General features: G+C 40.7%; 7 protein-coding genes and 2 long non-coding RNA genes across 30 annotated transcripts; 4 read left to right on the forward strand and 5 right to left on the reverse strand.

Moving 5' to 3' along the window:
* Nucleotides 1-2216: 2216 nt before the first annotated feature.
* Nucleotides 2217-8961, forward strand: LOC311436156. The gene is made up of 2 exons (XR_014692624.1): nucleotides 2217-2345; nucleotides 3293-8961. It is a non-coding gene; the product is annotated as an uncharacterized lncRNA (long non-coding RNA).
* Nucleotides 8596-43434, reverse strand: CDC123 (cell division cycle 123; the record flags this gene model as incomplete). Of its 4 annotated transcripts, XM_084517841.1 has the most annotated exons (14): nucleotides 8596-9206; nucleotides 9272-9809; nucleotides 10515-10652; nucleotides 12491-12619; nucleotides 17968-17996; nucleotides 21703-21825; nucleotides 24810-24885; nucleotides 26908-26956; nucleotides 34669-34775; nucleotides 35459-35554; nucleotides 39040-39072; nucleotides 39885-39939; nucleotides 42034-42105; nucleotides 43205-43434. In XM_084517841.1, the coding sequence occupies 13 exons, from the start codon at nucleotides 43432-43434 to the stop codon at nucleotides 9783-9785; spliced, it is 1164 nt and encodes a 387-aa protein (XP_084373967.1). In that variant the 3' UTR covers nucleotides 8596-9206; nucleotides 9272-9782. The 4 variants fall into 4 exon arrangements, with proteins under 4 accessions (XP_084373967.1, XP_084373966.1, XP_084373969.1 ...); XM_084517840.1 differs by lacking the exon at nucleotides 17968-17996 and having other exon boundaries at nucleotides 12491-12651; XM_084517843.1 differs by lacking the exon at nucleotides 39040-39072 and having other exon boundaries at nucleotides 35459-35547; nucleotides 39857-39939.
* NUDT5 (nudix hydrolase 5) lies at nucleotides 43396-56098 on the forward strand. Of its 12 annotated transcripts, none has more exons than XM_084517906.1 (11): nucleotides 43407-43499; nucleotides 44507-44600; nucleotides 45313-45385; nucleotides 47419-47527; nucleotides 50840-50907; nucleotides 52057-52109; nucleotides 52782-52889; nucleotides 53418-53513; nucleotides 53922-54023; nucleotides 55137-55190; nucleotides 55751-56098. In XM_084517906.1, the coding sequence occupies exons 4-11, from the start codon at nucleotides 47465-47467 to the stop codon at nucleotides 55858-55860; spliced, it is 654 nt and encodes a 217-aa protein (XP_084374032.1). In that variant the 5' UTR covers nucleotides 43407-43499; nucleotides 44507-44600; nucleotides 45313-45385; nucleotides 47419-47464; the 3' UTR covers nucleotides 55861-56098. The 12 variants fall into 12 exon arrangements, with proteins under 12 accessions (XP_084374035.1, XP_084374032.1, XP_084374028.1 ...); XM_084517902.1 differs by lacking the exon at nucleotides 44507-44600 and adding an exon at nucleotides 54421-54464 and having other exon boundaries at nucleotides 43418-43499; nucleotides 47438-47527; XM_084517900.1 differs by having other exon boundaries at nucleotides 43438-43499; nucleotides 47422-47527.
* Nucleotides 56099-57100: 1002 nt separating this feature from the next.
* On the reverse strand, nucleotides 57101-72536 carry SEC61A2 (SEC61 translocon subunit alpha 2). 2 transcript variants are annotated; one of them, XM_084513745.1, is made up of 12 exons: nucleotides 72420-72536; nucleotides 71275-71342; nucleotides 67343-67408; nucleotides 65579-65657; nucleotides 62893-63024; nucleotides 62637-62746; nucleotides 61881-62034; nucleotides 60790-60950; nucleotides 59541-59738; nucleotides 59127-59318; nucleotides 58896-58972; nucleotides 57101-58206 (listed from the first exon to the last, which is right to left on the reverse strand). In XM_084513745.1, exons 1-12 carry the CDS (start codon nucleotides 72424-72426, stop codon nucleotides 58020-58022), a joined length of 1431 nt encoding a protein of 476 aa, XP_084369871.1. In that variant the 5' UTR covers nucleotides 72427-72536; the 3' UTR covers nucleotides 57101-58019. The 2 variants fall into 2 exon arrangements, with proteins under 2 accessions (XP_084369871.1, XP_084369872.1); XM_084513746.1 differs by lacking the exon at nucleotides 72420-72536 and adding an exon at nucleotides 72066-72084.
* Nucleotides 72537-78377: 5841 nt separating this feature from the next.
* Nucleotides 78378-96251, reverse strand: DHTKD1 (dehydrogenase E1 and transketolase domain containing 1). The gene is made up of 17 exons (XM_084537801.1): nucleotides 96062-96251; nucleotides 94012-94167; nucleotides 93045-93256; nucleotides 91035-91229; nucleotides 90437-90706; nucleotides 89610-89781; nucleotides 87865-88063; nucleotides 86694-87006; nucleotides 85600-85684; nucleotides 84833-84972; nucleotides 84243-84393; nucleotides 82930-83036; nucleotides 81684-81848; nucleotides 81248-81330; nucleotides 80022-80191; nucleotides 79421-79506; nucleotides 78378-78920 (listed from the first exon to the last, which is right to left on the reverse strand). The coding sequence occupies exons 1-17, from the start codon at nucleotides 96225-96227 to the stop codon at nucleotides 78819-78821; spliced, it is 2772 nt and encodes a 923-aa protein (XP_084393927.1). The 5' UTR covers nucleotides 96228-96251; the 3' UTR covers nucleotides 78378-78818.
* A 4832-nt stretch (nucleotides 96252-101083) lies between these two features.
* On the forward strand, nucleotides 101084-163213 carry UPF2 (UPF2 regulator of nonsense mediated mRNA decay; the record flags this gene model as incomplete). Of its 4 annotated transcripts, none has more annotated exons than XM_084517704.1 (23): nucleotides 101084-101365; nucleotides 106463-106842; nucleotides 107863-108642; nucleotides 113382-113542; nucleotides 114518-114715; nucleotides 116560-116709; nucleotides 118657-118719; nucleotides 121254-121357; nucleotides 121935-122020; nucleotides 127388-127496; nucleotides 128751-128864; nucleotides 129995-130111; nucleotides 135093-135278; nucleotides 135803-136006; nucleotides 136555-136830; nucleotides 137971-138154; nucleotides 142003-142142; nucleotides 143491-143595; nucleotides 144904-145002; nucleotides 145709-145876; nucleotides 150534-150675; nucleotides 154303-154423; nucleotides 161910-163213. In XM_084517704.1, the coding sequence occupies exons 2-23, from the start codon at nucleotides 106481-106483 to the stop codon at nucleotides 161917-161919; spliced, it is 3879 nt and encodes a 1292-aa protein (XP_084373830.1). In that variant the 5' UTR covers nucleotides 101084-101365; nucleotides 106463-106480. The 4 variants fall into 4 exon arrangements, with proteins under 4 accessions (XP_084373830.1, XP_084373833.1, XP_084373832.1 ...); XM_084517705.1 differs by lacking the exon at nucleotides 101084-101365 and adding an exon at nucleotides 102616-102636; XM_084517706.1 differs by lacking the exon at nucleotides 118657-118719 and having other exon boundaries at nucleotides 101086-101365.
* Nucleotides 162484-194209, reverse strand: PROSER2 (proline and serine rich 2). 2 transcript variants are annotated; one of them, XM_084517774.1, is made up of 5 exons: nucleotides 193955-194209; nucleotides 189165-189315; nucleotides 184102-184318; nucleotides 173237-173489; nucleotides 162484-172395 (listed from the first exon to the last, which is right to left on the reverse strand). In XM_084517774.1, exons 3-5 carry the CDS (start codon nucleotides 184234-184236, stop codon nucleotides 171410-171412), a joined length of 1374 nt encoding a protein of 457 aa, XP_084373900.1. In that variant the 5' UTR covers nucleotides 184237-184318; nucleotides 189165-189315; nucleotides 193955-194209; the 3' UTR covers nucleotides 162484-171409. The 2 variants fall into 2 exon arrangements, with proteins under 2 accessions (XP_084373900.1, XP_084373899.1); XM_084517773.1 differs by lacking the exon at nucleotides 189165-189315 and having other exon boundaries at nucleotides 193955-194208.
* A 5299-nt stretch (nucleotides 194210-199508) lies between these two features.
* LOC311436152 lies at nucleotides 199509-211208 on the forward strand. 3 transcript variants are annotated; one of them, XR_014692619.1, is made up of 10 exons: nucleotides 199509-199659; nucleotides 200354-200485; nucleotides 201184-201295; nucleotides 201654-201758; nucleotides 203289-203408; nucleotides 203487-203632; nucleotides 206059-206128; nucleotides 206933-206996; nucleotides 207491-207559; nucleotides 210042-211208. It is a non-coding gene; the product is annotated as an uncharacterized lncRNA (long non-coding RNA). The 3 variants fall into 3 exon arrangements; XR_014692620.1 differs by lacking the exons at nucleotides 199509-199659; nucleotides 200354-200485 and having other exon boundaries at nucleotides 201034-201295; nucleotides 207088-207559; XR_014692621.1 differs by lacking the exons at nucleotides 199509-199659; nucleotides 200354-200485; nucleotides 207491-207559 and having other exon boundaries at nucleotides 201034-201295.
* A 1954-nt stretch (nucleotides 211209-213162) lies between these two features.
* Nucleotides 213163-219958, reverse strand: ECHDC3 (enoyl-CoA hydratase domain containing 3). The gene is made up of 5 exons (XM_084517877.1): nucleotides 219690-219958; nucleotides 219311-219432; nucleotides 216978-217075; nucleotides 215394-215594; nucleotides 213163-213856 (listed from the first exon to the last, which is right to left on the reverse strand). The coding sequence occupies exons 1-5, from the start codon at nucleotides 219818-219820 to the stop codon at nucleotides 213527-213529; spliced, it is 882 nt and encodes a 293-aa protein (XP_084374003.1). The 5' UTR covers nucleotides 219821-219958; the 3' UTR covers nucleotides 213163-213526.
* Between the last annotated feature and the right edge of the window lie 20077 nt (nucleotides 219959-240035).

Below are 240035 nucleotides of genomic sequence, written 5' to 3' on the forward strand. Positions count from 1 at the left end.
TGTTCCGCCCTCCCTTTTTACCTAATATTCCCTGATAATTATTTTCTGCCCCCTATTTCTCACGTGCTCTCCCTTCGAGACTAATAAATAACATCTGAAATTCAAACAAATAAAAGTTTACTGAAGTCAGAGCTTGGACAAAATTCAGCATTAGGTCACCAAGAATCCAAAATCACCGTCTTAATTTTCCCTAAAAGAATTATATTTATTTTTGCCCAAAGACGCTATTAGGTTAATGTTTACCAACAAAATGAAAATTGTTTTTTAATAGGCCTGAATGATACAAGAAAAATCATCAAACAGGAAGAAAAAAAAATTATAGGCTGGGAGCCAAATCTTACAAATTGTACTTTAGAGCGAGAAAACAGCTTTCTCTCTGAAGTTATCATGTGTTAGTATCTCATGTTAACAGTCTTTTGTGTTTCTTATTAGTTTAACATGAAGATGCCCTTCACTTTATTGATGACTAAATTGCTATCTGAATCAGGAGCGTTGCCATTAATGAGGAGAAGTACGTGCTGAATCTATGAATGGAAACGTTTGTAGGAAGCATGCAGCCAGGATCATCTGGTTTAACAAGCTGTTGGAGGCTCATGGAAAACTTGGTGGAATAGTAGGGGCTGAGCTCAGCCTCCATGCACCCAAATCTGAAGGCAGCACAATGGATGTGATTCCAGAGGAAGCTGGGGTAGAAAAAAGTCGCATCCAGATGTTGGGATGCAAGATTTTCTTAAGGTGTGAGGTTTGTGTCATTGCTCTGTCCCCATAAACAGTGGCTAGGCTAGTACCAACCTTGACAGCTAAAAATCAAAGACGTGAAGAAGCTGCATGTTCTAGGAAGAACACTGGTTGGGCAGAGGAAAAGGAGAGCCTGAAATTAGTGCTTTCCCTACTAAGCTGCAACACAAAAGCAACATTAATCCATTGTCCTGATAGCCCACAAGCTGCTGAGCCCAGGGACAACTCCAAATTAGCCCCAGGAGGCTGTGCCTTACCTTGACCATGGCTGAGGACCAGAAGAGGCTGAGGAAGAAGAGGACACATGGGAGCCTGTGTAGACTGAACAAACTGAATGCAGCAGAAAACCAGTGGGTTTTGTTTCATGGCAGCCTCTTGAAGCCTGGAGACCTGAATCTCAGCATAACACCCATGCAGCCATCCTCCTCTTCCAGCCTCAAGATGGACGAAGCTCATGGTGCTGGATGACACAGTGGGCACAGAGCACAAGGGAGAGCCTCCTGCCCAGGGAGGACCTTTTAAAGTCAGAGTCCTTGCTGAAGAGACCTCAGAAGAAAAATCTTCACCCATGCACACCACCATTCATGGGCTTCAGCTGGTTAATGCTGTCCTACCCAGAAACCTGTTTCTCTTGCTATAAATGTCAGCCACAAGACTGATGGTTACACATGGTGGTTGCAGGTGTCTGGAATGACTCCAGTTAATTTATTTCAGGGTTGGGTACTATTTTTCACCTCCTTTAATTTTAAAGAGGGTTCTGCAACCATGAAGTCACCGCAGCCCCCCATCTCCTGACGTATGAAAGCTGTAGGCCGACTAACTTATTAGCACCCTAGATAATGAAAAACACGTCAAAATTTAAGGCTAATGCAGATTCCCTTACTGAAAATATGTGTATATAATGTGTAAACAGCATCTGAGCCATGTGCTTAAGGTAATAATTAAGGAGAATTATCTTTAGGATATGTATTAAAACAGCATAATTGAAGTTTAAATATTATACGTCCATATTAAAGAGAAGCAGATAATCTTTTGCGTAGGAAAACAACATTAAATGGAGCAACTGCTTCCATGCCCAGAAGAAGCCAGGCTGGATTGCCACCACATGGGCTTGCGTTTATGTTCCAAGATAAACATAACCCAGACATCCCAATGTTACGTTCAAAAACATGTTTACGTTAATATATCAGTCACCATCCCTGGAGGTCTTTAAAAGACGTTGAGATGTAGAGCTTAGTCATGTGGTTTAGTGGAGGACTGGTTCGTGTTAGGTCAGAGGTTGGATTAGGTGACCTTGGAGGTCTCTTCCACCCTAGATGATTCTGTGATGAAGATGTTGGGGAGCAACCTGGGCAAACTGCTAGGCAGGATTTGGGGAGGGAGAGGGAAGAGGAGGCTCATTTACAGATTGCTGAGGTATTTGAGATGTCAGACAGTCAGAAATCCACAACTCTTTCCCAATGGCTAATTCCATAAATAAACCTTGCATGCTCTGAGACTGAAGGAGGAGTCATCAATCACTTCTTAGAGCCAGGTGGGCCTGAGTGGTGCAAAAGCAACAATTAACGCTCATTATCACTTGGTTTCAGGTCTTCTTAGGGGAAAAGGTTATCACAGAATCACAGAATTTTTCTAGGTTGGAAGAGACCTCAAGGTCATCGAGTCCAACCTCTGACCTAACGCTAACAGTCCCCACTAAACCATTTCCCTAAGCTCTACATCTAAACGTCTTTTGAAGACTTCCAGGGATGGTGACTCCACCACTTCCCTGGGCAGCCTGTTCCAGTGCCTCACAACCCTTTCAGTGAAGAAGTTCTTCCTAACATCTAACCTAAAACTCCCCTGGCTCAACTTAAGCCCATTCCCCCTCGTCCTGTCACCAGGCACGTGGGAGAACAGGCCAACCCCCACCTCGCTACAGCCTCCCTTGAGGTACCTATAGAGAGCGATAAGGTCACCCCTGAGCCTCCTCTTCTCCAGGCTGAACAAGCCCAGCTCCCTCAGCCGCTCCTCGTAGGACTTGTTCTCCAGGCCCCTCACCAGCTTCGTCACCCTTCTCTGCACCCGCTCAAGCACCTCGATGTCCTTCTTGTAGCGAGGGGCCCAAAACTGAACACAGTACTCGAGGTGCGGCCTCATCAGAGCTGAGTACAGGGGGACGATCACCTCCCTAGCCCTGCTGGTCACACCGTTCCTGATACAAGCCAGGATGCCGTTGGCCTTCTTGGCCACCTGAGCACACTGCTGGCTCATATTCAGCCGACTATCCACCATCACTCCCAGGTCCTTCTCTGCCTGGCAGTTCTCCAACCATTCCTCTCCCAGCCTGTAGCTCTGCTTGGGGTTATTGCGCCCCAGGTGCAGGACCCGGCACTTGGCCTTGTTGAACTTCATGCAGTTGACCTCAGCCCATCAGTGCAGCCTATCCAGATCCTCCTGCAGAGCCTTCCTACCCTCAAGCAGATCGACACACGCACCTAACTTGGTGTCATCTGCGAACTTACTGAGGGTGCACTCGATGCCCTCGTCCAGATCATCGATGAAGATATTAAAGAGGACCAGCAGCACATCAAAAGCGTCCAGATTAACCAAAGTTCTTTGAGTCAAGTATTTCTGACAAACCTCAAGGTCATTGAAAGAGGTTCAAGAAACACAACAAACACAGAGCATCATCACAGAGGATTTTCTGTAATTAAAAATTACCAGCAAATTATACTAATGCCTTCTTCTTTTGTTCCTTACTGGGGATATTTATGCTTCAAAGAACACCAAATGCTGCAAGGCGATTAGCAAACCCTTTGAGACAGAGGCCTTCCAACATGGCACCGTCTTCCTTTTTGCTCACCTGCTCCCGATCTGCAGCTCCCCTCCAAATGAGCCTCTCCCCCTTTCCCAGGTGTATGCGAGAACAAAAGATACCAGATGAGTTTTCTTCCCCTTGCTGTGAGGTTAAAGAGAAAACCTATCTGCAGGCAATCCCAATCCATCAGCAAGCCCACCAGGTTGTTTCGCAGCTCACTGATGCCAATCAAATGGTTTCTATGAGAGAATAACTGCTGTTCCCTGACACTGCTGCACTGCTTGGTGTCGATCGTTGCCTCCTAGAGAGGGAGAAAACCCAAATCCAACCCCAGTGCTGGAGCTGAACTCACCCTCCTCTTCACCCCCGTGCTCTGAGCAGGGCTGGACCACTGTGTCTCCAAAGGAGATGGTGGTGGCCACGAGCAGATGAAGAACACCGAGAACATCCAGATGAAATAAAGCACGGGTACAACTGGGAAAGGACACGTGGCAGCCACAGAGGGGATGTGAAGTCCCAGGGAGGGTTGTCTCACTGGGTAAGGCTGAAATTTGCACCAAGTTTTGAAAAAGCATGGCGAGGATGGGTCTCAAGTAAAATCAAGCATAAGGCAATACGATTCCTGCAGGGTTCACCAAATTCAACATGTAGCTTACTTTAGGGCTGGGAATAAGATATTTTTTCTGAGGTCTCTCCCTGCTCGTCTTTGCCACACACAGCCAGTTTCTTTTAGAAGCAACATGGAGCTCAGCACTACTTTCCTTATTGAAGGATCCAGATTTTGTCTTTCCTACCAAGCCGCGTTTCCTCGTGATAATGATCTTCCCTCCCTCTGGCCACTCTCCAATGATCGACATATTTCTCGAAATATCACTCCTAAAATTGGACGCTGCAGCACACCAGCGCCAAACCAAGCAACATAACCGCATTTCTTACGTGTCCTTCTGCTAACCCACAATGACACCTGCCTTCTTCCTCCCCCAACAGCTTATTATCGCCTTGCGTTTAATGGTCTCTCCTGTAACTCACCCACTCCCCCCGTCCTGCTGCTCGCGCAATTTCCACATTTCGTATCCAAACGCCTGCTATCTCCTTCAAAGGACAGCACTTTGCACTCACCTTTAATTTCTTCCTAGTGATTTCAGGACATTTTTTTTCCTGGGTATTATGGCCATTTCCAAGTCTGATAAAACCACCTGAATTCCTGCATGTATTCTCAAGTTGCTGACAACCGCAGATTTTTATATGGGCTACTTACTTCACCACTCAAGTCACTAATGAAGATACAGAAAGATGCAGACCGTACTAGAAGAATACTCTGACTACATACCAATAACTATTCCAAGTGTATTTTTTCTTCCTACCACATTGTGATAATTTAGTCTATTCCCTCCTTTTGATTGTAAAAAGAAAGCGAGGCAAAGAAAACATTGCTTGCATCAGTTTTCTCCAAATCATTCAGTTTTTTCTCCATCCCCTCATCATTCCACACTTAATCATGTGCCTTTCCTTCCCATTTCTGTTGTTTCATTTTGATTGATCCTTAGAAGTCCTTGCTATGCATTTTTTTTCTTCACATTAGGAGACTGCGAAGAAAATAGGAGATTCCTCTTTCTGCTTCTTTTCCTCCTTTCCCAAAAGCATTCAACACTGACTCTGCAGACACTTCCCCTTGAATTACCTCTGACTTCAAGATCACTTCTAATAAGCCCGAATGCAATCCAAAACAGCTGACCCTAGTACAACACCCTCCATCTTCTGAGATGCAAGTTCTGTTCTCTTAGAAAAATAATAATAATAAATCCATTAACTCTTTGTCTTTCCGGGTCTTCCCATGTTACTTTCCCAACAGATACAGGAATGGCAAATACCTCCCATTTCCTTCAGACTTCATTTGTCAACCCGATGTCTAAAGTCCCCATTTGACTTCTTTTTTTTTCTTTAGTTAGTCTATCCTAATAACAAGGGCACGGCTTCTGCTTTTCCTGTTGTGGGAACATCTACCTCCCCAAGCTTTGTACACATGGACACCCTTGCTCTTCAGCATCATGGCTTGGTATCAATCCTTCCTGAACGAACCACATCTCTCTATTCCAGTTCTCTGGTTTGTCTCCCAAAGTCTCTGCTATATGCCCATCAACCAGAGTTTTGAGGTATACCCACACTGAGTTCCTCTTGTGCATTATCCATGCAGGTGTAAAGACATTTTAGCCAAACATGTTGCTTCATTCTCTCTCCTGAAAAGAGCCTCAGGCCAATGAAGTATTTATTTACATCAATGAAGTGCAACAATCTGAAATTGAGTTTCATGCCAGAACCAGAGTCAAGAGCTAGAAGTCATCACCTGGAGACAATAACCCACACTCAGAGATCCTGGGTCACACAAGACAGACACCAAAATGTTAAGCCCTACTCTAGTATCTGAATGTGAGCCCTGAAGACTAGAAATAAAAGGTACTGCTTGTTTTTTTCTCTTGGCAGAAATGCTATTTTAAAGAATCAGAAGTCTCTCGTGAATGTTAGTTGTAGCTCCCACGGAGAAATGGTGACTTCTCACAACCTTTTTGACAAACCAACCTTTCCCCACAACCTGCCAAAATACAGTGCTGGAAAAGCCTCACCAGTTACTGAGAGGGCCCTAGAGCAGTCAAAACACTCTCAGGACCCAGGTAGCACATTGCTACAATAGGCAGGACATTGGAATAAAGCAAGTCTTAAAAAAATAAAATAAATAAAATTAAATTAAAAAAGGAAACTTAGTGCAGTGCTAATCTATTATTACAAAAATCTATGATCACACATTACTGCTTAAGGACTCTGTACCTTTACAAAAGCTGCAGGTCTGCATAAAATAAGCCAGTTATGGCTGCAAATCTTATTTTAATTTATACAATTTCAGGATGGCTGCAAGTTCAAGGAGACTTTATCTTTACAATATCTTAATTTGAATGTGATGATCTCTATAAATTCCACATCCTGGTAAACCTCTGTTATTAAGACTTAAACCTCCAAACAGCAGCATTACCAAGAATTTGTCATGAATCAAATGTTCTATGGTCTGTCTCTGTATTATACTTTTAAGGCCCATCTTCTCTAGACCAAAGATATGATTTTTAACACAACCTTATTGGCTGAAGTCCCAGATTTGCTGTCCAAACACAAACTGAATAGCGTAACTCCAACCTCTGAGGTTAAAGTTATTACTAGATACCAGGCTGATTTGTGTATCAGTATTCCCCGGCAGGTAGCCTGTGTTCTTCTCCAGCTGGCCAACACTTCAGAATCCAGATGGTTTTAAGAGCTAAGCTAACTCCAGTGTGCACAAAGGTACCAGGAAATCTTTTTATGCCATTTGTGTCCCACCATTACCCATCTCCATGCTACCATCGATCTACTTTGGAACCCCTTCCTCTGGCAATGGTCTCTTGAACATCTTTAGTCTCGTAGTCTACACTGCTTAAATGGACACCTGAACTGTGTCTGACGTGGTGCCTTTCCTCTAGCCAGCATGGCACCCTGGACATCAGCTACTTGCAAGCATGTAAGAATGAGATTTATGAAATTTCTAGGTAAGACTGTCGGATGCAGTTATGAGGGTTAACAAACCACACAGTCTGACCAGAATCTAAGAAGTGCTATTCATTTTACTGAAGCTCAGAGCTGGGGAACAAATTACACCCCTATTTTTAGGATTCTTTGCTGATCTTATAGACCACCACTCAAAGTTAAATCAGATCGTCTAAGAGTAAGGAAACAAGTGGACACAGTTTTTTAATTTCAGGTCAGTATTATCCATGCTGCTGCTTATTCTAATCTTAACTTTCACCCAAATATTGCATTGGTAGGTCAGGAAGATGAGGACAAAATTGGAAAAGAAGAGCCAAAGGAGCACAAATAAAATGGACAGTCCACAGCCCAGAAGTACATGAGCATTACGCCAAATCCTGAACTAAGCCAGTACATGCTAATAACTACTGCTTAGGGGGTCACTGGAATCCTGATCCCCATTATCCATCTGAGAGATCGAACATTGCAACCACTGGCCATGAGATAATGAAGACATCTTTGATATTCGTGGCAGAGCTGCAATCCAAGAACAGACTCACTGCAGTTGAGCCACTAGACATAGCCAGACCTTTTTTTTTTTTTTTTTTTTTTTTTTTTTTTAAGAGGATGGCATTTGGCAAGCATCCAATATGTACACAGAGATCACATGCTACCTCCCTCTAAAGCTCTCTGTTTGCCATCTAGGTTAGATTACAAATATCTTTATATAATGTTTTAGGCATATGACTAAAAATGGACAGTATTTAGTTAGCCCTTACTCAGCGAATGGTGATCATATCACTGAATCACAGAAACAACGGTTTGTTCAACTGCAGTTTTGTATTTTGATATTTCTGTATGATGGCTAGAGGCAAAAATTGACTTTATTATGACCTGAAATAGAATTAAAAGTTTCACATATTTTCCATTTAAAACTGATATAACACATTATTAATGTAGCAATGTTGGCTTCCTCATCTCCCCAAGAGGAACACATTTAATTATTTTCACAGACCAAAAGGTCATACGGGATGAGAATTCTCGTAGAAGAGCAATCTTTGATCTAGCAGACAACAACAAAACTGGTAACCAGAAGACAAAGAAAGAAGCAAAGTAAATATTGAGTATATGTTTAAATTATGAAGATATCATATTTTGGGAAACCCAGTTATGCAGAACAGATATTTTTACAGTTAGGGACTTTCTGTAACAGGACCTAAAGAGGTTATGGACAGGAAGGAGTAACTTCAAAGCAAAGAGTAAAGCTTTTTATTATTATTATTATTAAGTTTCTGCCTGATTTAGAAACAATCTGACAAGGGTTTCGAAACCTTCTGGCAAGGGTGGAAAAAAAAAAAAAAAATCATCCAAAGTCCCACGGTATGACAGGATTATGTATAGCCCAGCCCTGAGTTAATGTCCATTTAATTTATGTACAAAAAGCTACGGAGGAGATTCCACTGCTTCAGAAGGAAAGGGAAAGGCAGATTCTGTACTCAAGACTCCAGAAGTTGTAACCTGTGATATTTAATAATTGTATTTGGTAGAACTGGATCCTTAATCTGCATAATCTTTAAGTAAAGTTCATTGAAAACTGAAGCTAGAGACAGTAAGAAATGATTTAACATCTAAGTGCAGATTTAGCATCTAAGAACAGATTGTAACTGAGTGCCACATCAATTTGCCAGCAAAAATGAGGCAAAGAAAAACTTTATACACACACAAAGCATCACATAACTGGTTCAAAATAGGAACCAATTTCCAGGGGCTGCGAGCACCTCTAAATTTCCTTTCATTTCAGTTGGGCACACGTAAATTACCGATGCCACGCAAACACCTATATCCAGAAGTCAATTGATTCTTAGTCCGAAACTGAACGCCCCTCCAAAAAAAATTACAGAAAATCAGTAACAAGAGCTTCTGTTTCCCCAGACTTAGTCAAACTTCCTTTTATACAAAGAACATGAAGTACCAAATAAATACAGAATTTAAGAGCTAAGAGAGTAATCGTATTCTTCAGAAACTCAGAGACTTAATACAAAAGAAAGAAAACTGAGTCCACATATAAAAATCATGGGTTGATGATATGCTTAAGTATTTATATTAAAGCCAAAGCTGATGTCTGATATGTAATCATATATGTTAAACATATATGATATGTTAAAAACATATGATATATATAATAACATATATATGATATGTTAAAAACAAGTTCCAAGAAAGCTTTAGTATGAAAACAAAATTAAATTTGATGAAGTTTAACAAATTTCATAGCTTTAGCTGCAGTGTGAAAACATTACTTTACTTGAAATCTGGAGAATTCTTGATGTTTTAACTGCACAAGAATTAAATATTGTCATATTTATCAGAGTCCGACAGCATACTTGAGTGGCATCAGTTTTCACATTAGGAGATGAGAAGGCATTCAGTCATGCTCAGATTGTTGCTTGCTTGCATCATCATATAATCGCATTAAACGTGGATTCCAAGGAAAACTCACCCTAAACCCCCAGGTTTCCATGAAAAAGCCTTTCTACACTGTTAAATAACCCAACAAACACAAAGAATGAACAGCTCTTCAGTTCTTTCAGTGACTATAAAAAGAAGATTTTCTTTAAATTGATAGCTTAATAGTTATGCTAAATATAACTTTTGCCCCATTTCTTCTTTGTAATTCATTGTAATGCTTCTTGATACCTCAGTCATCATCTTGCTGATTTCGTTTCTGTCAAGAGAACAGAAGAGCTCATAATGTTAGGACACATTTATATGAAACAGGAGTGCTAGTAAACCACAAGTGTTTCCAGATTCATTGGATATCAGACAATGACCGTGTTTCTAAGCCATTTTTGAATGGCAAGAGGTAATGTTTCCAGCAAATACATCAACCCTTTCCCTCATCCTAAACTACTGGATTGCATTTACAGTAAAGAACAAGATTTGTCCCACACATTAACCAACAGAAGCCAGTAATCAAGATGAAGGCAACTTGCCCTCACTTCCCCAGCTTAAAAAGATGTCAAGTTTTCATGTCACTGTTATCGAAGGAGCAAAGAAATAGAAGATATTAGAAAAGCACTAACTTTTCAATGTTTCTAAGAACTTTTTAATTTCAGCTCTTCAAAAAATACATTCCCATTTAGACTAATTTGTATTTACATTGCTTCCCTGAAGATAAAATTAAATGAAGTAAGATCAAAATGAGAGAGTGCTCTTAATCACTAAAGAAATATGTATATATGTATAAAATATACACATAAATATATATAAACAAACAAACAGAAACAACAGTACTTTGTATCATGGCTTCATATATGTTACAGGTACGTATGTAATCTATGCTAATTACAAAAGCACAATTCCAGGCACCTAGTTATATGTTGCCATTTCACAGAGATGAAAGGTGAGAATTTTTTTCAGTACTTCTTACCAGTTTAAGAAAGTCAATTAATTTGTGAACATCCTCTCCTGTAGAAAGGTCCACGAAATCTTTTGGCAGTCGGTAACTCAGGTATGGACTAGGCTGGACAGTTACTTGACTGTTCGTACAGCGGAAAACTGGATAGTCCTTTGGAAAAGATAATGGATACCATAAAAACAGTGCCTGAGAGTATAACCAGTAAAATCATTTGAACTCCTCCCATTGTCTGAATCACCTTGCCAAAGAGCTTGTTTAGCTCTCATTCAGCTAAACCTGCACTTTCTAACAACTGGTTATTTTTTCATGAAAAACTCTGCCCACTTAAGAACAATAATTTAAAAGTTATCAACAGTCAAATAAACGCATTCATTTCCTCACTTCAAAATGTCTACAGAGTACTGATTGTTAATGTGTTTAATACATATACACATTTACAATGCCTCCATAGTAATGGAGCTATCAGGGAATTTAGGCACTACAATCTGTGTGAGATACGTGGATAAATATTTACAATAACATCCCTAAGCCCGTCTTCACAGGTTCCTTCTCTAAACCCGTATTTGCAAATATAGCCTTATCAGAATTATGATTTAAGCTTTCTGACATATTTTTGCCTTTTGTGAATATATTGCTCTACAGAATACCCAGACATATCTCTCAATTCTCACACCAGGCTTTAGGTAACTTGAGATAATTTTCTCTTCAACATATTGCACATTAAATATGCTCTAGACATGCAACCTAATTGGCAATTACACGTCGATAAGTAACTTCATTTTAAGAGACAGACGTTCGGTAACTTTACAACAGATCCTGTGATTCAATTTAGGCTGAAGGATGAAGGCAAGTCATTCTACTTGACGTACAGGCTTACACCAGAGAAATTATGTAAAGCACCTGGCACGCAGAAAAATAAATCCAAAATTCAGGTGTCCCGTGGACAAGTTGAGAATTGGGAATGTGCTTTTAACAAAGGAGGCAGGTTTTAGCAGAAAGGTTCAGTAAATGAATTTTCATACAGCAATAGCCAGACCATGACACTAAGAAAATAGCATGAAGAGTAACCTGCATAGCAGTTTATTTCCCTTTCAACGTATTATGAAAATGGTGATGGAATCACAGCAAAGCTCAAATGTTAAAAATAAGCTCTATATAGCATGATACTTCAGATACTCTTAATGCAGTTTAAGAGCTAGAAACTAAAGAAAAACCCTATTTGACTAGCCATCTCTCCTCAGACAAACAGCAAGTGCTTCACAAGATCAGGTAACACTACTTAACATCTCCTATCCAGACATCCAAGGACTTGTTAAGATGCAAGGACTCAGTCTCAGTCACACGAGGAGGAAAAAGTTGGAGTAGAAATAAATGAAGACTACGCCTCCCTCTCAGTATTAATGGGAAGTTGTTTTTAAAGAGGCAGCTTGGAACAGGGATAGAAAAGACCTGCTCTGCAAGTCGATGGAGTTCAATCAGAGGACAATGTTTCTTCCCTGAGGGCATTCAGTATGAGAGGCAGAAGTTAAGCTTCTTTTGCCTCCCACCAAACGCAAATCTGGAACTCAGGGAGAGTTTCTATGATGAGTATCAGAAACAAAGCAAAACTTTAAGTGGTCATAGAGAAAAGTAACAGATTTTAAGAAGAAACTGAGAAGAATGGGAAGAAATTTAAGATGCATCAAAGATGCATAAAAGCAGGTTTGGGGCATCATCTTCAATTGAAGTCAGAACTGCAATACGGGCTCGTATGTTTTGAACTACAAATTCCCTTGTAGGCATCTAAAACTAGCAGGTAATACTTGTTGAGATTATCTACCACCTAAAAAGATAGATCGATTCTTCTTACAGAGTTTACATTTCAAGAGTCAAGGACATCCATTTATTTCAATGGGATTTGCATCCCAATTTGATCATAAAAAAGAAGCAGCAGAGACCATAAAGCCTTTTGGATTCACTCGCCAGCCTTCCTCACAGCACAGCCGTACCTGTTCTGTTGCTTCCTCCTCACTCTGGTCGCCTTTCAGATTTCTCCCAGAGGTCAGTTCGTCCCACGTAAACAGCAACGAATCCGTTACTTCTCCAAATGGGTTAAAATCTATTAGCCAAATCTTTCCCTGCAATGAAACAACAGAAGAATTAAAACAAGCTGTAAAATTTTAAACAAAACCAGAACACACACACACACACACATTTCTTCTACTGTAGTATGCCTGATCTTTACAGACAAAAAAAAAAAGTGTCAAAATCAAAATCACCTGTTCTAACACAAAAAAGTATTCTAATGTACTTTACATTAGACCAATAGTTTTAAAACATAGAAAGCTTTGAATTAATATATATATTTATTATTATTACTGTTTTAGGCAGAAAATTAGTCAGAGCTCAAATAAACTGAATTCCCTTCTACACAAGATGCAGTTGTACACAAGGATGAGAGCACAGAAGATTTGCTATGGTCCTCCATGACTCACAGACAGCATGAATAAAGAAGGGAAAAAAAAAGAAATAGAAAAGAGGGATTTTGCATTCCATTAAGAGCTACCTCAGCACCTCTGTACTCTCAGAAGGGATTGTAAAACAACAGAGCACAGTCTGCAAAATGCTAGTGGAGATCGTGAAAGCTGCACGATAGATTTAAGAAATAAAATAGTAACTTAAATGCATTTTTAATATAGCTGTCACTAGTAGCCCAGACTTTCTCTTGCCTTGTCTTTAATATATTAATGTGCCAAACAATTTTAGTAGTATGCACTGAGAGCATGCCTATTTACAGCTGAAAAATGAAAGCAGGGAGACTAACACGACTTATTAAAGGTAACAGAAGTCTGCCAGGGGCAAGGAAGAGCTTGAATTCCTTGAGTCATCTCGAGATACAACCCCCAGCACACTGCCTTCTTTTCTTACCCAAGAAAGTGTCATCTATTCTAACAAAACAAATACTTTATGATCAATTATAATGAAATATGAATACAACTGGTAGTAAGAACTAGCAAAACAAGCATCACATCTGGAAGAAATCAGATCTATCAAATACAGAGAGAAAAAGTTTGTTGTAACATCTGGTACTGAAGGGTTTTATTGTGTTTAGTGAAGACCGATTGGAATTGGAAACCAAACCCGAAACTGTGTAGCTACTGAAAGATTATTTTGCTTTTTCTCTCCCTCGTTCCTAAAGGATCTTCCTTCTCTGAGCGGCTTCCTATTTTGATACAAACTGCACGTACCTTTAATGATTTACACTAGAGCCGTCTGTTTTCTAACTTACAAAGATCCCTTTGAAGCCTTCAGTCAGAGTAACATGGAGACTTCCTCTCCCACCCACACTGCCTCAACCACCCTCACAGGCACTGCAGAGTGGGAACCGAGTAGAAACCCACCCAACAGCAGAGAACAGAAATGCTAGAGGCTAAAAGCAGCCTGCCATCCTCTGCACAGTTACTAATGCAGGTGGGGGGAGTCCCGGGCAGACGAAAGCAGCGATGTTTCCTGTGGACAGGAACCGTGCCAGCACGGTGACCTGTGACCATGGGGTTTGCACGCAGACTGTCACAGGTCTCACTCCCTCCGGGAAGATCAATGGGGCACAGCTGTCCCAAAATGAGTTTCAGGAAGCAAATACACTGCAACGGTGCTACCCAAAGCAGACAGCTGCAAAAGAAACGGCAAACTGCAGGGACATGGACCTGCTTCTTATTTTTGGAGGGGTGAGGAAGCACAAATCTGCTAAACTGCAACACCTCTGAACCAAAATTGACACCGTCAGTGCAGACAGCAAACAGGGCCAAGCTCTGCTATCATTTTCCGTCTCTGTTCCTGCCTGAAACACAGTCACAAATTCTCATTATAAGCAATGTTTTACTTTTGCTAATGGGGACATCTTGTTAGCTCCAAGGCACTGGGAGGAGGAATCTGAAATTTAGATTCATGCTATCGTACTAGAAAAACAAGCTAATGAACCAATTTAATCACAGGCAGAGGCAACGGCTGGCAAAGTTCATTGTGCAGTTCAGAGAATCTTTCCTTGCATCAGAAATGTTTACACTTCATAAAGGACTTCCTTATGAAAGACTTTCACAGAGACTCTTCCTCACCCCAAATACATGAAATTGTTGGTGCTGTGTTTTTCTTTTTTAAATAGAAATTCAAGGTCGTTTCTCTAGGGAAGAGATGTACTGTAGAAAAAAAAAAAATGAAAATTGGTTTGAGACACTACTGAAAGCAACATCTGTTTTTTGTGAGCACCCGAGCAGTATTTCCCTCTCTGCAGACAGCAGCACTCCATCCACAACACCAATTGCCTCCTCAAGACTGTCTTAAATCTCTGCTGAGCTCCAGTAGTAGCAAACTGATGAAAAGTGGCAAACAAAATAAATACCTCATCTCAGGCCTTGTTAAAAGGGAATGTATACAACTCTGGGTTGGTAACCAAACCATCTTTTCTTCAGATTAAATACTCATTCAAGTCTTCTCTGCAATTCTGTTATTTAAATGTAGTTTAAGATGACATGCACTGTGTATCTGAAGAGCAGGAGTAAAGCTATTTATCTGCTGCCTTCTTACATTAGTAATCTTTGTCATGGGGACACAGAAATGCACAAGCCAGAGAAGCAAAGTTGTGCATACCTGGAGGGAGAAAAAAACATGTATTACGTGAGATTTTTTTCTCTCATCCTAAAACAGGAACCACTAGATTTACCATACCATGACACCTTCATGCTTTGTTTTACTGAAGCATTAAGCAGCACGCTGCTGAAAGGAAGTGCTTATGACAGAGACTGTTTAAAGGAAGTTAAAAGATAGATAAAACGCAAACCAAACTGTTACATTTCCCTAACTCCAGCTGCACCTTCATGCACGGTGACAATGCTCTAGAGCAGAGCTGCTAGCACTAGTTTGCATCTTAACAAGAAGAGTTGTGAACTAGGAGCGGTCTGGAGCCACTTATTTTGCTTTTCCTCGTCTTAATACGGTAACTTGTCTTGGACATGGTTACAAGGTGTAAGACTTGTAAGAGATAAGAAAAGGAGCAACAGCAGAGCTGAGTCTCAGGCTTCTCAGCTGTTGCACAACGATGCACGCTGCTAGCAGAAAAAAAGAAAGGTATCCAAATGAAGAGAGGCCACTGGTCTTGCATTATGACTTCTTCAGGGCTAGGTTTCCAGCTCACTGGGCTTTGAAGACTGCATGATGGTTTTTCTTCCTTGAAAGATGACTGGTCTGCGAAGCCAGGTGCTAGCTCAGACGTGCTTGGTGAAGAGAGTGTAACAGGAGAGGCAGCCAGAGAAAAAGTTGTTCTCAATAGGGCAACTATCCTATGCCATCCTCTGACACAATGAGCTGGCCTTGTGGCAGAGCACTCTGCAGCCTCTCGAGTAACTAAAGAAAGCATGTGGAGGGGTTTGCTCTCTTCCACAACTACAGCAAAGAACAAGCTTGTCCAAGCTGAATATTTAGGGTTGAAAGAATTTAAAATAAGCAGACATTGGACATTTCTCTGATTCTGTAGGTGAGGTTGCCATGCAACCAGCCCAAAGAAGAGCATGGGCTCTGGAAATTAATCAGACCCAGCAACACTCAATATTCTTTTGCTGCCTGTAACTCACACACAAAGGGAGCAATGAATAATACAGTTGCAAACCACAAAAGCATGTGTGAAAGGAGGAAGACTTGACACACGGGGCTATCTGGCAGTTTACAAGACCTGAGGGTAAAAGGCGCCAAGAGATAGCTACAAACAGATATATTTTATCCTGACACATGAAGAAACACTGTTCATTTGAGATCACACAGGCTGAAACCTTTTACTTGAATAATCTGTCTTCATGCTTCAGCTGTGAAGCAGAGTACCCAAAAGCAGAACTTGGTTAGATGCTAAAGCATTGATTCTCATTTTGGCTGACAGCATCCTAAAGTTTGATGATTTGAGTCCAGGCAGGTAGATTTCATTGCCACTCAGCATGGCTGTTTTCAGCCTGCAGCCTGATTTTAGGTACTTACATGAAAAGCTGTGCTGAGTAACAATACGGTAGTTACTTTTCACATGACGTATTCTTATTTTCTTTCTGTTTTGCAAACAATGGCATGACTTACTATTACACTATTAAAAAATACCCCAAGCAACATTCAAAGTCATAATCAGGACTTACTAAAAATACTCCTAACTGACCTCAAAGACTCTTCTCAATCCCTTACCTGTACATGAGGCAAACAATGAGACTTTAAAAAGTATATAGCATTTGCTGTCATCATTTTCTGCATTTCCAGATAAGGATTTGGAAATAAATTTCAGCTAAAACAAATATTTAATTCTCAGGTATTAATGTTAATCCCAAAATCAGGTACTGAAACTTAAGGCTATATAATGCATTTTTTGGTTGTGGTTGCTTTTAAGATATATATATATATATATATATATATATATATATATATATATATGTGTGTGTGTGTGTGTGTGTGTGTGTGTGTGTGTGTGTGTGTGTGTGTGCGTGTGCTTTAGAGCACAGTTCATATGACCTACTCCTCCATCGACATTAGGAAAGGTGCAGGTGATTAATGCAGCTATCAGCATGCAAAGTTAAGATGGGACTTTTCTCCCTGCTCTGTCACTATCCAGATGTTCAGGGTTCCAATTTGTTGAGCACTTGGAACCACGGCTGGAATAATTTGAGAAGAAAAAAAATTAGCTTCCATCTGCCTCAAACCAAGCGCACAACACTCATACTTTTATAGTGATCATCCCTTTGTAACCTAGAGGAAGAGTTATTTGCTAACCTCTGAAGGACAGTCTGAAGAAATGATTAGCTTGGATCAGTTCAGGTGCTATAGGGCTGACCACAGGACAAAACACTAAAGAAATCATTTTTGGAAGAAAAAGTGGTAAGAATCTCCTGCATTTTTTTAGTGAGCAAAACATCCTCCTTTTCCCCTAATTTTTGAAATATCCCAGTTATTCTGGCTGAGTGTTCAGATACATTTCTGACAAAAGCACCTACAGCAGGCACTACACAGAGGGAGCCTTAATAACAAGTACTGCTTCACTACAACTGTTTAGTGATATTGTACAATATTAAGTATCTATCTTAAAAGAAAACTCAATTGCCTTCAGTAGAAGGCAATTCAGACAGAATTGCAGCTGAAGCCAAAGGTATGTTCTTTAAAACAGATTACTTGTCTGGAAGAAGATATTTACTAAATAATTACATCACTGGCACAGACATACTTGCACCCCTAATCCTATCATTCTCTTACCGTTGACAGCAGAGAACATTGAAAAGGAACTGGGAAAGAGAACGATAAAACTAGGTAATGGGTTTTGACGTTTTTTGTTTTTACTTTTTTTTGCCAGGACCACTTCTAGGAAGATGAAGCTATTATTTGCTTCATCTCTGTAATGTTTCAGGTGCAGTTTCCACGGAATAAACAATTCAATACCAAGGACATACATAATCTGTTGTTCACTTACCCTGCTGTCTCTGTAGACATCAAAAACAACTGAAAAAGAGAAATACATATGTTAATCTTTAAAGATATACAATTCCACAGAAGATGTCTAAAATTAAACAGATACTTGTGTACACGGCACAATCTGCAAAGTCAATACATCCACAGAACTGCATGCCAGAATTAGGTTCATTTCCAAGAGGAAGTTGAAAAATTTCAAGAACTACTGTTAATGCACTGACAGCGCGTCTGCCAGGCTTTTCCATTTAATTCTGGTTTGTTCTGCTGATTTTTCCCCCAATGGAGAACATTTGATAAACTCTTAGCACCAAGAGAGGCTTATCTTCTGCATTACTGCTGTTTGTTTTGCAGCAGGACTGAGAAATTTCAAGGGAAGATCAAGACTCCATTGTGCCAGACGTGGCACAAACATGTAATAAGAGAAAGTTCCTGCTTCAGAGAGATTAGGAATTCAGCAGATAAGACAAACAGGTTGTAGGAAGGCAGAAGTCAGTGGGCACGCTGAAGATGAGGTGGCCCTGAAATGGCTATATTTAAAATAAAACAGAGCAGATACTGCAGATAGATACTGCACACCTACTGATTATCAACAGCTCTTTCAAAGAGACTCTGCTGCTCAGTGATTTAAGTCAAGCTGTCTTGCGTTGTTACATTGTTGTCCGTCCCATTGCTTAATTAAGCAGAAGTCTTTGTGGATGTATCTACCTATTAGCTTCTGTACTGTATGGTTAAACAAATCTTTGTCTTTCCATTCAGCTACAGAAAACAGAGAAGCATTCAGGCATGACCACTTGCAGAAATTGTACCAGTAGCAGGGAAAAAAAAAAAAAAAGCCAAATTTAGAAAAAACTCAGACAAAGCTATACTGTCACTTCCTTCGTTAATAAGGGAGGGAATAGTTCAGCTAACTAAGAGATTTCCCAATCCATGAGATATAAACTAAACTCAGGATATGACTGAAGAGCACTTGAGCCTCAGCAGCTCCTCAGGAAGCTGCTTGTCAATAGCAGACACGTTGATTGATCACATCCACACACGTAAAGCTACTCCGCAGCTTAACCTACTGTTTTGTGTGAAGTTGGCTGCGCTAAGGGCAAACCACAAGTCCAAGCTAAAGCCAATCACGTAACTGTTTTTTGGCCATATGGCCTAGAAATCCACACAGCTTTTTGCACAAGCTCGGTTATGTCAACTTGAAGTGATGCTGTAGGATTAATTGCTGTGATTTTCTCACTAAGACAAGCCCTCGGTGGCTAAGTCACCGATGCAAAGAAAAGCACAGCAACCCTAGATTTCTTCCCCAGCTGTTCAGCTGAACTTGTTGCTTTGCCACACACTCTCATTAGCCATATTTCACTAATGGAAAAACTCTCATTTCAGCTTTATGGCTGAACGACGGCTGTCAGCTTGGGGCGAGCCTATGGCAGCAGTGAACGTTAATCACCGAGGCTGACCACATTTAGTGGGATTTACATCCCCATTAAGACTGACTGCACGTTGGTGACTCATTCGGGACTTTCACAAACAGTAAACAGAGAGGAAAACTTGAACTGTGTCGCTGTTCTTTAAGGAACACTTCAGAACAGGCATGTTGTGTGCCAGTGAGACTGTACCTGCAGCTGCTCAAAACTGAGGGTAAGCTAAGGCTTGACCCTACAGCAAGCATTAATACGTCTGTAGGATTGGTTTTAGTGGGCTCTTATGAGAGGATTTTAAAGGGTTCTATCACCATTTAGAAGTATTTAAAAAGCACTCGCCCATCTGTTATCTTACTGCTCTGACTCCGCAGTGCTTCAGCTGCTCTGACTCAACTCTTCCATCTGGAGATGCTACCAGACCAACTGGAAAAAGCAGAGCAAACAGCTCTGAAAGCCTCAACGAAGCAAGAAGTCAGGGAAAGAGCTGTAATACCTTTCCTTTTAAAAGCAAACAAACAAGTAAACCCAGATTTTCATTGTTAACAACACATATGCTACCAGACAGTGGATCAAGGAAGATACCAGGGGATGAATGAAGGTATGGGGGATAAAAAGAGGGCAGAAAATGTGTTCTGCATGGCATTTCTCTGCAGAAGGACAGGTCACTCATTTAGTGCCCAAGACTAAAAGGTTAACAAACCTCCATCCCAGTAGGTGACCCTGAAACCTCTTTTCCCCAGAAGGTAATTCAGATGGCACAGTTTTACTTTGCACAGGACAACACTTCAGATCTTTCAGTTCACTAGGCAGCCATTTCAGAGCCTAAATCTAGGCGTCAATTTCTAAAAATAGTGCCCTGAATTCTTATCTATCAGTTGATTACATACGAGCTGAAATTATGTTGGAACACAGAGGAAAATTAAAACAGTAATCAGAACGTCAGATCTGTGTGATTGATTTTACTTCAAAATGTTAGGGCTAAAGATCTGTTAAATTAGTATACTAATTGTACGTATTATGTCCAAACTGAAATAAAGGAACTGTGCAGAGACAAATTTTTAAGAGTGTTTTAAGAATGTCAGTAAAACAGACTGGCATGAGAAGGTATCCTTTCTAAAAAAGTCCAAACAGATCTATTTGACTGTCCTGGTTACTCAGCAAAATAGTTTACCATGCTCAAAACTTACAGGTCGGGTGGTCAAAGCTTTATGAAAGACAATACAACTGACAGACAATTCTTATGTTTATGCATTTTATTAAACCGAGGCTTGGTTCATGCCAGACCAATTTAAATTCTTTCATCATATTTTTCACCAGTCCTGATCACACATCATGACAAAAACATTATCTTATTCTCACTAAACCATGTCAGGAAACTATTTCCAATAAAATTTGTAAAGGACTCTACATAAGAACTGAAACAATTTACTTTGGCTGCTCAGGTGTAGTAGAATCTCATCAAATACAATTCAAAAGTTTGAGCAGATAAAGTTCTGTACATCAATATTCTAGAAGTCTGTTTGATTTCTTGAAAAGAAACTTAAATCCTTTCCTTGGAAAATACAACAATAATAAAGCAGCAAACATCTTTAAAACATTTTTTCTTACTTTTCCTTCTTATTTAATGTCTTGTTAAGTATTTCTTACCCATTACTCAGACTTTGATTTTTTCTTATTTAAAAACAAGTATAAGGGGGAAATACCTTCAAAAACAAACAAAAAAGCCAACAAGCAAAAAGACAAATGAACAAAAAACACACTATGTCCTCTGACAGGGATCTTTCACTCCTTTTTTGTGTTTTTCTGAAAAGCTTGAACCTTTTCCTTCAGGGTTTTTTGTTCTCAGTTCTATGGTCAGGCAAGAACAACTCCACTCTGAATGTACGCTGTAGCCACTAGAGATATAATACTCTCCCAAGTCAAAAAGAACCAAGCCCTGTGAGATCAATAGCTATAATGAGAGAGATGCACATCCACAGACTTAAAATATTGGGGATATCATTTCTTATTGACATGTACCACTTTTTCCTTTGTTCTCCAGCAGTGAACTGAAGTTTAGCACACTGAGACTTGGTGCACCGTGGAGGAAACAAGCCTGGCTCAGCAGGGGGACAGGACAACAGGTCTCATTTCTATAGAGGTAGTCCTGCAAGCCCTTGCAATTACAAACCTCCCAGTATCCTGCAAAGTAACTTCAAAAAGGTAGACTCTTCATTTTTAAGTCTTTGTAACCACGAATGCAGTATCTTCTTAAAAACCTTTATAAATGCCCTTCTTCCCTGCCCATGTCCCCATAATTGAAGTGTTAAGATACTTACAGTCTTCATCCAAGAATTTATACTGTATGTGTTTCTTGAAAAACTCCTGTATTGATCGACAGATCTCCTCACACTGCGTAGAGATATGATCATAGTATTGCGTGTAGTCCCTCTGTGATATACCTGTCAAAAATTTTAGTAGATTATGAAGAGCTTTAGATGTGAAAACAAACTAACAAACAGAAAAAACCCACCCCACAAACAGTCAAAACACAATTGTCCCAAGTTTTAACCATTAACAGTGACTTGCTGTTTGGCTTTATTCTCCAGTACTTGAAACACTGTCATTGTGACCTTTCTCCTTGAACAGTTCTGCCCTACATTTTGTGAGTCTCATTTTATATGTACACGCTTTGACTATCTTAAGAGAATTTCAGGAGGAATCTTTGCCCGAGTTTAAGTTTCCAGTAGTTGTCCTGTCTTTTCAGTTTTATTCACCCTAGTTACTCTGGTCAAAAACCTTTTCTGTTCAGCACATCAATTGTAGAAACCAGAGTTTGGAACCATAAAATGAAAGGAGGAGAGGCCAGGTTTGCACATTACCAAAGATGATAGAACTGAGTGTACCATAAAGATTCTCATTTAAACTATTTATTAAGTGTGGAATAGAGTGTACCTGTTTGAAAAGACACAAGAGGTGAAGCCTTAAATCCTAGAATCAACAGACTGGCATACAGCTTAATATCTTTGCCCTCCCTCACTGAGGGCTTTCTTGCATCTGACATTAGGTAAACTATTCCAATTACATCACAAGTGTTTCATTTCAGACAGTCAGACATATGTTTGTCTACAACACAATAGTTCAAGTTGACATCAACAGGATTATACACTTGCATCTTAAATGACATAAGTTCTTGTACAGGATATGTCAACATAAGCCACTGCAATATCCTGCTGGACAAACGTCAGATCAAGACCTACACCATCACTGGAGAATGAGTAATGTATGCTATTCATGGAGGAAAAAAAGCCAGAAGTCCCCACGGAAGATGTATCAACGACAGCAGTTCACTATTTTAACCATACACAAAGCACAGAGATCAAGTTGTACTGTAGGACAACGCTGATTTCCTTCTGAGATCTGCCCTTTAAAGAAGTTTGTATACAGCAAAGTTTATGAAGTCAGTGGAACTTTGAATTATTAATATCACTGCAAAGCTTAACTCAGGCCTAAAAACAAACAAAAATCAAAAAAAAAAACAAGAGATGGTGGCATCTCAGGGGATGCAGATGTCTAACTGGAAAAGCATTCACTACACTCTGCAAGTATCACTCCTTTGCTTGACTGACAGGCTCATTAATTTTAAGAGCATGGGAACATATTGTGAAAAAAGCTTGGAAGGGTGCTCAGAAATGCAGCTGGAGTGCTAGCTGAAAAACCCATACTGGTAGATTCCCAAGGTTTCAAAACCTACTAATGAAATGTGCAGAGCTTTTAATTAGCCAGAGTACAAATGCGTTGGGGTATTTGAAAGTAAATATCACTCACTCTCTCTCTTGATTATGGATACATACACTCTATGATAAATCTAAAGTCAAATGTTTTAGAGGTTATTACAGCAACGTGTACCTCTGCCAGTTGTGTTCCAGCAGCAATAAACAAGACAAGATTCAGCTTTTTCCTACTTCTGAAAAGTTACATCAATACATTTAAGCAATAGTGGATTAATGGATAGTCTTCACTATTAGCGAGACAAAATCTGTTACAGAGAACTGCCACAAACCCTGCAATTGGCATGAATGGAGAGAGAACAGGAAGATGAGTGTGGAAGCACAGCCATATAAAAGGGTTTGAGAACTGTAAGTGCTGACAGCACCTAGATTAGCAGATCCCAAAACTGAAAATGAACCTGAAACTTCCTGTGAAGCTTCACAGAACAACCAGACCAAGCGACAAAGGACAAGAAGTAAATTCCTAATGGTGGGACAGGATGGAGACAAATGGCTGACAGCTCCTAACAGGTTCAAAACGGCACAGCCAGTACCAGCACGCAGTCACTGTGCTGAGAAGGTGCCCGGAGAAAGAATGAGGATTAAATACCTTACACCTCTTCACCTCTGTATCATCACATGGAATCCTGGACAGACCACGTACATGCATGTATCTTGGTGCTTGTGAATACGTAGGTATGAGACAAAAAGTGCAGAAATTTGTTCTTATTTTAAAGCAAAAGTCACCTTCCTTCCTATGAAGGATATTCCTTGGTTAGAGTTCAGGCAGAGTAGTTAGGGACAGGTGTGCATCAGTCCTGTGCTATTCAAATTTCCATTCATCTTTAAAGATTCCGTGGTAGACCACACCAAAAGGGAATTCAAATTGCAGAATGGTACTAAGGCTGAAATTAAACCCCTCAGTTTAAGCAGCTGTACGTGCAACTAGGTGTCTAAGCTCCAGTTACAGTCAGGAGAGGATAGTCAATACGTCTAGAGGAGCACAATTCAGCTAAATTCACCCGAAAGCTGCCTAACACACATGCTCTCATGCAATCTGCCTGTCCTCCAGTGTTCACAGGGCTTCTGATGCATCCTCCAGCTCTTTGCATGCTGTGGACACCCTAGTTGTTCAGTGCCATTTGAAACATTCTATATCTAGTTTGTTTTGTTGTTGGTTTGTTGTTTTTTTTCCAGAGTAATAGATCAATAGATTTTTTGCCTAAGCTATGCTCCATATAATGCAAATTCAGACACCTGTGGACACATTCTGACCTCCACAACTTTCAGCATATAATATCCAAATGTGGTCACATTTTATCAGCAAAATACCCAACTGTCTCTGTATTCATTCTGCAAGTTGGGTACGATTCAATAACCTCCTGGATATAAAGGAATCCCTTACTAAACAGCCTTCGGGTGAAGATTCTGAATTAGCAATTAGAATCAAGAATATTCCCGCTGTAATTTTGGACAGACTGTCATCAGGCCTTCAAATACCGTGAAGAGAGAAAATTGGCATGACACATTTTAAATTAGAGAAAGAAGAGAAACATTAATTCTCTGAAATGAGAGCAATAAGGAAGAAACGTCTTCAGATTTAGCACCAATCCAAGTAATCGGAGAAACTCGTTATGAACTTCATCTAATAATTTCATCGCTAAGACAATTCTCACCAATAAGCTTGTTTTCCTTGACAAAGCATCTGAATTCTGCACCAGGGATTAGTTCGCACCATTTGCGAAGAACGAGCTACAAAGGGAAACAAATGACAGAGTATTGTTTCAGAACGGTCATTTTTTGTCAACACGCATAGCTTGTAGATCTTCCAACAGTTTGGCTGTAAGACAACCTCTGACGTTAATTCAGATACAAGAAAACAGAACAATCTTAGCTCACAGTTCATATAGTTATCTTAGGAAATACTTCAAAGCAATTTGACTTAATACTAATTTATACATAATGAGAATGTACAAAAAGAAATTATCCTAATAGACTAATTTACCACTTAGAGCCCTCTTTTATGAAGCCCAACATATCTCAACACTGGTGGCCAGAAAAAAAAAAAAAAAAATCAATGTCTCCTCCTTCCACATTTGGAGCACTCGGTGTCAGTATACATTCAGAGTTCCATGTTTCAAGACCCTTGAATACATCTGCTGTGTTCATAAGCCCTCTGCCCCCAGCACTGACTCCCTAAGACGGTCACCACAACTTATCAAAAAGTGTCTTTTCATAGCTTTCTATGGCTACCCGAAGGAAGGAGGCAGACACTTTTTTCTAACTCATCTACCATTAAATTCTACCTCAGCCCAGATTTATATTATGTTAATTATTTATGCGTATTCTTCTCAAATTTTCTCTCTCTTTTGGCTGCAAGGCCAAGCAACACTACCAAGCCCTTGGCAGTAGGATGAGAAGTTGAAGTTGTAAGAAGAAAGGTTCAGACTGGTCACAGGAAGAAACCTTTTCACCATGAGGACAGGCCAGCATTGGAATAGCCCCCTCACAGAGGTGGCACAGCTTCCATCCACTGATGTTTTCAAGACCAGATTTGAGAAAACACCAAGCAACCCAAACTGATCTCAGTTTACCCAGCTTTGAGCATGAGAATGGATTGGAGAACTACAGAGGTCTCTTCTCACCTTAATTATCCTGTGCTTTTCCTCTTTGTCCAGTATTTAAATGAGAAATTATTTATGAAACAACTTCCAAGTTACATTAATGATACAGCACGGAAGACAAAAAGTCCTGCTGTACAGCACAACAAATCTGTCATGGAATTGGCAGAAGTGGCTCTCTAGTAAAAAGAGCTGATGAACAGAATTAAATTTAACCAACTCAACCTCTATTCTGGTACACACCCAAGCGCAATTCTGCAATGCCTTTGGAGGTACAAACTGGTTCAGATAAGGACGTGAGATAGAAATAGTAACCAAACTATTATTGCCAATAGGACAGAATGCCTGGTAATTAAAGCATCTCTCTGGCACTTCATCAAGTTTCTGCTTTTCCTAAGCTGAAGCATTCAGATGGATCCATTCTTTGGAGGGCTCAGTTACTGCTCACGGGTCCTGGAAACTCCCAACACCTATCAACTGCAGTAGAAAAACCTCAGTAATCAAAGGTGACATGAAACTGCTGCAAGTTTCAGAGGCCTGTCTTTAAAGCACATTAAGATAGCGCTTCAAAAACACAAAGTGCATTCGCTTTTCTAAAGCCTTTAAACCCACAGGATGATGAAAAATGTTATTTTTACATTAAAATTAGATATATGAGTAGATGCCATCATAGAACCGACAGCACCACAAGAAGAGTTTAAAGCATTATTAATCTCTAAGTCACTAACTTACCATTTTAATGCAGGAACAAGCTTATATAACAAGATCTGATAGACCATCTCAGTTCTTAGCAAACAGCTACAAGCCCCAGCCACTACAGCCAGCTTCTCTCTCAGCCGTGATGTCCACAAGAAGCACATTACAGAGAATATATGATTTTGAGCTACCGAGCTTGTCTTTCCTGGCAAAACCTGACAGACCCTACAGGGAACTGCAAGGAAGCTTCAAAAGTCTGCACTGAGCTCATCTCTGACCTGTAGCTAAATGAACTCCTTGTGACCTGTACTTCTTCACCAGACTTCCCCCACACTGCCCAAGCAACACAATTAAAACAAACAACAAAAAGTATTGTGGGCACACGCCCAAGTACAAGTGGCAGCCTGCCCGTGCGTAATTCACTTAAATTACCTAGAAGTCATACAAAGAGTCTTACCTCATAGTCTAAGGAAGGGTCAGGGGAATCATCAGTACAGTGAATAAATCTGGAAAATAAGTCACAGGCATCAAAATCTGCTTTTACATACAAGATTTTAGCGATAGAGAGGAAAATTAACCCCAAAACGTTGATTACAAAAGATACAGATAAATTACCTCTAAGATGTATAAAGCAGGTAATTTCCGTATGGCAGTAACAAACCTCCTTTCCACAATTACCATGAAAAAAAAAAAAAAACATCTTTTTTGATCTAGTGTAATTTGGAAGTGCTTAATGGACAGGGACTTGGCTAGTGTAAGTGCTTATTCACTGTTAAGTCCTTTGTTTGATTCAACAGCGCTGCTCCTTTTCTCTTTATTGTTATGTTGCCATCATCGTATTCTCCAAGAACCAGATAAACATTAAAAGTACAAAGGAAAACATGCTGCAATGAAACTTGATTAGGTTGTTGAAGTTCAACTTCCTAAACCAGACAACTGAGAGGCATCACTCTATCTTACAGCAGCTCAGGATTATTTTCATTTCTGTGAAAAAAAGATGCAAAACAGTGCCACTCAACACTTCTGATTCCACAGCATGGTATTCTTCTAAATTAAGAGCCTTAAGAAATGCTCTTAGAAATCTCCTGAGAGTGGGAATAAACAAAACTATTTCCATAACTGCAAGCAGATGCCAAGGTTTTGTTCCCTGCGAGTAGCTCACTCTCTGTGCCACCATTCAGCAACTACCAAGAATGGAGGCAGCTATATCCAAGACAACTTCTATGTACGTTTTTGTTGCTATACAGCAAATCTTGCAATAAATCCCATAACTGTCCAAGGGAATTATCGGAAGAACATGCACTTTCCTTCCAGGCAGACTCCCTGACCTTATTGGCAAACGACTTTGATGCGCAGAAGAACTGTGTAAAGGGTCAGTGCTGAGCACTAAGGATAAACACAGCCATTTAAGACATCTCCTTTTGGCACTCAGCTCAGTTAAGCAATCCAGAAGTCTCACATCTCTTCACATCTCTCCTACAAGCGCTGCATCGCAAGACACGGCTGCCCAACGTCTCTGCTCTTCATAAGAAATGCAATGCTTTGCTTAGGACACGGCTGCCCAGCCTTCAGTTTGAAGCAAAGAGCTATCATCACAGTTTTCTCAGCATGCTGCCAGAAGAAATAAGTTTTTAGATTAGGCTTTAATATCCACCACACAGAGAAGAGAAGGGTGATAGCAGGCATGCTTTCCAGAAGTACCGTAATCAAACCAATCGTATAAATCTGTAAGCCTATGTAAACAGATAACTTCCTTCAGCTACAGTTTATATCCCAGCAATTTAAGATCTGTCAAGGCAATAGAAACACTCCTAAGTGCCTGCAGTTTTGCTAGACTCAAAATTCCTCCATTACGATCGTATCTGCTTACCGTGCTCAAGAAAATATTCCCCACACACCAACATAATCATAAACTAGAGGTAAGAAGGCAGCTGAAGTCCAACACATGGTTCTGCAGCCCCTGCATTATCTTTTCAGGGTCTTCCATGTTTGAAATGGCGGTATCTATAATCTGCTCCATTCCTGTAGGATGCAGACTTTGCCATTTAGCAAAAAAAAAATCAAAGTTATCTCTTGTTCAACCCTCAAATATTTTAGGTGGGAGCTAAGTGGGGAAAGATATTCTCTCTTTCCTTGCCATTTTATATCTTTTACCAACTTATTCTAGCATTAACTGCTTGGACACGGCTGAATTCATCCGTAACTTACAGCATTCTGAACATCAGAGACAGAAAGCTAGCCAGGGTTTCTTTAACTTGCATCCTATTCAGGTTTTCAGGTAGCTGAAAGAGCATTCAGAGGGACTCAAGGACCACAAAACAGAAAGATCTCCCAGCTCCCTTTTCAAAAGCCTTTGACAATTAGAATTTTAAACACTAGGAGGGTGAAGGAATTAAACTTCATTGCTTGTGCTGTGGTCAACAGCTTGCCTACAGATTTGTACTTAGATGGCAACAAGAAAAGGATCAAGGTCTCTTACTTGTAGCAGATGTTAATCTCTAAATGCCTACGCGTGACAACAGGACACACCACGTGAAGCTGTTATGCAGTTCAGCTTGCACCACAGAGACAAGTGATTTGAGGTTTGTGAGATCTCTGGTACCTATCCTGCTATAAAAACCATCAACTCATTCGCCAATAGCTGAGATTATTATTCACAGAATGAGCTATTACAGGTATAATGAGACTTGTAAAAGTCATTTTGTACCAGACAGTTCCCCTGCTACTGTCTCATAGCTTATTTTCAAAGCTTAATAAAATAAAATACAAAAGTCCAGTTTCTAACAGCAAGAAATACTCAACTTTAAGGACCACAAGCAAATTGTTCAGGCACCACTTGAAAGAGGATTTTGAACTACACGCACTGTAAATTCCTAGGAAAAATGGGAGTGTATGTAAAAAGGCTTTATTTTCCACATGAGATAATGTGGAACTGTTTACCTTGAAATAGGCCATATTAAAGTCTAAACCAACAGCTACCATTTTTACAAAAAGTATCCTGATCGCCAAGTCACATCTTTATGAGCCAACACTGCCTCCTACGTTCTGTTAGGAGAACACAGTCTCAGAAAGAACTTTGTAACTTCCTATTAAAAAACAAAAAAGGATAGTTTAACTGAATCAAGTTTAGATGCAGGCAGAAACAGAGTAAATATTAAGCCTCGACTATTTTTCAGTCTCCTCTCAGAGAATGAAAATTGGAAAGAAAACAGAACAGACTGAGAATAAGAGGCAGAAGAAACACACCCAACCTGCACCTCCTGGATCGGGTTCCTCCAAGGAGATTTTGTCATATCTGACTCTTTGAGTCAGGCATTTCATCGCTCAAAAGCGAGCTTTCATGCCATGAGCGTTTGGGTAAAGCAGAGAACTTTGTGGTTCTACATCTTAAAGAGTTAAGTCTGATTTCAAAAATAAAGTCTTAGTGCTATCTTAAAGGAAAAAAAAAAACGTACTGCTTAATTTCAAAGCCTTGTTTCAGTGTCCTTATGAGCTAAACCTTACTTCACAACAGACTTTCTCAACTGCTCTGAGAAACAGGCACTCAGATGTAGGGCTTAAAAAGCCCTCCTATAAAATCCTGTATAGGAAAAGTGCATCCCCCCTCACGTTCCTTTGTGTCTTGCACATTAATGCATTTGGAAGCTTGGCTCGCTGGGAGCTGTTTCACCTGCTCCTTTAACCTAGTAGTCATTCCCTAACTACTAAAGGCCTTGCAGGTGATCCCTTCCCTCTATTTCACTTACAAAGTAGCATCCTAGGCCCAGGCAGGGTTCAGTGGCTACCCCTGGACTCTTCACCTCTCTAACAACCTTTCCAAAAAGGTTTTAGGAGTGAACATTTCTAAGCAACAGGTCCACGGGACAAGCTGGTCCAATAAAATACTGAAAACTTGTTTACAACAGTTTGAATGTGCTCAGCAGAAAACAGCACCTTCTGGCACCTAACTGCCCCTCCATGCCAGGGCAAAGGGCAGTCCCTGCAGGGAACATCTTTTGCATCAGGTTGCTTTTGGACAAGGTTGAATTTACAGGATTTCTTATTTCATCTCTACAGTAATGATTGATAAACAGCCAGAAAAATAGGAATGCTGTAGGCTTCAACATCCCAATAGTGACACCTGCAGATTTAAAATGCTCAGCACTGCAGAATAGGAACGATCTCCAAAATTCAACAAAAATTTCCAAAGTTTACATCATGCTTTTTAGCAACAACAAGCTTATCTTATAATTGAAAGGGCATTATCATATCACTAGAACTATTACTACTATCTTTAGCTGTCTGAAGGTGAGTATTCAAATCTTAACAAAACATAGCCAAACACTCTAATAATGAACAAGAAAGCTACTTACTAAAACAATACACTCAACAGGATTTCAAAGGAATTTTTGTTCAAAAGAGGAGTGTTAATCGTTTAACAGAAATCCCAATTAGAAAGGGGGTTCTTTTATCACATATCCACATTAAGTTTTTGAAATCCTAGATTAAGAAATGAAAAGTTAAGGGTCACACCACCACCAAGTATTCTGCAAACTCAGCTAAGTAAAATGCAATGCTTACTTGAAGCAGAAACCACATCAGCTACAGTAACAAGCACATTGCTCTGAAGTCTTTGCTAATTCATTCCTGTTCCAAGAGGAAAGGTAATTCATTATTCTGAGCTTGAAACCTAACAAGTGTCAACATCATGAGAAAATCCGAACGCTTAAATAGTTAAAGCTTATCTCGTCACATTCAGTGTATCTGCAGTTCAGGCCATATTTTCTGATGGTTTGTATTGAAGTATTGCGTAGCTGAAATTTTCTCAGAACTTGAGCCAGTTGAGAATTACAGCAAGGGCAGTTCTCTGACCTGACCAACGTATAGATCAGTATCAGATAAACAGACAGGAAACAGAAGAGGAAGAAAGAAGCATAAGAAGTGCTTTAAGTCCCACATCACTGGCAGAGTTGCATTAAGAAACGGATCTTCAAATTGCCAGTGTGAAGCTTTCATATTACAGCTTAGGAAATTGATTTTTAAATTAATACCATTGAACAAGAGAAAAAAATAAATAAATATATATATATATATATGTGTGTGTGTGTGTGTGCGTATACACATTTCAGCTGTTACTTATGCAGGACAAGAAACTTTTAGACCACACTGAATATTAATGAAAGAAGCAGAAATACATTGCTTTTATCCCTTCTCCTTCCTCTGACTAGCTCTGAGTTGGGTACGTTTCCAATTTTCATTTGTTCAGTACTTCAGGTTCTTATGCCAACTGCATTTCCAGTTTCTGCTTGCTAAGGACGAGGGAGCTGGCAGCTGATTAATAGAATAACTAAGACCACCTCTGTGATTCAGCAGTAATCATTTCTGTGTTCGGATGGGGACATTTTGTATGAATAACTTAGCAATTTAGAAATACCACGCATACACTTGTCCATAATATGTGCTATCTTCAGGTACAACACACTCATAAAATATAAGGTATGCAGAAACTGAAGTGTTTTTACACTTTATGTTCACCTTGTCACATACACAACTTGCATGCAGTATTCATGAATTTGAGTGGATGTGCAAGGCAGCATTGCCCATATTAACTCTACCGTAACAAAACATCAAAGGCTGTTCTGGAGAGAAAAACAAAACAAAAAAAAAACACTGATTTTGTACCAACATTACTTTAGACTTGATGGGAACGGAAATAAATACAATACTTCTCAAATGAAACTTCCCTTTAACTGTTAGGCTAGGTGATAATCCCACGCTCACGACACAAGGTTGGTTTATTTGCTACTCACATGTTGAGCTGCATTATCCAACTGCATCCATCTTAACCCTCAGGAAAGGAGCACAAATGGACTGAACTAGTGCAACTTCTAACCTCCTGCCTTTCTGCTGGAGGTTACTTCTCCCCCAGCAAATCAGTGGAGAGAACATACCTGCTACAGGCTGCTCAGCCACTACCGCTCTTTGTCTGGTGTGAATTTAAGGTGAAATTACTGATGGTTCAAGTTATCACCCATGCTGTGAAATTTCACAACAGAGGAACACATTCACTGCCTCCCCTCTAAGTCGGTGCTGTCTGCAGCGGGCAAGCTGAATAAGCTGAGGCATTAAACTTTCCCTGATATGAGATAAAACTCAAGAGAAACACACCAATTTAGATCTCAGTCATCAAACCGACTCATTCTACCATACAAACAGCATAACCTAAGAGCACAAGACCACGCACATATACATCCCCAGCTGCCACACCTTTTAATCAAACAGTGCTTGATAAATATTTGATTGTGTCCCAAACTCATTAGAATATGGCTATCCAAACAGGAATTCTCCATGGAGCTTGGGGTAGTTTTTTCTCAACTTCTTTATGCATGGGGACAGTAGAATACAAAGAAAAAGTATTCATATTCACAAAGGGCTTGATATAAAGCGTACAGATATTTTCAGACCCACACAACTTAGTCCTAAAAGCAGCTACAACAAAGGTCACATTAAATGTAAGTGTTCGACCCTTGTAGCCAACTGTCCTCAGGACACCTGGCTAAGTGGCCTGGCCCCCCATTAGCAGAAATCATGAAGAAGAGCTCCTTAGTAAGGCATCAAAGTTTCCTGAGAATCAATACAAACTGAACTCTGAATTGCAGACTGCAGACTTCTCATCTCCCGCAGCCCATTCATTCTCTACGGTCCCAGAACTTCAAATTCTCAGTCCTTAAAACTGTTTCCCTTCTCCAATATGCTTTTCAAACCATCATTACACTCCACCATCTCCTCCTTAATTTCTCACTCTCCTCCCCTTTACCTCATCATATTGTACATTAGATATACTGTAAAATCTATCATCAGAACGGGACTGACAACACTGTTAGCACTACATAAATGCAGAGATAAGGATGAAGATACTGTTACCTACTCATTTTTTTAAATGCACCAACAAACTGGGAACAAAAGTGCTATTAGAGTTGCAGGAATAAAAAGGAAGGCAGTTGCATGGCATTAATATAATTGGTTTCATGTTTTAGACGACACAATTCTTACTGGTTCATAAGCTACTTAAGACAGGACTGTTATGTTTGGTACGCCTCTACAAAGCACCTAGAACAAGGCCCCTGCCTTTGAGTCAGTCCCCTACATATTGTAGTAACATAAATAAGCATTGAATAACTACTGGAAAACAATCTCTCATGTTGAGGCATGGATTGCCCTCTCTCTTTGAAATTGTGTTGTTTTTCTTTCTTTTACATGAAAAATAATAGTAGTCATAAGAAGAACATTAAATTTCAACAATTGTGTTTTCTTCCAGAAAGCCAGTATTTTAGAAATTAGTTACACAAATCAGATCCAGTTACCACAGGAGGAAACTGTTCCTATACAATTGAATATTCCCTTTACGTATGCAGATATAATAAATACCAAGCACATTGCATTTATAAAACTTTAACTATTATCCTTAGTCACAGTTCCTGGAGTGCAGGAACTTCAGGAGCTTCAAGATCTTGGATTCTCAAGGAGCTCTATCAATACTTCAGAAGTCTCAGGTTCCTTCTAGGCAGCCACAAACTTTAATGTGTCCAAAATTGGAAGGGACATGGAAAAGTCATGCTGTATTACCATGAAAACTGGCAGTCACAAGCTAACTATCAAGAAGTGCAAAGAAAGGTGGGATGGAAAAGAAAAAAAAAAAAAAAAAGTAACATTAAAATACCATTTGCCTTGGAAATCAACTCAATAAAAATGGACTTAGTCTATAGTGTCATTTCACACGCAGCACTTCAATATGACATCTCTGTGTTTTGTTTTTCACTATGTATAAAAAAAAGAGATAATTAAGAATAAAATAAAGCTTGCTTCTCTATTGTTGATTGTAACTAGGTAAACAATTCTGCTTTACTAGAAAAATTCACTTACAGTTAAGTAACACTGAATATAATTTGCCTCACAATCCTCTGCACTAAGTTGAGCCTGGAATTTATTTCTGTGTGGTGCAAAGACAAAGATGAAGGAGAAAAGAGATGGGGTAAGTTTCAAAGAACTAACTTCCTACTGCTCTTGAAATCCGTTTGAATCACAAATTTTAGACATAAATAAGAATCTTTGTATCAGGTATTTGATGTTCGTCTGCAGTAAAGAGTGAGATCTTTCACAGGAACTGAAAAGTTACTCTTTGTGTTTTGTTCTTTTTTGACGGGGTAAGAATAAGATTCTCTGTTAGAAGTCTACTTACGGCTGAGTGAGGTCACGAGTAATGAAGTCTGAACTTTTGAAGAGGAGGAAGATGTCGCTAAGAGCTTTACATTTCAGTGAGCTATTCATTGCTATCCAGTAGGCATCCTAAAGAGGAAGAAATACATCCAAAAATTATCTTTTCTAGCAGGATCTAGTAAAGATAAAGCTACAAGATACAAGCTACAGATCTATCAGATCAAAATATTATGCAACATTGGATATACATGCAGAAAATGATTTTTGGATTTTGAGGCAAGCTTCATCTGCTGTTACAAGGATGTAGAATAGCTGTTCCTTTTCTTATGAATAGTATGCTGCAAAAATCCATTTGAAAACTAAGGTTTTGCTTCCAGGTATTTTCCTGGAATGCTTGAACACTAATTTTCCTTGTGACCATGATACAAAGTCATTTAAGGGTATCCATCCTTAAGATAGAGTCTTAACTCTATTTTAGACTCTATTTTTTCTCTTAATCCAAGGCAAAGTTTTCAACAAATACCCTAAATGAGGACAGTCTGACCACCAGACAGTTATCTATAACAATGACGTAGGGGGGTTGTATAACAGAGACAGAGCTGTTTTGCTTCAGGCTGACCAAGCAGCGTACCATTTAGCTCTAATCCACCAGAACAACTTGCTATATCAAACCTCACTGTCATCTATCACTCCTTTCTTTATCAGAACCCCTGGTCTCCTCTACTTTCCAATGCATTACGATAAACCAAAAATAAAAGTAAAAATCTGTGTGATAGCATCTGTAAAAAAATTTTAGGAGTCAGCATTCTTACCCTTGGAGCACTCCAGTTAAGCTTAGGAAAAACACTACCGCCCAAGGAACTTATTGCTTCTTCAACTTTAGCTGTAAACTCAGGAAACTCTGGTGCCTTAACAAAGAACAAGAAAAAAACAAAACAATGTCATTACATGTAATAGTAAATAAAGTGCATCTATCGTAAAAATTAAGATTAGCTTTTAAAATTCTTAAAAATTAGAAATGCATATCATAGAAAGAATAAACTTGTCCAAAAAAAATAGTAAACTTGTCCACTACAGACGTAATGCATTGGTAGAAACAAATCTCTTAAGAATCAATTATGACATTCTTTCCAAAGTATTTATTTCCAACGTATTTATGTATTATATATTAGTATTTTTATTTACAAAGTATTTCTAGTAATATTTTAAATAAGGACTTAAAGTGGCTCTTTAATAATATATGTTAACTTGCATCCTTGCATCAAAACACACTGGAAAGCCACACATTGCACCAGAAAACTTTGACTTGTGAAGGATATTGTAAATATTGTGAAGGGGGAAAAAAAACTCATCAAGAAGCTATAAATTCCACTCCTAATGTGGCACAAAGGTCAGCACTGACTGCTGACCTTTAAAAAAACTATGAAACTATTTCAGACATATGTCAAGGATTTACGGATTTATAGCGACCAGTATGTAAGAGCACCATTTCCACCTGTATTTATAAATGCAACCCATCTAGGCTAAAGCTAACCGATCTCTGAAACTAAGCCCTCATAGCCACACAAGTGGTCAAAAAAAAGTTTATTTTGTCATCTCCTTTTGGCAGCCCCTCACAAAACAGACTTAAAAAAAAAAAAGTGCAGTGTCCTAGACTGAACTTCAAACTTTCTGAATCCTTCCTTACTTTTTCAGGTGTAGTTTCCCATGGAGACCAGGTAATGTACCAAAAAGGCTCTTATTTTATTTTTAGAGCTTCAGTCAATTCTAGAAATCATTGCTGCAATAAGAGAAACTCTTCGTGCAGAGCATTCTGATCCCATCTCTTCTTTTGACAGGAGTGACACTACATATATAATACCAGTGCATACAAAACCTCCCTAGGGAAACGTTACCTTCATGTCATTTGATTAATACAGGTGAAGAAACATTACACAAGAAGATAGCTCTAAGGCAGCATAAATAAGCTGAATTCCAACTTTTACTGAATTATAAACATTTAACTTCGCAATCATCAATATTAACACATTTGTTTAAACACAATTTTCTATAATCCTATACTTTTCCAAATTTGTGAACAGCTTAAATTAAAAAAAAAGTCTGTTTCTAGATCCTATTTGTAGAATGGAGATGATACTTTCTACAACAAATATGTTAACAGAGTGTTCTGAAACAGAAACTTTCACGGAAATAGGATTCTCATTCCAGAGAAATATTTTATGTTTAAAAATAAATTAATGACAAAGTAAAATTTCTGTTGTCTCTTGACTCTCCCTTCACATCTGGATCAAAATAATCTTGTGAACTATGGATTTCCTTCCTTAAGACATGTCTCTTGACATATAATATTATTTTTCTGGGTTATTCTGTGGTTCTAGCTCTAATTTCTCTTCAGAATATAGAAGGGGCAAGTGAAACAAGTTCTACCTGATGACTCAGGCAGGTCATCAAATTGAAATAATCAGTCACAGCCCACCTTACTGCTCCCTGAACAAAGAAACCAGTGGAGAAACCAATTATAACCCAGGATTAATCGTTAGCAAGATAGGCTGGGGTTGAACACAGAGCTGCATTCTCCAGCCTCTCTGCTATTCTTTACACATTATGTTCCCTAGAGTGTTCCTGTCCAGCTTGCACATAGCTACTTGATCTGTTCCTACATTCTGCAGTAACTCCAGGTGCAGCTCCCCACCCTTCTGCTTTCTAGACAGGCTGTTTCTTCTTCTTCATCACTGCCAGAGTGGTAACAAGCAACACTTAAAAGCACAAGACTGTTCTCATTCTTTCCCTACCCTCAGAGCAGCCCCTTGTTTTCGGGTAGAGAAAATGTATTTGCCAAGGCACCTTTAGGGCTATCACCTTCCAAACTTATGAGGAGGTACAGAGCACATTGTGAAATCCCACTTCTGGGATCTTCGTATGACCAAATGTGGCCTTATTTTTGTTGTAAAGAGCCACAGTAAAGAGCCACAGGCTCAAACCATGTTCAAAATCAAACATTTTCAAAGTGCCAGGTTTGATGAATGACAAGGTCCAGCCAGTCTCTGAACAAAAGAAAAACAAAAAAACATGGAAGCCAAAACATCCCTCTTCTCCCTCTACCATTTCATTGCTGGGCATCACCTTATATGTATGGAATATCCCTGAGGACAATCTGGGTCAGCTGTCCTGGCTCTGTCCCCTCCCTTACTCTTGCCCACGCCTGGCCCTGCTGCTGGAGACAAGGGGCACAGTAACGTCTTGATACTATGTAAGGACTGCCCAGCAATAGCCAAAATGTTCACATTATGAGTACTGTTTTAGCCACAAATCCAAAACACAGCACCCAAGGGAGAGCTATGCAGAAAGGAAACTCCATCACAGCCAGTCCCAGTAAAACTGGAGTTGTAAAGCTGCACTGCACACACAGTTCACAATCCTTACCTAGGTAACCTGGAATCACCTGTACCTTTCCAGTGGCTATCATATCTTGATTAAGGATTTTTTTACTCTGTTGTACACTATGATAAAACCCAGTTCAAAAATCTGGGATTTCTTCTTTAGCAAGATAGAACAACGTGACATTTGCAAAAAAAATAAGATGAATACCGAAATCCTTGCTCTGAATTACAATCTAAGGCAGATATTTGAACTGAAGCTATTAAACCGTACAAAGTTGGCAATGTATTAGTCTTAAAATCTATGCTTTAAGTTCTACCATACATACAACTCAAAGAAAGTGATATGGCACCCAATCCAACGTGAGCAATTCAACACCACATTGAACACTGAGGAGCTACCAGGACTGAAGCAGTAGTATCAGTGGCAGACAAGAGGTGCAAGTATATTAACTCTGACAATGACAGGGCAATAGCAAGTTTTCAAAAAAATTAAAAAAAAAAAAAAGAAGGGAGCCTGAATCGTACGCATCATGGTCTCGATTCTAAACCGGGCATAGCACAAGGAGAGTATAAAGACAGGAAAAAGGGGAAAAAACAGTGATGGAAAAAAAGGTAACTAGGAGGAAATAATGGCAAAGGTGTAAGAGAAGAGCTGTGAAAACTGAGCTGCAGGGGCTTCATTTCTTCTGCATCCAGCCTGATTAAGTAATTGGGAGATATTCAAAGCGGTGAAAATGAAAGACAGCTATATTTAGAGCCATCCTTCAGTTCATTTCCTATAGTCTAACAAGTGTGTGATTGTTGGGGATGAAGAAAAGAAGCATTTTATTTTTAGTTAAATAAAATTAAGCCAGCAAAACAACATTTTTAAGGTTACAGGTATCTATACTGCCATCTGTCTAGAACAGTTTGAAAATGCTAACTACAATGGATATCTCTAACTGGTGAGAAGTTCCTGTCACAAGGTTTCAGGAAGAATACTGCTGACATAAACCCACGTGTTGGGACCTTACCTTAAGCGTCGTGGTATTCTCATCATCTGACCACTGTTAAACATAAGAACAAATCAAAGGTCACTGCTTTCCTGTGACATCCATTATGATTTTATTTATAATTATTATGAATTTATCTATAATACTGGAAACTATAGAGCTTCCTACAACATGTCATCATTGCCCTGATTTTTCTCCAGCATGATACCATTATCCTCTAATTATTATGGTTATAAATTAACACAGAAAAAAATGCATATATCCAGCCAAAGTACTACTGTAAAGTACGGATACAAGACAACACCTGTATATTTTAACTGTGATTTCTATTGCAGACTTGTACATTTCAGAACTCAATGGAGTCTTCCCAATCTAAACCTTGTTTGCACCTCCCTTACTTCCATCCTTAGACCCACAATCCACTAATGTTACTTATATTTCTCATCTTTTTTGCACCTTCTGTCACCTTGCATTTATAACATTTTTCAGTTTTTTATTTCTGGAATACCCCTCAGAGGCCTTACAGACTTTCATTGTTTCTTGAAGTAACTTCTCCTAATTTTTCGGGACATAAAACCATCTTAATTTCATTTCCAACATCCTTCAACATTCCTTGGTCGTTATTAGAAATATAATTATCAAGAAATTAAAAAAAAAAAAAAAAAAAGTTGTGTGTGAAAAAGCAAACATTTTACGCCTTCCTTGGCATCATGTTTGTGTTGTCAATCATGATGTTTGTCAATTTTTTTCAAGGCAAACAGTGTGTGATTATTATTTTGGTGAAGTACTAGCCTCACCTATAAAGCATGCAGAAATATTCGTGTTTTTCTCCAGACACTTGACATTAACTTGTGTTTTACACTGACCTGTATTTCCTCTGCATCGTCACTCCCTTCTTGAGCATGAATTGGCGGATCTTCTCTAAACCAAAAAAGTAATAGGAAAAAAAATTGAGCACCAGAGTTTGACTTGATCATATATATTACACTTCCACAGCATCTACCAGCTGTTGATCTCAAAATGTTTTCATAAGAAGATTAAGCCTCAAACCCCTGGCAGAGAAAATCAGAGCACACCAATATAGAATAACTGAAGACAAAACTCCCTGGCATTAGACTTGAGCCCTACCCAAAACACTTTGATTCTTTCCAATTAGCGGATCACGTCCTGCTCTGAAAAGACCATAATTTAAGCTTTTCAACACCTTATTAATCATTCTTTTAATTTGTGCTACTGGGTGAGTATTGTAAAGTTAGAAACTTTAAAAAAAAAAGAAAGATCAACTTAGATTATGCTTTGCCTCCACACTCTTTCCACGTAAAACTTTATAAAACTTGTTTGAAATGCTGACTTGTGTATTTCAGGTTCTGAAAATAAAACTTCCTCACACTCCACACACAGAAAAAGAGGATCCTACTGAAAGTGATTACATGGCCATTGACGTTTTCTTGGGAATCTCCTTTTTCTCCACGGATGAGATCTGCTCTTGCAAACATTAGCATACGTGGAGGAAAATACTTGGCTGCAAATATTCCCTTTACGTTTTACATTACTTTTCAAGTTATTTGGCCAATGTAACTGAGCGTGAAGATCTTTTAAGGTAGAAGACCCAGCTCTTGAAAAAGGCAAGTCAGCATAGCAAACAGGGTAAGCTCAAACGTACATCCTTACAACTAGGTACTGATAGCAAAAAGTCAATTCTTCAACAAGCTACATTTCTGCAGTTCCTTAATGCACCTCCACAGGGATCAAATTGTCGATTCAATTTTTGAGATATAGAGCTCAGATAGTGGCTCATTGAGGTTTAAAATTGATGTTGGCCTTGACTGTAGGAAGATCACATTGACTTCTAGCTAAGAAAGTTCAACTTAATAGAAAAACTGGGTTTTAAATTGGACTTTTAAATTAAAACTACCTTAATATAATTTAATTCAATTATAAAGCTGTCCGTTTTTCTACTGAAGACAGCAGAAATTGTTCATATGGAATAGCTGTGAACTCACGTCCTCAGTTTTAATTTTTCTGAAGTCTGATTACAAATTAAATGGCTGTTGTTAAATAGATTACCAAATTCTGCAGAAACAGGTGATAGTATTGCTTCTTAACCAAATTAGTTTAAAAAAAAAAAAAAAACACAAACATTTCTGACCTTTCATCTCTACAAGGTGTTTAAACAGCTTCAATTTTGTACAGATTGATTCCTGAGAAATTAGGCCTAGCTCCCTTATATCCACAGTCTAATTGGTTGCCCTGTGAGAGTCAAACTACCCATCAGGAAATGACGAAGTGTGGACTGTATTCTGAGCCTGATCATTAGCAAGATATATTTGTGCAATAATCATTTTACAAGGAAGACATATGGTGAGATTCTAAGGAGAAAGCAAAGAACAAAGCCTGGATTCACATCAACTGTTTTTCACTGGTACCTATCTCACTCTTCTACATCCAAAATCTTGGCATAGGTATACATACAGTACATTCAGCCTCTTCGTAGGCACTGACTGTATGTAAACAAATGATTATATAACCTCAATAATCAGTAAGATTTTTGTACTTGGTTTATATTATTGAAAATTAAACTCAAGTAATGACATTTCACCCCTGAATAAGGCTGCAGGCATGGAAATGTTGTGGCACTGTTCAAGCCACTTAACTGGAACTAACTGTACCAAGGCAACCAAATACAAATCATCAGGCTGTACACTAAATCCTGAGAGACTAGGAGACTCTGCAAGGAAATAAATAATAATAAACAACTTTTTATTTTGAAAATAAAAGAATCAATTGAGCACATTGCATGGATTTTAGGAGCTGTTTTAGGCACTAGCAAGTCAAGCTTTGCTGACAGCAACAGTCTGCCCACGCACATGTTCATACAGGATGAGGTTGACTGCAGCCAGACTGGTCAAACATACAAAACTCCTTATGCAAATTATAATACATATGAATACAAAATACTATTGTGATTATAAAATAGTATTAATACTTGCACGGTGGAAGGGAAACACACTTTACCTTCCAGAAACCACAAGCGTCCCATCATCCAGTAGGTATTCTTTCACATTATCTGGGAGGGGAAGTATAACACTGGAAAAAACAAGAGAATGAGTTCAGTAATTTATTATTAATATAACTTGCTAAAATAATAAAGAGTAGAATAAAAACAATGGTTTTTAAATGGAACAGACCTCAATATCAGTATGTTTTATTCTCTAATACTGTGAACAAAACAGGTTTCTCTTTCTCTCCTCCCATCCTTCCCAAAATGCAACTCTCTTTTTCCTTCCAGGGAAGTAAGGGAGAAAGAGACAACAATCTCAGACAAAATGCACAGAAATACTCCACTCCTTCAAACTTCCAAGAAATTCAAAGACTGCATGTGGCCAGTGAGAAGAGGGGTAATGTGTTGTTCAAAACAAACACTTCCCTTCTAAAATCCAAACCAAAATGTGCCTTTATCACTTGAATGTTCCAAAAAATGTATGACTACAGCTAAATTGACCAAGAACCTACACTGGCTAAACACTAAAATGTGTAAAGATTAAATGTTTTGGTTACCAAATGCCTGATGTCACAGCTTTCTGACCCACCAGGGCACCTTTCTCGAGTTTGACTGCCCTGAGCTGCTGGTGGGCCTCATAACCCCTGGGTAACCTGCAGCAGCACCTCAGCAACCACAGAAGCTGCTACTTTTTCCAAAAATAAAAATAAAAAACAGGAACTTGAAGTTAACCACTTGGCTTGAGGGCACTCAGCCTGGTTTTTTTGAGCAACCAAGCGGGCACAAGGTGGGACGCGGACAGCCTGGGGTCCCACCAGAGCACACCATGGAGATCACCAGCACTCAGCCTGCACCTCGGGCCTCCCAGAGCAGCTCCCTCGGGTGGATATCCAAGGCTCCAGCTCCTGGGGCAGCCCCTGGAGCCTCGATGGAGCCCCCTGTGCTTCCTCCCAGCCATCGCTGCCCCACGCAGGCCCTTATTTCTCACCCAGCCCGGCCCCAAACACCCTTCCCCGGGCCTAACCAAGCTCTCAACCTAACCCACAGGGCCACAGCCAGCCTCACAGAGGCTCCCCCAGCCTCCAAACCCACACTACCCCTCACATCGCCCCACATATCGCCCTACACACCGCCCCACACCCCCCTCCCACGCCGCCCCACAGGGGCTCCCCCGACCCCACGCACCTACGGATGGTGACGGTCCTGAACAGCGGGTACCACACGGAGAAACAGCAGTGCGCTACCTGCTCCTTCTTCATCCTCCCCTCAGTCCGGCAAGGCACTGCCCGACCCGTTTCGGCCCCTTTTCTCCCCAAAAAGCTCCCTTTCCGCCCGGAACCTCCCCTCCGTTCCCGGAGCCGCCCGGGCCGGCATCGGCGGCGCACCCGGCCCGGCCCCGCCTCAGCCGCCGCCATCTCGTCAGCGCCACCCGGCCGTGGCCCCGGTTCCCCGGCTCCCCTCCTGCCGCCGGGCACAGCTCGTACGTGGGGTTTTTCTGCGGGGTCACCCGCTGGGGACGGCGTCCAGACGCCCTTTCATCCCTTTCCTTAAGTATTTCGCCGGGAGCCGCGGAATTACCCACGGAAATGTGGGTGTTTTTTTTAAGCCCTCCGGTTCTGCTCTGCCTTCGAGCCCTTCCTCGGTCCCGCTCGGTGCTCTCCGTGCTCAGTTCCATGTTCCCCTATTTCCTCTGATCCTTATGATTTTAATTCACCCTCCTCTGCCCCTCAGGGGAGGCTGGCAGCAACACACGGGTGCTGCTAACCCTCTTCTGCTTGCACAAAGCTGTCCTTCTCTTCCCTTTTTTCTTTTCGTCTCTTCTACGTGGCAGGAACCAGTTACTTCTCCGTATTCTATTCACTTCTGAGTGAGTGGGTCGTCCATACTGCTGAAATAAGGACAAAAATGGAATGTTTTCCTTCCCTTTTCCCCTCCTCTTAACTTCTAATCAGTTGATTTTGGTGCACGATTCGTGTTGCTGAAATACAGACGAACTTCAGTGCAACCTGGTGACAAGCCGGTGAATAAAAGTCTTCCCAAACTTCAGCGATGTGTGCTTTGAGCACGTGTCTTAGCACTTTGCTGGATAAATTGTGCATAAAACACCCGCCAGTGCCCCTTTTGCACATTATGTGGAAGGGATCCTGTCTCTTGTTTGAGCTTAATCTTGCCTTGGGACACTGTTGCTGAGCTTCTTTTAAATCCGGTTGGAGTCATTTGGGATGTGTAGCTTGGATCAGATAATTCCCTCTGAAAAGAGGTTTAGAAAAGCTAATCCATCTATTGTGACTTGAAGAGGTTAACTTAACGCCTGGCTCTGTAAGCTCATTCACTGGCCCCACTTGGTTTTAGATCTTAACTTTCGGGAAGGATAATGTAGGAACTGATGTCAGAAGGTTGGATATTCCCTTCTAAGGAAACCACTCAATAAAAGAATAAGCAATGGCCATAAAGTTATACCTTTTATAGACTGTATGACTTTTTTAGGTTGCAATTTGAGCCATACATGAGACAAATGGAACGAGTAGCACAATTTGCCAGCAGTGTCCAGGGATACTAACCATGAAAGTCATCAGAGAAGGTAGAAGTGGGACAACCTTTTTTTTTTTTTTCTATAACGCGGAACCACGACAAATTTATAGTTCAAATAGTGTTGATTCACACTAAGAAGGCTAGTAAATGTGGACATTTTGATGTATTCTTAAAGTTCTACTAATAATTATTAAGTATTTAAATTCACGGACTTCATGTAAGTGGAAGTCACGTAATCAGGTTCCTGGCTACTGTGCCAGCAGCTTTATGTTTTTTGACTCAAATGATCCAGTGGTAGATGTATGAGAAAACCTTCCTGTCCAAGGGCTGTGAGGTTTCTGTTCTGAAACCTAACACAGAGCTTTACCTTGCAGCTGTAGATTTAATTGTCAGTTGCCACTAATGTTAGTGACATAGGAGCTGTGTTGCCTTTGTCTGAGCAGCTTTGACTAATGTGAGATACTAGACCTGAAGCCTTCAATTAGCCAAGTGGTATTTCAGCTTTGTAACTGCAGAAATTTTCGATTCTACACAGTCAGTTGAATTTGGAAAAAAAATATTTTTTTGGTAGAACTTTTTAAAATGTCGCTTATATATAGTGTTATTGCACCCACTAGTGGAGAAGATCTTCAGTACAGAACCCGAGATGGATGAGTCTCATTTTCACTTAGTGCACATATTCGTGCTATTTCAAACTGAAGCCATCTTCAATAATTCCTTGTAATTTTAGTCACAAATCATCCTTGAATCTGTCACTGCAGGAGAGAGCAAGTTCTGTTGAAAAGAGCTTCTGGCATGAGATGAGCTCCTAGGGTGTATTTGTAATTGATGTGGGTAAGTATTAATACTGTTATACAAAGCATTAATAAAGTTGTATATGACATTTTGAGAACAACTGTGGTAATCTGTTTGAGAGTGATACACAGATACAGTTAATGTAGAAGGGTTATGATGATCAATGGAATGGGACTAAAAGAGGAATCCAGTCCTAAAAAAAGTTTAAGATCAACACCGTTTGCTATCTCCTGTCTTTGATATGTATATATTGTCAATCAGAAAGCTTATAATTCTTTCCAAACATTGGAGGTGCATTTCTTGTAGATAAGTATGTAAGTTTTCTATATTTTTGAAGCTGGATATTTAGGGCATCACACAGAGCCTAGCTTGACTGTTTCTCATGGATGACCAGGAGCCTTTTCAAACCAGTATGCTGGGCTGTGATTCTTTTGCATGAGTTTGGTGGAAAGCTTAATATTGTATGTTAGACTCACAGCAAGATACTGTGACTGTTTGCCAGTCACATCTCTTAAATCCTAAGTGAGGAGGATTTGAGTTGGCTTCAGAACAAATGGGTAACACTAACTGAACTAATTTGGGATAAACGTAACATAAGCAAGTAAGGTCCTAGAACAGTTTTTCATAGTAGTGGTAATGTAGGCAATAAAACTACATAATTTTAAGATGAAGCATCATTGCCTTTAGAAAGGATAATATAATGTAATTTTAGGATTAAAATATATATATATATATGTATATAATGTATTTTTGAAATGACAGAACTGGATTTAGTAAGTGAGAGTTCCTTTGCAAGTTGACAAATTGAAGACAAAGACAAATTGAAACTTTGACAACCACTACAGTGTACTTCATCCAACAAGACTGTCTTAAGATTTAAGAAGGAGCCTGTCCTTTGTACTTCCTGAGGAAATGGATTTATGTACATTAGTTGTAATCCTTCTGATAACCAGACATAGCGTGTAATGTCTAGTTCTCTGAACTACCTCGTGAAATTAAATACAAATCTTATATGTTAGAAAGCTGATAGAGCTCCATGCTTGTGTATGTTTCACAAACGTGCTGTAGATTTTATCACAGAAGGATAAAGTAAGAATGAAAGTGCTAAAATTGGGTGTGACAGAGGTGAGCACTCACAGAAGATAGTGTTTGTTGCTAGAGAATCCTTATTAAACTATAGTTGGAGTCAAGGGAAAGGTTCCTGTTGACTTCATGGAAAGATTACAACCTTAAATGAACTCTTGAGAATAACAGAGATCTCCGAGATACTTTGTTTCTCCTGGCATCTAAACTGAGTTGCCTCTTGGTGCTCTTTTTACTTCAAAATAATTTTCAGGACTTCAGTACGGCAACATAATATCAAAGATGAGCTTCCCTGGAATAACAGTTTCTGTGCTGGAAGTGCCTGCACACCTCAGCAATGAGACAGGGCTGAGGCAGAGCCTTGCTTTGGGCACATCCCGCTGCCTTTTGCATGGTGTTGGCCACGCCGTTCCTAGTAAGGGAGACTGACGTGCTTGGATCACGCTAACTCCACGTGCCACCTCGACTTGCAACACATGGGTGACATTTTGACCTTGGAGGTTTTGGGGGAAGAATTGAGTCATTTATGTACGTATCTGTGATGTATGTAGGTTCTGGTTCTGATCCTTTCTCAACAATGTGCAACTTTTACTCCTGAAAGTCCTTCTGGTGTAAGTTTTTTTTCCACTTTGACAGTGGAGTGCTTAGACTTGTCGTGCCAATGCTGCCCTGACACTTCACTGAGCAGGATGAAACAATTCTGCTAAATGGATCAACTTTGCTTCTGTGTGTGCCTGACCTTTGAACGGGTAAGGAGGGTACCTTCAGCCAGCACAGCTACTCCACAGTTGATAGGACTGTTACCAACTACGTAAGTCTGGGATTTGACCCAGACTTCCTTCGAAACCATCCGGTAGAGCTGAAAATGTGAATTGCACTTGCCATCACATGCTGTTAACTTTCTCTGGCAAGCTTGATTTGTTAATTTTGAATGCAGCAATGAACCTTTTAACTTTACTCTGAAAGCAAATATTGACTTTGTTTCATAGTAGTCTGGACTTTGCACAGGAGGGGAAAAGCCTGACATTCCTGAAAATGGCAACTGAGACATCCACAGAAGTTCCGAAAACTGCTAGGCAATTCGTCCTTAAAGAAGAGGTATAGCATGTTTTGTTTTGACACATTTTATTGCTAAATAACAACTAGCTGAGACAGGTCAGAATGTTTGTGGGTGCAGAATAAGAAATATTACAGATGCTGTAGGTTTGTAAAATCTGTTCAGGCAGAGCACTTCTTCCTGATGGTCAAAGAGTTTAAAGAAGGTGACGTGGATGAGGAATATGTAATTCTTTTTGTGAAACAATCTTACAAATTAGCAAGGAGAGGGAGAGAAACCAGTGCTCAGTTTTTTTAAGCTTCTGCTTCTTTTCCTAATTTTATAGCTGTTTGTTGTACTGTCTGTTCAGGCTGTTTTTAATATTAAGAAATAACATGGATTTCTCTCAGAGACTTTAGAAATGGGTAGATTGTGAAAACGTCTGTTCCTTGAAGATGAACCTCTAAGAGTTGCCTTAACGTTTAGGATTTGACCTTCTCTGATGTTTTCTGGAGGGATTTGAATTTAGGTGATCACTGTTCTAAAGGTGCTAGTAAGGAGGCAGTAAGATTTGTCAAAAACACTGTAGTTGCATTTTATCTTTACAGAATCAGAAAATATCAGGTCTTCAGAATGGAATTCTGAGGCACTTCTGGATGCTTTTTAGGAGCATTTTCACCTTAATTGAAACTACGAGTTTTATTAGACCTTAGAACATGGTGTGCTTTTTTGTTGGTGGTGGTGGTGGTGTTTTTTTTTCCAGGTAATACTTGAATTTTATGTTCTTTTTCTTCGTCATACCTCTTAGGTTTTCTCCTTTGTAATATTGCGCTCTTCAGTGTCAGAAAATTTTAACTAGTTCTTGCATCTTCTGAGCAATTTAGCCTTTTCAGTCATTTTCTGGGCATAAATGAGGAGAATGTGTACCATGTGTCTGCCAGTCACCCTTACCTTGAAAGTGTTTTGGCCTTCAGCACCTGTGTGGCTTGATGTTGGAGAATCTTCTTCCATGAATGTAGCTGCTGATCTTACTTTCTTCTTCCTGCTTCTGGGAACCCCCAGTCAGGCTACTGTGAGCAAAAACATCTGGTATTTGCCCAGCAAAGTAATAGATCAAGTCATAAAAATTGCTTGTTCTAAAACTGAGTATGGTTAGTAGAACACACCCTGAAAAGTGCCATTGGGCCCTAAGTAAGATGTTCTGCAAGGCAAGAATTATGTTTCTAAGCCAACTTCCAAGAGATTTTAGTTGTGCACCTGACAAGGTGGGTGACAATAAAACTTTATTTTACTTTCAAGGAAACCTGGCAGCTTTCAGTTTTCTCACCCTGTAGGCAATTAGCAGCAAGGCTTTCACCTCACTTCCATTGTACATATTTAAGCTCCGTGGCCTAGAGTACTTTTTAATTACAGTAGAGGCCAAAAGCTGTACTTAAGGATACTGGATAAAAAACAAGACACTTTGGCACTGTTTTGTATGCCTAAAATCTATATTTTGTCCTTCTGTTGTCTTTTTGGAGTTTGTGTAGGTCAAATCTCTTACAGAGTAGTGAGTTCTTTTTCCTCTAGGACTCCTGGCACCTGATGTTTTCCTGTTTTTCATCCATTTTACCATTTCTGCTCAGCAAACAATAACTTGGCAACAGTGGTAGTGATCTGCCAGTTCTGTTGAACACTACAACAAACTACAACCAATAGCCTAGCCCTTTGTGTTCTCTGCAGCATTTTAAAAATTCATTAACACAAACATTTGGCTGTGCTTGTTTCTTCAACTGAAGCATGTAGGTTCTTCTCCTTGGACAACCAGTGGGACGTGATGTTCATCTCTTTTAGGTCTTCCTGTATTCTCATTCTGCAGTGACCTAGGACTGAATACAAAGCTATTTAAAATATATCTGAATGATACCAGGTGGAATTATTTCTTGTAGCAGATATCATAAACTTCCTGCTGGTTTCATGACCACGAATCCGTTAGAAAGCCCTTTTGAGAGTACATAGCTCTCCTCTTCAGTTCCTACTACCTGGAAATATGCTTTCCAAAACAAATGCCAAAACTCTCTCCATGTATGTATGGCCATATTTACAACCACAGAAGTGTTATTGATATGTCAATATCCAAATAATTGTTCTGAAGAACACAGATTAAGGACTATGTGAGTTTACTCAGCTCCATTATACTTTACTGGACACCTGTGTCACTTCCAGTTTCCATTCTGCATCCAGCCAAAACTATTTTGTGCTTCTGTACTCTGGTTTTAGCTGTGTCACATACTACAGTTCATTTCTACATATTTGTTGGTTTAGTTGGTCAATCTCTCAGCTTAAGTTCACAATTCACATGGCTACTCACGTCCTATTTGCTCTTTGTCCTGCACTGGAGGATTGTAACTTGCTTGTTCCATGAATAGCCTCTGGAACTTCATTCTTTGCTACAATTTCATGTTTTGGAATTTTTTCAGAGCCTCTTTTCCCCTTTCTTGTACAGCCCACATTGCACTCAGCAGTATGTCTCATTGGACAATAGAAAGCAATTTGTTCATCTTGCCGATTATTCACGATCTCTGTGGTCAGACCTACGGCCAACTTGTTACAAAATTCTGGAGGCAAGCTTTTTGTCTGCCTATACAATTAGTAAGGCTTAGAATACAAGATATGCTAAAAAAAATATAAGCAGAAAGCTTAACACACATTTTCCCCTTTTAAAGGAATTACATAAAAGATAAGAAAACATCACAGGGCAAAAAAAAATCATTTCACTCAGAACAGACAAGCTCTAATAATGCTGAGCACTCAATCAGTAGCTCTCAGAAATCCTAAAAGGTCAGGTATGCATGCATCTGAAAAGGGCTCTCAGTTACAGAAGACAACAGTGACTCGAGGCCATAATAAAGGCCAAAAAAAGTTTCAAAATAGTTTGGTTTTCAGTCTTACCTTAGCTATTTCATGTATAGCTGTTAGGGCATGCTTTCTGATAAATGGCCTCTCAAAGCTCCAGTATAGCTAAATTCTATGCAGACAAGATCCTCATTTTAAGCAGAAACTTGACCTTTGCAAAGTTCTTCTCAGAAGATGAAGGGGATGGGACTTTTCCCTAAATTAAATCCTAATGAATTCATTGCAGCTTGGTTATGAAAGTCAAGTTAAAGGAATTTACCAGGCTTATTTTCTATTCCAATCCAAGAACATGGCAGAAATGTTTTTTTCCCTACCAGCTACAGGAAGTCATTAAGTGTTCCTGTGTATATTCTGATAATGAGATTTTGTTTCAAAAGTATTTCAGATGAAGTTATATTGTCTCTCCCCCCAAACCCAAATATATTTGAGATTAATCTTATAATTTATTTAACAAAGAATCTTTTTTTTTTTTTTTTTAGGTAATTGTAGAAAGAAAATGGTTGAAGCTTGAGGAAACAACTTATACTGATCCCAATGGAAAAACCAGGTAATTGCTTTCCTGGAATCTTTTCGGATTCCTATCATGTTCCCAGTTATATGGATGAGCCACAGGCTAGAGAGAATAGGAGCACTACAAACCTATTACTCAACAAAAGACAATCTATTGTGCAATGTCTTTATAGTTTTGCACTGTTCAGAGAAAAAAATCCTTCTCTAGCTAGCATGTGGGATCAAATTTGGCTCCTAAATCTTTTGGGGTGCATTAGGCCTTGCTTTACCTTGCATTTCCACCTCCTCATAAAGATGCTAGGCAGAAGGAAGTTGTAGCAGTGCAGATAAGCTGTGATGATCAGTGAGTTCGTCCTTTGACTTTTCTGGTTCCTCACTAAGGGCTCCTTTTTCCCTGTTGGAGGTGCAGGACCTTCATACTACTGACAAGTTACCATCCTCTTGTATATTGTAACACCTGTCCAATTCTTTTGTATGTTTTAGTTTTGCCACATTTATCTAGATGTGACACAGCTTTATTCCTCCTCCTCCCCCTGTTCACGTATTAGATTCCATAAATTTTGCTTTCTCCCTGTTCACCAGCAAAGTATCCTTTTAAGAAACAGCAAAGATTGGAGCTTTTGTGAATGGATTATTATTGCTGATGGGTTTTTAGATTTTGTTCATTTCATTGCTTATATCAAGAGGGAAGTTTTGGTCTTCCTTGCCTACAGGCTTCTTTTGCTCAAGAAACAGAGCTGAGAGTTCACAATAACTTAAATTATTAATGGTATGCAAAAGCAAGATAAAAGATAGAATGCAGATAGTCTTTTTTCAAAGCTAACAAAATCTGGCAGGTTTAATGCATAAATTGCTTTATTTTTCTTTTTTCCATGATGACTTTTATATGACTTGTGTGTTCCGTGACAATCATTTATGCCTTTCCCTTGTTTTTAGTGACCCCAAGCAATCAGTAGGTACCTATTTGCTCTCTCCTTTAGGTAGGCAAAACAAAATTATACCTCAGACATCTTATGGAGCCAAAACAAGAGTGGGGGATGCCTAAGGCCAGCTGCTTTCCTACAGAGCCTCACTGAATGATGGCATATTTTGCTTCTAAATGAAAGCAATGGTAGGAGACAACCTAAAAGAAATGGATATTGTTCCTTTTAATGCATCAATTTGTTCTTTTCTCTGTGCTGAACAGAACTTGGGAAACCGTAAAGCGTGCTGGCAGGAAAAAGGGAGTTTCAGCCGATGGTAAGATGATGTAAGACTTTGATTGTTTGTAGCTTTTGTGAAATTTCTGATAAACTCACAGAGCAGACTGCGAGACAGTATGGTTCTGAATGCACAAATAGCTCTGCAGGGCTCCCAGGATACGCCAGACCACTGAGCAAGTGTGCTCTGGCGAGATCCCAGCTCGAGAGCTGAAGAATCAGGAACTGACTGGTAGCAGTGTTTTCCCAAGATAATTATATTCCCTTTGTAACAATGGGACAATTTCAGTGAGGGATGCCGTGATGCAGAGCAGCTCACAGGCTGATGAACTGGGTCTGCTGTTAGGGACTAGAGACACTCTTCAGGCAAAAGAGGGACACAGTTCAGCCACGAAAGGAGCGTAGGTTCCATACTTTGGCATCCAAACTGTCTGCAGGTGCTAGCACCCACCAAGCTACGGGTGGGCTGACGCTCAGTCTTGCTTGGAACATGTCTCTATCATTTGTTGGGGTGTTTTGGAGATCCCATTTGGGGCTTCTACCTCTCCTCATGCATAATATTAGGTAGTTCAGGATTGCAGGGCAGGCATCCAAATGTTTGTCATTTTAATGCAGTGTTACAGTCCGTAGGTTCTTTTTTGGATCCAGCACTAAATACTCACTTTGTTATGCTCAGATATTTTGTGCTTCTGTTTTCTGTTGCTGCCTGTAGGTGTAGCGGTGATAGCTGTACTACAGAGAACTCTCCACTACGATTGCATTGTCCTGGTGAAACAGTTCAGGCCTCCAATTAACGGCTACTGCTTAGAATTTCCTGCAGGTAAGTGGTTGAAACATTAAGACAGGTCACATAAAGCTGATAGTCAAGCGTGTCTAGATGTCCTTGGGGTTTCAGTTGTGATGAAATTGCTCTGAGAAATCCACGGTGGTCTCTGTAGCTCAGTGTGCTGCTAAAATAAGAATACTTGGTAACGAAGAATACAAAATGAACATTGTTCATTTTAGCAGATGAGAGACATTTTAAAAAAGGAGTCTGGTAGGACAATATTGCATTTCCCTCCACTCTTTAACAGCCACAACATTTGGCTTCTTTCCCTCCTGAGAATATTAACACCATCTTTTGGGAAGGTGGCATGATGCTGGAGAGAATCAGCTGGAGGTATGGGCAGCAGCAGCGTTAAATCCAGGAACTGGAACCCTTCCTAATGCCTTAGTTTCTTCCTCTGTAAAATGGGGTGATGAGGATGTTTCACCTCATTAGTAAAGCCGCATTAGATCTCAGAATGGATGTTGTGGGTACATGCGTGCTAATTTTGAAGTTGTTATTGTATAATTATTTATCTTGCAGGCCTCATTGAGGAAAACGAGACTGCAGAAAGTGCTGCATTGCGGGAGTTGGAGGAAGAAACGGGGTACAAGGGGGAAGTCGTTGAATGTACTCCAGGTCAGTGCTTTTTTCTTTTTCTTTCCCACCCAAAGCTAATTCTTTCTGATAAATACATGCTTTAAACCAAAGGGAAATACCTATCCAGAAAAATCTACACAGATTAGCAGAGTACATGGCTGTACCATTGAGACTTTGGTCCTTGGTGAGTCAGTTGCTGGACTCCTGTTAAACATACAGGACTAAAGTAAGGCTGACATCTATACGAGAAAACTTTGCTATTAAATAAGTGACTTCACACAAAATCTGTGACTTAGTGATGCAACTTATGTGTGGTTTCAAGTAAATGTTGGTATAATTAAAACTTGACTCTTGATTGGATATAACTGCATGCTGGGGAAGTTTTTGTGAAATGGCAAGGTGCCTGACCTCTGCTTTTGAAAAATGAACCTGTTTGCTTGTCTGCAGCTCTCTGCTTGGACCCAGGTTTGTCAAACAGCACAACGCACATTGTGAGCGTCACCATTAATGGAGATGAGGCTGAGAATACAAGACCTAAGCAGAAACTTGGTGAGTTTTCTACCATTTATATAGGAGTTCTTACACGATAACAAAACTTCATAGGAACTACACCTACCACTGTGTTCTTCTCTTCCCTCCCTGCTGGTTTAGACTGTAAATAAATCCTTCAAATCCCATGCTGTAGTCTAGAGGAGCAGAACCATGTTTGTTTGCTAAACTCATAGCTGTTAGGTGTCAGGTACTGGCATACCCAAAATGAGAAATTCAGGTGGTAAACTTCAGTGAGTGCCATAAGCACTTGTGAACTTCAATTTTCCTTAGCTGTGGCTTGATCTGGAAGTAAGTATGGTGTCATTCACAGTCAGGTATCATAACTGCTTTTTTAGTTGTGAACTTTAATATATTTCAAAACCCTTAACTTGCTTTTTTGTTTTGTTTCTTACAGATGATGGAGGTATGTTACATAATGTGCTCCCAGTGACATTTAAGGTCAAGTGTGATCTTTCTGTGTTTTACTTAGAAAGTGTCAGTTTATGTTTTTTGTTTGGACTTGGTTAATCTGCTGACCCTAATCAAACATACATGAGACTGACTCTGCCTAGACATGAAAATTCCGGTGGGCTGTTATCACATCAGTGGCATTCAAGCATTGCACTGGTATCTCAAGAAATACAAATTAGTGAATCCACAACAGCTATAATTAATTCAAGTACCCCCCAAATGCAACTAATTTAGACACGCTGGGCAGGTGTAGGCCAATACAAATTAACCACTAGCAAACCTTTATTCTTTAGGTAGCGTGCTCTTCAAATGCATCTAAAATCCCTTTCTGTACCAGTTAGGTCAGACAGGAGTCCACTTCAACAATATGATATTTTTCCCTTCTCAGAAGGGGGCAAGTCTCCTTTTGAGAGGTTCTCACCCTCCATAGCTACCACCTTTTTCCCACCTTTGTTTAGCCAAATCTGTTTTTAATGACCCCAGTCACTGCCTTCCCTTATATAATGAGCCTTTTTATGATACTCAAAGGTTCACAACTGCTAGGTGGTGATGAGCATTAAGCCAGTTTGTTTCCTCCTGTAGGCCTTAGGAAATAGAACACTGAGACAGACTTCCTCTACTGTCCATTGATTTAGAGGTGTTTAACATTTTCTCTTCTAGAATACGTGGAAGTTATTTCACTTCCGAAGAATGACTTACTGCAAAGAATTGATGGTAAGAGCTTTCTGACACATTAAAAGCACTAATATGAGCTTCAAGAAACCCGTAGTATCTCTTCTCATAACTCTCCCTGACATTTCTCATCCCACAGTTCTGTATCTTAAAAAAAAAAACTGCAGGAGACGTGGCCATATGACAGAATTACTGAGAGTCTTAGGCATTAGCCTGAAGAATTTAATTCTAGAATGCTGTAGTTAGAATCCCAGAATGGTTTGGGTCAGAAAGGACCTCAAAGCCCCCCCAGTGCCACCCCCTGCCATGGGCAGGGACACCTCCCAGCAGCCCAGGCTGCCCAAAGCCCCATCCAGCCTGGCCTTGGGCACTGCCAGGGATGGGGCAGCCACAGCTCCTCTGGACAGCCTGGGCCAGGGCCTCACCGCCCTCAGAGTGAAGAATTTCCTCCTTGTAGCTAACCTAAACCTCTCTTCTTTTAGTTTAAAGCCATCTCCCTTGTCCTATCATCTGCCTAAGCACATCTTCATTTTAGTAATTAACTTGGAGATTTATGGAGATGGAAAGTCTTAACGGCATCTCATTTTTTTCCCCTCTCCCAGAGCTAGTAGCAGAAGAGCACATTGCAGTGGATGCCAGGGTATATACTTATGCACTGGCCCTGAAGCGTGCAACAGAGAAACCGCTCCAAGTTCCTTTCATGAAGTTCTAAAATTCCACAACAACAAATGTAGTTGAAAATTGTCCAGTCTAGATGGCTTAGAACATACCTGTTCTTGTAATAAAGGCCCTTTACTTTATGTCCAGAATCGAAAAAAAAATGTTTGTTGGAATAATCCTGATATTTTTATCTGGAATTATGTAACTGACAAGAAGTATTTTTCCTAACTGCTTAATCGATCAAACCTTTAGAGAATAATCATAATAAAAACACTGTTTAATTTTCAAAATGTCTTGCTTCATTTCATAATATATCTCTGTATCTCAGGGGAAGGAAGATGCTTAACTATAGTTGGTGTGGTGGCAACACCCATTCGAAATGAGGAAGAGCGCATTGTGCTTTTGTCCACATGCACAGGCAGCACCATTTAAATAACCATAGGTGATTTTCTGCACTAGGAGCAGCAGCAGCTGCACAAGGACACACCGTGCACACTCCAATGACAGCGTTTGAAAGACAGTTTCAGGCACTTTTATGATTTAGACCTGAAGCCCAGATTCCTACTTCCAGCCCTAATCAAACTACGTGGAAAGAGAAAATTGGTTAATTTGATCCAGGCACTGTTTAATTAAGAAAATACAGACTCTGATGACAGTAACAAAATATCAGCTGGTGCAAACTAAAACAGTGTTTGGCCCCAATAAGTAGCGCTGCTTAATGTTTGGCTTCCATACACACCCTGAGATCTGCTAGGCTGTGCTTTCTCCAATTCCCTCATGCATCTGCATAAGGAGGTGACAGTTTATTTCAAGCTAATCACTTCTAGGTAAATCTGCCAAAAAACACCTCTTCAGTGCACAGTCACCTGCTTCTAATTATCTAAACAACCACCACAACTTAAAGGTTAGGGCCTAAAAGTCATCATAAGCCTATGATGATATCAGTCTTGCCTCTGAAACACATTTGGATGAGCATGCAGAAATAAGGAAGACTTTCCTAACTTAGAAATGAAGTAGAAACCTTCCTTAAGGTTCTACCTTCCAAAACAACTCCACAAAGTTACGTACAAGTGTGAAAGACAAAAGAAATCAAAATGGAAAATCAAAGGGGGAAAAAAAAAGTGATTAAGATTTTTTTTTCAGCATCCTTTATTATATTCTAGAGAAGAAAAAGGGTAAACAGGAAAAAAAAAAGGAGGCCTTACAGACCTACCTCCCTAACAAAGCCTGTTGGAAATTACTAAGAACTGCACATGAATTATGTATCTTGCACAGAAAAGAGACAGGAGAGAGCTTAATTAAATAAGTTTATTGTCTAACGTTTACACTTGTTACATTGCCGCTGCAAAGGGCGACAACATAAATAAATTTTCAGCAGGAACTCCACGTTCCCCCCCCCTTTCCCTTCTATGAACACTGCTTTAGGAACCAGGCCTTGCTCTTTAGACTCACGAAAGCAAAGTGGACATGAAGTTTCAGTGGCACAGTTTTCACAAGTACATGTTTCAAACAAAACTCTACCGGGCTGACTTGCCAGCGTGACAGCAGCTACCCCGCTGTCTCACGGGAAACCCAGGGCAAGAAACAGCAGTGCCCTGGTTCTCGTGATGCAGCAAATCCACCACCAAACCAGTGCACAGGTGAGATGAGTATCAGTCTCTGGTAAAAACATTTGCTCGCCCACCCTTAGAGCTAAAGGAAAGGTGCCTGGGTGGAGACACCACAAAGGAATAAGGAGTGCTGAGGTCAGTGATGGGGAAATGCAAGTTAAAAAAGTATAAAAATTAAGGTAAAATACAGGCTACAAACCAATTTCATTAAGAATACTGACACGTGGCAATCTGAATGGAGATCTTTTTTTTTCCTATTAAGGACTGGGAAATAAATTTAACATTTTAATACTGTGCAAAAATGTTTACCAACATCGAGCTGATACATTTTACCATCTCACTGTAGTGTTTCAACAGCAAGGTAGATGAATTGGTTTCCAGCATTACAGGCAACACTAGATATACTTAAACAAGATAATGTAAACTTTATTCTTAAGGCAGCTGGTACTGATGCTGCACACAGGCATGGCTCGATGCCCGTTACGGTAACGGGACAGGGAGCACTTTAAAACAAGTAAAAAGAAAAGAGCGTTATTGGACTAAGTGACGCATGTTGTCAAAATACTTTCCCTTTCACACAAACCATGAAATGTTTGGACATCTAGAAAAATAACGCGCCTACTCCCCCAACTTCAGCTTGTTCTTTTACAAATATTTCAAAGTACTGATAAATAATGGTGACTGCAAGCAGAATGCCAGTGCCCGACCCAATGGCTCCTAGGAAGTCAGCTAAAACCGAAAGTGCACCGATGCACAACCCACCAAACGCAGCTGCTGTCGGGATGTACCTGGAACAAAGGAAAGGATTTATCATGACATGTTTTCCTACAGGGGTTCTAGCAAAACATCTCCTACTAAAAAAAAAAACAAGAATATTTAGGGACGAGTTTAGCATTGCAATTGCAACTCTGCCATTACATCTTACGATCTTCTAAATCATATTTGCACAGCGTAGGAACTAAAATAAATATTCACTGACAGGAAAGCTGCGTAAGTAATTGACCACTGGCAAAGCTTTTTAGTTAACAGGGTAACTTTTTCTCATTATATGAATACTTTGTAACCTCCACAGGACTGAAACCAAGGACTTAAACATGCAGGGAGGAACCCGCCTTGCAATCCACACCTGCACGCTTCGCTTACTGCATCAAGTACCACTTCTGTAGCATCATCTTAGTTCAGAAATGGTAAATTAAACACCTGGGAAAATCAAGGTTTCTCCCTTTTAAAAAACATAGAAGAGATTCAACCCAAATTCCCTCCTTACTCTGCTTACACAAAAGACGCTACGGGTTAATCTCTCACCTACTGCTGTATACATCTTTTGCATTACTGGGACAGCTGACTGGGAAGGATCTTGACATTTGTACTGGAAACAATCCCGGATTTTTCCAAGCATATCTGCTCTAGCTGACACTTCCCCAGCACTTGTGCCCACCCAGCAGAGCAGCACAGCTGGAGGTCAGCATTTCCTCACCTGTTAAGCTCGTGAACCATTGAAGTGTCCCTGTGGCCTCTCATCACCATTTGCTGCTCTTTGAGTTGCTTGGCAACCTGCGGAAACATGGTTTTATGAACCTGCTGCAGCATTTCACAGTCATCTGGTGTTTAGTCAGAGCAATAACCGATCAGTTAGGAGCTGGTCGGTTCTAAATTAGAGGCAGTGTTTGAAAATACAATCATTAGGCACGTTTAGCAGAACACCTACGTCTTTTGCCGATGAACCAGACACCTCAATCCAAGTCTTGGAGAAGAATGCACAGGATCCCAACATAAAAATTATATAAACTATGACATGGACGGGATCCTCAAATATTGCACCCATGGATTCTGGAGGGGACAAGTAGTAGCACAGGCCACCAACGGGGTAAGAACGAGCAGGGCCACCGCCACTGACATCCTGTGAGAGGGGAAGAAAAGAAGCAATTAGTTCTCCCAGACCTCACCTTCCTATCCTGTGTTTACAGAGGAATTCCTCTTCTAAGTTTAAAACAGCTTTTCCCTACAAATGTTAGGAAATAAGCATTCCAGTTTTCTGCTGGTTAAATATCCAAATCTCACCATGAAGTAATATAGATATATATTTATATATAATAATTATTTTAAGTGATAAAATACTTACTGCCCACTGTCCTAATAAGTTCACCAAGAAGTTGCCACTAAAACGAACAGACAACATCTGGGAAATAACATAGAGGTTTGAAACTAAGGCAGACTGCAGAATGATGGGAATGTTGGAGGTATAAAAGAGCTTGATAGGGTAGCTGCTGTACTGCCCACGATACCGTGCAGACTTGATAGGTAAATCAACACGAAAGCCCTGCAAGAAAGAATACAAATGCATCGAGTTTATTTCTAAGATAAAAATTATTCCTAGTGTGCCTAAAAGCTATCCCTGAAGATATCTGCTAGATAAACAAGGAGTGCAAACTCGAGGACAGTAAAGCCCAAAGGCTTTCAGCTGCAGCCTGCGTTACAGATTTTAGGGATTTGTAAGTGTTACTGCTTGGTCGCGTTACATTCTTTTTATATAAACATTCTCTCTTCAATGCTAAGTAACATTCCTCTAAAACTCACTTACTTTATAAAATATGGTTTGATAAAACCCTTTAATGGCTTTTAACTTAATTGGTGAGTACCAGGAGACTTACATTTGCAAGCCCAGACCTCTCTTTTCTGGGGTGGGCTCCTATCTCAGTAGGCCCCAAAAAGCCACATTAATTTGAAAACCACAGAATTCAAGGTTTTTTTGCCAGCACTCACTCTCAACAGCTTGAAAAACATCACGTTTTGGACACACCACAAAACCAAACCAAACCAAAAAAACCCTATGGGTCTACTTTAGTATCCATTTTAGCAAATACTCATGTTTAAAAATAAACAGCTAAGTATTTCAAGAAAATCTTGGGGAAGTGGGAGTGCAGGGGAGAACACGACGCAATAAGCTATCTATTAATTACACAGTCATTTCCTGAACAAATCTGTATCATGCATGCCCCAAAGAAGCAAGGTTCTCTAGCTGTGGCCAAAAGCATTACTTTTTACCTCAACTATGAATATCATGTGCATTTCTTGTATGATACAAGCACTGCACAAGTACTCTAATAGGCTGTATGGCGTCCAACAGAATGTGAAATCACATCACTGCCTGCGTACAGGTATAAAATTTAACAGCTGCACTGTCACAGAGGCACGGTACAGTACTGAAGTATCACTATTCAAATAAAAAGAATTCCTTACTCAAAGCTAAGATAACTCAGTTATTGTCGTTTTGCTTTTTTTTTTTCCCCCCAGCGACTGCACTCTCTGGAGTCCAAGCACTTCAACCTATGCAGTTTCACAGAGCGACTATGAGAAATTTCTTATTTTACCTGAAAATATATGACAACAGCAAACACAAATACTGTAGCAATCAGATTCATGAGATTGGGCAAATTCTGTCTGTAAAAAGCCTCCCGCAAAGCACGGACTTTGTCAGTTCGCGTAGCCAGAAGGTGAAATAAAGCAATCACAGCACCCTCAAACTCCGTTCCTACAAAAAGCAAAAAAACAAAAGAAGTTTTGAACTGTACATTTAAAACAGATTTTAAAAAATCTTCACAGCTTTCCTCAGGGAATTTTAAAAGTGATATGTCTAAAATCAGATTCAATAGGACATAAATCCTGTTACAAGAAATGTATCACAATACAGTGTTCTAATTCACAGAAGGGAGAATAAGCAAGATTATTCTTGGTTTAAAAAAAAAAAAAAAGTATCACACAAAAGAATCTTTTTTTTCTTCTTTTTTCTTTCTTTCCTGGGGGTAGGATGGGTAGGATGAGGATTGGAAAGAAGAAATAATAAAAGAGGAGAAAAAAATAGCTTTAGAAAAGCAGTAATAAACCACGGCAGAGAGAAATATTGGAAGTCTGGTGAAAATGAGAGCTAACTAAAATCCTGGCTCAGAATTTCAGATAATTAACTAGATTTCATTAATCTAATTAACTTCCTGATGCAAACACAGGATGTATCCTGACTTGGTATTTCCAGAGTCTCTGGACAACCAGATATTGGCTGAGGAACAAACAGATGGCAGTCTCTGAAGACTCAAACAAGCTTTAAGTAATTTGGAGGCAATAACTGTAACAGTAACCTATAGCCACAAACAACAGTTGGATCAAAAACATCTGCCCTGAACATAAAGAATTTAATCTCTTGTCTATTTCTACAGACTAAATTACGCTAAAACAAGGTTATTGCAATTTGGAAATCTAAAATCTTCAGTCAAGGGGCTACAGCTCCCATCTTAACTAGTGGGATTCAAATCAGGAAAAGAAAACTTGCAGGTAATTAATCTTCTTGCAAGTCAGATAACATTCTTATCTTCAATGTTTGACTATTTTAGAAGCTACAGCTGATAAAGTATATATATAGTATAATGTGTTTCAGTGGATATATAGCTAGTTGTAATAGCACCCATACCTCTGCCAGTGTTGATGGTAGTGGGACTAAAAGCCTTCCAGACAATGGTTTCACAAATATTGGTAGCAATAAATAGGGAAATACCGGACCCCAACCCGTAGCCTTTCTGTAGCAACTCGTCTAACAGCAGCACAATCAAGCCAGCAACAAACAGCTGTGGGAAAAGAAACAAAACTGAGCAGAAACAAGAATAAATCAAGTTAGGAATTACATATTAATTACTTGCTTCTGTTATTTTCATCATGCTGGAAAGTGATCTTTAAGGGTTTTTTTTTAACCTAAATACCATTCATGCAGTATTTCTGCCCTCTCACGTACACACCTGCACATCTCACCTGGCAATAATCTCTGTGACTTTTCAACATTGACGCAAGCAAACAGACTACTCAGAAATTTTTTCTTCAATAAAGTATTTAAGTCTGAGAATCTACTGATTTGCTCTAAAGGATAGTGAAAGTTGAATCTTTACTCCTCTGTGGTACTGCACAGCAGCTGCTGCTTTCAAAGTCTACTAATTTCTACGTTTGGAATCAAGCAGCCACTCCTTATCTGAAACATTTATGATATTAATTATCCTGACTTTCTCCCCCTTGATGGAAGATAAAGGAACTTCTCATATACAGACAGCAGATATGAAGGATGATGCTTCCTGGTATTAAAAATAAATAAAAGGCAGACAGACATTGAAAGATTTTTTCTTCCAGCCATACTGCATCTAACCAGTTTAAGTTACACACAAAATAGCTCATTACAAACCTGAATTATTATAAGAAGACAAATCCCAGCACCCATTTCAGCAGGATCTCCATACATCCCCGTCATAACATAGACGATGGCTTGCCCAATGGTAATAATCATCCCAAATACTAGAACAGGAAAGAAAGCAAATCCTTTAAAAAAAATAAAAATATCTCCTAGATTCACTTATCGAAGTCTCACATCTAGTATCACTTATGCAGACTGCTTTACAAATAAAATGATGTTCATTAATTTTAATCAGAGCAGCACTCACATTTCTGAGCCCCATTGAACAAGGCTCTGTCCTTTGGCGTATCACCAACTTCAATGATCTTTGCTCCAGCTAACAGCTGCATGATCAAACCAGATGTCACGATTGGGGAGATACCCAACTCCATCAGCGTACCTGACCAGGAAGAAAACCCAATTATATTACTATTTAAACATCTCTCCTAAAGGATTTTTCACTTTTATATATCAGGCCTGTTGAAAGACTTCTGACCTATAGGGAACATTTGACTTCTGACCTATAGGGAATGTTTCTCATAATCCTTCAAATGTATATTCCAGTACAGACATAACCAAAACAAACACCGTCATCTTTCCACAGAAGAAGGGTGCTGTGTTAAAAATCTGCAAGTTTGAAGGCAGCATGACAAACCTATGCAGCTTTTCACCTTAAATATCTTTATGAAACCATGTGAATGCTGCAGGTCCACACTGAAGCTTAGCAGGTTACAGAGCTAGCTTTCTGGCATGTCATATCAAGGAACCTTTCACCAGAAACCATATTCTCCTTGGTTGTTTATTCAGTCACTGCTTCAAATGTCACTTTTTGCAGAAGTTTAATTGGGAAGACAACAAGAAAGATGATGCAGATCTGTACAGCCCGACAACAGCACTCTCAGATCTACTAACTCTAGTTAAGAGCACAGAAGTTTAGGACTAAACCAGTTCTTAAAAGAACAAACACATCATTACGATGTTCCACGCCGCCACCTCACCTACTGGTGCAAGGTATCAACGTTCAACTCCAGACAACTCAAACAGGAAAATACAACTTTGTAAAACACTAATTCTGCAACACATAGGTTTACGTTCCAGAAAATCTGCCTGTTTTCCCCCCAGCCACTTCATTTGGTGTAATAAAAACTGAGGCATCATAACATTGCTTACACCCTCAGTGCCACACACACAATAACTGACCTACCACCATGTACTTGAATTCAGATATATTCTCAGCAAGGTCTTGTTTAACTACTGATATCTGCTGGAATTATATTACTTTGTGCTATGGGAGCAGAACTGAAGATACTCAAAGCAATTAAACTCAGGAAAATAACCCACCTTTTGCCTGTAAAATGTACTCTCTTGCCTATTCAAGAAACATCTTCCATATCACCTTTTTAGAACAAGAGTATTACAAAGACACCATTTTTGAAATTTAATTTATCCTTCAGTTCATACCAGAAAATCTTCTCCAGTATGAAAATGCTGAAAGTTTATTAAAAAAAAAAAAATAGTAAAGCTGAAAACCTGGATGAAAATTAAGAAACAAACTACCAAGTGCTGAATCTTCCCACATTTCTCAAACTAGAACGTTAAATCTAAGGAGAAAAAAAGTTTGGATAAGGACAAACTTTACGAGTTTAATATTGAATTAAGCCAGACAAAATTACTTCTGAACTATATTTTACACGAACAGTGAAAGCATATAAATAAAGCATGTTTTTTCTGACATTGTCATAATATCCACCGGAGAGATTAAAAGGAGAATCAATCAGCTCACAGTTTTTCATAATTCTGTATATTTAAGTGCAATTCTGCTCTTGCTTGTAGCACGGTAGCGTTCCATCATAAAACTACCAGAAAATTATTAATGAAAAAAAGTGTTTAGCTACTAGAGACTTGCAAAGTCTCAATAAGAATCAGTGACAGGGGATGCATGGTCTGTAAGGTCAGGAGGAAGGTCAAAGGAAGTAGGAACAGTATATTCATAGCTGATCAGACTAGAAGCTCATCCATTCTCACATCCCACCTCTGAAAAGGGCCCTTTCTCTAGGGGATGTATCAAGCTCTATTTCTCTTTTCCCATGCATATATTAGGAATTTGCTCTGGCAACTTCTGCTACTAATTGTTGTAGCATGTTGCTTAAAAATACCACGGGCTGCCCCTTCTCTTTTACACTAAGAGAGAAAAGTGCCTCTCCACACCTTATCAACTTTTTTATTAGAGATCAAGATCTTAATAACGATTTGGGAAAATTAGGATGTCAAAGCCTTTAGCCTTTTACCTCGCATCCTCCAAAGACATCTAGTCAGTTGCCTTAAGTGAAAATTAACTTTCCCACTCCTGTTTTTGTTGCCTTCACAGTCTCTCTAGTCCTTTCTCAGCCAGTTATCATTCTGTTTGGGTAGCGACCTCATTTGTAGTCACACTTGCCAGGTCCTACATTTTAGATTTCTCACATTAGTTTAAATCTTTTATGTATTTGTTTGGGCTTAGTTTGTCTGTTCTACAATAAATTACTTTGGGTTTACTAAACTATAAGCCTAATCATCTCTGCCCTTAGCTTTCCAGCCTATCAAATCACCCATAATGATTTATAATCACCCAAGGCGTTACGAGGCAAAACTGATTTGCACGCATAAGGTCTTTTCTTTCTTACCTGCAGGGGGAAAGACTTGGTGTTCCATACTTTTATCAGGAAAAGGCTTTGAAACAGAATCATCCCAAAAGTTGGGAGTCAAAATGAATCTCATTTACACATCAGAGGGGACCCCATTCCAAAGATGTATGTCTCAGGTATCAGTCAGTTATTCTGCGTGAAGAACCTTACAAAGTGTTTCCACTCAACATCTGGGTTCTACGAAATTTAACATCCACCCATTTTCTTCCCCAGTCTGTTTATACCGACAAAAAAAAAAAAAAAAACAGAGAAAAGAAATAATCTACTAACCCCTGTTTGACGCAAGAATGACTCGCATCCAATAGAAAGGATCTGCAGAATCTGATGACATGATTCCAAACAACGGTATCTGTCAGAGCACACAGCAGCATTAAACACATACACAAAGAAAGCTTCCATTAACCCAAGAATCTGAACTTGTAATGACTCAACTCTTACACTCTTTAATATATTTCTTTTTTTTTTTTTTCTTCAATTAAACCAGAATGTACAATAACAGAGATCCTGAGACCATCTATTTTAATCCTCTAACTGGGGTATGACTCAGAGGACTATGCTATGGAACCGTCTAAGACCCCTTCTGCAGGAAAAAAAAACAGAACTCCCTAGAAAAAAAATGTCAGTGCACATAAGCTAGATTAGTAAAGGTGAAGATGCAAATGGCTGTCTTAGGCAGTTATGGAGTACTACAGCCCAGGTGGAGCAGGGAAAGGGGAAAAAAATAATAATAAGATAAATACGTTAGATACCATGAATGATTAACAAAATGGAGGGGAAAAAAAAACTACGTGATATTCCATTTCTTCTTTCAGCAAAACAATGGAACACACTGTAGCCAAACTTCTTTGAGAATACAGAAGAAAGGAAGGTCGTTGCTGTTTTTTGTTATTATTTTTTAAACAGCCCTAAACAAAATTTATTTTCAGTACAAATTAAAGATCAAGCGTAAATTACAACATAAATATCCTCCTCCATCAAGTTTAAATATTCAAATTCTACAGCTGGGAATATGTTTTTAAAATACCCTATATGAAACTGTCAAAGTTAGCCATGTTTATAGAAAAAAATCTTAATTACGTATCTATTTAGCAGCTAGGAAGCACAGATAAACTACATATTCTTCTATCTCCAGTATCCTTCCTGCCTAGTCCACCCAAAAAGTAGATAGGTATGAGAGCTGGGGTTTAGCCTTTCAACAGCCCTTCAGTGTTGTAAACATCCAAGTTATAAACTACTGCTACAGAGCCTGACCGGGATAGGCAAGTTCAAGATAATAAATAAATAAAGTATAACCTAAAAATTCTAGGCCTGAAGATATCTGGTTCATTCTAAATGATCTAAGAGGCCTAAAAGTTCTAAAAAATAAAATAAATCAAGTAATGCATGGATTTTCTGCAATATGTATTCTTTAACAAACAAAGCTATCTGTTCATAACCCTAGTGCAGGTTTCTAAGAACTCCTGCATTTATAAATATTAAGAATCATGTAAATGTTTACAAAGACCCTGGGGGAGGGAGGTTAGCTAACATCTTCAACAATATATTCAAAAACTCAAGTTCTAAATGTCAACTGAAACACCTCAGAAAAACATTTCCCTGCAATCTTTACAACTCATTAGTTTGTTCAAAAGGAATCAGGTAAAAACAGTCACTCCTGTTTCATTTTCAAACTTGTTACTGCTAAAATTTAAATTTAGCTATGAACAAACAGTAAAGGATTCATAAACTTGCTGCTTAGGTTACTCAATGAATAATTATCTCTGCTGTTTACCCTGTAGCCAGTATCAGTATTGCATAGGACATTTCACTTTTAAAAAGTATTTCAGATTAAATAGAAAGCATTAGCTTCATAGAAATGAATAATAAAGACTATTTCTGAAATAGTCTTATTCATTTAAATGAACTTTAAATACTTAACCACAAAAAGACAGAACTGAAACTGACAGGTCAACATGAACAGAGAACAGCTCACATTTTTAGCATTCTACACACAGAATATCTCCTTTCTGAAACGCAGAAAATATCAACACCTACCTGGCAGCATACTAAGAAAATGAAGAGTGTGATAGCTGTCCATAACACCTTCTCTCTGAACTGGATCTGCAGAACAGATTGGGGACAGAGATTATTGTGCTTGTTGTAGTCAGAATTTTCACTCCACCACCACATCAGTGCTGATCATCATTCAGAGTTAGATGTGAAGACGTTGAGCCAGATGGCGTCATTTCTCATCAGAAATTATTTTTAATATGATTTCAGAGTTTTTAGAGACAGTCACGGGCTTCTGTGTAGTCAAAGAAAGCTTATATGGGATCTGGCAGACAGTGTGCCTGGTATTTGGTGAGCAGAACATGTTTTATATATAGTATCCTAATACAGGGGGTATTTACAGAAAAGCAGCAGCTTGGCTAAAAACACGAACATACCAGAACAAACATGAAAGATTAATTAAAAAAAAAAAAAAAAAAAAAACTTATCCACAGTGATTTTATCTCTAGGTTTCAACAGATTGGAGGCACAGTTTTGTAAAGCTGAGAATTAAGTGATTAAAAACCAGAAGAACCATTAGTTTTGGACAGGAATTCAAACCATTCAGAAGGCAGCTCGTCAGAAGGTGTCACAGGAAGCTTAAATTAACCATTGCGATCACAGACACAGAGTACAACGCGACTTTAAAGGATCTTTTTCCCCTCTGAACTGTTTCTATCCATGCAGATTAGGTATAATTTTAAAAGATTGTCAGATTAATGATCATTGGTCACTAACATATTGAGGAGATTCTCATGGCCACAACTTTGAGGCAGAACACTGTAACTACTGCCAGGAGCAAGAAGAGAAGAATCACAAGGTTTCCATTTGAACCAGAGATTTTCTCAAAGCCTGAGAGAGAAAGAAAGCATTTGCAGAGACCAGGAGAGAGCTGAGATGCAGCGTTATGTTCAAATCCCCACCTCTCCTCCATGGACTGCAAACCCTGGGAGAAGTGTGTTCTCTGCAGACAAGAGCACAGCAGCTACTAAAACGAGACATGAACTAACATACGAGACAGACACAGCAGAAGTAAGAGATTTCTGCCTCCAACCACTGAATCTGCCTGTAGAGAAGTAACAAGAGAAAGGATTAGTGCCTAGTTTTATAGGCCCTGCGCACCCACAAACAAGAAGCTACAGACTGAGGCAGCCGTGCAGCTTCTCAAACAAAAACTCAGAAATAATCCGTATCTTTGTAAGTGAAGACATGCACTTACTTTGAAGCAAAATAATTCCAGTAATTTAATATATTTACTGATCCAGACTCATTGCTAAAAGAGGCCAGATGCTAAAAATACACACAGTACAAAGTTAAAAAAAGAAAAATAGTGACAGCAGCAAATAAATCCAGTGTCTTGTGTTAGATTTTATGCAGCGCTGACCCACTTTACTAAGTGCTGTTTGAATTTTATACTTTAGCTTTTAAGTACAGACTTTTAAAACAAGAAAAACGAGCAGCACTATCTCTGCAGCCCAAACTTAGCTTCTGGGGTATCAGTCTCTTAAGCTGTGTAACTGCCCGGGCTCTCACTTTAACTATGGTGAACATGAGCATTAGAGAAATTCTGCAAGATTCAAATCACAGTTCATTCACAAGGAACAGTCTCTGTGATTCAAAAAGAAAAAAAAAAAAAAAGAAAAAGAAGGCATCTGAATCTGCATGCCAAGAACAGCAAAATACCAACTGGTACCAAAATATTCCAGCCACAAATGATAACAAGCACAAAAAGAGTACATTTCATCATCTGATCAGATTCAACTGGACATTTTATTCCTTCGACATTTTTCTCACTTACAACCTGTGAAAATAAAGGGACTTGAGCATCATCATCTTGGTGTTCTGAACACTGTGTTCTACATCTTTGAAAAAAATCTGTGCATATCAGGGTAATACGAACAAATGCTACTAACTACAAAAAGCAGCACTTGCTTCTGGTAACCAGCTTGGCCTAACAACAAAAGCAACACTCCCCAGTGACAGCAACAGCCCACTTCCTGCCTCAAAAATAATGGAAAAATAGTTCAACGGGAGCACATCTGAATCAAAACTTCATCTTCACTGGACAATCAATACAAGCTAAGAGAAGAGGGTTTTTTTTTTTTTTTTTTTGAATCTTCATTTCTTGTCCTGGCCTTAACCAATCCACTAAAATCATTGCTAATTATGTTTGCCCGTAAGAGATAGCAAGCAAAAAATAAATAAAAAAGAATTAAGAGTTATACAGAGTGACCTAGGCCACTTAACAGACTAGACACGAGCAAGGAACATAATGTAAAATGCTCAAATGACTCTTCAGTCTAGGAACGACGTTCCCAAGTATATTTTTCACTTCAAATCTGTACAAAGCTGGCAACTGAGAATCATTGCCTAGACAGTGACCTAGATAGTGAAAGAGACAAAGTGACCCAAGCAGCAAGGACAGGAATTTCAGCACCTCCCTGGGCATCCTTCATCAGCTGATGGAGGACATGGACAAATAAAGTCTCTCTTCCTCTCTGGCACAGAGAAGGGTAGGAGAAAGCAGCCAAGAGAAAAATCACAACTGTTGCTGAGCTTTACAGAAACTGCAGTATCTGTAGATTTATCTTAGCTTCCTCTTCTCATCTACTTCGTTAGAAAAAATGGGACAGGCAGATATAACCAACCCATCAAAGATATGCCCTAAACCAGCACGAGAAGACTGCACAAAGGTTCACTGCTGCAGAAACAAAGCACTCATACTTTCTACGCAAAGCAGTTGCATCCTGATCTGAGCACAAGGTCTGGATCTGGAAACTCCTGCTCTAAAGATGCCTTTATCTGATTGATATCACTTGTTTGGAGGCCTGTCCTGAGAGGGAAAGATGTTGGGAATCAGCAAGGAATGACAGACAGGGTGAAGAGATGGAGTAAATCCCAATCTTCCTAAAAATCAGTCCCAAAGGGGGATAATTGGCAGTTTTTATCACATCATTTCCATCCAATCCAGCATATTCAGCTATGGTGATGGGAACCAACATCTCTTCATCCAGTCCTAAGCCTCAGGAATCTCTCATCAGTGTAAGAGGATTCTCCGTGATGGTATCATACTTGCAGCTATGTATTTTCTTTTAAAAATGAAAATCAACATTTAGCTTACCTAACATTCACTGGCATGAACATCCCATCAATTTGCTGCTCTAATTAGAACCTTTGTCACCTAGGCAATACCTGAGTGTTTGAGTATGAGAAGTAAAAAAAACATTTTTTTTTTTTGACGGGGCCGTTCTTTCTGATCCTTCTGATCTGCAGAAATTAATTTTGATCTAGAAAATAGGCAGAGAAGTGGGTTTTAGGGCTATGGGAATAGGTAGATGAGCTGTAATGGAACTCAGTTTATTAGTTTCAAAACAAAGAGAAGTGTCACATCCAGTAGGTGAACAGGGAGCAATTATGTGAACTTTATCACAGATCACTTTCCCACCTCATCAAAGGGAAATGGTTATTGGAGTAGGAAACATTTTGTTTTGTAGAAAAGGAAGTACTAAATACAAGGTTCCTGAATTCCAGCACAGGCCTTTTAAAAGTAATACCTTAGCCAACTCAAAGCCTAGAAGTGTCACCAGGACTTAAAGCCAATACCAACAGTGTTATCCACAGGAAAAAAAGCTTCAAAACTCTGGTTTGGTATATTAACGTAGATCCCATCATAGGGAGCTGAAAGTAATAAAGTTAGTCTAGAGATAAGACATGAAACAAAATGAGTTAATACAATTACCAAGTGGAACAACTTATCAGAAGGCAGTTAAGATTTTATCATTCTGTTAATCTTTCACCTTAACATGGATTTCCTCTCCTCCAAAGAACCTGTCCTACTTTAGGGCCCACTGTCTGTGTTAGTATTGTAGTGTGGACTCGAATGGCACAACAGTCTTATCTATGAACCAATACAAATAAAAACATGATGTGGCACTCACCTTTCTTTCCGGCTTCTGGATTTCAGGTAAAACCGCACAGAAGGGCTTAATAACTTCCAGGAATTTAACTGGTACAGAAAAACACACCGAAAAAAGAATAAGAGGGAAAGAAAAAAAAAAGAGTGAGAACAATTTATAAGGCAATTATTTCATCAACACGCACTCTAATTCGATGTCTGAAAAATAACTCCCTTTTCTTGAAGCTGTTGAAAAATGGGTATATATGTGGAAGAGAATCCTTTTTTAACACAGATTTGGCCCATCCTCTACTCCTCTAATCATCTGAGGGGAGAAGTAACACTGGATATAGCACAAGAAGTGAACTAAATTATATTCTATTTCAAAATAAATGGAATATATTCCATATATATATAAATGGAATATATGTATTGGTCTGTGCCTGTTAAACACAGCAGCAAAGGATGCTAAAGAGTCCCTACCCAGAGACCAGTACCTTGTGGTTTACATGTGCATGTAGGTGGGAGAAAAGAAAAAAAATCACTCAAATATTTTTAGAAATCGTAACTTAAATCACTGCAACACCTATTCTGACCAGAACTTTGTGGGATTTTCCTTTAACTTTTGGTCCATCTCTGCTCACAACTTCTCCTTTAAAAACACAGAAAAGCTCAACAGTTTGAGCTCTCCTTCTGGAAAAAGAAAATAAATAAAAAAATAAAAAATAAATCCAGAATGTACAAAGGTGGGCAATTTCCCTGCCAAAACCTGCAGGGTATCGCCAGCCCCCCCCCCCCCATACACACGCATTTTGGATCTCCACCAAAACCCACCAGCGGGCTCCCCTTCCACCAAACCGCACTCGTTACGCTGCGGAGCGAGGTTAGGCAGCTTTTTGGGTCGAAATCCCGTGATTTATGCTCACTTTCCCGGCTGGGCCACGCTTCTCCTTCACCCCCCTCACCGCTCATCCCACAGCCTGGCTTCACGCCCCACGGCGCGCCGGGGGGGGGGGGGGGGGGGGGGCATAAAAACCCACCCTAAAAAAATCTCCGACCACCCTCGCCCTGTCGGTAGGTGCTACCGACGCCCCCCTTCGTCCTGCCCTGACCCCCCCGGGCCATGTTCTCCCCTCAGGGGGGACAGCGAGGAGGATCCCCGCGGCCGCCCCCAGCCCCGCTACTCACTGCCCATGGCGGCGGCGGGGCCGGCGCTGCCTCAGCCGCTGTCACCGCCGCTCGCCCTCCCTCAGCCGCCGCCGTGACGTGAGGCCGGGCGCAGGGCTCCTCCCTGCTGGCATGGCGGCAGCCGCTCCTCCTCCTTCTCCTCCTTTTTCTCCTCCTCCTCTCTCAGGAGCCAGGGGAAGGGGAGCGAAGCCTCTTCAGGTCCCGCTGGCGGCCGGGCTGAGGCGGCGGCGCCTTACGGCTGCCCCTCGCCGCCCGCCCCTTGAGGCGAGGAAGCTCCGGCGCTCGTTAATTATTGCTAATTATCCTAAGTTTTGGGATTGCTTTCCTCAGTGGCATGTTTACTAGGTCAAAGCAGTGCCCAACTGGTAAACGCAGCGGTTTGTTTTCTGAAGTGAGAGGCTGCTGCTTGCAGCCCAGCCTGGCTGCATCTGTCTGCCGGGTTATTAAAAAGAAATAAAGATTAGCGGTGTGTGTTCCTTTCTGTGTCTTACTGGTGTCCCCAGTCAACCACATCCCAGTTTGATAAAATCATGGGTATGTCCCAGTTTAATAATATTACAGGTACATTGGTAAACTGACCCTGAAATATGAGAATATCTGGAGTGGGAATGGGTATCACAGAAACCAGTATCAAATCCTTCTAAGGAGCTTTCTGTTACAGCAGGTGATGGTCTATAAAATGATGTTTATTAGAATTTATTGCAGGATTTATGTGTGATTTAAAGCATAAGTATTCATCATTAATTGGCCTTGTGTCTTACTTGTAGATGTCTGGGTTAATAGCTGAGCTCCAGGTAGCTTCTTGCAGTTAACCTGTGTTCAGATTTTTAGCCATGCTGACGCAGTCCTTAAATTACAGGTCCTCACTCACAGCAAACCTCCATACCTGTAAGTTGCTGGTCCCTGTTTTGATGATTGATAAAAGATCCAGGAGGTTTCCCCAATCTGTACTAACACAGATACACCACTGCAAGTATGCTGAAGAAATATCACGGCATCATCAACAACGGGTTACCAGTGACTGAGGTTTAAAAAAAAATGCAAATTTGTTTTCTTTGCTTGTTCCAAATGAATACTTCTGGGGTGTTCAAAATTGTAAGCCTTCAAATTTCAGACTACATTTATTTCAAATCTAAAATAACATCACTTACTAAAATATTTATTGTATTTATTTTCCTGATGTTTCTTCTTCTGTAACTGAGTTACCGCTGTCTTTAATGAAATGCTCGACCTAACATCTCTTTCCTTTGATGTCTTTTCTTCCAGTCTTGCAATTCCACCTGACAATCCTGAGCATGTGTCCTTGACTTGCACATTTCATCTTGCATGCTACAAGGTGCAAGTGCTGTAATACTTCCTCTCTTTCTAGTCAGTTGTTTGTTTGTTTTTTACTATCTAACAGCACATGAAGATTCATTTCTACTTTTTAAATGACCCAAAAGTTCTCATGTGGGTCCTACTGGGTCGTACTCTGTTACCCACTCACCCAACTTTCATTGTGTTTCATCTGGCACTTTCCTGAGCACAAACAGAAAACTCACTCCCATTGTCAGTCAGCACCCCCATCTGGCGCTTTCACAATTTCTCTTTTCTGAAATACTTTCAAATTGGGTAAATTCACAAGTGTATCACCACAGAAGCAGTAAAGGTGATCTCCATCAGACGTAAGCCCAAACGCCTCCTTCTCTGCCCAGGATTTTGTATAGAACTGGGTACCCAGCCTGAACACAGGGGCACTGAGGGCCTCTAAAGGCAACGAGTCCCAGCCTTGCAAAAGCAAACCAGCATTCGTGCAGGGTGAGCCAAGTCTGCACGCAGAGGCACGTAGAAGGAAAACAGCTTTGTGTGCATCCAAAAGCAGTGGGGGAAACGGTGTTAACATCTAACTCAGCAAGGGCTTTGTCTTGCTCCTTGTAGCTGTTGGCCATCACAAGAGAGCAGCATTTTGCAGACAAATCTGCATCAGCGACACCAAGAGAGCAGTGCCAAAGCTCTCTCTTCCTTACCCCAGCATCCCTGGGTGGCTACATGGCACAGCAGCACTGGGCTTGGGGACTGAGCAGCACTACAGTAATAGCTGTGTCTGAGCACTCAAGTGTCCTTTATTTGGCTAGATAAACCTGCACAGCCTGTGTGTGAGTGGTGCATAACAAGGTCAGGTTCAGGAAATGGGACACTCAAAATGTTGGGTCTGTTCTTCCCTTTTGCGTGCTATCATAGTGAGAAAATGTGGCTTTATGTAACCATCAGTTTGGAGTCAAAGGTGATGTTTATGCTGTACAACTTTCTTAGCTACAGCTGCAGCCAAAGTAACCCTACTCTTCTGCCTCCTTTTGCTACTTACTGATACAGAGGTTCTTTGTGAGCAGAGTATGAGAGATAATTTGTACAAAAAGCACCAAGCATAACCACCGCCTGTTTGGACAAAGCCTCTGAAAAACTGAAGCACACACCCCAAGTATTCTGCTATATCCAAGCAAAATATAACCATATTTCTGTAAGAGTGCAGCTGCTGATATTACATATTTATGGTAAAAAACAGTAAGAAGTAAAGGACAGGCAGAGCTCCAGCTGTTCTCAGGAAATGGGATTTCTACATGGACGAGTACACCGCTCAGGGACCATGGAAAGAAATCCCTGGGCACTCAGAGCAGGAGTTTAAACCAGAATGTGTTTTGATTAGATAAAGCTATTCAGAATGCCTAAAAAGTTGTGAATTTTGCTACAGCAAAATGAAAGAAATATGACTTCATGTCACTGTGATGCGATAAAAAAGTTACATGAAACAGGCTACAGAACCGAGATTACAGAGGTTACTTCTGGGTCATATAGATGAATGAATGAATGAGTGAGTTAATTAGGGTACGATACCAAACTGTGCTTCAGAGCAGCTTTTGGGAGCTGTTCCCCCGGCCGTATTCTATTAGGTTAAACCCCACTTGCCTCTTCAAAAAGGTGTTTTGTGCACAGTGGCTTTGGTTTATACAGGCATGCTCCCCCAAACAACTTTGGGAGACATGGGGAGGTGCCAAACTCACACTGCCACTGAGACCATAAAAGACAAAATGCTGGGGAAAATACTGTGGTGATGGGAGCGCTGCCTTGGGACAGTCAACACTGAGGGCAGCTTTTGCCTCCTTTTGCCATTTGTCTTCATTATTCTCCTGCTTAAAGTCAACGTTGTGCTCATTTATCTCTTGCTTCCCAATACTGATTTCTTGCTTTTCCCCAGCTGGCAACTGTGCTGAAACCTTCCCTCAGGGAGTGCTAAGGCTTTCCAGCCAGGAACTGCTGGGGTAGCATTTGGCTACAGAAATATCTCACCAGGTGGGAGTAGAGAGCAGTTTGGCAACTAGCAGGCAAAGGGCATTTTTTTTTTTTTTTTTTTTTTTTTTTTTTAGCATTTCTTCGAAACACGTAAAGTTGAAAAAGTCACACAAGCAGAAGGAAAAGGGCAGTGGTGTAACAGAGCCTTTAAGCCCCTACGAATCCCTTGTGAAGCTCTGGCTGACACTGACACTAGTCCTCTGAATGCAGAGATCCCACACATTGTAGAGGAAAGGAGAATGGTTCTGGGTGGAGGGAGATGGGTTTCAAGAGAAGCAGTGAGAAGGGGAAGTCTTGTGGTTACTCCTTGTTTATGAGGGCTCAGCAGAACTTGTTTTAGCATTGCTGTCACTCTCCTCTCCTGCTCACCTTGTCTTGTTGCTGGAACAGGGCTTCTCCAAAGCCAAAAAGGCCACGCGCCTAGAGGAGCTCTGGCTTTTTAACTGTTTATTATTTATTTTAGTGCCATATGAAGAATACTGTAAATTCTGATGTTTCTGTGAAAAATAAAAGATTTGAAAAGGAACAAAGAAAAATCAAGACAGACAGTCTTTCTTTAGCTCAGCATGAGAAAATCCCTAGAAACCTGTGTGGTTCTTGGTTCTGTAGAAACACAAGTTTCTGTTGTGTTTAGTGCAAGTTGTGCATCTAAGCTTCTTTTCTGTCATTTAAGATTCTGAGTTAGAATTAGTTTTTCATTTGTACAGGTTTCCCTGTCATGCAAGAAAAACCTTGACCATTCCACTGAAAGATGATTCAAACATTACTGCTAACAAAATGTACACATCCACCTGCAGCCCTTCCAAGGTTCACACTGCTTCAGGTGTGGGGGCTTCAAGGTTGGATCAGATGATCTTAGAGTTCTTTTCCAACCTAAATGATTCTATGAATAGAGAGAGATTACAGCAGGAGTCCTACCTGACTACCTATTCTTCAAGTAGGAACCAAATCCTGACCATTTTCCCCCTGAAGAAGGTGCTACAAACAAACAAACAAAAAAAAAAAAACAAAAACAACAACAACAAAAAAACATTGCATGTTTGTTTTTCCTATGGCATATTTAAAGAAAAGAATATATGAAATTGTATATATTCAGCTTAACAGAATACAAAAAATGGCAAGCTGTTGACTGCTGCTCATGAGAAAAGCCATGCTTCTAGGAAGCTTATTACCAAGGATAAGAACATCTGCTTTAGAAAAAGAGGGGAAAAAGGCAACCATACTCAGGCGTAGTTTCCAAACCCACACACAAAAGGAGTCTGAAAAGAGTGGGCTTTAGATGCAAAGACTACGTTTTTTTCTCTTCATTGAATGGCAGGGATCCAGAGAGCTCCAATGCACAGTTTTTCTGTTGCAGCACTTCATAAATTAAAGTGAAATTCTGCCTGAGAAGTTATGGACATTATTTGTAAAGCACATTCGGGATCGCAAGTCATTTAAATGTTAAACTACTGGCTTGCCTCCAGCAAAGGTTGCTTTATTCCTTCATAGGGAAGGCTTCATATCAGCAAGTAGGAGACCATGATTTTAACACTTCATCGTAGTCTGGTTCTCTATTTCAGTTTCCTGAAAGTTTTTCAGTTAAAAAAAAAAAAAAAGGTAATAAACAGATTGAAAGTTAATAAACCATATTACCTCTAAAAACACACATCAATTTGGGGACCGATCAATATTCTCACAAAATTTTGAAGTGTGCCACAGCATTAAAAAGAGAAAACTTTTGTCTGCTGCCTGCGTTTTAGGAACTTCATGTGGCTTGAACATCAGTATCTGTTTGAACTCCTTCAGAAAACCCACTTCACTAACCTCCTGTTGCCATTTGCTGCTATCCAAGTCACTTATTTCTTCTTTAACATGTTTTCTTCTATAACCTGTTTTGATACCACAGCTTTTCACTGCAAAGAAAAGGTTTTGCTCAGGAGCCTCACAACATGCCTCCACATGGGAACTTTGCCCAAACTAAAAACCAAACCAAAATAAGCCATGAGATTTTTTTTTTTCACTACAGTTTTTTTTTTTTTTTTTTTTTTTTTGGTGAGAAGCCCGTTTGACCTTCTAATTCTGCCACCCCTCAACCTTCAAGCTTCTGGCGTACTCAGAACAGGCCTCGCTATTATAGCTTTCAACAAGGGTTGCTCAAACTCTTTTCAGCCTGCTTTATCTGTCTTGCCACAATTTTGAACTCTTTGTTGCTCTTGGTCACACTTTCAGCCTTCTTACAGCATAAGCAAGATTTTGTATAGGGACTAGGGAAGAAGAAACTGAACAGAGGCAAGCCCTCAAAAACAATTAAGAAAATAGACAGTGGACACTGAGAAGAATTTTCTGGGTAGGGAGAAGCATCACTGTTCAGGGTAGCCTCTTGGGTACGAAACTGGTAGCCAAACTCTTTGGGTAGCCAAACTGATTGGCTTCTACAAAACTTGGTTCTAAAATACAGTATGAGCCTCACTGCAGCATGCCTCCCACCCTGCAAGCTTGATGTGAAAGCACTGCTTCTCCTCCTGAGAAGAAACCAGTGCCTGAAGCCTTCAGGAGAGATCCTGCTAGATGCCCCCAGGAATCCTGCTTTAATTGCACAGATTTAATTGCAAGTCCACAGGAAAAGAAATGAGAAAATCCACAACACTCTGCTATAGAAATGGCTCATTCCCAGGCACGGGGAAGCATTTACTCAACCAAACAGCACTAACGCTTCTGTGGAAATGAGAAGCTGTTTCCACACATACACCACCCCAGAGAACTGACAAATGCAGATAAGTGATCGGATACAAGGTATTTTATACCTACCTCACTGATCTTCCCCCTGGACTGCAATTTTTAAAAACTTTTAAAAGATCTCTTGTAGAAAATGCTACAAAAGAAAAAAAAACCTATCTAGAGTAACAGGCATCAGCTTTCATCTTTAGGTATGTCCCCATATGAAAAAATTGCTTCACCAATACAGAACTTGTTCCATTCTTTTTCCCATTTTGGAAAATTAAGAGTCCTAAGGATCTGGCTTTTGTTCTTCTTCGCAGGAGGACGTCAACAAACATGACTGACTACACGAGTAGGCTGTCCGATGAAAATTTAGATGAACGTCTTGGTAAGAATGTCTTCCTGCTGCTGCTGGTGGAGGGTTCCAATGCCAACTGCTGGGGCTGGTAAAGGAGGTCTACTCACAAGAGCGAGCTGAAATTAGAGCCAGTAGGAAAAGATTAGTGAAGCACAAACATAGCGCCACATCTTGAGGTTCTCTGATGCCACAGTGATACCTATTGTCAGATACTGGGCAGATACTGTTCCAGTTGGAGGTGCTGCAGGAAGTTTTCCTTCATCTCCCTGCGACTACAGTTCCAAGACCATTACAGTGTTCAATCTGCCGCAGCAAACAGCAGCTTCAGATTCTCCTCCTGCTCGCTGTGGCACCTTAAGTATGTTGTTTCCTACCTGGGATCTTTCATCACCCTGCCTACTTAGACTAAACAGTAAAAGAAAGCTCCAGACCTGTTCATCACTAGTAAACAGTGCTATAAAAAGCCTAAGTAGCTAAAATTAGAACACACATTCAAGTTTAGGCACTAGGTTAGGATTTATGTGTTAGGTTTTACACGTAAGCATCACAGAATTTTGCATTCAAGAATAACTTTGAAGTTCATTTTAAAGACCAGAGCACCATGGGGACATCTTACCTTAACCCCCAGCTGCTTTTCAAACCGTGGTGACACGAAGGACCATGGACCCATGTTCTGTGGTTCTTCCTGACTCCAGGTGAAGACTAAAGGAAGGAAAATGGTACATTAGAAGCACATGTTTATCTTTTCAGTAGCTCAAGAAAGCTATGTTTTTCTGTTGTAGCACCTCTGACTTTTTTGCCTTGGTACTTTCTTTGAAATGAATTCTTATGAGACTGAATTCATTACAAGTCATCGCTTGCTGCAGTCAAACTAAAAGCATGTCCACCATTAGGGCACGCTGTGGGTATGCTCTTCTATTTTACCATCATTTTCAAATAATACTTAAAGGACTGGGTAGAAAAGATCAACGCAAAAATGTCCCACACGGTTCACTCTGATTTTCAGCAGTGGTTTAGAGAAGCTAACAATAGCAGAGACAAACTCTTTTAGCACACATGGCAAACACCTGTATTATCCCACTCCAGAAACACCAGATATATGGGGGGAAGAGCAAAGAGGAAAATACCACTACAGCTCTTCACCCTAAAAGGCAAGCAACGGATTTAGTTTAGAATTTCAAAGAGGCCAGAAAGAAAAAGGTAAAAATCTTGCTTACCTTTGGCACGGCTGTATTTGTTCAACTCTTGCTGTAGAGCTTCCAGGGGGAAAGGACAGAGTTCTTCCAGTCTCAAAATAGCTACGTTGTGCTGTTTGTCTCCTAGCGTCTCCCTTTGCTTCACCAAAGCGTAGTAATGTTTACCGGAACAGAGCACCACTTGGGTGACACTAAAGAAAAATAGGAGCGTTTCCAAGTTTAGTGTTTCACAGAAACTCTCTGCCTAACATTTTCACACCTTTCATAAAAGCAACCAGCCAAACTTTAAAGATGATGTACAAATTGAGTTGTACGAAGCTGAACTGCTACCCTAGACCATCTTTTCTTTTTTTGTCTTCCTTTCCATCCCACTCCCTGACAAACTAGCTGACAAACTAACCTGTGGGCACAGTAGGCCAGGGCCCAAATGTCCTGTTTCTTCAGCTTTAACTCAGCCTTTTAACTATCTAAAATTAAATTCTTCATCTAAGTTAGTTATCTGTGCTCTCTCTGTAGAGAATAGAACAGAGTGGGAGAGAAGTGCCTCCAGAGGACAATTCTCTCCCATGCCTAAGAGCAACTGCCTTCGGGAGATACGCAATTGTTTACAGTTATCAGAGAGGTCTTAGCTGTCTGAGCTTAATGGACAAAGGCAAAGAGAGAAACCTCACCCTTTGTGCCTCACTGCTCCTCTTAAAAAACAAAGATGCTAAGACACTTCCAGCCTTGTGATTACACAACTAGGAGAGGGAACAGATAACATTAGGAGGGAAAAATATAAATTGCCCTTTGTGAACGGGGTTCTCCAAATTCATATCTGAAAGGAGGGAAATAATGCACACACACAGATTTGTTATTGCCCTAACTTCACTTCATCAGCTCAAGCAGCCTGACAGCAGAACAAAAATTCTTCTTCTCTTCACAGAACAGCTGCTCCCAGTGACTGCTAGCTACCAGCCATGGTTCACAACAGCATCCATCAGATTAGTAACTCTGATCACAGCCTCTCACTGGAGGCAAGGGCTGAAATCCTCAACACTTTATTATTATGAAGAGAAGTATGATAACTACCAACAGGCAAGCAGAAGAAAGGGAGGGAAACAAGTAAAACCCTAAGTCACTCCCCATACAGATACTTCCCCCCTAAAAAAGTCACATCTTTCACATCACCTCAGACTTGAGCTATTAGGTAGAAGAAAGGGACAGGATTTCCTTTCTGAGCTTCCCTTGCAAGAAAATAGAGCTACCTTTTAGGATCTACTGAGGAGTCACCAATGACAGGTTTGAACGTTGTCCTTGGAGCCATTTCTTCAAAACTTGACACAGCAGCCTAAATGGGGGAGAGTCAGAAGTTACCAAATCTTGGTCCCTTTTCTCTCTGGCCCTGTCTGGGACAGGGTTTTGGTAAGTAAAAGATACATTCACTCTCCCCTCCCATTCCCACTCCCACAGGTGAAAGACAGAACGGTAAGATTCTGAAGAACACCACTGGACCCAGAATCACTCTTACTTCAGGCTCACCACCACCCAGCTTTAATTCTCAACCTACCCTGCCCCTAACAGGCAAAACCCCATTGATTTCATCCCAAAACTGAGAGAGGAGAACACAGAGGAAAAGCAAAGAGAAAGGGGAAGAGAACACAGAAGAGGACGAAAAAAGAAAAAGGAAGTTTTCTAGCTTACAGGGAGCCTGAGTAGCACTTTGGGAGAGGCAACAATGAGAGGTTTCCTGAAGTTCCGGACCATTTGCCGTCGGAGTAAATGGAAATACTGAGCTGGGGTGGTGGGATGCACGATCGACATGTTCACCTGGTCCCCATCAACTCCTTCTTCTGAGCTGTCACACATCTACAGGGGACATAGCAATAACTTGTCAAGAAGGAATTAGTGAGCCAAATGTACAGGAGTTTAAGCCATAAGACATGCTTACTGGTGTAACAATAGGAGAAAAGTATCTCAATTCAAATGCTGACAGCAATGGAAAAGCAATTTCAGAGAAATGGCTTTACCATTTACGTGGTAATACTGTATCTGAAGGCCTCCTTCAACTACATCATAACCAAGGCATGCCAGTTCTTCTAACACTGGACAGTCATGACAATTTCATCAGAATGGCAGCACCCCTAAAGATGCTCCAAGCTCTTCCCTAAGCCATTACTCAATCAAAAAGGCTTTCATTTACTTTTTCATTTACTTACTACAGTCACAATGACATAACAACAGATTTATTTTTTTTTTTTTGCAAAAATGTGCCACAAATTTACTTACTGCTATTTAATAGCACCCAGTGTTCTGCTTGTACGATCTGTGCACAGTGGGAACATCGTGAGTGGCTTGCACAGGCGGGTGGCTGCCCATTTACAATGCCAACCCCAAAACGCTTTCTCTAAGAAGTGCCCATTAAAGGTCTGCTATTTGCAATAGAGCAATTCTGTCTTGCTACTGGCCTCATTCTGCGGTACAGGACATTGCTGAAGAGTGGCAATCAGAAAAGTGACAGCAGGCAGTACTGAAACACACCCCACCAGGGACATTTGCAGAGGGCACAGGGCCTTTGCAAACACTGAAAATCTCATTACAAAATTTCATGTTACCACACACATGGTTGGGCAGGTGACAGAGATCTAAAAGAAACAAGAAGCATCTATTATTACAAAGTTCAACCAGAATCTTGCAGCAGAGCTGCTGTGGTAGTATTTAAACCAATGCTGCTTCCTCACCACTTGTAGACCTGCACGTCTGTCTCCTTTCTCCCTCTACTTTCAGCCCAGCCCATTCCTATGGTGAGATCCTGGTAAGTCTCCAGCTTCTGAAGTCACTTGCAGGTACATCAGGAACATGGCATTTTGTGGCAAGACTCCCAGAGCACTGTTTGCCAGTGCTGTGATGGGGAATACGTGAGTGTGAGAAGGGAGGTGAGGAGGGGTACCTGCAGGAAACGTTCCATCCGGCAGGATGAGTGCTCAGGGCCTGCACCATCGTAGCCATGGGGAAGAAGAATTACTATCCCACTCTGCAGGAGCCATTTGGCCTCCCCTAAAACAAACAATGAGAAAGAAGGAAAAATGATTTCAACAGAACATAAAGCCCCCAAACAGTCATTACTTTGCACAAACTACCGAGGAAGATAAGAGTATGGCTGATTTCCACATCATTAAGTACAAACCAGAAACATGCTGTTGTATTTAGCTGTGAGATTCACAGCTGTGAAACAGCATGCATAAGATGATCTGATGTTTCTGAAATTGTCATGAAACTTTGGGCTTTCAGGGCTCTTAAGGCTTCATGTTGAGCAGCGAAAGTTTTAGAACTTCCTCGGAAACATCACCACATTATGAGAAAATCCTCTTAATGGCACTGTCCTCCTTATTAACAGGCATCCACAAAATTCTTCTCCTCAATATGAAAGCTCCTAACCATAACTCATGGCATCTTTTCTGTATACCTTGTCATTTAGTCCTGTGCAGGTATGAAGCAGGCAGCAGCCTGTCAGCCAGTCCTGCCTAACACAGCAATGCCAGCCACAGGTGAGCTCCCCTGGGTTCTGTCAAAGCCCCTGCACTATTTAAGAGATTACAGTCAAATCCAGGAGGTAATTCATGAGGATGGGTGGGATAAGAGGGTCTCTGGCAATTACCAGATGTGGTTACAGAGTGAACATAGAAGCCTAACTGAAACTAGATGCCAATACTCTGGACTCTTACACGCGAGGAACCCCACTTCAGAAATCCATCTTAGCATTTCCTCAGCCTGTTCCAGCCCCGAAAGGTCTTTTTGCAACATCTGAGCATTCGGAAAATGTGCAAAAGTCAAACCGAGACGTTGGTTTTAGCACTTTTTTTTCTGTTTGTTTTTAAATCATCACTATTTTCTTTCTATATTGCTTCAGGAACTTTTCATATGCCTCATGAAGGAACAGTACATCCTAAGAAGCTATTAAAAATATATGCACACTGTAAAATAAATAGGGGGAGGCGGGAAGAAAGGTCATTAACATAATCAACTGTGCTTTCAGAATAACTTTTCTGTCAAGGATGAGGTCTCTCATTTTAGACAGACTGTCTTCAGAGAAAATCTGCACTGAAGTTGGGATCAAGTAGGCAAGCTCACAAGACTTATTGAGAAAACAATTCTTTTTCTCAACACATTGCCCTTTTACTTTAAAGCTAAAGGATTTTCTAAAACTATACTGGCTACAAATGATTTATTGCAAACATATGAATTAGCTCCTTGTACACTCACCTCCAGAGATGAAAGTGTCAAATATTATCTGGGCTCCATTAAAGAAGTCTCCAAATTGAGCTTCCCAAATTGGCAGTAACTTAGGGCTCTCAATACTCATTCCATATTCAAAACCAAGCACAGCTTCTTCAGACAAGGGACTGTTACTCACCTAACAGAAAGGAAATTGTTGGGAGGGGCAGGTGAGAGAGATGACAACCCAGGGTAAAGAACCTTTGGAACCAGGCACATCAGTGCTAGGCACACTGAGGACATGCACTCCTAAACGCAATTCACGGTCACCTCTCTTTTGCTTTTGAAGGAAGGCACTGAGGGAAGAAAAATAATAGGTGATCTCTCAAGGAAAGGCAGAACCCCTTGTTAAAGAGGGTAACTAACCATGCACAACTATCAACTTGCTACAGGAAAGCACAAATCAGTCATCTGCCTTTAGCTAGGCTCTCCTTAACCCACAATCAGGTGGGTTTTATGCCTCCGTATCTGGGCTTTGTCAGAATATACAGATTACGTACATGTGCCTCAGCAGTTTTAAAATCTGCACTCTTTCAGCACAACTTGAAGAAGATTGTCTTGTGGACTGCAGAACCTACCTCGAGGAAACCCTTCTGGTCTGGGGACATATGATTCAGAGGAATGTAGGTATCATCTGTTTCTTGGCAAACTAACATCGCGTGTCGCTGGCTAAAGGTTCCTCTGCCGACGTCCTGTCCACTTAGTCTGACATTAAACCCTGCCAAGCAATAAGCAGAACATTGGATTAGTTTATCATACAATAAAAGACATGCAGGACAGTAACTTCCTGGATTTCTCCTCATCAGCAAAATCAAATCTGAGTGGGAATTCTTAACCACCACCAGCTCCATCTCACAGAGATGCTCACACATCTCATTTCTCCTCTTCGCAGCCAAAAATTATTTTGGGTTAAGCGTTTGTAACTACACAGTTTGCTGAAGCAAACCGCAAAATATGTGCATCCTGTACCCCATGTAAACTGAAACACGAATTCAGACTAGAGAAGGAGGAAATTAATCACAGCATGAAACACTATAAAAGGTAAGCATGTGGGAGGCCCAACTGATGCCACATGCATTGCTCATGTGCACAGCACTGAGCACCAGCTTTTCGAGGGGATGGGAGGGAGCAACAATTCTTTGAAGAAATTTAGTAGCCAATCTACAAGTATTGGTGACATACAGGACTCACACTTATGTTCCCGTGCTACCATGCAAATACAAATTGTCAAATTTACTCAGCATATCAATCTTTGGGCTTAGAAACACCTAAAAAGCTTAATGTTATACTTTACAGACGTCAAAGCAAAAAATAATTCATTATTTGCTGTCTAGTTACCTCTTACCTTGGCACAGCAAGGAACCAAACGCTAAAGTTTCAGCTGTTGCCCAGTCCAGCTTTTTTCCTTCCTCCATTTTTTGAACTCTTGACTAAAAAAGTAAACAAGAAGGAAAGGTTACCATTTTGCCTTCTTCCATCTTAATGCATCGTTGTGGCACAGATCAGTATTAGAAGTTAGGAAAAAAAAATAATGCTGTAGAGAGAAATACTATTTTTCCAGCAGCCAATTTTGGTTGGTTTGATTTGGAATACATGCACAAACTGCAGAAGGCTGCCCCTGCAGACCACAAAACCATGTATAACCCATTTGTTCACTAACCAGTCAACAAACTTTAGATTGACAGATTAGATCTTAGTCTTGAAATACTAAAAAGTCTTAGCAGAGCAGAGAGCAGGCTATTGACAGACTTGGTGTAGTGCTGAAAGACACCAGGTGTAAGTATTTCAGTCTCCAGAATTCTCTATCTGCAGAATTGCAGATGAATGATAACACCCAGACTTCCCACTGGGGCTGGGAAGGCAAGAACCAGCCTTCTGAAATATTCAGCTCATGGCTTCTCTACAGCTGTCGACCAGACGCCAGCCCATGGTCATCATTCATCAAAGTGAAACATTCATAAACCCAAACCAATCCAGTTATTGCACAAAATCTTATGACTCAAACACAGTGACTTTCAAACTTGGCCAAATGTGTACACAAGTTTATATATAAACACATACATTACTGGCTTTACACACTGCATACACTGTTACCAATCTCCTGATTCATTTTTTTTTTTAAGTACTTATAATAATGAAGTTTAGATGATATTTGTAAGAACATTGTTAGAACAACAAACTGTATTTTTTACATGTTTCTTCTTCATTATATCAAAATATTGTTAAAATAACAAGTTAAACATATGGTCAGATATGAGGGAGAACGTATTTTTCTTCAAACATAAAAGAAGAATTGCGTAACAGCAGCCTTGAAAAAGAGAACAAGCTGTTTTTCCTAGAGAAGATTGTGCTGTTCTTTAACTGGCAGCCTTGTCAGTTAAAGAGTTTTTCCCTGGAACGGGTCATACCTTTAAACAACAGGACTAGAAACATCCTGACCTGTGCATAAGTCTTCAGGAGATGGCTGTGCATCTGGAGTTCTTCTGGCACCTCTACAGACTTGATTCCAATAAACTGCAGAAGTGGTATAGGCATTCCTGTGTCCCAGGTGGTGATTTTAGCAGAAGGCTCGACCAAACCTTTCCAGTGAGCCTGCAGGTTGGTAGGAGGTGGACTGTACAAAGTCATGTTGGCAAGATGATCGCTCAGTTTAGAATAGTAGGTCGTCTTTATCTCAGACACTTCAACCTCAGTCATGAGCCCAGCAGCTACTAGGTGTTCCGCATACGTGTCTGGGATACTCTTACGGGATCTGTGGGCGAGGGAATCAAACACCAGAGACATTAAGCCTGAAAAGTGTCACTGCAGAACAGGGAAATGCCACCATACTACTGTCAGGTACCAAGGAAAACTAAAATAAATGACCACCTCGTGTATTACACTAATCTGGGTCAAGTTTTCTTTCCTGGCAGTTCCAGAAGGGTAACAATTCTCCTGGATTCATACTTCACAGTCCTTTCTTTAAGAAAGTGCCTGCAGTTGGCAGCTGCAGGTAAAAGTAAGTCCAGAAAAAAAATCTCTCATTCAGGCTGGCTCTGTGCTATTATGTATTGTTCTTTAGGCAAACTGACAGTGGAATTTCACAATTAGCTGAGAATCAACGCACCTGATTCCATAAATGCTCCACATAAAATACCAGAATTCATTGGCCAGTATTTTTCTTTGGGGATCAAGATGGAATCTGACTGTATTTAAATGCTTGTAAAGATGAGGCTCCATGGAACCAGCAGGACCAGGCAAGGACACAACACACATTGTGTGTAGTTTCCTCCAAATTCTCCCACACAATCTACCTTTCCCTCTGGCACACAGTAAGCAACTTTGCCTTCTGATTAACAGCAGTCATGAACCTGAAATTCAAGGGCTATATGCAAGATTGGTCTCCAAGAGGCATCAAGATGCATATCAGAGAACCACGACTAGTGGTTATCTTTATTCTCGTGCCATTATCAGACAGGGGCTGCTAACAGTGTAGCTACACTTATATTAAGACTTGTCAGTATGGCAAAGGATCATCATTATACAAAGACTATTGCAGTAGTGAACAATACTGAGCTGATGTAGAAGAAAGCACGTTTGGGGTTCCCCCAGCAGGTGGTGGTACCCTTACCTGATGATTTTGTACATGCTGGGGTTGGTGAAGAACGGCTCATCAAGTTCATTGTGGCCCCACTGCCTGTAGCACAGCAAGTCCACTATCACATCCCTGCGGAACTGGCGCTGGTACTCGACTGCCAGCCGCGTGGCACGGACAACTTCTTCAGGATCATCCCCGTTTACGTGGATAACTGCACATCCAACGATTTTACCTGCCCAGGAATGCAAAACGTAGTCACAGCAATCACACCCAACCCCTTCCAGAGTAATGGAAACAGATATAATGCATGTGTACAGCACTTAACAAAAAGAAACCTATAAAACATGCTTTTTGTGATGACAGTTGGGATAAGGAGTCTTCCCAGAAGGTGCAATTGGCTCAACCTGTTGTATTTGTCCCAGTTTCAACACGAATTCTTTACCAGCACTAAACTCCCATTAGATTTTCTACACAAAGTCCTTAATTCTTCTTAATCTGAATGGAAGTATTCAGGAAATGGGAAAGTATTTGACTGCATTTTTCAAACAAAAACAGTTTTGTTTCCTTGTTATCCTAAGCTATAAACTACTACCACAGACCCATCCAGGTGACAAAATCTTTTTGCTAGTTAGTGGTCATTCAAACCATTGCCACCCCAGGCACAAAGAAAATTCTCACTAAAGGGAATGCTGCAGAATTCACACATCTTAACACCCTTCCCTGTATTTTGGATGCAAACACTCTCAGCAATGCTCCTCTTGTGTTTTCTCTGCGCAAATTCAAGTAAACTAAGATGCTTCTGTCACTCTACCACTTCTGACCAATATCCTATTTCCTCCTGAACCCCATATGGGTAACACACCCCTCAATAACCAGGTAAGAAGAAAGAAAAACTAAGGATGGAGAAAAAACAAACAGACAAAAACTCCCCACAAAATCATCCCACAGAAAAACTCCTAATATATGCTATATACCTTAACAGATTCATTGAAATCTAGCTGTTCATTTTGATGAAGCCATAAGAAAAACAGGTGATATTATACTTCATATATACATACACACACTAGGTTATTCTCAATTCTACGAGACTTACACAAAGGAAATAACTACTACGCCTGTGGTTTTGCTGATTGCAATATCTGTTTATCACCAAGAAAGATCAGCCCAAAGCAAAAGGCTTTCTAAGACTAAGCTTCGAAGTGGCATGAGCCTCTCAATTAAATGATTAATAACATTAATCATGGCCTTTCAATTAAAAGCTCAACAAGTTCACCTGACAATAAATAAACCAAGAAAATGAAGGAGTAGCTGAGTAATAAGTCTTACTCAGAGAAAAAAAAAAAAGGTGGGAATAGTTTTCATTATATTTAAAAAGATATATTGAAAATACATCTATTACACATTTCACCACAATACATTTTTAAAAGCTGCCAATTACATGGCAGAAATTTAAAGACTTCACCTAAATTTCGCAAATATTTTATAACATTCTGTAAAAGCATGACAGGATTTTCCCTTGACAATTAGCCTTTGCCCTGGAATAGATGGGGAAGGGCATATTTTTAGAACTTGAATTTCTGCTAGTAGGAGGCAATAATCAATAATAATTTGAATTTATACTCTATTATCAAAAGGGGCATAGATTATTATAATTCTCTAGGGTTGATAGCACTTGATACAAAAAGCCCATTGCAATAGCATGCCATGGGAACCCACTGGTGTTAAAAAGCCTTCCTTACACAAGAGGCAATTTTCTTTCTGATTCAACCTATACACACCAATATCACTACAGTAGAGTGATGATCTTCCTCGCTCTGGAGGAGTGGTATAACCCAGCTGGTTATTAACGATCAGGTGGATGCTCCCCCCAACTCTGAAATGCGGTAGATTAGAGAGGGTCAGCGTTTCAGGAACAATGCCTTGCCCAGAGAAAGCAGCATCACCATGAACCTACGATAGGGAAGAAGATGGAAAAGTCTCATTAGAGAACACAGGAGGAATAGAAAAATCAACAAACAGTAACTCTGGATTAGGATTTGCTACTCTCTTTGCTATATAGCAGTAAGCCAAGACTTATACCTACTCCTGCCATAACAAATAGAGACAAGAACAGATACTTTAGGAAAAAAGCGTGTAAGAAACTGCAAAAAAGAGAGTATGAAGTAATTCCAGTAGGCATAAAAAGACTTACTTCAACAGTACCACGATAAAATGACAAAATTCTAAACCTTCCTGTGCATTTTTCAACCTTGTTGATAGCTCTTCTCCAAACTCATTTAATTTAAAAGAAGGCTAGCAGTGGTAGTCTAAATGGTTTAAATGCAAAAGTGGTCTGTGAGGAAAGACACACGTGGCTCTCAATGCAGGGTATTAAAATAAGTACTTTGGAAATCTAGGAAGTGGAATTGTTTGAAGACCAATATTATCATGTATGTCACCTAAAAATCCTCCTTCCTTCTCCTCCTCTTTCTTCATAAAGCAGATCCTAATTCTTCATATTCTACATTAATTCAGTTTTGTTTGATATTTTTATATACACCATTTCTGTTCAAATGCTAGTCTAGGAAGTCTTATAAAGGTGAGTTAGAAGTTGTGAGCAAAATACCTGCAGGCAAATAACTTTGTCTCCAGGCTGTGCAGAGCTCTCTGGGGAGTAATCTCCGTCAAGCAGAGACTGCTGCCTTCCTCGTGTCTTGCCCACAGCCACCGGATTGATTGCTTCTAAATGCGAGGGGTTAGGGAGCAAGGTGACATGCACAGGCCTGTGTGAACCAAAGTCAAGATCCACAGAAGATGTCAGGTGGGAGAGCACATCCCCAGTGGCCGGTGAATTCTCTGGAAACTCACTCAAACCACGCATCTTACGGAACATGAGCTGCATGGAGAAAAGAAAAAAAAAAAAAAAAAAAAAAAACTTGGTTAAATCCCCTTTCCAATTCACAGACACAATAAAAGAAAAACATTTCCAAGATCATATGCTTTCCTACTCCTGAAACAGCACGTTTGCTTAAGATACTAGCACAAAAAAATAACTTTATTACAGTTCTTTTGCCAGTCTCTCAGGCAGACGTACTGACAGGAGCGGAATACCCTCTCACAAAGGTAACTTTGATTGCTCCAGCATTCACAACAAGACAAATTTTGGGGTTATTCATTCATTGCAAATAAACCAGGCATATAGCAACTGCCAATAAATCTCTTACTTCGGGTGGAAGCTGAAGTAAGCCCGTGAGCAGGTTAAGTCTCCCACGATGGGGCATGCCGAGGATGATGTCTGTCACACCACTGTACGCACACATCTTGAACAGCTCATGGAAGAAACCCATCATACTCTCTGCTCCTTCGCCACCATATCGCTTCACTGTGGCAAACTTCGTGGCTAAGAAGCGATCAAACTCCTGTTAAAAACAGGAGAACTTCAGTATTATGCTATTCTAAGCAGTATTCTGTTCATAAAATTGAATTATTTTTTTTTTTACATTTATTTTTGTACCTGGACAAACCTAAGCATACCACTTGAAAGTCCCAGCTCATTCTCCACCACCCCAAGCTAAGACCAGAAGCCATGATGCCTACATATGCTTTTCTCCTTTTAGGTAGAACAAATGTTGGATTGAGGGCTAAAGCTGCTCTAACACAGAAGGAGGTGGATACAAAACTACATGAGAGCAATTTACCAATTTCTTAACAGTTTACCTGGCTTAAGTGAAAATTAAGGAACGGTAATATAAGTAATTTTACAGTAAAACAATGGTAAAATAAGTAATTTTACAGCAGAAGTCTTAACTATCCTGAGATATCAAGTGCTAGAGAAGCAGTGTTTCACTGATTACGTTAGACACAATCTTTAGTACATAGGTACAAGAATTCTTGAAAGAAGGAAAATAAAGGAATCTATATTTCCTGTATTTTCCTTTCACTCCTCCCACTTCCCTATTCCTAGACAGCTCTCTTAAGTGACAAAGTTTTGGAAGCAATCGAAGTGTCTGCAGTGTTTTGCAACTGAAGACTGAAAATAAATGAAGACTGTAACTGAGAAGGGAAGACTGAGTCACAGCCAAAGATCCAAGCCAACTCCTGAACACCTTCTAGTTAAGCAACATTTAATTCTAAAGAACATATACAAAACTGATCACACACGGAAACATTTTTCCTGACAGTTAAAATTCTACACTCTAAGTACAGGTTATACTGAAGGTAATATGGGATTCCTCAGGGTCCTGATGTCACTTTTCACCCTCCTGTGTCATAACAAATTCTTTTAATTGCCCAAGAGGCAAAAAAAGTATGAGATGTGTCATATACTTCTGTTTAGTCATTTGTTTATATTACATTTAACACTCCATACACTTGTAAAACTGGCAACATGGACACCTTCAGAGATCCTGCTCTTCTACCTTTCCATCCCTCTAGATAACACAGGGAGAGGGAAGGAGAAAACTGAACTTTTGCACAGTAAAGAAATATTTGTCTCTGCACACTTTGCAAGTACACAAATCTTTTACTTCATTACAGAATGTACTGGATACATGTTCCTCTGCTGAAAAGCAGCAAACTTACCACAACTACATGGCTAAACCCTCAGTACAACTCTGTTTTGTTCTCCCAAACTCTTGACAAACACTGTGCTTTAAAGCTAGTAAAACAGATGGAGTAAAGCTATAGCTGAGGGTGAAAGGAGAACACAGAGCACAAAATTTCATGGAGTTGTGCCCAACCTTGTGTTCCAACCAGGAACTTTTAATATACGCTGTCAAATCACTAGTTGGAAAGAGTCCCACTTTCTAAGACTGATTACTCTCAGGTTTGTAGGGTCATTACTTGTGTCTCCAGATGTCAAGGAATATATATTGTCTGTGAGACACATTCATGTAATGTATGTTCTAATTAGTTCTAAGAGCCTTTGGAGTTTGGATCTCGTTGGAAATATTTTTCTCCAAATAATTTCCAAATAAATCAATGCAAATCAAAAAGCATTGCTCTATGTTTCAATAATGGCTGCAAAGTAAATTCAGCAATGACTCCCAGTGAAGATTCCTGCATTTATGCATTGCACTTTTTGGGGCAAAACCTTGTTCTTCTTCTTCTTGGACCCTGTCAAACCTTTTAGGGTAGTGATTCTTCTTTTCCTGAGCAGATAATGTCCAGAGCAGCAGGGGATCCAAAACAGACTCTGCAACTCTGTTATAATCAAATAATAGTTAACAAGGTACCTGGGACTCCAACATCAGTTTGCACAAGTGCTTTTTCTCTTCAGTTGTAAACGCTTCTTGTTTTAACTCTTCAAACCTTTTAGAAAACCATTTTCTCTCCTCCGAGGTTGGAAGCTGGCTTGTTTCTATGGAAATATGCCCGCAGTATATATGGTCAAGGTAAGCCAATACATCCTCCAGGGAGGCCTCTTCTTTTCCCATGTTCAGAAGCCCTGGTCAAAAATAAATGTTATTAAGTCACTTGTGGGGAGATGGGGGGAAGCACTAAGAAATAACCTGACATCTTGCAATTACATTAAGATTTTGAGAGTACAAATTCATGTCCTGATTTCCTTTCCTTCATTTAAATTAAAAACTCAAGAAAAAAATTATAAGCACACTTGAATGTTATTTACAGGGAGGGTCTCATGCTTATTTGCAAGGTGCTCAAAATGTCCTGAATGAGTTTAATGTGGATGACACCGAGTGACTGATTTTGAGACTGGTATAGCATTCATTTTGTTGCTCTGAGAGATGAATCCCAATCCTATGTGCATCGGAAGCAGTAAATGCCTATTTCGTAGATGGAGAAAATATAGCATGGAGAGAGACCCTCATTTTGTCAAGGCCACAGTAAGAGTCAAAGATCTGAGAAAAGACAAATCTTGACTTCTACCCAAGTGCCATGACAGCTTCACTACACAGTCAAAAATATGCTAAATTGTAAAATGCTACAGAAATTAATGTACAACCTCAGCAGTTTTAAGTACAATTAAAATTTTTCATGGTTACTGAAGATGCTAGGAGGTAACCATTCATTACACAATGATTTGTGCAAACATGTAAGTAGGTTGAAGTTAATAGCCTTTTGTCCAACAATACATTACTGATTGAACTGCTCTTCAGTATTTGGCTGGCCTGCAAAGTACGCAGCCTCTCAATAAACCACCCAGGAGAAAAACTTGCTGCAATAAGGCTGCAGACTTACCTGTGGTAATGAGAGGGCCTTGAAGAACTTCTGTCAACTCTCGGATTTCAGGTACCACGTTCATAACAGCTTGGCCAGCACACAGTGGGTTTATTTTGGCTGCTTTGTGGCCATGTTCAGAGTACGCAGTTATTAACCGAGCAAGAGCATGGTCAACTAAACACAAAAAGAAAGCAGAATGGTATAGCACATGCTCACATTTAATCCATTTACAGTACCAGCAGAGGAGCACTCTGTCCATCGATAACCATCAAGCTTTGAGCTGGAAAGGTTTTTCCTAAGCAGGTTTTTAACCGTATCACCCCACAAGAGCTCCTATCATCAAACTGCTGTATCTGCTTATTTATCAGATTTTCAAGCAAGTTTACATTTCCCTCATGGCTGCCCCTGTACACATAAGCAAAGCTACTTCATTTTGCTTCTAGTCTCTTTATGGTGATGGCTACATCCAACTTGAGAAAGGTAAGGTACCAGTGTGCAAAGTCCTATTTCCTGAGCTGACTTGATCATAACACTTATGCTACCCTGTTCCTTGCTGGGATGATGGGAAGATAGGGTCTTGATAATAATTCAGTTCCTAAAGCTTAAAAAGCCTGTGTCTGCAGGAGCCACTAGCCAACGGCATGTGCCCATGCTGAGTCAAACATACCAGACATTCAAATACGCGAACATACCTTTTATCAAATATATATTCAATAAAATACATAGCACACAGAATCAGCTACAAATGAATTATCTTATACTGGATTATAATTTTTTATAATGTGTTTCTAGCGTGGTCTGTTATCCCTGATAAAGACACAGTGCTGACAGTATCCAGGTGTGAAGTTTTTCGTTTTCCAAAACCATGTAATTTCAGAGCAAGAGTATTTCATAAAGTTGTTTCTTTGCTCTCTGTATTTCAGCTGCTGGCACTGGTTCAGCCGCTCCGCTCCTGTAGTCGGGGCCTTCAAACAGGTTGCTCCCTCAATGCTTACAGCAAGAAAGACATTTAGAAGCAATTTTAAAACATGGCATAAAAATATATTAACGCTTCCCTTCCTTCATGAGGAGACTTAATTCACATCAGTCTCCTTAGCAGTTAATGCAGGGACAATGCTTCTACGGCAGCTTTCTGCTCAAAATTATTTTTCTGTGCTATAAAAGTGGGCTAAAAGCATCACAATCACTGCTAGAGAAGAGAATTACATGTAGTTAGCTACTTTAAGCCCAATATATATTAATATAAAAGACTTAAGGCATATGACACTGGTACTTTTATGAGCAAGAAAATCTCTCCGGGAGCACATTTACTCGACTAAGGTGATTTTGGCAGTCCGTGCAGCCCAAGCACAATTATTTCTGCCCATGGAGTTTGGCAAGGTATCAGCATGCTTCATGGGGAACCAAAGAAAACGACTTTGTGATAAGGACTCGAGCTGCTCACAGACAGCCGTCGGCAGGGCAGGTAACAGAAAAACTGCCTCAGGACAAGGAAAAACAGCCCCAAGCCCCCTAAAGCTTTCAGAGAGATGTGTTGGCTCGGCAAGGCTGAGAAGAATGAAATGAAAAAAAAATAATAAAAAGAAATAAAATGAAATAAAATAATAAAATGAGATGAAAAATGATGAAGTGAAATGAAAAATAATGAAGTAAAAAAAAAAATTAAATGAAGTAAAAAATGAAAAAGTGAAATACAGTAAAGAATGAGATTAAAAATTAAATCGAGGTAAAATGATAAAGTGTGAAAAAAATGAGATAAAATGAGGTAAAATGAGGTAAAATAAAAATTAAAATAATAAAATGAATCAAAATTACATAAAAACGGTGAAATAAAATGAAATAACGTGAAATAAAATAAAAAACGAATAAAATTAAATAAAAATTAATAAAACGAATTGAAAAACAAAGAAACAAAATGAAATAAAATAAGAAATCATGGAACAAACAAAAACCAAACCAAGCCAAGCCCGCCTCAGCCGCGGTCCCCCCGCACCGCCTGCGCCCCCCGCCCGCCGCCCTCCCCTCAGCCCGGTGCCGCGGGAGGGCTGCGGGCTCCCCCTCCCCGGACCTGCTCCGCCGCTCTCCCCGGCTCTCCGGGGCTCCGCCGAGCTCTCCCCAGCCGCCTTTCGAGGCCTGTAGCCGTACACACCACGCTCCGTGCGGTACCAGCGCCGCAGCCCGGCCCGCCACGGCCAGCCCCACACGGCGCTGCCCGCCCGGCCCGCAGCCGCCATGGCCTCCGCTAACACCGGGCTGCCCGCAGCCAACCGGCCGCCTCGCCGCCGCCACCGCCCCCGGGCTCGGCGGGGAGGAGCCCGGAGCCGCCCGCCCCGAGCACTGAGGGAGCCCGGGGGCTGGGGGAGAGGCAGGGAGCGGAGCCTGGTGGTGTGCAGCCGGCGGAGGGGGGGAGGTTTTCTGCCCGTTTTCTGCCCTGTGGGTCGGGGGCAGGCACGCTGTGGTTGTAACTGAGTTCAGTGGTCACCAAAGAGGGGCTTGGAGTGGAAGGTTTGAGCTCCTCAGGGTGTTGCTGCAAGGGTTTTCAGGCGTGTTTGTGTCACAGAATCACAGAATTGCCTAGGTTGGAAGAGACCTCCAAGATCACTGAGTCCAACCTCTGACCTAACACTAACCAGTCCTCCACTAAACCATATCCCTAAGCTCTACATCTTAATGTCTTTTAAAGACCTCCAGGGAGGTGACTCCACTTCCCTGCAATGCCTAACAACCCTCTCAGTAAAGGAGTTCTTCCAAATAGCCAACCTAAACCTCCCCTGGTGCAACTTCAGCCTGTTCCCCCTCATCCTTCCAGTCAGTATCCCAGGACCGTTATCAATTTCCAGATGTTAACTATGGCACTTGAAAGACCATGTAAAGTGAAAAACGAGAAATAAAAGACCAAAATGGCCCATTACATATTTTAGGTACTGCAGGCAGCTTTTCTCCTTCGTGCATTCAATCTGATTCCTGAGGTGATCTCCCCTGTGTATTTTGTGATTCCTTAGGTCATCTCTGTGTGATCAGTCTGACTCCTCAGGTGATCTCTGTGTGTTCAGTTTAATTCTTTAGGTGATCTCCTCTGTATATTCAGTCTGATTCCACAGGTGATCTCTGTGTTCAGTCCGATTCCTTAGGTGTTCTCTGTGTGTTCAGTCTCTTTCTGCCCCCTTAGGTGACTTCAGAAACACATCCCAGTATCCTGGAATCCCCTGTTAAAATGCCACGGTGGGTTCAGTATCAAAGTTTAACCCCGTGCATTTGTTACGCTGGATTGTGATTAGACTGGCAAAAGACACATTAACATCACCGCCTCTGGAAAACCTACCAAAAAATACAAGAGCTGAGGAGAACTGAGGTTTGAACAAAACCTAAAAGCTTCGTGTAAGCTTTGTGTGAGTGCAGGCCAGAGGCAGGAGAGGCGCCGGCTTGGCTGTGCCTGTGGAAATAAGATAACCGAGCCTGCTTTTTAGATTGCCTGCGCAACAGGGAAATCAAATCGAAGAGAGCATTTCTTTCTTCAAATCAAACAGTGGCTACGTGCTGTTGGAACAGGTGGAACTGGATTTTGCAACCGAATGGGTTGTGACACCACAGCTGGCCAGGGATCTTACGCTATTTACAGTTCCTGGATGGGGGCCGCTTCGCTTCCTTGCAGGTGGGATGGTTGGTTTGGTGCAGGTTTGTAAAAGCCAGTCTGGGAGGGCAAAAAAAGGGAACGAGCTTCAAAGCTGCAAAGAAAACCAAAAGCTACTGCCATAGAAAGACAGATGACACCACAACAGAATAAAGGATATGGTTTTTAGTATCGATTTTTAGTGTACATTAGGATAAAGAAACCGTCATTTTGTAGAGAGGCAGAAAATTCCGATGTAGTTTAATAATTTTCTGCACTAGGGAAAACCCACAAATGTTGCAGACGGATGATGAAATACTTTTCCACAGTCCCTAAGCAAATAGCAGGTATCAGCGTGGTTTTGCGTCGAAGCAGATAAAGAGCTAGTTGAGTATTTCTCAATTAACACCGATACACATGGGGCTGAACATTAAAAATCTTCCAGAGCTATGAAAGACCAAATTCGGCGGTTCAGCCACACAGTCTGGATCCCAGAGGAGTAATAAAATATTTGCATATATAAGGGTTTACTTACTGCCTTAATCAAGTCTAAGTGTGAGTTTATGGAATATATATCTCATCAAGTCTATCTGTTGAGTTGTGTGTTGGTTTTGTTTATTTGTTTGTAATTAAAAATTAAAATTAAAGATGTAAAGTGCTTTACAGACTTTTGCCAGCATAACCGTCTTGTCTGAGACGTGATTACCTGTGGGAAAAGTCTTGCTGTAACTATATCTAGGGTAATAAAAGAGAGGCTCTGTTGACTTTGGCTCATGTCTTAAGTGTCAGAAGATGGTACCCGTGCCAGCAGAAACACCACTGCTAAGTCCATGTGCTCTGGCTCCTCAATGGGACTGTTCTGGCCTGATTCTGCCAGCAGAGGCAGAGAGGCTGCCTGAGAGAAGGCTCCTGTATGAGGCTGATTCAGTTCTACCTCATGTCTTGGTTAAGAAAATTAGAAATATTTCAAAAGCAATGTGCAAAATAGAGGTGACTACCTAGCAGACTAATCTTGCAACATTTTAAATAGAAAATCATCATCAGATGGGTGCTTTTTAAAGGAATGGCACTTTAGTATTTCTATCAACCCCAAAATTTCCCATAGAGTATACCCTGACAAGGTTTGTCAGCTGGAGTTAAATGGTGAAGAGAGGTTATCTTGGCTCCGAATGCTAAACTGGACTGGATGTAAGCAAATGTGATTTAACAGGATCAGACATATGTTTGTACACCTTGAAAAAGTATGCGTACCAAAATGTAGCTCCTTTCCAGGAAACAGTGACTATAAATAATTGCAAAAAATCACAGGAATAAAACAGATGGATCTGAAAAAGTTATGTGAATATCAGCTCACTTGGCAAAAAAAGATAATTTTCTGTATTTGGCTACAAGGCAAATACTGAACACACCTACAGATTCTACATAAGGCCAGTACTTGGCACGAGTGCAATTACTCTCTGAACGGTGTGCATGTTTGGTGCCAGTAATTGAAGAAACATACTGAAAAAGTCAGGAAGAGCTTCAAGAATTAAAAAACTGAAAGACACACTTTACATCTGAAATTTAGGTAATGAGATCCACATGGATTTATTTTTTATTTTTTTTAGGTAAATTAGTAGGAAAACCTGATCAGTATTTAAGCAGCCACAAATGAAACAGATACTTGATAAGAAAAAGCTTTCTGATCTATCAAAGGTAAAACAGTGTTTACGTGCAGTGCCTTTACCAAAGAGAGTTCCAACAAGTTGTAGCTGTGGCTGGTGTGATGTAAATACAGAAGGTACAACTGTTTCAAAATTTTAGTGATCATGCTTTTTATTCATGCTAGAAAAGGTGGCAATACCATTCTTCAAAATAAAAGAAGCCAACATTTCTTGATGTAAGGCCACTGAACCTGCAATTTAGCCCTAATATACTGCTGAGTCTACCTTTTTAAAACCATAACAGAAAAGCTGCATTCAGAGGCATCCACTCACAGGCTATGGTATTGGTGTTGTTCCAAAAACACCAATATGTTTGCAGATGTCCTCCCCTTTTAACCCATCTTTTCACCATTTAGCACATCACATGGATCTTCCCCATTCTAGCAAATCAGTCTAAGCAACCCAGTAACCATCTTGGGAGGCAAATGAAATCTCTGTGCCGCAAAAACACTTGAACGATCAATGTAAATAAGAAGCATGACTTCACCCCTTCAAATATTCATAAACTTTTCCAGATGGAGATTTTCAGATGTGTCTGCAAAATGAGGCATGAACAGCAGGAGGAGAGCTCTTTCCTGGAAAAAAACCTGTCCAGCCCCATACTGGCTGGCAGAGTACACCAAAAACTGAGTCGGTAAGCAGTCTTGTATTTGGGCTGCCTCTTCCCTGTGAATAAAGTGGGTTTAACAGATGAATAATCTCATTTTGGACTGCTTCTTTGCCTCTTCCTTGTGACTGAGAGTGGGTTTAACAGTGCAATAATCTCATTTTGTCCCTCAAGGCCTGGCTCACATGTTGCGACCAGGTGTTTGCGTGCTCACCCTAAGCCTGGAGGAGCACAAACACCTCACTGCACCTAAGTGATGGCTCACAGGAGCCAGAGTGCTTGGTCCCCTCAGTACCAGAAGGACATCGAGGCCCTGGAAGATGTCAGAAGGGCAATGAAGCTGGTGAAGGGCCTGGAGCACAAGTCCTGTGAGGAGCGGCTGAGGGCACTGGGGGTGTTTGGTCTGGAGGAGGCTCAGGGGAGACCTCATTGCTCTCTGCAACTGCCTGAAAGGAAAGGGTGGGGAGCTGGGGGTCAGCCTCTTCTCACAGGTAACCAGTGATAGGACCAGAGGGAATGGCCTCAAGTTGTGCCAGGGGAGGTTCAGGTTGGCAATGAGGAGCCATTTCTGTCAGAAAGAGCAGTCAGGCACTGGGACGGGTTGCCCAGGGAGGTGGTGGAGTCCCCGTCCCTGGGGGTGTTCAAGGAGAGGTTGGACGTGGTGCTTGGGGACATGGTTTGGTGGTGACATTGGTTGTAGGGGGGTGGTTGGACCAGGTGATCTTTTCCAACATTAATGACTTTGTGATTCTATGAAAATAAACACCTGAGTGCTTAAGAAACTGGATTTTAACCCCAAAATAAACACTTATTGAGGCTGGACCGTGCCAGGGGTTTCAGGCGGGGCTAATTCGGGGCCGCCTCACAGCCAGGGCTGTACGGGACACACGTTGTGAGGGAATTTGGGGTTTTCTTCCCCAAAATTTCCTGTGGCAGAGGGCAGGCGGTCCCATAGCCTCAAGAAACAGCAGAGTTTTCCGTCAGCCCGGGCAGCGTGACGCGATGTGAGGCCGCACGGGCGAAAACCGTCACGGTGGTGACGTCACGCGGCACCACACAGCGGTGACGTCACGCGGCACCACAGGACGCCCCCCCCCCCCTTCCCTCAGCCACTTCCGCCTCCGCACCCCGCCGGTAACCCGAGCACGGCCGCCCTCCTTCAGGCCCCCACCTGGGGCTGCCCCGCGCGCTGCCTGTCTCCCTGCCGCCACCAACCTCCCTCCGTCGAGCATCACGGAGCGGCCAAAAGGGCGAGCGCCGAGTCGCCGCCCTTCTCCTTTATTTATCAGCTGGGCGGCGAGAGGAGAGCAGCGGGGCTCGGCCCGGGAAGCTCCGCTTCGGCTCAGGCAGCGCGGAGGGCGGCCGCGGGCACGGAGAGCGGCGTGAGGGGAGAGGGGGCCTCGGGGAGCGGCGGCGGCGGCGGCGGCCGGGCGATGCCTGCACCGGGCCGAGGTGACGGGGGCGGGGGGGACGTGAGGGGAGCTCCGGGGCGGGGAGGGGACGGGGAGGAGAAGGGGAAGCCAGGGACAGCGGGGGGGGACCGGGGGTGAGGGGCGGGAACCGGGGGTGGCGGTTGAGGGAGTCTGGGGGCGGCTGAGGGGGGCGGCGGGGCCGTGAGGTGGCACCGGCGGGGGCAGAGGGGAAGGGGGGGGAGGGGGAAGCGAAGGGGTTGGGGACGGCCCGAGGAGGAGGAGGAGGAAGAAGAAGAAGAAGAGGTGGGGGTGTAACGCCACAGCTGTTTTGTTGTCCCACGCGCACCGATTTGTCTTCACCCCCCCCCTTTTCCCCCTCCTCTTCCCCAAGGGCAGGGCAGCTCCGGCAGCGCAGCGCTGCTGGGGGAGGCGTGGAAGCGAAAGTAAAAGCGGCCCGGTCCCTGGTGGCACCGCAGCGCCTCAAAACTCCCATTTCCCAGCGCTGGGGTTGCTAACGCTGCTCGGCTCCTTCGCTCTCGGGTGCTTTTCGCGATGTTAGAACTGGGACTTGTTGCCTGCGTTGTGTGCCCCCCCTACCTAACAGCGTACCTAACGGAGGAATGTTTGTGGTCAGTTTAAATCCCGCTAGCAGCATGAAAAGCGTCAGAAAAATCTATTTGTTCCTTCTTAGTTTAGTAAAGTTGTGTCTTCTTCCCTCTATACTTGAGTAAGATTTAGGGTTGTGATGCTGCGGTGTGTGACTACGGGTTTTCACCGACCTGAGAGGATTTAGGGCATCAGGTGAAGGCGTTGGTGTTGATCCTTTTATTCTGAATGGTGGCTGCATTAGTGGTGCTGAATATCTCTTGTGAATGTTGTGTTTCCTTGAGGATAAGCAATTACATGGGCAATGTTTATGGGAAAGCATAAATGGAAAACTTTTTTTTATTGGTGAACTTTTACTTGTTTAAGTTTCTGAGCCTGGAGTGTTGTGAGCTGCTCCCATCAGTTTCTCAAATACTGAGATTCTTGTGAAAACAGCTAAGTAGAAATTCAGCTACAATTAAAAAAAACAAAAACAAAAACACAACTCCTAAATAAAATTAAGATTAGAGTGAGTTAATGTAGATCAAATAGTGAAAAAGGAGGCTTAGTATTTTTCTCTGGGAAAATAGCATCTGTAAATGATGGAACCGAGAAGATAATTCCAAAAAATTTAAATGTGATTACAGGAATGCAGTGCTGAAAGCCCAGAAGAGTATGGAGGCCTTGTCTCCTGTCTGTGCTCTCCGTGCTTTCTAATTTTCAGATGTGAGTGCTGGTTCCTCCTATTTATTGGCTTTTGAAGTTTGTGTCATTATCTTGTCTTTTCAACAGTACGTTCACAGAAGCATTGGGTACTAAACAAAAGTTTTAATCATTAAGTTTCTCTCAGAGTTGTCTTACTATTCCTTTAATCTGGACCAAGCTATGTGCAGCCTGTGGTAATGAGGCCTGGGCGAGCCTGCTTCCTATTTCCATTTCTCTCTGCTCCCCCAAATTTTTGAACCTTTAAACCAGTTTCAGCCAAATTGGGAGCTCTGAAGGTATAACATCACTACAGATCTTGTTAGAGCCAGTGACTGAGAAAAATAATTCAGTCTAAATTAACATTCTTGCTGAGGGAAGGGCTGTAGCATGCGCTCTGTGGACACCTCTGTGCTGTGCGCTGACCAGTGAAGCGGTCTGTGTATAGCTTGGAGGCAGCCGTTGTGCTGCCTGCCTCCTGCAATTAATTATTGGTAGGCTTAAATGAGCTGTCAGTACGACCAGAAGGGTTTGCAAGATAAGGAGCTGTACCTAGCAGGTAGTGAGGAGGATTGCAATGTGTGTACTGTGTGTTAGAGGACAGGATCTATCATAAAACCAACTGTTTTTTTGTCACTGGTGTTTGCCAGTGGGGTTAAAAGTGCTTCCTATCGCCTACTGAAATCACAGTGCTCCGTCCCTTTTCTTTTCAGCCCAGCTTTTTGTCTTGCTTTTATATAAGCAAATAGGACACGTATTTTAAAACAGAATTCTGAGATCCTAAAAGTAATAAGAGGATAAGTTCTGTAACGATTTCAGTGAGTGGATGTGATGTCAAACTTACATGTGTGTCTAGCTGGATACTTGGGATCTCCTCCAAATTTTAATTACCCTACTACCAACAGGTGGGAGACAAAGAGTATTGAAATTATGGTGTGCCTCTCCAACGTTTCTGTAATCAAACAATCCTTTTGCTCTCATTTGAAACTTAGCTCCTAATTCATTATCTTTGTTTAAAAACATAGCACTTTAAAAAATGTGCTACTCTCTTTGTGTGTTGTTTTGTAGTCTTCCTGGAGAAAAAGTTGAACACAGTTATTGGAGAGTCTTCATGCAATGTAGTAACAGTTGTAATCTTGCTAATAGTATGTTACAGCAATGTTTAAATGCTGAGAACTTCCCGTTTTTTTGGTGGTGGGAGAGAGATTAACTGTTTTGAACTGTTGGGAACTTCCAGTGTGGATTCATAGTGAGACAACAGTAATGAACTCTTGCTTAATGTGAGGTGTGTAGAGGATTCTCATCTCCCAGGTCAATCTGTAAAGAACAGCTCCCATTTAACCGGCCTGCAGAGCTGGAAAATTAGTCCCAACCTTTAATATGAAGCCTTTGGTACTGCTTGTGTTTTTTTCTTATTTTTTTTGGTGGTGTTTTAAGTATTGATTTTATAACAACACTGTTTTAAGATGATGTTTTTTTTTTTGAAATCGGAGTGGTTCAGAGATGCTGAGCTGTGTAACCTATTCGCTGTAGACAAGCATTTGGGAGCCAAATGTGCTGGTACTTGTGTAAGCTGTGCTGATTTGATCGGCCCTGCTTCCATAAATCAACCTCAGAAACATCTCTCTGCTGCCGCTGCTGCCAATTGCTGTCAAAGCGGCCAAATCCTGAGCAGGTTCTCTATTGCTGCGGTGTCGCTGCCCGCGCGTGACTATAATGTGGTTTTGCAACCAGTTTTTTCTTCAGAAGACACATACAAACATCAGAGAAAATGTAACCCATGTTTCCATACGGGATGGTTAGTGTATGAACTTATGCTACTGCTTTGTGTGTGTGGGGAGGGAATACGGACTGCTTAGAAAGAGAGACTTCCTTCAGTCTGGTGTCTATTTTATGTTATTTTCAACTCTTTTGGAATATAGTTATTGGAAACACTCTTAGTTGGGTTGAAATGCACGGGTCTCATCCATTTTGTTAAGTAGATACGGGGAGTATGGGAATCCACCTTATTTTCTTCTCCCAACCTGACTGAAATATAGTGAAGTCAAAGCAGGGTTGATAACTGGGCATTGTCTCATCACTCCTGTCTGTGTGAGCATTTAACTTCGAGGCATGTGAATATGTAAAAATGACGAATACATATTTGCAGAGCTGGGACCCTAGTTCTGCTCATACACAGATACTTTACGGCTGGCCTCCCGGTGTTCCAGGACCCAAAATTATTTGAGGGTTTAGGATTTATCAACAGATTGAAATGAAAGAGCTTGGAGATGAACAAAATAAAGCTGATGATAGATTTCTTTTTGAAGACAGGAATTTAGTGTGAAGTAAATCAGGCTGGGGTGGTTCTGTATTTGGTACTTGGCCTTGGGTTTGGTACTTGCAGGACTGTACGTGGGCACCACGTCCAGCTGCGGGCTCTCTGTGCCACCAAAGGTGTTGACACGCTGCAGCCAGCCCCAAGGATCGGCAGGAGACCAGGGCATGCAGGGAGAGCTGGGTCTGTAAGAAGAGAAGGGGAGCTCTTGTTACTGTCTGCAGCTACCTGGTGGGACAGAATGGAGAAGATGGAGCCAGGTTCTTCTTAAAGCTGTGTGGGAATAGGATGAGAAGAAGGGGACATGAATTGGGGCATAGGAAATTCAAGGATGATATTAAGAAAAGCTTTTCCAGTGTGGATGTTCGGTACGGAAGCAGGGGCCTGGAGGGGCCGTTGGCATCTCCGTTCTTGGAGCTGCTCCAAACTTAATGAGACACGTCCCTGATCTTGACCCCTTTTGAGCAGGGAGTTGAACTCGGTGACCTCTGGAGTTTCCTTCCAGTCTAAATTATTCTCTGTACTTTCTTGTTCAATGTATGTCGGGTTTTGGATCCTTTGCCAAATGCATCTATGGCTTAAAGTGCAAGAAACCCTAAAGATGATAAAGCTTCTGCAGATCATTTAGGGGAAAAAAGTAACAAGTAGAAACACAAATTAGAGCCTTTGCTAACTCCTGATAACTGTAGCCTTTCCGTTTTCATTTCCGTATGCCCTGGTGGCAGGGGGGCTCAGTCAGCACAGCGCTCTCCCAGCTGCTACTTGTGCTGTGCAGAAACTTGCAATGAGTGGGGATATCTTGGGAGGAGTGATGAAGGAGGGTAATGCAGTGATGCCTTTTCACCATGAGGACAGCCAAGCACTGGAGCAGATTGTCCAGCACGGCCTCCTTCCTGTGTGGATTGTAGGGCTGTAGTGGATAGAGCGTAGAGCAGTCTTGTCTGACCTCAGAATTGACCCTGCTTTGAGCAGGATGTTGGACCTCTTCAGGTCTCATCTGACCTGTGCTATCCTGTGATCCTAAATAGAGGTTTGGGAAGAGAGAGTGGTTTTAGATGTGTGGAATGTGAGATGCAGGTGCATGCTGATGAATCAAGTATTTTTATTTATGAACTCAGGGTACTTTGCCTTCATTGGTTTTGGATTTTTTTTCAAATTTTTTTTTCTTGTTATACTCCAAGACAATATGTTTCTCAGGCTGTAGAAACTTCAAATGTTTTTACTTCATGGTTTGTACTGAACACAACTTCACAGTACATTCAGATAACGATTGTAATAATTTAGATTTGGAAAGTATTGTTGTGTTTTCCATCTTATCTTGAGCTAAGCTTTATAATTTGGAAGGCTGTAATAAAGTGCTTAGTTCTTACCTTCATACGTGCATTCCATAGTTCCAGAAAACTTAGGTTAAGTCTGTAATTTATTCTGGTGTATTTTATTCTCACCTTTGTAAGAATTAACAGGCATGGGCAGGCTGTGAAAGTTGCTTTACTTATCAACAGCAAGTTAAAAGTACTTATTTTCTTTGTGCAGGTTTGCCCGGGTAACACAATGCCAGCTGAGCGCAAAAAGTCAGCAAGCATGGATGAAAAAGAATCTTCGTTAAATAATAAAGAAAAAGAATTTGGTGAAAGGCGACCAGTGAGCACCAGGGAGAAGCCAAAAGAAGATGTCAAGGTTGGAGTGAAGAGAGAGACTTTAAAGGTTCCCGAAGATAAAAAGAAAAAATTGGAAGAGGATAAAAGAAAAAAAGAAGACAAGGAGCGGAAGAAGAAAGATGATGATAAAGTGAAGGCAGAAGAAGAGCAAAAGAAGAAAGAAGAGGAGGAAAAAAAGAAACTTGAAGAGGAAGAGAAAAAGAAGCAAGAGGAGGAAGTGAAACGTCAGCAAGAAGAAGCAGCTGCTCAGCTGAAGTAAGTTGTGTTTTAATGGCTTAACTGTGCCAGGTGCTGTAGTCCTGCTATGAGGACTGGGGACAGAACTACAAAAAAATAACTGTTTGAGTTATAGGAAGTTGTGTGTGGTGTTATAAATTGTATGTGCCTGGGTGAGCATGCTTTGATTTTTTTATGAAGTTTTGAGTTTTCACCTTCTAACCTTTGTTACTTTGGTCTTTCGTATTGGTTCTTGATGGCGTTCTCCATGCAATTTCGTTTGAAAGCACCTGTGTGATATAATAGAGATGGAGAGGTGTTACTGTCTAAAATTGGGAATACAGGTTTTAAGAGTCCAAAACTGTGAGGAGAGCAAATGTGCTGTGAGTGGTGGCTGCAGTTTTTTTTTTTTTTTTTTACTTTGTCATAGTTGATTGATATCTGGATGGCAAACACGGAATGTAACCTAGCACTTCAGCACGTGATCTTACCAAGATAATGTTTCTCAGGGTGATACCAAAATGTATTACAGTGTTGAAGGTAGCATCTTTAGAACAAAAATCCAAGTTTCTGGACATTCTTGTGTGTAAAGTGTATCACTTTCGATGACGGAGGACAGTGTCATAGCCAAACTCTAGTTGGGGCAGATGTATTTCACCTCCTTAAAATTCTCTGTGTAATTCCAATAGTCTAGGAAGAAAAGATTCCCCTTTAACAATAAGCTGTTAATAGTTTTCTGTCCTCCCCTGTAATAGCTTTACCTCGGTCTGGAGTAAACAGAGTTTTATGTTTATATTTTGCAAGTCTGGTGGGATTAATGTGTTCTGCGTAGAGCTATTTTGTTTTGTAACACGTGGGACTTGTTTCTCGGAGCAGTAAACTTAAGCAGTGGTTCATGAAGCAGATGCTTTAGCTTTATAGGATTAACTTGATAAATACCAAAACGTAGTCTTAAAAGAAACTGAGTTGAGCATTACTGAAAGATTTTGAACTGGATAACCTGAAAGAAAGGCTCTGTAACAAAAGTTACTCTTTTTTTTTTTTTTTTTTTTCTCATAGAGAAAAAGAGGAAGCACATCAGCTCCATCAGGAGGCTTGGGAGCGCCATCAGGCAAGAAAAGAGCTTCGCAGCAAAAACCAGAATGCACCAGACAATCGCCCTGAGGAAAACTTCTTCAGCAGACTAGACTCCAGTCTGAAGAAGAACACAGCTTTTGTTAAGAAGCTAAAAACCATTACAGAGCAACAAAGGGACTCCTTGTCCCATGATTTTAATAGCCTGAATTTAAGCAAATACATTGCAGAAGCAGTAGCTTCTATTGTGGAAGCCAAACTGAAAATCTCGGATGTGAACTGCGCTGTGCACTTGTGTTCCCTCTTCCACCAGCGCTATGCTGATTTTGCTCCCTCGTTACTTCAGGCTTGGAAAAAACATTTTGAAGCAAGGAAAGAAGAGAAGACTCCCAACATTACTAAGTTGAGAACCGATTTGCGTTTCATTGCAGAGTTGACAATAGTTGGGATTTTCACTGACAAGGAAGGTTTGTCTTTAATCTATGAGCAGCTTAAAAATATTATTAACGCTGACCGAGAGTCCCACACTCATGTTTCTGTGGTTATCAGCTTTTGTCGGCACTGTGGAGATGACATTGCTGGTTTGGTACCAAGGAAAGTAAAAACTGTTGCAGAGAAGTTTAACTTGAGCTTTCCTCCTAGTGAGATAATTAGCCCAGAGAAACAACAGCCCTTCCAGAATTTGTTGAAGGAATACTTTACGTCTTTGACCAAACACCTGAAAAGGGACCACAGGGAGCTACAAAATATTGAAAGACAAAACAGGTGACATTTACATGTTGCTTTTCATTTATGGAGGAAAATATATTTCATTTATGAAATGCCTAGGCTTGTTGCAGTATCTGTCACCAAACAAGAGGCTGTTAGTGGTGTGTGGAAGATAATGACATATAAATTGTTAATTGAAATGTTGAGTTGAATATAAATTATTATGCTGTATACCCTAAAGTCTGAATTTCCTCTGAACACTTAAATGATCAAGCAAAAAAAACCAGACTCTATAAATATATTTAAAGATCATTGATGTTGACCTTGAGCTTTAATTCTCCTAACTCTATCTTTTTGGTGATGCTTCCATAGCGGCTTGAGAGTAATGCTTATTTACCAGCTGGTACAGTCTTTTCCAGTTGGCACAATCTGATTCCTCCCTTTCCACCCACACGTGTTTAACGGAGCATATGCCACAAAGTCTTTGGCTTGTTTACTCTTTTTTTAGCGTACCAGTCTCGTCAATGGTAATGAGTATGGAGGAAGGATGAGGTTGGATTGACAAGGTGTCCCTTACGCTCCGTGTGCAAATATTCTATATTAAGATGTTGAGGGCATAGTCAATTTGATTCAAATCCTCCTAAATGTGCATATGAAATAAATATTAAATTATTAAAATACTTAAATATTATTACATTAAACTAGTAAACATCATTACAGTTTAATATTTATATTATTTAAATATTAAATATTGAATGGTGTGAGTATACATACCTTTAAGATCTGAATAATTTCTATTACAAGCATATATGTTTAAGATAATTACCTGCTTTATTTTCTTAAAAGCATCATGAAATGTCATTATTGGAGCCAGCCTAAAGCCAATTGCTGGTCTTTGAACCTGGTAGTAGCTACATCCTTCTGGGAGCATTCCAGGTAGAAAGAAATGAAACCTGTGCAGATTCAAGTTTCAGTTAAAATGCTGATCATCAGCACAGAGCCAAACGTACATTTAGAATATGCTCAAACATTCCCAAATCAGAGCATTAAACTTCGTCCCGCTGTGCTGATAGGTGTTGTGCTGCAGTCCTGTCCGGTAACAGCTCAGTGTTGTATTTCATGGGAGCATAAACTGACTTTTGAGCTAGCATTATTTCTCCAAGTTCCTTATTATAAAGATATTAATGACTCAGCTGTTGTTATTTTTAATATAATCAGTATGAACTTTTATACTTTCACAACTATAATTGGTTCAGGTCACGTTGGTTCTGGTTAGGGTGAATGAATGAGCATTGCAGAGGCTTTATGAAAGGAATTTAAGTAGGGGAAAAAATGTTGAAAGATGTTAAGAAATAAGAGAGGAGCCCTGAGCAGGCTGGTGTGATCTCCTCATTGATCCTGCCTTGAACAGGAGATTCAGCTGGTGGCTTCTTAGTGTGCCTTCCACTCTGAATTACCCTACAAACTTAGGTGCCAAACTTTGCTTTGGTGAAAGAATGCGAAGAAGTATTATTTAACACTGGGTGAAAATTATTTCTCTCTCCCTGAAGTTTTAAACGTTTATTTTAGCTGCTTGAAAAAAAAGTCGGGGAATAAGTTTTAAGAAATGAGACATGGAAAAAAGCTTTCCTGCTGAATTTTATTCCCTTATGTTGTGTATAACATGCACTTGGCAGTTGTGTGCTATGGATTTGTAAGGCTTGAGGTCAAAGACAGAAATTTGGCTGGTAAGAAGCCTGGAAATGCTATAGAGATCTTCATAAATTGGATTTTTGAAAAATGATTGTGCTTTTTAAAGAGGCAATATTATTTAAAGAGGTTTTTCCAATACTATTGGAAAAAACAGCCCTCTGTGTATTGGAAACCCGATCCACTTTGCTGCCAACAACAGCTTTTAACAACTGTTAACCCAGAGCTGGTGAAGTGAAACGGGAGCAAGCTGTTCCCTCTTGTGCCCAGCAGCCAGTTGTAGGTTTAGGTTATGCTGTGTTGTCGGGTAAGCATCTCCTGAATCCACCTATCAGGAGGGGAACTGCCACTGTGAAATAATTCAAGCTGTGCAACCTCGTTGAGTTAATTGGGAATTAATATTCTACCCTGTGTCTGATGCATCACTTAGTTAAAATTAATATTATATATTAATATATTAAAGCAATAATGCTTTAATATATAACCATAAAGGTTTCTGTGAATGGGTAGTTAGGAAAACTGCTTTGAAGTGTGCTTTGGTAGAGCCTGACAGTTGTCTGGTTTCAGAGCTAAGAGCACGGCAAAGTCCGTGCAGGCTGTATCTGTGAAGGAAGGAGCCGGCTTGATTTGCCCAGTTCTAGTGGGAGTTCTCACAAGTGGTTGTTAGGCACGGAAGAAACTTCTTAAAACATGCTTAACCTAGACAGAAGACTGATGAACGATCCTCATGGTACTTTGCAAAATTCTAAGGAGACATAGATAAAGTACCTTCTGCTGTAATACTGATTGGATGCAAAAATGAATTGTACTTTTTAAAGATCAATTGATAGGCTTTAGCTTGAATTTGTTAACATTTGAGTGGGAAACTAGACTGCAGTTTTACTGTTACAGTGCTATGCTGTTTTTATAATAGCACAGGGTTTCAGTGTTCATGTTTAGGAGGCTATTGTTTTTATATATATAAATATTTAATATATATAATATATATATTATATATAATGATATTTTTATATAAAAATACTTAAATTTAAAATATACCTAATAGATAGCCATCTCCATGGAAAGGTTACATATTGGCACTTAACACACTTTCTTAATCCAAACTGAACTGCTGCGCTTCAGAAATTGTCCGTGTTAATTTTAACTTGATATTTTTTTTTCCTGTTCTCCTTTACAGAAGCAGGTAATCTACATTATAGAGGTGTGCCTTTGTAGGAGGGACAAGAGATAGAACTACTTCTGCTGTTACTGCTTCTTGTTCTTTAGCAAGACATCTGTGTTAGGTTACAGTTCCAAGGGGCACAAGGGATTTTCTTGCTCACACTATGAATGTACTGTTAACTAAGATGACTTTTGTTTACTCTTAACCTGCTACTAAAAACCCCAGGATGGATATCCCTGAATTTGCATTGCTTAGACTGTTAGACAATTTTTATAGTATAAAATGTTTGGGTCTGTTGGTAAGAATGTTATTTATTGCTTAATAAAAGGCTGATGCTAATGTTGTCATCGGCCTTCTGGGGCAAGCTTTGTGCTAGCAGAGATTGCCTTGTTCTGTATTTTTGGTTCAAACTCTTGAAAGTTCTTAAGATTTCTTGCTTAAAATCTATGGTATTTGGAATTCCTAGCTTCTCTAGGGATGCTACTGTGTAAGAGGCTTGTTATTTGTATTTCTTCTTGAAATTGACTTTAGAAATTTGTAACTCCAGTAGCCTGTTACTCAGTGTGCTTTTTGGCTGTATTTAATAAATTACATAAAATGGGCAGTAACTTACTGATGCTTATCAAAATTGCTTTATAGTCCCTGAGTTTCCAAGGAACTTGAAGGAAAAATGTTTTAAGGACTTTTGTGTTAGAAATTAAATGAGAAAATACAAGAACTTACATGTGGAGAAAAGCTGTGCTACTCCATAAAAGTTGGTTAAATTGAATTCAGATTTTGGTGTTTTCCAACATAATAGATAAACTTAGGTTACTTCCATGTCCTCAGTTCAGCAGTTGAAGTGAAGCAGAGCAACCGAATGCAACAGGGAATAAAAAGGAATCCTTTTAAGTTGAGGCAAAGACTTGCCTTTTGTCAGGTGGATTCGGTGAATTTTGTAAGATGTTAAGATTGGCAAATGCCTTTTGGGTGGTGTTTGTAAGTCAAGTAATAAGGAATGTTTAATAATTGCGGCTTCCTTAATTGAAAACAAACAATTGTTAGTTTCAGAAAGCTGCAGATGACCTTTGAGACTGTCTTAAAGTATGGTTGCTGCACACTATTTGGAATTTTAGGAGAACTTGTTTTATTTTATGCGCTACCCACCTGCCGTAGAAAGAGGCAGACAAAAGAAAATGCTTGCACATAATGCTCTTTTATTAAAAAAAAAAAAAAAAAAAAGTTTTGAACCATACTCTCTACTCTTTAAAAACAAATGAGACCATTTTTAAAGCAGGCATAAAGTGTTGAGTAATAGTGCTTATGCTCTTTCTAACAGAAGTTGCTTTTGAAAACAGATTTCAATTTGAAATTTGAGAGTTTGAGATTAGTATGGGCACTTCTTAGGAAAGAAATCAAAGAAAAGTGATAAAGCAGATCTTAATTTGGACTGATAGCTTTGAAATAACTTGGCTTGTTGGAGAAACTTATGGGCTTGCTTTCATGTACAGCTGTTTTGAGCCTCTTCCTGATGATCCCCCACTTCCTTATTTGAACAGAAAGGAATCGTATTGTTACAGGTGTAAAGCAACATTTATCCAGCTTTTTTGTTAGTCAAATGCTTTACTTTCCAGCACTATGCGCTCGTGTAGTACTCTTACAGCACAATCATATTTAAAAAAAAATAAATAAATTTTTTCATCAGTATCCAAAGAAAAGGCTACCTGAAGGCAGAACTTCTGTGACTGTGCTATGCTCAATTATATTGAACTCAATAATTCAGTATAGTTTGGGGGGAAAAAACAGCGTTGACCAAATTTTTGCTACGGCAGTCAAATCTGGGCTATGCACAGTTCTCGCAGAAGGAAGGTTAGCTTTGTGTAGTAGAGAAATTGGTAGAGGTTCAGCATAGCTTGAGTAGATTTTAAGAAAAAAGGTTGTCTTACTGTAAGTTTGATCTTTGTAGGCGCATCCTGCACTCCAAAGGAGAACTGAGTGAAGATCGGCACAAGCAGTATGAGGAGTTTGCAATGTCATATCAGAAGCTGTTGGCCAATTCTCAGTCTCTAGCTGATATTCTGGATGAGAATATGCCTGACCTTCCTCAAGATAAACCAACTCCTGAGGGTAGGCCATCTTTTACAGCAAGTAAACAAGATGCTGGACCTGGCTTGGATGTGGTGGGAAAGCTAACAAAACCCTTTTACTGATGTGTTCTTCCCCTTCATTTATTTTAATTTAGGTTTTCCCCCTTATGGATAGAAAGAAAGAAAGACTGTTTTTTTATTAAAGTAACATGCAACTGTGACGACTATATATGCTGTATAGTCACAGTAACTTCTCTAGATTGTTTCAGGTAATACAGGAATAAATGGAAAATCAAAATTGTTCCACTTAATATACTTTTTAAAATATTTAAATTATGGTATATTAGTTTTATAATCCAATATTTTTCTAAAATGAATTTGGAGTATATTTTGTGCAATGATGTTATGAGCAGGAACATAGTGTTATGCCAGGTAAGTCACTAGGTGGCTCTGACCTGCTGAAAACAGTGTTTAATTTACAAAGTTATTCAACACCTTAATGAATTTCAAGTTTTAGATTAAGAGATGATGTTGATATCATGAGTGTAACGTTTGTTTGAGATCACTCAAAGTGATCTTGAGCTTTAAAAAGCTGTATTTCTTGAATGCCTTTAACTTTAAAAGCAAGCTTTTTAAACTTTGTTCTTCGAATACAGTTGGGTACAGTTCATCATGCTCAGAGCAATTATCTTCTTAATTTGCTTGAAGTCTATTAACTGTCCTTTCTGATACCACTTAATGTGTCTATTGTCTGTACTTCATTTAACTTTTACTCAGGTATTGCCTTTTGTTTTTTTCTGTCAATACCCAATTTAAGAATTGAAGATAGCTTATTGATATATTCAAATTGGGTTATTAAAAGCACCTTAAAGTACACATTGCTGTATTAAAGAGAAAATAATGGCAGTAACAGGTTCTCATGTTTCTAAAAGTATTTTTAATCTTTAAAGGTGTCTCCTGTGCTAAGGTGAGAAGATTGCATAAATAACATTATTATGGTTTCACGTTTCTGCAGAACATGGACCTGGTATTGACATTTTCACACCAGGAAAGCCTGGAGAATATGACCTGGAAGGGGGTATTTGGGAAGATGAAGATGCTAGAAACTTCTATGAGAACCTCATCGACTTGAAGGCTTTTGTGCCTGCAATCTTGTTTAAAGATAATGAAAAATGTTCCCAGAGCAAGGATTCCAGCAAGGACGAATCAAGAGGTAGAATACTTTACTACAGAATACGTTTTATCACATCTAACAGAGGAGCCAAATAGATGCAAGTAATTAGTCTGTAATGAAATTTGTGGTCATTGGGACATTCCACCAGTTTGGATGAATTTTTAGGGAAGTGGCTATGTGGGATAGGTATTATCCAAGTTGAATGTAAGGACAAAAAAGTAAATATAATTTAAAATTAATGGAATTACAGGTTTTAAAGAATTGGTGATTAACCAACGTGAGTAAATATTAACTCTGTGTGAAATCTGAACGTTTACCACCTTTGAAAAATGTTAGTGAAAGAACAAAGTGAACACTAAATTGTTAATGATGGCAGTCTCGTTATTAAGTTGTATTAAAAGGACTGGATGATTCTTCACTTCTGATGAGACCCTAAGGTCTCAACTAGGCATTGATGAACTTCATTTATAATGGGATAAAAGTGATATTTGTGATCACTGGCTCAAAGCATAATAGAAGATGCACGTTTAGATAAGAGCACTGCTTTGGCATTGAGGAAGTAAACAAAGACACAGGCTATGTAGTTTTCTGATACATGTATGGTAGGTAGGTCAGTGAGTAGGAGTGGAATTTCAGCTTTCCAGCTCACAAGTGTCTTTGGAATTTCTGCTTTCTAAAAGTTCCCTGTGAGGGTAAAGAGTTGGAGTGGGTTGCCCAGGAAGACAGGAATCTGTTTCAAGAGATTTTCAAAACACCTAGAAAAAAAATCCCTGAGCAATTGGTTGAACACAGTATTCAAACCAACTGTGAGTAGAGGATTGAACTAGAGACCTCCTGAGGCCTATTCAAAAGTGAATTAAGTCTGTGACTTGAAATAGGTTGCCTGCTTTGAGTCTGCTATTTTTGTATCACCTTTGTTATTTCACATCTGTCATGGTTTTGTTTGAAAAGATTTTCAAGGTAAATAACATTAAAAAAAAATACTTCTTATGAAGCGTGATCTGCAAGTGATGCCTGAAGGAGGCCTGAAAGGATTGCAAAATGTTGGAGACAGTAGTCTTTTGGAAAAAGATTGGTCTAGTTTATTGTCCAAGAAAAATAATAGCTATTCCTTCCTGAATCTTCTAGAGATTCACAGATTTCCCTCACCTTCCCCACTCTCCCCTGCAGGAATAATGATTGTAAGATTAGTTGATCTTCTACATAGCACATCCATTTTTCAGTATTTTCTTGCGGTTCTGATTTGTGTGTTCCTTTTTAGGTTACTTTTTGTTGAGAAGCATAAGGAGAGAAGCACTTTCTCTCTTACCTTACTTTGTCAATTTTGTTATCAGGTGTGGTATGAAGAATATGCAGTGCAAACTCTAAGTTAGTCTGTACCTGTCTCTTTTTGAATAATGTTTGCACTGTATCCTCTGAAAACCCAGTGAATGAATACCGTCTTTCTATCTGACCTTGCCAGCATGCAAGATTGTTTTGCTTGTATTTTCCATGTGATGGTTTCACCTTTTTCCAAATTTTTTTGATTTAGATGGCTACGTTTCTAAGTATCTTGCTGTGTTTGAATGCATGTGTGTTGTCAACATGCATTCAGGTATAGTTCAGAACATATAAAAGCAGTAAAACTGCTGGCAGTTCCTATTAGAGCCCACTCTGGATAAATAATTGCAGTTTTCAAGCATGCAGGTAAAGCCAGATGAAGGATGCCAAAGCACTGAGACCTAGCAGATGAGATGTCATAGGCTCAAGAATTTTGTAGTCTTTTTAAAAGGAAATGGGGTAAGGAAGGCAGCACTAAAGAAACGTAGATTTACCAACATGAGGCTAACTGTATTCTAACCATGTCTGCGTGTATCTAAACATTTATTTCTACTTCTAAACAGATTCCAAAGATGCCAAAGATAATAAGGATGCACCTGGGAGTGAGGATTTGGAATTGGAGCTGGAGAATTTGGATATTAATGATGATCCCCTGGAATTAGACTGTGGCGATGAGGCGGAAGATCTTACAAAAAAGCTTCTTGATGAACAAGGTAAAAAGAATTGGTTTAGGTATTTTGTTGTTTCCTGACTCGTCTATAAAGCCTCACAAGCTCAAAGAAATGAGATAAAGCAGCTCTAGAGCTGGACTGTTTCAAACTCCTTCTGAGAGAAGAATGGTCAGCGTAATTCTGTATAATACTTTCTTAGTGTTTTCCTAAGCCATATCCTCTTCTTTGGAATCAATTTCTCTTCTGTTCTGCTCCTCTGAGTAGTCACACGATCAGCTTATTAAACTGGTTAAGATACTAAGTTTGTAATAAGCTGCAGGGCTTTCACCTTTAGTGAGTTATGATCTGGTCAAGGATCTCAAAACAGTGAGGAGCCTTGGTTCCAGCTTTCTAACAGGAAATACACAGATGGTCTCTTGGAATCAGTTCAGTGTTCCTGGAAGCAGTTCGTTCAGGATTGGTTGTAGCCTGCTAGGTAGCTCAAAAATACTGAGTCAGTGGAGATACAAAGGAATGTGGATGTTTCCATCTTGTCATTTTTGAAGGAAGTCTTGACAGGAGGATAAAGACTACCTCAAATGTAAAGACAAAGCCAAGTATGCGAGAGCGAGATGCTAGAAGTGTGGGAAGAAAAGCAGGAAGTGGGGGCAGAAATAGAAGATGCAGTCTTTGAATAGTTCCCAGAGGGTGCGGTGCTGGTTTGGGTATGTACAGTGGCACTGAAGGGACTGATGATGCTGTTGATTGCAACAAGAAAGCTGACACGTTTTGTCACATTAGAAGTATTAACCGTCAGTACTAGTTCCTGTTTTTAAAGAAGCAGTTGATTGAGCATTAAGCATACTCTCATCTGAAAGGTTAATCTAAAATGTCTTAGAACGAAAGTTATTTTTATCATTAAACAGAAAGAAAGTCTTTTACTTTCTTCCATGTGAAAGTAAGGTCATTTGGCTCACAATGTAGGCTTTTTCTTAGTGGAGAACTGCTGCTTTGTGATTGTCTTTGCTCATTAGTTTTCTTTCATGAAACATGGAAAATAAGCTTCCTTGCAAATCCTGTACCTTTGTCAAATTTCAGTTACTGACAAGTGGCTTCAGAGGTTTATGATGGAAAGGAAAATGTGACCACTGAATCCTTTTTCTGCTAGAAAACTGGGCTGAAAAGTTAGCAGCATATATTGTTACTCAAAACATGTAAAGAAGCAGTGATTTTTTTTTTTTTTTGTGGCATTCTGATGCTCTTAGTAGGTAGCACCAGATATACAGAATTGAGAGAAATCTGAACTTAGATGTTTCAAGCTCTGATGTTTCTATTTAGTGAGTAAGTAGATTTTTTTTCCATCTCTCCTGAGTAACATTTACTGAAGTTTGACATTAAGGAAAACTAGGTGTCCTTCAGCTACAAAATATAGCTCTACGTTTTCATATTTTGTGCATCTGTGTTTGAGTAAGTTAGTAATATTTTGTGGAAAGCCAGCAAAGAATGAAACCATTCTATTATGACACTATTAAAAATAAGTGTTCTTGGCTGAAGTGATAATCTTTGATTGTGGGTTTCATTGCTAAAGGCAATAAGCTAAATTAGAGGGGAAAAAATGAAGGAAAATAGGTTAAATAAGGTAGACAGTCCAGTCAGTTGATACTGTGTGTCTTTTGTTACTTCTGCATTTCCTTCTGGTGGCTAGCTTCTCTTCAGTCTTTTCTTCCATGCCCAAATACGAGGGAGATGAGGGGTTTTTCCAAAGCGTGCATTTTCCAAGCAAATTTGTCCTGGTCTAGCATCCTTCACAGCATTTCTATGCTTATTTCTGCACTTCTTTCCTGAAGTTGGGGTCTATTGTCAGCTAAATTTAAGATAATGACATGTAAGAGGGAAGTTGATGTTGCTAGTTGAAGAGGATTGTTTACCAGGAACTCAGGTAATGAATTTTGTTTCTCTATTGTGTTAACTTTGAGTGAATCTTAATTTTCTTATTTTCAATATGCTCAGGCAAGAGAGAGGGAGCAGATAGCACCGGAGCTGACAGTAGTGACGGAAAACAAGCTGAAAGAAGTGAGTTTTGAGGTTGTTCTTAAAAGAGAAGAGAAAATGGGGAAAAAATGAAGATGTGTGAATGGAGACAAAGATGTTAAGTGAGGAATGGCCTGGGTGGAAACCATCAAGTGTATTGGGAGCAGGGGCACTCTGGTGTTAATACATACAATCTAGCCTCAGTTTTTGTAAGGTTAGTCAGCAACAGAGAGAACATGTAGAAAGGTGAGTGCTAATTCTCAACCCTGTTACTTGCTACGCTATTAAGAGAGCTGGGAAAACTCCTATTGGAAGAGCAGGAATTAAAGCAATGTATATACACACACTCATTAAAACACCTTGTGGAACTGGATGACTTGTGAGACTACATTCTATGCACAATCTTAAAATGTGGTAATGAGAGACCGGAACTCATAGGATCAAAGTGAGAAACGAGCAGAACTCATTTTTTCATTAATTGCATACTTAGAATAGTTGTTTGCCCTAAAGAAGGAAGCCCTGACCTTTTCCTATCGCTGTCAAATTCTTGATTAATATTATTTCAGTCTTAAGTCATATTTAAGGTACTACAAAAAATCCTTTCCACTTAGATTGTAAGCAGGTACTGCAATGAGAAAGAAATGCAGAAATATGATGGGAGAACATCTGTAGATTCTACAGTTGGGGGGGGAAGCTAGTGAAGGAATAGATATTTGAGAAATGTTGAAATTGAATGTGGTATTAGGGCCTTCTGAAATATTATCTTAAAATAAAATAGAAGTCCTCACCTATCCAAGTCACTTTTCAAGAGCACAGAGTCAGTTTGAACAGAAAAGTGAAACGAGGCAACAAACAGCAGTAGTGGGAGAAGGGTAAGATAGGACCATTCAAAGGAGACAGGAAGGTATAGCTGTAAATATCTAGAAGGAAAAACACCTATCTTCAAAAAAAAAAAAAAAAAAAAAAAAAAAATTGCTAGTAAAATCTGTCTGGATCAAGAGCTCTCCTGCATTCATCCTAGTGAACTCTGTCATGAGAGTCAGAGTTCCATTAAACATTAAAACTTCAGAGACCTCTTTTGTCTGAGCATCTGGAAAATCATTTTTTTCTTTTTTTCCCTCTTTTTTCCTCCTTTCTTAATGAGCCCTTCTCTTGTTCTTGCAACTTCTGATTCTCCATTGGAAGAGAAGAGACAATGGCAGCTGCTTTGATCTGTAGCATGTTTAAGACAGGGTAGCTGAAAATGTTCCTTGGAACAATTCTCATTTTTTTTTGTCTACCTAAGCTCAATTCCCATCCATTTCTAAAAACAAGTAAAACCATCTTACAACGCAGCATCTTAGTTTTCTTTGTCTTTCAGTACCTTGAAAAAGGAGCTTCAGTCTTTGCTAGTTTGTCTTTACAGACTACACAGTAAGATAAAGAACTTTTTATTGGGTATTTTGTAGGGTGTTTTTTGGATGCAATTTCTCCCCCCACCCATACCCTGCTTTTTGAAGTCTGTCTGTGTTTTCCTTTCAAGTACCTCCTGGGCACTCCTGTTTGTTGCTGTAAGTCCTTGAACTGAAAGGAAACAAATTGGCCTGTTCCCTTTCTCAGAAAGCGGAGTTCTTTTGCCCAAGGAAGGGTCTGTTCAAGAGTTTGTTCCAGCTCTGTTCTGGCTCATGTTGTGCTAAAGAGCAAGCTAGACTATTCTTTAGGACTTTAGTAAGAAATCAGGATTTTTTTATTTTTTTTTTTTGAAGCATACCACTTTTCTGCAATTAGGGGGTGTCTCTAGGGGATTCATCTGTTGAGATCTTTATAGTTGGTGTCACAAAATCTGAATTTCAGTGGTAGAGTTGTCCTGTGTTCTTCAACTTGACTTAGTTAGTAGATACAGATCACTGTCACTGCTTCCTGTTGCAAAACACACTGAGCCATTTGCTTGAAAAACAAGTTGTCGCTTGCCTTGCAACTGCTACAAGATCAAACCTCTATCTGTGTCACTTTGTGGTTCTGTATTCTCATTTCTGTACAGGTGAAGGAATAAAGTTGGCCTGCTCTAGCTTTTGCAGCCTCAAATGGCCTTAATGTTTGTTCCTTGCTCAACGACAACAAAAAAATAAATCAGTTTCTCATTCAGGGAAACATGCATAAAAAGTAGAATCCATGATTGCACTAAGTTTTTGCTGTGCTGTTTTGCCCCACATCCAGGCCTTCTTATGGTCTTCATTTTATTGCCCAAGAAAATTACCTAGTTTTCTAGGAATATGTACTTGTTGTTGCTCCCAGCAGTATAAATTAGGAGGTAGGGAACTCTTGATTTATTATGAATTCATCAATAGGAAGATAAGTTTTAAAGGTGATCTTTTGGACAGTTGTTGGCATAAACAATCAGTGTATCAGTCAATGGATTTATATTTTGGTCGTTAAAAATTAATTTTTGTGTTCATCTTTATCTCATTTTTTGGAATCGGTAGTTAAATATTTAACAATTGACCATTACAAATGTACTGTGCTTGGAGAATGTGATAGTAAATCGCTGTATTTTGTAGCTTAAAAATGTGTCCTGCTTGTTTATTTCACTCTGTTAGAACAAGAAGATGAAGAAGCCAGTACTGGATCTCACTTAAAACTTATAGTAGATGCTTTTCTTCAGCAGCTTCCAAACTGTGTCAACAGAGACCTCATAGACAAGGTATAGTCATAGTTTTCATTTTTTTCTTCTCTTAAAATCATATAATGATACATCAGATTGATCGGTAATAAAAACTGAAGCCTTGGAATCTAGCAGTAGTTGAATTCACTTTTAACCTGGTGGAAATATTTTTCTCCCATTTAGTAAACTGTTGCCTAAATATAAATTATAAATATAAATATAAAAATGGAGGTTTCATCTGCCCATTCTCTTATATTTGCTCCAAAAGAAGTAGACCTGTCTTGTTTTTCTCCTTCCTTTTACTCCCTGACAAATTATTCCTCTTCTGTCTAAAGCTCTTTCTTCGTGTTGATCTGAAGAATTGGTCTGTATTCCTGTAAATATACGTGTTTTCCAACTGTCTGTTCAAGACAAAAATGGAGATTTTTGTTTATCTTTGTTTTTAAAACAGTTGCAAGTAACAAGCATGGTTTTGTAAACAAAACAGCATGCTATGTTGTGTGATTATTTATATATATATATATATATATATATATATATATATTTATATAAATAAAAATAAAAGACCACCCCGTTATTTAAAGGTGAAGTATTATTTTGACTCTTCTCTTTACAGGCAGCCATGGATTTCTGCATGAATATGAATACAAAAGCCAACCGAAGAAAACTAGTGCGAGCCCTTTTCATAGTTCCTAGGCAAAGGTAAGAACTGGAGGAAAGAAATCTGGATCCACCCTTTAGTTACTTAACATATTTTTTTTTTTTAACTGTCTAAATTAATGAAGGCCATCGCACGTTCAAGTCACTTTTTGGCTGTGTTTACTCCTGATGTGCACTTCTGGAGTGATTTTTATGCTAGAGCACAAAAGAAATATTTATTATTAATAATCAAACAATTCACCAAAATATTTTGCCATAGCATTATAGAAATTTTTTAGATAGCTTCTCTTGTTTGGTGCTTGTGCATTTATAGTGGTTCTTCTCATGACTTTTTTTTTCTAACCATGCAAGTAACAGTGAAACTTACCAAAAGGAGGAGGATGTGTTGGAGAACTTGTGCTCTAATTATTGACAGGCTCTTATATAAAAATACACAAAGTAGTTTAGGAAGGAAGATTTCTTGTGATTTGTTAATTCTGGTATAATACATAACCATTATAGCCTTTTAACTTCTGGAACAGACCTGGTTTGAAGTCGGCCAGCTTAGAGGAACCACACAAAACAGTTTGTGAATGACCTTTTCCCTCCATGTAGATTTATCTATGAAGAATTTTGGCATTTTTTCTTGAATGTCTCTTTGGATAAGATAGGCACTTGCAGGAAGATCCTTACTTACAGAAATTACTGCAAACATTGAGATAAAATCGTTAAATTCATTAGAATAATATTTCTCTACTTTTAACTTCTACCTTAAATAGATGCAGCTTACATAAGTGCAATTATGGAAGAGTCACTTTTCTTGCTCCACCTTGTCCTGTTTCTCTACAGAGGTTGTTTTGATGCTGCCTTTAGTTCCAAATGTTTCATCATCATCTTGGATTTCCTGTTATATTTCACACTACTTTTATTCCATTCCCTTTTAACACCGTGGGGCAAAAACATACTGAGTGTTCATTCATTGTCTTACTAGTGGTTGCTCTGTTATCCCCCAAATTTATTTGGGCAGTAATTATTAAAAATAAAAAATAAAGAATTGTAGCAACTCAGTAGATTATTAAAGGTGGCATAGTTAGCTTAAGGAGCTGTTACGTTCTTGACAGTTTTGTTCTTAAATAGCTGGGACTAATACTGAAACAACTGGGTCAGATGATCTTCTTGCTGTTGTTCTTAAATTGTAAACTTTAATATTAATATTTTACATGAATTTCTTATCTTTTAATACCTCTTTCTGCTGCGTACTCCGAGAACCTCTGCAGGAATACCATGAATAAATAAATACTCCAGCCTCCCATTGTAAGATCAGGCCAGTTGTATGCATCTCCCTGTTCTTTTGCCTGCATTAGCGATGCCCATCTCTGGGCTACTAAACAGGAGGAACGGAGTGGTGACTGAGCTTTTTGTTTTGAACCACAAACAGTTGCTGTGAAAATACCAGCTGAACTGCCTCATAAATGCAGGCAATTTTAAAGGGCAATTGACCCTAATATTAGCTTTATTATTGTGCACAATAAAGGAACAGTTCTGCTTTCTATCCTGAAATCAATGTTTGTAATCCTTGTGAAAAAACTCTGGGTTTGTCTTAATAGCATACAGTACAGGTTACTGTGAAATGCTACAAATTGGTTTAGAAAAAATAAGTAATAATGCTTCAAAGGTTTGTATTAACAGTCTGGCTTTGTGTATCTCTTCACTGAACCGTGCTGACATCTCTTCTCTTGTTGCATAGTAGTTTTTACTAATTCCAGGAGTTTCTGTAACTTGCCTCCAGGATAACGTTGGAGCAGCAGTGTCAGAAAGCTTGCTGCAGTTAAATTCTTGATGATTTTTTAAAAAAGTTTCAGAGGAACAGTGTCCTTGTAGAATATGGATAAAGCAGTGTTTTTTCCAAATGTGTTTAGTCTACAAGCACATTAAATAATATAGTGTAAATCTGGCAATTATGTTGGCAGCCATAATAAGATATTTAAGAGTACAGTAACTTCTCTTTGTTCCCTTAAGAGATTGTAGTTTTAGGAAATATGCAGACATGATAATTGTATCAAGAAATTACAAAACTTTGGCGGGGGAATGTTTGAGGAGTAGTGCAGATACTTCTTGAAAGTTTAAGTATGTAGTTCTGCTAGGGAGCTTTCTTGCTCCTCATTGCTTGGGCAGGTTGGGATAAATGCAGGGTTCTTCAAGACAGTAAACTTAGTTTGGCAAAGAAAGGTAATTTTTCCTCAACTACCTGTAGATTAGTGTCAGAATACACCATCATTACACTGCTTTGTTGAATGCTTATGAATGGATCACACTTTAACTTTCAGCTGTAACTTGAGCCTCTTAAACCAACAGAACAAAAAGCCTTTTTTAGATTTTTTTTTTTCAATGCTAGTATAGAAGTGTCTATCGGATCAGTATTGAAGGATTGATTTTTCACTAAATATTAATATTGTAATTTAGGACTATATGGCTTGTACTAAAGTGACAGTATAATGATTTGACCATACTGTTTGCAGCTTTAGGGGATTTGTGTGTAGTTCTTTGCTATCCATCTGAATTCTTTTCCTAGACGGCCATACGTAATTGTTTGTATACTGCAGCTATTATACACTAGCTATTCTTAATTCAGAAGCTAACTGCTTCATGAGCATTTTAACTCAAATATGTAAACCTCCTTTATGTTTAACTTTGAATCTTCCTATCCTGAGAACCTTTGTTAACAAGGCCTCTTTTGTTCAACTGAACTTTGACTTTACAATCTTTCAGTGGCCTTTTTCATTTGAGGATAAAATTGAGAGATTTGCTTGAGATAAAGAATTTATGCCTAGGCTAAAAAACAAAATCAAAAAGTGCTCATTTGATAGCGTGAAAATACCTATAGCATCACATTCTTCCCACTGAGTAGTGCAGGAGGCAGTTTGTAGCTGTTCAAGACACACAAGTACATCTCATTTAGCTGTGTTATGATTGTGCTTATGAGGCAGGAGTTCTGCCATGCACTGTTGCTTCATTCTTTAAGCTTTGTAGTAGAATCTCAATTATCAATATGTACAAAATGTCGCTTTTACCCTTCTTAGTAAAGCTTTGGAGGCATCAGTTCTAGAGAGATTGCAATTACAGGCTTTAATTGAATGAAGTCTTTATTTTGTTCGTAAATTCACATTTGAAATTCTACAAAAAAGATGATGTCTTAGCTATTTCATTGATTTCATGTGGCCCAATGGGCCAGAGCTCGCTGTATTTCAGTCGAGATAAGAGTGAAAATGAAAACTGTCATAAGTAGCAGTTTCTCATGTTAGTTCATAGGGTGCAACTCGTTCCTGATGCTAGATCTCGCGTCGTAACGTGGAAGAACAAGAAGAGAAAGCGATACTGTTTGTGGGTTTTGTGGTCTTGGTGGTGGTTTTTGGTTTTGGTTGTTTTCTTGATGTTTCTTTGCCTCTTCCTCAAGAAAAAGAAATGCTTTTGCAGAAAACAGGTTACCTAAATACAGGTACCAGTAGGTGGTGCCACTGATATTGCAGTCTCTTGCTTCTGAACACTGACTTTTTTTTGTCTCCTGAATGAGCAAGTGAACAGATTTAATATCTGATAGCCAGTTTCGCTGTAGTTGACCCAAGGCTTTTCCTTATTATATTTCACCTATTTAGAAATACCCAGTCTCAGTATTCTTCATCATGAAGAAACCTTTTGTGTTGTGTGATGGAACAACAACAATGCACTGTAAGGCTTAATTTTCCCTCAGGTATGTTCAGTTTACAGAGGTGAAGTTATTAGCTCTCAGCAGGCAGGTATTTGCTCAGATGAAAGCAAAACTTTCTTCTACTCTTTTTTTTTTTTTTTTTTTTTTTTTTTAAGAGATGTCACAGAAATCCCCTCAGTCAAAATACACTCCCACAAATGAGCCAGAGTCCTCTTAATTTAGCTCGTACATGTCTATGAAGTAACAAGACTTTCACTTCTCTGTGAGTTAATGACTAAATGCTTAAAAGCAGTAGTAATTTGCTGTGGCTAGTCATCCTTGACTGTGTGTTCCAACAAGCTCGACAAATGTAAATACTGGTACAGTTATTGATTAACAGGGGCATAAAACTGTTAAATAGGTAACTGGGATACCTGTAATGTTTCACCAGGGGTTTTATGCATTGTCAGGAGGTCACTTAGAACGTGCTACTTGAAAAATGCAAAGATAATGCTTCTGTTCCACAACTTAGATATGTAATTATCCCTATTTCTGTTTGTGGATGTTAAACATCTGAGAAGTGTGCTCCAGTGGCATTGCTTTGCTTCTCCTTTGTGTATGGTTTGGCTTTGGGCTTTTGTCCTGATGCTATTCTGGAATCCAGTTCCACTTTGTTACAGGGCAAGCTCTACATATTGCTTGTGCTTTTAGATTTTCTTGGCAGTGTTTTTTCTTTTCCTAGCAATAAAGAAAACCTTAATGTGTCATAAAGTATAAACTCAAAATCCATTTTTTCTTTACAATTTCTCACTTTAAATATGCAAAGTTGTTTCCACTTATATAAAAGAAGGCATATTCTAGAGTTCATCTCCTATTTACAGTGTTAACTTATGCTCTGAAAATAAGGTGAAGAAAGTACAAGACTTGTGCATTTGGTTTCTCTGTGTGTAGCGGTGGTACCTACAGAGAGATGTGAAGCAGCTCTTATATTCTGACTATTGTTAGCAATGCCATGAACTAGGATCAAGGGCACATATCCCATCTTTGCAACCAGATTGTTTCTTCCCATCACAGACGAAATATGAACTTAGGAGAATATAAGTTGCATGCCAAAATTCCCTAAGGGGAAACATGTTATGAAGGAATATAATTAAGGAAAGGTTAAAGAAAATAAGTTCTTTAAATTCTGAAATATTGCTATCTGTGGGAATGCTAGCTGAGCATTTTAGAGAAGGGTTGCTACTTCATATCATCTACTGGGCTTTCTTCTATGTAATAACTGAACTACAGTCATTTACTAGTTAATACCTTATAAGTAGAGACATTCTTACTTGCCCTTTCACCCCCAAAAGGAATTTTGTAAGAATTTGTCACTTTGCATATTGAAAGGGATCTGAATATTCCTTGTATCTAGAATTTCTTAAGGGCAATATGTCAGATTCCACAGTTAAGATGGTGTTTGCCGTTTCACTTAAGGCAGTAATTTTGAAAGTGAATCAGCTCTGAGGTCTTCTGTTATGATGTGGTATTATACCCTTTTGTATTGTTGTTTTTAAATAATTCTGCAATCTGAAGCATGAGCCAGTAAAGTTGCTTGGATGCAATTCCATCAGTATATGCACATTCATCCTTCTCCACAAGTAAAATGGTAGCAGTACTTGTAGACAAACACTTTTTTCTCTATAACATAAATAAGCTTTGTCTATTTTATCGTCTCACTCTGTGTCTGTAACCTTTGTTTGCAGGTTGGATTTGCTACCATTCTATGCAAGGCTGGTTGCCACGTTGCATCCCTGTATGTCTGATGTAGCAGAGGATCTTTGTTCCATGCTGAAAGGGGATTTCAGATTTCATGTATGTTTTGTTGGTTTAGTTTTTTGCTTTCCAATTAATATGTTAATCATCATCCTTTGGGGAAAAAAATCTTAATACTATGTTGATGTTAATTCTGAAGTTCATTTGACTCAATTTAGAGTGGTTATCTGTCAGCTGAACAGATTTGCTCTTGAATGATAGATTTTCGTATATTCAAAATTTTTTTGGTCTTATCAAATGTCCGTACATATATGCATTGCTTGTAGTGTCATACTTAATTTCCAGTGTTAAATAATGATAAAAATGAGCTGTGTAACAATTAAACTGAAAAGATCTGGAGCTGTGCTCCAGCTGGAAGTTTTAGCTTACTCTAAATTAGTAACTTGGAGAATGGGAACTGACCAATTCTAACAAGCCCCCATTATGAGGTTATTATTGTAATATAGCACTTAATTCTAAAGCTTTAATTTTTGCAGTTTTTACCAACCATACATTTGTGAGGAATGAAAGGTATTTTTCATTGTTCCTTTAACTATGGTTGTTGTGGTTTTGTAGTAGAACTAGTTACAGTGCACAATGATGAATTTTTCACCATTTTCTGAGTTTTATGGCACAGATTGTAATATTTTCCTAACGTTGACATTAAAATATATGAATTATTCACTGAATTCTTAAATACTTGAAGCTAACTCTTTTTATTCTTAGGAAAAGTTACTTCTGTTGTACAGAAGTGTAATTTTGTATCTTGCTCAGTATGGTTATTTTTAGAACTAGGGATAAATTTGTGCTTTTCATTAAATTTTTGGATATCTAATTAAAAACAGCCAACGAAATGAAAAACAGGAACAAAGAAGTCTGTTCTTTGTTAAAACAGACTTGGAAAAGCTGTCAGTGTTCAGTATCTCCTTAGAGGTTTATACTAGTGGTCTTATTTGTATGGTGACTACTTTCTGAATCAAAAAGCAATAGAATCTAGAATACCTAACCACTACTTCACCATGCCCAGAGGAGATGGCATTGTTGTCTGTCTATAAATACTGGAATGTTAAAGAACTGTGTGGGTGTTGCAGGCAGGCAGGGTAAGAAATTTGAAACTTGCTGTAAAAGCATGTTGTAGAGGTAGAGAGGCTTTTAGGAAACCTGAGAGGCTAAGGATAGGTGAAGGTAGAGCATAAGAAACTGAACAAATATCAAACACTTCTGAATTCCCATGCTTATTGAGGATGCTTGTTTTATAACAAGCTGGTATTTTTGACAGCCTAAAATCAAATGCTTGTTTTTCTTTCTTTTTAGGTAAGAAAAAAGGACCAGATCAACATTGAAACAAAGAATAAAACTGTGAGATTCATTGGTGAGCTTACCAAGTTTAAGATGTTCTCCAAAAATGATACTCTCCACTGCTTAAAGGTTGGTTTTGGTAGTTGCATACTACTGTATATACTGATAACATATCCCTATCATATTTCACTTCAGATATCTACTGATGATGGTCTGCATTAATTCACTGCACAGGATGCTTTAAGCCTTGGTGTCTGTTGTTACTGTGTGTGAGGACACTTTTATAGCCATTCTAGAAATTGGAATAACCATTCTAATTTTGTCATGGTAGCGGGACTTTAAAATATACTTCCACATTTGAACAGAACCAAATTGCTAATAAACTTCTTTTGAAATTAATGATAGACATCGCTACTTCTATGTCTGTTCTGCTGTGAAGCTGGAAGTGAGCTTTTATTTTCATTAGGTTGATTTCAACTAATGTTTTTACAGAGAAAAGAGTAAGGGAGAAAAAGCAAACCTTTTGGTGGCAAGGCAGCAAACCTTTTGGAAACATTAATCTCTAGGCAATGTCATCTCAAATTGTACGCTAATAAATATTCCAAGTTACTTTTTAATGTCAAGTCCCAAATTAAAAGTAGGTTCTAGAAAAATTAAAAGACTTTTTTCAGAAGGTCATTGAAGGCTTACATTCCCGTGGAAATAGCTTCTATTCATAGTCCATTAGGTATTGAAGCTGAATTCTTAAAAGTTTTACTCACTCATAATTTTTTTCTACCATCTATAAAATACTGTAAAACGCAAATCTCCATTAATTTTTAGAAGTTGCTTAACTTAAACAGTGTATCAAAATTAGGCATTCTTTGATGGTATTGTGAGTCTATGCAACATTATTTGGTGACTTTCCAGTCTGGCAGCATAAACTTCAGAGTAAATATGGCAGCTGGAAGGGATAAAGAAGAGATGATAATGCTTGTTTTAATGTAGTCTTCTTTTTGTGCTAGGCTTAGGAAACATTTTATTTTTCAGATAAATTGAGCCTAAAATTTGGCTATTGACTGTTCTTATACTTTTTTAATGAGGTGATTTTTTTTTTTAGTTTTGTTGACATATGAACAGTGAAATTAATATGCATTGTTCTTTAACAATAAAAAAAGGAATGGGACACCACCATAGTCTAAAGTCTGGTAGTTAAGTTACTGTTTTCTGCAGCTGAAAAGCATGTTAAACATTTGTGGTTTTATATAAATGTATTCCAGATGCTTCTGTCAGACTTCTCTCATCACCACATTGAAATGGCATGTACTCTGTTGGAAACCTGTGGAAGATTCCTCTTCAGATCACCAGAATCTCACTTGAGAACCAGCGTTCTTTTGGTAAGAGAAAAACCTGTTGTCTTCTGGGCAGAAGGGCTGTCATGTACTGAATTAAACCAATTCTTTTTTTCTGGTGTTGTGTTGTGGTCTGACCTTAACAGTGAGTGCAAACAACCTTCATTGTGAGTTGCAGGGTTTGGGTACAAATAAGTGAAAAATGGAATTCACTTTTATCTTGACTGCTTGGGGCGGATAACTTCCTGAACTCTCTTAATAAAAACAGGGCTGAGTATGAGAGGAAAATAAATCAGTCTTTCTGAAATCTTGTATCCTTGTGGAATAGGATTGGGTTGGACTGGTGTAACATATATTCTAGTCTGCTTTGGTGGTATCAGCCTTTGTAAGTCCTGTGGGCTTGTATCTTTTGTTTTTTATAGCCTGTTCAGTGTTGTCTCAGCTCAGATTGCACCTCCTGTGAGAACAGCTTCCTGAGCGTGTTCTGAAGAACTCCGGTTGATCTGTAAATCCGTTCATGACTTAAAAGAAAATGTGAATAAAGGATTAAATTCCTGAAGGAAAAAGCTATTGTGCTTGAACTACAAATAACATGTTTTATAATATCTAAGGGAATAGTATTAACAAATAGAACAGGAGAAGATGCTTTAACTGGAGGTGAAGACAGTTGTGGAAACAGCTGGTTTCTGTGCCTCGAGTAACAATTGGGGGCTCTAAATTTGAAGGAAAAGTTTTTGAAGACTAGAGGAAGGGATTTTAGAAACAGAGTTTGATGGTAATTAAAGCAAAAATAGAAATGTTATCTTTGTCTAGGTAAGTACTAGCAAAGATTTAAAAAGAACGGGGATTAGCTTTGGGTATCTCAGTTGTATGAATTTGAGCCCTGAATAATACGTTTCCTGGCTTGAGAGATGATCTTAAAATGTTTTGTCCAAGATAAGATACTGAGGCAAATGTGGTTGAAATGCTTCAAAGGTAGGTATTAGTAATGGGAAATGGCATTCAATTAGAAGCAGCTTAAGCAGATGCAGGCCAACTACTAAACCACTTTTTTATTACAAGCGTGATCAGATGTTTTAATGTTCCCTTCTGACCTTCAAAGGGAGGTGATCCTGCCCTTCCACCCCAGTGAGGCCACACCTGGAGCATTGTGTCCAGTTCTGGGCTTCTTACTACAAGAGAGACCTTCAGCTCCTGGAGAGAGTCCTGCAGAGGGCTGTGAGGATGATCAGGGGCCTGGGAGCTTCTCTCTTAGGAGGAGAGGCTGTTTTACTGAAGAAGACAGAGGGAATCTTACCAATGTATATAAATATCTTAAGGCAAGGTGTCGAGATGACAGGGCAAGACTCCTTTCAGTGGTGCCCAGTGACAGTATGAGAGGCAACGGGCACAAACACAGGAAGTTCTATCTAAATATCAAGAAAAATCTTCATGGTGAGTGACAGAGCACTGGCGCAGGCTGCCCGGAGAGGCTGCAGAGTCTCCTCTGGAGAGATTCAAAACCCACCTGGACAAGATGCTGGGAAAGTGCTCCAGGTGACCCTGTTTGAGCAGGGGGTTGGAGTAGATGACCTCCAGGGGTCACTTCCAACCTCAGCCACTCTGTGATTCCATGAAGGGAATGGTTTAAGCATTCAGTATCTCATTCTAGAGCTATAGCTCTTAAAAGCTGTGAAGTATCCCTGTCTTCTGTACACACATCTTTCCTTACCAAAGCACAGGCTTACATGTGATAGGTCTCCATTGAATCTGCAGCCTCCCTTCCTGTTCTGTGGAGTTAATAGGGCAGCAATTGTTGTGTACCTGGGTATATTGCAATACAGTTTTCCATAAAAATGCTGTTTCTTTCTGAGCCTCTTTGAATGTCATACCATTTATTGCTGTGGTGCTGTCATAAGAGGAAAGAGGTGGACAAATTAACTGCAAGTCTTAGTTGTAAAGTGCTTTGTGTCTTGAAAGGAGGCTTGAGTGCTTCAATTTTCTAAAGATTTGCCAGCTGCTGTGTTTTATTGTTAAATATATTCCTTTCCATAACCAAGTATTTTTTCCACGAAAGCACTGTTATCTTCAAAAGACGCTTCAGTTTTTGCTGGCATTTTTTTTGTAGTTATTAATTCTTCCTAACTTCTAAAATTTTTATTATCTTTACCACAGCTTCTTTACCTAATTGACTTTTTAAAATTTCATGCACCATAAAAATGTGATTTGTCTTCACAATGAAGTCACATTTAGTATACATCCAGGGGTATAAGAACACAGCTAGCAATCAGCAATCACTGCTTCAGTAACAGAAGTATAAAGCCTCATAAGGTTTCCAGTAAATTTCTATCTCTAATGCATGAGGAACCAGGAAAAGACAGGATGGCAAAAATGTTTTGAATCCCTACTAATTGAGGTGTAAAAGGTGCTATAGAAACTACAGAAATTTTGACTTAAATACTGTTTTACAGTTTGGATCATGGGCTTATGGTGCTGGTAAGAGCTGAACACTTTCAGTGACTTGTAACAAGCAGAGAGGTTAAATGTCAGTCGTGCTGAAATACTTCTCTGAATTGGGCTTTTAGTGCTTGTTATGTTTTACTTGGTGCCTTCTTTTTCTGTGTTGCCCTGAAAAAGAATCTTTTTCATTATGTAAATGTTTAATCTTATTTTTATTTGGGGGTAGGAGTGAGACTATTAACCTGATTTTCAATGGATTTTCCTTTGGGAACGATTCTGCAACATGGAGGGATGTTTTGTGGCTGGCCTTGAAAATAAAAGCCCTGTTATTGTTTTACCTTGAGCATTTTAACATTGCTTCTGATCTGTCCCTTTTTATTAAAAGAAAAAGAGGGAAAAAAAATCTTCAAAAGTAGTGCTTTAGTTCTATAGCTAAAATTTCATTTTATCCTAATGAAATGAAAACCCAAAATTAATTAGCAAATACCTATAGTCTTAAGTGTTCAAGCTTCTTTCTTCTGAAGTGAGTCAAGGTTTTTGTTGCTGTAGGGAGAGTATTGTTACTGTTACACATGTCTATCTGACTTGACGTCATAAATGAAAACGGACAAACACAGTTCATTAAAATGGTGATGAATTTTAATAGAGAATAGGAGTAAGGCCACTCGCTTAAGAGTTTGAATTGGAATTGCTCAAAAAAAAATGATTTTTAAGATGTGGGCTAGTATGTATATATGGTGTCTCTTGTGGATAGACATTTTAATTAAAACCTTTATTTATAGTGTAACACAACTCTTTATAACACAAGAAAATACCCAAATGATTTATTTCTTTATTTAAAAAAAAAAACAACAACTTCCTTTCAAGCCCATCTGCTGTCTTCTCTTATGCTTTACTTAACCCCACTTCAGTGTTCAGCTTGTAGTACAATGTAGTTTTGCTGTCTTATAACATTTGCCATGTTTTCTCCTGATGCATCTAGAAAAGGCCAAAAAGATTTGCAAAATGATACTAGCATGATACAGTAAGGTTTTGGAACTTTCTGTTGTAACTGTTTTTTCCCTACTAAGTATAAACAGCACGTAAAACAATTTACGTAGTTGATAGTAGATGCGCAGCACTTTAGCAAAACATGGGTAAATTTGCTACTACTTGACAGGAATTTCCTATTTGGAAAGGAACACTCAGAGAATCAAAGGAGAGGCCATTTGTGTCATGGAAAAGGTTAAAAACGAAGTGCATTAGGGTTTGTGTCACATGGAGACCTCCCAGGCAACAGATGCAGGCAATCTAGGAAAATTGCCTTATGTGTTGTGTTACTGTGTTACCCCAAGTTATTCTTCCTCATTGATCTACTGGCTGAAACTCAAGGCTAAGGAGCTGTTTGAGTATCTTTACATTTCAATTTAACTGAGTCACTGCCTTGTAAAAGAAGTTTAAGCTTATTCAAGCTCAGTAGAAAGTTCAGTAAGATGACAAATTGTGCTGCTCCATCAAAGAAGGTTTAAATTCTTGACATTGTTTTTATGTCAATTCATGCAATCCAATAAAGCAATTGTATGCAGCAATAAATAGTGTTTGCACCTTAGTTTGGCTTATGTTTGCTGTGAATTACTGTATAAGCAACCTCTGAATTATGAAGTCCAAGTCCGTGCAGCTTTTTTTCCTGATTAACTACCTTGAAGTGGTTTAGAATATATCAGTTGATGTACATAAAAAAAAAAGTCTGTGCATACTTATGTATATGGAAATGTTTCATAATGGAATTAAGCTCATATACATCTCTAGCTGTAAAAATCAGTAGCTTTGAATACCGCTTGTTCTTGTACAGAATTCGTAGATCCAGGAAACCTTTAAAAACCCACCAAATAAATCTTGAAGTATGTATCCAAAATGGAATATGGAGAAAAGATTGTGTTCATTGAGGAAAATGAGGACAGTCTTGACAACTAAACAGTAATTAATGTTGACATATGTAGTAAGCTTTAACTTCTATGATATTTTTTTCTTCAAACATTCCTTTATGGTAGGTATTGTTTTCTGTGCAATCTACACTGCTTCAGTAAACAGTAACAATGAAGCATGTAATGAGAAAAATGTCATTGCCTAAATCATTGAAAATTCCTGTGAAACCCTCAATATAATAATATAGAATATAAGAATATAATTCTGGAGTTGCACATTGCTGTACAGTTTGGCACTTTCATGTTGATGCAATACGTGTTAAGAAATCTGTATTTCAGCAACTTTACATCAGATGTGGTTAATGAGATAAGCCGCCCTGTTCAAAATATCTTATTGAACTAAATGAACAGCAGCATTTAAATTTCAAGTTTGACATTAGATAACTTTTTGGTAACTTTTTTTGTGGTTATCTTTCATAAAAATAGAGCTTGTAAAGAACAATTATGATGGAAATAGCATCACAGAAACATATATATGCATTCTTTCCTTTCTTCATCAAATATTTTAACTTTTTTTTTTTTTTTTGCAACCTTTTATGTTTCCTTTGTCCCAAACTTAAATATAAAAGGTTTTGTCTTGAAAATGACAATATCTCTAGCTGATCATTTGCATTTGTTTCCAGGAACAAATGATGAGAAAGAAACAAGCAATGCATCTTGACGCCCGCTATGTTACAATGGTGGAAAATGCCTACTACTACTGTAATCCCCCTCCAGCTGAAAAAACTGTGAAGAAAAAACGTCCTCCATTGCAGGAATATATTCGTAAGCTTCTCTACAAAGATCTCTCAAAGGTCACCACAGAGAAGGTAAATCCTTTAAAAATCTTGTTACAAATGTTGCTGGAAGTGATGTGGTATTAAGTTGTAAAGGGTTTGGGGACAGGTACATTTTTTTTTCAATTGTAAGGAAGAAGGATCTGTTTTGTATCCTCAATTGTTAAAGTTTCATTTCTTGTAATGCATAGTCATGGACCTACGCTCTCCAAAGCATTAAGTGCTGAACAAAGAATGAAATAAGAGTCTTTGTGCTAAGTATCTTACATTCAGAGTGAGAGATAATAGACTACAGTTACTTACAAATAGCAAGAGCAGACCGTAAGAACAATGAAATCATGGAACAGGTTGGTTAGTAGCTAGAGAACAGCATTTGGGTTACATCTGCATCTGTAGCAGCTATGAAAAGCTTTATAGATGGTGTTTGAAGAAAAGAACAAATACTGCTTTTCAGGTGCTTACAGGGATTTCATCCCAACTGTGGAAGAGGTGATGACTGTGAAAATATTGATATTTTGTCTGCTAAAATGTTCAACTTGTCTTAAAATTTGATCTAGGTCCTGAGACAGATGCGCAAGCTGCCTTGGCAGGATGCAGAAGTAAAAGATTACGTTATATGCTGCATGATCAACATCTGGAATGTGAAATATAATAGTATTCACTGTGTAGCCAACCTCCTAGCAGGGTTGGTCCTTTACCAGGAAGATGTTGGAATTCATGTTGTGGATGGAGTACTAGAGGATATTCGACTAGGAATGGAGGTAAAAAATAAATTAAAAAAGGCAATAAAATAATGCTGTTGAAGGAAAAGAATCCTTAGATTCTGTATTTTTTCTGACTTTTCTAGCCATCTTTCAGTTGTTTCCTTTATATGTAGATTCATTATAAATAAAAAAAAAGTTTGCAAAGATTCCTAGGACAGGTTTTTTTTTCCTCCTCTGTCATAACAGAACTCAATTTATTCTTGCACAGTGTAGTCAGATTTATGCAACTTCAAGTCACTGGAGATTAGTCCATGTTTTGACTGAGGTTACAATCACAATTCTCTGGGTAGTGAAAAATTATGGATTTTGGACAGAGCATGTTAAATGTATTTGAACACTTACAGTAGCTATTTCTTGACTGGCTCTCATAACTGTCTTCAGTACATTTTGATTTTGTGTAATGCATGTGGTTATATATAACCATCTTATAGTTAATTCTATCAAGCATTTATACTGCTTTTCTGTTTTTTAAAAGGGAAAAAAAAAGTTTCACAAAGATTCTATTATGTCTACATGATAAAATGACTTTTTTCTTTCCTGTAAAGGTTAACCAGCCAAAGTTTAACCAGCGGCGGATCAGCAGTGCCAAGTTTTTGGGGGAGCTTTACAATTATCGAATGGTGGAATCGGCTGTAATATTTCGAACTCTATATTCATTCACATCGTTTGGTGTGAACCCTGATGGTAGTCCTAGTCCACTGGATCCCCCAGAGCATCTTTTCAGAATCAGACTAGTCTGTACGATCCTTGATACCTGCGGGCAATATTTTGACAGAGGTTCCAGCAAACGAAAACTTGATTGCTTCCTTGTGTACTTCCAGGTATTGATACACTTTTGTCATAGCTCCACAGATTTCTTTAACAAGTTAATTTATGGCAGTCTGTTTGCATCTTTCTGATTGTTCTCCACTATAATTTTTTAGAATCTTCTCTGTCTAGTAACTGTTTGTATGTGAAAGTGAAGTGTATGTTGACATACAGATGTGACTGTTGATCCAACAAATCCCAGAACACTGGGGTAGCAGTTGATTCACTGGAGGTTTAGGTCTGCCAATCAGGGTGTCTCAGCAAGTGGAGAAATGGGCTTATGGAAACCCTGTGAAATCCAGTGAAGGTAAGTATCAAGTGTGGCAGCTGGGATGGAATAGCTCCCTGCAACAACACAGGCTGGTACTGCCTACCTAGAGAACAGCTTTGCAGAAAGAGAGCCAGAACTCCTGGACTGCATGACCACAAGAGCAAGAGGCAGTTCTGCACCACTGTGGTGATGAAAGCCAACAGCACACTACTCTGCATTGACGAGAGTGTAGCCAGCAGATTGAAGAAAGTGATTTTTCTTTTAATTTCCTTTCTACTTGACTTTTAAGGGCCACATCTAGAGTATTTTTTCCAGGTCAGGGTTTCCTGGTAGATGAGAACCTAGGAACAGAGCTGATTCTAGTGGAGAGGTTCACTATAAAATAATCAGAAAGATTGTGGTTCCCACGTTATGGGGTCGCTCAGTTTGTAGAACACAATGTTATATGGGGGTGGTTAGATTGCTGTCTTCAGCTATCTAACAGAGTTTGTGAAGAAGGAAGAGTCAAATTCTTCTCAGGCACACTTATTGAGAAGATGAGCAGTAATGACCACAAGATGCAGCAAGTTCTGATGGGATAGATTTAAGGCAAAAAGATTCCACGATGGGAGTTTCACACAGTAGGATGGGTTCCCATGAGATGATGTGGAAATTCCATTCACTGAGATCATGCTGCAAGTTTCTGGACCTGATTTCTTTCTGCTTCCTTCTTGAAATTACACTAAAACAGTGTTTAGTGGTGTCAGAATATCTTCGTTGTTTGAAATAGAGTAATGATGTGAAATGTTCTGCATTTCCTACTCCACAAATGTGGCTAGGCATTACAAACTTGGTTGTATGCGCTCTGGCAATTATAAACTAACTTGAATATTTTTCTTTCTAGCGGTATGTTTGGTGGAAAAAAAGTCTGGATGTCTGGACAAAAGACCACCCATTTCCTATAGACATTGACTATATGATCAGTGATACACTGGAACTCCTGAGACCAAAGATAAAACTCTGCAATTCTCTGGAAGAAGCTATCAGACAGGTTCAAGACTTGGAAAGAGAATTCTTAATAAAATTAGGTAAGAGAATGCACAAGGGGAATTAAATCTTTTTTGACAGTTCCTGTATAACTTAAAGTTGTTCGCATGATGATGGTGGGTAACTATCGTTATTCTCATGATACGATCTTTTTATTCTTGAAAGTGTTTTTTTTTTCAATTCGATTACATTTTTCTGATCTCCATAGGGCTCATAGAATCTTCCAACTCTTAAGTGTTGGGGTGTTTTTAAAAAATAAGAATAAAAAACACAACAAGGAAGTTGATAGAAATATATTATTTATTGGTGTGTGTATGTATATAATACGTATGCAGCACTGTGGTGCAGATAAAATAGTGCAAATGCTAAGACAGCTATGAATTTTATCAGAAAAAAATTAGAAATCATGCTCCAGTACAAAAAGCAAGGAGCATCTGCACATTCGATTACTGTAGCCTGGTGGTTGGTGGATGGAAACCAGCCTAAGCATTGTGGTAGATTGGTTGCTTGCAACTCATGTGTTCCTTCCCCAGTTCTGAACTTGACTACAACTGCTGTTGGCAAAGTAAGCATTAGTATAAGACTATGATAAAAGAGAGAACGGGTTTCTTTCCAGATATCATGTATTTTGATCCTTACACTTTCTTTGGAATAATTTTGAATGGGCTTTACGTTTCAATAGAGATCAAAGGATAATTTAGTTTTCATGAATTAGAACTTTGGATTTTTCAGCTTACTTTTTCCTTACAATATCTAGCCTGTAGCTCCTGCAAGGGCAACAGTGATGATTTATTTATAAATAATGGAAGAGGTATTTATAAATCTTGCTTCAGTTATCTATGTTACAATCAGTTAATGTCAGGAAAAAATGATGGACTTGCAAGCACAGGTCACAAAAAAAGTTGACAAAAAAAAGGTGTTTATCTAAAACTACCATCATACTTAAGGAGGGCTATGTACAAAACATTTTAATAGTTTTTGGACGCTACTATGCTCATTTCTCATTATGTAGAGTTTTTTAATCTTAAGTTTTTATTTGAAGATCAGATTCTTCATGACAAGCTTTTATATGTAAATTTTACATTTTTAGGTGTTAATTACAGCCTTGTAAGCATTTCATCTAGGTAGACAAGTTCAATTTTCAGAGTAATCCTTTAATCCAGTGGAATGAGTATGTGTAATTGCTGGGTAAAACATTGCAACTTACACTTTAAGAGGAATTTATTTTAATACTCTGTTCATTTAATTGATGTACCTTAAAATTACGTAGGTAGTAACTGAAATGCAGGTAAGAATTCCCTTATGGTATAATTAAATTACTAGCTTTTATGCTCTCAAAATGGTAACTAAGAAATAATTCATAACTCATTGTATAAACTGTGGTGTTCTCTGCAAGATACTGAGCACTTCCTCCACACAAATGGTAAGAACTTTTGTTCTCTGAAAAACTGCTGTTGCTGTAGCAGTTTAATTCAATGTAGTTAAATACTGGAAAGGGGGGGGGGGGTTGCTCACTAAGTATGAGGAAGTTCCCCCTGCTCAAGTTGATTGCTCTTCCAAAATTGCTTGCTTGCTATTAAACCTCTATATAGGGTGGGGGTATTTCCAAGTCCTGCTTATTAGGACTATTTGAAGTTGGTCTCAGGGAGATTTTCATCTGCCTCTTCTGATGTACGGAGGCTGTGATGATAGATGTGAGCATATCTGAAGGGAATTGTGGTGTTTTTTTATATATTTTTTAAGAACTCAAGTAAAACTGCAGTTCATGATCAACTTGTACCCACAGTCCAATGGCCCACGGACAACAGTACTGAGAATGTATCGTGCTGCAGACCGTGATGTGCTTTGCTTTTGTCTGTTTGAAGTGTCATTCTAGGCAGAATTGGAGTAGTTTGTTGCATGCAGACCTTGAAATGGGGACTGTTGGTTCCTGTGCCACTCTGGTGACTTTGTGTGGGTGAGAAAATACTGAGAGTGATTCCAAAGAAACTCTTGCATAATTCCGGAGCAGAGCAGATTTTGAAGAGCACAGTGTGTAAAGAAAAACAAACAAAAAAATAATTGAAACCTCTGGAATATGAAGAAGGAAGTATACCTTAGTTCACACAGCACTGAAATCCTCACTAGCTACTATATAGCCATAAATGCTATTCACTTCACAGTTTTGTCTAATTTAAGCATGGCTGTAAGGATTCACTTCTTCCTAAAGCTGGCCTTTGTGATCTTAGCTGTCAAACTTTGAGATTCTGTAAAGAAACCTGGCTGTGTGTATACGCATTTTGCACATAGATAAAAGCATCTGGAGGTAGAGCTAAATAAATAAATCTGTTATGCAGCAAGCTATTTGCCTATTGAGAATCTAGACTTCTGGTTAAGAATCACATGTTGCAGCATTTGTTCTCTGCCATATGCAGAATGCAAATAACGGGATGCCATGAGCGCAGAACTGGTGTGTTCATATGCTGTCCAAAAAAACTTTAAGCTAACTTTAAGTTAGCTTTTTTTAAGCTAACTTTAAGTTAAAAAACTTTAAGGTGTGTGTGCTTAGTGACTTCAAATTTTGAAAGTAGTAATTTCAAAATACGAATGCTGAACAGTATAGTAATTGTACTGATCCCTTAGCAAAATCGTCAAAAAATGACTGGCTTGGATCTGCTGTGTTGTGGAAGGCTGACATCAACGTCACTTTTTGCCACATCAAGCCGTGATCCTCTGGAGGATTAAATGACTTGGTAGATCCATGAAAATAATTAAAACAATGTATGAACAGGATAGGGTATGATAGAACTTCGTTCTGTTTTGCACAGGATGGTTTAAGTTTTGCAACAGCAGTTTTCTAAGAAGTCCTTTTTCATGAATATCAGATCCGTGCTCAATTCTCAAATATTTTCTCTGAAATAAAAATCTAATAAAAATCTGCATCCAAAACTAAAACGTACACCACAGCTCTGAAAGAAACTAAAATTTACTCTTCACTACTGTAGGAATGGTACAGGTAAGGAATATTACACTGAAAGACATCTTGTTGAAAGAAAACAGTTTCTGGGAAGTTAGGCTTGATTCCTTGCACACAGAGTACCCTAAAACGGCTTGAGAAATAGCGGTGGCAAGCAGGTCAGTACAGGAAAGCACAAGATGAATTAAAACACCATGAGAGAACGGTCAGTCCTTTCTGCAAGTAGGATGAGCACGTTAGCCAATAGTTTTGGAAGAGGCTCTGATTTTCTTAAGACTTCATGTGGGTACTTATATCCTTGTAGGCTCAAGTGCAGCCTCAGAGCACTAGAAAAGTCAGAAAGGTTGATTATAGACTGAGCAAATGTTTCTTTCAAAACTCTTACCTGTAACAAATAGAAATACCATCATCTATTATTTCTCTATCAACAGAAATACAGTGGAAAAGTTTGAGTACTTAAAGCGTGCTAAAGAAAATTTAATCGGATGCTTTTTGACTAATCTTTAAGAACTCGAAGATTCTCTTGAAGTAGCACAATGTACTGGAAGTAATGCTGCAGGGGTTTGTCTTCTGGACTCTGCCACTTCAGTTGAGCATCCATGACTTAGGGCTCGTATGTCAGTGCATATTTCAGTGAAGTTGTACGCTTAGTTTGAAATTACTTGGCAGCTGTTTGCACTGTGCAGCTTCTTGACTGAAGGTTTTAATTATTCTCCATGTTTTCCTCCTTTTCTTGAGGGAAGTTGTTACCCTTGCTACTGATTATTTATGAACAAGGTAACTATATAGAGAAAATACTTCTATTGAAAAATAAATTATGACCCATTGGAAGTTTTAGTATTCAGCAGCAATGGACTTCTGAAGTGATCCTACCCACATAATTTCTGATATTCTGACTCTTTTCTTTGTTTTAATTCTTTCTCCAATCTACAGGGCTTGTGAATGACAAAGATTCCAAAGATTCCATTACAGAAGGAGAGAATCTGGAAGAGGATGAAGAAGAAGAAGAAGGTGGAGCAGAGACAGAGGAACAATCTGGAAATGAAAGTGAAGTAAACGAGCCAGAAGAAGAGGTGAATTTAATCGTTTGCTTTGCCTTGCATAAAAAGAATGAGTAATCAATATTTTGATGCTTTCTGAAGCCCTCCTGTGTCACAGTTAACAGATGAAATGTGGATATGTGCAACCAAGTCAGTACACCAAGGGTATATTTCTGTCCCAGTTGTTTATATGTGGAAAACAGAATACAGTGGTGTCTGAGGCTTACCCAAAGAAATTTTGATGAAAAACTTGAACTGACAACTTTACTTAGGGTATATGCTGCTTTTCAATCAAAAGATGCCTGTAGTTTTTGTGGCATGAAAATACCTTCGGATCGTTGTCTTTATCTGTTACAGAGGCAAACATATTGACTAGATGTCATGTAGGAAAGATAACAGGTGTTCAGAGTATACCTACATAATGTGAACAAATAAGATTTATGGAGCATAATAAGCTTCCTTGTTTACTGTGCTGGTAATCTTCGCAATCAAAAGCGTAGCCAATAAAAAAAGGCAGACGTACATAAAAATTGTAACTTGTCACTATGATACAGCAAAGTTGACGTGATAATGTTAGCATAATGCTAACATGAATTTCATCAAGGAAATAGGAAACACTTTTTCTCCTTATACTTGGGTTGCTTGGTTTATTAGGAATCTCGTTCCTAGTTTCAGTTGATGACTCAGCGTTAAAGTTTCTGAAGTTTGGCTGGTTTTGTGCCTTCACCCACAAATTAGTAAGATGATTAGAATCATAAATGGTTGAGGGTGTGAAAATGGACTTCTGGAGGTCTTGTCCAACCACCCAGCCCAAAGTAAGGTTACCTGTTACCTACAACTGGTTGACCAGGGCAATGTCCAGATTGAATAACTCCAAGGATAGAGATTCCACAACCTCTGCAGGCGATCTGTACTACTGTTTAAAAAACATTGTAGTAATAAAATGAGTATTTTAAAAAACCCCTATGTTTAAATGAAAATTTTCAACATGTTCTGCTATATATTCATGAAAATGGTAAATAAAGCTGGCTGAGTTCAGACTGTAGACTTGCTGTGAAACACTAAAAAACAAAAAACACCAAAAACATTTACTAAAACTAAACTAAACAGGTTCACATGAGGGTGGGGTGTGAAAGATGCAGAAAATGTGTGAGAGGAGTCAAGTGCAAGAGGGCTTTTTGCTTTTTCTCCAAGTGAAAAGGAGTGTTGGGGTGTTCTTAGCGTTGGAAACAGACATCAGCATGTTGTGACTGAAGATGTATAATTCAGTTGTGTAAAGCCTTGTATTCCTCAGAATACCACTGGTGAACAAGTGTAACTTTTTATCTTTAAAACAGTTAAGTTTATTTTATTCTCAAATTATGAACGTTGAATGTTTCAGGAGGGTTCTGACAATGAGGAAGAAGAAGGTGAAGAAGAGGAGGAAGAAAACACTGATTATCTTACAGACTCCAATAAGGAAAATGAAACTGATGAGGAGAATACAGTATGTATTGTTACTCCAAATAAGTAAATTAATTTATGCTGCTTTGGTTTTCTTTACTGAATGTTTTTTAGCCAGTGCTGCTCATAATGTATTGGGAAGACCCAGCAAAAACCCCTCCTGCTATTATTTCAAATACATTTAAGAGCTTATATTTTCAGACTTTCACTATTGCCTTCTGAAAATGTTAATGCCATCCACTTTACTACGTGTTTTCACAGGACTGCATTTTCAGAGGTAGCTAGACTGGAAAAAGTTGCATAAGTGATGGTTTTGCAATGCCAGTAATGGTAGCAAACTGGTACAAGGTAACCTGTACTCTGTACTACATCTCAAAACCAAAAAGGAGACAAACTAAAAAATGTGGAATACCTAAAATACGGATTTTGGAATAGCAAATTGTAATTAAGCCTGAATTGCAGTTACATAGTAATGAAAATAATGATTGTAATAGAACAATGTGTTGGGATACCGACTTTAAAAAGCAGCATATAAAAGCTTTCTTTTTTTTAACCCTGCTGTTAAATCACTGATCAGAGAATAGATTTCAGCATAGCTTATAGCAGAGGAACAAGCAGCATTGTTGCCAAAAGCCAAAATGAGTGAGGTGTGGAGCTAGCACTTATATTGCACGGTCTCCAGTTCCAGCACTATTTAGATGATGTGTTTACTTGGTGCTGGTCTGCTGCCTTAACTATGAGGCATTGGATCTTGTGCTGACAAATTTGTGCTCATGGCATCCTGTTGCCGGTTGAATTCCAGTTTCTTCACAGTTGTAGGTGTCACTGAGTAAAAGCATTTCTCTACCAGTTTTGCATTACATTTTGGTTCATTTTAAAATTGAAAATACTTAGTTATTTTTCCAAAGTTTTAAGCAGTGAACACTCTGTATACCAAAAGGTACATTAAAGTGCTGTTTTTGTTGTCACGTTTTTCTTTCCAAATACTGAAGGATGTTATTTGTCGTGAAAACATCATCTAATTTGATGGACTTCAAGGAAAAATTAGACTGTGTGTAGTACGGATAGAGATTTTTCTTTTTGATGTTGTTGTTCATAGAATATGTACATGCATGCTAGTATGTTCAGAATGTTATGAGTGACCAACCTTCGTAATGCAGTAAATGTCAGAAGATAATTCTTCAAGAAAATAATTCAAGCAAAAAACATTTTTCTTTAACTTTTTTTTAAAGCTTTTGATTATGTATATCATGGAAACAATGAAGACTTTTTTTTTTTTACTTCTGGACTGAATATTCATATTTCTGAAATTGATGTAATGGAGGTGTTTTTTTTTCTTCCATTGTAATAGGAAGTAATGATTAAAGGAGGAGGTCTTAAACATGTTCCTTGTGCAGAAGATGAGGACTTCATTCAGGCATTGGATAAAATGATGCTGGAAAATCTTCAGGTATAAACCTTTTTAAGGAATGTAATTAGCTGTGCAGCTACATTTATTTACTTATTTTATAAGTAAATGATTAATGCATAGGTAACCATGCTAAAAAATGTTTGTTTGTTTTTCTCATGGCCTTTCTTAAATTGGCAAGCTTAGATAAGTAGCCTTCAGACATTAATAGCTTGGTCAGTGAAAATATATTACATGCTGACATCTTTTATTGGTTAAATAATAATTGCATCGGATATTAGGCAACACTTCTGACTTCATTGTAGACTACCCAAGCTTAGCTTATAACATGTCTGAAGCGTAGCTGCACTTAAATTTACATCACCTCTAAGCGCTGTATATGGTTTTCAATTGCATCTGGTAAATACTTGAGTACTGCAAGCCCTGAACAAGGACTGTATTAATCATATGCAATAAAAAACATCCTGAATGTATGATTTCCATTCTCAAGTATCACTAATCACTTCTGTAGATTTCTTTCCTTAAAAGGTTAGGTTATCCAGAATTCCTTTAAGATATGAAGTATTCTGTCCCTGTAGATTTCTTCTTTGTGAGGAAAACAAAAATGTAATAAGATCTAGTGAATTGATTTATATATTACTCTTTCTTGGAAGGTTAAACATGTTCTCAGTCATAAAGATGTGAATGTTACTAGGCTTCCTCATATATTTAGCATGGATTATTTATACAATTGACATCCTTTTAACAGCAACGGAGTGGTGAATCAGTTAAAGTACATCAGTTGGATGTGGCTATTCCCCTACACCTCAAAAGTCAGCTGAAGAAGGGTCCCCCACTTGGGAGTGGAGAAGGGGAGTCAGAGTCTGGAGACACAATGCCGTTTGTCATGTTAACACGAAAAGGCAACAAACAGCAGGTAAGAGTGTATGTAAGGTATAGGTTTTCCATTAAAAAAAAAAAAAGCAGTGGGGAATATTCTTTCACTTTTTTAAAAGTCACTCTCTATATGACTTTAAAAGTCATTTTTTATTTCTTCATTTTCTCAGAATAGGATGCAGACCTTAATTTTGAAGTACAGAAAATAACACATGCAATTCCTTGGAATTCTTGCTGGTTAATAGTAACCAAGTATAACAATTCTTTGTTTAAATTGTACCGTTATTAATTTTACGTTCCCTGAGCAAACCCACAGGAACAGTGGTATGTTTTATTTTTAAATATTGTTGAAGATGAAACACGTGGTTGACAAACAGGCACTGAAAGTTCAAAGGAGTAGGAAAGAAAATGTGAAGGAATATTCCAAAATCCCAAAGATTCTGCAGATGTTGCTGAAAACCTTCAGCTTCAAATCAAAATATATAATGCTTGCTAAATTCGGCTTCTGAAGTAACTGCTACTTGGCTGAATTTGTTCAGCTTGGAAAACAGTCATTATCTGAAGGTTTTTAAAGAGGATTCTTCCAGAATGAGCTGAGCGAATGTCTGTGAAACTTAAATGAAAATCCTGTTAACTTAAAACGAAAACAAAACAAACAATCAACGAAAACTACTCCTTGCTTCATGCAGCAAAGCTGTACGTTTGTCTTGGCTCTTTTCTCCAGTATATGTTGGAATGTTCCTGGATCAGCAAATGTATAATACACAAATACCTAACACTTACCCACATGAAGGACATAAACCGTGACAAGAAATTTACAGATGATTTTTAGTTGTGTTAATTGATGATAAAACTGAATGACTCTAGTGAGCTTGTGGAAAGCAAAAACAAGGCATTATTTCATTCCATCCATCTGTAGCTGTTTTTTTTTTATTTAGATCTGTCATTGCTTTGTTTTTGACTTCTGTTACCTGAATTTTTGCAGTAGTGCTTAGTAGTAGAGTACTTAATAGTAAGCTGAAACAGAATCTCTTTTTTCCCTCTCAAATGAAAGACTTAAAAATCTGTAGGAAGTGAGAAGGTCTGTTATCACAAAACACTAGAGAAATGTAATTTTGAATCTGTTTTTAAGCTTCATTATTCTGTTAAGAAAATGCTGTGCTAGGTACGTGCTTTCAGAGTATAAGTAATGATACCTGTTTGAGTAAGCACATACTGTGTGTATTTAGCAGTGATGATTAACTGATTTCCTTACTACATTTGTTTGGTTATTCTGCTGTTCTGGAACTTGAACATTGCGTATAAAGTTATAAGTGAGGAATTCTAACTGCTGTCATTGAGTAGGAAAGGGATTTAGAGAACACTGTGCAAAAAAGTGTTTGACTTCGTCAGGATAACTTACTGGGAATATCCAGTGACCAGAAATATTAGGATCTGCATATTCTTAGCAAGGGGAAAATATTGCTGGCATTCTACAGCTTGAAAAAGAAAGCACAACTTGTTCAGGAGATTTTCCTCCTTCTTCCCCTAGTATTTGCTTTTGGGAGTAGGCTCTTCCTGCCAAGACTCCTCTAAGTGTTTCTAGAAATTATTATTTTTTAAAAAGTCACTCTATACACTACTTCATTTTTTTGAGTCAATGAAAGGCTTCTTTGTCCATAATTTTGCATTCAGAAAAAATACGTCTTAGTAGTCATTTTTATAGAAAAATAAGCAGGAAAGAAGAGGTGGAGTTGAAAAGAAAATAATAGCTTCTTAAGTGCTTTATTTTAAAATCTGTGAGCAGAAATTGTACTGAGTTCTGAAGTGTTAAATATAATGTACTGGTAACTTATAGCTGTAAACTTTTCAGCATTTTCAATATAAGCACAAGGATTATGCAGACAACCTAGATGGCTGTAAGTAATTTCTTATCCTTACAGTCAATCAAATGGTGAGCATCACCACCTCATTGTAATGTCAACTAACCACTTTATATCTTATCAGTTGGCTTGATCTGTGCTCTTTGTCAAAGGTACTGCAGAAACTGGAAATCACAGCTGTAAAGGAAGTATTTATTGATGAAAATGGAATGCACTGAGATTCCCTTTGGAGGTTAATATTTGATAGCTGACATCCAGTTGTTAAATGGTCCGTTCAAATGCCAGTGTTCTGCCTGATTTTAGTGGGACATTGGCTACCAGTTGTTTGAAATAACACAACTGATTGCTGTTCACCAGCAGCATATAACCTGAATTAATAGTCATTGCATGCTGATAACAGCAAGGACATCGTATTTTATCCTCCTGGGTCAGCCTGTGATCATCAACAGCAGCTGTTAGCAAGAATATCAGGTAGATCAGTGTCTTATTTTTACCTGTCACCTACGTTATCCTTGCATGACAAAACTGACAAAAGGTAGCAGCAGTAGAACTCAACATGGATGTTGAAAATCAGACTGTGGCATCATGAGTTACCCACAAGAAGTGAGAGAACAGAGGGAAGTAAAGAGATGCATCATAAGAGATGAGATCCAAGATATAATACCATTGGATGCTTTTTGAAATCATCCAAGATTTATGCCAAGTAGATCTGAACACAGGTGAGATTTAGACTGTAAAATAGAGAGTCACCCAGTAGCAAGAATTGTGGTTAGTACCTAAGGTAAGATTTCCTTTGAAAGATCTTTAGCAAGATAGCATAAAAAGGTAATATCCGTAGAATGGTCACCTGGGCTTGAATGTTAAGTTCCCTCTTCTCAGTGAAGTTTTTATCAAATCCGTAATGTAATCTGGTCTTCTGAGTGATCATTTTAAGTTCGTTCTTCAGTTTGCCATCTCAGAAGTTGAATTCTTTATAATCTGTCCCCATTTCACAGATTTTGTAAGAGTGTGTCACTACACCTCTCCTCTCTTTGCAGATTGGGAATGTTCCATGTTCCATTAGCTCAGTAGTCACATCCTTTAGTGATTGTCGTCAGCGACTTGATGATTTCAGCTGACAAGCATCAGATTGCCTTGAGATAGTGACTCAGTGATATTTTGTTAATTACCAGCCTGTTGTTTTTTGGATCCTTTGCTTTCATTTGCCCCATTATGTGTTTCACTTTTTTCTTTTTCCTACTGTGAGCAGCCTGTCTGGATACATTTACCACCCACTTAGACACGGTAAATCCATGGAATAGACAAAAAGCAAAGGGCGTATTAAGATGGCTGAGGAGCTTCATGGTGAAGCTAGGAAATGATTATTACCATGAGATACTGCTAATGGGCTGGTTAGTTTTGCTTGTGTATTGTGTGTAAACCTCATTTGAGAATAACTGGGAACTTGCAAAGTCTGCTCATCAATAAGTAAGTGCAGTTTACCTTTCTCTTGGAATTTCAGGAACTTTATATTTCCTACATACGCTTTAACAACAAGCTTGTATTGGCATTCAATATAACTGATACTTTGCATAATAATAATAATAAAATCTTCTGCCTGATTTGCTTCATTAAGTAAACACTTCAGTTGATAGGGCTTTATTTTACTCTTTGTTTTTTTTTTCAGTTCTTGTAAGAGTCAATCTGAACTGCTTGAAACAGTTTATTTTCAAATGTAACATCTGAGTACTTGGTATCTTCTCACACTCCTCATTAATGCACTGCCAGTGGGGCACTGCTCTGTAATAGGTACTTTGAGCTTTTTTCAGTAATTACTACATGAAATACTACGTACATGCAGTGAAGACTCTGTTTACTACATAGCATCTCAACGGAGGTTTTGTTAATGCACCATTTCATCTGTGGTTTTGACAGCGTAGCAGAAGAGAACGCTGAAATTTGCCCGTTTCTATTTCTGTGGAAATAGATTTCAGATGATGAGACCAAGCAGCGGGATTCAGAGTAGTTCGTGGAATATGGGGTGTGATTATCTTTAAATGCATTATCCCACTTATAGCTCAAATATTTATTTCTAATGGAGATGCAATTGAAAGGGGAAGTGAAATTTTTCTGAATGTTTGCACAAACTTTAGTGTTAAAGGGTTTCTGAAAGCTATTGTTTCAGTTTCAAGTCAGATTAAAAATTACTTATATATTTTGGGATTACTCTAAAACATTTCCCTGTGGCAATATGAGCTTGAATTTTGAGTCTGAGGACAAAAAAAAAAATGTATCCATCGCTATGTGTTTTCCTAGCACCAAGGAGCCAGAATCATCCACAGAAAAGAAGGGTACTCACCAAGGAATGCTGGAGGATAGCTGAAACCCTCAGGTTTTCTCTCCTCTGTTATCACAAGGGATAATGGTAGAAATTCTGCTTAGGGGTTTCATCTCCTTTTTGGAAGGAAGAGGACTTTGTAGGGAGATGCAGCTTTCTTGAGCCAGCTGTGGTCGTTATCTCAAGACCAGTGTAATTCACTGTGGGGATGTCTATGTAAAGAGGCTTGTATCAACATAAGAAATGAAGCATTATAGCTATGTGTTGCTGGTGAGAATTAATTTTGTTCCAATTACTCAGCCTTTTTTGTGTGTTCTGTATGTCTTCAGAGCGTCTCAATACCTTGTATTTTTCTCATGTGTCATTAAGCAAAGTAGAGCTTAAACAAAAAAAGAAGGAAAAAATACTTTTCAGTAGAAACTTCTGTAGAAGGTAACTCATCATAACGTAGAAATAACCATTACCCTACTGTCTTTTTTTGTTCTCTGATGGGCACTTAAATTTATTTTCACTTGCAGTTTAAGATCTTAAATGTGCCGATGTCTTCCCAACTTGCTGCAAACCACTGGAACCAACAGCAGGCTGAACAGGAGGAGAGAATGCGGATGAAAAAGCTCACTTTGGATATCAACGAACGGCAAGAACAAGAGGACTACCAGGGTAAGAAAATAACCGAGTGCTTCATTTTCATCTTCAGAGGAACTTTCATGGATCTGCAGAAATATCTGTGATAATTAGCAGTAGAAGTTCTGAATGTTATTTTGTAATGCTTCATGGAAAACCTGTACTTCAGCTCTTCGTTATATGCACACTTTACTCTATGCTCAAAGATGGTTTCACAGCTCTTCCATGAAAGGGAGCTTTTAAGTGGGTCTCAATAAATCTAAATATTTGTTTAGTTTGGAAAAGGGGAAGAACTGGGATCACAGCTTCCTTGAAAACAAGCTAACACAAAATTAACATGATGGTTGTGGTATTGTCTCCATTACTGGGAGAGAATTGAGTTGGATACAAGAGGAATTCATTTAAACTCTGGTTTTTAGGTATGAATACACAAAGGTATTTGGGGTCTTCACATTAAGACATGCAAATACTTACTGGTAACCTTTGCCTGAAAAATAAGACTATTAACCTCAGCTGTTCCAGGAGCCCTAAAAATATGGAACATAATATATTAGCAAAATGAAAGTTTCCTACAAATTATAGCTTTAAAAAGCAAATTAGATCATGTATAAACCAAGCATTTTGGAACATTGACAAATTGAAATAATTAATACAACAAATCATATATAGTCCCTGAATTAGTGCACTTTTTTTTTTTTCAGACTATTTTCCTAGTAAAGACTAGTAAACAAAGCCAAAACAAATAAAACTGACGGTATTCAGTTCTCTTGTTAATTTTTCCATTTAATATCTCCAAAGTTCCTGCTCTATTTTTTGTTGTGAAGATGCTGCAGTCTGGTGGTAATCACAGTATAAGTAGTTAATTATCAGGAAATCTCATTTAAGCTATTTAGTGAAAGGTCATTATTCATCAAGAAATGGGAAATTTAAATTAAAGCAGCAGATCTAATTATGTATATATATATAAAAAAAACACACCATGGAAACTTCATTCAGGATTTTGATAACACAAGAACTAAGCTTGTAATCCTGAAAAGGATTATTTTTCCAAAGCAGGTGTCTACAGGGTTGTGAAAAGGATATACAATATGTTCTTAGTGTTAAATGTCATACTCTGCTTAAATTTTTTTTTTCCAAGACACTTCCCTCTTATAAAGTCACCTAATGAAAAAGAAAGAAACAGTAGACTTCAGAATTAGACACTTAAGTGCATTTTTCAGACTTTTTATGGGGTTTCACTCATTAATGACTCTTCTGATATTTTTATGGTGGTCAGGGCATTTAGTTTATTAGGACCTGTCTTGTGAATTTGTGGGTATCTTTAAAAAATCAGCCTGTTTAATGTAAGATTTTATTGCGAGCAGTTGTGATTCATATCTAAAAGATGATCACATTCGTTTCATTTCATGTTCTCATATTTTTTGTAGGTGCTGTCTGTAAAGCATTAATTCATGGGAAATAACACTCTAGAAATAGGTTTTGCCATAACTAATACCAGTTTTAAAATTGATTAATTTTTACTTTGATTCTCTTTTGTAGACCTGGCTAACATGCAAAGTAAAACCAAACTAAAAAGGACACTAATTCAATAGATTACACAGGCTAAATAACACTCCTGTTTGGCATTATTTTTAATTACATATAAAATAAATATAAACAACATGCAGCCCATGGTTCCTTTTGAGGGTTCCTTTTGAGGAGTCAGCTTGCTTCTAACAAGTTGGTACACATATAAACACACTGACATTTAAAACCAACTCTTTCTTTGTTTCAAGCTTTGAAGTTACCAAGGGTGGGGGAAAGTCATAATTCCTGGAAGAGTGCCTCAAGGTTGTCCGAACTGTTTCATGTACATTTGTTTTTTTCCATTTACACAGTTTAGGTAATAAATGAAAACTTAGCTGCGAAGTACTTCAAAGTATTATTAAGTAATTATTTAATACTAGTTTATGTTTATTCGTATTACACACACTTTAATGTGAAGAAGCAATAGGAACTGGGTGATTTTAACTTAGGCTGGTATTTTTGTGTACATTTTTTTTCTTCACTAAAACCAGATAGGTGATGTGCTCAGCCTAGCTAATATGTTGTGTTCCCTTGCCTTCTCTCCTTCCTGTTATCTTCTCAATTACTCAGTTTCTCATGTTACTGACTTGTCACAAGCTCCACTATTTTCTTTTACCCATGGTGTGGAAAACAGAAGAGACAGGTACACACGTGCTGGATGGTTCGGCGCTTGCTTCTAGCGCCTGCCTGGCAGTGTACCATCATCTGCTGTTTTCTTCCTGGTCTTGACATTGCCTTGTTAGAGATCTGTCTTGATAAACAGAATTGTTTCTGAAGGATGTAACTTCCTGACATTTACAAGCAGGGACTATTCAGTGTGTTGAATGGTTTTCTTGGCCTTTTCTGGGTGTTGATAGGGGAGCATGCAGCATACAAACACGTGCTTTATTAAGTGTTGACACCAATATTGTATATTAAATCATTCATAGCTTCGCAGTTTCCCAAAGACTGAATGGATAACTTCCAAAATGCATGCAAAGCTTTCAGTAAGTGGTGATAGAATCTCACCAGTCTCCAGTTCTGGCTTGTGCAAGTCTTCCTGAGAGTAGTGGAAGTTTGTTTCTAACAGATGATGGGCATGTGTCTCCAATACCAGCCTGGAGATTAGCAGAGATTACAGAACCAGACAGAGCACACTTTCAGAGATAAGCTGGTTAGCAGCTCGTTCTACCTTTCCTCTTCAGCTATGCCATCTGTTTGCTGAGCAGGGTAGATTCTTGCACAGGTGGACTGTCAGAACTGCTTGCTGTCCGATGTGCTGATGTACGGACAGAGGGTATGTGGAGGTTCTTGTGATGTATTTGTAATTGTATCAGATACTTCAGCACCATTAGTTTAGTCTAGTAAAGACCTATTTTTTTTATCACAACAAAATGAAGTGAAGCTTTACCAAATGTCAACACATCATGCTTCTACTTAAGCTGTCCAAAAGCCTGGATGTCCAGTGCTCAACTGGTAACTGCTCTCAGCATCCACCTATTTCTTCCTTCTGATCACAAAGAGCAAAATTCCATCCCAAAGACAGCTGCTGTAATGTAGGTCAGCTGAGTCACCCTCTTCAGGTCTGTCTCCTCTGTAAAAAGGATCCTATTAGGACTAGTTTAGACAAATACCTGACTTACGGATGCTAATTTAAGACAAGTTTCTCACGGCGTCTTCACTTGGCAGCAGCTTTGTCCAGTTGTTCCCATTGCAGGGCAGTTTTATGTTAAGGCTTCTCACAGTGCTGTGAACCTTTGTCCCTCATCATTGATTCAGTCAGTGGTAGCTGCATTCAGAAGGAAAAGGTCACAGCTCCCTCCTTAAGCACCTGTGATGAAAATCATGGCTGGCAGTTCCTTCTGTAAGAACATCTGGAAACACAAGTTCACATTGTGGGGTAGTGTGGATTTGTCAAAGCTGTCTGTGCAATTTCAGTAATTAAAAAAAAAAAAGCTGCTCTGGAATAACATGAGAAGTCTTAACCCTAAAGCAAAAAAAGTGTAAATAATGTTTTTTTTTTTCTACTTTGTAGCAGTGAAATGTGATTTGTGTAAATTCCTCTTTAAAAAGATACATAACAAATGTATTTAACTTTCTTTCCGTATGACATTACAGAAATGTTGCAGTCTCTGGCACAGCGTCCAGCTCCAGCAAATACAAATCGTGAACGGCGTCCTCGTTACCAGCATCCGAAGGGAGCACCTAATGCAGATCTAATCTTTAAAACTGGTGGGAGGTAGGACAATCTTCCTCTAAATGTGGTAATTCTGGTTCTAGGCAAGTAATTACCTTCATAATTGAGGCAGATAATGATCTGCATAATGTGAGTAGATGTGTTGGTTTCCTTTCTAAAGCATTCTCTGAAAATACTGAGCAATGTTTTGTGCTTCTAACATGGTGTCTGTGAATGTATCCTTGACAGAGTTGGCAAGCCAGAGGATTATTTCATTCAGTAGTCACGGTGCAGTTTTAATATGTCTCCGTGCCTTCTCTCACTCAGATTAAGCTTGAGAAAAACTAGCAAATTAACGTTGCAGCACAGATTTGAATAGGCAGAAGATCAGGTGAAATGGAGTGTTTTCATGTTCCTCTTTGGAAAAAATAATCTTGGAGGTAGGTAGATGAGAGCAACAATGGGAAGGGACAAGTTTACTAAGTGGTCTATATTTGTCAACTAGAAATAAGTTCGTGCACTGTACTGTGTTACAGTGATATTGCCAACCTCCTTCTGGTACATTATTGTAAGAATTCTTGTAGCTTTCTAATTTCTTGTTCCAACAAGCCCTTATACAGAAACCGTTTGTATTAAAAAAATCATCTTTTTTTTTTTTTTTGAAAAAAGACTGCATTTTAACTTTTTATGAAGTACTAAATGTAATTCAGTAGAATGATTAATGTTATCCATTTAGTTTTTCATTTCACTGTGGCCTAATTCTGTCATAGAAACAAAAACTGTTCAGTTACACTGAATTGCCATCACACCTGCAATTGTTTTACAAGTAACTATGCAGTCTTTTACAAGTAACTTGCAGGTCTTTCAGTTATCTGTCACAAGTACCTTGTAGCCTATGTGAGAACGAGTACACTGGAGTTCTTTAAATACAGGGACCAGATCAGCAAATATGATACTTCTAGTTTTATGTGTGTGTGTAAATATAAATATATATATATAGTTTCCCAGGACAGTAGTTCTTTTCGAAGGCTTTTGTTTTCAAATATTTTAGAGAAAACATAATTTAGGATTTCACTGTAAACTAGGTCAGGCATTGTCCAGAGAACAGTTAAAGCAGTGTTTCCTTGCTCAAATGTCTGTGCCATGTGCTTGCAATTCTGATATAGTTTTGTCTTATGTAACTTATTCTTTGTTCCTTCTAATCTATAAGCTCCTTAGAGCAGAGACCAGGAAGGTTAGTTTTAGTGGGCATATTTTATTTGCTGCATGGTGCAGTGCTCAGGCTTGCAGTCATGCATCAGTTGAGCCACCCTAGCCCATAGTAAGGAAACTTTTTTTTTCTTTTTTTAACCTGCAGTGAAGGATGCTTAAGCAGAGTTTTATTAATTGAAGACTGGGTCTACCCTTGGCTTACCACCACTAGTACAGGCTTTGTGTCACCTATACTTTTAAGAGCTTCAGATTATAATATATAATATATTATATATTATATAATAATATATAATATAAGATATAATATATAAGATTATATTATATAACATAAGATTTATAGGATATATTCAAGATTGTCTTCTGACTTTGACAGGTGAATTGCGTTATTCCTGCCTAGACTACCCTCGCTTTCTAGTCAAGACTACCCCACAAGTTCCCGTGAGGAGACTAGAGTATCTTGATACTTCTTGAAAGCAAAATTTTCACACTGAGCTTTTCATTTTAGCATCTGTTTGAAGAAATCTTCACTCTTCTATATGCTAGAACCAGTATGTGTAAGAGTCTATAATATTGGTAGGTGGACAGTTGGACTGGATGATTTTAGGGACTAGGTGATCTTAGAGGTCTTTTCCAACCTTAATAACTATGAACCACAGATTTGTTTACGTGATGAATGAGCTAGTTGTGGTTGTTTCTTTGTATATAAAGACAGATGAGTTATTTTCTTGTAATAGTAACTCTCAACTTGCTGAAAATCATGTCTGTTCCCTTCTTTAAGATATGCAACTTCTTATTCTACATTTCCTCAGGTTAGGGATGATCTGAGCAAGCAAATCTCTTCGTTGATTCAGAACCTGCCAGATTGTAGTTTAAAATGGAAAGTTAATGTCAGGATGAGCAGTTTCTTGCATTTTTGGGTAGCGTTAAGAGTAGAAAAATTGATTTCATGTTTTACCTTTACATAAACAACTGGATCTGGCTTTGCAGTTAGCCCAACTTTTATAGAATCTTAGTAGCAGGAGTTCAGGCTAAATGACCTCCAGAGGGCCCTTTGAACCTAAAATTTTCTGTGATTCTATTCTGGTCTAGCAGGGTCCTAAGTAAATAATTTTTAGAATTATAGGTGAGTAACTCACACCAACCTTCCACCCACACACATTTGGCAATTCTTTCACCTGTGATAACAGCACAGTAAATGGAAGAATGAATTAGTGGCAGTGGCTGTAATGCATGAATCACTTAACAAGAAAAATCTTTTGTAGTGGTTACTCTTATTTTTTAATATTCTGTTTCTGTGTTGAATTAAATGCAATGAGACTTTCAGCTTTTGTCAGATTTCTTACTGTTAGTGTGTGCAAAGTGCTGCGTCAAAAATTAGTTTCTTGCTCTTTATTTGTAAACACCTGCTTGTATAACTTCAAGTTAAGGCATGCTGATCCTGCAAAGAGAGGATTTTTGAGGGGACTCGAACTTTTAAGGCTGACTGGCCTTGAAGGTAATTTACTCTAACACCATTAAAAGCAGAGTTCCTTGACTTGCTTAAGCAGCACTCAGTGCAATTTAACAACTCTCACTCTTGCCTCCAGTTGTTTAGCCTTACAATAAGACTTTGGTTATCAAACTGTTAAACTGGAACTTCAGGAAACACAAAATCTGCAAAAGTAATTTTTTATGATGATGTTATCAGGAAAATAGTCTTCTACGGTTTTGGAGAACAGCCCCTCTCTTCACTAGAAAGCGCCTTACTTATCTTTAAAGAGGATCTAGATCCATTAAATGGCTTGCTCATAAAATGAAATATAAATAACTACATTTTATGAAATCTGTTTAAAAGCATACGTTACCAAGAAAGAATTACACGTTACCAAGAAAAAAGAATTACAATGAGAACTTTGAGTGTACAGAAGTAAGCTTTACCAAGGAGGTTTTTAACTTTAATAAGACTAGTTAAATCTAGTCTTATTAAAACTAGTAACTTCAAAACTCCCTGCTGTTTTGAAAGTGTAGTACAGAAAGAAGACCTGTTGCTGTGAACAGGCCCATTGAGATGCGTGCGTAAGCTTACAAACTAAATCATGGCTATTTGCATCTGACTCTTATTGCTCTTGAACCCACTTAATGAAGAAATAGGAAGCATGAAGGTAATAACAGGATGCTAGGATTTTATTAGCTAAATATTCTCATAATAGTATTTTATTAATGCTGAAAAATCAGAGCATGGATAATAGGGAAGAATGTGAATTGAACTTCATGTTTTTGTGTTACAGCTGCTGCACAAGAATACTTGATGCATCACCCACCATATATCTGATGTATTGACTGATGCTGTATTTTGAAGCTTTCAGTCCACTTAGTGAAATACCAGAAGTCATGGGCAGCTGAGATCTGATTGCTCATATTCTGTTAGCCTCAGTCTAGCTGATTGTCATTGTCTTGGACTAGACAAACCCTTGGTGTTGGTGTGTCACTGTCTTGAGAACTGACACATGTATTCCCTGGTTCATCGTGCTGCTTAGTTGTCATTTTCAATGGGCTCTTGTATTCGTTTCCAAAATATGGGAAGATCACCATAGCAGTAGTATTTTACACTTGGTTCAGAATTTTTTGCTGTAAAATTATTCCCATCTTCACATTCAAGGTATCATAAAAAATTAAGATATTCAGTCCTCAATTTAATTGTGTGCTGGCTCAGTTCACCCAGTTCTTTGCCATCTTTTCCAACAGCAGTTTAATCTTGTCCCTTTCTCAGTTGTCATTTTAAATTCTGCATTACATCCTTTTCCCTACTACATACACTCACCACTGTAACCTTCCATGAAAGCCATCTATAGAAATGCAGACCTCCTTTTTTAGCTGTCTTAAGGGAGGAAGGCCCAGGGTAGGTTGGAGGTTGTGTCCTAATTCCTGGAGCTCCTTTTGTCAAACTGCACTGGGACACGAGGGATAAACACCTCCAGACCTGGCTTTTCTCTGCCTTGTTAATATGATACTTGCTGGGCTCTGCAAATATGGATTTGGTGTCTAGGCTAGACTCGATGTGAAGTTTAGAGGGAAAGGAAGACAAGATTTTATTTACAAATTTACAAATTTGTACATTTTATTTACAAATATTTACAAATAAATTCTCATTTATTGAAAACATTTCATTAAAAAAACATTGACATACTACTTAAAAAGAAAAATAAACCCTCAAAAAAAAAGTTCCGTGAACTTCTGGAAACTACCAATCTTCAAAACACCTTCCCAGTTTGTGTGCTATGACTTGGATTTTATATGGGAGTATTTTATTGTTTGAAGAGATGGAAATACGAAGTAACTCGAACAACTTACAGTTCCCTTCCTTCAGTGAGTCTGGGTTTTGCAGATTTGAATTGGCAACGTTCAGAGTATGGGAGCTGGTAATTCAGATTTATGAAGAAATAATCGGGGCACCTTAAATCGTAATAGTCCAGAAGCACATTGAAATAGGGCTGGTCCAGAGAGCATATTCTCACACAGGTAAATCGATAGCAGCTATGTAACATCCAGCGCTCTGTTTTTCAATACACCATGGCTAGGTTAATGTTCTGCATTGTGGCATTTCAGTTTTGCTGTTGAGAGCTCTTACTCCTTCCAGCAATGGTAACGTGCTTGGACTCGGTCAAATGCACATCTGTTGAAATTTCTCTCCATTCCACATTACAGTACGATATGTTTTTTAATCTGTTATTGCATTCATTATCCTGGAATCAAGTCCCTTCAGTCTGTTTGTGCATGCTCCCCCGTGGAAGACAAGCAGAGAGCTGTCTCTGTGGGGCAGAGAGCTGAAAGCAAGCATCGGTTCTCTTCAGGCACCTTTGCTGCCCATGCAGGGGAGCAGCTTAGAGCAGGAGTGCGAACTTCAGATGCTGTTTTCCTCCTTAAACAAGCATCCTCCCTGCTAAAGCTTGTGTAACTGAAAACAAAAAAGGAACGTTCAACAGAATAAGGCACACAAAGACAAGAACTGTTCCTGGAAAAAAAAACATTGTTTAAAATGGAAAAAAGTAGCTTTCAGGTGTTCATTGTATCTTTTTGATGTTGTTGGGTTTGGTTAATGTGATGGAGAGGGACCAGGCAGCACCAGAGCTGAAAGTGGCCATGGAAAGCAGAGCAGCAAGTGAGTTTTGAGAGGGGTTTGGAGGAGAAGGGAGGTGCCTGAAGTCTGTGAAGAAATGCGTGACTCCAGAAATACACAGAGCAGTGTGGGTTGCTGGGGGACATAAAGGGATTAGGGAGTAGCGTGCAGCTTAATCTCAAGCACCTCACATGTTAAAAAGTAGGAGGATTTTTTCTTGTATGTCATCTTGTGATGTCAATGTGCAGAAGGAACCTGATTTCAAAGTCATGTGTGTATTATTATTTCCTCACCTGTACGAGTGGTGTAGTGTTTCTGAACACTTATACAAATTCCAATTTTCTACTCCAGGCATGGCTAAGTAAATGGTTTTCTCTCCTGTGGAGAATGTAGCCAGTAGTAATGCTTACGTGATGCAGTTGAGAAGATGGCTGTAAGGTTGTTACACCAACTGGTAACTGTGTTGGTAGCAGGGAAGGGAGGGAGGTGGGGAGAGTTTGCAAAATCACACTTTTGCAGCCTCTGGTTCAAGCTGTTTTTAATTACAGCTTTTTTTTAGAGTTTGACCTTGTCAAACATAGGTCTGGATCAAGGTTTTTGAACAGAAGAAGGGGTCACTTTTCTGCTTATTGTCAAAATTACTTGGCAAATGCATAGTTTTTCTGTCTTTAAAAGTCAATCATGATGATTTTATTTTTTTTTAACTGAACTTTTAGCTGTTTTGTGCTGTTTACTGGTTTGAAGAGAAATGTCCCTTGAAATACCTGTTTGTAGAAATACTGCTCGGGCTTACCAGCAGCATCGTGCCCTAATCCTTTGAAACACAACTCGCTCTGCCTTATCTACCACCAGCATGCCACGGCAGCTGCTGTTTGGGATGAAAGTAACTTCTGCTAGGTTAGATGCACACAGCTAGTTGTAACGCTTCTCCTCCCCTCCACATCAACAGAAAATAACCGTGTTTTTAGGGGAGATGGGGAGATAAAAGCACAACTCTGCAACACGCTGATGCCTGAAGTTTTTTCGCAGCTGGAGCATTCATCAAGTTAAATCTTATTAAAACTGAAGTTCCTTGCTTTGCAGCCACGTAGCCAATGTTGGTGATGATTTGAGTGCACCAAAAAAGAGTTAGAATATTCTGTTATCTAATGCTAAGGCTTAAAACAAACAAAAAAAGCAAAAGCACAGTAAGTTCTACAGGTGCATCAGCTCAGTACCTCCTGACGAAAACACTGTGTATTTAAACAAAACACAGGAATGCTGAATTAATGAGAGATTGAATAACAAAACACTGCAGTATATAAGAGCACTGAATCACTGTGGATGCTTCTGTTCTGAGAAATGCAGAAAGCCCTATGGCTAGTTTTACCTGCTTGCAACATTTTTCTCGCAAGATTTCCTATAAAAGCAAGTTTTAGATTAACTTACTGTTTAGCAAATGCTTGAGGTTTATGCATTAACATAAAGAATATGGCCTGTTTCGTTTACGTGGTAAAAGACCTGGGTATGGAGCCCAGGATCTTCCTTGGGATTGTAAATATTGTCAAATTTTCACTTTGTTTTGCGCTACTAAATTTTATAGCCTTGAAATCAACAAAAACCACTCCAGCACAGCTGTCGGTTCTGGTATCCAGGGTTAGTGACACAAGATTGGTGCTACTTCTAGATTTCCTGGTCTTGGATCACATTTCTGCAAATTGGTGTGATCTTTCAATGCATTTTTACATTCTTAAGGGAATAAAATGTGGCTGTTCTGGGTAGGGAGCTGTCTTTCATCACCAAAGAATGATCAAAGGCTTCAATACTCTCTAAAAATGTTGTGAATAACTACCTGGCTCTAGGAAGCCCTCTCTAACACTTCTGCAGTACTCCTAAAAGTGAAGAAATTGTGCACAAAAATTAAAACTGTCTAAAATAACGTGCATTTCTGTAAATTCACAGATCGCTGTGCACTTCAGTAACCGAGCACCTTGCCTGGTAGGGAAAGGCAGCTGTCTCTGATCAACTTTAGATTGATCTGCTGCAGTTGTGTAGGGGGCTTGTTGTTCCTGATACAGAGGTTTGTTGCCTTTTGTCTAGCATGGTCTCATCTTAAAGTGTGCATGGCTAATAGAAATGTGTAACCTCCAAGTGCTAAAGATAAAGGCAGATGAAAATCACGGACAGATTCGGGTGGTTGCTAACGTGGAGAGGATTGGATATTTCTTACTGAACCGTTTCTTTTTTCCTTTTTTTTCGTAGGAGACGTTGATCCAGCAGCAAGTGTCATTTCATTAGGTCCTGTATCTCTGATGTTGTGGATAGTGGAGTCCTCCAGCAATTAAATGAGAGCAGTGGACACATCTCAGCATGTCAGCCTAGAGCGTTCAGAACCGAAACCTGGGACAGGCTGGGGCCGTGGGGCAGAAACAGCAGCCTCCTCTCTTCCCCCCCAAAACCCGCACAGAACAAGTGGAAGCTTCCAGTCATGGCCTGCCAAAAAAAAACACAAAACACAAAGCTTTTTGTAACGGGAACCATGTGAGGGTTAATCTTCTCATACGAGCAGAAGCAAACGAATGAGATGGTTAACTTGACCGGGGAGCAGCTCAGAGGAAACAAGAGATCAACCTGAAATTCAGACGGATTCCACGGGAGTGGAAAAGGTCTTGGTGGCGCCCAGTAAGTGGGGAAGCAAAGCTGCACGCTTGGTGCGAGCTGCGTTATCTCCGGGTCGAGCACTTGGCGTCGGAAGGGTGTTCGTTGGGGGCTGCGAATCTACAGTAGGAAAACGTAGAGCAAACGGTGAAACGGGAAAGAAAACCCTGACACGTGGGAGAACGTCTCAGCCATCAGATGCTCCTCCCGACCTGCTGGTGAAGGAGTAGCCTTCTGCTGCCAGACAAGCGAGAAAGAAGGGGTTGGGGAGCGGGAAGGGGTGATAAAAAACACAAAACTTTAGAGCCAAGGAGGTAAAATGTCTGTTAAGGTTTAAAATAGAATGTGAAGTGGATTAACACAGGGTGTTGACTCATACTGCTTGGAACAGCCTGACACCAGCCTAAGGACAGGGATATAGTTGAGCCCATTGTATGTATCATTGAAAACCAAAACGTGCCAGTCAGCATAACAGGGGGATGTCAAGGAGCGGATCCAAATATTTTGTTGATCTTCATGGGTTGATAAGCCTCTGTGTCTATTGAAACAAACAAAAGTTTAAAAAAAAAATTAAATACATCTGGAAACAAGTAGAATTTTTATTTTTTTCTAAGTAGAAATGAGGTTTCTTGGTCTGTTTCTGACAATCTGTTATTTATTAGCATAGATTTTTGTTTGCTTTCAGGTAGAAGTAGTTAATTCAGTTAAGGATCTCATCTGTATGTTACTAATTCTTTTTTTTTTTTCTAGCTCTTTTAAAATTCTTTTTACCACTGTTTTTTGGTTTCTGCATGTAGGAAGAGAGACCTGTAAAATTGTAACATTTCATACAGAAATGCCGCCCGATCTTCACCAGCTTCAGAAATCTGACCTTTGCCAATGCTGCAATAAAGTGTTGTAATTTAGAATTGGTGTCCGACTCGTTACGTTGCCTTTGTTCTTCTAAAATAATGCTTTGAGGAGTTCATGGTGTATCTTGGGGCTGTACCTCGGGCCGTACTTTATACAGGTAATTCAGCAGTTGGCGCTGTACCAAAGCAAGAGGATTCCTGCCTCGAAAAGCACTCCTGAAACAGATTTGCCTGCTTGGTAAGGAAACAGACTTCTTGCTTGGTAAGAGCTGCGGGACTTTCTTGCTGGGTAGCAGGAAGCTGTGAAACTGAGGTCTTCTGTAACATAACTTCTGTTGTCATATGCAGACGGCGGCTTTGAAAGAGATGGCTCCACTGCTGGCTCACCTACAGCAGCCAGTTGTTGCCCTCTTGGGGTCCTGCAGCTCCACGGTGAACCAGAGCAGAAGACTGACCCGTGTTAGGTCAAGGTGCTGTTGGGATTGTGAGGAAGGTGAGTTCTCTCTTGGCTTCTTGCATCGCTTCTCAGTCCGTGGGCTAGCCCCTGACAGGGTGAAACGCTGGTGGACCATACGTGGACTGACACGAGGGAAGCAGAACTCCCTTTGGTGGTAAATTCATTTGAAGTGTCAGTGAAATTGTGCACTGATGGCGTTTGTTGCCATCACCTGACGGGTCTAAAATAAAGACAGCATCTTCAGTTTTGCCTAGTTATGCTGTTAGCTCAGTGAGTTTTAAAACGCATAAGGTTCCTGATGATGCTTTGGAGAGAAGAATTCAAGGTTTTGAAAATACACCTACTTAAATGGTCTTTAATCATGGAATTGAGCACTTAAAGTAGGGAAAAAACTAATTGTCAGAGCAATTTTAGGTCTCCTCCTTTGCCTGCATGTGCTGTAACAGCATTTGGGGATGGGGAAGCACTGGAATGGTCTGTGCACAATTTCCCTGAGGACCTGGCTGGACAGCATAATGGGATGCCATTACACAGCTTCCAGTTTGTGGAACATCACCTGAAGTTTAATTTAGAGCATCCCACACAGATGTATTTCTCTAGATTTCTGCCAGGTTTAGATCTCATTTGCTAAGCAGGCAGGTATTCTGAATATGCACAGTCACCTCCAAAAAATCCTTTCAAAAGTGTCTCCAGCTGCTGTTGTCTCTGCACTCAGAGAAAGTAACTTCCACATTGTAGCTGTGGGAAGTGAAGTGCCCCGCAGGGAGATGGAGTCTTGGTTTCAATTTTGGTGTAAGAACAGCATGTGGAACTATTTTCATACCATTTTTTTGCACTTTCATTTGTGCATTTACTAACCACGTTTATAACTGAGCAATATGACCATAGAAAGATTTCCCCAATGGATAATTTCCACTTCTTTGATGTAGGATGCCTACCAGTTCCTAATAGTAAACTCAGCTTCTTGTCTTGGATTCTTTGGACTGATGGCAACATTTTTTAAAACTACTTGCTGACAACAGCGTGAGGTCAGCTGGAGGTTTCCTTGACTTCAGGCTGAAATGAAGTAAAACAAAAGCATCTCAGTGAAACCTTTTGTAAATAAATTTCAGAATAAATTCTTCTGTAGTTCTTGGGGGAAAAAAATCTCCCTTTGATTGTTTCACTTGCAATGATTTCAGTGTTGAACTTGTTCTCATAGGGTGCAAGGATGTTCAGATGTTGTTTGTTGTTTGCTTTCCAGTTTCCTGGCCCTCCACCAGGCTGGCTTCCTGCTTCTTGAGAAAGTTTGGCTCCCAGGTTCACGTGCAGGCTGTTGCTGCAGGGTTTGTAAGGCTGCCTTTAACTCTATACCATTAGAAGGGTTTGTCTTCCTTGGTCTGCCTTTCCAGGTTATCTGATCACCACGGTCAGGTGTGCAGTCTGGTTTTGGTATGGGATCAGGGGATAACCTGTACCAGTAACCTGCTCTAGTTGTGCCCCAAACCAAGCACAGAAAAGCAGGTTTGTATCTGCGGCTCGTGATGCTGGAGCTGCGTGACTCCCAGCGTGAGGCAAGGCACCGACTGCTTTTTGTTAGATTATGGCATAGAGCAGAACCTGTCAGCATGGGGAATGGAAAAAGCAAGTTGCTCCAACCATTAGGTAATGGGGATCGAAGATGCTCCTCAGCAAGCAATGCTGAGGTCTGCTCGGAGGGGCCTGCAGAGTGCAATTAAACAGAATAATTTGAGTACCTTAAGAGTGAATTTCTGAGTATTTTAATAGTGTTTTCAGTAAGGTCATGTCTAATACAATCGATCCTCTCTTGCTACAGCACGGTGACCTCCAGGGGCTCCACAATGTCACCAAGGACTCAGTGACAAATTCTCACCCCGGCGTTGCGTGATGGGGGCAAAGACGTTCCCCTGGGAGCCCTCCTTGAGGGACGCTGGCTGCGGGTGTCCCCACGAAGAGGATTTCTAAGCAAGCATCCCTTAACCTGCACGGAGGTAGCTGAACGCAGAGCACTTTCCCATCCGGGAAAGCACACGTAGATGAGCGAGAAATTGTTTCCCGTCCTTGATTGCGTAAGCGATTTCTCCGCTATCTTATCTGTCTCCGGAAAGAATTTGGAAAGAACTTAGGTCCGGGCATTTGAAGCTGAGGCTTCACCATGGTCAGGCTCGTTGAGCTGGCGTGCTGACAAGCAGAAAATGTGCTGCATGATTTATGGCACGCTGGCTCAAAGCCTATTTGAGCTGTGGTGCTGTGTTACTCCTGGCTCCTAAGTGGAGCCAAAATCTGCAAGTGCAAGGTTTGCTTGGGAGCATAACTGTGGGCAGCACCTTGAGCCTCAGCTGGTGGTGTCTGCCCCCTTTTTCTACCTTTCAATGAAATAATGTGTTAAAAATGGTATGAATCCTTTTTGGTGCATTGCTGGGTTTTCAGACTTGCTACAATTTTATTAACTGTGCAGTCATTCCGGGTAAGCAGTCAGTTCTGTTTGCCATGTAAAGGGAATTACTGCATGAGAAGCGTTTGTGCACGTACACCGATGCACACAAGGTGACTTGATCTATAGGAAGGCTTAGAAAACCAGTCCTGCCTTGCGAGGACAGCCTGCTTTGCTGGAATTTTCAGTTTTTTTCATTGCACTTGGCCCCTTCCTTGAAGCAGCAGCCCTGAACTTGGCAGCAACCCCCCTGGGAGTTGCAAGGAGCAGCTGCTTTAGGCTCTGGCAACTTGCTGGGACAGTGTTCAGATGGGAACACATCTGCCTTGAGGAAACGTGGTGCTGGTGACCAAACACTGATCTCCCTGCTTGTTTCTGAATACAGACTCCGCATGCTGGTGGTGTGGCATTTCCCAGCCCTCCTGCCTGCCTGGCATGGGCACAGGGGCCCAATGTATCCAAAAATATAAATAAGTGAAAAAATTGGCCAAGGGGCTTGCTGATCCCTCACTATTGCCCACCAGAGGTGGCACTGTGGCCTCAAGACCACCTCCCAGCCAGGTAAGTGAAAATTTCCAAAATAAACACACTGCCACCACCACCACCAGCCTGCTATTGCCCTCAGGAAAGAAAGACTCGGTCGTTTTGCCTTTTCTTTTGAGCTCCAGAAGGTGTGTTTTCCCCAGTGATGTTTTTTCTCCCCTCCCATGCCCTTCTCCCTGCTGAAGACGTTGGGCCCAGGTGGCGCTTCGCTGCCGCGCCTCACCCCCAGCTATAAATAGGGCTTTCTAACCACGGCTAAGTGGTTCCAGGCGGGCTGCGAATAGGAAACTATTTGGGCAAGAATCAAACGAGTGCGTCAATGTCAAAACATTTACTTGTATTGTTTGAATTATAAACTCCGCTTTCAAGTTGTTATTGCTGGGGTGTGAGCGGGACACTAAAACACGCGGTGTTCGTGGCCCTCGTTGGAAGAACAAACACTGGTTTGTTAAAGACTCCTTCCTTCCTTCCTTTCTCCCTTCCTTCCGTACATTTCCTGGATCCGAGCTCTCAGGCAAGTAAAAACCAACAAAAAGGTTGTAAAACTTAAAAAGGAGGAGACTTAGGCTTTACGAACATTTATTTATTCTTTGGTATTTGCCTGTCAAAGCGTGTGGGGAAAAGGGGAACCACTTTTTTTTTTCTTCTGGAGGTGATGGTTGGCAGCCCAGGAGCTTGAGAACTTTGTCGTGCTTTTCTCTTAACTTTCTGCAGTGTTTTTGGTAGCACCTCAGGGCTGCTGTGGTAAAGTCTCCTCTGCTGCACTCCTGTGCCTGCATTTCACAGTGGCCGTGCTCCCGACGTGGGAGCGGGGACGTTCGATGGGATGCGCCGGGCACACAGCGCCCAGTGCCTGGGCTTGAACGCACCAGAAAAATCACGTTGCAAATAAAAATGAAACCTAATCAGGCGCACTAAATCCATTTAGGAAGGCAGGAAATGTTCCCTAGTAATGAAGTCTGTCTGGGTCGTGAAGCTTTAAGCCCCTGGTGATTCTCTACCCCTGCACTGCTTTGTGCGGTGGAAATAGAGGCGCGGTGACAGCCGCTTCCTAATAGAGGTTTAAATATGAAAAATAATCCCCCTGCTGCTGCCTACCAGCTTGTACGAATGCTGCTTTCCTTCAGGTGTCATTCCAGGCCCTGGGCATCAGTACAAGGGAGTCGGAGCTTTGTTAGTCAGTCTGAACAACTCCTCGCATATCTGAGGCTGTCTAAAGGGGGCTGCGGGGCACTCAGGGAGGAACAGGGATTTGGGGTTAGTGCATGAGCGTTACTGAGGGAGCTTCTGCCAAAGTTACGGGAAAAATAAATACAGCAGGGGTGTTGGTGTGACCTCCCGGGCACTCTGAGGGCAGTGACTTGCACAGGAAGGTGCGGGGGGTGATGCTGGAGCACTGCACTGGTCACTGTCAGGAATTAGTGCCCTGTGCGTCTGTAACAGCTGGGGGCTGTGAGGCTGATGTGTCTTCACTGACTGCCACAACCTCCAAAAAGGATTTTGTCTTTATTTTGCTGGTTGCAAGCAGCAGGAGGTAGTTGTGACCCAGTGGGCAACCTGCAGGCTGCAAGGTAAGGGCTGGCCCTACAAACAAAACCGATAAAACCGATCTTTCCTTCCATCTCCCTTGAAGCCTGGGTCACAGCCGAGCATCCAGGGGAGGTGTCAGGGATGCAGCAGCAGCTCTTTGAGCAAGGCATTGCCTCATGTGGGAGAGGTCACTGCGCAGGGCAAGAGAAAGCCCTGGTCTGGGGGGAAAAATTGAAAATTAAAAAAACTTAGCCAAAGAGAAGGGCGTTCCCTTGGAAAGGGTTTGGCTCCATCCTGTCTGAGGACCCTCCTTACCTCAGGGGAAAGATATTTATAGCTGGGGAGGCGCCTCCTAAGGAAATGCTCAGCCCTACGTGAGGGAAGGAGTTCTTTGAAAGCGAGACCCTGGGCAGGTGAAGGTTGGGGCAGAAGCAGTTAAAGGATTAAATGGGACAGGCCCTTGGTGAGGGCCAAGGCCAAAGCTGTTGGTTTTGGTTCTGGCCCATTCCCTGGTTGAAACAAGACAGGACCAGCTCTGCTTTGCACCTCCCCAGCTACAAGAAAAGTTCCTACATCTCATCGTGAAAATCCCATAGTGAGTTTCCTGCGAGCCATTCAGAAATGGAGCATTCCTCTAGGAGCGATGCGCGGTATGGGGTGACAAAGAACGACATTCCACTTCCCATCAGCCATCGTCTCTTTGGTTTTATCCCACTTTAATAGAAGACTGATCAGCTTTGTGCAAGACAGGTGCTTCTAACAGAGAAAAATGAAGTCACAGCAGCGTAGACACAGAACGAGACACGCAGCAGAGCGAGGGTTACATACAGGCTGCTAGCAGCTGCATGGAAGCAGTACATGGCTTTACTTACAGCTTTAGGCACAGAGAAGAATTCGCCAACAGGACAGTTGCTATTACAAAGGACTACAATAAATACCTCATCCGAGTCCTCCCTGGGCAAAATTGGTTTAATTTAAGAAGCTCCAAGTCTCCTTTCCCAGCAGCTGAGAACAGTGCCCTACACGAAGAGTGAAAGAACAGGCTCCAGCTAATCCAGCGTACTGCAACTTTATACTTTGGATATTACACTTTTATTATTTATTAGGGTTACATGAGAGAGTTAGCAAATGGGGCTGAATTTCAGCGAAACGATGTGTGGCAGGTGGCCCCCTCCTCGCTTCCCGTGGCCGCTCAGCTGTCAGCAACTGGTGAAGAGCTGGAAGGAAGCACTTCGCTGTGAAGACTGCTCTGTGTGCACGTCCCATTTCTAACAAGATTTTCTTTAACAGGATTTAAAAGCACAGAGGCCACGAAACATTTCAGTTTCCTCAGCAAGTGAAATTAATAAATCATGATGCATTGGCACCACATCACCCACGCGCGGGACTTCACAGCAGGTGCTGCGCTGTATTTATGTGCTTGGGTTTCCCTCTGATTTACCGCTACAGCCTCAAAATAAGGCTGTGATTTACTTTCAGCATCCAGGCAGCTTTTGTTGTTCCAGGAGAGCTTCTCACACTCAATTATGCACGCTGAAGTGCTCTGCCAGACTGAGGCACGGCCGCATTTTTAATTACTGGTTGCTTGTGTGTAGTGTGCCTGGCGCAGGGAGGAACATGATCCCAGTAAAAAGGCTGAAAAAGAATAACTCCGTAACAGAACCCAGAGACCATAACACAATTAAAAATTTAAAGCAGGAAGCAGATAATTTAAAAACAAGAACAAACAAACAAAAAATACCCTTTAACTTATGAGGCAGGTTAATAGCTATGAAAAGATTTTTTCCTTCACGCCGGCTTCGTTTACAAGTACAGCTCAGCAAGTTTGAAATACTTTATCACAAGGAATACAAACGTGTTTATCACAGTTATGTCAGAGCTCCTCTCTGGAGGGTGGGGCAGTTTCTATTATCGCCACTCCCCTCCTCCCTGCCAAGGTTTAGTACTCGGCTCCTTAGGGAAACGAGGGGGTTGCTCGAGGCTTTAGAAAGTGCAGAGAATAAAGGAGATTTCTCTCTTTAGAAAAAAAGTCTGAGAACTCTTAAATGTGCAGGGGTAACAACGAGGAACGGGGAGGGGCTGGGTTTTGGCATTTTGGTTTAAGATGGCTGGTTTTGATGGTGGCAGGTATACAAAAAGGGAGGGAGCTTTACAACAGAGCAGCAGCTTCGCCATACGCACAAAAACATCAGCCCAAGACAGACATTTGGGGATTGTCATGAAAAGTGTGGCTGTTAACTAAGGCCAGGGAGCCTTCAGGAAGGACGTGCCCTTACACACTGCTCTCGCCTGCAACTCCACTTCGCCTGCAAGACTTTTGGCTGTAGCTTCTGTTCGGTATTGGCAGGGTAGGATTGAATAAGGCTCTGAGCAGAGGAGGAGGAAGTCTGTCAAACCAGGAGTTAAAAGTAACAGAACCTGGACCCGGCCAGTGCAGCACAGCGATTGTTTGAGGACTAACAGCTTCTTCACAGGAACACTACGGTAAGAGGCAAGACTTTTGAGTAAGGTTCTCACATTTGGTACAGAGTGGGCTTGTTCCTATGGCTTCTCTGCTCCACCACCCCCCTGGTACAGAACAGTGGGTTTCAGATTGTCAGGAGACTTTTTGGCTGTCGGCACAGAGACCAGCACGCCGCGCACACCCTCGAGGCCCCTCTGGGGCCTCTCACTGGACGTGGAGCTTCCTAGAAGGTCAGAACCGAAACCAACCCTGTGCAGGCTGAAGTGGAGCGGGCACAGAGCAAGGAAGCAGCAGCCTTCACCACGGGTGAGAGAATAAAGCAAAGCTGGATAATACAGACAACAAAACAACACAGAAGTGCATTACCGAGATCAGAAACATCAGTTCTGACCCATCTCGAGCTCCCCTGGACAGACAGACACGTGTGCAAAACAGAGCTCTCGGTTTTGGCTTTAGAAAAAGAGCAAAAAGGAGGCTCCTCTGTTCAGCGTGCCCCGTACAACGCTGCACTGGGCACTTCCCTAATGCAGTGCCCACTGCTGCAGGCCAGCACGACTGAAATACATCTCTCAGTCACAAGGAGTAACAGATGAGCATCTCTGCAGGATGGCGGGCTGAAACCCGCCCCTGTAGGCAGCATTTTGTGCTGCCAGTCTCTGAGCTAAACGCCAGCAGTCAGTCCAGTCCCAGTACCTCCTGAGCTCGCCCGAAGCTGAGAACTTCCCCTTTCTTCTTCCCATCCGTCTGATCCCAAGCCTGTTGGGATTGCTCTAGCGCAAAGCCAAGCTTGGATTCCCCTCCGATGCCACAATGCCCCCCTCCCTGTTACGCCGTCTCTTTCAGCAGTCCCAGTTTGCGGAGTGCCTCTCTCCTGGCTTCTTCTGTTGAGCCACGTCCAGCGAACTTGACGGTGATCCCTTGCGAGCGAAATCCCGAGGGTCTGGGCAGCGAACCCGACCTCCTCCTCATATCCAGGCTGAGGTTAGGGGGCTTGTAATCATTAAAGCCCTTCGATGTGTTCTGCTGAGCGGCCTTGTTAGCAGCAAGAGCTCCCTCTGGTTTGATTGTCACAGTTTTGCCCAGAGGAAGGAAAGGGCTGGGCTCGCTTTTTAAGACCTCGTGGATGTTTTGGTACCCGTTGGGAACGGCGTCTGCCTGCTTGGGCTGCGCATCAAGACGCTGAGCGCTCGGGGCATGATCCACTTGGTCCTGAGCTGGCTTTCCCTTAACGAGACCCAGCTTTGTCAGGGCCTCATAGCGCGCTTGCTCGGAGGAGAGATCCCGTAAGGAAGAGCTCCTGTTGCGCGACAAGAAGTTGTTCTTCTGCAGCTTCTCCTCCAGCTCGGCTGCCAGAAAGGCTCCGCCGTTGATGTTGGCCAGCACCTGAGCTCTCCGCTCCTGCACGTTAACGGCTGCCTTGGAGATGGTCTCGTTGAATTCCTTGCCGCTGACGTTGGTTATGTTGATGTTGCTGGGAAAGCGGTGCAGTTTGGGGGCGGGTGCAGGGGGGTGTTTTGGAACTGCAAAACAATCACCGTTGGCTACGGGGGTCTTCTTCCTGTCCAAGCTCCCTTCCTTGAGGGCACTGGGGAAGCGCACTCTGCTCTCTGCTTGCTGCTCGGATATCTTCTGGGCCATGATGAGCGGGGTGGGGATCGAGCGAAGCAATTTTGGATGCTGCACGGCAGGAGGGGGCGGAGGAGGAAGAGGAGGAGTCTCACAGCTCAGCGGCTGTGACACTGAGGGATGCGAGGGAACGTCGGCAGGTGCAGCTGGCTTAGGGCTCTCCACTCGCCAGGTAGCATCCAACACTAAGAAGAAAAGCCAACAATAACCTCGTTAAGTCTTTGCACAGAGCACAATACAAGGCTTTCTCTCACCTAGGATTAGCAAGCATCAGTATTACCCTCCCCAGAACTTTCTAGCCCAGATTCAGCCCACTTTGCCCATAGCTAACAATAAACAATGACATTTTGAGGGCATGCTCTAGTTCAAAGCACCATATTTATCAGTAACTAGCAGCCTCCTTTCTGCCATTCATTCACAATCTGGACATTGGCTTTATTATGTTTAAAGGCTTCTTCTGTAGGTTTTGCATGTTCTTATTTTTTTATTAGAACAGACAGGAGAGGACACGTCACATCACAACCTATGTACTAGCGATAAATCTTCTCCAGAAGCAGGGAGAGCAAACCATGGGATGAAGAAATCATTCTGTATGCTGTATTGTCCCAACTTTTTGTTAGAAGCATGTGCCTTGGTCCCACTAAGTGACACTATAACCAACTTGCTATCTTCAAGCTCTTAGAGAGCCTCAAGAGGTCTCAGAGAAGCAGAACATGAACACGCTGCTGTGCACCAGTCTGCCTTGCCATGATGACTCTGTTATACTCAGTTCTGTTACAATTTAATAACACTAAGGAACTGAGACAGCAGTCCAACAACTTAATCATGAGAAAAAAAAGAAAAAAAAAACAACTTTAGGAACAGCAATTTCAGCAACCCCTCAATTCCACATCAAGTTACAATCATGATTCTCACAGCTCCTGATGTGTAACAGATTGATCTTGGGGTAGCAAGGCAGGCACAGAATTTCTTTAGCTGTCATGGCTGAGTCAAAAGGAAAACCACACTTCCAAGAAATCCTGCTACCTGGTTCTGCATCTTTGCTAGGAGGGCCTTCGTGGTCGCTGCTCTCGGGTGTTGACTGCACTAAGTCAATGATATCCTCGGTCTCCGAATGGCTGGACACATTCTCTTCTGTTGACCTTGAAGACTGACAGTGGATGCCACTGTCGTGTAGGACTGGTTCCTCCAAGTCATCTTCTAAGGCATCTATAGTTTCCTCGAAGAACATGAGAACGTCCTGCTCTTCGTGGGTTAAGTACTTCATACTCTCATCGTCCTACGTGGGGGAAAAAAGCCACAAAGATTAACGCCCTATAGATCAGTATGGAGAAGTACACTGACAGCAAACACAGCACCCTCTTTTTAAAGACAGAAAGAAGCACGGTGTAGCTGGCAGCAGTCACATCAGAAGCATCTCCTTGCTGTTTTGTACCTTCCCAAAGAGGCATTCATTTACTATAAAACAATAAAAGCCAGGAGTTTACAGCACGCTACTTTTGACTGAAACACAGCAACTGGTATTTCATCCTTAGAAATACTTTAATTCAGCAATGTCCATTTGAGTTGGAGTAAATTGGTAAAAATATTATCAGAAAAAGATGAAAAAGCCAACAGCAAAACCCACCCTACAGCCCTGTGCCTGTACAAGAGCTGTGATAGCTTCTTCATGCTCAAAACTGGCATTAGCTGCTTCAGGTATGTGTCAGGTTCAGGGACAAGGCTCAGGAGCAGCACGTGAGGGACAGGGGGTATTCAAGACAGGCCAACAGGTGGCTTGGCTCCATTATTGCTCTGGACCACAGGGGGACTTTGTTGTCAGAAAGGCAGAGCTGGAACTGAAATACAGCTCCCTGTATTTCCACAACCCCCCTCAGCCTGAATTCCCTCACAGCTTAAAGGAATAATAAGGGGGGAGAAGGTTTCTGAAAATTTTACCTCTGAGTTACGGAAAGAAAGGAGTTAGAACACACACAAAGATGTGTTCCCCAGCAGTAAAAGGCCTCAGGCTATTTTCTCCGGCAGGAAACGCTCCTGTAGAGCACAGGAGTGATAAATAATCGCTGGGATCATCTAGTCTTCATTTTCTGTGAGTCACTGCTCTTGATTAACTTGATTAGCACAACATCACTGTGAGAGCCTAGGCAGCAACGTGCAAACTCTTTTCCCTCCACCTCCACCCTGGGAAACACTCACTTTTCCAGAAGCTCAGAGATGACAAAGAACGATTAGGAAAGGCACCGCAGTAAGACAATGGATCCAGGAAGGACGTTTCCCAAGAGAGCTATATAAGTTCTGGAATGTAATTAAGTGTTGTCGAGAAGTGAGGTTTTCCCTTTTCTGGATTCAATTTCTCCCCTACCGTGGACCTCCGCAGAACAGCGGTGCCTACAGATTTAGAGCTCTGAAGCACTGCCTCGTACCAAGTGGCAATTAGTGCCTAAGCACTTAAAAACACTGCAGACGAGAAAAATCTGCGCTTTAGGGCTCTTAGTTGCCTTCTCAGTGGTCAGGGGAACGTTTCATTCATTTATCTACAGGGAAAATAAAGAAGAGAATCACACAGCCTCTCAGCCACTCTCAGCTCTCCCACTCCTCAGGACAGGTTTGCTGATTTGGGGCTGTGATGATATGGATGCTGCAGACGTCAGCCACAGCTGGCAGCTCCCTGTTAAAAGAGAAGACTGAAACCTCCCAGGGAAATACAAAGGTGGTTCAGCAGCTCACGGTGCAGCTTCATGTCTAGAGATTCGCATTCCTTGTCTTCAAGGTGAAAGTGGCTGGGAGAGGAGTACAGAGGTGAGGATGTTTGTGTTTTAATCTTCCCACCCGAAATGCACTGTCAGAACGTGTAACAGTCCAGCTTCCAGCAAGGCTGCTCCAAAAGCCCGGAGTTGGATGCCATTTGCACTTGCCTGTTTCAAGCACTGACTTCAAAGGCTGACGCACTGCGCGGCTCGCACCCACCGCACGGCAGAGCTCAGCCTTCAAAGTCTGAGAAAAGTTTTACAGCTGCGCTTGAAAAGCCAGAGACAGACAAGGCTTCTTTTTTTCCCATTAATGGATGTTGCAATCTCCTTCCTTCCCCACCCAAATACTCACTCGGCTGCTATGTCTAGTGAGGGAGAGAATGACAGGAAAAGAGCTGTTGTGAGGTAGGTCCTCGCTCCAGCTGAGCAGGACTCCGGGCAGCTTTTGTTGTGGGTGAGCTCATGGCGAGGACCAGACTTCCGCAGGCAGAGAAAGGGCTTTTTGTTTAAGGGCTTCGTGGTGGCAGCAGACCCAGCAGCCCTGCAGTAACTGCATCACACTCCTTGTTTAAAAGAGCTGTTCCCACGTGAGCTCTGCTCATTTGGCTGGACAAAACGGTACGTGAATTGAAGCAGAGGCTTCCAGAAGCCCAGAAAACTTCCAGAAGCTCTGTGCTAGCAGACTGAGTGCTTCTCCATGCCCGGTTGGATTTGTATGGCCAGAGCTCTGCCAAGGTTACCACCCCTCACTGCTCCTGCTGAACTGAGCAGCTTCCTTTTTTCCAGGGAGGATCTGAGACCAGTAGCCACCCCTTTATAAATACACCTGGGGTGAATGGCGTAGCGGGGTCTGAGAGGACACCCTCAGCTCATTAGCTCTTCGGTTTCCTTCCTCGTTTCCTTTCCAGATGAGCAATGTCACACCTCAAAGACGTGCTCTAGGGGACCCTGCCGGGCAGGGGCTGGGCTAGGAGCAGTGTTACAGAGCTCCCACTCGTACTGCTTGTAGCAGAGCTCCCAGAAAGATGCGAGGAATCTTGTTGTGGTTAAGCGGTGCCAGTTATAGCTAAGGTTACCAAGCCTATTTCAAATACTTGAAATATGTGGAAAATGAACTCATCTGAGCAGTTCCTGTTCGTTCTGGGATGGTGTCCCAGCATCATTTCTCCTTGAAGAATCTGGGTTTTTAGCAGCCCAAGCGGAATCTCTGCAGTTACTCAAGCTACTCCCTTTCCTCCAACTCTCCTCATAAACACACCTCCCAAGCCAAGCCTACACACGCACAACACTGCCCACCTTAAAAGCCACTGGCAAAAGACAGCCTCCATTTGAAACCTGAAAACTGTGCCTGAGCTGGGATTAAAAGAACTTCTTGACCAGAAGAAGTTTAGGATGCAAACAGCTGTAATAACTAAGTCTGCTCAGCTGCCATTAATATTTCAGAGTCCTGCGCAGCCAAATGTTTCCTCCTCATGCCAAACAAGAAAGGCTGTGAAGGAGGATGGCTTTTTTCTTTTGTTTCATAGAAAAGATCACTTTCATGCCTGCTCATTACAGCTACTGAATATCAAGGGGCCACAGAAAGCTTCACAACACCGATTCAGCTGCTCCTACCAAGCACGTGCAGTACAAGGTGCTGTCTCTGCCATGCTGAGTTTTGTTTAGTAAGAGGCAGTTCAGCCCCGGTGCTCCTTTGGGGGAGGAAGAGTCAGGAGATCCTGAAGCAGCCTGATGGTCACACTCAATTAATCTGGAGTCCATCCATCACTGAGCCCAGCAGCCTAATGCTAGCACAGCTTTAACAGAAAACGGAGGGGGAAAATCCTAAGCCATCTGCAATGGTTAAAACATTAATAATTAATTATTCTGGGAACTGCTAGGGAACCGAGCAGCATTACCCGTGTCAGAGAGCTACATCTCAACCAGCAAAATCCCACAGAGGTGGGTTCAACTGACTCATCTGTCACTTCCCAGTGCCACAGAATGAATGGGCACAGCTCCACGGGAGAGAGAGAAGTGACTGGGTGCTTCTTAGACAACACAAAGGGAGCAAGCTATTGAAATATGTGAGAAGAGACCCGTGTAGCACCACTGGAGCCCCAGCCTGCTAATAACACGGCAGAGAGGTCTACTAGTAAAAAGAAATGGGGGAAATAAGACAGTGCTGCATGTAGGAACAGCGTCAGAACAGGTACAAAAGCTTCAGTGCAGAAGAAAAAGGAAATTACTTCTGGTGTATTAATAGAAAGGGGAAGCAGGAGTGTACAGCTCCACTGTTTAGGCTGGAAGTGAGTGAATAAGAACAAGAAATGCCATTCAGAATCAGACCAGAAGGTCCATTTAGCTCGGTAGCCTGCCCAGAGCCACCCCTGTTGATGCCCAAGGCAGAGGAAGGGGGTGAGGAAAATAGCACTGGGGTGCACTGGATGGACCGATCTTTTTCCTCCCTACATCCTCCCAGCTTCCAGCAATACACAGCTCGAGGAGTTCCCATCTACGTGCTTAACAGACCATAATAAGCCTTTCTAGCCCGAATTCATCTTATTGTTTAAGCTCGTTTAAACGAGCGACATTCACAGCATTCTGGGGCAGTGAGTTCCATACTTTAATTGGGTGCTGTGTCAAAAAGCACTTCCTTTACAAGCCGCCAGCTGCTTATTTTGATAATACCATCCCATTTGGTGAAGGGCTGTAATACTGCCTGTGCTTTTCTGCACTTTGTTAACGTAATTGTACCCGTGTGCTCCATGGTTAGCAAGGCGCGTAATCGGTTGTAGGTGGGGAAACAACCGATCCAGAAGCGTTACAGAAATAAACTAGATGAACTAAAATCATGAACTAGCATGATAAAGGTTGAACCGGGTGATCTGAGAGGTCTTTTTTCCAAGCTAACTGATTCTGTGATTACTGACTACATTAGACCCAACCCACTTTTAGAAAAGCAATGACATATCTACTTCAACTTCGAAGATCTCTCTCTGGTTATCAAACACAGATTGATCAGTTTATAATTTCCTCTTCCCTTTAATTTGTTTTAGAAAACCATTCAAAAAGTTTGGAGGAACTTTTAGGCCAAAGCCACCAACTGTTTTCACAGCAATCAAATCATTTCACACCCATCTAATTTCTCCTGAGAGAGCTACTGGCTTGGCCAAGGGATATAAGCACAAGATGTGATACACACTGATTCGAAGTCCCAGAAAAGTACAGCAATAGATGAATAAGGAATCCTAGATGAATGAGGAAACCTAGATCAAATTAGCGGAAGGTGCCTCTGTAACTGGGGTTGGGGAGGGAATTATGTTTGAGAAGTCTTGTTTCATTATGCAGTTTGGGATACAAGCCCTGAACAAGCTCCTCTACACCTCTGTTATCTGATAGTTCACTACCTGAACACAATTAACTTGCTATCTGTTGATAGAAGATGTAGCTGCGAGAAGCAGGCAGGACAGAAGACTTTCATGAGCCATATAAACGTGCTAGTAGTCCACAGGATGAATTTTGACTGGAGAAAAAAAAAAAAAAGCCACAATTACAGAGTGATGAACAAGCGGTGATATAAAACAGAAGGACCTGCAGGTCAGTTTGAGCGCTGTAAAGAGGAAGTGGAAAAAAAAGAGTGCTGCTCAGGTATGTAAGTGTCATCCTGGGCTATAACAACCAGGGTGATGAAATCACTGCACATCCTCACTCGGAACACAGAGTTCAGATCCACTCGCTGAACTTTCAAAAGGATGCAGCCAAGCTGGACTGGCTCCAGAACAAAGCCAGGAGTGACGAAAGTTTCGCTGCACAGGAAGCTTGGAAGAATGGAGTGTGCTAGGTTTTAAAACACTGAAGAGTGGGAGGCAGGCAGACACAGCCCTGTGTGTATGCCAGGATGTAAGAAGTTGGCCACATTACGTCATTACGACAAATCTCTTCTATATCCACTGAAGGCAAGACGTGGAAATCAGATCTCACATTTCAGAAACTTGAATTCAAGTATCCATGGAATGAGAAAGGAACAGAGTACAAGAAAGACTGCTCTGGAAGCCCAGGAATGCCCATCAGGGAGGGTTAAAGAGCAGATTTACCCGCCTGCTAGAGTAATCATCTGCTAGGTTCTGCTTTAGTTTGAAGAGAAGGCTCAGGGCAGACCTTATTGCTGTGCAACTGCCTGAAAGGAAGGGGTGGGGAGATGGGGGTCAGCCCCTTCTCACAGGTAACCAGTGATAGGACCAGAGGGAATGGCCTCAAGTTGTGCCAGGGGAGGTTCAGGTTGGCAATGAGGAGCCATTTCTGTCAGAAAGAGCAGTCAGGCACTGGGACGGGTTGCCCAGGGAGGTGGTGGAGTCACCGTCCCTGGGGGTGTTCAAGGAGAGGTTGGATGTGGTGCTTGGGGACATGGTTTGGTGGTGACAGTGGTGATAGGGGGGTGGTTGGACCAGGTGATCTAGGAGGGCTTTTCCAACCCTAACGATTCTGTGCTTTGAAGCAGAAAGATGCAGTTTATAGATCATGAAAGTAACAGGCACTGTGTGTGCCCCAGGAGAGGCATTCTCCCCAGCACATTTTACAGCAAGGCCACTCTTTACCCTCCTTCTACACCCGCAGTCTGAAGCAAGCAGTTCTCAAGCTCCTCGTCCTCTCCAGCTGCTCACTCCACTGGTAGGAACAATGACTTTTTTTCCCTCCCCAAGGCCTACTCCCTCCAAGTCACGCTAATATCAACCTGAAGCAGATGAAGCTCAGCACAGCTCTCCATGCCCCACAAGGAACAGCTGCCACCTACCCAAATGCAGCCAGTGGGGTTGGGGAAATGCAATCTCCCTCTTACCGGGATGTCCTAAAGGCACACTGGAATCCCAGGATGACAGAATCAAACCAAGTCTGCCGAGTCTGTTGCATTTGAATGATCTGGACTGATCCAAAAAGGGTAAGGTCATAGCAATTATTTTTTGGGTATTAAATCCTGGTAGAGCCACAGAGGAAGCTTGTTCAAAGAAGTAAAGAGTAAGGTATATTTAAGAATCATGACCATCTGCCAAATCAATGACCACCCACCACCCGCCAATTAATTTAAGCCACTTGATTAGCGAAAGAGTCACTTGATCAAACTCTGGGGGTCACCACCACCCCAAAAGAGCAGCAATTAACTGTGGCATTCACCAGGGATCTATCTGAAACAAATGGGAAAATTAGAAAAAGCAGAGCAAGGCCCATTGGAGCAACAGGAAACCCACTAGCCCTCAACAAGACATGTTGGGATACAAAAAGTACTGAAGTCACATCAACACATCCAAGACACCCGTAGAGTTTGTCACTAGTGCAGTTCCAGGTCAGCAGAGGCCACCTAAGGAACACCCAACACCTCCTGGTATGATCTTAGCAGGTGATACCATTGTCCTAGCACGTAATTCACACCTAGAAACTAAAGCAGTTGCTCATGGCTGAGAACAGACACAGCACAACTGCAGGAATGAAGCAGTCAAAGACACTGATCTTTAATAAGTCAGCCTGCACACATCTGTTCTAAGAGAAGGGAAATTATTTCAAAAAAAGCTAAGACCTAGTATTATCTCCAGAGTAAACAGTTACAGCAGCTTAAGGACATATTTCATTGCAGGTTAATTCTTACACCACCTATTCAAGAATGGCTTTTGGGATTTAAAATTGCCGAGCAGAACAGAATGTGCTTGTTCACCCTTCCTCTTGCGCAGGGTAACTGATCCCCTGCATTGAGGAGGTACACCTGTCTCATCCCTTTGCCAAGGATATGTTTTAATACCATCCTCAATACAAAGAGGTCAGAATATACCTGCAGATTCAGATCCTCATAGCTTTTACGGCTATAAAATGCAGCGAAGTTGGCGGTAGGAAAGAGGTTTAGATGATGGTGGGATATGGAAATATCAAGGCAAACATTCCACCCATCTGAACTTAGGCTCTTGTACTTGTCTTCAGCTGCTGTGATAAATCTGGCAGCATAAATCCAGACCTGAACATCTGATTTCTACAGAAAATCCTACTGCAGTTGAGACAGAACAGACACCAACACCTTGTTTTCCCATTCAAAAATGTGTCTTCAAGGACTGCAATTGTCAAAGATTAACTCAGAGCACCATTGCATAGATAAGGGGGTGAGAAATGTGTTGAAATTAAACTCATCAGCCAACAGCTGACTTCAGAGTCACGCTGACTTTGTTTTAAGCACATTTGGGCACCTGGAAATTCGTGTCCATCTCCTAGCCGTCGCTAACCCGGTGACGGGTTCCACGAGGAGCAATGCCAGCGCAGACTGGGTGCAACAGCAGCCAACAGTCAGCCAAACCAGCTCAAAGCTGTCAGCATAGGCTAAAGCCAGCCCAGGATGCCGTCTGCATTATCACATCCCCAGGTTTGTTTGAATTCCACAGAGGCAATACAAAGGTTATGTTTAGTGACTAATGTGGTTTGACACTGGGAAGCTGAAGAGCCTCTTTCTCGTAATCAAGTACGAAGAAACCTGTACAACGCTGTCGTAAAAACAGGGCTACGTTTTTTTGTGAGGCCATCAGAAGAAGTCCAAGTCAACCCTAAACTTCTGTGCTGTGTCCCCAGTTGAACAGATCCAGGAAAGAGATAAATGAAGAGTCAAGTAAGTTCTAGCTGCTTCTGTTTCAGAACTAAGAATGTCCGGTGTTCCTGGAAGTCTGACCCTCCCTTCCTCTCTCGAGATTGGCCCGGTAAGAAATTATTTATCTTCAAAGTTCACTATCCTCTCCTTCCCTTTAGGCCCCCAGAAGTTTGCTCCCATTTGCTCCTCACAAGAAGGAGCAAAGCTACAGCAGGAAGAAGGTAAGGTTGGAGCACTTTCCCAACAACTAGTTTTTCCTCTTATGAATCCCCTGATCTACTTAGTGGAGCGTAAAAATCTTGCTTTTAATACACAGTTACACAAGAGCACAGAAAGAGAAGTATCTGATGAATACTACTCTTTATCCTGAGGATTTCTAAAGCCTGTTTCAGCAATGAAAATGCACAAGGTGCAAGACAGTAGAATATTGTTTTCTTACATCAGATCACACACAAAAAAAAAAAATAAAAAAAATCCGAGGAGCACTGAAAACCCCAGTCCTAGTTCCAGGGTTACAGGGTTACAAGTGGCAGAGTTCTATTGCTGTTAGTTCACAGACCCCCTCTCAAACTCAAACTGTGATTATGCCCTTACTCCTGACATTCTGCTCTCAGTAATCTCTCTACTTTTACTGAAATGTGGACAATGAACTGTTCTCTACATCCAAAGAAACCTAAGAGAGGGCTATTCCTATTCCCCTCCCCTCCAAGTGAAGGGGAACACCCATGCCCCAGATCTGTCCTTCCAAACACCCCAGTCAGCAGCCTTATTTACCGGCCACGCCACCCACTCACTGCTAGAAGAGCTTCCACCACTTGCCATAGAAGGGTATCTGTAGCACCAAAATTAACTCTCAGCCTATACTTCACTTCCCTCATGCACAAGCTCGTACCAAGTAAAGGACTAGAGGCTTTAGGAACTTCTCCAGCTGATGCACCAGTCTGATGAGAACTGCCTCACCCCGCAGTCAGGTTGTACTCCTATAAACGACTCCAGCACAGACTGAAGGGATTCTAATTCTAGCTGATGCATCATCATACGGGTTATCACATGGTAAGATCTAGTTAGATTAAGGTAATCTATGTCATTTCCTGACACAGCACACTCAGGATGAGGCTGTACAAACACACCAATTTATATATAGCCTCGTTATTCAATACCGATTTTCTCAAACGACCAGGCTTGTGCTTGCTGCCACAGCCAGGAATAAAACCCAGGGAAACATGACTGGCTACTAGTTGACACACCGGGAAAAAATGCAGTCAAACTATTGCATAAAATTAATTTGTAATTCGTTATTAAAGCACAACTCCCACTGTCATTCTCTGAGATCCAATCAGTTTCCATAGAATAAGCAACATACACTAAATATCCCAGCCCAAGTGGCATACCTGGCTCTTGCCTCATCTCTCTCGCCCTGATGCTTCCTTTTTTTTTTTTTCCCTAGAGCAGATCAGAAACAGTTAAGGGACTAAATGTAGTACTATTTGTTTTGCCTTTTTACTAGCAATACAAGCTGAAGGACAAAGCAGAATATTAACTACAGTGTGGTATTTTTGTTAGAAACAACCAAGAACAAACACCTTTAGGATTACCTCCAGTTGCCAACGAGCTCATGAAGGAGCACGAAACAGAGCATTTCTGAGTTATACAGAAAAACACAGGTACCAACTTGCTAACTTATTCTTTCACAACAAGCTACTTCCCTAAAAGAAAGCTGGCAGGGAGGGCAGAGGGGAAGAGATGGAAAGCTTAATCTCATGTTTAATGCAAGAGCGAGATTTAGGATCCCATTTGGGGAAAGCATGTTTAGCAGAGTGCTCTCTCCCCAATTAAAAGCGGACGCTTTCCAAACAGCTGTGATAATGAAGAAAACGCACAGGGAACTGTACCTGCTTTCGAGGCTTCGCATGGCACGGTACAAACCATCCTGCTGAGTTCACTGCCTGAATCATCCTGCTCGTTAGAAACAATGCAGACCTGCATCCTACTCCCTCAATTACTCACGCGCTATTTAAATGGCCGCACACTCATATTCACTAATGCGAGGACAGCTTTGTTTGTGGTGAGCTCTTTGTTACTCACCTAATTACACGAAGGAATAAGCTGAGAGCTTCGTTCAGTAGTGTCAACAAAGACCTTCAGCAAGGAACAGCATATTGAGCCGAGCACCATCCTTGGGCTCCTTTACCCTCACTTTAAGTCATTCCTAGAGCTACACCGAACCACGCACCACATGAAGGTAGCGGAACAAAGCTACCCAGTGCAATGCACATCCTAAATGCTGCTCCCAGTTCCCTGGAAGGGATGGCCAAGCAAAGGCGCTCTGCAGGCTCTCTGAGACAATCAGACCAGAATTTCAAGCTGTGGTACCAGACCAGAACACTTCTAGCCTTCCAGCTGGTTAACAACCAAGACCATAGCCAGCCATTTAGTGCTGGAACTTGCAAAGATCAATGCTTAAAAAAAAATAAATCTTGTGATGTGAACAAAGCTACTTGTGTGTTTTTTATCACTAAGCAGAAGGCCCATTAAGCACTTACCATAGCAAGATTTTTGCACCTTGCTTGGTTGCCACGGTTCTCCATTCTGCTGCCACTCTCCATGCTCCCAACCGCGTGCTTTGGAGAGATTTCGGATGTTGCTTCAGGAAAATCTGAGAGGAGATTTCTAGGCATCACACCCTCCTGGACTTCCTGACCCCAGCGCAGCGCAGGATGCCATCAGCACATTACGTGTGGTTGCTAGCTGTGCTCATTTCTGAAAACAGAGAAAAGCATGTTATATTCCAAACTGTTCTTAAAATAAAAGGAGGAGAATAAGTGGTAAGAAGATCCTAGCGAGTTAAAATAAGGCTCGTCTTTAATGCTCTGGAACACAGCTACCACCTATGGTCATCTTTTTTAAAAAAAGATAAACCAGTAATAAAATCCCAGAGGTTGAGACCAACAGCCCCAGTTCAAACACCATCTTTTATAAGCTTTTAAACAGTAATTTATCAGACAGCGTTTACTTATAAGAGAAACAGAATCCAGTTCATTTCCTAACACAGTTGAAGTTAACTCACTTGTTCCTCAAGCTGCTTTATGCTGACTGCTTCTATTTAAAGATCTAGGAAGAGAACGTAGTGCCATTTTTACACCATCACATTACATAGCAAAATTGCATTTTAAAGTTTACAGAGCTTTTATTTCACTCAGCCATGAAGAAACAGTGCTTGCACATTTGGGAGGTGCTCACTGGAACAGACACACACCAGCACTTACCAGAGCAAAAAGTCCTCTGCTCTTTAAAGCATTCTAGAACCTGTTCTGTTATATCATAGGATCCCAGAACGGTTCGGGTTGGAAGGGACCTCAAAGCCCCCCCAGTGCCACCCCCTGCCATGGGCAGGGGCACCTCCCAGCAGCCCAGGCTGCCCAAAGCCCCATCCAGCCTGGCCTTGGGCACTGCCAGGGATGGGGCAGCCACAGCTCCTCTGGGCAGCCTGGGCTAGGGCCTCAACGCCCTCAGAGTAAAGAATTTCCTCCTAATATCTAATCTAAACCTCCCCTCTTTTAGTTTAAAGCCATTCATCATGTCCTATCATTATCTGCCTGAGTGAAAAGTTGCTCTCCATCTTTTTATAAGCCCCCTTTCAAGTATTAAAAAGCTGCAGTGAGGTCTCCCTGGACCCTTCTCTTCTCCAGGCTGAACACACCCAGCTCCCTCAGCCTGGCTCCACAGCAGAGGGGCTCCAGCCTCTGAGCATCCTTGTGGCCTCCTCTGGACCTGCTAACATCCTTCTTGTGCTGGAGCCCCAGAGCTGAACGCAGGCTCCAGGTGGGGCCTCACAAGGGCAGAGCAGAGGGGCACAATCCCCTCTCTCCCCTGCTGATGCAGCCCAGGGCCCAGTTGCCTGCAAGCACACACTGCTGGCTCGTGTCAAGTTTTTTGCCCAGCAGAACCCCCAGGTCCTTCTCTGCAGGGCTGCTCTCAAGGAGTTCTCTACTCATTCGTGTCTGGGATTGCCCTGACCCAGGTACAGCACCTCACACTTGGGCTTGCTGAACCTCATCAGGCCCACTTTTCTAGCCTTGTCTCCCAAAAACACTCCAGCAGAACTTCTTCCTTCGTTTTCCAAAGTACCACAAAGGCAGAAGTCATCCTTTTACACTGCTAGCACAAGCAGGGGGCAGGAAGGAAAGCAACTGAGCTCATCTTTCTCCGATAGCTTAAAACCATCGTTCACAACAAGAAAGAGCATTGTGCTGAAGATCGAGACACCTTGCTCTTCACCAGCCCATCCTTCCAGGCACCCTGCAGGTGGCTAGGAATTAGCAGCGATGCATTCCTCAAAGCAGCTGGTGCCGAGGTACCACGTTACACGCAGCCGCTGGGCAACCAGACACCGTTTCAGTTGCGTGGTATCAGGGTAACAAGATGGTCCCGCTTCCCAAGTGCTTCTCCCTTTATTCTGGTTCACGAGGTGACACGAGAAGCAAAGCCCAGTCCGCATTTCCAATTCAATTGGATTGCTTCTCCTGCCTCCCTACCCCTGCCAGCCCCGCGCTGAGAAACCCAAGCCTGCCGGTCAGCCGATTAGCATCTCGTGGTGGTGAGATAACATCTGCTGATACCGAGCAACAATTCCATCCCGCCGGTCGCTTCCTCTCAGGAGAGAGCTATGACATTACCAGAGGCACGGCCGAGCACTCCCTCTTCTGTTCTGCAGCACCGACGAGTGTCCCGTGGGAAGGCGCCCGCACAATGTCTTGGAAGCACAGCCCTGCACTGCCACAACTCGAGTGGCTGGTAACTGTCAGCCCTAATGTTCAAAAAAAGGGTGAGATTTAACCTTGGTTTCACCTACACGTTCTTCCTTTCCTCCTATTAATATTGTTAAATATAAATAGTTACAGTGCATCCTCAAGGTCCTTTGGTGATACCACAGAAGCAGAAGCACGCTCTCAGTCCTGGGTTTTGGAATCACACAAGGCAGGTGCACACGGGAGCCCTGCAGCAGCTGCTGCACCTCCGGCTGCCACGTGCCAAGAAGTTATGCCGCAGAAAGCTAAACCTGAAAAGAACACCCTGAGAATAAAACATTTCCTGCAAGAGAGGCTCCACCTCCAACATAAAGCCTGCAGCACCCAGAGGAAAAACAGAGACAGTTTTTAGAAGGCATCTTGGTGTCCTGTATAGGCTGGACACGCCACATCTGGTCCATCCCTTGGTGAGGCATTACAGACGACTCCTAAATTTCTAGAGTTCCACTCAAAACTCTTTGTAAGCTTTTTATAGACTAGGCTACCAGGAGAGGTCAGAGCTCACTGCTTCAGGCTACAGTCAATAGCATAACTGAGACTGAAATTTAAAGACTAATGTAATGAAAATACTCATCCAAGTTACTGAGAAACCAACTAGCCAGCCAAAACTTTGTGGAAAGAAAGTATTTAGGAGCACTGCTCTGCTTCCTCCAACGGCAAGACCTTAGCAAAAATGGGTCCAAGCTTTGTCCAGTGCAATAGAAGTAGCCAGACTCAGTAAAGAAATAAATGTCAAAGCCACGAGCTGTAAATACTCCTGTTATTCATCCTGGAGTCCAGGCTCTGAGGTTTCACAAAGCTCCTGAACAATGAATAAAGGCAGCAAGTGCAACTGGTTAGGAGAGCCTCCCCCACAAGATCAAGTAGCAAGCATTACAGGATTGGCTCTGCCACTGTGTCGCAAGGCTTTGGAGGTTTCACTCGTTTCAGAAAGTCTCTTGCACTGCTCCTGAGCTGTGAGCCTGCAGAAAGGAGGTGATGGAGAAAAAATAAGAGCCAAAACCACAAAGCGAAAGGAAAACACACTTCCTTCTTCAGTCCTTCACATCACCTCTAACACATCAGAGGTCATTATGATCATAAGCTGTTCACAAACATTATTCCTTCTCCCCTTTCTGTTTGTGTGCTTTAAGGGAGAAGCTACTCCTACGTGTTTGTACAATGCTTAATTCAGCTACAGCTGCGTGCTGCTGTACACACGTGTTTTACAGGCAAATTCCCTTCATAACCACAGCTGACACAGGAGACTGCACTCTTTTTATGCCCCCTTTTAGGTGAAAAACTTTATGGATTCGAGATGGATAGAGCCAAGTCTAATGAACTTCTCTTGCTGAACTGATAGCTTGTTTCACTAGGATTGCCAAGGTAACCAGCAAAGGTTCAAAAAAATACAGTAGCCATCATCAGAACAAGTGAGAGCAGCAGGGCCACAGGCAGCTGCTCCTCCTGCCCTTCAGAAACACAGCAAAAAGGAAAGTTGCTTACAAGAGGATTAATTTCTTACTCTATTCAACATATTAGGTTTCTTATTGCTTTGTTTTTCAGGTGTACCCCTGTCCTGTTATGGATTAAAAGTCAACTAATCAGACCGTGACACAAGAGCACAGAAACGTGACAGGAGCAGCACTGCCTGGGGAGAAAACCCCAGATGTTAAAACAAAAGGCATCTTAGGGCAGCTGCGATTCTGTCAGTGGAAACAATCAGTTACACTAGCACTAGCTTTCACAAGGTATTTAGAAGAACACAATTCAAGTATCATGCATATTTGGCAGAAGGTAGTGGGAAAAAAAATGAAATATATTAAAGTTAATATTGAATTTTTACCTCCAAAGATTTGATTTTACTTTGACAGAAGTACACAGTTCAGAGAGACTGCATGAAGCTGCCAAAGATTTTTTTTTTTTAAATACACTATTTATTTTTTTTATTTTTACTGACTGAGATTACTTCTAAATACTAGAACAGAACTTCAGTCAGAAGTAATTGTTTCTGTAGTAGGGGATTGAAAAAAAGTGTTTGTTAATAATCCTGTTTGAAAAATACCTTAATGAGCTAAAGATCAATTCCACAAAAATGGAAGATACCAGGAGGCCAGAAGTCAACAGCTGTATCAGCCAGGAGCTGAGAGCCAGCAAGCAGGCAGCAGCATCCTATTTCCTGCACCATACATTCACAGTAAATAGAGCCAACAATTTCAGGAAGCTATCGCATGTTCCTAAAAGGGCACAGCATCAGTCTTTTCCTCGCTTCATTATACATACAATTTCTAGAATGCACTTCATGAGAACAGTTTCTAAAGCCAGATTCCTAAGCCTAGACTCAGCACCACACATGCTTTGCCAGGTTCGAGCAGTTATTTCACAGGGAAACAAACTGGCCAGTGAACTTCAAGGTTTGTTTCATCCCCTAGCTGTACACAGACATATGAACACACACACAAAGCGTACAATGTGCAGTGTCATCTTCTACTAAGTGGCACTGCTTGAGTTGAAAGCTATGGATCTAAAAAAAAAACAAACAAAAAAAAACATCTGAAAGTACTCTGAGGTCATTCAGAGAGCCACTGTGGGGTAGGTTTTATTAAAAATAATGGTACAGGGGCAGACCAGAGACCTTGTATCACAATTAGCCTCTGACAACAGCCACCAGATGCTGAGGGAAGGGCATATAAAACAAGGCAAGCAGAGCAGGAACTCAGCCCGTCTCCTGCACCTTGTGGTCAGGGCCTTCCAAAACCAGAGCAGGTATCTAACAACCTGATTAGGTTTTGCCTGCATTAAGTGCTCCTGCTACATACCTTTGAGCCAGCTGTACAAGATCACAGGTAAACAAAACAGACTGGCCCACGACACGTTTTCATTGTGCTGCTGTTGTTACAGACTGCTCAAAGTTGGCTGATCCGGTACGGTGGATTCATTTCCTCCTTATGAACAGCCCTCCTTCACTACCTGAAACACAGAGCAAATTCTGGAGCTTTAGAGGTTATTTATTTCCTACTTCTGTGACACTCAGTGCATTTTAACCTTTCTGAGTGGAAGAACAGACTACGTGACAGTGCTGCCCAGAAGGGACATATCCCAGGCCAGTTGGCTCACCAGGAGCACGCGGGATGGCCTGAGGCATTGCTCAGCCCTTTGTGCTGGCACAGAAAAGCCCTAGGATCAGGCAGAAAATGTAAAAGCCTTTCTCATAGAAGGAGCCAACAAAACTGAAGTAACAACCAACAAGGCTAGTGTTCAGGAGCCAAGGTCAATTGAAATTGGCCAACGCGGTTAAACTCAGATTTCTCCTCCAGATCAGAAGCACAGATGCTACGATGCATGCTCCTCAACTGCACGCACAAAATCCAGGCTGTCCAAACCTGAGTTACAGCAGCAGCAACATTTCCTGCCCTTGTTTAGAGAGGGACTGTCATCACAGCACAGCTGGCCAAACAGAAATGCTGACCCCTAAACAGGGCAGCGCGGCTCTCTAAACAAGGGGCAGAGGAAAAGCGCTTTGAAAGACACTTGGATCTCAATCCTGATGACAATTTTCAGAGTAGGTGGAGAATAAATTCAAACATGCTTCACAAACTGGGAACTCGGGGTGCTCTCGTGGTACTGCAGCAGCCTGAGACACGTGTGACTCCCCCCCAAATAATTTCAGTGCTAACAGCCATGTGACACTCCCAGAATTGAAGGGACTTCGAGGCAAATATTTCGGTTTAATCTTCCTGCATTTCTACAGTGCACTCTAACAAACTTTCAAACTTTCCTCCAAAGCTACAAAATCCGTTAGCTGTAGGACTAAAAACAAAGATTCCCTCAGTCTTCTGAACCTGGAGCCTCAAGAAACACACTGAACGTCATTCATACAACTTGCACTAGAATCTGCGAGAGCTGCCAGCAGTGAAATAATTAATCCTGTGTACAGAGGTTTTGAAAGAACGAGATGGGCAAGGCACCAACTCAGAGAACTCAAATCCAGCTATTTCATCACAGACTTAAATAGTTCACCAAAGTAGATCTCAAACTGAATGTAGTAGCCCGCTTAAAATGATCACAAACCAACATTTTCACTGGTTCCTAAGCGATAATTCAATTATTACACTTTTTCTGAGCACAATATGATTTAGGAAATTCAGTGCACTAGGTGACACCTCTGACTATGTTAATCCAACCCTCAAGTTAGCAGAAAGAGAGGGTTCAATAGTGTCCTTCATTCTTACCCAGTCCTTCTCAATACTCAAGAACAGCCTTTCTATTTTATTTTTTTTTAATAATAATATACTTTGGAAATTTTGTTAAGTGAGACAAGAAACCTCTTGAAAAAGCCTAGATCATCATCATCTCATCATTCTCTCTCCACTGTCTGGGACGTGCCACTTTTAAAACAGACAGCAGAGCATCACTACCAGATTTGACAATGATACGCACATTCATCCAGCCTGAAGACAGAATTTATCTGGGAGGAGACTGTAAAACAGATTCTTCTGCATCTTAGCCTCATCCCTTGCAAGCAAGCTTTGTTCCAGCGCATGGCATCAAGAGCAGCTCCAGCTGAATCCCATTGCCTAAAGGTAAGGCAGCCACTGGCATGGGTTTGGATATAACACTGCAGGTTAAGCTACCAGAGGAACATCCCTGAAGTGCTCTCAACCCTCCCCCCCCCAACTAAAAATAAAACTGGTCAGTGACAGGTAGTTACTTTTCTTTAGATTAACGTCTTAGGGGAGGATAAGGCTCTCACTGGCAGCCTATGGTTGAGATTTGATGATCGGTATCTGCTTAGTGAGAAAACTGCATACGATACCCATGGCTATGTAGGGCAATATTAGCTGGGGCTTTAAACACATTGAGGTGATGCCTGAGGTCTCCGCTGACTTCAAATGTTCTTATGGAAATTTCTGCAAAGAAAGCATCCGATTCTTTTAAAGTTACTCGCTTTAAGTCTCCCCTCTTAAAGTCAGGGTGGTGCTCTCCATGAGAGCCACCACTTTGGAAACATGAAATCTACATAAACAATTTTGGGCGCAGACTCCTCTGTAATTAGTCAACTTCTGCCTTGTTACACAATGGAGCCCTAACCCCAGCGATGCTACACCTGTAACGACTGCTACAGTCAGAGCAAGGGTGAACCAAATCCTGTTTTACAGAGCACTTAAGAGGACAAGATAATTTTCAGCCCCAGTGCTTCTGTGTCACTTCGCACACCGGGATTTCAAGTTCCTTGCCTGCATCTGCCTGTGACTGCTGTGATGGCATTGGGAAGAGGGCAGAAGCCATCTGAAGCACAAAACAGAGATGTTTACTTTAAAATGGAGCTAATTTAATGCACATTTCATTCCTCTGCGAGTACATAAAGGTCTGCCTGCCCAAGGCAAATTGAGCTGAAAAGAGCAGAGGCAAACCAGAGCAGTAAATTCTTACCCTGTACGTTCATTGGTATAGCAATAATCAATACATACCTAACTGAGAGGGAGATCTTTAAGCAGCTAGCGACACTGGAAATTAAAATTCCTCGCTTTTATTTTTTAATTAAGGAAGGGGAGGGAGGTGGTAACAGTATTTGACACAGCCTGTCTGGCTGGCTTTGAAAGCCACATTCGTATCATCATTTATTTTCACGCTCCAGTATTTTCGAAGGTCAGCCAGCTTGTGACTTGTCAACTGCTAAGGAGTGAAGTCGCTGCAGTTACTACATCCAGCCAGCAAGCCCCTCCACCGACACTCTGGGTTAATATTTCTCTCAGAGGCATGCATATAAACAAGGAAAAGCAACTGTGGCTGACAGAAAAAGAGTTTTAGGTACACAAAGTAAAGAGATGTAACATAGCATCTCCCTCATTCCATTTCAGACACTATTAGCACTTTATCGTAAAACTTTGTTTTATTTATTCACTGCTGTAAGTAGTCTAAGCAAACCTTCAGTGAGGAAAACACCTCTGAAGCAAATCTATTCCACTTCTGAGAAATACTTAGTATCTTTGTTTCTCTGAGACATGAGTGATATGATGTTTTTCTTTAGTGCTTCAACACCAGCTTTTCCCTTATACGGGGATATTCATTGCAAAGGAAGGAAAAAAAAACCACAATCATTGTTCTGAACTATGGTAGCTGTACAATAAAGCACATCTGCAATGCTGCATTAGTCAAAGGACCCACAGAAGAGTCTTAAAATAATACCTTTTTATTAGCCTATACCAGAAATTGCAAAAGCTTTTAAGACATGCTTTAGGGTTTGGAAAGAAGGTCTTCCTTCTGTTCCCTTCAGAAAAGGGAGGGCACAAGAAAACAATTGTTACATTTATGGTACTTCATTTTTTATAGTTTAAAATCCCAGCAATTAAAAAAAAAAAAAAAAAAAAAAAAAGTAGACAGCCTCCCTCCAAATTTCTTGCCTATTTCATCTGCGTACTTCTTACAGCAGGCATCATCATACACCCACATACAGGACCGAGCACAACAGAGCTCCATTTTCAGCTGCCATCCCAAACCCAAAACTATTCAGGAAACATGCCCTTAAGAGCCTCGATTACTGAAAATCCAGAATCCGGAGTGTTTTAAGGGCTGTGGTTTCTTGCACGCACTCTAAGCCTTGCCTGAACTACCTGAGATCCCAACCTGACGAAGCAGCAGCCATCTCACACATCACCAGATGGCACAGGCACCTGACAGAAGGCAGGCAAAATATTTGCAGCTAGGATCTGCTACTGTTTAAGCCAACAGTTTTTATTTTTTCCCCCCAAGTGTAAAATTAAATTGTGGAGAGTCAGGAAGCTACGAGGAAGAAAAAACCAGCTCCTTGCTATCACCCTTAATCAGTAATGCCACACATCCAAAGCCAAATAATGCAGTATGAGACCTTTTATAAACTCTTTCCCCATACATTTTTTTTTTTCCTGAAGTTGCCTGTTTTTACATGCAGCAGCAAGTTGTTTTTAACCAGAAGGGGCTGGGGAAGAAAAATGCAAAGAAGAGAGAAAAATAACCCTTAATGCAGCTCGGCTAAGGCTTGCATCAGGTAGCAAAGAGGCTGGCAAGAAGTTTTTCCTCCTCTCCTTCGGGCACAAAACTGCGTGGAGCCCAGAAACACCTCTCCTGGGCTCTGAAGCCTCTTTCCTCGGCTGTTAATGTTACACATGCTGCAAATAGGAGCTCAGAGCCGCGTTTTGGCAGCTCTCAGAGCATCGCACAAACCTGCCGGAGGGAACTTTAGGGGCCAAAACCCCAAGGGAGCAGCCGCCGTCCCGAGTGCTGCTTCTGGAACCGCAAAAGCTGACGTGAGAAGGGAAATATCCCATTAGTGAGTAACAAAACCCACGCCGGATCGCTCCCACCGAGGGCTGAGGGCTGACAGGAGTGAGGGGAGCCCCGGGGCTTCTCCCCAAGGGGTCGCTGAGGAAAAGGGAGCGGGGAGAGGCGAAGCCAAGCCGGGCTCGCTGCCCTCAGGGGAGAACCCCTCGAGGAAACCCATTGCATGCGCTTCCCGAGCCCCAGAGCTCCACACAGCGCTAGAAATCCGCCTCGGTAGCTGGTAAAAAGCCGATAGAAAGCCGGTCCCCACGGGCAGAGGAGATTCCCTCAGGGGGAGCCCCGCGCTCACCTGCTGCGGGCAGAAGTCCGCGCCTCTCCTGGCTGAGGCAGCGAGGGGACAAAAGCGGGGTGCGGGAAGGACACCAGACGAAGGACAGCCGGTTCCCGGAGTAACCTCAAAACCCAAAGCGAGCTCTGCTGAGGAGCCGACCCCGCTCTCAAGCGCACTGCGCCCGGCCAACACCCACGGCGGGCGGTTAAAGCGCCGGGCGGGCAGGGGCGGCTCGTCCCGGGTGGGGAGCGGCGCTTGGGCACGGCTCCGCCTAGCCCGGGCGGGACGGCTGTGGCGGTAGAAACGCAGCCGCCTTTGTCCTGAGCCCGCTGGGCAGGGCATAGAGCCGATACTCCTCCCTCCCACACAGCCAAGTGCGGCAGGCTGCAGCGAAATGGGGTCCGGGAGCGAAAAGGGCGGAGAGGGAGGCGAGGGGGGGAGCGCCGTGGGGCCGCCATGAGGGCCCGCTGTGGGGTGGGGGTAGGGGTGCCCGCTTCTCCTGGAAATCCTGAGGTAAATTTCTGCCCAGACTGAGCACTCGGGGCTGTGAGGGCTGTTTTATGTTCTCTGGAGGGTTCTGGGGGTCTCCCAACTACTTTTCATTCAGCACTGGAGGTTGTGGGGGAAGTGGGGAAGGAGCTCAGTTCGCAGTGGCTTCGTGTCTGTGGGGCTGTCTCTCCACTGAACTACAGGGGAATGTTAAGGGAAAAAGAGGTGAAAACAGCCAAAAGTTACTAGCCTGACCCCCTGCCTCCTCACCTGGCTGCATACTCCTTTCCTGAGCCTCTGTCCTGAATGAGGTAAGGGTTTTGTGTGCCTCGTTACATGGTGCCACCCATAACAGCTCCATTACACACACGCTCTATCTGTACTCTTATTACTAATATATCATCATGCTGGCAGGAATTTATTTATAGAAGGTAGTCATTTGTGCAAGGCCACGACAGCCATCAGATTAACAATTCGATTCACATTCCACACCATTGTAAAAAATTCAAGCCACTATCAGGAGGGGACTTTGAACAGCTCTTGCAGAAATCATTATTTCTTGCTCATGCTGTGGTGGCAGAATTATTTCTAGAGCCAAAAGTCCTTTGAAGTACGGAAGAAGGAAGTGTTTCAAAAAGAGGTGACCCTAACCAAAATAAGTGGTGTGACAGAAGTGGAAAGGGGGAGCTGTGTGATTTAGGGCAGTGCGGGTTGGGAAATGGTGGCACCATGGCCAGTCTGCAGCTCTGTATTGAGCGTCATCCAGGGCCACAGGAGTGGTGTCTGGGAGAACAGCAGGTGGTTGGGATCCCAGAAAGAGATTCCCCTTACATAATTTTGGTTAAGTTAAAGTTGGCATCTCTAATCTAAACTGTTCTTTCTACAGTCAAGAGAGATGGTGTGTCTCCAGTGGTCTACGACAGGCTGGACAAACCACATTGTGAGGAAACATCTCCAGTGGACAGAGTAATGGCAAAGCTTGACCAAAGTCCTACCTGTCCTTCTTGACCGGAGGACTACTTTATAGCTTGCTAATGTTAGGTTAGATGAATCCCAGCTCTATTTTTTATTGATTCTGCCAATGACTTGGTATGGGATCATAGGCTATGACTATCCCCTGCAACATTTGTTACACAACATGACAGGGGAGGAAAGTGCTTCATTTTGTAAAGGAGTGATGTGGGAGTTGTGTCTACTCCATATAGCATGTAGACCCTGGTTAACGAAAACATCTTTGGGAAACGCATTTAATTGGACAATGTACTTAAATGCAAGCATGTACTTTACTGATTTCCTGTGTGGGAACATCAATGAACAGATGCAAAGTGCTTTACTATTCATCAGTGTGGGATGTTAGATAACGTCAGTGTGTTATTCTGACAGCATTATGTGTAAGTACATGCTAACTCTCCCTGCTAAAGAGCTAAAGCTCTCTTTGCTGAGTAGGAGATCACCTTGAGGATGATCACCGAGTCCCAGAGCTTTGCCAGTTCCACAATGTTATTTTCTCTATTTCTTGATTTACCCTCAGCACCTTTTGATAGCAGGTCTAGCCTCACATTAAAAATGTGCTCTGTCTACATTTTTCTACCCCAGGTGTGTCCGAAAGACTTTTTTGTCCTTTTGATCATCGTTTGTATGTTTTTTCTTCTTTCCTCGTTCTTCAGTGTTATTGACTACTAATCCTGGAACTAACTTTATTCTGGGGAGCAGCTGTGTGTTGACACATTCTGTCCTGAAGGTGGGGAAATTTATTGTGCACAGTTCCAAGTACACAGCCTATTACTGTGTATTATGGAGAACTTCCCTCCTCTGCAGTACGGAAACTTGTTATACCAGTTTAAAGATATGTCAAGTATGCATCTCCTTCCTCAAACATTAATCATTAATTAGCATGTGATACTGACATTTCTGGTTGCTACTTAATAAAGCAAGACAGTATTTTATGTGCATTTCTAAATTATATCTTACTCCAGCATCAACAGCACAGCACCCAACTGCCAGTGTCAGGACAATCCTATGTATGAGAAGCCCATTTGACAGCCCGTCTGGAAATGTTGCCAGAACCAGAGCCACTGGATCAAGCTAATGTTTGCAAAACTCCTCTTGGCAATTGAGCTCCTTTTCCTTGTGTTATGGATCAAAATTCAAGTTTGGCTTTTTTTTTTTTTTTTTTTTTTCTCACACAGAATGTGCTTTGTTATGTTTATTACTGCAAATAGCTGAGACTGGACACACTGAACTAAGGAACTGTGGTCAAAGAGGATCTTATTCACCTGTTTTGGATTTTCTTCACAAATAGTTTTAATCTTGGGTCTTTGTTTTCCTCTACAAATGACCTGGATTTAAAGAGCAGGACTGAGCAGTCAGAAAGAAAATGTAAAAAGGTGAAAAACTATTTGTTATTTATTTGAATTTATGTAGGCTTAGGAAGCTCCACAGTTAAAATTCAGGGCTCCATTATGCTAAGCATGGGATATAAAGTCAAAAACATCCCTGCTTTAGAAAGCTGGTAATTTAAATTTTGACTGCAAGGCAACACGAAACAGAAATAGGGAATAGATATGTAGTGGGATATAACTATTAAATAAACCAGGTTTAGCTGAAGTAAAGTTTGAGTTACTTTTATGGTCATTGCAGTTGAGTTTCTGTTTGTGGTAACTGTGGTATTGTGGTTTATTATTTGTACAGATTGGCAATTAGAAATCTCAGGACAAGATAGTGGCTTATCATACAAAGTAACAATACAAATACCATCTAGTTAGCATTCCTTATTACTCATGTTTACAATCACTGATCCCACAGGAGATAAGCTTCACAACTCTTTTATACAACTTTTCCTAATGATTGGCCATGTCCTTGATTTCGGCAAGGCATTCCTGGCTAGTGCCCGGATTTGGTGCCCCAGCACACTTTCTTTTTCAGTGCCTAGCTGCCAGGATGGAATCCAAACAGCAAGATAAATTTACAGTGGTAAATTTGGGGATTTGTCTGTGAATCAGCAGCAGACTGACATCCCAGCCCAGATGTCACTGCTGCCTCAGTTGTGCCAGCTCAGTGGCTTTTGTGCACTTTTGTGGTCAGGTCTGGGTAGTGATCCAGATTAAAATTTTATTTTATTTTTTATTTGGGTAGGTGGGGAATCATTAAAAAAATATATATAATTTTGCATTTGGTTTAGAGCATCATTGGACAAAAATCCTTCAGGTTTAGGGAGACAAACAGCAACCTCTGAAACCAGATCCTCTGCCATGGGGATTGGGATACGGAACTCCAGAAATGTTGATCCAGGGTGCAAAAGGACGAAAAAGCATGAACTTTCTCAAAAGATGGAAAGTCTGAAGTCCCATCCTTCTCTGAGCTGCAGAGAGCAACTCCCGTTCCTTCCCCAGGTGATCGGGGTATGTGTGTGTAAAGTGAGAGATGAGTTTGAATGGTCTGAAGGTTCAGGGACAACTGAGCCTCTTAGCCTGATGCTTCCTAGACAAGGATCTGAGATACCATCACTAGCTGTAAAAATGGCCAAGATAGGATCTGGGAGAGCAGAGGCAGTCAGCATTTATTAGGTGTTCTCTAGGAATGCCTTTAGCAGTTAAAGGCATTCTTCTGGGAGTAAGCCAGAAGAATACCTGATTTTTGAGGGATGCTCTAGCTTAACTGGGAAAAAACCCTGAAGCTGCAGTGGCCAGTGCCATTCTGTACCTGCACAGAAGCAGAACTGGAGGCATTGAGAGCGTCCACAGGCCATTCCTTCTGCCTCTTCCATGTCACCCCCACTCCACCACTGCTTCTTAACCCACTGTTTTTCTCCAGAGCTCCCCATGCTGCCTTCTGGCTCCATCAAGCCATTCCCTTCTTGTCCCTCTTCCATGCTGCTGGCTCCAGATACATTGAGCCTGATCTGATAGGCACACTAGTAAGTTGTCTAGTAAGTTGCACTTAATTTCTTTCCTTAGCTTCCTTTTGATGTTGGTGCATCACACTGGTGAGACGAGATTTGCAGGTATGAGGAGAAGTCGACGGAGGAAGGAGCTCCCCAGGGAGCTGTGCCATTCTTGGGGTTTGTTTGTAGTTCAGTGGGAGGGGAGAGAAAGGGGAGCTGGGGGTATTTTGGGAGTTCAGTACCGTGGTTGCACTTAAACTTCAATTTAGGCACTTAAATCCTTTATTGGTGTAGTTGTTAATCCTTCCCTTCAGCAGATCCTGGTCTTTGAGCAAATTCTTCCCTTTCCTATAGGCTTCTATTGCATTCATGCTGTAGAACAACCTGACAGCTGTTCTTTGATTTCTGATATTTAAAAAAATCTGTTTTCTGACATTTTCTGGTAGTTTGTTCTCCCATACCTCCCAATGAGGACAGACAGCTAGATATTTTCCAGAATCAGCAGATCTGAAATGGATGTGACTTACATTGGGGAATGGAAGAATATGCCACTGACCTGAGCTTAATATTAATCATGTTATTTCCAAAGGGGAGGAATGCAAATAAAATCAAAGAAATACATAGAATGATTTATTCTAAAAGAGCATAAAATACATACACTCAGAAAAAAAAAATCTATATTTATTTATTTTTTTTTTAGATTCCTGTTCGGACTGCAAGTTAATTCTTCTAATGGCCCTCCATTGGCCCATAACACAAGTCTGGATGATCTTAATTCCAGTTCCCAAGGACAGAGTGTCCTGTGGCACGGTGAGCTGTGCTTTGCACTTGAGCTGTATTTTCTGTTTCAGCAGAACTGAATGATTTGTGGAGAAGGGCAGCACGGAGGGATTCCTCGTGTTTGAGAGAAGTGCTTGTCATTGTTATCTGGGATGTTCTCTGACTGTTCTGGAAAGGGATTCTGACTGTTTTTTTTGGTAGGGCTGTGGGCTCTCCCCAGAGTTGACTTCAAAGTCAGGGGAGCAAATCCTGGTAATTTCATTAGGAGCTGAATTGGGCCTTTACTAGATCAAGAAAAGGGTTTAAATCTCTGTAGCGGAATGTAAGTGGACTTTAGACATTTAAATTTCTTCTGCAATCCAAACAATCTCTACTTATCAGCCAACTAAACCTGCATCTGCCTTATCTCTGTAGGTGCCTGTCTGTTTGATCTGAAAGTTCGCTGGTTGCACATTCTGTCTGAGGTGAACAGAAAGTGTCAGCACAAACTTCACCTTGTTCAACATCATGGCTTGCAGGTTTTCCCTCCTCGGTGTAACTCAGGCTCAAAGTGCCCAAAATGTGTTCAGGGGTACGTGGTGTTATTTCCTTCTGAACGGGGTTTCAACACACTGCACCTTCACAGAAATCAGGCTGGTGGATAACCTTTGTGGGTCAGAAAGTGAGAGCACAGATAAAAGCTTGTAATCAATACGTTACAGTAAGATGAAAGGAAGAAAGAGGGATGGAAATCCTCATCCCTAGACCTTCAAGGACAAATCGTGTGTTTTACATCACCATCAATGGATTAAAAAAAAATTCCCCATCGTGGCAGTCCTCTAACACCTTGGGACAAGGCTATTAGGGGATAATCCTAGCCTAAAACACAACCCTCTGCTCAAGCATTGGTTCTCCTAATGCTGCAGGATACAATTACAGAACAAGGCCTGGAAACCACAGCCTTTGTTCTGCCTTATTGCTTAATTGTTTAATGAAGTATTCACTTCATCTAAGTGAGTGCTTTGTAATTTGGAAGTTGCATGCAGCTGGCAGTGGCAAGAAGCAAAGAACTGGCTTTTTTACAGAATAATTTGTTCTCTTGGTAAAAGAAGGTACCATTAAAGATATCTGGCTCTGATAGTAAATAACCTGAGAGATCTCCCCATAAAAGGGAAATCTCACCCTTAAAAGCGAGGAAGGAAAGCATAATTCTTACTTTTTTTTTTTTTTTTTTTTTTTTTTCCTTCTTCTCCTTTCCTTTTGCCCTTGTTGCTGTGCAAGGACAGATGGAAGCAGTGGTTTTACCATTAAGAACTGATCATGCCTAGCAGCTCAGTTCTTAAGGTCAAGACACTGCTGGGACTTGAACCTCTAACACTGGAATGGGAGAGACATTTCTGATCAAAAAAAAATCACAGGTAGGCATATCAAGATGGTTGCAATATTCAGGCCTGTATCAGTCACCATAAATAAACACAAAATAACATTTTTAAAAGTGTATTTTAAACTCTTTTATGTGTTTTAAAAGAAAAGCAGTAGCACAGTTCTGCTCTTGAAGATATCCCTATGCTCCAGCTCCCAAGGTCAGCAAAGACTTCATTTCCCTACTGCTAGGCACCTCCCAACACTTCAGGTGTTTTAGATCACTCTTTTGAAGCATTTATTTCTCTTTATGAACTGCAGAAGGAGCTTAGACCCTTAGCTCTGGGGTTGGATTCCATTTTCGGCCAAACACCAGATACCAGGAGTCTATTTGCAATAGACTACTGAGAGAATGTGACTCTGGGAACAGGAGAAAAACATTTGAATTCTGAAGCTTTCTTGTAATCCAGCAATGCAGGGTCTCTTGCAAATGCTCATTACCAGTCTTTAATATAGAATTTTTCTTTAATAGCTAAAAAAGTGTTTTGTGAATAAGATTAATACACAGAACAGGTGAGGTCACCTGTGCATGAATCCCTTCTCCTGCCACTTCTGACTTTTGGGAGGTCGTGTCTGTGAATATTTTGCTAGTTCTCACAAGGAAGAACGCTTCTTCACTGAAATCACATTTCTAGGGGAAAATAGCAATGGAAGGGGCAAATTACAAGTTGTTCTCTTGTTGCTTTCCACGCAGACTCTGCTGTATGTGCCGTTGTGAAATCCACAGATGACAGGAAGGAAGCCACCGTGCAGCGTCCCTGGGAGCATCAACAAGCAGTGTGGTGCAGGGCACATGCATGCACATGGTAGATACACGTGGGTATAGCTTACACACTGCTCTTGGCCCAAAAGGGGTGACAAGTGCATGACTTCTAGCGACTGGTTCAATTTAAAGAGAAGTACAGTGCAAACCTTTTGTTTGTCTGGACGCTTTGTAACTTGTTTTCACGAATCTTCTCTTTTCAACATCATTTAACAAACTATTCCACGCCTTTTAATAAATTATAGTCATTAACCTTGCCGAGGGCAGGATTTTAATTCAGGCAGTAAAGAATCTGTCCTCCAGGCGTGAATGTTCAAGAGCACAAGAGCGTCAGAGCTAACATCAATTCAAGGACCAGCAGGACCCAAACTGGCTTACAGCCATCTTTTGTACCTTTGCAGTGCTGACCGGTTCCTGCCTGTGCCAGCATCCACAGCCTCCCCATCCTGCTTTTATTTGCGCTCTCTTCAAGCTGCCCCTGTAGTCTGTTCGTGCAGCTGGAAGAGGTAAGGCATAGGAAGCCCCTTTTTACATTGCTTTGCCTTTAAGGATGTACCTGCCAGCTCTTCTGCAGGGAGTTTCCTACAGAAGGAGCTGCACAGAGGCAAGGCACTGACTCATGCCTGAGAGAGACACCTCCTGGAAGGGCTGGCATGGAATAGCCACAGGCCCTTCGTGAATCAGTCCTGAGCAGTCTCATTAGCACCTGATTTCTTAATCGTATCCCTAATATACTTCTGCTAGCAGCTATTTTTGTATCCTCTGTGCAACTACCACGTTAACAGGGACTCTCTGTCCACATGAAAGAATGTATTTTTAACCTGTATGGGAATGTTGGCATATACTGTTGTATAAACCCTTAAAGATGAAAGTTTTTGAGAGAAAAAAGTCTGCTAAAATCAGATGTTCAGTACCTTTTTCCAAAAACAAACAAACAAACAAAAAAACTAGATTTTACCTTCTTTGAAGAGAAGATTTTGAAAAGGTTGCAAACACCTTTTTGGATTAAAATACTATCTTGCCAGGTGTGGTTATTATAGCTGCTTATCACTCTTACATAACAGCTGTGGGTTTTTCTTTCAAAGTTTCAATTGCTTGCTTTTAGTGTTACTGCTGGCTGTGGCTCAATTTCTGTGGTTATGGCTTGCCATAATCTGAAATGGTTTCTGCCTGGCGTACGCTGCCACGCTGAGTCAGAGAAGGCTCAGAAGTGGCAGGGAGGAAATCGAAAGAGGGCACAGATCGCTTCTGTCTCAGCTGGGTAGAAGCACAGTTGTACGACAGGGCTGAAGGTTGTCCAGTGGAAAAGGCATTGAATCACGACTGGCAGAGATGACTCTGCTCTGAGTGGAGTCTTGGCAGCAAAACAGTGACGAAGCAGCATCTCGATTACATCTTCCACCTGGTCTGCTGCTGAGAATTATCCAGAAGCTGCCTGGCACAAAGCTAACGTAACCCCTACCCGGTTGCCACTGGCTGCTGGAGGTTTAGGCTGGGTTGGATCCCACTTGTCGCCCTGTGCTCTTATCAGTGCGCTTGTTGACCTGGCTGTGTTCACTGCATTCCACAGCTGATCATTCAATATTGTTTATTTGAATTCCTCTGCAGGTTCAGCATGGCCTGATACACTCACTGTTTTGTGCTTGAAGCAGTTACAGGCTTCCCTCACTGGGGTGGCTTTGAACAATGTAATTGCTCCCCATCCTTTTCCTACGGTGTGGGAATCAAGGGAGGACTGGTTATTTCATGCTGATAAGCAGTGTTCCCTGAAATTCCAAGTATTATAAATGCTATCAGTGTGGTTGGTCATGTTTTCTTGCTTTTCATGAGGTCAGACATAAAACTGAAGCTCAGATAAAGAGACATTTGGCGTTCCTATTCTGTAATATTTACTACAGTCTAATGATTGCCATTACAGATTCTTGCAAAGCATTCAGCAGCCCTGAGGGGTGGAATAACTCGGCAGGATATCTGCATTACAACTGGAATATTGTTCCTGCTGGGAGAGGACCTGAGGGAGTATTTTTACTTTTCAGCAGCTCCTGCCATGCCTCGGTGTGCACAGTCCACCTGGACTAACTCCTTCAGCACTTCTCCTCTCCTGCCTGGCAGACTGGCGCGGCGGTGTGACAAGCCTTGTAGTTCATCACGGAGCCGTGAGTAACACAGCTGATTGTTTTTTATCATTCACTGTTCCCAGTGTGTCACAGACCAGTCCGTAACTTCCTTTACAGGTGGGGAAGTTGAGTCACGGAGAGGTGACGTCCTGTAGGTCACCTGGTAAGCAGGGTGGAAGAGGTGAGAAGGAGAAGCTGGCTGGCTGAGCTCAGGCTGGGAGATCCGTGTTCTGATTGCTGCTACCTCTTACTGAAAATCTGAGGTATGGTGGTCACATTCTGCTTGCCTCGTCTGCCTGGCTTGCAGGTCCAGTCTGCTGGAAGGTCTTTGCAAGTCTCTTGTTCCCTCCAGAACCTCCTAACAATCTCCAGAACTTGATTTGTATCTAAAATAATTGTCCAGAAAGCCAGAAGCCAGGCCTTCAGAAACTGTGCTCTGCTGAACGGTCCAGCTCCCCAATCACATCTGTATCTCTCACGTGTGTATTTGTTAGAGCAGAACAAGGTGTCCTCCTGCTTCCAAAAATCTGAGAATTTGGTTTCAAGAAGCACATCTTGACTATCAGATCACAATTGGTCCTCCAGCATAATCGATGTGGGTTCAAAGATGGGGGCTGCAGTGAAAGTGGAACAGAAGAGAACTTAGAGCTGTGGCTGGCATGACTTTGGGAGCGCTTTCTCACACGTGTTACAACTCCGAGAGCTGCGTGATTGAACCAAGGGCTCATTCCCCTTGAGCAGTCAAGTAGAAACACCACATTGGCAGCTTGGTAACAGAATAACCAGGAATTGCTTCAAGATTTGAGCTGTTATTGCCCTCTGCTGACCGTTTGCTATATAGTGCCAGCACTTTATTTTCTGCTAAGGTGCAAAGATGTCTGAGAATCTGTAGTAAACTGAAGGAGCCTCTCTTGGACAGAGAATTATTATTTAATTGTTTCATATTTGGCTTCTCAGTGTTGTAACTGGGTGCACAGCACTCATTCCTCATCACAGGTGAGTTCAATCTGGGCAGTTGTGCCATGGCCCTGGCTGCACACATAGCGACAACCAATTTTCCCCTGCAGAGCTTGCAGTCTACAGAGACAAGACGGGAAAAGGACAGGAAAAAAAGAATGATCAGCCCCATTACGTATAGTTGCTGAGGTGCTGAAAGATCTAGCTGAGCTCATGAAAAGGGGCAGCTCTCTTACCTTGCTTGGAAGCTGTTGTCAGATGAATTCAAAGCAGAAATAAACTACAAGTTCTGACTACAAGGAGAATGGATCACACTGTTGGCATCCTTCTCCTTCTTTTTCTTTTTCTTTTTCTTTTTTTAAATTTTCCTTCTTCCTTTTTTTTTTTTTTTTTTTAATTTAAATTTTATTTTTTCCCTCTTTACAAGGTTAGATATTTCCTTAGCTCAACCAAAGTTGCGATTGAGGCAAGTATCAGTTAGAGGTAAGCAGGCCAAGAAGCAATAAATAGGAGGTTGGACCAGACAGTCACATTTCTTGGGCATTAGCTTGCTGAAGGTCACATTGGAGTTTTGTGAGAAAGCCAGGAAGTGAATCTTTTTTTTTTTTTTTTTTTTTTTTTCTCTCTCTTGTCCAGGGCTGTAAAAACATTTTTTCCTCTTCTTTATGTTTCAGAATAATCTAACAAATGGCTTGTAAAAAATGTATTTAAGTGTTACAGTGATGAACAGGGCAGAAAGATCTTGGACTTTTTTAAAAGATTGCTTTAGCCAATGAATTGCTACTGAGCTGTTCACTGGGACTTTTGCTGTGGTAAATTTACTCTTTGGATTTTGCTTCTTTAGTGGTTACGAGTGGGTAACTGAATAAATTGGTGCTGTATTTCAGCCATCAAGCACATCAGACAGGTTTCTGGCTTTCCATTGAAATATTACTAGACTGTCTACTCTGAATAAATGCTGACATGAAAAACCACTAAAAGCATACAGCTTCCCACAGACAGCACACAAAGAGGACTGTTATCTTCCACAACTTCCATTTTACCACACTAAATACGTTGTTTATTTGTTTTTACGGTCTACATTAGAGGATAAGTCTACTCTTGCTGCCAGGCAAATGCTATTCCCTAACTCACACTGGAGAGGCTTCTAATTTCAGCAATTAAGACCACAGTTTCCAAGCCCAAATATGGAGAGGAGACATTAAAATTTCAGTTTCTGAACTGTAGTGGTGTTACAATAGGTTATAGCAATAATAATAGCAATGATAATAATAATAATAGTAACAATAATTAATAGTAACATTGGGCCAACGAACAAGGGGCTGATTGTCCTTGATTGGATATTCTTGCTGGTTCCATCGAAAAAGGGGTAAATTAGGTTAGTTTTCCAGTCCTCTGCATTGGTTAAGTGTTATAATATGGAAATAGCACAGACACTCAGTAAAAAATCTTTACAAGCAGTACTGAATGGGAAATGTAGCAAGATCCACCTGTTCAAATGGAAGGATGATTGTACAAAAAGAATTGTAGGGGCTAGGGAAAACATGATAGGAAGAAAAACCTCGGGGAATGGGAAGTGGAGACAGGAAAAGAAAGGTACTGTGGAGGCAAACTGCAGGGTAAGTGGCAGAGAGTGCTCACCAGGAAGTGAAGGTGATGAATTCACCTGGTCATTAACACAGCCTAATGTATTAATGCCATTATGTTTTGCACTGTGCACTCTCCACACTAGGAAAAATCCATGATGAAGCTTGGAAAAGTCTGCTGGTGCTAGATGGGAGAGAATGGGGAGGATGTATGTGGTGAGTACCTTGCTGTGCAGATGATCATGCATTTGCAGTACATCCCAATGCCCTGAGCCTGTGTTGTGAATACAGTCCAGTTGTGAATATAGTCCAGTTGGTAAAATTGTTTTTTACCAACCATATCCATCCAGTTGAGTAAACTCTGGTGTAGAAATCCAGAGTCGTTTCCCTGCCCCTCAGCATTTCTCCTGCATGGCCTTCTTTCAGAGAACCAAATTCTCTCATAACTCTGCTCTGTCATCTGTTATGCCTTTCTTTTTTTTTTTTTTTTTACAGAGTTTCCGTTAAAACCACTCCCCCACTCCAGTATTTATGGCATTGTCACCAGTTGTTAAACTGCGACATGTGGTATTTTGTAAAGCTTTCCAGATTTGTGTACTTATATAAGAGTCTTGGCATTCATTAAAAAAGTTATCCAGCTAAAGGGGGAGGGAAAAAAAGGAAAAATTGTTTTGACTTTGCACTAAGGACTCAAAACCAAAAAAGCAAGAAAAAGCACACTCATTTTAAAATATTTTTAATCTCATCTAGTGAGGTCTTGAGAAGGAAGGGAGACTAACCCATAAATATTGGCCATGATTGTTTATACTGTATCCTAACACTCAGAATAGACTTTTGTTATAGGCTTGACTCCCTTAAACAATAGATGATAATTTTTTAATGTCATAAAAAAATTGAATCAAAACACTCATATTTAGACTGAAGGCCACATTAGGAGAATGATTTCATGTATTCAGTTTCTTTCTCCTTTCCCCCATGTTCTTTATATCTCTTACCAATTTCTTCATTGCTTCTTTACAGAAGTATCATTCAATGTCCATATGGAGAGTGATTTTGGGCCAGGAAGTGGAGAAGACCGGAGTAGGTATATAGCACATTATCCTTGATGGGGGAGAGTTGACAAAGAAAACACTCATCTTTCCAAAAATGATTTCATCTGCTGTAATTGTTTATAGAAGGACAGGTTTGGAACAAAACCTGAGTGCCACTTTGGAAGACCCTAATGCCTCCTCAGTAATCAGCAGCTGAGGCAGCCCGAATGTCTCCTGTTGCAGTTAATTTGTCCTTAAAAACTCCTTCAGAAAGCAGACGATGGCTGGAGCTTCTGTTCTCTTAAACATGACCCATTACATCAGACCCCACTGACATACTGCTCTAATGAGCCAAGCTGCAGATAGTCTGAGGTGTTGCCATCCATACCTGTCCTGCCTTTTCCAGAGGTGACTTTCCTTCAGCAGAATTGGCAAAGAGATCAATACCTACCAAGGTCCAACAGGTTAACTTGCACTGCTGTGGAAGTTAGTTTAAAACTTGTGGTTACGATTTAACCTAGGCTACAGGAATGTTTCTTATTTTCAGATAACTTCAGGGCATTGCAAGCTGCAGTCTAGACAGCCTGAAAACTCTGTCCTACCTAAGGGGGAAAAGGTAGGCTCCCTTTTACTAAATAGCTACAACAAAACTATGTTAAAATATCCAGGTGTCAGTTGCTGGCCTGCACAACAGTCGTGAATCAGGATTCCAAAACCCATAAAGCTGGCTTAAATGTTAGTAGTAGATATTCAATTTGCTACTTCATCATCTGGTTTTGGTTTCCATTTTTTCTCTTTCACAACCATAATCAATAAAAAAACACAGTAGCCTTGTGATGCTCCCATTATCCTGACTTCAGAATCCAAATATTTAATAGTCGTATTCACGTTTTAAAAGTCATAGAGTGAAAATTATTACAGTTGGTTCATGGATGATTGTCCCCTTTTTAAATACGCTGTGGTATTAGGGGTACAGTTCTACAGTTTTCTTTTTATGAAAGCTATAGGATTGACCAAAAGGAAAAAAAAAAAAAAAAACTCAAAACAAAACAAACAAAAAAAAACTAATACTGTCAGCAAACAGCCGGGAAACAGTAGGCCAGTGGAGAGCTCTAATGCCTTTGTGCCCTTTGTGAGTCTCCTTCAAAAATGTGTAAAACAGGATGGGGACGCATTACTCTGTGGCTAAATTCAGAATTAGTATGATCGAGGTGCAATGCCATTCAAATCAAGACAAATGAATCCTACTCATTGCAGTATGAGTTTTGTCCTGTGGCTTGAGGTCTTCATGGAAATCTAACCATTTGTCTATTGCCCTTATTGCTTAGAGGAGGCAGCCAGCATTTCCATGAAATTATTTTAATGTAGAATTATTAAAACATTTTGCAGCTACAGAGATAGATGGGTTTTACATAAAATCTCTGCTCTTTGTAGCAACCCGATGTGATATTGAGCAAGATAATGGTCAGAAAGAACACTGCCAGGCTCCTAATGAGAAACTGTTGACAGTAAAATTACCCCAACATTCATCAAAAAGCCAATAAATGTCAAGCATAGGGCCTTTGATACAGTAGCTCATAATTCCTGTTCAGAAGCCTTTGCAGGCTTTTCAGGGCACGTGACCGTCCTGCATTTCTGCTGATTTTACTGAAACCTTTGTTGCTGAAGAAGTACAAGGAGCAGCTGTTCACATTCTGGATGCCATTGTTACAGTGCCCCTGGCTTACTGTGGGACCTCAAACAGAGCAGGTTTGGCCTCAATTTCCCCATCTGGAATATGGGAATCACCATACAGGAATTACCCACAGGCAATTCTGTACAGGACACGGTGTTGCCATCCAAATGCTCAGAAATCATGAGCTGGACCACAAAAATTATGATCCCAGCTTTTGCCAATGAGTCAGTCATCCAGGTTTTCGTGCCGTTGTAGTACACGTTCTCAAGCTCTCTCCTCCACAGAAACAGAAGGTTTCTTCAAACCAACACCAAACCAATTCTCAGTCAGTTGAATTCCAGGCTGGGCTGCCTTGAGAAAACCATGTGAAGCTCATACAAAATGCCCAAATGAGACCGTCTCCCATTCTGTTCTTTGGCTCTGTTGAACATGAAAGTCATAAACACCTTGTCCAACTCCTGAGTCCTCTGTCCAACTGCATCTTCAGCATACATCCCCAAAATGAGGTGATGAGGGACAATATTGACTAGTCCATGAATTAGGAACAACCCTGTGCTGTGTTTATTCTACCTATCTCTGCACCCTGGCTTGTCCATCTTGTTCATGAGGGGATCGCATCCTCCAGATTTTGCCTGTGAATCTTTTCTAAAATTTCCACCTAAAGACTGAAAGGACTCTTTATAAGGCCTCTGCTTCACTGACACTTTGAGGTCAGTGTCTGGATGGTTCATTACATTCATCCAGGCAATTCCTTGCTTGCATTTACTCTACATTTCCATACTAGCTGCTCCCAGAAAACCTGTACCTTTCTGTCATTTGCAGGGATGAGCTGCATCCCAGCGGCTCTGCGCAGATGGAGGCATACTTAGTTTACAGAGAAGCCTGAGTGCATGCCACATGCTATTAGGGTCACTTGAAACTAGGCTAATTACCTGGCAGACCGCTGCAGAGCAGACTCTTTAATAAAAAAGAGTGGGTGACAAGGGCTAGACTCCTTGCTATTTTAGGACAGACTCTCCCTCAGGCAGCAGATAGCCACAGTGGTAAGGCTCCCAATCTATCATTTGGTTTGTTGTTTCTTGGCTATGGAACATAATTAACAATTCTGGAACCGTTCTGTTTCCCAGGACTGGCCTGTAAATCTGTTAAATTAAACAGTAAAGGCAGATGTGGGAAAAAAAAAAATTACAAGTCAGAAATGAAAAATGATGTTGCTTTGTCAATCCATAGGGGCCAGTGCAGGAATATTCTAAAGCCTTCTGAAGCTCTTCTCTGTCTAGCAGTTCAAGCAAGAGGGAAATATTCCTGCCATTTTTGGAACTGATGATCGCTAATTACATAATTACTTTATTGCACAAAATAGTACAAACAAATACTGTGGAAGCTGAGTTAAAATGCACTAATAAATATTTTTCCCTTAAAGGTCAGGAAGATACAACACAACCGTTTTTTGTATCTCATAATATGCCAGTGAATTAGACTGGAAAAGACCACGACCCTACAAAAGCGGTGTTCTTAAGGACCTGACCTCAGCCATCTACAGCTCTGTGCTTCCTGAACGTCCATGGATTTGACTCGTGGAGGAACTTGAGGCATTGTTTGTTTTTTTTACATGGAAAATAAGGTAACACTGCTACCCTCTGCGTATCCTCTAAACAACCAGTCCACCATTTCTGATAGTTAACTTCTCTCCCATCACCATTTTGTCTCGTTAAAGCATGCCTGTTCTTAACTTCACAGAGCACTGCTCACTTCGAATAACACTAAGGATACCTACATGCCTTTGTAACACTAGAGTCTCATGTGGCCATTCAAATCCAACAAATCAATGCACAGGAATAACAAGACCAGATTCAATTCCATTTCAGTAAAAAATATTTCAAATAAAGTAATTATTCTTTTAAAATGCAGAAATTTTCCTCAAAACTTGTAACTGTCAATTAACGGTAACAAAAACCCTGCCTTTTGTGGATGGCAATCGATTGCAGGAGAATTTCTAAATATCTGAAAGAATGTGCTCATCTAAACTGTCATTCATGTTTTAAGATGGCCAGTGAAACCATTTTATTACTGCATTTAGTTGAAAAGAGCACTGTTCTGCAAAAATCAGATAATGTACTTATTCCTAAAAGCCTGGAACAAAAGAGCCAGTAGAGATTTGCTGAGTAGTTGCAAGGTAGCCATTAAATATAAATATTTTTAAAAACAATTTACTCTTTCCTAATGCTTTTAGAGCAGCATGGGGGAGCACAGTCTAAGTGCAACATCTTACTGTATTGAAAAGGACATGATGAAGGTTACTGGGCTCCAGATTTAACCCTTCTGTCTCTTAACTGTTGTGGTTTATTGCGGCAGGCAGATAAGCACCACACCAGGGTGCTGACACCAGGACAACTGTTCATAACGTTTTCTTACCAATATAAACTGGGAGTTTATATAAAACATATTCAACTTTCTTAGTGATTACAATGGAATTTTATATTTTTAAAATGACTGTTCCCAACAATCTGCATTTTTCATATTCCCATGGAAATGAACTATTTGTAACAGTGAATTGAAGTTTATGTTTCTCAAATTAAAAATAGCAGCAGGATTGGAAATTGCTTTCTTTTCATCCTGACCATCCACTGGGGACAGCAGAGAGAAGTGCTTTGTGGGGGTGTATACACAGAAGTGATGCATGTTTATATCAGCAGTTTGAATAAAAATGTGTAGGTCAGTTAGAAAAGAGGTATCTTTGGTAACCAAACTAGCCAGGTGTGGCTCCCTAGTGTAAGGACAAACAGAATTTCACTCTTAGGAAGCAAAGTGTCATTCAACCCACAGATCCCAGCAGCGCAGCTGGTAGGAGTACAGCCCGTTGCTGCTCTATGGGAGGCAGATTGGCTGAACTATGAGACCTCTTCCAGAAGCAGGGAGATGCTACCAGAAATGCCCTTTGCAACAAGATCCTCATGCTTAGGTCATCCTGAAGCAGACTGGCTACAGCTACATTGTATAGCACTTCACCTGGGTTTCCTCTAGCTCCGTTTGGCAACTTTGTGGCCCAAACCCCAAATTGCTGACTTTCCGTTGTGGCAGTGTTTCAGTTTAAAGCGCCTGGAGAAACAGGCAGGCCTGCCAGAGGACGTTTTTTAGCCTGATGCTGGGGATGCTCAGGAGTGCTGGGCAAGGCTTACAGGGTCAGCATCAGGGCAGTGGGAAGGGCAGAGGCAGCCAAAGCTGCTGTAGACTCATCCATGCTGGCTTGGAGGAATGATCAGCCCCTGGAAAGAACCATCCCAGAACTTTACTGGGTAAGTCACTCACTGCAGAGAACTGAGAAACAAACTGACACGTGCACCAGCAGGGAACCACGCACTAAGGAGTAAACACACCTGAGTGATGTCCCTATTGATTCATACTCCCCCATCACTAACACACCCTCAGCAAATTTGCAGGTGATCCTGAGCTGGGGAAACAGGTGACATACTGAGTGGCTTGTCTTCAATCCAGAAAGGCCATGAGAAGGATTGCACCCAGGGAAGAGCGACACCAAGCACCAGAGCCAGCTAGGAACTGCCAGGCAGAGCAGCAGCCTGCTGAAACCCAGCTTATCGTGGATGCCCAGCTGAGTATGAGCCAGCAGTGCACTCTCATCACAAATAAGACAAAATGCATGGCAAGCAATAGCAACTGGCTCAAAGTGGCCAGCAGATGGAAGGAATATTTTATTCCCCTCTGCTCAGCACCGGTGAGGCCATATTTGGACCATAGTACTCTTTTGGCACAGCCAGTGCAAAAGGGATGTTGAGAAACTGGAACTCATCCACCAGAGTCAATTATCTAGAGAACGTGACCTACAAGGAGAGCTGAGGAAGCTGGACTTGTTTAGTCTGGCACAGAGGAGCCTAGTGTGATCTAAGTGCAACCTGTGACTGCTTGAAGAGGCATACAGAGATGCTGGAGCTGAAGTTTTCTTAGTAATGTCACATAGTGCAATGGGACAACGTTTGAAAAGTGATGCTTTGAGGCTCAGACTGGAGCCTCAAAGTTAAAGATTTTTTTCACCAGGAATGTTGGACAGACTACCCAGAAGAGCACTTGAATCCCTGTTGTTGGAAGATTTCAAGACCTTAAATCCAAGGCTGACCTCTTCCAGTGCTGGTAAAGACCAGCTCCAAGCACAAAGTCAGGCTTACGTGCCCAAGATTCTGTGATAAACTGAAGACACATAGCCTAAAGATTATGACTGGGTCAGAACATTGCCAGGTGAATCTCTGCTGAAGCCTGTAGGGAGTGCTTTTTGCAGCGTGCCCTTTGTGGAAACCAAACACCTCAAGCCAGGCTTAGCCTCCCTGGAGTCAACAGCAAAATCCTCTAGATTTTGCAAGTGCTAATTTGGACTGATGGTGAAACAACAGGATTTGTTGAGGGAGACAAACTAATAACACACACAGTTCATAGGCAGGTGTATTTATAACAATGAATGGGTTAGTGTTACTGGCTTCTGCCTGTAACACACTGAACTGCATTGGAATATAAGTACTCCATCACAACTGGAATGTGTCCAAACCCTTTAATTCTCTATTAATAACAACCAGAACTACGGAGACAGGTACTAAACGGGGTGATCCGAGTTCTCTCCCAGTCCATGTGATTCCATGTATAAGCTGGGACATATCAAACTGATTTTTGTAGCACTGCATTCCTTCTGAAACCACAGAAAAGATTCATTGCTGAAAAAAAAAATATTTGGTTTGATTTTTCTTAAAATTTATTATATATATACACTTAGAAATAATTTATTGTGGCTTTGGCATAGGTATGATAAGAAATTTAACTTTCAGAAAGAAGAGAAATATAGTTCCCAAAGGCAACTGCGTGAAGAATAACGAAGCACAGCTAAGCTTAGCTTAGAAACAGTATTCATTTCTTCTCATCCTGAGAATGTGACCAGACAGGCTTCCGTTTCTGAATAAAGGCTTCAATGCCTTCCTGCCCATCCCTCAAAGTCAGATTGTCTACCATGACCTGAGAGGTTATTTTGTAAGCAGTATCAAGGTCCTGTGCCATCTGTCTGTAGAAAGTGGCTTTCCCCAGTGCCAGGACGGATTTGCTGCTTTCGCATATCTTGCGAGAGATTCTCATGGTCTCTTCTTCTAGTTTGTCTTCTGGTACCACCTTGCTGACAAGCCCGTGCATTAATGCTTCATGGGCAGAAAGAGGTTCACCCGTGAAAAGCATCTCTAATGCCACCTGAACAAGAAAAGATACCACATTAAGTCAATTCCACTGCTGTACTGCTTCTGTTTATCTGGGGAATTTCAGTCTCCTCATTCATGTACGAGTTACTCTTTTGGCAAATTTGAGATTTAAATCTGGCTTCTTAAACTGCCAAGGAAATATTAAGAGGTTTCTACAAGAAAAGGAGTGGGTCTAGAGCTGGCCTTTTTTCAGACCTGCCCATTGATTGCTGCTTTTTTCGCCTCCAAAAGCCCAGAATCTCTGGTGTTTGCAGTAGGAATCAAGAGAGATGTGGATGGTCCACAAAGTCAAATATCCGAACTCCATATTTTAAGCTGAGCATGGAATAATAAACAAACTAACACCTAATAAGTCAATGTGCAGTTTTTGAAAATACCTGAGTTTAAGTTTGGTCTGGGTGTTTTTAAATGTGTCCTTCTTACAGCTCCATCTACTTCAGTTTCCTGTTGCACTCAGCATCTTGTGTTTGAGGTTTCAAATTAAAATATCCCCCAAGTGCTCACTGACCATTCCGTGTTATTTCTCAATGAGATTTTTTTTCCATGACTCTTCATGCAATTGACTGATACCCAGAACTGTAAGAGCTGATTATCCTTTTGGTATCTTTGCTTTGGTAGCTACAAACAGTGGCAACATTTCATTTGATAAAAGGTAAAATCAGCGATCCTGAGCACTGTAGGGAACACACCTGCTACTTTGAAGAGTGGCACAGAGAAAATTATGTTCCACAAAATTTAAAATGGTAATTGTAAAAATCATAAATACTAATTTAGAAACAGTTATAACTGTACACTATAGCACAGTTAAAAACCAAACAACGACAAAACACACAAGTTGTATTTGAACTTGATGGTCATACAAGATAGGAAATTTAAATTTGAAGGTTTTACCCAGCAACTGGACTTGTCCTTAAATCTCAGGAGAACCCTGCTGGGCTTGGAGAGCCTGTCCACATGAATCTAACGGGATCACGACTTAACATTCATTTTCTCAGTTCTGGAGGCTTTACAGGTCATACTACTGCTTATGCAGTGAGAAATGTATAGTAACAATCAGTAGGAAATAAACCAGGAAAAAGGTACGGAAGGGTTTTAGATGCTATTTAAAGCATCTTGATCTAAATGCAGGCGGATCATGCTGGTAGTGAAATGTCACTGCCTGGCCAGAATTGATAGCTCAGTGGAGTTGATATCCTGAACTTGCAGGGGTTTCTCATCAGGGGGAGGACGTCACTGTCTAAAGCACAGAGCTGTCTGTTGGAAAGCAGAGGGCTCACTGAGCTGGCGTGCTGCTGATACGAGTTCCTGCTGATTGGAATCAGATCAGTAGGAAGCTGCTTTCCCTAAGCAGAGGTCATCCCTTTATTACTTTTCCCCCAGTCCAAAGTGTTATGAAGACGTCTTTGGCAATGAAATATTTTGAATGTTGTACTGCAGGAAGATGAAGTTAAGGCAATGGAACTAAAACTCCTAGCAAGGGGAACCTACTAATTGCAAAATTAAAAAGAGTGCCTGCAAAGGAAGCCTACCTTTCTTGGAAGAGATCTGCCCAAGGCCACAGCTGGTGTGGAGCAAAACAATCCAATGTTTACCCCAGGAGTAGCAAATTGAGATTTCTCACTCGCCACCGCAATGTCGCAGCTTGCCACTAGCTGACAGCCTGCTGCTGTAGCCAAGCCATTTACTTGGGCAATCACCGGTACTGGAAGCTTCTGGATTAAAGTCATAACCTGCCCAGGAGAAAGCGGTCAGTCAGTCCCTGAAGTTACGTCGTGGCTGTTCTAAAACTTGCACGTGCTTCACAGACCTGGTATCATGGTGTGCACTTTCCACTTCCATAGACTGGAGTTTAAGTCCTCGCTGCAGAACCTGCTTTAGTGCTTTAATGCACAAAACCACTGCTGTTCCAGTCACTGCTCAGCTGTGTAGCCAATTACGTAGGTTTATGTAGCTAATTTTTCCTGTTTGTGTTAGACTTAGGATGGGTAAACACTCTTGTGCTTTCACTCTTTCAGAGGTGGGACATCCAACTTTAGATAGGTGAAGTTAAGAAAGACAAATTTGTCTAGCTCTTCTAACTCAGGTTCTCTTTAAATACAGTAGGGATCATCAAACTAACCTAATTTTAATACTTGCAGATAGAAAATGCTATTTAACTGATTACTGTCATCATCTAGATTTTAAAAATTGTCACATCAGCACAGTGTAGCAAGATAACAAATTTTAATTTTCTACTTAAATTTCTCCAATAGATGAAGTCAAGAAAATGTTACATCACTTAGGTGAAGTTACATAAATTCAGTTTTGAATTTCAGTCTTTGTCTCATCTTGACTCCTGCAGGGGCTAACTTGTCATTGAATCGTATTTGTGCTTACCTCTTTGTGGACAGCATACCAAGATGAAATACAGACAAAGCTGCAAGGATGATTGCTATGTCTCATACCAATGGGCCTTCAGTAGTAACCTTCAAACCATGGCTTTTACAGCATTTGTTAAATATGAGTAATGTTAGCTTGACAATGTGTATAGAGATCATTATTTCTTCTGGAGGAACTAGAACAAAAGGTTTCAAACTTTTTGTGATCACTCTCAGCAGGAGTAGGGGGTCAAATTCTAATGCCATTAAAATCAAAGGGGTTTTTGACCATTCTCTCCAAAGGCTCCAGGATCTACTTTAACATCCCAACCTTCAGGTCTATGCTTCTGCAATAAGAAGATCTTGTATGGTGTGCTGACTGGGTACCAGAGTCAGAGATGTATTCAGATTTTACTTTAACATTGTCTACTCGATGTTTAAGCCTGTCTTGAGTTATTAGCTAGATGCTAGGAAAGATCCTTTGAGCACAAGTGCTATGAAGTTGGTTATGCCTGGATTTCTGGGAAAGGTATTGCCCAAATATTCAGCTGCAAGAAGAACTGGATAAAATAAGGAACGCACCATGACTTCACCCAGTAGCAAGCATGCACACTGGCATTCTAGGATTTTTATTTGCACATAGAGAAATCCAGGGAAAACAGAAGTTCACCAAGATCAGGTGTTAACTTAAACCAGTATCACTGCTTGCTCTTAAAACCAGGCAAAAGGGGGTGGCACTTATGAAGAACTGCTTACCTCTGCACATATTGCAAATACTTGGGAATGATGCTTCACATCATCTTCACTTGTCAGTTCCTTTAAATCATGGCCAGAACAAAACACAGGGCCTTCAGCTGCAAAAAAAAAAATTAATGAAATTCTGTCAGTCTGAACTAATCGAGAAGCCAAGTGGTGTATCAATACCCCATTTAAAGGTATAAACGTGTCAATGATCAAAAAAGAAGTAGATTAGTAGAGGGAATTTTACACTCAGTTCCTAAATATTGCCTTCTGAGCTCTGTAATACCTTTGAATTGCTGCAATAAATGATTTAACCACACTAATGCCAATAAATATTTTAAAGGCTTAGTTTTACTTCCAATCCAAGTTAACTCAGTTAAAAATAAGGCTCTTTACACCTCTCAGCCCAGTCTTTAAAAGAGATACAGTACTGAACTGCTCTTTGGTACAGTGTAAACTAGTTAGCTGGAGTGACAATGGACTGCTCTGCTCTCAGACTAACAAATACGGTTATTCCCTGTTCATTGTATGCTAATGATTAACTTTTATGAAATAAGCATCAAGAATTTAGTTATGGTGTTTAAGGCAACAATGGAAAAAGAGGTTCTTCTGCTAGAGAAGGTTCTTCAGCTGTTATGGCCTCTGCTCCTCCGCTGCTAACACTCATCTAAGGAATCCCAAAAAGTTTCTCCAGGGTTTGGGTAGAAAAAGAGCAAGATTCTGGAGGTGTAAGTTTTAGATTTGCTTTCCTCAAGTGGCAGCTATGATCAAAACAACCTCTACTTACACACTACACTCTACAACAGTTTTCCTTCCTCGGGAGACACCTGCCATAAAAATAAACTAATCTGAAGCTTTTTAATCCTTCAGATCTCCTCAGATATTTGCATGGATGCAACATTTCCATCTACAGCTATGAAGCCACCACATTAGCTATGCATTTGCTTCTTATGAATCAGCTTATTGTTAACAGTCTGTCTAGCAATAACCACACACCAGCAATCAGCTCACTGGATCAGCGATACATTATCTGGAAATTTAATCACATCTGCATTTGTGCCTCATTAAAGAAGAATCCACTGTAAAGTCTGTGTTAAAGACTCAAAGACAAGTCTTTTTCCTGAGATTTCTTGTTTTGCATTCCATTCAGCAATGGAATTGGAAATCAGCAGGAACATGCAATTTATTTTTAAACTGAAAAACAAACAGGCAAGAAAAATAAAACAACCAAACTGTACTCTCAAACTCCCAGAGCACCATATTCTCAAAAAGTAACCTGAAGCATCTTACAAAATGTGTAACTGCTATTTGAAATACTGAATATATATATTTGTCACTGCTGTGAAGTTAATTTATTTCCACTCTCATGTGCATGCACACTTACACATGAGCAATGTTCTCCTCTCAGTACAGGAAATCCCAGCTTTCTAAATTAGTAAAATTAGTAAATCTATTTCTCCAAGATGTTTGGAAGGAGAACAGGGGAAGATTATCTTAAAAGGACAGAGGAAAAAAACGGCTTAAGAACATCTCAACTTTTATCATCTTTAAGAACTCTACAGGTTAATATCTAAATGGAAGAGAGGCTCTGAGAGATAAAGTTTTACACTTGCAGGTTGCAGGTGACTGCAGTATCAATACTATGGTCTCTTCTTCATTGAAGAGTTTTAGAAAGAGTTTTGACAAATCAGTGGCAAAAATAACAAAGTTGTTTTTTGATCCTGGCTTAGAGCAGGGGAACAGAGCACAGGAAACCCTTTGAACCCTGTTTACTACCATCTGTACCTGCCACTGAAGGCAACAGAAGCCATACAAGCTCAGCCTGCTTCTGCACGAAAACCATTACCTAGGAGTGTTTGTTCTTCAGCATAATGACTATCAGGACCTGAATTTATTGTTTGAGCTACTGTTCATATGTAGCTTTAAAAACAATCATTTCACTTGCTGCTTACTTTTACAAAAGGAAAACGAAAGCTTATCAACTCTGCAAACACACCAGGCAACCTGATTGAAATACTAACATTTTGAATACTGTTTCAACAGTGTTTCTTCTTAGATGTGTTAATTATCAACAGAAATATAACAGAACCTAGTCAATTATTAAGGCTGGCTTCAAGAATGAGGAATTAAGTGTATGAAAGCGGAAAGCAGGATGAATATAGAAGGGCAGTGAGGTCTGAGTGGGAAGGCTCACATGTGGTACTGTTTATATTCTGGCAGGCTGTAAGAAACCAGCTTGCAAGTTCCTTCCTGCGCCGTTTTCTATAGTTCAGTGATATTCTGAGCTTTAAGCTCCAAATTAGCCTGTTTCTTTTTATTCTCTCAGCCATTCCTCTTCTGTGGGGTACCTGAAATGACGATAACGCGGAGCTCTTTGCTTTTGGCGTCGTGCAGCAGGTCCTCCTTCAGGGCCTGCAGCATGGAGAGGGACAGGGCGTTTCGCTTCTTGGGGTTGTTCAGGACAATGCTTCTGCAAAAAGCCGTTAAATACAGAAGGTTAGCACAAGGCAAACAAACAAACAAACAGAAAACGAGCAAATTTTCAAAACGACTGATGAACCCCACACGCCCCAAGCGTGCACACAGAAACTCCGTGAGGCTCCGCGCTGCGCCCACAGCCCCTAACCCTTCCCCCCCCGAGTCCCCGCTGTCAGAGCCGCCCCAATTCCCACCCACCCGCCCTCAGAGCCCCCCATTTTCTCCCGATTCCGTCTCTCCGCAGCTCACCGGACCCCCTCCGCCTGCCGCCTCAGGGTGAGCTTCTCCGGCGGGGCCGCGCTGCTGCTGCTGCTGCGGGCTGCGGCCACAGGCCCGGCCAGGCGCCGCCTCAGCCTCCACAGCCTGGCGGCCGCCGCCATCTCGCTGCCCGGCTCGCTACTGACCCCTAGCCCGGCTCCTGCCCGGCCTGGAGCTCAGCCCCGGGGGGCTGAGGGAGGGCTGGCAGCTTGAGGGAAGCCGGCCCTGGTTGCTTATCCCTCGGGGAAGCCGCTTGACCCGGCTCGGGGCGAGCGCCCCCCACCCCGCTGGGCTGGGCTTGGCTTGGCCGGGCTGGTTGGTGAAAAAGGAGTGAAATGTCTGACTGGAATGTGTCCTCCCGGAGCCTCAGAAAAGGGAGATGTGCCCTGCTTTGGGGTTTCACCCCGCTGGGAGGCTGTGGGCTGCTCAGGAGGGAATGAGCAGTGTCCCCTCCTGAGGCGTGAGGGGACAGAGTAAAACCCTGCGCACCTTCCCCCACCGTCCTCGCCCATTCTGTTCTCCAGCCAAAAAAAAATCAGATTTCCCCAAAATGTTGACTCCGAGATGAATAAAAAGGGTGAAAAAAAAGAAAGAAATGTGGGAAATTAAGAATAAATAAATGCAGTGCGTGTGGAAGGGACCAAATAAATGCTGTGGTTCCACCAAGGAACAGACTGATGTGCGTTACAATACACAGCTCATCAGTTCCTCTGCATCTTTCATGTAAAGATTTGGAAGACATACGTTGTACTGTGCTCTTCTACACTGCAGACCTTAATCTTTGAAATTGAGGACTGCAAGAAAAAGAAGTGAAATGTCTTCTCCAAGATTAGCTGGCACATTGCTAATGCAGTCAGGAGAATGCTCCACTTCCTTGCTTCACATAACCCACTAGATACATTCTCCTGAATGAAGTGGCAGATATGGGATTGAGAGCGGACTGGGGTTATCAATGTGTGATAAAACCACTGGGGCTTCCTTGGATACTCTTGTATTAGAAGACCTGGGTGGGAAGGTGGCATTCATTAATGGGTATACTGGGGGTGTTGGAGGGCTGGGGGTACTTAAAAATATTGACATTTCCACTACATTTTCTATATTTGCATGTATGGCCATGGGAAGAAGATTAGGACTGTGCTGAGAAAACTGGTGACACTTAACCTGGGATGTATCATTGACACTAAAGACAGTTGTGTTGTACAGAAAGAATGAGATTGCTTTGAGGCCTAGAGTAATTGGCATAGGATGAAATTCAGTGCTACAGGGTTTGGGGTCGTATACTTGGGAACTAGTAAGATCATCTTTCATCCAGTGGTTGTGGAGAAGCACTCAGGTGTCCTAATTGGTTCCACAGAGTCATTCTGCAATCTGTACATACAAAGCATCCAAGAAACAAAAAGAGAAATGAGATTTTACGATGATTCAAAGCATTTTAGGGACATATAGGTAAAGGTATATTCACAGCTTGTCTTGATTATTGCATATGCTTCTGCTCTTCCATGTAAAAGAAGCCAAACAGTAAGAGGGGCAGAGAGAATAGAGTTGAATCGAGACCCTCTGTTATGAAGGATGAGAACAGTGTTATTTCTTATGTCCAACAAAACAACTCAAGGGACATAGGACTGCTCTCTCCACAGGGTGGGGATTTTGCAATCTGAGAATTCAAGAAGCTATGCAAGATGGAGAACTATGCTGGCACTGTAGGAAGTGGCAGTAAACTGAACATTAACATATTCGAGACCTTTTTTTCTTTTCTTTCTTTTTTTTTTTTTTTTTTCCTAAGATGGAGCTGAGCAGGCTTCTGAAAAAGGTTTAGGATGTGCTTGCTTAGGTTACCAGGGAGATGGATTTGGGGAGGTGGACCCCTTTCTATCTGTCTTTCTGCTGAACCCCAAAGCTCTCCTTTGCCACTTCTTAGTGCTATGCATAGTAAATCTTTCTAGTCTGAGAAATGTGCAACTCTCTGCAGACCCTGATTACTTAAAATAGTTCTTCAAAAAATTGTTGCTTTGCAATATAACCTCTCACATTTCTTTCATGTTGCTGTTCTCTGTTTACTCGCGGGAATGATGACCTCTCTTTCTTCACACCTGGCTCAGGCAGTCCTCCTGGGAAAGAAGCAGCTGTGTGGATGAGGCAGCTAGCAAACAATCTCATCTGCCATGGGATGCTGACAAGCCTGAGGACTGAGCAGCACTGTTCAAGGAGATGCAGGGTGCCCCAGTCATGATTCCCTTGTCCTACTTCCTTATCACATCTTCTCATCACGTATCCTTTCCTAAAAGCTAGTGGAAGGTATTAGTAATTCAAATGTTTTCTGCACAAGTGAATCTTCATTGTTTGTGCTCCATTTTCTGTCAGAGCCATAGGTACTCTAAAATCAAATAAATATATGTCCAGCAGAAGTTCTCTGTAAATGTAGATCTGTGTTTTTGCTTCCTCATCTCCCCGTTGATGGGCTTTGTGGCCCTACTGTAGTAGAAATAGTGGTATGTACATTTTATAAATGTTGAAGGACAGTGGTATGTACATTTTATAAATGTTGAGGACTCTGAGAGCTAGGTCTGGACTTGACTTTCCCCAGTTGCCTATTTACGTTTTGATATGGTTTGTGCTTCATGATCATTCACTGAAAAGTTCTTCCAAATATTACTTTTAATATATGATAGGAATCTGTGGCAAAAAAACGCTCGTTTAAAAGAACACCAGATCATTCTAAATTGATCACAGCAGTTCTCAGAATCCTTGCTTGGCATGGCAAAGGCCAGCACACAGAGAACATGATGTGTTCCAGCTCTGGGAGGAGTTCACATTCCCCTGCAACACTGGCCAGAAACTTCTTTCAATCCCTATGTCTTCAAAGTTGGTATTGTGAGTTGCAGTCTTTTTTTTTTTAATTTTCTTCCAGTTCCCTCTCTTACTACATATTGTTGTTCTCTCCATTTCCAATTAAATATATTTTTTGGTCTTCTCAAAATAGCTTGTTTTTAATATAGCATTTCCAGCTCCCTGGAAATTCTGTTCTTTCTCACTTTGATTGACAGCCTCATGTTTCCTTTCACACCCTCCTCCATCACAGATTTTTTTTTGGCTGCAGCTTCCCCAATGTATTAAACAGACCTGCTGCTGCCTTCTCTGAGAAAGTGTTGAAAAAAACTTTTCCAATTTCAGACAGCTTTCCTTTTTATAGCATTTGCTAGCAGCATTGCGGTTTTGGCTGAGTTCACACTTCCAACTGGAGACAATTAGGAGCCAGGATTGCAAGTACCAGGCAGGGCTTTTCTAACCTTTATCTTTATTGATCTTTCATATAAAATAAAAAGGGAGACGATAAGGGACTTAATGCAACTTTATTTTTAGATCATTACAGAAACTTCTCAGGGTTTCACAGGGTGCTAGGAAAAGACGTTTCAAAATTCAAGTGTGTTTAGTTGTCATAATGCACTCTTGGGTCCCCATCCTAATTTTGTTAGGTAAAATGCACAGACAGCAAAGATAGCATACAGAATCCCCTTTTTATGCGGCACAACTATTTATTTATATCTTTATTTCCTTGGCTTTCAGTGAGCCCAGATGTGACATCTACCTTTTAGGAGTGCCTGTTTCACCCCAGTGGCCAGTGGTGGCCAGTCTAAATAGCAGCTCATCCAAGAGTAAAGGCAGACTTTGTGGAGATGAGGCTGAAATGTAAAACTGCTAACGGGAAGCTGTGTATGCATACACATATATGAACAGGAGTAAATACATGCATAAAGACACTTCTACCTATTAATTGGGTTGCTGTGATGAAAACATGGGACTAGTCTATGGAACATAAGGCAGGCCTGTTCCCTGCTGAATTTCATGCAAATTATTTATCTTGAAACGTACCAACCTGCTATTCCCAGGGGATCCTGTGACCTGATTTTCAACACTTCTGAGGGCATTCAAATCCCACTGGGAGCCAGTTCAGCACCTTTAAATCTCAAGGACTGCTTAAATTCTGGGCAGGTGTGTAGCAGCTCCACAACAACAGGGAGAGGAAGGCCCTGTTTGTACACCCAGGAGAAGGAAAATAATTTGTTTTCCTGCTTTGTGTATTCTGCTAGCAAGGAGATAAATTAGTGCATAATGGTTTCTCTGATGTGGAATCCTGCGGGATTACCTAAAGAAAAGATCAAAAAAGGTTTTGCATACTCGTGCCTTTTAGCCAAAGGTCTCCCAGCTGAGACTTCCATGATTGTGCTGTCCATGAAACATATTTTACTGTATTCTTAGACAATTGGCTACGTTGGTATTAAGACAGAAACAGTACAGAAACTTCAGGACAGTACTTGCTTGGACTGGGATTTTCTAAAGACATGATGCATTTCCTCTGCCCACTGCTGGAATTTATATGACATTACTACCTAACCTTATCTGGATCCTAGAATTATTATTTTTTCTTTTTTTTTTTTTTTTTTCCCTTTGACAATACATTCTAATTTTGTTAGTCACAGAAAGACATGCCATGTATTCATCTTCTAGCTGAGGACTAGCTTCTTTCTAATAATTCAAAATCAGTTACAGAATTACTGTATAGCATACATAAAAGCTTAGTCTGTACTCTAAGACAAAATGATTTTTTTTTTTTTTTTTTTTTTTGGTTATTGATCATTCTGCTAAAAGAAAGGGCTTGAATCCAGATTTAACTCTGTAACTACTATTGATGTTTTGTAATAAACTGAACCAGGGTGACTAGCTCAACACCTGTCGCTCCAGCCAGGCTCAGAGTAGGTATTTATAACATTGCCTCCAGTAATTACATTTTGCATTCTTTCAGCAGACGAGGCAGTGTCCTGTTAGGTTCTGGCATTAAACAAAGCTCCCGGTGTCGTTACTGCTGTGAAGCTCAGAGCTTTTTCCCTGTCACTGTGTGGCAGCACTGCTCCACGTAACGCATGCTGCCTATTTCCCTTCAGCTTCAAGACCAGGTGAATGATCAAAGCCCTTTTGTTACTCGACCTCTCCCTCTTCATCTTTATTTGCTGGTTTTCTCTTATCCTCCCCATACTCGTTTTTCATCCTTCATTGTCCTCAGAGGTTTCAAAGTGATTCATATCCCCCTGGCTTTCACATTGGATTTTTCTTAGGTGCCTTCCAATTATGAGATTCTTAAGATGTGAACAAGGATCATCATTATGAAATAACATTGGATGCTATGAGAGACGATATAAAGAAGGCATTCATTCCTGTCCTGTGAGTATGTATCTTGAGGTCCCTGATGTAAGTACTTAACCTTGCAAGGCTGCCTACACAATCGATAGAGACGCGCGCTCCTCTGGAGGGCTGGTCAGAGCATCTCCACGAGATGCCTGCTCCAAACGCCTCTCAAGGCTGCCTGCTTCTCTCTACTGATAGCGTAGGGAACCAGGGGAACGCAGTCAGATGCCTCTGGCAGATGGTGCCAACGCTCCCCTTGCCCCCACAACAGGGTACAAATCCTGGTCTCATCCAGGCACCTCGTGGAAGAAGGGAGCAGGAGAATCCTCTGAGCCCGGCTGTCCTCTAACCTGGTGTCTCAGAGCTCACTTCCAGATGTCAGCGACTCTCTGCTGTGGTTACTACTACAAACATTGCTGGACATTGTAGCTGCTGGTACAGGCCCAGAGCAAAAGTTTGCCTAAAACCTCCTTGGGAATAGCCACTTTTGCTTGCTGGGCTTTTTTTCCAAGCCAGTTCTGCAAAGAGCAATTCTCACCACAAAATTACACCCTCTACCCACCTTGCCCTCCCCTCTGACAGTAGCTTCTTTCCTTCACAAAATACTTTCCATTTTCTGGACTCTTCCTGTTCACCTGTTTCATTTGTTTTCAATGAAGTAGGAATTTTATCCAATACGAATACGAATCTTTCAAATGAGTGTGATTTTTATAGGGAAATGGGAGAAGCAGCAGAATCCTAATAGATAGCAGCTCCTACAGGCAGTACCAGCAAAGCCAAAATTTTAGTGGGGATAACACCAATGAAATTCACCTTGGCTAGAAGAGTTAGTGCAGTAACTGAATTAATTTGGTGAGAAGCTGCAGCCTGGCACATCAACACTAGATGGGGGCTGCAGGAGGAATGGGTCCTCAAGTGAAGCGTTTCTTGCTAGGGGCTTGATCCAGAGCAGTGCTCACTAATGGGTTATCAGCGACTTTATCTTCATGTTGACCATCTTTGTGCTGTGTCTGATGTGTCAGCCAGGAGGCAGGACAAGGAACCACCAGAGAAGCTGCTCACTGTGCATTTTCTTCTCTTGGGCATGAGGAACAGCAGGCAGGACTTTAGTCTCAGACTATAAATCGGCACAGGACCCCGATGGGGACTGCAATACGTGGTCTTCTGGGCACAGGTGACACAACCCCAGCAGCAGCAAAGCATAAAACCGTTCCTCCTGCTGAAACCTGTAATCTATAACCCATTGATCTTATCGATGTTTGATCTTATCAATGTGTACAAATACCCGAAGTGTGGGAGACAGAGGGATTTGGCCAACCTCTTTTTAGTGCTCTGTGGGGACAGGACAAGGGGCGATGGCCACAAAATGGAGCCCAGGCAGTTCAGCACCAACACACGAAAGAACTTCTTCACGGGGAGGGTGACGGAGCACTGGGACAGGCTGCCCAGGGAGGTTGTGGGGTCTGCTTCTCTGGAGATATTCAAGGCCTGTCTGGACGCCTACCTGGGCAGCCTGCTGTAGGGAACCTGCTTTGGCAGTGGGGTTGGACCTGATTGTATCTGGAGGTCCCTTCCTGCTGGAGCCAGAGCTGTATGAATCTGGCATGTGAGGACCGAAAAGCTCCAATTGGAGCAATGTGGCCCGATCTGCTGGCTCTAGTACTGTCAGGGTCAGGAACTGCGGCACTGTTTTATCTTCTCAAGGCCACACGTGTTAAATTCACAGTGCGCTGGCACTAAGGAAGGGGCGATGGCTCGATACAACACAGCTGTCTGATATTGTGGAGAAACATCCTGTAACTCTCTGTGTCAAAGTGCTCGTGTTCCTGTTTCCAGGCAGAGGAAGTATTAATACATAATGAGCGAAGAAAATTGTTCTGTATTTAGAGGATACTAGCCCACAAATTAAAAGGGACTTTTTAATTTAATAGTAAAAGATTATTTTCATTTTATTTATAAGGAAAAGAGGCTTCAGGGAATTATGCTATCTGCCAGTCACCCAGTTCTATCAAGGAGGTGGAAAGAAAAATGTAAAGGCTTCAGGAAAAGTTTGCTGAGTGGAACAAAAAGGCAGAAATTAATGCTTGCTCTGAGGAAAAGGTAGCAGTGTGAGTTCAGTGGCCACCTATCTCGTGATGTACCAGCCAATTTGCCAGCGTGCACGTGCCAATCGATTGGCATAGCTCAGAGCCAGACACAGCCCTACCTCTCATGTGTCGAGTAGAAATACTTTGGGAGAGGGGATTTTATACAAGGGGAGACTTGTGTTGGGACAGCGTGGTGCTGAATTTGTAGAAAATAATCTTTACCTGTTCTGCTGTCAAAAAAATAGCTTGTCCCTGACACTTTGATTCACCTACCCTCTTACTGCCCCCCAAACCTCCAGATCTCCCCATCGCCCGTCCATTAATTGAGCAAGATGTGCCGTGATGTGGAAGGTGCAGGCTGGTGGCAGGTCAAACCCAGCAGATGATTGCTGAGTGAACTCCGCAGCTTTTCTCTTATTAGGGGCAATAATTTGGGTCTGTATCTGGCCATCAGTGCTCTTAAGGCAAGTGGATACTGAAGCTCACTGAGAACCCTAAGCTGCTGTCCGATGTAGTAGGAGACAAATTGTATGATCAGCTTTTCAAAGGAAACCAGGCTAAAGTAACCTCCACAGTAACACCAGTCTCCTGCATTTAAAATGATGCTGCTGTTTTCATGAAGAATGAAAACTCCTGCACTACAGTAACACTGCAGTAAACCAGTGATGTTCATTACGAGGTAACTGTTTTATTGAGAGCTGAGCTTATTAGTCCTGGAAGATTCTCAATACGGCAATGGACTTATCAATTATCAATGCCCGTTGTAATGAACTAACCACATTAGTGATTTTTTAGAGTTCCATTTATTTTAAGCAGCCGACTGGCTAATTTATCTTTGTTTTCATTTTCACTTTTTCATTCTGCTTGTGTGAGAAACTTTTGCTTGGGTTTCGCAAGGCAGCAGGAAAGAATGTGTGCACACTGAATTTCCCCTCAATTCTCATCAGAGGCAAGGAAATCAAGTGTTTTCCTGATTTACAGCCTACTTAATCCCACTGACATTAATTTACTTAAATCTGGGTACATCACTTTTCCAATGAGATCTGTACAATGTGCAAAATCGGAGGGTTTGGTTAGGTGCCTTTGAAATAATGGAGTTTAATGTATCACTAATTTTAAAACATGGCTACCTACATCTCTCCTTCATCAATATTGATGCACTTAGTTCTGGAGGTAGACAGAAAAAGTCATTTCTACCTATAATATTATTTAAATTCCACTTTCTTTCTTTTTTTCTTGTTTCAGTAGTACCTTGGTGCATAGCTTTCGTGCTATGATTCTTGACACATTCAGCCCTTGGAACCTGGGCACCTCAGGAGCTTTCACGGAGATGAACAGCATATATTTGGACATCTGAAGTAAAACAAATATGTTTATATGAATTAATTGTGGCTGTGAAGTTTTTCAGGTTCTTCACGTTTTTCATGAAAATACAAATTTGGCTGTTGACAGCGGCACAAATTTTCATTTGAATTGCTGAGGATGTAGCAGAGTCTGACTTGCAGGCCAGCTTAATCTCAGTCCTGTTTCAAGTTGATGGCTGGATTCTTACTGACTGCATTGGCACAGCGACTCTCAAGCACTGAGACTGGTGACAACTTATGACAGTCCATGAAGGCTTTCATGGACTTCCAGCTTTTGGATGGACAACTCTAATAAAACCGTGCAGGTTCAGGGCCACAACAATACAAAATGGAATTCAGACACCATTTTTGCTCCCCAGTGCTCCCAAAATTGCAGAGCAGTGTAAATACATAACTGCACATCTTTAGTATCTTTGATACTAAAAGACCAAGTACTTTCATCATTCAGTTCATATTAACATTGCTCCGTAGTCTAGGTCTGGATCAATCCATATAAGTGAAATTACAGGGACATTAGGAAGATAAACCATGTTTATTACACGAATGCATAAGGCTGAGAAAGTAATAGGATCCCCCATGCAAGACACTACACTCTCTGCTCTAAAAAAGCTCAGAGCTGGAGAAAAGCAGCTTAATTTACATATACAAAGTGAAGGTGGCAATGTGATAATAGTAGACATGTAGGCTATGTAAGCATGTTGGTGATGTGAGACAAGTTGTGAGAATACAAATGGAAAGAAAGGAGGATTGTTGGAGTAACAGTATCAGGAGGGGAGCAACAGCCAGTGAGCAGGGCTGAAAGCTGAGCCAAAACTAGAATGGTTCTGGGGGTGGCTGTCACTCCTGCCTCTGCAGCTGCTCTGAACGGTTGCTTTTTTCACTTCTCAGACTCCGTTCCCCCAGAAATGGGGTCTGCTGCCATTTTAGATGTGACCCAGAACATCTCTTGTTTGTTTATTTTTTCTTTCTGAGGTTTCTTTTTAGGTTGATTAAATGCATATTACATTTCCAGTAATATATTGAAAATATTGCCCCAGATCTTTAAATTTAGGAACCCAAGTTAGGTATCTACAAGTTAATTAGAGCAAACCTAATGCTAGTTAAATCAAATGTGGCTGCCCACAACCTCGTGGATAATGTGACACAAAAAAAAAGAGACGTTTTGATGCCCCCTTGTTTCTTCACTACATCAGCTCTATGCTACCTCGGGATTTATCCTACACTGTGGGAGTTCTCATGTAACACATTGAGCTGTCTGTTTGTTTCTTCCATCTGCTCATATCTGCTAGAGGAGGGATTAGAATTCATCTTGAGGAATCCCCATTTTCTTTTTATAGCTCCACACTGATTTGCCATGGTTAGGGGTTCAGGTATGAGAAACATTACAGGCTGTGAACCACCTCCTGCTCAGCTTTACACCCACAGCTCCTTCTCATTCCCAACAGACTGACGTGCATCCAAGAGGACAGTTTGCTCCTGTTCAGGATATTAGATCTGCACAGCTTGATATTGCTCAGAAATAGTTCTGTACATTTTGGATGCCTGTTATTATGTTTAGGAGTCTCTTAGTAGGAAGACAGGCTTTTGACAAAATAATAATTCTCCTCTTCATACCCTCAAGCCCACAGTTCCCCTTTCAGTTATGTCCAAACTTGACAGCTGGAACAAAAGAGCTCATCTATTTTCTTTGTATGGAGAGGTAATTTGTAGCTGCATTTTGCCCAAGATGCAGAATAAACCAAAAGGTGGTGCATTTTTTTTTATTTATTTCTTGGATCAGAAAAAAATCTGTCCCACAAAAGGAAATAAAACAATGTCTGATCCTGCGAAGAAAACTGTAAGAGATAAGATATTATTTTAATAAATTTTTAAAAAAAGATCCCATTGCTTAGAAACTTTAGGTATAGCTGATCCAGCTGGGGGTAGGAGAATGCCATAGATGAGCCCATCTCAGTGTCCCTTCCAGCTATGTTTTCTATGATAATATGATTGGGAAGAGGATAATTATCAGCAATATCCAGTGTGAACACAGGAGCAGATTTGGAGTGCTGCCTGATTACAAGGTATTTGTCTAACACTCATCGTCATTGTATGAGAATGCCTTAATTAGCACTGAAAACATTTAGTTACATAGACTATCTCTGGTAAAAATAGATTGTGCTGCTGATGTTTTTTACAGTGCATTAAATGCTAAGTATTTAAACCCACACAGGCACACTCAGGTGTCATCACCTGAGAACATTAGAATCTATAAATCCCTGATTTTCATTTGCAACTGAAATACTAAGAATCATTAAGATGAATTGTTAATTTAAGCTATCAACCATACAACAGATTTCAACACAAGGTAAACATCTTTTTCTCGGTAAGAACAAATGATCACAAAGTGTGTTTTATCTACTCAAAAACAGATAATCAGCTTATAACCATTAAGAGGACAAATGATCCTGATCTATTTCTACAAATGCAGATCCTGTTCTGGCTTCTGAGCAGCTGAGTAGGTGGTATGTATATAAAGATATAAAAAAAATAGGAGACAAGATACCGGACATACAGAACAGATTCCTGTTTGTCTCATATGCTGATTTATATTCAGTTCTCAGTGCAGTTGAGATTATATTTTCCAAACCCTTTGCTTCTCTTCAGTTCATCAAAGTTATTCAAATCTGGATTTTAAACCTGTGTTTCTACAAACCTGACTGGGAGCAGATTCATTTACCTAATGTGAAGGTTAGGCTCAGCACGCAGATTAGGACACCTAAATTTAGGTGTCTGCACGTAGGTGTCTATGTGTGAGGTAGCTGTTGCGGCTCCCATCGCAGTCAGTGGAGGTACCTGCATTTGGATAGCACTCAAGATTCATTGAGAATCTAGAGGCTGATTTGAAGGTACATTATCAGGTGTCTCAAACTAGAAACTGAACTCAAGGTCGGGTATTTATAAAATAGACATCTAAACCTGAGCAGGTATTTATCAAGTGGCTTCCCAGCATAATCAATGAAAAAATGGTCAGTAGAGCTTAGGGTGTGATTAATCTGATCAAATATAAGTGTCTATTTTATAATGAGGTGAATCGTGACCTAAACTCATTTGACTAGCTCTCCAGCTACTCTAATGGGAGCCTAGACACCTGGCTTGCATATAGGCACATACATTGCAAACTAAACTTACATTTGGGTGATCAGTCTGATCCACGTGGCTATGAAATGATCAGATCATCTCATCTGACTTCCTGTGGAACTGTGGAACTGAGTTAAGAGGTCTCACAAAGATGTGACCCCCCTTACCTAGGGCTTATCCAGAGACTTGGCATGTACCAGGCATTTCCAAGCTCTTCTACAAACTCTGTGCAGGGAAGAAAAAAGATTCCTGTCTGCACAGCACGTGGGGTTACCCAACATTACCTCCTTCCCATGGGAAGGGGTTGGGGGGTAAGAGATGCAGGGCACAACATAATTAAGCCTTTGCACTTCAATGCAAATGTTCCAGAACAAAATTATCAACAACAACAACAACAAAAAGATGCAGCCTGTGTGAGAGATTTTCATGATTGTACAGAAAATCCAGGATGTATTTTAAGTGTCAAATTGTGTGTCATTCAATTAACTAATAGAATGGATACACTGATCATGTCTGGGGATATTTCTAAGCACTTTTTATCAACTAATTTTAGTGGAGAGACAGTACAATGAACGAACTCAATTTTCTGTGTTTTCCCAAATGCATTTTCACCCTTTATCCTAAGTGGGAGCAGCACTTTGTATTTCCCATCACCTCCCCTGCTTCTAATTAAAATTCAGCTATGGGTCAAATCTTTGTCTGGAAAGAGTGTATGCAGACCAGGCTCTGCCTTGTGGTAGAAAGTTACAAAAACAGGATGTATTTTATTTGACTGGAGTGAACTTAGTGGTCAGGGGTCATTTTCATTTAAGAAATATTTTTTTCTCATGGTTTTCAAATGCATTCTGTCTCTTAAAAGGCAGTGAAAATAAAATGCATTTTTCTCAGCATTTTTTCTTAATGATCTCAAGGCACTTTACTGGCAGTAGTTTGCTCAATCTTGCAGTAGCCCTACACAGTGCACATATCACAGCTTGTTTGATCTTTCTCAGGCTTCAGTTTTATTTTCTTCCAGTGTGAGGTAAGCACCTAAGTGCTTCCCAACCTGTAACTATTAAGAGGACACAAACACCGTATGTTATAATGTACTAGATTTTTTTTTATGTTGCTTTTGTTTTTTCTTTGTACCTCTTCCCAAACTGAGACTTGGTAATGGGTTCTTCCTTTATTTGAGTGGCATGCCACACTTTTCCCTTGTTTTTAGCAACTCCCCAGTGAGTCTCTGATTTGATCCATTCCATTGATTCCCTCTGAAGTTTTGAAAATTCACTTCAGGAAGATTTCATAATACGAACTTAAGAAAAATAATATAATCTTGCTTTAAAACACTTCCTTCCTCTGTTTTGCTGATGAATTGCAACAATTCACAATACCATCTGGCTAGCAACTGGTGACTTATTTCATTGTTTTAAATGTATGTGTTTCTTTTGGTTGTAGAGCACATAAAATGAGGATTCCCTAACTGTGATCGGAGAGGTCCATGCTGCAATGTTAGATCAAGATGTCCCCAGACTACTGGAAGTGGGCTACAAATAGCTTTGGAAATCATCTGTCATGTCATAGTGCATTGGAATGTGAGTCCTGTGTGGAGTATGAAATCGAGGTCTGAATTTTGCAGCTTGAGGCATTTTCTAAAATCACAGAAAAATGTACAGAGAAATCTAATGTTATCCCACCTAAGTGGACAATATAGAAACTTCTTAAGCTCATAAATCAAACTCAAAATGAGAAAGGAAACTGTTTGTTGAATCCAGCTTTGTTGTAACTCAGAATAATGGAAATATAGCTGGTCTAGAAGCTTTTATGAACTTTCTATGACCACAGCTTTGAGGAGTCTCACTAAACAGGGTGGGAAGTTGGGTGGTGCTGAGTAAGATATCCACCATTCCAAAATCCAAGTGACAAAGTAAGCGTGGTACAGTTCTGAATTTGACCACGCATAGTCCAGGAGCGTTGTTGATGATATGATGGGGAAGCGCAGCACCTGAACTTCTCATGAGATCATTTGAAGCACTTCATGCACAAGGTGAGTGAGACTACAAGGTTTTCTAGGTCTCCTTTCAAGCATATTTGGTGTACTTGTGAATAACAGAGATTTAGTACGTAATTTGAGACCTGATTCAGTGTGGATCCTAAGGTGGTGCAATTCCAGTGAAATTACATCTCCTTACCTTACACCAAAAATTCATTTAATTCATTTAATTCATTTGTGTGTTGTTGTCACAGGAAAATGAAGTAACAGTCGAAACAGTCTCTAGTGATTATGAGTTTCCCTACAGCCCTTACTCTAAAGTGCATGTTGTCCTCTAAATTTACAAACTACTTAGCAAGAGAAATTTGCTGTCTGTCTCATGAACAGACACTAATCTTCAGCGTCAGTGCTGCTCCAGCCAAAACCTTGCAAACCGATGTCATGTTTGGTTTGATTTTTTGATACAGATCTTTTGATCGTCAGCTTTTTCTAATAAGCTGTGGCTTATAATAAGAGACAAAGGCGAGCTTCACATTAATGACATGGCAGGTAAAGTTCTTACAATTTATTTTTAGTCCCCCAAACCATCCTAGTCCTCAGATTTAGATCCTTTAAAGCAACTGTTGCTCAACACATGATCTTTTCTTTCATGTTGCTTCATTTATACATGCTCATACAATTTCTGTCTGAACTAGAGCATATCATAAAGCTGTGTCATATTCTTTTAATTTTTATACCGAAAGGTTTCAAATGGAACCTAACATAATTAGATTACGTCTAATCTCTTCCCATTTTGATCCTATTCTCAAGAGTGTTTGCAAAGAAGCTTACTTGAGTCTTAAATGCACAACTTTAAATCGTGCTGACGGTGATAAGGGAAGCACACTCTTATGAAAACATACTGACGTGTAGGACAAGACCTCATGACTTTATGAAATGAAATGGGTATCTCCATTGGCAGTGTCTGTTTAGAGAAGCTTTAAAATCCTTGATAATTTTTTTTTAAACTTCCGCAGAAAACCTGTAACAAGTTGATTCAGAGCCCTTCCCTGTTCAGTCCTCCCCTGAATCCCCACTAACCCTTATTAATATCTGCTTGTAACAGGGGTCCCAAGGAGATGGCATAGCTTCTACTAAGGTGTCAGCCTTCAAGATAAAGTGCAGTTTAGAAGTATTTTCAAAGAGCTATCACCTTCCTGGTAGTATATTAAAAGAGATTATGCGTTGCCAGAGACAGCAAGCCTTGTCAGGTCAGGGCAAAACAACATTTTAAGCCGATTGGCTCATATATCTCAAGGTATGTGTGTCCTTGCACAAATTCACTTTCCCCTCAGCCCAGTATTTAAGAAAATCCACTTTTAATGATGTTGATTGATCCGAAGAATGGTCATATTGAACCCCACATATTATTCTGAGGTTAGGGAAGGAGAAAAAAATCCAAGTGCGATAGTAAATTATTGGATTATAAGAAATCTTTGAGGAAAAAAAGCTTTATCTTTGGTGCCTGGTGCCTCATCTTTCCTAAAACTCTGCTTTGCATGATAATTTTATCCTGATGGGATAAAGCTTGTTTACACTCCATGGGTGTTTGCCAAATATTTGGGAAGATTTGAGCTGCTTTACAGCCTAAAGCTGGCTTTGTTTGCCAGAGCTGAGGGGTGCCTTTAGTAATGACAGTCTCCCCCTCTAAAGGGTCCTGTGGCTTCTTTACGGGATGAAATTGGGCAACTAGTAAGACCTGGTGTAAACACCAGCCCCAGCAGGATCTGTAAGTGCATTTCCTTCATCAGCCAGGAATCTGAGTTACCCAACAGTCCCCAGATTTGGGCAGTCTTACTGCCAACCATGTGATGGCCCTACCTCTGGAAATGAGCTCAGTTGCTTACGGGTGGGAAACATTCTGCAAGAGCTCAGCCAGACAGCAGTCAGCCTGTTTTGTTCTACTGTTGCCATATGGGCTTGGTCTGGGAAAAGATAAATGGATAAGACTTCCATTTTCCCTGGCAAGCTATTTCTCCTGTTAGAGCTTTGTAGGTAAGCTTCACGCAGCTTTAACCTGAACAGGAGACCAACTGAACACGGAGTAGCTCAAGGCAATGGTGGAAGAATGTGCTTCAAAGCCTAACCTGCATCCCTCACTTCGTGCTGTGCTATATCAATTCCATATTACATGCAGCCTGGGAAAAGACTGCAAATACCATGCTGCTGGGAAAAAAAAAAAAAAAATCTTTTCTAAAGAGCTTTACCTGAAAATATTTCTTTTCCATCAGTAATTTACACTTCTTTGTCTGCTAGTTTCAGCAGCAAATGGAAAAGGTCATAAAGATTTAACTTTTGCACTACCTTAGACAAGTAATTACACCTTTGTCAGGATCCACTATTACAGCTTAGAGCATCTTCACATTTTATGACATGCTCCTGTTTTCATTTGCTTGTAACTTGATGAAAATGTATCTCTTTGAAGTTTTTGAATTTGTTGGTATCTAATAAGTTATACTATTTCTGTTAACTTTGGGTTACTTCTGACATTCTGGTAGTTACAGGTGAATGATAATAAGTTTTACTCGAATAGTGACTGTGCTCTGAAAACTGTCTATAAAAGTGTCATGAGATTGCAGGTTCCTTATTGTAACTCTATGTCAGATCTTCAGGGTTTACAAAAACATTATCTTCCAATCATTGTCTTCCAACTGCTGTCCTGGAAAACCACACTAAGGCAGACAAAAAAATTGAGCTAATGTTTTGTTCTGTTGTGCATTGTTGCCAATAACAGTTAATCTTCTGTCTTATTTGTTTCTTTTCCTTCTTCCTTCTGACTGTATTCTACGTTTCCTTGGTTTGAAAGGTAAATGATTTGATTATAGATTTTCTTCTCTTTCATCTGATCTCTTCTGCTGTGGGATCAGGCTCAAATCTGGCTAGAAAAACACCCCAAATTCATGTTTCAAACACTCCAGTTTTCGTACAACCACACACATCTTCCTCAGCCAGGTTTTCTAATTTTTATATTTTCTGTTGTGACGGTTTTCAATTCATTGAAAAACTGCTTAGTGTTAACAAGACATTTTAAAATGTAGTGTATCGAGGTATTATGCTTTGTTCTGTGTGTAGTTTTCATAGTTAACAAAAGAATGCTGGAAGCTAAATCAACATTTAAAAGAAGAGAGAAAGAAATGAGACAATTATTGAAGTAACAGAAGGAATAAGACAGAAGGAGGCTAATGGAAAAAGCCAATAAAGTGCTAGAGGAGACAGAAAATTGGGGGGAAATAAAGGAAGGAGATGAAGAAAATCTGTCCTGACAGACAGAGGGGACAGAAATAGCCAGCGACAGAAAGCACTGTGTACTTTCCAACCTGATTCACATGGCAGAAGCCACCAGCAGCAGGAAGAGAGACTCAAATCGATGAAATCCTCAAAATCAGAGCTGGGAGACAATAGGACTGGGTGAGGGCAAGTGAACAATCAGAGCCAAAAGGAATGGAAAACAGTATATTAGGCAGCCAGAAGAATTACAGCTAAGGGCTAACTCCCCTGCTTAGAATCAGAACTTCCACTCCTGATTTAATACGTCTCTTTCTCAGGATTTTCAGTACAAGATGGTGGGCTGATGCTGCCATGCACGTACAGACAAACCTCTGCCTCCTTGCACATCACTGCTGCAGAGCGGGCTGGTGCTAAGCTCCTGTAAACATCTACGATGTGATCAAGCAAGTGATGGACCGAAAGTAACACCTGCAGCACAGACACCACAACTTTCATTTGGGGGAAAACAAACAAAAGCAAAAGCAGCAGGTGGCATAACAGCTGAGTACGTTTAATCTTATAAAATATTGATGCACTTTACTGCATGATACTGGGAAGAATAGCCATCTGGCACCTATTGTTCATAGGCCTATAAGCACTTCATATCAAATCAGATATTTTGAGTGATATCCTTTGTAATGATGAGAGTAGGTTGTAAAAAGTGACGAGCCTCAAAGGTTGAACAGGGAACTGTTTGAATTTGAGACTAACAGACAGGTTTGGGTTTGTTTGGATACCTGCGGGAGCTTCTGAGCCACTCACTCTCTGGGGTACATGGCTGTGCATAAATCGTTTATATTTTGACTGACACAGAAAAAATATCAACTCATGCCTTAAAAATGATCTGTAGGCAGGAGTGGAAATGCCATATGCTACAGAAAATATGTTGAGTTCCTGAACCACAGAAGCTAAGCCAAACCTATACAGCACAAACATAAATTGAATAGGAACAGTCCCACACCAGGTTTTAACATTATTTTAGGACCAACCTACTACCTGCTGTCTTTTGAGTCTGCAGAATACCTAATTTTGTAAAGTAAAAGCCATTCTCTTCAGGGCAGCACTCATGTCCTTATATGAACTTGTAACTTTAGCCCAAAGGTGGTTAGGGACAGGCCGTCATAGCAAAGTACTATCCTCCAAAACGTTCATGGACTTTTACACTACAGTTGCCAATTTAAAGCCTACATATTTATTTTCAAAGCCATCAGCATTCTGAACACTTGGTCTGTCGGGGATTAAAGCTCCATCAATGAATTGTCGAGGCAGTTGACAGCAAAAGATGTAGTGCTATCTGGAGTCTGATCGCTACCCAGACACACTGCGAGAACTTAAATAGTTTCTCACCTGAAGTGGCACCAATACGCACACTGCCTGCAGAGCCGAGCATGTTCTGACGACTTGTGAAGCCCAGGAAGGAATTTGGATGGGTCATCAAATTCATTCCCTTATCCCAAGGCAAGATTTGAATCTTGCAAGGCTGATTTAGCCAGGAATCCATTGATATAGCAAAGGCAGGCTGCAGACGTAACTAACAGAGAGAAATTTATCTCAATGAGATGTTGCAGTTGGTTCCTATCATCCCGCACATATGCTTTGTGTTACGCTTAATTTTTGTAAATGGTGTTTTATGGAAGAGAATGGGTTTCATAAGCTTCGTAGCTAAAAAAAAAACAAAAAACAAAGGGCACGGTACATTGAGAAATAATTGCTGATGAAAATCTCGTATTTTTTACATTATGAATTCTTGTATTCCTTTGAAGTTCAGTAGGAAGGATTGCGATGTTACAAGGAATAGGATACTTTATAAGGGAATGCCACTATTCTGTTCTTTTATCTATGGCTTTATGGTATTGCTGCCAAATAATGTCAGTGGCCATGGAGAGTGCTTGGCGTCTTATGCCCTATATCTTAAATGAGGTCTTGACAAGATGAATCATTAATTTGTGGGGGGTAATTTGTGAGTATCTTTATTTCTGTGACTCCAGTCGTGAATGTAGGTGGCTAACACAGCATCTGAACTTAAACACAGAGCAGGTCAGCTTTTCAGGTAAGTAACTGGACGTTCCCTGACATGAACAGATACCCCAGCTCAGAATGTAATTCAATGGAGACATCCAGACTGTATCATAGTTGGGAGTCTGCAAAGACAGCAGAGACACAGGCGATGCCTCTTGCACGTCCATGAAATGCCCCATAGACTTTTCAGCATTATAAATAATAACGATTGCATATACCTTCACAAAGAACCCTAATAAAATGGAGCATTGCTGGAAATGCTATCACAGGATTCATATGTGGGAGTAGTGATAAAACAAGTATGATATCACTGTCAGCCGCTTGGAAAGCTGTGATTTTAGAACCGTTCCACAGCCTAGTTGTAGTATTACAACAGGAAACAATGAGCATATGGGAAACAAAACCGATGATATATAGTTTGAAAATGTATGAAAGAGAGGAGATAGTTTCGATGAAGTAGAGAGCTCCCTGTGGAAGACATTTATCTTAACTAATTAGCCATTTGGGGAGGAAACAAATCCCTAGCTTGAAGAAAGCTAAGCGTGTTTTTATATTCCAACAGCTTCTAAAGTTTTAAAAAAGACAATTAAGACTTTAAATTGAAAGGACTCATATCCAACCACAGTGTCCCTCTTGGGATTTATGGATGCTGACAGGCTAGTTAATCGCTATTACTTTCTGAAATGTACTGCAAAGCAATAAATGATTCATATTTTCTACTATTACACTTCCTCAGCACAAGAAGAGAGGAAACATTTAGACAAAAGTGATCCAACCTGCTACTGTCTTGCTACTGTCTTACTACTTTTAGACATTTTCTTCTACATAAAATGAATGTCAAATGCACATACACAGCTCTGTACATTTGCTAGATTCTCAGAGACCATGATGTGTTGGCATGGGTATTTGCCATTTCAGGGGATCCTGCTTTCATTGTTCAGGCTATTTTTCCTCCAGAATGAGAGAGAACTCTGAGGACAGAGAGTCTATTAAAAATGTTAATATCTGTGGAAAAGATTTAGTGATCTCAGGCTAGCCAGTCAATAATTATTCAGCTCATCTAATCTACCTCGGAATAATGGATCACTGCTTTCTCCAGCTTGTCATGAAATATTCTTGGATTACATATTTTAGTAAAAATTAATGTCAGAAGGTGCCAGCCCCCACAACTCATAGTGCAAGTTGTCTGGAACTGCTTATTTTAAAGAGTTTGTCTTTAGTAGATTAAGCTAAATTCCTTGGTTAGTATTTGAATAGAAAGCATTTAAATGTAATTATTACACAAACA

This window comes from Aythya ferina (assembly GCF_964211825.1).
Source record: "Aythya ferina genome assembly, chromosome: 1".
Lineage (NCBI taxonomy): Eukaryota > Metazoa > Chordata > Aves > Anseriformes > Anatidae > Aythya > Aythya ferina.

Excerpts from the sequence above, each read along its gene's own strand:
- DHTKD1 (XM_084537801.1), bottom strand. The coding sequence starts at position 96,227 with ATGGCGGCTGCGGGCCGGGCGGGCAGCGCCGTGTGGGGCTGGCCGTGG. Across the intron at positions 80,192-81,247 it reads TCCTCAGTAGATCCTAAAAG|TGTCACCCAAGTGGTGCTCT; the intron begins GTAGCTCTATTT and ends ATTTTTCTTTAG. Across the intron at positions 78,921-79,420 it reads AAAAGCAGCTGGGGGTTAAG|CTCGCTCTTGTGAGTAGACC; the intron begins GTAAGATGTCCC and ends CTCTAATTTCAG.
- SEC61A2 (XM_084513745.1), bottom strand. Across the intron at positions 67,409-71,274 it reads TCCAGAAGCCGGAAAGAAAG|ATCCAGTTCAGAGAGAAGGT; the intron begins GTGAGTGCCACA and ends TCTGTTCTGCAG. Across the intron at positions 63,025-65,578 it reads CATTCTTGCGTCAAACAGGG|GTACGCTGATGGAGTTGGGT; the intron begins GTTAGTAGATTA and ends CTTCCTGGTCAG.
- NUDT5 (XM_084517899.1), top strand. Across the intron at positions 52,890-53,417 it reads CTGCTTAGAATTTCCTGCAG|GCCTCATTGAGGAAAACGAG; the intron begins GTAAGTGGTTGA and ends TTTATCTTGCAG. Across the intron at positions 55,191-55,750 it reads CTTACTGCAAAGAATTGATG|AGCTAGTAGCAGAAGAGCAC; the intron begins GTAAGAGCTTTC and ends CCCCTCTCCCAG.
- ECHDC3 (XM_084517877.1), bottom strand. The coding sequence starts at position 219,820 with ATGGCGGCGGCCGCCAGGCTGTGGAGGCTGAGGCGGCGCCTGGCCGGG. Across the intron at positions 219,433-219,689 it reads CGGCAGGCGGAGGGGGTCCG|AAGCATTGTCCTGAACAACC; the intron begins GTGAGCTGCGGA and ends GGCTTTTTGCAG. Across the intron at positions 213,857-215,393 it reads GCAGATCTCTTCCAAGAAAG|GTGGCATTAGAGATGCTTTT; the intron begins GTAGGCTTCCTT and ends TTTCTTGTTCAG.
- PROSER2 (XM_084517774.1), bottom strand. The coding sequence starts at position 184,236 with ATGCCTAGAAATCTCCTCTCAGATTTTCCTGAAGCAACATCCGAAATC. Across the intron at positions 173,490-184,101 it reads GGTGCAAAAATCTTGCTATG|GACGATGAGAGTATGAAGTA; the intron begins GTAAGTGCTTAA and ends TCCCCCACGTAG. Across the intron at positions 172,396-173,236 it reads TAGCAAAGATGCAGAACCAG|TGTTGGATGCTACCTGGCGA; the intron begins GTAGCAGGATTT and ends TTTTCTTCTTAG.